Raw genomic sequence first — 288,358 nt, forward strand, 5'->3', positions numbered from 1 at the left:
CATCAACAATTACTATAAAGCATAAAACAACAAAACACTTGCACCAGCACAACTACTAGTTTTGACCAAGCTAAACCTGGCTATTAGAATTTCCAACTGTGAAGGTCCAACCATATGCCAAGCATTTTTGTGGAATTGTTCATGTAGACAAGCAAGGTTGTAGCAGTCTCAGTGAAATTTTGCCTCATATATATCATTTAGTTGGTTTAAATATAGTATAAATGAAAACTGTTGTTTTTTTCAAGTTAATTGGAAGGTAATAGTTAGCCAATGTAAAAGAAAAATAACAGCTTTGATAGAAGTATCAATTCAGTGAAGCAGGGGAGGTACTGTACTGATCAGCAGTTTAATCTTTGACATTGAATGACATCACAATATTTATCATATAATCACTTTCATTTGCAAGGCCTACTCATTTAAATATAAGTCTATGAATTATGGTCAGTCCATGCTGCTCTAAGTATATTTAAATGTGCAGACACTGTGCAGACACCTGACTGCCTTAGCTAATAAAACAATGATGGGTACAGTATTTGCCATGATGCTATAATACATGCTGGGGTGAAGTCTTTTTAGCCTACAGTATGTTTTTGTAGTGCAATGTGATATGTTTGTGACAGGAAATATGTCAGCAACATAGCTTTTAATCAAAATAAAACAAAAATATTATAAGGTAATCCTATTGGGAAAGAGAATAATTAGTAATACTAGAAGCAACGTATTGTTCTTTGACAAATGTTTCAACTAGAAGTTGTCAATGATAAAATTATCTTTCGGTGACTTTTTATGAATGAAACTTTCGGGTGAAAGTTTTCTTTTCATATTACTAATGAATAAGTGTGCAACTTTGGTGAGCAGTTTTTAAAGGGCTTCCTAATCTGTGTGTGGAAGCTAGTCATTGAAACTTTTCATTTATATGCATGAATTTTACATTTCTGAAGTAGGGCAGAATATGTGTTATTTATCACGCAATATCTATCAACCCAGCAGACACAGAGAGAAGAAAGCAAGTAAAGTCTAGAGCATTTATCTCTTGGTAAAGGTAACCCATGGCTGGCCATGCAGTGGCACCGGGGTGCCTTAGGTAACAGAACCATTTCAACAGCCATGTCTTTTTATCATAAGCCACCGAGTATTTGTTTCCCCCTGCTTCAAACAATGTCTATGAAAGACTATTAAGCTGCTGGTTATTTAATTGTCCTGAAAGATAAAATAACTGCTCTAGAAACATAATAACTTGTTGCAGCAAAGGGGAGGAATGGCTTGTATTGACATGTATTTTGTAAAATTCCTTTATTCCTTCAGGGTTGCCTGAGGTACAGCTAGAATTTACAGGGGACTGCAAATGTAACATGCTAGAACAATGGTGCCATCTATTGTAGGCATGTAGTACTGCAGTGGACACTTGCATATCTATCTATCTATCTCTATGCATCCTGTACCCTCTTCTGACAAAGTACCGTTCTCTGTTAATACAAGCAGGCACATCACACAGGGCGAGACAATCCACACACAGGCGGAGGGTGGGCGTGAACCCGGGACCTCTTGCAATAAAACATAGCGCCGATACCCTGTACAAAAGAGCTGGCCCTCTTGCAAGGAGCATATATCAGGCTCATGTCTTTGTGTGTGATTACATCACCTACCACCCCTGCTGCCTTCCCCTGTGCACGCTACCATATTTTTCTATTCTTATAATAGTTTCCATAAGAATTACATTTTATGCAAACATACAGTGAAGCTTTTTAATTAGTAAAGGGCCTAAATAGATTGGTTGTCAACTGCTGAGACTTGCGGTTTAAAATCTATGCTGCACGTACCAGTCAATGTCTTTGCAATGCAACAAAATGTGTCTTTTGTAATTATACTGTATTTACCCATGTAGTTGTGTATATTCAATGCAATTACAGTGCAATTGCACTATGACAAATAATGTACATTGCTACCAAAATTCTTGCACACATGTAAAATATATGTAATGTATACGTTTTATGTGCAGTATTTGGTGTTGTTGAAAAAATAGAAAGTTTGAGTTAACCTCCTACAAAGCAAATTATTCTATGAATACATTTATTGAAACTCTGCTGCATAAAAGACACTTCACCATTAAGCACAATAGAAAGAGATCAATCTACAAAAAAAAAATCAGCATTCAATTCATCAGAAAATATGATCATTTTTAAATGAAATCCAAAGCGTCTTGCTTTCACTTTCAAGTTTGTGCATTTTCAAGGACAGCAGCTTTCGACTTGAAGAGGAGAAGGGTTAGGTCACAAACATATTGATATACTGGTTATTCTCATTAGGCTTTTAATTGTTATTTAAAATACACAACAGGAGATAGAATTATATTACTTAATCTGTAAGAGGCACACTGCTCGGGGAAAAAATAACGTAACAGTTATAAAACTAGATGGTTGTTTGCTGTAAAATAATTATCCCAGTAAATCTTTTAATAGCCAATGTAGGGAGGGGGTAGTTTGGTTATAACAATTTGCAACTGTGTCGTGTTTTGTTCTCCCACTGTTAAGAAGATGTTTTAAATCAACCCGTTTTTTCATAAATTATAAGTGTCACACACTTTACCTATAAAACAACGTGCACTGAAATCCGCCTCACATATGTAGCACGTTTTATTTTTAAATATGTCATAAACAAGGCAATAGGATTCTCATGAGTCCTGCATTGTTTTCCTCATCGTTTTGCCACTTTGACTCAGAAACATGTATCCTGTCGCAGTGCTTCAAGTGGAAGTGGTGTGTTAGGTTTTCTTTCCATATTCATTTTCTGTGTTACAGGTTCACATACCAGTAGTTTCCTAGGGGCAGCATAGAATGCTAGTGCTGCAATGGTCCCCAGTGGATCACCTTATAAGTAATACTACAGTCCTGAGTGCAGGGCATGTCATGGCAGCATAGCCTGAATCCTGTTTGTGTTGAGTTGATGATTTTGGTTCTGGGCCCACAGGGAACAGTGCATTGTATGGAAGCATCCTAGTGCAATTAAAAACTCTACGTAGGTCTCTACGTAGGACTTCTTTTTTATTATGTAGTAGATAAAAAAAAGTCCTACATAGTCCTTTTTTTTTTTTTTTTTTTAATTGGCACTAGGATGCTTCCATAGCATCGGCCTATGCTCTCCCTGAGGTTAAAAAAAAAAAAAAAAACGTGGCTGCATCGTACTTTAGTGATCCCTACTGGTCAAACAGCCATCAAGTCACCACTAGGGTTATCAGTAGCTTCGTATTATCCACTGTTCAGGTTAGGAAGGTGAAAATAAATGCAGTGGACAAATTCAAAATACTTTGCTCATTTCGTTATGTTTTCCCCTACTAAAACATTGACTGAATGGAGCTGAAGCAGTCAGCAATGATGTGTTAATTCCTTCGAAACAGACATTCCTCCACATTCACTCAGTGTAATGCAATACTCCCTTATCCAAACTCCCAGAGCATTAACTGCAGATGTTGAGATCATGGATTTGTATCTCTCTACATTAGGATTGCCGGTGGCAGGCCTGGGGCACTGCTTTATAGAGGAAAATATTGTTAAAATTGTCAATACCAATGCCTGATATCAGCACCTAACTCAGGCGGTGCAGAGGCTTGGTAAGCTATGACACCCAGCTTTGATAACTCACCAAATTCTGCAACGTGAGACACTTCTTAGCCAAATTGCATAATTACAACAAGGCAGTGTCTTAACCACTAAGCAAAATAGTAATGAATTAGCATCCCAGCCCATTGAACTGAATGGAAAGACAAGGGCTGAACACAAAGAAAGACATACATCTTACCGTTCAAATAAAGAGCGAGCTTTGTAGTCCAAAGGTAAGGGTGTGTTTTATGCTGATGTCAGTATAATGAAGGACAATGATTGCCCAATCTTTTCCCCTTTAAAATTATGGCACCAATGTAACATGGCAGAGGCTGGGCACGAACCGGCAAACACACACACCAAAAGCGAGTGCCTGAATCATCATGCAAAAGAGCCAGCCCCTTCTCTACAGTCATGGTTATAGGATTTTTAACTTCGTCTCATCTCAACAGCAATGGACAGAATCCAACTCTGTGCTTTCATTACACAATACTTTCATATAGTAGAGTATAGAAAATAAAAACTGCCATATGAACAAAAGAGATGTTGTCTTTGGGTAAGGTACCATTGTTTGTATTATTGTATTATTTGCAAACAAAGGGCAATATTAGGATAAATAATGTTAGAAAGGAAATGCGGATAGAAACTTTTGTATTCTGAATAAAGCCCCTTCAGGATTTTGTTCCTTGGCCAGCGGAGAGCGAAATGAGCCTCATTATGTAATTTGGTTTTCAGGAGCAGGAAGATGCAGTTGGTTAAACAACCACTCTATAAAAAAACACATCCACCCTCTTAATGTCCAGGCTTTTTGTTGTCTCATCTTCCGGCTGTAATTTAGCTGCCATTGAAGTGACACCTGAATTATACAAGGTTTGATCTGTTGTGTCAGTTACTACATATTTCCACCACACTGTCCTTGCCACCCGGCTGCACCACATTTTACTCATCACCAGCTTGCAAAGATTTAATAATTAACCTGCCAGGATCAGGGAAGTAGACATGAGAGATTTAACCAAGCAGGACATCATGGTTAATAGACCTACTTGTAATAGACCTACCTGTAATTGTGTGTTGATAATTTACTAACACCGTTTAAAAAATGTAAATTGTTTAGGTTAAATAAATAACCATACCAGGTTTTGTTTAGTATATACGTATAGATCAAGTTTTAATCAAATTAATAGTGAACAGGCCAGTCTTCTGTACCAATGGTTGCAATATAAATCATAATTTCCTCAGACAATTTGCTCCAATCTTCCTGAATGTCATCAATTTAGTTATATGCCTTCTGAACTGTGCAGATTACATATAAGACATTTTAAATACCTTTAACTACCATTTACTATTCACTGCATGTATACTGTCAGGTAAATAACTTATAATGCCTTTCAATAGAAATTGATTTGGATACTTTTTACAGCCTCTTCTATATACTGTAAGCCAATGGTTATCACACATTTTCAAGCTGGGACCCCCTTCAAAGTAACTTTGGTTTGCTGCGACCCCCTATTGAAAAAATTAATTAAATAAATTAGATAAATATTTAAAACTAGATATTTTATAAACATTTAATATAAAGCTAAAAGACACAAAGCAGTCACCTTAATCTTGCAGATTTTCAAAATGCAGCTTCTGCTTTCTGTTAAAGACCTGCTCCACTGCTCTCTAGCCCAGAGGTTCCTACTTTCTTAGCTCAAGGGTAAATGCTTTCATTATGTTCAGCATAATTTCTTGGACAGTTCAAAAAACCTTTCCATAATAACTGTACTCAGTTGTTGTATGGTGTCTGACTGCAAATGCAAAATAAACCTGCCTGGAAAGCTAGGCAGGAGCAGTATTGTTTATTGTATTTATGTAGGGAGAAGAAAACATATTAAGAACTTCTACCTTAAAATCATACATCAGCACAAATCCTGCATGTATTTGTTTATTTATTTTTAATTGAAAAATGTGGTGTTATAATCATACAGGGAATTAATATAACTGCCTATTTTGTTCTCCTTACAATCACCCCCTTTTGTTGTATAAAGAAACATACTGTTAGCGCGGCCTCATGATGGCGTGATACATTCAAAATAACCCCAAGCACCTAACAGCAGCATTGGTGCAAAATAAATTTATCCCCCCGTTTTGAGGAACATTGCTTTGTCAGTGTAATTCACTTTATAACATGTCTGCTTTTGATGTGGTAACCCCCTAAAACCTTACCATGATCGCCCCACTTTGAGAACCACTGCTTTAGGCAACATAATATATAATCAACTAGGTGTCACGATGAGTTACTGCACTAGACTTTCACTTCTCAAGGCCTTCATTTGAGTGTGGCTTGGGTTGCATGTGAAATGAGCTGAGCAGTCTTTAATGAACTCTGTGGATATTACAAAACTGTAAAAACACTGGAGGATGGACAACTTCCTTAGGCATTCAGATGTTTGAACACCCTGCTGCGTGTTATTACTTTCATAAAGTGGCACTGCTCACCTGCCTCTGACGCCTACGAGCTGGTTGTCAAGTGAATCAGCCAGGTTGTTAGGGTCCCAGGCTAGGCTGGTATTGGCACATACTGTACTTGAACATGGTGGAATACTGGTTGGCTAGTGCTTTCCTTTCCATTCTATAACCTAAAGCAACAACATGCATTCAAAACAAATATTTTAAATTTTTGATGCATCAGCACACTACTACCAACACTTTATATGTTACTTCAATGGATTTGCAATATTTATTGGTGCATACCTTTGGTAATATATGTGATGTATAGTGAGAAACTTAAAAAAAAAAAACATCAGAATTATAAAAAATAAAAAAAGAAAGAAGAATAACTGAACCCACAATTTAAAAAAAAGAAAACAAATGATTGAGGTTTTGTCAAAGCAGGATGTCCTCCCGAAGAACTTATCTGAAGCAGCATAGAGGAGCAGCAACTTGCTCTGGTTGAGACAAAAAGATTCTGGTTGGGGACCTCAAGCATCGTAGAAAGAAAGCAACGTCGATGTAAAGGAAGGTAAGTAAGCTGGGCTTAGCTGAGTGGGGGACGGAGGGGGGATGATGCTGGGACACCAGAATCACTGTTGAGCCCTCTTAAGGTGTTATGGGCTAGTCGATGAAACACCAAGGATGGAAGGTGCCAACTTGAAGACACCAGAGAAGTACCCCAGTCAGCTCAGTCCAGATGGTTTTCATGCTGATGCACTAGGAAGGCCGCACTGTGGTTGATCCCTGGAGCCAGTATTATACTTCAACCATCAACACCAGGCAGAAGGATATCTACATCATCAGATGGAAGGAAACGCAGATAGGTCACATTAGTTTACAATAAAAGAAGCTATGCCTTAGTTGGTCCTTATCTTGGCGAGAGCTGAGTCCAATATCAGCATGAAGTTTTAACACCTACTCTCATGTAATGGAAATCATAAAATATAGAAAAGCTATGAAAAATGTATTTCTCACAAATAAAGACCTGCAAATTATATTTATTGCTCTCATACTTGCCTGGGGCTAGATCTGAATAATTTTTATATATATATATATATATATATATATATATATATATATATATATATATATATATATATATATGGATGTGTCATTGCCCTGATGTGGATCATGTTCTCCTCGTATGTCCTGGGTACCCCAAATTAATGTCTATTTAAGCATCATTGTGGATGAAGTCCACTCAACAATGCTGTACTTGTACCCTGATGGTGATGGCTACTTTCAAGACAGTAAAGCACCCATCCACCGTGACACAATTTCAAGCAAATTGATTGAGGGGACTGTGACCTCCCATAACAACCACAATCCTTGGCTCTCAATCCAATTAAGCATAACGGGATGAACTTAAACAACTAATTCAGCATCACAATCCTCTGTCTACCTCGCTGCACCATTTGAGGAAGTTAATAAAAATCCCTCCAGACAATTTCCAGCACCTTTTCGGAGTTGTGATCAAGGCAAACAGTGACGTGTATTAGGTACAGGTCCTAATAAAGTGTCCATGCAGTGTATATAATTCTATCTGTTTACTACCAATGCCAAATGAAGGGGTGGGACATTTATTCTTCATTTCATCCCTACAAAATGTATTGAAAGTGTCAGGCACCCCAAGGTAATCAATGGCCCACCACCATCTGGTCTGCAATAATTAACACTGTATACATAGGCAAAATATACATGCTTATCAACTGAGAAAATGTAACATAGTACTGTATTTACTTGCATGTGGATTTGTCAGTTAAAAGATTACATTACCGATTTGCATTTAAAGCACTGGTAATCCAGTATGTAAATGTTAATATCATGTTTAATTCACATACAGGCCCATTAATGAATGCCTACTGTCACTGTGTACATATAAAGTGTTAAAGTACCATCTAGTGGTGGGACATGGCTACAAGCGCAATACAAGATATAATTCAGTGAATTTTCTGTCTGGTGGCTATTTAACTGTTAAATGAGAATCTGTTTAAAATAAACACTTTGTTTGCAAGTGTAATTGCATGCTTCTAAGGTGGTTCACTTAATACAAATGTGGATGAACTATGATCTGTTTTCTCAGTCCTTTCAGTTCAGTTTCAGTTCAGTCCTTCATGTGAAGCTCTTTTAGTTTTCAAGGGAAGCAGATTTTGTTTTTGAAATTATTCTGCCATGTTAAACAAAACCAGCTTTAATTGTTGTGTGTTAATTAACACACTTACAGACTCCATTTCACAATTCTTGATTATGGGTGTTGCCTACTCCCCTCAGCTTTGTGTCAAATTTTAAAAGCTTGCTAATTACCGCATGATCTAGGTTATTTACTGTATTTAGATAAGAGAGAGCAGTGGTCCCCAGGCCTGAGGCGTGAAATATGCAGCCTTTTTTAAATATATTTTCGGAAGCTAAATCACATGTACACATTGAAAACTTCTCTATAACTGTTGGTTATAATTGTAATTAAATGTGAAATGTTCTTTTTTGAAAAATAAGTAAGTAAATAAAAAAGCTCTTACCCACGCTTCATTCCTGTTTTTTTTTTTTTTTTGGTTTCTGTTTTTCATTGAGACTTATTTTTAAGTTTAAGCTCAGCAAGGTTTATGTCCACAAGCCTTATTTCAGTCTCCCACAAGTGTTTTTTTGCATAGTCCCACCTTCAAAATGCCTCCCTGCTGACAATTCATTTTGATGTGCTGTTTGAATTAATTGCTGCTGTTCAGAAGCATGGAGTCTGGCAGCATTTTTTTTTTTTTTTTTTTTTTTTTTTTTTTTAAGATTCATTCTTTAAGTGTCGATACCATTATAAAATACATTTATGGCATTTATTTTTTCCCTTAACAACATTCAATCATTAAAGCAGCAATTAACTCAACTAGCTCATCACAACACAATTGCCTGCACAGGTCAGTCACTTATTCTAACTTTGATTGATGCTAGTTCATACAATATCAAATTTTTACCATTGTGATCCCTTTCTACCAAACGCTGCTATTGTGTTATCATTGCCCCTTAGTACAGATCCATTGCCTTTCAAGAGCCTTTGATAAGGATGGCCACTTGAGGCAAGAAAAGCAGTTTGAAGGCGCCTGTAGTCTCGTTAAAGGTGGTTGTATAAAAGCCTGCTGTCTTTACTTGACCTTTTGAAAAGTATGTGCTAATACTGAAGGATTTGCTAAACCTTGCTTTAATCCTCCATTAGTTCTGTATCATTTGCATCACAGAAGATGATGATGGATACTGTAAGGTGGATTTCTCTGACAGGGAGGGTTAAAACCGCATCTCAGGATTTCCAGAAGGACTGTTATGCCTATTTAAACACTACATTTAATAGAGCTTTAGATTTTAATCAAAGTACTACAGTCCATGATTAATATGTTCCGCAATTGAATCTATACGTAACTAATTACACTGTTAAAGTCAGAATTTGGTTAATTAGAAGATTAATGCTTGTATTATCCATAAAATTCAAACAGCTACCTTTATAAGCTGTTAAACATAGCTTGGCCCATGGGTGAAGGTGCACAGTAAGTCACACAGTAATTCAGATTCAGTTCTCAAAAGTTGGATCAAGAAACACATTCAAGCATAAAAGATGTATACTTCTGCAGGACCGCACCAGTGGAGTTGTGCATTTCTAGGTTCAAGTTGTGTTTAACATGGTAGAATGCTGTAATTGTAGGAAATTATGTAGGAAATCATGCTATCCATCTTGATTGGTTAAAGGGTTTGTTTGGCATTTCTGGCATTGCACTAAAATGGTTTCAATCTTATCTTACTGGGCGTCAACACTTTGTCTCGCTTGGCGGTTTTAGTTCTGAGGTTGGGCTGGTAACATCTGGTGTCCCACAAGGCTCAATTATGGGCCCTCTACTATTTAGTATTTACATGTTTCCCCTTGGTCACATACTAAGATTACATGGCCTGAATTATCATTTTTTATGCAGATGACACCCAAATTTGTGTGCATACTAAACCTGATGTTGATGTTGCTGCCTCTGTGTTTGCTGATTGCATTTCTGATATTAAGAATTGGATGTCACAAAACTTTCTGCATCTTAACTGTGACAAGACGGAAGATATGTTGTTAGGCATTGCCCACCAGTTACTAAAACCAATGCTGTAAACTTGTCAGTTGATGGTACTATGCTTGAATTTAGATCCAAAATGAGAAATGTGGGAGTTATTTTTGATCTTGGATTAACTTTTGAACCTCCTGTGTAGAATACTGTTAAGGTATCATGTTTTCACCTTAGAAACATTGCTAGGGTGTGACCTCTGCTTTTTGCTTCTGTAGCTGATTTTAAAATGTTACTTCTTACTTTTAAGGCTTTACATGGTTTGGCTCCACAGCATTTATCTGATCTCTTATCAGTCTACACCCCTTCACGCAACCTGTGCTCAACTGATCTTGGATTGTTATGTATTCCCTCTGTTCACTTGCGTTCTACGGGCAACAGGGTGTTTTTTTTGTTCTGCCCCAAAGCTTTGGAACACCATTCCTAAAGAGATCAGGGATTCTGCCACTCTTAACGATTTTAAATTTAGCTTAAAGACCTACCTTTATAGAAAGGCATTTTTATGATTGTTTTTATTTTCTGTTTTGTTTGTTTGTAAAGCTCTTTGAGATATTGCTTTTTAAGGCGCTATATAAAATAGTTTATTATTATTATTATTATTATTATTATTATTATTATTATTATTATTATTATTATTATTATTATTAATTGGTTATAGTTCTAAGCATTAGTAATGTTTGCAATAAGTGATTTGACAGAACCCTCTAATTAAGTATGTTAAGGTAACCCACTGATCCTATGAAGAAATTGATTGAAAGTATTAGTAATGTCTTGCTCTCTGTTAATACTGTTTAACTAATTTGTACTTTATGAGGTTTTTTTTATGCTAGATTCAAAATAATTCAGCTCTGGAAATGTTTTTAGTAGAATTCATTTTTGTATGTATTATTTTGATTGATTATTAATTGGAAATGGTGTTCATATTTAGCTATACAGTATTTAAGCTTATCATTTTACATATGGTGGCAATATGCTACAGTAGCCTATTGCCCTAGAATTGTCATGGGACCAAAGGATACTTCTGTAATGCAACCAAAAAAAAAAAAAAAGAATACTAATGTACTGAATTTTGCCACATAAACGGTGTATTTGTTGAATTTTAAAATAATAATAATAATAATAATAATAATAATAATAATAATAATAATAATAATATTATAGGCAGAGGCAAAAATCAATTTCTTTCCTCTTGTAAGCACTAGCGATATTATCACAGGTTCTTCTTTTTTCTGATGAAGATACTTGCTTGTACAGGGAGATGCTGTACAAAGATGTGTTGTAGACACTTTGGCTGAATTAGTCTACATTGCATATGTCTTTGTCAGGCAACAAGATCTGAAGAGCAGTTCCTCAACTCATAGTCAAAACACCTTCTGCCAAGAGAAGAGAAAAAATGAAATGCAAAGCGTACTCCTTAAAGTTCTCTAGTGTGTGGTTTGCTTGGCATTACTCTCAAATGCCTCTTCCAAACTTACCAATGAAGGAACAGTTAAAAGGCATACAAGAACAAACAGTTTGCGTTTTTTTGTGGAGCAATTTTTAATTAGTAATTTAAATTAGCCGAATATACAGGCATTATGTTTTTATCTAAATATCATTTATCATATTTATTTAATTTACAAAAGTAGGCAATAACATTAGTTAAATGTAGTTAATTCCATTGTATTACAAGAAACAGCAATTACACACAAATACTTTCCTCTGTGATTCCACGATAAAAAAAAAAAATGAAAAGAAAAAAATACAGATACAATCCAAAAACAAAACAAAAAAGAACATAACTGGGACAAAGACTATGAGATCAAAAAAGAAAACATTCAAGAAAAAAGTTTAAGGGATGCAATACACCATTTCTTCCAGAAACCACGTTAAGCAAGAATACCAGGGCTCAGATTTAACACAGTTTAAATAGGTTTCATTTTGGTATTCATATTACTACTATTGTTCATAATTTGACAAAACACTAACTTTGGAACCAATGAAGCTTAATGACTCACAGAGCCCAGGTTAGTACGAATGTTTCTATAGATTCGTATCAGTGCTAATCAGGGTCTGCGCCACCAGTCTACAATGTTTCATGGCAAAGTTAAAGTCAAGCTCTGATCTGTGTGATACTTTACAGATCCAGTACAGTCCCAAAATTACTAAAGTGCTTCGGTGCACTACCTGCTCATTTGGAAATTTAAAACCAGATGCATGTTAAATTGCCCACATGGCAGTGACTGCTAACACCAAAATACACAGGGAAAGTTCTCATATCATTCACAGCAAAAACAATTAACAAAGGTATAAACCTATTCTCGTGCCCTTAGAGCCTAACTGCCGTGCATATGCTGTACATAATAACGTGTCTTGGTCTGGGACAAAACATGGACTAACTCATTTCAGGGAGGGAGAATATGTTAACCAAATAACACCTACACTAGTATACAGTATGAAGTTAACTTCTCTAGGTATATGAAAACAGTAAACCAGTAAGATACATAGAATTTATTGTAAACAAAAGTAAGAGATGATATAAAACAATACAATAAAAAGACTACAAATAAATAGCCTCTGAAATAAGTTGCATCGACGATTACCGGTTCACATATACTGTAATCCTCTGATCCCCCTGTGCACTGGTGTGTGGGTTAGCTGCAATAGAAGATTTGAATGTTAGCTTGAGCTCTGAACTTGCTCATAGATGCCCCAAACTGACAATTGCAAAAGGTCACTTCACTACTTTCAATACAAAGTATTCAATATTTACAATCCATCTTACTGATCCACTCGTTGTGCTAAAGATTTATTTTTTTTTGCCAAAATAAAATAGCAAACAACGAAAAGAACATGGATCAGTGATTGCCTTTGTTATTACTCTTTAAAGAGCTTGGAGAAATATGAAATTCATGATCCATCACAAAATTTAATCACAATCCAATTTTAATTAAATGTAATTTTTATGGAACAGAATCACAATGTACAATATGAGTGAAACTCAACTATGGTCTTTAGGGGCCTTGACATTCCAAGCAGATCCTGGATAAGTACAGAATACAGGTAAATACTGAACTAAAAATATATGCCTAAACAATACATACTAGCCCTTTTGTATGTACAGTTCTTTGCTTAGAGTTACAATTTAATTTCACTAATTTAAAGTGGCAGCGTCTCAAAATTGTGTTCATTTTAAAAAAAAAAAAACATTGGGCTCCATTTACTACATTCTTTCATAGTTTAGCCTTCAATGCAGTCTTGCTGGAATGAAAAGCTGAAGTACTGTACTACCCTCATGCCACTGCATCACTCTGTCTGTCCTAAAGGAACAATTAATTCATGGGACAAAAAGTTGTGAAAACAATATATGACTGATAGAGTATAGTTGATCTTTCTTGTCTTTCATTAGTTCAGCTTGCTTGCTAGTAAAGATTCTATCAATTCCATCACTAAAAACAATTAACAATAAATACTCATATTACAATTACTAATTAATAAATCCCTATGATACTGAAATGGAATATGATCATAAGGAGATCTTAACTTCATAACTTCATTGCAAAACTAAAATGCCCTTGTTTGTGCATCTATTCGTTAAACCAATTTGCCATTAACCCTTTTGAGGTTTGTTGATTTCTGACACAGATGTGGATACAAATAGAAAAGTAGTAATACACTTTGTTAATATTCTCATGTTCAAGGTACAGCTGTGCTAGTAATTGTTTTAGTGATTTACCTGACCAAAGAGTTTCTACAGTAACTTAAAGTTACTATGCAAGAGTGTATTTATTTATTTTTTTATTATCTACCCCCTCCCCATTCAGGTCATACTTTATATTAGTGCATGAATAGTCATGTAATCACATTGTAACAGCCAAATAATTGCCAATGATTCCGACAACTACATGGTAACAATGGTATACTTCATTTGTGAACAACATTTTTAATTACATAGTAACACCATGACACTGGCCACGTCCATGTAATAATACCTTTATTCCATCAGTAGTTATCATGTAAGAGCAGGAAATCGTAGTTATTACAATGCTATTAAACTGTTATGTATGCCCTTTAAAGTGTAACCTATATTCCCTGATTTGCATAGTAACATTTGCCCCCAAATTCTCCTATTCGCCTGAACTTCTGTTAAACTTTATTTTCACTATGGTTCTACTGAAGACCATTTTTCCTGTTATAGCGCTAAAAGCCAATATCCTTTATAACATAGCGGAACAAGTGCTCTGAATGGCCTGAAAAGGTTTCCAAACCATGTAAATATGTAAATATGTACAACTGCATGGTTTGGAACAAAGCCTCATCACACAATCTAAAAACAAAAGCACTTTTTGAAGCAACAATTAGTTTTTGCTTACTTGTTACAGGTAATGACACCCCACAGTGTCATTACCTGTATGTGAAGCAGGCAGGGGATCATATTACTGTACCTGTAACACAGGAAGTGAACTCACTAAACTAAAACATACAAAACCCTTAGACATTTTTAATAAAGATGCTATGTCAGGGTCAAAGCCTTGGTTAGTACCACTTTAAAACAAAACTTTCAAGGGAAGTATCATTATCAGACTAAAGCAAAACATTTTAAGTAATAAGAAATGTTAATATATAGCTGTTTTTGACAAGCTGAAAGAGCCCAGTTTGCCTTCTGTACCATTATGTAGGTTTAGAGTAGTTATAATTTACATAATGCCTGCCGCTATTCCTGGAGTTTTGGCTCTGTGAGTGCAAATTAAATGTGTCATTCTCTTTCTGGGGATGAGGCTTGAGAGAGTTTTTTTTTTTTATTAGTCTTTTTACCAGTTTTCTTAATTGATTTCACTTCATATCGCACTCTAACCAGTACATAGGTAATTCCTATCAGTAAGCATTGTAGTTCCATTCCACAGTATATTCCTTATAACACAGCAGCACAATGAATATATTTACACTAAAATAATGTTAAGATAATTTGCTAATAAATATACAAAAGCACTACTTCAATCAATTCAACCCATTTCTAGCTTTAAAAACAAGACCCCCCGCTCCATAATATATATGCAACACCTTCTTTCCAGAGTTTGGCTTTAAAAGAAATGTTATAACAATTTGGCAGCAAAAAAAAAAAGTTTTAGTCATGTAAGCTATTTATCGTAAAAATATCTTTCAAGGTTAATTTGTTTATTTTGTAGCTAACATAATAGAAATAAAAATAGCTACAGTAAATTAAAAAAAAAAATCAGTAGTTTCTTCGGTTTCATTAATTTTTTTTTGGGGGGGGGCTATTTCTAAAATAGAGGACATATTTTATATCCATAAGCTATAGTCTACTTATACTTCATAATCCTCCCACCAGTCACAACAGGGGTCCAAATTATTATTATTTTCTTAATTAATGTTTTATGCATTAGTTTCCTGAGTAAGATAATTATAAAATTAAACTATAATTGCCAGTAGTACAAAACAAGCACATGTAATACACAAAGAATTACAAACAACATTATGCATCACTGTTAGTGCAGAATTATTTCCATGATGGCTGCTACTCTTTCTTTGATATTGGCCCCAATATTAAAAAGAAGTGCAACATCAACCACAACATCAATAGGGGAAGAGGTTTAATTAGGATTTAGGATTTGCTGCAGCACACTCAGTAAATTTTTGAGCCCGTAGACATACCCTTCGTCCTTGGTGTTACTGGGAAAAACATGAGCAAAGTCAATCATTCTAACTTCTACCTCATTTGTTCTCTGCATGACAGCTGGCATATGATGGCTTTCCTTTTCCAGTTGGGGTTTGTTATCATTACCATTTGGCGGAGTAGTGCATTTCCATAAGCTGTTATCCTGCTCGCTGGTTTCGATTTCCAGGGGGGCGTCATTGTGATGTCCCTTGGAACAGCCTTTCTTGTGGAGCGCGTACATGTTGGAGAGGCTCTGGCCAAGCGAAGCCATCGTCCTCCCGTTCTCCATGGAGCCGATCAAGCAGACATTATTGTTGTACTCCAGCACGTCTCCGTCTGTGGGACAGCCTTTGGGAGCGGCACTCACATCTGCCAGACTGCCCTTCCGCTTTGTCTGAGCTGTTTGCTGAGGCAAGCCCTCATATACAAACAGCAGGGAACTTGCATAAAAATGGAACTGGCTCTGGCTCTCAAACCACTGCAGGATCTTCTGGACCTTCTGAATGCCGGCTGCGATGGCATCTTTACGGATGCTGTTTCCATTAAAGAAGAATTTGGTTAAACCTATAGCGGGAAAAAAAAAAGGTGGGCTATTACACTATGTCTTTGAACTTCACCGGTATAGGTCTGAATCCTGCATATGTAAAAATAAGTTTGATGTTCTCAACTTAGCTCATTAGCCATTAGTCCGTATATAAAAAAATTAAAAAACACCCCATAATTTGACACAACTGCCAGTCTCTGCTTGACTGAACAGCAGGAGGAGGAAGCATCTTAAATGAGGTACCTCAAAGTCATGAATTTCCCCGGACATGTTCACATGTAAAACATATAAACTACATGCCCAAATGGCAAATAATTAAGAAAGGAATATCAAGGACACAACTTTGAAAGCTATTAAAAGACAGTGAAAATTCAGTTTGGAGCTCTTCTGTAGTAATAATTTATTCTGTGTATCACACTGCTTACCATCCTTTATCGTTTCTTTTATCAAGCCTCTTCCATAATGCTGGTCATGGGTCTCATAGCTGTCAGTGTTCACTTGATATATCTGCAAAACAATAAACATGGACAGGAGTAGTTTCACTTGGTTCTTCCTAAACGGTTTGATTAATTATTCATCAGTCACAAATGAAGCCCTCCACGCAAAACGTTATCTAGGCACACCATGATGAGCTGTTTGAGGGCATCTGTAGTTCCCTAATAGCAGAAGTCACGCATAGCCAACAAAGGCAAAAATATGTTCTCGTGCAGTGTTAATACATGTTTCACACAACAACAAAGAAATGCACTATCTACATGTTTTTACACAATAGGGGGCTGTATTATTTTCAGGCAGAAAAGTACAACCACTCAGTGTTCAAACACGGCCCTCTGCTGCCACATTCTGAGTATTGCACTCCAGACCTGGGAAGCATTTAACTTATTTTCAAAGAGCCTGATTCAAGACACAGATTCCCTCCAATGGGTTTACTGCTGATATGCATTTGGGATTTAAAAACCAGCATGACCCTGCTCTTAGCTCTTCATAGTAAAGCAACGATTATGCTCACGATTAGTGCAAGTACAGTGAATGTACTGTAACTCAAATATGTGTTCAACCACCCCTGCTGTGATACACAGGGGTGAGAGACATGTGTTCCTTACTACACTGTGCCTGGACAGTGTTCCCTTTTCAAATATGTGCAAATGATTTAACAGAGCAAGTCATCTCACAAGAACAGTGCTACCCCAAAACGTTATCAGTTTTTTAGGGATGACGAATGCTTGGGGTGGTAAGTTTATTGCCCATTAACCCCACCTCTTATTTACCAGTTATCTTGGTATCCCTAAACAGAATTTAGTGGTACACCAAATGTTAACCATTTATTGCCAAGAACGACAAGGTTTATTTTACCTACCCCAAAAGACAAGATTGGTACAGCACTCAATGTGACAGCCCTCATGCTCGTCACTCTCGCAAAAAAAAATAAAAAATAATACAAATACCTAGAGCACCAAAAAATTAACGCAGATGCAAATGGGTGTTCCAATCCATCAAGTCAATCATAACTGATCACACGCACAAATGTTAGCCAAGCCATTCAGCTGTGCCGGTAAACGTATGCCTTTTAAAAACATTTTAAACAGATGCTGGCTTACAGCAGACGTGCCAGATCTCAATATTTAATTGTGGGGTCATTTTATAAATGAGCTACCCGTGTCTGGTGGCCTCAACCCATTTCCTATTGGGCAAGTGTCCCTATCACAAAATCAGTAGCATACCAGCAATTTGCAATAATGTGCCACTTTAGTCAGCAAGCACACAGAGGGCCACGTTTCCAAGCCAAGAGAGTGTTGCCTCCAGGGCAGGGTTGAGAAACTGCCACAGCACTGCATGTCTTGTGGAGGAAGAGAATTCACTAGAATGTAGCCTTCAAAATCACCTTCTAAATGAATTCAAAATACAGAAACATCTTTACATATCTCAATATTAGAAAGGTTGGTATACCTGTATTTCAAAAACATCACTTGCACACACTAGGTCTCATAAAATGATGAGAATGAAAATTGAGTTTTTAAAAGATTATTGTGTGATCAATCATGCAAGATTAGGGCTGTTTTTGCAAAGCGCTTTCTGCTTCAGCCTTGGAATTTCCATTAAAACAGTGCAGCTTTTCTAAGCTGATTAAAGCTGTCAGTCATCGTATATACCGAATCTGAGGTCAGAGCTCCAGTCTACTTACAGAGCATTAGCACGTACCAGGTAATGTTAGTTACTGCCAACAGGAAGAGGTTGTTTTTTTTTTTTGTTGTTGTTTTTTTTTTTTTTTTTTTTTTTTTAACTTTTGTTAAATATTTCTGTGTTTTTACAATTTTTTCTGATTAATAGCATTGCATCAATTAATTACACTATGTAAAACAATTTTTGTTCCTGAGTAGTAAGTGTTATTTCCTAATTGCTTATAACTCAAAAGTATAGAAAATGGCTATTATTCCCCACAAACTTTGCTTTTGTGACCAGGACAGTGATATTTTGAAATGTACCTATTTCCAATGAGAAAACGGTCTTTTCGTTCACATAAAGTCAGAAAAAAACAACATATGAATCCAAAGTAACATGTATTTATACTAAAGTAATACAAAAATGACTACAAAAGATTTAGAAGTGAGTAGTTTTTCGGGATTTACGATTATACTGTAAATCACTTTCACGAATCAGCCCCCAAATGTAGTCTCCCATCATGTTCTCTTTATACTGTCCTTGGTAGCGGCGTTCAAAGTCCAGTATACCCTGGCGGAAGCACTCGCCTTGCTCCTCCGAGTACGCTCCCATGTTCTCCTCGAATTTATCAAGATGAGCATCAAGGATATGGACTTTGAGGGACATCCTACAGCCCATTGTGCCGTAGTTCTTCACCACAGTCTCAACCAGCTCCACATAGTTTTCGGCCTTGTAATTGCCCAGGAAGCCCCGAACCACTGCGACAAAGCTGTTCCAAGCCGCTTTCTCCTTACTAGTGAGCTTCTTGGGGAATTCATTGCACTCCAGGATCTTCTTTATCTGTGGTCCGACGAAAACACTGGCTTTGACCTTTGCCTCAGACAGCTTAGGGAAGAAGTCTTGAAGGTACTTGAAGGCTGCCGACTCCTTATCTAGAGCTCTGACAAATTGTTTCATAAGGTCCAATTTGATGTGCATTGGTGGCATCAGCACCTTCCGGTGGTCCACCAGTGGCTCCCACTTGACTTTGTTCCTCCCCACAGAGAACTCGGCCAGGGAAACTTGGTAAAACCGCCTTGGAGACCCATCAGGAATGCCACCATTGCAGCCTCTTGATGCCATCTCAGAAAAATGCAGATATGTATCCACTTAGGCAGCTGGAACTAAACTGAACTGGTGGGCTTAAGGCCCCTGTATTTATACTACTATTTATATTACTGGACAGTTCTAGAAAGTTCTAGAAGTTACTCCAAGTTTATTCAGCACTGAATCTATCTGGAATGTTCTGGAAAATAGGTACATTTCAAAATATCACTGTCCTGGTCACAAAAGCAAAGTTTGTGGGGAATAATAGCCATTTTCTATACTTTTGAGGCATAAGCAATTAGGAAATAACACTTACTACCCAGGAACCAAAAAAAAAAAAAAAAAATTGTTACACGGTGTTATCGATTACAACTGGGCCTTCCTGGTTCAACAAACAATTATCCATTGATTATTTCCACCACAATATGTTTGCAAAATGATTTAAAATGATTTATTACTGCCAAATATGTTTGAAGTGTTACTGAACAGGCTGTAGGGTTTAAAACACAACGCATTACTTTCCCTAGCTTTCTGCTTTGTTGTACACACTCCTGCAATATCTTTTTCAACTCAGTCACGATTGTTTTTTATATTAATCTCTGGTCATAAATTCGTTTTGACTACTATGTTCATTTTACATCGGTTATGCATCAATCTTCCTGTCGGCAGTTGACCCGATGCTTAAGTGGTCAGAAAATAAGTAATCAAAACTAATTTATGACCAGAGATTAATAAAAATACACAAAAACAATCACAATTATTTTGAGAAAGATATAAAAATATTGCACGAGTACATACAGTAAAAAGCTAGAGAAAGTAATGCATTGTATTTTAAACACTACAGCCTGTTCAGTACCACTTTAACCTGTAATATTTACACTGAAAAACTATGAAAAAATACATGAATCATTTAGGAATGTCCAATAAACAATTCTGAGTTTACTCCCAGATTCCCATCATTATTAACCAGATCTGATCTTGTCAACTTCTCCTAAACATACACTGGGAAGGGGGGAAATGACAAGAATAAGGATTGATGCGATAGTATTGCAGTAAAATAAGTATGAAATTATTTTGGGTCAATATTCCTTATCACTGGAAATACTTCTACTTGATTTATAGAGGGAAAGTACTATTAAATTAGATTACAACTTCATTGCTTCATTGATGACAAACCCTTTACTGCTTCATTCCAGAAGATTTAAAGCCAGCCAATCAACAACAAATAAAAGGTCAGCATGGCCCCTGTATTTAACCACAGTAATGTAATCACATAAAGATGTTCCTTTTCAAACAGCCCCCAACCTGAAATGCTTTGTGGTTTCTATTGACCCATTCTGTGGGGAAGAAACCAGAAGCAAATAAACATCAACCGATCTCGGAAAAGAAAAATCGATAATAACTGTACTCTGGAAAATATCAGTAATAGACCTTTTTTACAGGCCAGTGAGTGATCAAGAGATTACTGCCTTTTGCATGAGTAGACCGATTTAAGATAGTAGAGACTCAGATGCAGTTTCTGCATTTATTTGGAGCCTTTGTGAATTGGGTTGCTGTCTCAGAAATTGCATTTAGTAATAAAGTCTATATTACCTAACTGTCAATTATTTGGAAATACATGCAAAATATACAGGCAAGGAGTGGACATAGGGTGGTTCAAGCATTACTTGAGTAAATAGACATGCCAGGGCAAATATGTGTCTATGTGCAGGCAGTGACAGCATACACTGGGGAAGAGGATGGTATGGTTGGCACTCAATGTGACCGGCACTCGTTTCCACAATGCTTTGAATGAATGTCTTGTAAAAAAGTGGCAGAAGTACAGGAATTACAAACATAGCGAATGGCTCCATGATTTGCAGGTTCTTTAAGGCTACACTATCCAACTATATCCATGGTCTGCTGCTGCAATTGAAACTGCAGAGTTCCAATGTTCTGTATTCTACATACATTCTGGCTACCTTTGAACCCTCCTGTTCTTTACCAGGATACTGTAGATGCATCTGTAGAAAGTAAAACCTTTCACAAATGCACTATTCATTCTTAATTTACATAAAAAAAAAAAAAAAAAAAAATCAGGTGGTGCAATATGCTTGTGGCACAAGGAGGACCCAGTAGCTGGTTCTTTCGCGGGTGTACACGTAACAGAAGACACGTTGCTAGGCAAACAATTGAGCAGGTAGGCTCGCCCGGTGTTGAGCTGATCGGGAGGTCCGGATTGGCTGGGGGGCGTGCTCGGGGAGGCTGCATGCATGTTACACAGAGGAGCGCTATATTTACATCCAGGAGGAGAGCATCTGCTCTGCAAGATAACTACTACGGAACCCTTCAACTGCAAGACGGTGCTTGTGAAGGCTCTGCCCAGCCAGGACCGTCGCAACGACCAGCAATCGCTGGAAGGCTGGGAATTCAGGTGCAACAGCAATAGATTAGTTTATGGGATGTTGATTGCAAACAGTATAGACAGGGTTTTCATAGTGTAGTAGGTTCCTGGAGTGGGATGTCTCTTTAAGTGAGCCTAGCGCTTGCCTCGTGTGACAAACTTTTATTTTTAGCTTTTTTTTTTTTTTTTTTTTTTTTTTTTTTTTTTTTTTTTTTAATCAAATCTGACACTAGGGCTACCATTGCTGGCACCCCAGTGGAATTAAATCTGCACACCTGTGCACCGTGTCAACACCCAATGCTCTGTGTCTTGACTCATTATTCAATGACAACCCACAAACTAAACACTTCCCCTATTACAGCTTGTAAATTATCCTTTGCCAGTAAAAAATGTGACTAACCTTGTTTTCCTTAACAGTAAATTCACTGCTCAAGGCAGAATAAAGATACGTTAATGATTACTCTGTACAACTGACTGAAAGGTGCAGTAGAAGGCGTGTTTGCCACACCTGTATTGCCAGTGGCAGAAATGGCGTTGTCATGTCCCAATCGCTGACAAAAGCATAAAACAAATTACATTGTGGAACGCATTGTGGAAGGGGGAACGCAAGTGACTTCTGACACCCGCATAGTGACGTCTGGGTTTCCAGGGCGAGTGGAGTACGGGACCAGGCGAGGAACTGTGCCTGGCGGTGGCCCGACCTGGACACTAGGTCTAGCAGAGGGCGGTCCAGACATTCCGGCAGGGAACCCACGAGCACGGGGTGAGGGGCCGCATTCAACAGCGCTGGGCTGGTTTGTGGAGCTGGTGGCTGGCTCTGTTGTGGAGGTGTGGTCCTCACCTTTTTCCCCCTTGTCTGATGCTCGTCCCTCCTGCTCCAGAGACAGCGGTGCTTCCGGCACTACCAGTTCCCATGCCAGCTCCACCCATCTCTGGAACATGAGCTCCAGCTCTGCAGGCTCTGGATCCAGGAGCCCCCTCTCTGCTCTCCACTCCCTGTTGCTCTGTTGCATAGTATTATGGATTTCCTTGTATTTATTGCATCTTGTAAAGTGCTTTGTGATGGTGTTCCACTATGAAAGGCGCTATATAAAATAAACATTGACTGATTGAAAGACTGATACGCATATTGTTTACTTACGTCTGTCACTCTGGTCAACCCTGCTTTATTAAAAGCAGTGTGAAATTGCGTAGCCGACCTGAATGACACTGGGTCCTGACCCAGGTAGGTTCTGACCCTGGTAGAGCATGCCGGTGTGAAATGGGTTCTAGAGAGAGTTGTGGCAGCAAACAGTTAGTGAAAAACAGAGGGATAAGACATATAGACCAGTCAAGTCTGAATAAACTAATGCTGAATAACATGCTTCAAAGCAGCTTCCAGTACCTTGTGTTGTCTATGCCAAGTCATGTCGAGGCTGTAATCACGGCAAACAATGGCTCGACTAGATAATAGGTATGTAGGGCTTAAATTCAGCCAGAGCTGTCCGGAGCTCAGCTCTGGTAAGTATTTTCACACCTTATATATAGGGCAGCAGAACAACAGGCGCGCCACTTCTGTATCTGTATTTGTACACCTGTCCTTCCTTTCCCTGGTTGTTGATAGTGCTGTGTGTGCGTGTGTGTATCATGTGCAACTGTAAACAAGTTAACTGTTGTGTAAACTTGACACAATGCATTTGCTTTGTTTCTGTGATTGAAAAAAAGTCACTACTATCAGCACACCTGAAACAAGATATCGGGTTGGATGCCTGAGAATGTACAAGCTTAACTAGTTTGAAACATTATAACGAATTGAAGTACTTGACTGAATGGCCTGAGAACCGACTGAGTTTATGAAAACCTTTTTATTTTCTTTGTAGTAATTTGTGAATCTAAAACTGGGAATGTAACGCCTGTCTTTTTATAGTACTACAATTTACGTCATGTTTTGGGAATCGGGAGAACTTCTCTGTGGAAGTCCAGAGTTGCACTTGTAAACAAAGTTGATTCACGCGTTTGTCTTTTGGAGTTTTATCTATTTGAAGTTTACGTGTACTTTTATGTAATTTTCTATTTGGCTACTGAAACAGAAACAGAACAAAATGTGTAAGAAATATTTATAAAACCTGTCGAACAAATTGCTTTGGTTTAAAATAAAATAAATGTAATTGCTTTAAATAAATCTGGTTGGTTTTTTTTTAGATTGGGGGGGATTCATGGCTGGTGGTTGGGCTATGTATTTACGTTCATGAGTTTTTGTATTATAGACCTTTTGTTTTGGCCCTTGTGCCAGTTATTTTGTTAATGTGTTTTTGTTCTGTTTTGTTCTATATAATTCTTATTATCGTATTTTATTATTATTATTATTATTATTATTATTATTATTATTATTATTATTATTATTATTAATAATATTATTAAATGTGAACACCAGCGCTTATACCGGTTCAACAGCCTGGTCAATGACGTCATCCTTACCACATATGGTGTTAGCAATGGGACAGTGCCCTAGAAACAGAGGCAGCGAATGCAGGTTTAAATGCTGTTAAGCACATTTAATAATGGTAAGAAGAAGAAGAAGAAGAAGAAATAAATTAAAAAAACAATAAATAAATAAATAAAACAAAACACTAAACATTAAACAGGACAAAAACACATTAACAAAATAATAGGCACAATGGCCAAAACAAAAGGTCTATAATACAAAACACTCACAGAGGTAAATACACAGACAGGAGGAGACAGCACGGAACACAAAGACACACACATTTCACATTAACTCTTAACTAACCCTTTCACCACTTATGATCACCCTATTTATACACCTGTGGCTGGAGCCTTAATTAATCAATTAAACATTTATTCAATTGATTGTCCCAGCCACATTCCTATGCGTGTTTTTGCAGGGAGGATTTTAACTCCCTCCCTGCCACCTAGTATTCCGCACACATATTAATTGGACAAAGCAGACTATAATGAAAGTCCTCAGTAGAATAGTAGAGACTGCACCACAAGAGAATAATAAAGAATAATAAAGTATACAGTCAAGAAAGTTCAGGTTTGACTTGCATTAGATTCCTCATTTTTGGAAAAGTGCATTTCAAGAATTCCGTGACCCATGGCTCTTTGAACCAGCTATACATTCCATTGAATTCCATACTCAAAAACCCACCTTAAAACATTTCTATAAATATTCCTTTCAAAACTATAGACCTTTATTTAAAGAGGTCTAGGGAAATTAACTCCACTCAAGGCTGTTCAAAGATCTTCAACCATTTTTAACACCAAAATGATGTTTGCTCACCACAGCAATTCCCCTTCAGTTCTCGTGATCTAACAGCTCAAGAGAACTGCAGGTCAGTAAATGTCCCCTGATGTCACAACCAAGCCAACTGCCTCTTTACAACCAGGGAGTTTAAGATTGGATTTCAGCAAGCTACTGCCTCTGGAAGGACATAAGCCAGCCCTACAGGAGTCCACTTCAGCGGAGTAGGGTTGTAGCATGGCGAGGAGAAACAGTCTGATGATTTTGTCTTTGTAACCTGCTGGAGTGGCAGCGCCAATGGAACGCTCCTTGTGAAATCCCCAGCGATGCAACTTCAGAGTCAGGATGCAAACTTGCTCTCCTCTGACTATGACTCACCCTGCACACCATGTGGACGTGGCTTTGCCACTCAGGAAAACCTTAATATAAAATGTAACCCACTTACCCTCATTCCAAGTACTAGGAAGCCAATCTCTTCCATCAAGGGGTACTTCTTGATTTGCTGGTCTTTCTTCTCCTTCAAGGCATAGGGATCGTAACTTTTCTGGCCTATTTTTACATCCATTATACACGGCTTGTTAAACTTGCGGGTCACATCATCCAATTTAAGGTACAGATCTAAAGTCAGATGATTAAAACAAACAAACAAACAGAGAAGAGAAGGGAACAAGAAAATGGTGTTTCAAGTGCTGTGTGAAAATTCAGCAAACCAATCGTGGTTTATTCCCACTCTTTCACATGTATAACTCAGGTGGAGAGAGGGTAAATTACGGTTACCAGGGCTAACTGGTTTAGTAGGGAAAACAAATCAAAGTACAGTGATACAGTGTTCAACTAGCACACTGCAGGTGTGTTAAAATGTAAGCAGCGAAGATGAACAAAACAAGCTAAATGGTGGGTGCCACAATGGACCGGTGACAAAGAATAACTGTAGCAGAGTTTTTATCATCGTCTTTATACTGGCCCAATTTTTAGTTGGTTTTAAGAATTTCAAACTGCAACCACAGTAGTTTTTGTGTTGGCTAGTTAAGAATAATAAGGATAAGGAACTCCTGAATAATGATGAGTGTGTATGAGCCAAGAGAACCAGTGATAACAATAAGGACTAGTACCGTCAGAATACCATTGCATGACTACACATAAAGTAAAAAGACAGCCAAAACACATTAGACTGTGCAAGCTTGTAAATGCCAACCTCCTGCTTTAATAAACTTGGCACACCAGGTGAGTAAACGTCAAGAGTGTTATTTCAGGACCTCAATTATAATGTATCTACACACAAAGTTACTGGAATAAATCTGAATTTGTTTTAAAGATTTGCTTCTTATCAACCTAAAACACAACCACCTTGTGTGTATATTTTATATATATATATATGGCTGGTTGAACAGACCTTGATATTCACTAACCTTGGACAACCTAATGTCAATGGCAAGCAAGTCAAAGATTTGTGCTTATCTGGGTCTGTGAAATCAGCCAATACAGTAATAGTGTATCAGTGTGGACCTAGGTGCATGCACATCTTTATGAGGTAAACACCAACAGTATGCAAGATAAGATTATATATTTAAGAAATTCAATTTGGGGGGGTAGAAATCTGGTTTTTCATGTTTAACCCTACAATTACAGACTATATTTATTAATGATGGAATGTATTTACAAAAGGCAAAATCTATGTAGTTTTTAAAAAGTGCATGAGCCTATACATGAGGCCAGAAGAACAGCACACCTACGGTACGTGCACCGTCATGTGTTACAGTTAATCTAAAGCAGTAAAGGCATACCGTTCGGCGCATCAGCTGGTGTCCAGGTGCCATAGTACTTTGGCAAATACATCTGGAGGTCTAACAGGACAGGGTCACAGCAGTGTTCATCATACACCTGAATGAGAAACGAACCCAGTTTAATACAGTCATTTATACTTTAAGAATAAAAAATATAAATGTGCAGAACTATTTAAAAAATAACTGAAGTTAAACATTTATACTGTAAATGGCTTTTTGTGAAGGCGACAGTGACTGCTCCTTGAAATCACAGTAAACAAACTTAACAAACTCATAACATCCCTCTGTACAGCAAACACAATGTGAAATTTGGGTGAGGGCCTAGTTTAGATTTAGTACTTTAGGTTTTGGAAGTGAATCTTAAATTGGTTAATAGATAAAAATGCATACAGTACAACATGTTTGTGTTTGCATGTGCGTATGGGTTTCAGTAAACACAAAGACTTCTTGTTCCAGCAAACCGTCTGACTCATTAGCCATTAAAATCCAGACGGCGCTCTGGTTTATGTATTGTACCCAAACAACCTTCACTACGCAACGCAAACGTATGTACTTGTACACTGTATTGCAGTAGCCTGCTCTTTTTCAGCCGAAACGAACACCATAAGTCTTGTATTAGCCCCAGCTGCTATTCATCACGGTACCTTTATGTGTTTAAATAATGCCATGCTTTAAAAAAATAAAAATGATTCTGTTTAATAAACAGAAATGATTCACATCGCAATTTGAATCGTCTGTCCTGCTTTCTATGTATGCACGCCTCTATTCTACATTGCAGTCAAATGATTTTAATCCTGGCTAAATTATCAACTTTTCCAGCTGGTAAATTGATATGAAAATGATGTGTGCAGGGAAGAATAGAGGAGTTTGCTAAACATACTTTATCTACAGAATCACATTGGTACGCCACCACTGTGCAACATTCCTCCCACATCAATAACATGATGTACAAAAGCAACACGCACACAGGCAATGTGCGACAGTAAATGTATCAGGCATGAACTACTTGAAGATCCCTCGACAAAGTGCACTGAACAATTTACATGCACACTAAATACATGAGGCAGTGTCTTGATGTATCTTCAGAAGATCCTGTGACTCAGCATCTAGCTGTTCAGATTTAGGGTACTCTTGAATTGCTCTGCCAGCAGATCCTGTGTCTGCTACCTGACCCTGGATTTACTTACAGTAGAACAGATACTGTAACACGTCACAATGAGGATGAACAAACCATAGGGCTGTTTGCATTTTAAAGACAAGCAGTGATAAAACTACAATGGCCATGGTTTAAAATACATGTTCATTAGGGGAGCAGTAAATGGAAATGAGGATTGCAGGATAATTCTGAGGTACATATCTGAGAACTATTTTGTATTTTAATTAATCTTCTGGATGACTGCAAAGCATTACCAAGTCAAATGATGAGGTCCTCATTTACAGTAAGAACAACTGTATGACTAAAAAACAGATACAGTAGAGATATAATAAAAAAACTAATTTTAATAGATAAATTATTAGCAAATACAGATCTATCCTTTCTTCTGATCAGTGAATAATAAGACAATTGGCCATCTTTTCAACTATGATGTCAATGACTTATTTAATTTTGTATCAACAAAAAAAAATGACATTTGCAATTTAGTTCATGGGAACTGTAGATAAACAAATAGCGTACTTCAAGATCAAAAAACTAAAAACCATGAATAACTGTTTCAATGACAGAAGATCACTGACCAGAGTCTTGCCGTCTGCCAGAAACTACAGTAAATTACTTTGGCCAATAATGTAAAGTGTCCACAGAAACAATAGTCACCATGCTGTAGAACTGTAACTCCCTGGGACCACGAGGAGGGGGCTGAAGCTGCTTCAAAACAGTGCCATCCGGGTGCTGTAAAATACCTGTTTAAAGACATGACAAATTAGGAATGGTTTCATCTAAACAGACAGCCATGATGCTCCCAGTTGCTATATAACAACAATATATACGAGTAGGCCTTACTGCTATGGCAGCCAAGATACCATTTACATTATTAATAGAATTGAAAATTCAGAAGGGCCATTATGTTAACACAATTGCTCTTTCCTGACATGCTCAGTATGTTAAAGATTATTAGGCTATCCAGTTGATCAATATTTGTAGAGCTTAAAGTCCACAAGCTTACAAAATATTGCCATAAATATTTGTGCACTGCCATTCACTGTGCACTGTACTGTAGAGAACTGCCACGGATTGCTTATGGTGACGTTATGAAGGAGACACACACAGTACTGCGACATATGAAGCGCTGATGGAAACTTTCATGGAATGACCCATTGATGCATTGGATGCAGCTTTGGCTGCTGGGGCTGTACTGTACCTGCCTAAAAACACATTTTGTGACCACAAACTCACAATTTAAAATAAATAAATTAATAAAATCTACCCATCACCACAGACTTACTACTAAAACACTGAACAGCTACTGTATATCGACCAGCTCTACAAACTGTACTGTACAGCACAGCACTTGCACACACAACACAAAACAAAAGTCTACCCCAGCATTTCTTGCTGCACTAGTTAATTTGTTTCTGCCGGACGCTGACTCAAAATGACGAGGATGAAAAAGCCATCCTGGTGCCAGTACACAAGTAAAAGCACTGTGGAAGATCAACCTTTCACTTTGTTAAAAATGCTGACCTTTACCATTTAGTAGCAGCCTGTGAAAGGTCCTGAACAGTATCTGATCATTACAAAATCCCCCTCAAAGACACTGCTGCTAATACAAAACAAATAGTTTTACGTTTTGAAATACCAGTTCAAAGCCGCCTAGAATATCACCACGCTATTTGGATCCACTTTACTAAGTGGCTTTCCAAAACCAAAAAAAAATCTAAAAAAATGATATTAACACTTACAATTATCAATGTTTTTTTGCTTGCTTTTTATATCTAAAAAAATGTTAGGTTGTAGATGTAAACCCATGAAAGAAAGAAATATAGAAATAATTTCCCATGTTTCCACTTGATCCAGCAGATTGAATCACACTATTAACGGCATGTCACTTGTTATGTATGTACATTGAAAACCTCTTAATGTGATCGTGTTTGCGGACCTTCATTTTGATTAGATGAAGAGGTTGATTCAAGAAAGCGCTACCGGTTTTGTATTCTTTTCTATATAGTATGCCAGGAAATGTGATTGAATAATGACGATTAAAGCAGCAGTGTATTTTTTAAAGATATAGAAAACTTTCTTGTGTTTATTTTCTGTTTCTGGGAGTTTTCAGATAGTGATATGCATACTTAGAATGCATAAAAATCAATTTTACCGAATGGATGTGAATTTAAGAGTTTGACAAAGTACAATCTATAAAGTCAAAACTAGAAGGGATAAGAAAGTTTTTTTTTTTTTTTTTTTTTTTTGTTTAAGGAATGAAAAGACAACATCTGTGCTGTAACAACCTCACACTATTCACATTCCATACAGTATGAGGGCAGCTAATCAATAATTTCACATCAGAGAGAAATGACTCTCCTGAGCTCACGGCCAGAGAGCTCAGCAGAGATGAGATGAAAGCTACAAATCAGACATGAAAGGGCTCTTTAAAAAGAAAAAGAAAAAATGAACACCACCCATACTGTACTTAATGTATTAACTCTATGTGCACATGGTGGGTCACACCTGAAATATTGTTTGCACCCAAATAACAAATTCCTTGTTGTAGATTTAAACATCAAAGCATGGATAATGTAATATTAACTGGAAAAAAAAACAGGCGAACTATATTACATATAAAAAATAACAATTAATTACATATCTCATAATGTTAGAATTACAGTTTTACACTACTAATAATAGCAGTTTACTTGCAAGAAGAATAAACGAAAGAAAGTAGCTGGTATGTAAAGTACAGTAAACAGATATGGTGTGAAATAGCCAAATGAACCTTACCACCTCAAACCCTTAAACATTGTTCAACAGGCACATTATTTGGCCACTTACAGTACAGTCTGTTTGCCACTGTACTGTAGATTTCTTTTTCTAAACTTGTTCAAAAGTTTGCTAAAACTGATGGGGAAAGGTACCGCATGAATCATAATGTTAAATATTACAGTCTCTTATGCACTTCTGTTGTTCAAACAGTAACTGAGCTGATTTGCAAATAAAAATAAATAAAAATAAAATAAATGAGGACTCATTTTCAGAGTAATTACTAACAGTATTTCTTAAGGCTTACTTGTGTCATTGGCTGCAACAGTATCAGTGCCTGTACAGGGATGAGAGTTTGAGTTTAATAATGCCTTTGGGCATATATAGGGAAGGCATAAAACTCCTGTTGTAAAGCACTTAGACCCATTCAAGTTGTATTATAAGCAATGTACCATAAAACACCACAGCTGAAGTTAAGCAACTCTTAGAGGCCACAAAAATCATAAAACATAAATCAGTTCATTTACAGTACGAAGCCCAAAGGTAAAGTAGCTGTCGTGACACAATCTTAACCCACACCCTTGAAACCTAGTTGCCATGACTTACATTTCTGAGGCAAATAAGCAAGCACTGCTATACTGCAATAGCATACTTACTGCAGCAGGCTGTTAATTAAACTGCATCGTTAGGTTCCAAGCATGGTTTATTAAACAGATGACCTTTTGGTCTTTTGTTACTGATAGCACCAGGAAATAGTTTGCTACTTTCAACTTGGACTTATAAGGTAACAATCTCCAGATACATGTGAAAAATATTTGACAGTGGACAGTTCATAGCACAGCCTGAAATGGTTTGCAATTATACTCCTCTACCACCATAAAAAGGAACACATATTCGTGGGCTATGCAAAACAGTAACTGTATTATAACTATGGCCTTATAATGGTATGGTCATTCATATTAGGATAAAGTTACAAAATTGACTTTTTTTCAAAGCTACCTCATTATATTATATATTGTACTTAATAATGTAGTGTCTTTACATATGGAAGCTGTCCTATGCAATAGCCTACATTATGAAAGTGCCTTGTCCCATTATACTGTAGGCTTAAAGTTTTTTTTTTTCCTTTCTTCTGAAAGCTGTTCCTACACTGCAGACTGTATCTTTATTTATCACACTCCACCAATGTCATTTCTAACCTAAAAGACTGTGGTGTTTTGCATGGTCTGCAATCCCTAAGTAGTGTACAGTGAAGTACTGAAGGTGTTCTTACTGTAATGCAAACCTTGCTGTTTAAAACTGCATGCCAATGGAAAAAAAAGTGTTGAACTGTGAAGTCAAGTACCAACAGTACCTAACACAAATCAGCGAAAGACGCATTGTTTATATGTACTACCTTGGAATACACCTTGTCTTAAATACAAAGCCAAGGTTTCATAACGCTGGAGAACACGGGTATAGACTGTATTCGTTTTTCTATTTCAAAATATTATTAACATCATGACAAATTGCTTTAACATTTCGAGCAAGGTGCCATAATGCAAATAACTGGGCTTGTGAAGACGCTGCAGTACGAGACAGTAGATTTATGCACGACACTCTGGTTACACACCCTCACAAACAGTCCTGTAACCATCAAACGATATGAAACGCTTGTAACCACAAATCTTAAACAGGAATCGACTTTGCAAATGACCATCTTGATAAAGTATTCAAATAACTAGAATATGTCATCATTTTGATCATTCTTTCCTGGAAGATCCTGCTTTTTTTTCTTCTTACAAACAACTTCTGAGCAGTTATACTTAACCCCACAAAGGGCCAGTTAAACACCTTTGCTGAACTTGCATGTCTGCAAGTGAGTAACTACAGTACCAAGAACCACCTGACACCGACAGGTAGATTTGTACTATACGGACTCTGACCCTTGGTTAAAGAGAACTCCACCTCTCCCTCAGAAAACACTGACTCTAGAATTTGCCGGTTGGCACCAGGGGCACATTGCAGTTATATATTATCACTGAAATGGCCGGGTAGTTTCTGGTAGGGTGTATAAACGTGAGAGTAACAAAGAACGCTTAGTATCACAATCACTGAGAAAGTGAACGTACTGTTTTGTACTGTACACAATGTACTGTAAGCACCAGCAAGACATAGATTATTATATTACACAAGAACTATATTGTGTATTTTAGTAACTGGGTTGATTGATTTCACATTATTACAAAAAAAAAAACACATGTCTCAATTCCTATCGGTATGTCTTTTCGCCCGAGAGGACTTACATGTATTTTACAAGACTTACAAATTAACACGTTTACCTTCTGTACTGATTCTAATATGGCGTGCAGATTTGAACCACACCATATTGCTCTGCGTATGTATAGTATACCACGTACAAGATTTAGGCAAAACAGCAGAAATAAATCTATATTCAACTGACCTACTTTATCTACTCCATACTTATGACCAGCCACCTGATGGGAAAGTGGCACACATCCATTCAGAAGCTTCTGTGATCCATCCTGGCTTTTCCTCTTTTCCTTTTCTGATGCAGAACTATCGCTGTCACAACTGCCGATTTGATTTTGTCCCAGTGTGAGAGACGAGTCCACTATCTGGTGTTGAGTTGTCATTTTTGAAGGCTGGTGATGAGGCGGAGGCTACGTTGCTTCAAACCTAGCAAATGCTTAGTTAAATACCTTTTTTTTTTTTTTTTTTTTTTTTTTTTTAAATATCCTACGAGGCAACCGCAGCTCGAGTCATAAGATAACCAGAAGCGTTCATTCTGCCTGGTAATAATTAACTTGCAACCATCAGATACCAAGTCTATATCTTAATAATACTATGTTGCAAGGTCCTATAGTACCATATGAATTATTCTGGCAACCCAAACAGCAACACAAATAAATACAGTCTGGCCACATCCCACTTCCTCAATGTGAGAACGTCAACACTCTTCTGCTAAACTAAAGCTGTACAGGTTTACAGAATCCCGTTGCCTTGTATACAAATTTGAGTATTATAAAATCACACTCATGCAACTTGTGACAGAAAACAAATGGGGGGGGGGGGGACCGGATATTGTTTCTCTCCTCACAGTTTTAATTGATAATAATCCCAGCAGTCAAGCACCAGTGACATCAGCCGTATCGACATCCAGACAGGTCCAGACCAGAGTTATAATCTCACTCCCCTTGTGTTGATTAAAATAATTACGCAAAAATGATCGTAGGCATATTGTAAATTCCATATTTTGTAAGTATTTCAAAGTGGGTGTTCCGTATATGTACGGGTAGTCTTTTCACAGCCACTGTGGCTGCCAATTCGTTCCTGTTTCAATTTTTTTAATTTTAGTTCTTGCGAGCTGATACTAATACACGACTTTCTCTCACTCATTAACAGCAACATTTCCGGCACTTCCCTTACTGTCGTAAATATTTGCCTACTCTCTAGCCTAAGCTTACACAAAAAAAGGCAAATAGAATTGACGGCACTTTCCAGTACTCTCGAACTACATCAGAGGCCAACGTGACAGGCATTGCGTGCGTGTGGTCGTAGTCTGTAACTGTGAAATGAGGTGTGCCTTGGTTTTGGTTTTCTGGAGTCAGACAATAGTTCACAATTTCAAAAGTTAAAGGAAGACATCTTAAATGTGCCCGAAAAATAATTTTTTAAAAATATAATCATATTAGGCACTGTTAAACTAACTGAATATTTAAAGGAAAACAGATACTAATATTGTACTGCACTAGAAGTCTCGTTGCAAATAATAAAGGTCACAATTATCTAGGCATAGTGTGCTTTGCTACAGTAAATCAGACAAGTTGGAGTTGCAAACAAATAAGGGGACCTGTCCCAATTGGAAGTATTTTGGGCACTCCATGGCTTTGGAACAGAATAGGCACCTGTAGCAGCAGCAGCAGTTTGTGAATGTCATCTGTAAGGACTGCTTGAATTCAGAGAAGCAAAACTTATGTTAACAATTACAAACAATGAGGTTTTGTTTTCATCATACAGATTACATTTTATAGGAATTATTTACCAATGCGATATTTTCACCATGACCACTGCAGTTTTTATAATACAGTGAAATCTCAATATTCGAAGAGTCGGGACCAAACCAACAAAATATGACATTAATAGGTAAAGTGGAAATGTAGCAAACATTAACCCACAAATTATATTTACATGTACAAAAAAATGCTATATGGGAAATAATGCAGCCTTAATAATATATTACCGGGCCACTGCTAATTTGTAACACTGTTGATAGAAAAACAACTAACATCACAGAATGTGTTATGTTGATATTTTAGAATACACCTACCAAATGGCCATTGTCAACAATTATGATGAGAGGGGCTATGATGTCAGAGGGTTTAATGCAGCGGACATGCATGGTGTATATTGCCTTCTGCATTTATATGAGGCAGAGGAGAGTCCCATTTGTATTAGTGTTTGCTTCATAAGCATGACCTTGCAGCGAGGGAAGAGCAGTCATGTGCGCTGTGGTTGCATTATTCACCTGGATAGCCAGAGAGCCTGAGGATTCACAGAGCTGAGAACATCTGGGAAAGATATAGTGGTAGAAGGCAGCTTTCAAGAACTGATCCTCATTAAAATGTACTTAAGGGGGTCAGCTTAAACATTTTTAATACAGACTGAAGTAGACGTAGAGTCTGGCGCACGTCCTACACTGGAGATTACAAAGGTAGATCACTTAAACTGGGCTCCACCAGTTTAAACAGGACAAAGACACAGAAGGGCATGCTTTTAAGCAAATGAAACTACAACAGTTAAAGTACATAGAGGTATTATCATTCCTCATGTAGGGTTTGTAAACAATACTCACTCGCAAAACAGGTTTCAAAACCAAAAACAAAAAAAATTTGAGAGGCCCGGGCTATATATATATAGATATATATATATATATATATATATATATATATATATATATATATATATATATATAATAAACATTTTCTTAGGATCCGATCCGAGACTATGGTTTTTAGATTTACAGCAATAATGAAATACCAACCTAAAGCTTAAAGATATGTCTGACCCCTTAATGATGTTAAGTTTGTATATAGATACTCCTGGAGTCACAAGTGTTCCCAAAGCCTATTTCTGTGGACAAATCGATCACCTGCAAATGTGGTCCTGAATTTTGAAGCAAAATGAGGACTGTGCTTCTACTACTGTAGTACATGAAAAATAGGATGGTTTCTACTAAAACAACTATGTTAGTAACATACATTTCCTGAAAAGGCTGTAAATACAAAATGAGAGCTATTAGTATAATCTGTAGAACATTCAAATGTAATATCAACAATGAAATAAATTTTGTGCATGAAATATAACGCTACCGCAATGTAGTACTACGTAATATAATTTTTTTTTTCTCACTCTGCTCTTGAATGCTAAACTGTTGAACACTCTGCTGTTGAATGCTAAGACCGTGATAAAATGGCTAAATACGGCTGATACACTGCAGTATCTTTAGAACTGTACTTGAGAACCAGATCTGAGTTAGTCTCGAGTGTGGTTCTAAGTAAACCACATTATTTAATCTGTTTTTTGTACTGTGGATGCTGTAATACCTCATTTTTACAACCCAGAATTCTATAACTTTATAACTCTATAGTCCAAGCACAAATAACTGTTATGTACTAAATGTTGCATCATTGTGAGTTTTTTGCATGCTAGAAATATATTGTGATACATGCAAATGGTGGTTATGCATAAACGTAGCATATATATATCTGCTATTAGCTGCTGTGTTGCTGCTACTATTTCATGTATCATGGTACTATCATGTATTGTGCACTTTCCACTGTATTTAATCTATTGTGCTTTTTTACTGTTTATCATGTATTATACATTTCTCTGTATTTAAAGTATTATGGATTTTCTTGTTTTTACTGCATCTTGTAAAGCGCTTTGTGATGGTGGTCCATTATGAAAGGCATTATATAAAATAAAGGTTGATTGATTGATTGATTGATATTCATACAGCATTAACATTAACATTAACAAAACAAAAAGTTTACAATGGTGTATTTGTACAGTATACTACTGTACTTTCCACTGCCAGGAGTGGTGGCACAGTTAAAACTGATTTTTTTCCCCAAAATATTTTTACAATATATTACAATATACTGTCTGTATTTCATTTTCATAAGAGTTGGTAGCCCAGAAAGCAATTCATAGACCAACATACTTTATAGTTTATATTTTTATACCTACAGATCTGTGGTAAACAAATCTTTGTATCAACATAATCTGAACAGGCCAGGGGCAGGATGAAGAGATTCTATCACTGAATTACTGTTAATGAGAATCTCAGATTATTCCCATATCGGCTTGTTAATGATATTAATCACACAGCTGTGTGAATCCATCCTGTTCCAAAGACTATAATCATGTTTAATCTTTTTGGTCAGGATGCAATTGGTATGGGAATAGGGTTTTGATATCACATACATTTCTAAATATGGAAACATTCAGAGACACTTGTGGGTAGCTGCTCTGACACCCTGACCTCAATACACCCTGACCTCATATCAGTATAATACATATATATATATATATATATATATATATATATATATATATATATATATATATATATATGTATGTGTGTGTGTGTGTGTGTGTATGTGTATATGTATATAATATATATATATATATATATATATATATATATATATATATATATATATATATATATATATATATATATATATACACACACACACACACACACACACACACACACACACACAATAATACAATATAGTTCTTTTGTATCACCATTTGTCTTCTATTTTCATGATATGAACAACTGAACTTCTCTTGTAAGTAAACAGGATACATTATTTATTTTTGCAGGAGACATCCTGTTTAAACTCCATTTGCAGATAGCTCAGCTGGAATAGATATTGATTTAACATTTTCATTGAACTCCTGTATCTAAATCCTTAACTCTGTATTTAGTTAAGTGACATACTTACAGTAAAACAAATCACTAAAAGCTACTAGATATGGGTGTATGAAACTGTGGTGTATTGCTTTAATAACCACCACTGTCTTTGCTGCATGATCAATGCATTTGGGTACAGTTAAAAGATGAAATACATTTCTGAGAATTGCATTAGACAATAAGTCAGAGCTTTACATGTTATAATAATATATTTTGTACAGTAATAATAAACCTGTTTGAATTCAGCAGACCAGAATGGTGGAACAATCTCCTTGTAATGTACAATAATGATGGCAAAAAATATTTGTCAAGCCATTTCTAAGTTTTTTCTTGGTATCATTTGGTCATATTTACAAAGCTTTAACTCACTCAGCTTCCTTATTCAAGATGTGGACACTTATGCACCTTTGGTGTCTGTGTATTTGTCCATCTATCAGTCACACCATATGCATTGAACACATGTGCATTTGGGTATACAGTAATCCAGTAAACTATTTGTTTTCTGCCAGTTTTTAAGATATAGATTAATGTAGTCCGAGATTATGAGGACCCATCATATTCATGTGCACTGGATATATGAATAAACTACAAGATTTATATATATATATATATATTTAAAAAAAAACTGTTTCATGGCCTTAGTTCAAGCTTTGTAAAAAAAGGGCCAATACTCTACTGTTGCAATACACTTTCTTCTGTTTGCTATATATTTAAAAAAAATAGGTTTCTCTTGTTTTTCTGATTGCCTGATATTCGTGTGACCACAGGGCAAAGTTCTAATAATGCCTGTAAAAACTAAGGGATCAATAAACCTATACCCTGCTGGGATAAGCTACTCCTGGATTTTCTTAGAACATTTTATAACACTGAGAAATCCCCCTGGAGATTATCAAACAACAGTTTTTAGGGTATGGTGTTTACCCAGGGTGATTCCTCAGTGCTGTTAAATGCTCTAATAAAACATAGGTGTGACATATAAATTGATCAAACCAACCTCAAAGTAATCATGCTGATCCTGATCCCACTCCCAGAATATCAAAATCCAAGGATCCCACTGGCAATCCAAACCCAAATCCAAAATGAGTATTTTTGATATAAAGTGACATTAAACAAGTTTACAGTGATATTTTTGCTCTTATTGTTTTCACTGTCCTGATAAAGTGCATTAACATTCTTTCATGCTTAACCACTGTTATCATGTTTGCTTATTCTTTGCCATATTTTCACAATGATTGCCAATACAATATGCTTTTATAACCGTATTGCAATCTAACATTTCATCATAGGTTGCTTAGAAATAATAGCAACCAGAGTCATCTGGTAATATCTAACTTTCCATGTCTGTTTATTATAGTCATTGTGAGTCTGCTGTAGATACTGATTGTAGGTAATGCGTGTGAGCTTACTGTAGGTCATGATTTCGTTGAAGTACACATTAAGATAGCAGAATTAATTTGACTTATATACTCTAAACAATAATTTAGATAATTCTATGATTGTTTCATTACAGGCTAATTACCAAAGTAATGTTTGTAGTTATAAATAAAATATGAAACTAGTACATCAGATAACTGTTGATTACAGGAAATATCTAGCCTTACCCTGTCCCTAGGTAATATGATTTGTCAGATTAGGACTGAACTAAATAATAATACTGAGATAGTACTTAACTTTAAACATGCAACATTATATAAATATTGACTAGACTGGAGGCTTCTAGTGGAAAATTGTTATACAAGGGTGGAAAGAAGTTGCTGGCTTGTTGCTAAATGGAGGTGACTTTTTCAACCCAAGTGGTACAATTTTCCACAACTAGGTGAAAACTGCAGTCAGTATCTGTTTTTTATTAAACAGCTAATGTTCTTCAACCTTCTGAACTATACCTTGAAGCCAAAGCTTTCAGACCCTCCCAGTACCACCCAGACTAGTACAATAACAAGGCAATAGTGGGGGTATTTCTAGGCATTAAGATGGGTTTGGTCAAAATGGTGGTGTTTGTGTAGGTTTTGCTTGATGACAAAAAATACAGCAACCGAAGTGATCATGTTGCTAATGCTGACAATATGGATTTTAAAGTATTGGTTATCATCATGTGTGTCCATTTTCATAATTATAACCAAGGACAAAGTATAATTCAGAACACATTTCAAACGTAGCACCTCAATAAGAACCTGTTTTTTTTTTTTTTGGTTCATTCAATGAAAACAGTGACACTCAACCATCATTAAGTTGGAAGGTGTTTAGTTGCTTTAACAAGAGGTTCAGGAGCTGCTCACCAGTTAAAACACGGTACTTTATTAATGATTCAAGGGAATCAACCAAAATTACACATTTCTCAAATTATAAATTTATTTCCAAAAAAATTAAGTGTCACAATTATTGGCACACTTATTTTCATTACTTTGTGCACCCTGCAAGGATAATGGCAATGAGCCTTTTTCTATAATTCTTTATGAGATTGGAGAACACATTGGAAGGGATCTTAGACCATTCCTCCATACAGAATCTTTCCAGATCCTTAGTATCCTTCGGTCTGTGTTTATGGACTACACTCTTCAAGTCAAACCAAAGGTTTTCAATGGGATTCAAGTCTGGAGACTAAGATGGCCATTGCAGAATGTTGATTTTGTGGTCAATTAGCCATTTTAATGTGTGCTTGGGCTCATTGTCTTGCTGGAAGATCACCTTGCAGCCAAGTTTCAGCCTCCTGGCAGAGGCAACCAAGTTTTTGGCTAAAATGTCCTGGTACTTGGTAGAGTTCATGATGCAGTTGACCTTAACAAGGGCCCCAGGACCAGTGGAAGCAAAACAGTCCCATAACATCAAAGATCCACCACTATCTCTTACAGTAGTTTTGTGGTTCTTTTCTGTATACACATCCTTCTTTCGATGCCAAACCCACTGCTGGTTTGCGTGGCCAAAGAGCTCTATTTTCATCTCATCTGTGCATAACACCTGGTTCCAATCCAAGTGCCAATGCCGTTTAGCAAACTCCAGGCGCTTATATTTGTTGGTTTCTCTCAATAAAGGCTTTTTTTCTGGCAACCCTTCCCAATAGGCTATTGGCATGGAGGTGGCGTCTAATTGTAGATTTGGAGACTTGGTGACCCCAAGATGCAACCAAGTTCTGTAATTCTCCAATTGTGGCCCTTGGATTCTTCATTGCCTCCCAAGCCATCTTCCTTACTGTGCGTGGGGGCAAGATGCATCCTCTACCAGGCAGATTTACCACTGTTCCACTGGTTTTGAACTTCCTATTTATTGCCCTAATAGTGGTAAGTGGTATATTTAGGTTTTTAGCTATTTTTGTACCCATTTCCTGATTTATGAAGGTCAACAAGCATTTGTCTCTTCATTTGTGAGTTCTTTGCCTTTCCCCATGGTGATGGACGACAAATGGATTTTACATGCATGTTACCTAATTTTTATACCCCCGTGCAACAGGAAGCCATGGAAGGCCACAATACAGTTCCTTAAGATATACTTAAAAAAAAGTAGAATGTTAATGCAGATTTAATTTTGTTTGATTTTATTTATAAGACTCTTTAGGGGTGCCAATAATTTTGACACCTATCTTTTTGAGAAAAAAATAATTATTACTTGTTAAAAATAAATGTTTTCTCTGAGCAATTGTATTAGTATAAAAGAATAGTTTTCCCATATTTTTGAGCATAAAATATAGCTGATTACTTGTGTTGTTTATTTTATACAGCCTTTTTTTCTCATCTTCATCAAGGGTGCCTGTACCTATGGTATGCAATTACAACTGAAGATCAGCGCCTGAACTCTAGTCAATGCACTTTAGCACATTTGTTTTTTGTTTTTGTAAAAAAATAAATAAAAAAAAAACACTATATTTGAGTTAGGCAATTAAAACTACTCAGAATAAAGTAATAAAAAAGCAAAAAGGAAATTGAAATGTAAAGCTACTTACTTCACACAACTGGTGCAGAGGCAGGCAGAGGATTGTGAATCATGCTCAATTGCACTGAGATCAAGGGATTGTGATGACCATAGAAAAAGCCCGAAGTGTCTGTCATGCTCATCAAACCATTTGCATCTCTGTTTCAGGGTGATGTTAAATACAATCAGGTGGGCAGGTCATAAAAAAGTGGCCACCTTTTTAATGTGAGGTGCCACAAAAAGACAGAACATTTCAAGAATGAGAGTGATAACCAATAACAAATGAGGGGCATACTGAGGTCCTAGGATTAACCAATACATTTTTTAGTATTGAAATGGGTTTTGATTCACAGCTCAGACAGCTGTTGTGGCCTTACAAAGCTGTGGGAAGGCAGAGGCTTCAGGACAAACAGAAACCAACAGTGCCCTCTTTTGTCTGGTGAACAGGACTGTTGTTAGGTAGAAAGACCTTCCAACAAGTATTGGAACAATAAATACAGTACAACTGGGGTTGGGTGATTAGCTGTTAATTTTGTTTTTGCCAAACCAATCTGAATACCTTTTTGTATCATTTTAAGTCAATGAAAATCTGTTTGTGCACTTGTTACTATCAGACTGTAAGGCTTCTAGACACATAAATATATACCAACATTGTCCTCTTCTGGCTTGTCAATGGGACTGCACTTCACAGAACATGAGAAAGATTTTATTGGAAGTAGGTGGGTCAGGTCTGGGGACTGAGTAGATCTCTTCCTAGTTGTTCTGTAGCCACTAATATCACAATATTGTTTGAAGGGTAGTTCAGTCTTTTAAAAACCCCAGAAACATGCAACTCGTATTACATTCCTCACTGACTTTCTTAAAATAAGCCCAACACTTCTCCAGATCTAAGCAAGTGAACAGTCATTTTGTTTTCATAATTACATGTTGTAGGATCTAATGTGTTAATGTTTTTTTTTTCTTTTGTTACAAGTTAATGATTCTTCCTCTCTGCTATAGTGAAGTCCAATACCATGCAGTTGGTCTCATATGTGCTGCAATGTGTTTTGCATAATTCTGATTTAATGCTTTTGTTAAATGGTGATTTACCAAACATACTAATATTTGTGTTCAATTTCAGGGGCTGCTTCTGACTTTTTGAAAAGCTTTTGAAAGTTTCTGAAGTGAGGTGGTTTAAAAACATGACCACTAGGGTTGTTCAACTTGCCCTTCTGCAACTTTAGTTTCGGGGGGTGGGGGGTGGGGGGGGGTAAACTTCACACCCCTATTTATCAACCAGTTCACTTCATACAGCTTTTTAAAAAGGATATTACTTAGTCAACCTGCTAAATAATGATACAGGCAGAAACAGCAATTGAGATTGATGGAGCACACCTGTTATATAACATTATACAGGTAATAAATAACATACAAGGGCCTAGGTATGTCAAACAAACCGAATATAACGACAATACAATAGACATCTTCAATACAGCTGGTTTTAGTATAGAATATTTACTTCTGCTGCTGTTTAGATAAGCAGAGGTTTTTGTTTCAGTAAGGACTAAATATTTGCTTTTAATATGTATTGTTTTCAATATAAACTGGTTGAATCAAAAACCTGGAACATAGTGGATAATTGAGGACCGGTGTTGAAAACATACACATCCTCTTAAAATGATATAAATAATACTACTGAGGTGTCATAAACTACATCCATAGCATGTTGAAGATAATCTGGGCATAGTTTAATCAAAACCAGAGCAATGGGTTACATATGAGAAATAAACATCCAAGCTGTATCAATTTGGAGATTTCCAATCCAATTCCAATCTTTAGCATTCAACAGCTCAGCCAATACCCTCAATAACTTCCAAAGGAATAAGTATAGCAAAAAGATGTGCGATACTGTTAACACATAGGTACATACATACGCCTTGACATTGTGTTATTACAAATGTACGTTAATACAGTTTTTACATTTTTTGGCATAGCATGAAAAGCATAAATTACACTAGTACATAGTTCTAAACCATGTATCTGACTGATTGTGACTTATTTACAAACAATATATAAATAAATCATTATCTACTGGACAGTAAAGTGGTTTAAATATTGACGGTCATGTTTCTAGCAAAAAGATTCAGAAAAGAAAAAAGAAAACACAATAGCCTTAAACAAACACTCCAATAGGAAAGAATATTACTCTCCATACTTTACACTGACAGAATTAATCAAGAACTACAGGAGTCAACATACTGAACTTGATGCTATTTATTAATCCATTTACTTCTGGATATAAACCCATACCATTGACAAACTTTTACTTTAATTATTTTGACAGGAAGTAGGAATTCCTAAACCTTAAAAAAAAAAATCTTGACAGACTTGTGAACTGATGAATCTTAGTGTCCCAGTATTAAACAATAATACATTTTGTTGGCAAACAAGAAGAACATGAAATCGAGTTTAAAACATGAGAAACAGGTTTTGCGGATGCACTGTTAAATCAACCCTGAATAAAGGAGAGATGTTAGCAGGTTTCACTTGAAAACTAAACTCAAGAAATGGGCCACACAGTTCAAGAGAAGAAACAGGATGGACAAAGCCTGGACGTTCAGCCAAAGGACCTTGATTTGTAACCACAGTCGCAAACAAGACTAAAATAAGGGTAGGCAAATAAAACGTCTGTGTTGTAGGTCAGCAGAAAAGCAAAATAACCAACACATATTAAAGATAACGCAATCCCCAAGAGAAACAGATGGGTATGCAGATAAAATCTCTTAACTCCTGTTATACTACAATTAGCAGCTCCCATGGGAGTGGTTCAGATCTAAGATAGCAGACTGGTTAAAACCAGAATTTGCTACAAGGCAAGTTTGGTTTGGGATGTTAAAGTCCAATGAGAGTGGAACAGCATTGAACAAGGGTTGTGTGATAATAAGGTGCTGTCTCACAATGATTGGACAGAGAAGGGAGAGCAGCAGGGGCTGTACCTGATCGATTGTGACTATGTAATGACTTACATGATAAGTTTGGGTGTATTCATGTATCGTCAGAATACTCAGTTATATGCTTGTAAGGAGTGCCTCTTGCATATTGTAATACAATGATAACCATATCAAAGGACTTCAAGTTTCTTTATTTTACCATCTACTTTATTTTCACTCACATTACTTTTCAACATCAGCTTTTTTGTAAGCCTTAATCAACTTCACATTTAAGGCCTCAATTTCGTATGCTTTTCTATAAGAAATCAAAAACCAATGATTTTGACCAGTCCCCTATTAGTTATACATATCATGCAAACAACAAACCCACTTCCATCCTCACTAAGGCATTGTGTTTCCCTTTCTTTTCTTTTACATTTTCAATCAAGGAATATTTCATCTGATAAAATACAATTATTCAAGTAACCTTAAAAAAAAAAAAACTTATATTTCTTAACATATGATGTACAATCATGTCCTTAAAAAAATAAATAAATAAATTGTGTGTATGTATGTATATATATATATATATATATATATATATATATATATATATATACACACACACACACACACACACACACACACACACACACACACACACACACACGAGTAGCCATACTGACAAATCTGGTTGCCATGTTACTAGGATACCAAATTGTTCAGGGATCTTTTGGTAGTAGTAAGTAGTGTCCACCACAGTGAAATAACTTCAAGCTATTCGGAAGGCAGTAAGGAAATGTTCTCAATTTTAGACAAAAACAATAATTTCAATAACAATAAATGAGAATAAAAAAAAAAATTCTCAAAAATAACCATAAATATAATTCTATGAACATATCTAAGCCAATAGGTATGGCCCTGCTTCTCCTGAATACAGTAAATATCTGGTACAGTCCAGGAAGCAAAACAGAAACGTAAATGTGTTTAGACAACCTGACAACATTTACAGGAAACATCACCCAACCACCTGAAAAAGTAATTGAATTAGACTCAGTTTGAAACTCACTAAAAAGCATATACTATCAATATTATAACCACATTTGATTTGACCATCAACAACAAAGTCAACCTGGCCCACAGAATCTGAGATGATCTGTCTCACCCTGAATCAATACAAATTATGATAGATCCACTGCTAATGTAGTGTTAATACAAGAACAAGGAATTGCCAAACAATATGCAAGGATGGAAATAAGACTCTTATTACATAGCAGTTTCACCCATTCCAGTTTTTACTACAAGCTTGATTAGCCACAGTGTATAGGTAACAACACAGATGTGTCTTATTAAACTCATAGTAAAACCAGGAATGTATCAAACTGCTATGCAATGGGAGCCATCCCAGAATATGCATATACTATGGTATGCTGTGGACTGAATGGATAACTAAAATGAGTTTAAAATGGAATTCACAATGGTATGTTTCTATAAGCAATAACATTTGCATCTTGTTAGCTACATTTTTATCGTGATGCATACATGACCCTTCAAGCTTCTTTTCTCTTTATGATGAGAGGCCCCACGTTATCGCCGGTGTCTTCATTGTGCTTTGTGTGGGATCCATCACATAATGGGAACTAAAATTAAAGATAAGATAAAGGGGGTTAACTAAGAACCTGGACAACCACAGACCAGCTCTACGGTGTTCAGTCAAGTTTAAAGTGAAATATATTTGTAGTTATTCTACTTGAATAGAGTTATAGATAAGGCATAGACCTTAAAATGTTATACTGAATACCTAGAATATGTGGTCGTATAACTGCAGAGGCCAGAAATACTACTGAACTTTAGGCTCAAACTACTTTCCCACAGAGAACACTTTGAGTAAAGAATTTGCCCGGAGGAGCAGAATGCACTGTTTCACAATATGAAACATAAAAACATATTACTTAACAAGTTTAAGGCTCTTAATAGAATAACATTATCTAGAGCTTTCTGCATAAAGTGATTGTAGCCAACAACATAATTCCATGAATCTTACCTGTTGCGTACTTCCTTTCGTATGTAGGTCTCAAATGTGCAGTTTCGAAAGAAACACATTGCATAGTAAATGTGTATTTTTATTTTAAAACATAATATCTGATACTATGCTAGGTTAAAGAAATCTCTGTTTGCAAGCCATGTTTTGAGGTAGTGTTGAACTTCCTTGGTCATTTAACCTGAAGGCTAAAATGGTCCTCCCTACTTCAACTGCTTTGTTTCTGTTATTAACCAACCAGCTGCTACCCCTATTGACTGACATGCTTCCAACAGAAGAATGCATTGATCCAGAAAAAAACTGACCTATGCAGTGCAAGGGTCACAGATTTCCTGATAATATGGCATGGAAAACGATCTTTAAATGTAGAACCGTTCAACCAATGGCTTAATATACCATCGCAGTTGTCCTTTTGCTACCACTGTCTGTAGTGCAGAGCTAATGCTTTCCATTCAAGGTGCCTAATCTTACCTTTTTAGACCTCCAGCAGCGGCAGTATACTGCCTTGTCTCCCAGGTCTTCAATGTCAAAGGCATGGACTACTTTAGGGTTGTCCTTCTGGATTTCTAGATTGACCCTGGCCTTACAGCACTTATCTTTGGACAAAAATGTTTTATAGGCCAGGTATCCAATAGCAGCTGCTCCTGCTGTCAAGGAGATTGCTGCTATCACCTCAGCTACAGCAAAGACATAAAAACATGGAAAAGCCGGTTATTTTTCAGTAACTTTTAACCTTAATGGTTCTCTTTTTCAGACAGGTAACGAACTGTGGCAACAGTATACATTTTATGTGAAAAAAAAATAAGGGAATTACTTTTAGCTACATAATATTTTAAGATGCAGCCTGTATGTATGTATGTGTATTTATATATATATATATATATATATATATATATATATATATATATATATATATATATATATATATATAATATACTGTCGGTATTACACTTGTGTGCCTTAAGTAACTATTTGTAACTGTATTTAGTTATATTTTTTCTAAATAACATGGTATTGTGCACATGTGTTCAAGTAACTAGTTACACATGTGTTCAGGTAACAGTAACTTCCAACACTGAATCCAGCATGGTTAAAATTAATGTGACCACATAAAAAATCAATGGTAGCTTAAACAATGCTATGTGGTATCTTGTAGAAGCAGATAAACCAGGTACTAAAGACACTTAGCAAATATATGCCTACATATAAAGCGATACAAATCTAAATACAGAGCGATAGCATCTTTCTGGGTATAGCCTATTATACGGTGTCAAAACGAATACTTTTAATATAATTTTTTTTTTTTTTTTTTTAAGAAAAAAAAAAAAAAAAACATGATGTGAAATGCATATGTGCAACACTCACTTAAAATATATTTTAATGAATGCCTAATAGTTTTAGTTGTCGTGGCCATGTTGACAGCATTGGGTCGTAAAGCGATGATTTTGAAAAAACACACACTATTAAGTGTTAGCATGTTTTTAACGACTCTGACACGCAACCCGCGTCTAGCCTGAACGGAGGCTGAATGAAGACACTTGATTTACTCCACGTGCTCTGCAGTCTACCGTTTTTTATTTCACATTATCAATGTCACCTTGTTATTTTTATTCGACATTTAGAGATTTTACTAACCAAATGTATAATCCTTACGTAATCAAACTTAAAAACGTCACTTAGCTCACTATATCTTCCGAAAAAACAAATCAACCTCTGCCTTTGGATCCAAAGTCAAACACAAGGGTCCAGACAATGTTAAATCGAAAGGGAGCACTCTAAGGATGGTACAAAAATACACGTACATACATTGGTATTCTTTACCTTTTGACATAGACTTCGCACACATATCTCGTCTTATGGTAGTGACAAACTCCTTGCACAGAAGGTCATTCACTAGTGTAACAACCTCAGGATCACGTCTCCAAACACTAACAACAACGGTAGTGACGTTTAAGTTTCGTTTTCAGAATGGGGGTGTTCTTAAAGTGGAATCCACAATGGTAAAGCCTTTTAATGTAATCATGAGAGGATAACTTCATTTTGACAACATAAAGCAATTGATTCAATATAGGTGTGGGTTGTGTTTTTAGATTTATCGCAAAGGGCAGGTTCATTTTGAATAGCAATAGCACCGTCAATATTCCGAGTAGTAGTGGAGTAGCTAATTTGAAAACGTTGACACTGCAAAAAGGGGGTCAGGCCCAATACCTATCTACAGGCTAAATGTTTTCCTCGCCTAAATTGTATCAACTACTTTTAGTGGTAATCTCAGGTTAGCTAAATAAATAAAAAATACTGTTGTGGTTTATCCTTGTGGTATAGGGTGATACAGTTAATCTTTTAGTTTCCCACCTTACAATGAATTACTGATTTAGGAGTCAGGCGGGAACATGTTGAAATGCAATCATGTTCACTTTCAAGAGAACGGGTCTACACGGTTTATCTTTCATAATGATTGCTATAGAGGATTTTGCAAATCAAGTAAAAGGTGTTTTTATGGCAACCTGAAGTAAGCTGTCACCAAGATATGTTTAACATAGGCACCTTCTACGAAGTAAACTGCTAGCTTTCCAAACGTATGTTATTCAGGTTTCTCTGTACATCCAAAGTAGTGCTAAAAACGTATTATCTATATTGTGTTAAATGTTTATATATTTTATGTATGGTTTAAATTGAATATTATAATTGTAATAATTAATATTTAAATTTAGGATACACATTTATTTAGAATGTCCATAATTATATTTTCACCATATGATATACCCCAAATCTTAAAAAACACAAAAATGAAAAATAAAAAAAAGCATTTTTGTTTTTTAAAAAAACGACATTTACCCTTTAAGAAAGGGATCGCTATGTCAAACTGCAATTCCCAGAATGCATCGGTATTCGTGCTACCCTGAACAAAAAGCGGAAACAAAAGAAATCAAAAATCCTAAAACACACGATTGGTGAGCGACTGAGAGAAAGAGAAAGTGTTTGGCTAATTTTTTTTTTTTTTTTTTTTTTTTTTTTGTGTGTGTGTGTGTGTGTATGTGTATATGTATATGTATAGGAATATCAAAAGCCACGAACAGAAATAGACGTTCATTAGTTTAGTTTGTCCGGCTTGTAGTCATGGCTTTGAAAAGAATACAGAAGGTAAGTAGAGAAGATGTCTATTCTAGACGCAGCATAAATGCAACACAGACTAGTTCAATATAATGGTCGAGTTCCTCGAAACTACACCACAATAAAGGCCTGTACAAAAGGGAGATGTTTAGAGTTGAATACCATATAAATCCATATAGCCACTCTGTATTTTAAACAATGTAACCGGCATTTTTCATCATACTAGTTAAGATGCTTCTTGGGGTAGTGAAGTGGTTCATCTAGCTAAATTAAATAATCCTAAATATACGTTTTCGTCTTTACATGTATCTCGTATTCTAATATTTATTAGAAATAAACTTACCGGTAGTATGTGTTTATCAATAAAGTAAGTGTTATATATGATAGAAAATTATTGAATGTACCGGCAGTATGTAACAAAGGTGAAAATCAGAATTTAGTAAACTAGCAAATGTTATCGTTATTGCCGCAGGTATATTTTAATTTGTTTTGTTTCTGAGGCATTTGCAATGGGGCGATACAATAATGGGGTTAAATCTATTTCTTTCAAGATGGGTTTTATTTTAACTTAATTGCAATGTAGCACTAGCACCATTGTGTATTATGTTGTTTTTTTTGTTTGTTTGTTTTCTTCTCTTTAATATGACTGGCTTGTATTTTCAAATGTAGACAGTCAGCATACAATTAGAATTTAGCTTAGATTGCAGGAAACGATTAATAATTTCGACAGATCAGGAATCATTACCGTCTTCATACAGTATTCTTGATTGTATGTAATCTAGGCCTGCATATGGTTTTCCCAAGATTGGGCCTTACCGAAAAGGACTTGCACAACTACGCTTACACGTGTTGTACTAATACTGTAAAATATAAACTATATAGACGGTGTTAACTGTGTTAATGTTAGAATATATAACTTGCTAGGTCCACTTTTTGGTGTCACGCATCCATTGTAAAATTCAGTGCACCTAGCATTTTTTTTGTTGTTGTTTGTTTTACATTGGTGTTCTATGGGAGGTCTTTTGCTACATCATGACGATGTCAGTATTGTTTGAGCCCCTAATCGAAGGTGGTGGCAGTGGGAATTCAAGGAAAGCAGTCACCAGTATTAAATTAACTTTGCGTAACAGATTATATAACCTTTGATGTGGCGAGGGGAGCGATACCTTTTAATAACATTCTGGCTTCAGGAATTTAGGTGAATATATTAGTCATAATAAATCAGTTCAGTTCAGAGACGCCTGGAATATGCCCAAACTTCTATTCTATGCTATGCTAATGCAGTCTTTGGTTATTATAGGGTATTTCTACATATTGGTCACCCATAAAGTTAAGCACCATAGTGCCAAAGAGGCATTAATGTGTCACCATAATTGACCTGCCAAATTATACCCTTGAAGAGGTTATGTTGTGGCGTAGCTCCTGAATGTTGTTATTTTGGCAGCACAAATATGGTTTCCTCACCATTTATGCTGACCCAATATCCTGTTTCGCACTATGCCCTCACTTCCTTGATTACTATAATGTATGTCTTGAGGCCTATAACTTACTTGATCTACAGTAACAAATACTTCTCTGCAGAATATGCTTAACATCCTATTACATACATTATCCATGAAAGGCACCATAAGGCTTGTGTTTATTTTTCTTTGTTTCCACATTTAAACAGTCAGGTAATTTTATTTACAATCATTTATTTCTTTCTTTATTTTTTCATTTCAGGAGTTAAATGATTTGCAACGGGATCCACCTGCACAGTGCTCAGCAGGTCCAGTGGGCGATGATTGTAAGTGTTGCCTTTGGAATTCTTGTTCATTTTAGTACTACTTGTTTACAGAACTTAATTGTGATACTTGTTTGCTATATTTCTTTTGCAGTGTTTCATTGGCAAGCAACAATAATGGGACCTGTAAGTACATATTTATGTAATAGCCACTTCTCACACAGGACATCAGTTTTATTGGCATACACTTAAGTACTATTTTGCAGCTTACAGATGTGTTTTTGTTGTGCATTTTATTTTCATAATCTTGTCTTTAATTGGTTGATGTAATCTTGCACTGTTTTACAAGAAATCTCACAAGAGTTAAATAATTCTGATATACCATCAGATGACATTCTTACAAAAAAAGAGAAATCCATGAAGTAGAATGCTTCTATCAGACGTCACTTATGCAACATAATTTTGGTAAACTTTGTGTTTTGAAATGGTTGCCTCAGAGTATACAGTTCCAGCACTGAAATATAAAGTGTGGTACTCGGTAGCTTTATCTGAGCTTATACAGTGTTAGTTTTCTTTGACCCATAAAATATATTTTTAGGCAAGCTGTATGCACAACCAGCCAACTTGCAGTTTATTGCACAGATAGTCATAATAGTGAATGGTAGGCACAAGTTTTGAGTAGCCACAAATGTTGGTGACCATTCTAATTAGTTTGCTGTTTTTTTTTTTTTTTTTTTTTTTTTTTTAAATATGAGTACAGTCAGCACTGACATATCCGACCCTATAAAATTTCGTCTTCAATGACGGTTAAACGCGTGTGACGCACATCTGATTATTTCATTTTGGGCCGTTCCAACCCTTATATATTTTTTGTGTTCCCTGAAAAAAGGACAGTACCAAAAATAGATATCTGAATGGACTGTGTTGTAAACTGATAGGCTTCCATTTAGATGTACTGTATTGGTTTTGTTGGTACAGCACTATATTTAACAGAAGTAGTATTCTAATTCAGAATGATATGATTCTGACAATATTGCTTGTCAAAACTGAAGAGACAACATGTTAACTGTAATATAGTACATACTTTTAAATCCGGTACGTATTGTAATGGTATGTAAAATTTCCCATTAACGACCTAACTAGCAAAATGAAATCTTAATGTCATTCATGCACAGAACTGCGTAAAACATGAAAGGCAATGCAATTTAGCAAAACTAAAAGATTTTTTTTTTTTTTTTTTTTTTTTAAGTTTCCAGAATTGAGTATCCAAAGTCAGTATTCCAAATTGCAGAATCTGTTGCTCAGTAGGCCCTAATGTCACAGTTTACTTGCAAATGAAAATGCACAAAGCAAAAATCAGTATCTAAAACTGTTTTATGATTAGCTGTTACGTTACCCTAGAGCTTGTCTCGTTCGCTTTGTTTTTGCTGCGTACAACTGGAGGAAGCGCTGTACACAATACAAAACAGACTGATTTGGCATTAGAGAAAGAAAAAAAAAAAACTCGCCCGACACTGTCTATGAGTCTATTTATTGTAAACTTCTCTACCCGAAACATAGTGACAGATCACCACTGTTTCAGCTTTTTAGGGTAGACCGCCAAATCCCAACACTGGTACAAAGTCGAAAATCCGCAATATATAAGTGCATTACTTATATATATATATATATATATATATATATATATATATATATATATATATATATATATATATATATATATAATGGGGATTAATTTTATTCTTAATACAAGGGTGATAAAATGCGATGGGCTATATCTCAGTAACGGATATCCGAGTGCTGACTGTAGTAATTTTCACATACCCATAGCATGTTTAGGTTGGCAGATTAACTTTATAAAGCATAAGGAGATTAATCTACGTTCTCTCCAGCTGGGTATGTTGTGGAGGTGGTCATGCATACATTTGTGTGTACTTTAGATTTACATTACTGTATCTAGTACCACTTATTGTGATACATTAGGTTAAAAAATGTGTTGTGTATTAATCATTCAAATGTTTGTCTTTTAGAGCGACAGTCCATATCAAGGAGGGGTTTTCTTTCTCACAATCCATTTTCCGACAGATTACCCTTTTAAACCACCAAAGGTTAGTAACCATGTGGATTTAGGTTTTAAATTTTGAAATGTTTTCTTCTAGGGCTGTTCAGTAGTCAGGAGTTTAGCCTAATCTTTAGCCAAGTACTAAATGTTTAAAATTGTGATGAACTGTTGAATCATTGATATTGTGCATGATGACCAAAATAGATGTGGGCATCAGTGTTTATACAGTAGTTTGTGAAGTCAATTTTACGCTGTATGGCTGGGTTCAAACACTGTATCCAAATCGGTACTAATCTTAGGCATCTTTAATGTTAAGTTGGGTAGTCAGGTTAGTTCTGATTGGTGTCTGTAAAACTAGCTGGTAGACTTCTGATCCTAAATATGATGACAATATACAAAGTAGGTTAAACAAAGAATCTACACCCTCCTCGTATCCAGGGGTTCCCAATTACAAAAGGTTCTAACAGCGAGATGCTTGTTTTGTCTTAACAGGTAGCGTTCACAACAAAAATATATCACCCAAACATAAACAGTAATGGAAGTATTTGCCTGGATATTTTGAGATCACAGTGGTCCCCGGCACTAACAGTATCAAAAGGTAAGCCTGTTTAGAGTCTGGTTGTAAATAAAAAAAAAAATAATAAAAAACACCTTTAGGATGAACCCTGTTATGATTCCCATTTTGAAATGGAAACACATGGCTTGTAGTTTTGTTTAGATGTAAAAAATGAAATATGGTGGTCCCTCATGTTTAGTTATTTCAATACTCTTAATAATGTTATGAAATAAATAAGGGTGTCTGTTTATGTAGCACTAACACCCTTTCTTTTGTTCACAGTATAGACATGTTAAAAAGTAAACATGAGGGAACCATCACTATTTTATTTTTCACTTAACACTTTTATAATGGACCATGATTTAAATTATTTGTCTTTCCCTCAATGTGCCATGTTTACATCTCATACAAATCTAAACGTTACAATAGCATACCATTTTTTAAAAATGTTAAAATGTGATCTACATCCTGTTTACAGTTACAAGGGGAAATGGTTTTGAAGACCTACACAAATGCGTTATTATTATTATTATTAATCCTTGTTTTCTATGTTAGTTTTTAACTTGCAACAATTTGTATTTTACAGTTTTATTGTCCATATGTTCTTTGCTTTGTGACCCAAACCCTGACGACCCCTTAGTACCAGACATAGCACACATCTACAAGTCAGATAAAGAAAAGTGAGTATGGTTTTCTTCTTCTACCAGAACTTCTCCATAGTTATGTTTCAGGCTTTGAAGTTCGGAAATTATGGTGTATGTTTGGAGTAACTGATAATTTTTATTTTTTACTTTTTGTAACGGAAAATGTTCAGTCTGCAGCAAAGATACAGGACGTACTCTCAAAGCATTGCTGGAGCTCACCTTTGGCAGTCAAGAAGCCGTTATGTTTATTTAAATTTTTTGCCCCTTTGACATGAAGAATCAGTGATGGTTCTGAAAAAATAAATAATGCCAGTATTTGTTTGCATTGCCCACCTGTGTTAAATGATTGTTTTCTGTATATATATATTTTTTAATTTAAGATGTGTAATGAGTACACTGAAGAATAATTTTCTTTGCCGATCTTTTATATCATTTGAAGTAAGAGAGGCACTTCCTAGACATTGTGTTATGTCTTGGTTTGCAGACTAATGTGATCTGCACTACATTTAAATGGCATTGCCAAGTCAGTGGCATGATAATAAAATTCTATTAGTCCACAAGGATCAACATAAATACAGACTACCAGTTAAATGTGTGTTTGTTAATACTGCAGCTTTTACTACAGTAACTTCAGTTTTAATAGGAATTACTGATCCTTTGATTTTTTTCCTTTTAATTTTTGCAGCTTCTGATTTAATCTCAATTTTATTGTCATTGCTTTACATCCATCAACAGTCATGTATGAATGTAGTCAGTAAAATTTAAAACTAGTTCAAATGTGATTGTACAGCTTTATATAATACTATCCAGAACTTCCTTCAATTAGTCATTGGTATTATGAAAATATTAAGACTGCTTGTTAAAAACGTTTGCTGTGTATTAAAGTATCGGTATACTGCTTAGGTGGTATCTTTTTGCAGACGCTTGTTTTTTCTTCTAAAAAATCTTGGTAAAGGGAACTAATTTAGATGTACTACTCCTCATGAATTGTATGTGTGCCACAGTCACGTTGGAGTCTGGATTGAATGGCACAGCTTGTTCCAGCTAGGATTGAGGTGTGCTCACAGAGCTATGAGGGAAGCTTGCCTGACGACAGCAGGCAGCTGTTACTATGCCATTGTCCCTCACTTTTCAATGATCACTTACATAAAACAAACCATTATATAAAGTGGTATTACTTTTAACTTGCGTAATGTTCCTGTGACATTTTATTAGCATAACTTTTTGTCATGCCAATAAAATGTATATTGTCAGTAAATGCATTAACCTTTTCTCTTATGTCATTTGTTTTTCCAGATACAACAGACTAGCAAGAGAATGGACTCAGAAGTACGCAATGTAAAGAAAACTGAACAGATTTTTAAAGTCACAAAGCACTGTAAATTCTAGAATCTAAAAATAAAATAAAATTAGGTAATATTGTTGAACACAATGTACTGTTAACATATCACTTCAAGGCAATTACCATTAATGAACCAAGATTTAGTATTTTACAGGAAAATTCTCCTATGTCCAAAAATGACATGAGAAAGCTTAGCAGATTTTGTGCATTGTAGACAGACTTTTTTTTTCTTTATTTTAGCACTTCTTGATCACTTAAACCCATTAAAACTAAAATTGTAATGCAGCTTTCTTGCTGTGGTCACCTATATGTTTAAAAAAAAAACACTCATTTAAAATATTTGGTTTTCTTTCCTTTGTTCATCCTGTAGGTCATTTCTAATTCTTTTAGAGATTTTTATTGTATAGTATAAAAGCTATACTGAATCTATTTTTATTATTTTGCATTTAAAAGTAAAAAAAATAAATAAAACTTGTAAAGTTGTTAATTTACTTTTACTTTTGTACATATTAAAATACTCCTAATATATAGATAGCCTGAGTTAAATTTAACAAAACCTGTTAATATGTACATTGACATCACTACTGTAATTTAAGCCATCTAAATGTATTGCTATTTAATTCTAATCTAACAAAATATTAACATAACCTAAAAACAAAAACATGCGCCTGTCTTGCTTTTCCATAACCAGTCCCATTTGTCTCTCCCATAGTATATCTTATTAAAAGTTTGAACGTTATTGCCATTTTCAATGGTATTAATACATCGCATTCACTGTCTATGGATTTTTTTAATGTAAAAATCCAGACAACTGCATGTTTCTATATTTGGGTTCTGTATAGATATTGTCTAGGCAATCATTTCTGGCTAGATGTCTTTTTATTATAGAATCCCTAGTCAATCTAAAAAAAATGATAGTGCTTAATGGGGCAAAGGGAAGGGAGCTGTGGTTCAATACTCAGGGTTCCCATTGATGCAAAGGGTGTCATTTATTTGGATACGGCAGCTGCATAAATTCTTACACATAATACTAAATGGATTCGTTTTTACACCTGACTGGTTGTTTTCTGTTTTAAAGCATGCCTTCCTTGACACCTCTTATAAACCAACTTATTTTCCTAAGTATGGTTCTGTATGTAGATTTTGCATCTTTAAAAGAGAGAGGGAGGGGGTGCTTTCCTGTTATTTAAGGACTCGGTAATTCGCAAGTTTATTTATAGGTTAACCATGTTGACATAAATTCACTTCTATGTAGTACTTAACATTTATGTGCATTCACACAGCAAAATAAAGGAGTAATGTATGTGATTTTTATACATGTATAGAGCTGACCACAGGAAAAAAAACAAAAAAAAAAACTTTTATAGGCTGATTTTACAAATTGCCATTTGGACTAATCTCCTAAAGTAGCTTTGGTAGTCCAGCGTAAGTACTAATTGGGGTCTGTAAAACTAGCTAGTTACATACTTCATTTAGAAAGGTAAAAGGGTCATTGGTATAAAATATATATATATATATATATATATATATATATATATATATATATATATATATATATATATATATATATATATATATATATATAATATATATATATATATATAAACTTTTATGTTTTGCTTCCTGAGTTCTAATAGAACATGAAGTGATTATTTATAACTTTTTACTCTTCCAGCTAGAATCTGGCAGCTTCAAGGAGAGAAAATAAACTGATTGCAAACCTGAACAAGGTGCTGGTGGTCAGCATTGATTTAGAAGAATCCCTGTGAGGGGAGCTTTTAGGTAATTAGTATTCTGCTGCCCCTGTATGGGCTAAGCCACATCTATCGGAGACCATTTGAGGTAGAGACCTTGTATTAGCAAGGTGATATAAACACTAGTATTTGTTACTAAAGGGAAGGGTTACAGCTAAGATGCCTGTTTCAATAATAATCTATTGATAAAGGTAAGTCGGGGACTGGTTTTAAAAGCAGCTTGACGTATGTGATTACTGGATCTTAATTCAGCTTTCAAAATAAGTTCTTACTTTACATGTGGAACATGTATGTTGATGTAATCCAGACTTTGTTTCCCTTTGAATGAGACAAAGCCATTTTATGTAACACAAGAAGTACATGATAAAAGCAAATTAAGTACAATACTTTCAGTGAACTTGTATCGTTGGTTTCACAGACCCCTGATTAACACTAGACTTGGAGTAGTACCTTAATTAAAGTAATATTAGCTAGTGCAGGATTAGTGAGGTCCGTGAAACAAGCCAATAATGTTATGTTGGGAATACAAGGGTTTAATGAGTCAAAGTGATGTCTGGAAAACAAAAAGGCCTATAAGTGAGAAAGCTGTAATGCCAATGAGACGCAAAATAAAACTAGGGGCTGATGTTTTAAAATTAATTATATATTTTAAAATGAATGGTATATTTTTTAGAGCTGCACTAGGTAAGCACCTTGAATTGAAAAGACCACCAATCTGTGGCTATCTAAGAATTACACCTATAAATAAGTGATTTGATCAAGTTGAATTCCCTTGCACTGTAAAATGTTCTAAACGAATAGTTCTCTACAGGGTACAGGTTAAATAAATTAACCACTTAGTCAGTGAGAGATAATTAAATGTTACGTTTATAAGGTCCTATAAAATGAACTTAACCAAATTCTATAGAACATATACATATACCTTGTAGACTATATTCACATGTGTAGATCAGTTTTAAGCCACTTCGAAGCGCTGCTGTGGAAACATCATTCAACAAGGGCAGGAGAGGTACCAATGGTAGGAAACAAGATTTTAGGCAACTACTGCACAGGTTAGGTAGGATCGAAGTGTAACTGTATTGTATGCTTATGAAGCAGCGCAATGAATTACGTACCGTACGCTTGTCGGAAGGCATCCATTAGTTAGGTTATGTTTTTTTTCGGCCCCCCCACAGCCCTTTAATTTGGATTGATCCAGTCATAACATTGCAGGAGCTTTGTGTGGATTATTTTACAGTGTACACTAAATTACAGTAATTTAATTTATACTTTCAAATAAATAACAGCTATTTAATTTTTGTGGGCATCAATACACTTTTAAAACTGGCTAATTCCCTCTAAAATGTTTCAATAAACACTGCTGAATGGCAGCTCCGTAAAAGTAGCGTCAGGGTTGCCAATGCCAGATTTCTGCAGAGTTTATAGCCCAAAGTCACTTTAAAAATAGCCCAATTATTTGTTTTAACTAAAAGCAAGCTTATTATTAACACGTACTCCTATGCATAAAAAACCAATCAAAAGTTTCGTAAGAAAAGTTACCTGGTATGAATTTGATAAAAATTACAAGCTCCAGTATAGCTCAATTACACATCACTATCAACAAATTATTACGGAAAATCTGACGGGACAAATCAACATTCATACCAGACCAGCAACATAATTACATTGTGATCCCTTTATTGAAATACTAATGCTAATCCCAAACAATATTGCAAACACGAAAACAGTTCAATGTTTTAAAGTTACAACACTAATCTAATTACATGATCAACCTGCGACTCCGCCCGCGGCTGGTTTTTGAAGTAGCCCAATGCCGCGGGAAAGCCACAGACCTGGCAACTCTGAGCAGCGTGTGCAGTGGCAGAAACGCTGAAACGCTGAAAGTGCTGCAGTCAATGTGCAGTTAGACAAGGGGCTGTGTGACCTTCCCCCACAATGCATCTGGACCATAACAGTTCCCAGCGCCTAAACTTGACTGACGTGACACAGGCATGCATTAAAGCTGGGGAAGAGCTTGTTCTTTGTTATTTTTTTATTATAAATATATTTCTTCAAAGATGACCACTTTAATTTCATGTGGTGCTGGATTTTTTGCGAAAGCTTTGGGGCTCCAAAGTAGTCGATTTCTTGCAAGGTAAGGAAGACAGTATGCTATATTAATGCTCGTGCAGATGGTCTTGCATGAGCAAAACGACTTTGAGCCACTGATTGAGACCCAGGGCCTGAGTATATTTACCGACGTGCCACATTTCATTTTGTTTATATATTCTATTAATGTTGGGAATTATAACTGTATAATTACAGTAAATTACTGAGATTAGACTAATGAATATTTTAATGACCCAATTGATACATAATTATTTAGGTATGCAAAGTATATTGGATTTTTAGGTGTTTATATTACTTTTTATTATTTATTAACACGTGTTTGTTCCGGTTGCAGTTTACTTGTAATCAATATAGACTAGTCACAGTGCAGCGAAATACAGTTACATGTTGTGTCAAGTCGTTGATTGTTGATACCCGTTTCCAAGTTGTTACTATGGGAATTGGCAAGACATATTTAATTTTTTTAAATCTTACACAACTATTCCGTTTTTACAAGTGACATTACTGAACAGGTTGCTTATCGACCCGATTGCATGCTGTAACTGATGCGAGAAAGGTGGTAGGAAGATTACGATCCACCCATGTTAGGAGAATTATTTAGGTGACACAGAATAAAGTTTAGAAAAAGGGTAGTTTTATATTATTGCAATCTATTTAGGCAATCTATGAGTTTAAGAAAGATACATGATGTATGATTTAAATACTTCATAGACTTGCAAAGTTGGTTTAACAGACCTTGATCATTTGCAGTAATTGTGGACAATCATACTTAAGTGTAAAATAAGGTAGTCCAAGATTAGTGTTTATCAGGGTCAGTGAAACCGACCAGCAGACTACCACACCCACCAAATTTTAAACCATTTTATCTGTGGTTTAGACAGCCATAAGAATAACACATTGATGTGTCACTATTTTTAAAAAGTTGAATGAATTTTGTAAATCATCTCTGTCTCAAAGTATTTATATAAAGAATCACACTTTACGACCAAAATCCACTATTGATTCCAGAATTCAGCCCTCACTGTAGGGGAGTTCTATCTAAAATATATAACTTTTTTTTTATTGCCTCTGCATTACCCTTCCCTGTCTCCACTTAAGACCCTGTGGGAACAATACTGAATGTTTGATTCATATCTGAGCATTCCTCTATTGTTTATGCTCCACATAGGCAGATACAGATTTTGCATTGCCAGCCACATTAGCTCAAAGGACAGTTGAATTGACCCTGAACTGGATTTAACTTGTGAGAGATGCAAACTTGCACCTGCTTCTCTCATCCATCTGTTCTGGTCTTGGTCCTGATTGGCTCCCTTGTGGACCTCTGACCTTGAGACCTTCCCTCAGACCTGGCAAGTGCCCATTGATCCCACCCTGCTCATTGCATGTTTGGTATAGTACCCAGTGACACTCCTCCCAGCGATACTATTTTCACAGGGAGGCTTTATTTGTAAACTCATGTATAAAATAACTTATATATTTATTTATTTTGATTTAAGGTGTACCTGTGTGTGCCCAACAGTGAGAGGGGTTTCTTTCAGCACAAGCTCAGGGGGACCTCCAAAAAGGCCACTGACTGGTTATCTTCGATATGCAGTTCACCAGTGGCCTACAGTGGCAAAACAGTATCCAGGTAAAATACCAGTTGCAAATGCTTTAAAATATATACATTTTAGCAACTAAGATATTTTATAATACAGCTGCACTCCACTTATAACTAAGGTGACCATATGGCTCTGTGTTTAGTTGTACAGTTTTCAACTCGCAACCCAATGCATTCTGGTAAGTGTAGTCCTGCTTCTGTTAAAGGAAAGAGTGTTACCTGAGACAGGTAAAACATACCAGAATGCATTGGGTTGTGAGTTGAAATGCCTGAACTGTCCCTCTGAACACAGAGCCATATGGTCACATTACTTGTAACAGACTCCAAGGGACAATGGAAATCAGTCCTTTTTAAACAAAGTATGTAGTAAACACAATTCGAAATGCAGTTTGTAACTGCGAATACAAGTACTTTTAAATATAAACAATACAAGCAGCTTAACTGCCAAAGAACGGGAGTTTATTATTTGTACAAAACACATCCGTGTGCTGTACAGTGTAATAAGTAGTACCATTTTACGAATTTTTGCTAAATGTAATACAAAATTGTATGTTATATGATTAAACTGTACAATAGCTGTGCCAACAAAAATATAGTAGAATACAAGTAAACAACTGTTTTTCCTGTTTAACATCATAAATGTTGCCGTGACTGTCATTTACTGTCCCTGATGTACCTTATTTGCGCAAAATATCTACCTGTGGAACAGGAAAACTGTACGTATTAAATGGTACCATATGTATTATACGGTATGTATTAAATGCAAAAGACCTGCATGTGGAACAGAATAAACTACTTGCTTCCTCAATACGTTGTAAACAAAATGGATCCTGTTGGAACAAAGTTCTAAGTGGAGTGCACCGGTATTAGCTTTTTTAAAACCTACATTGGTTAGAAAAATAAAGTTGTCGTTATGCATGTTTTAGTGATGTGATTTTTTTTTTTTTTTTTTTTTTTGTTCATTAATGTATGTAGATTTTGATTACTGTTAACACTTCTTGTTACATGTAATTTTTCAAAATGATGTATGCTACTGTAGTTCTCAATTATATTAAGTAATCATATGTAAAATAATTTATTAGGGCTGTGTCATAAGAAAAACTTGTGGCAATTAATTGTTGTTTCTTATGTCTACTGACAGTACAGTGAGTTCAGTGAGTGTACAATCTCAATATTATAAAAAAGACTTGACACTTGTGTCCCATCAGTTCATTTTATCTGTTGGGTTACATGCAAATGAGTTCTTGCAATTTATCTCCAAACCAGAGACCATATTTATATATTAATGTCTGTCATATAGATGTGAGGATTGTGGAAATAACTAAAAAGATTGCACAAGAGTGGAGATTGCTGTCACCTGAACAAAAAAAGGTAAGGAAATGTTTTGTCACGTAGTTAAGATTTCAAATGTTTGCATGATGTTTGCCATCACTGTGAGTGGTTCTGGGGTCTCATCAGCTGGTCTGAACAGTGGTGGATCTAAATACCACGATTGATTAAATCTTTAAAAGAAAACTTTAAGAAAACCGGCATCTGTGTGTGGTATTAAGATCTACTGCAGTTTGGATGAATTGAATAGACACCACTATTACTGTATTATTTTCTCTATATGTGGCTTTATCTAGCTTTGAGCTTTTTGGCTATCCTAGCTCTTGGGGCTGAACACTTTTTCATTTCAGTCAAAAAAGCAATTACATTTGAAGCTGGTCGCTGATGGTATTGGTTGTAGATTTTCCATCTGTCACTGTTTTAGATCAATTTAATAGAACATTTTGTCCCCATGCTTGAAATCAATTACATTTATCAGGAAACCCATAATTACAGCAGTACATTATCTTATTGTGCTCTTTAAAAGCTATTTATATTCTGTCTTTGCTATGTAACCCTGTGAAATTATATAGTGTTTACTTCTTATAACCTGAGCCATAGTTAAAAGTGTTGTGTTGTGTCTTATAACCAGACTGCAAGTGCTAGAGAAATGGCACACTAGGGGTAAGCAGGGCTAGGCTCTAACTTGATCTAAGTGGTTCTGTGTTACAGTAACAGAGGCTCCCATATAAGAAGGGAGCTCTGAACAGTATATTGTTGTGTATCAAAGTTGTGTATTATTTAGTCTTGTTAAAGAGTATCTTAAGGATTTAAAAAAAATAATGTGTATATATCTAATTGCAGCCATATCAGGAGGCTGCACTTGCAGCAAGGGAGGTATATAAAGAAGAAATGACAAAATTCAAAGAACAGCTAACGCTTGCCCAGGCAGCAGCATTGAAAGACGAGAAGCGGCAGAAACTAGTCAGGAGAAGAGCAATAAGGAAGAAGCGGGTGAGCACTGATGAATTAAAATAGAAATCTATATTATAGTTGCCTTTATGATACAGATAAAAAAAAAATATATATATATGTTTGGAATGCCAGTCCTGCAGCAGCATCAGTGTCCTTTTAGTGCTTTTAATCAATTGTCTACTGCAACATTTTATCCATATTTTTTGCTGAAGTAGCTACATGTCTTTTATAGATAGAAACCATTATTGACTGTCAAAATATCTGTGTTGTCCTGACATAAAGAGTAGGGGGGGTGCTTTGTGCCATAACTTTCCGGACATTGATTCCAATGGCCTCTGTCAATTGAACTCTAGACCAGATACTTCAAGTTTTCAGCCCCCCTCCCTCTCCATCTTTGAGAATCAAGAGCATCTTCAAATGTTCTGTTATTCTATCAAATATAATTTGGAACAGATGTTGTCTATGTTCTGTAATCTTACAGGAGCTTACAATGTTAGGCAAGCCCAAACGACCAAGATCTGCATTTAACATCTTCATGTCTGAACACTTTCAAGAAGCTACAGGAGAATCAATGCAGGTAAGTGAGAGTCATTAATACATCTATGCTCTGTGAGCGTGGGAATAGAAGCTGCAAACTCGTGTTCTTTGAATATTTTCCCAAAATGTTAGCTGGTTGCTCGCATTTATTTTACATCAGTGTTTTACAATTCTGTGCTTCAAGAGGTAAGAAGCAGTGATTTCAAAGACATTGAAATGTAAGATGAATCAGCATGCTACATAAGCTTGAATCCATTACTTATGAGAATGTGATGTGCATGTCCTTCTGTTTCTTTAGGCCAAGATGAAGAACTTGCTCGAAGACTGGAGCAAACTGCATACTGCACAAAAAGAGGTAAATGATACCATTAAAGAAGTCGTCATTTTGGGGGGAAATTTGCAGTTAAGGAATGTGATCAACTGTTTGAGTTATTTGAAACTTTACACACATTGGGGTCACTTTTAATGATCTAAACAGTTTAATACTCTGTAGTAACCCTGCTGGTGTTTCCCCCAGGTTCGACTTCATTTTGTTACATACAGTAAAATGTATGGTGAAGTCCACAAACCCTTGTGAAAGTATTATGATTATTATGAAGTTTTATTTAGATAATTAAAATAGAACCAGTTATGTGGTACAGACATTTTTTTTTCTTTAAAATCCTTCTAAGCCATTGCATGTTGTTTACTGCCATTAGTGCAGTTAATCTGTACTTGATGTATGCCCTTCAGAGGGTTTACCATATTCAACATTGTTCTATTGCACTAAACACTTCACATTTTTTTTTTATTGTGTGTTTCTGTTCTAAGATGTTGTGGTATTATAATACAATTGACATGGAAATAAATGACCCATCTCTTTTTAACCTAGGTCTACATGCAACTTGCAGAAGACGATAAAATCCGGTATAAAAATGAAATTAAGTCGTGGGAAGAACACATGGTTGAGGTGGGGCGTGAAGACCTCATTCGCAACAGGAAGAAGACGAAACCCAAGAAGTCGGTAAAAGCAAAAGGAAATAAAACCAAGATCAAAGTGGTTTCAGAAAGCAAAGGCACTGAAACGCCTGCAAGCACACCTGGTACTAGAGAGTCAACCAGCAGGGCTAACAAGACTGAGGAGTAACAGTGAAGAGCGTGGATTCTGCAGATTTCAGTATCCCTCCAGATACATACTGTATTTAAACCTTGTGTATATATTGTTAGCACTTACTGTGCTGGGAGGAGTAAATGATCCTCAAGAAGCTGTGAAACAAGCTACTTGCTGAACCAGAAGGTCCCTTGCCTGTTGCAAGTCGTGCTTGTGTTCTTAAATAAGTAACAGTATAAAAAAAAAAACTAATAGCGTTTTTGTAGTTAACAGGAGCAAAAATAAAATAATGTATCAAATCTCAGACAAATGTACTTGTTGGGAGTTGCCTTTTGGATTTTGGAAATAATGACCTAAAACTCACATGAATCTTTAAAAAATAATCAGTTTAATAAAAGCAAAATTAAGCCTCAAAATTAAATAAGCCCAGAATAAAAAGTACTACTAATGTATAAATATGTGTGTTTGTGTTTAAACAGTAGTAAACACAAACTAAGCTAAAAAATGATTCACGTTTTGTATCTCAAAGCCTGAAATCTAACGATTTTTTTCTAAAAGAGTTTTTATTCATAATAATAATAATAATAATAATATTACCATCAATAAATACATTCACTGTGTAGGCATAATACAGAATTGAGAGCAAATATAAAACACGTGTTTCCTATATAGGAATATATACAATTACAGAGTTATGATTTACTGTTTAGCAAATTGATCTTTAAATAGCTTTTGCAGTAAAAAAAAAAAAAAAAAAAAGTTAATGTATCCCTGAATGCGTTTATGGTGCAAAAAGAACTTCGTTCAAAAGTGTTTCAAAGTCCGGTGAGCACACCAACTTGTGCTTTACATTTCCCAGTAAAGTCATGTCCCCAGTGCGACCTTCAGATAGCCTAACAGAAACCAGTTGCTGAAGCAAAAAAAAAAAAAAAAAAAAAAAAAAAAAGTGCATTGTTTCAGTACATTTATCGTGCTAGATATATCAAGGTCAAATGCAGTTTGAAAAGTCAGGTCTCCTTTTAGTAAATATCATTGGTTGCTGTCATCCAGCATTGTTTGGTGTGTAAAAACAGATTGCAATTAAATAATTTTGATTCCAAAAATCAACGTGCCACCTTGTACGACAATTACAGACCCACTGGGCAGGCATTTATGAATTTCACTTAGATAAAGAAACAGCAACCAACAATATATTTAGCTTTTACAAAAGTGTTTTGAATGTACAGTAAAATACCTTCTAATTAAAACTAATCAACAGTAAAACATTTAATCAACTTTCAAAATCATAAACACATTGTACTTTACACTTCTTTACATTAAATTTGTTGGACATTCAGCATTTTTTTTTTTTTTTTGGTGAAGATCTTTCTTACTATGAAATAGTGGTTGTACAGTATATGCTGTGCAGCAGTAATTGAGTGCTTTGTCATAAATTGATTTTTGTTTTTGTACTGGATTCTTGTGAGAGTATCTCAAATCACACAATGCAACTTTAATCAAAAGATGTTTCCAAATCTGTTTCTTTTGTCCAGTTTAGTGTGTGGCTCTGGTTTTAAATGCTGTGTATATGGGCCTGGTAAAATGTATATTTTTTGTAGGGTTTGATTGTGCCTTTTTATCAGCCACACCAGTCTTACCTGTAAGAAAGAAAAGGCTGCTCCCTCCGAAACATCCAGCGTGACATCGCCCATGACCAGCTGCACTTTGCCTGATTTTCTGATCTGCAGTTTACCAATGGGACCCTCTGTGAAGTCTGATAGGGTGGGACTGCTTTCTTTTATTGGAGTATCCTACGAAAACAGATGTGATAATTAAAACTGACATTATAAAGGTATCATTTGTATAAATGACAATTCACTCACTGGCCATCTTATTATAAATGTAAAATCTGTTTTTTAACTTTTCCCTTACTGTAGATTTGAGCGGTAGAGCCTAATACTGGTTTAAAAAAAATATATATAAATACTGGTTTGCTGGCTTAACTAATGGCATCTCTTAGATTCTGCAGTTATTGGCAAATCAATCTCAGTGTAAGAGGACCCTTATTAAAAGAGTCCAAAAGAATAAAATCATTACTGGCACTAGCAGCCTTATCTCTATGACCCCTTTTCTTGTGTTTAGATGAATGTATTAAATGTTGCTGTTGCTTCATGGTTCCTAACCACTTCCCGTGTTTGTCAGATATATTTAAATGGTTTTACTGCAATGCAAAAATGTTATCTGCATCTAGGTAACAGAATTAAAAAAAAAAAAAAAGCAGGGAAAGAACCGAAAGATGTTCAGCAAAACAGAAGAGACAATGTTGCAATGACAATTAGTGTCATTTTTTTATTACACATTTTTAGTGTTGGTTATTACTCCTTTAAGGTATCACATTTGTTTATGTCCACTTTCATAACCATAATTAAGTTATTTACAATAACCAGGATAGATCTTCAACTACAGTATGTTAAAAGGCGTTGGTTATCACAAATTTAAGGATTTGTAAACACACCTGCTTCCTTAATATGACTGGAAGTCTCTAAATCTTCCAACAATAAAATGCAATCATTCAAACTGCATATAATACTTACTATATGGTATATTAGTTTCAAATGAAGACAAGTTCCCAGACATGAATAGGCTTACTTGACTTTTAGAAGGTGTGTGCTTGTCCTCTGCTTTGGGTTCTTTCTTTGCAAGTTTGTCACTGTGTGCCGACGGCTGTCCAGGGATTGTATCGGGGAGCTGGATGAACAACAGCTCATCTTCATTGGACACACTCATCTTCTGGAAGAGTTCAGCTACAGTGGGCTGTTTTGGAATTAAGAAACCTTTCTTCAGTTGTGGTCTTGGTACTTTAATGGCTGTTGTATCATCACACAGAGGTTCTTCCTTCACTGCATTAAAAGGAAAAGAGTTTAAACCTGACACTTTATTATTTCAACCTAATTTCATTTTTTTTTTAAATTGTATTCATTAAGGTAATATTAGGGTCAATAAATCACCCCACCCCCAACTGCAATATAATAGACTGACATCTAGATCTACCAGATCTATAAAATAGACTCCCAATGACAATATGTGTATTGAAAAACGTGGAAGACTTGCTGGAATTATTTGATTATCTTTATGTCTATAAAAATCTATTTGGATAAAACAATTGCATGATGCTGGGTTTAATTTTATTCCAGGAATATTTAGGTGCTATGACACAGTGTCAGTACAACAGTAACATATCACTAACTTAAATCAATTTTCATTGTATTCACCCAAACAAAATGTAACATACCATGCTAATAGGATAAGCATGTTTATAAGCATGCTTTTGAACTTACTGTTTGCAGTAGCCTCATCTGCATTAAAAACATTACTTGACTGAACTAATGGAAGCTGAATTGGTCTGTTTTTTGCATCGTTCTTGAGGCCAGGATCATCTAAAAACTGCAAAAATAGGACATCGTTTCAAATTGAAAGTGTAATTACTACAAAAAGCCTGTAGAACATTTGAACCAATGTATGATCCTTAACAATGTGAAAATAGTAAAGGTTACAAGTGTCCTGCACTGTTTTAGGGAAGCGCTTATCCTATTGTGGTGAAACTAGAAAATGACTTTAGCACAAGCCATTGAGAGTAGCAGCATCTGGGGATGTATGGAGGCATGTGTTTGTATGCATGCAAGTATGTACGTCATTGATATTTATCTTTCAGTGATGCTGATAGCTCTATTTCTACTATGTTATTACAACTGAAATGACTTAACATACATATTTATATATTCTGAATTCACAGTCAAATAAGAGATGAGAGAAAAATTTGAGGTAACTTACATCATCCCGTTTCAGCTTCTGTAAAATGTCCTGTGGGTCGTCTTCAAAGGTATGTTTTTCCTTTTTAATACATTTTAATACTTGAGGTGGGCCACAGTCATTCTTGTCTACACTGTCCCAGCTCCCTTAAAAAACAAACCAAAAAAAACCCACCTTGCGGCAAAATATCACATAATCATTTAAAGAAGTTCATTCATAACTTCCTTACCGAAGAAGACGATGCTTTTATTTTCCAAAAAGTCTGTCAACTTGAATAGTCGGTCGTGCTTTATTTTAAGGGCTGTTTTTTTGTTTATTAACTGGTGACACAGCTTTTAAACATGTATTTTCTGTTAACTGTTAGTTAATAATATATAATAGGCCAGCTATAACTGCAAACACCAGAGCCCTATGGATGATCAATCAAACACCAGAGCCCTATGGATGATCGATACCCAGTCGATCATATGCTTGAAATGAAATCAGGTTTTTACTAACCCTAACCTTTAGTTAAAAGTTAACAATGTTTGTTAACAGTCAATAAACGGAAAAAACAGCCCTTAAAATAAAGTGTGATGTACTAGTCTTATACTTATGTCAAATATGTCAAATACTGTGAATATGTTTGTTCCTCAATGTTGTAACATTAACATAATATTTCCTGCATTCAAAAAAATAGGAGTTAATTAGACAGTGTATTATACATATTTACCATGGCAAATTTGCACTGTAATTTTCACCTGCTTCTCATGTGGTGGTGCTATGCATTTACCATAGTAAACCATAGTTTGTCATTTTTATTCATAAGCTTTACAATGGGCATCCACTATCAGAACCTTTTTTTTTTTTTTTCGGCCAGTTAATTTTATATCTACAGATGAATTTTACAGTATGCCGATGGAGAACATTAAGGGCTGATGTAAGGATACGTGCAAAGTGATTTGCGGCTGCAAAACACCCATGCTGCAGCCAAAATCAGCATTTTGCAAGTGCAACCCATGTTGAGCAGCCGTAAGTGGGACTTTTTTGGCAGCTAAAAATGCGGCATATGCAAAGAATGGTTTTCACCTGGTGTTCTCCATCCGCTACAGCACTTTGTCATCATTAATCCATTAAAATGATATTCAAATGTATTCAAATGAAGAAAAGAGCATAGAATTGGGCGAGGATCTAGAATACTACGTGGGCGCAAACATAATGAGATGAATGGATTTTGCCTTGCACTTGGGCAATAGCTGACCCTTCAAAAGCTTTGCACCTCGTCTTACAAGGTGCAAACCATTGTAGAAGCAAGTGATTAAGACCTGTATAAAAGCACACACCTGTTGTGGTACACTTCCTGATGTGGCGGCACTTGGCTTTTGTTGAGGACAGGCAGGAAAATTTTCTAATGGCAAGACGGAGAAGACCCTGCATTTTCAAAACCAAGGTCACTTTGTTTGGGATGCCGGACAATGCGGTGAGAAAGCGTTATTGTCTCACTCTGCAGGTCATCCTAGACTTAATTGCAAAATTTCACGTTTTCATCACCTGGTTTAGTGTCCTCCTGGTAACACCAACAGCACTGTCTTTCTCCACCATAGAGGACCACGTGGCCTATTTGGTAGCATAACTGATGCTGGCTAAGGCTTTTCCAAATAACTAAATTTCATGCTGGGTGACCTCAGCCGTAAGGATTCTCAACTCCTCAGCAAACATTTTTTTTTTCTTTTCCGTTCTTTTTTTTCTTTTGCTGCCCTTCCTCTCACATATTATTTTGTTTGGTTCAATTTTCATGCTTCACAAATTTCATACAGTGCCTACTGCTCTCTGTACTCCTAAATCACCACCTTTGGGCTGGAAGTGCAGCCGCTAGATAGCCCAATGCACAGGCAGTGCTCATAGTGACCCTCACTATCATGATTGCAGCTCATTATTTCTGCATGTTGAGTAATTTGCATTGCTCTTAAGCTTGAATAGTTCGCAATGCAAAATAATTGCCTGGCCGCTAGGCAATTTGGATTTGGCAGCAGCAATTGTTTGCACTACGCCTATCCTTACATCAGCCCCTATGAGTAGTTTGCTTGAATGTTTCTTGCTCCTTACCTATTTTCCTAATTGTGTCAGCAGGGCCTTGTTCAAAGATAGAGTGTGACTGGATAGTTTGTGGTCGGTCTCTCTTTCTGCCACGGCCATCTTTCTGTCGTTCCTCCTTATCTCGCTTTTCCTTCTTTGAAGCTGTATGGGACTCTTCCTTAAGTCTAAGTACAAAGGCATTTCAGTGATTATAACCTAACAATAAAAATATTTTATTAAGCATCTAATCACTGGGAAGATAATACATGGATGTTTTATGTTGACAGGTAGAATTATTAATAAATTTGTTTGAAAAACAAGAACATCAAAGATAAATAGACAAGTCAATTCACAGGGCAAGAAAAAAAAAACAGAAGCACATCCCAAGACAGTGTAGAATGCAGAGCTATCATGAACAGTCTGCAAGGTGATTTAACCATTCTATCAGGACACATCAGTCATTTTTGCAATACGGAAAAACTTGCCCACCAGAGCATATGCAATCAGCTTCATGGAAGTATTGCGGATGTAGATGGTTTTTTTCCCCCCCTTTTTGTTAAGTAGAATAAAATTGCACTACAGGGAAACTACTCTGGAGGTCCTACACTTGGGCAGCTGGCTCTTTGAGCTAATATAATTAGTGGTTGTGTAAAAAACATTGCTAGAAGCCAATGGGCAATGTACTAGTTTTTCCAAATTAAGAACTTGAATAATTCAAATGTACTTACTCATCTTTGGTTTTACGGACTGAATGTATATTTGGAGCAAAGGTTTTCTGTAAAACATAAGAATTACTTTTAGTAACATAATACAAAAAAACTAAAGTTAAGGGGCTAAGTGTTTTATGGTCTCACCTTTTTAAAACCTCCTAAGGTAAGATCTCTAGAACGCAAGGAACTCAGACGACCTGGAGGAGGCTGGGTATTTACTGATGGTCTTCCAAGTAAACTTCGCCCATGAGCAAACGAGGGTCTGGTACCAGAGGTACTGGGGGCACTGTCCGACTCACTGAGGCGGTGGAACATGCTGAAAAAATGCAAAACAAAACAGTTTAAAATAACATTCTTTATAATAACTGTTTCTATTTGAATTTTCTTCAGTTTGTTTGTAAAATAAATAAACACAACTTTCAAAAAAAGAACTGCAACTTACCTTTGATACCTTCTGATTTATAAATGGTACCGTCTTAAAGGTGTAGATGTTTCTTGGCAACCTCGTCTTCTGACCTACATTTTTGGAATATGTAAAGTTGACACAGCAGTTGATTACGCAAGCAACTCGTGAGGAGTTTTTGCATTTTCTTGCTAGCACGGCAAGACAATTCATTGCAGAAGCATCATTAGCAACAATTTCTAATTCAGTGTTTGTTTAAACACCAGCCTGTCTCTGGTTTCATTTTGTTAACACTGCAGTAAAAGTGTTACACTTCCTTGTGTTCTGTATTTGCACGCTGAGAGTTAAACTAATCTTTTGAACTAAGCGGTTTGACATAGCCTAGTAGTACGTAGTCTAAAATGAAAAGTGATTTAATTATTTTGCAGATAACTATAATATTTAATCAACAAACACGCACGAACATAAATACAAAATACATACAGTACGTGTTTTTTTATACTGTGCTTAATTCCCGTATATATTTACGTATTTGAAATCCTCGCTGCTAAAAAGCCAGGAAATGTATACTAACTCTGCTTGCTTATGAGTTTTGCAGAAACACTCTGCCTATATTCCCATTATTGATTTTTACGAGCAAATAAATAACACCGACGTGTTTTCTGTTCACGATGTAAACAGATCCGTCCATTTTGTTCGCTCTTCTCTGCAAATTATAGCAGATCTCAGGAACACCATTAAGCATAAACGAAAAGCTGTTATTGACCCATCATAATGCACCGTAAATCAAATTATGGAATTTTACACAGATTTTTTATTTTTTATTATTATTTTTTTTTTTCTGAGCAAAAAAATGAATAAAAACAACATTACCCGCCTGAATTACATTACATCACGTTTGTCATCATTACTATTGGTCTTTTACTGGACTGGAACTGCACTTCCCAGAGTTGACCTGATGCTGTGCTGTAGCGTGCTGATCAGAATTTGATATATAATGAATGGTACGTTGTTTATCGTTAGAAACAATGTGTATTTTTACTTCCCAGTACAAAACGTTCCATTGGTAAACAACATAACATTTTCATTTTGTGTACTGTGGTTTAACATCGGCTAGGCAATATGGAATTAGTTTAAATTGCTATATTTTGAAGCGCAACATTACTATAATTCCTTATTCTTCTAACACTATTAACTCATATAGCCACTGGATAACAGTGTTCATCAGCCCACACAATCTGACACTGCAAGAATCCATGTAAACCGGCACGGATTCTGTTTTAAATTATTAATAAAACAATTGAAAACAACGTCAGATACAATTATAAGTTAGTTTTAGCAGATCATGAACTTCCTTTATAAAATTGGTCACGTTAGTGAATGGTGAAAGTCAGAGACAAGGAGGAGATTTGCTCCATTCCTTAGGGTCTGTAAAATCAAAATAAAGGGTTACAGGAGGAGAACATTAAGGTAAAGCAAACCGTCTGATCTTTAACCCTGAGTGTCTGTAGTTCAGTTCACTTCTGAAACCTATTATACTGTCCATTCCACGACAACTTTTTTCCAACTACCCACACACTAATGATCTGTATTTAGGGGTATTGGTAGCACAATGGCTGTCAATGTAGTATAGAACCACAGTAATATTATGGAAATGTTACACTGTGGTACAGCGTGAACCAATATACATTGGTTATCTATTGATGTACCATATCAGTACCAGTTTTCTGCCATATCAGAGCCACCGTGTTGCCATATTATTGTTAATGCGGTGGCTTGTTAATCCTTATTTTAAGGGTTATTCATGTTAATATGTTGGCATTGTAGTCAGTTATTTTTTACTGTTTTCCTGTAAGGGAAATTAGAATATAATTTTCTACATGTTTTATGCTCTAAAATTTTATTCCCGAACCGTGTTTTGTATTTATTTTCTTTGTCTTATGTATAATTAAAGTAACAGGCCCTTTTAAGTTAAGCTCTTCCCTCATTTATATTTTTGCAATGTATAAAATACACCACTAGGTGTCACTCCAATATTTAGTGTACACTGCAGCACACAGCTCATGCACCTGTATAATACAATAATTACACTATGTAACACAATTTTTGCTCCTGGGTAGTAAGTGTTATTTCCTAATTGCTTATGCCTCAAAAGTATAGAAAATGGCTATTATTCCCCACAAACTTTGCTTTTGTGACCAGGACAGTGATATTTCAAAATATCACTATTTCCAATGGGAAAACGGGCAAATGTGTGTCTTTTCTAAATACAGTATAATTGTAAATCTCGAAAAACTACTCACGTCTAAATCTTTTGTAGTCATCTTTGTATTACTTTAGTATAAATACATGTTAATTTGGATTCATATGTTGTTTTTTTTCTGACTTTATGTGAACGAAAAGACACACATTTGCCCGTTTTCCCATTGGAAATAGTGATATTTTGAAATATCACTGTCCTGGTCACAAAAGCAAAGTTTGTGGGGAATAATAGTCATTTTCTATACTTTTGAGGCATAAGCAATTAGGAAATAACACTTACTACCCAGGAACAAAAAAAAAAAAAAATGTTTTTTTTGTTACACAGTGTTATCCTTCTTGCTGTGATGTTGTCTGCCCTTCGACATTTGATAAAGGGTGATGGCCTTTTTAATTTCTATTTTGCTACCTGGACTATATCATAGCCTGAAAATGTCTTTCATAACCTCCTGCTAATGGGGTATCTGGGGTCTATTTTAATTATCTCAAAAGTGTAATTCTATATTAATCTATATAATAATCATATTAATGGGGAGTCATATAGTTGTTCTACAGAGTGTATTTATTAACCTAATTTAATACCGTACAAATGTGATTTCTGTCATATATCATGTTTAAAAGTCTAAAGACAGCTGGATTTAGATCTGCCACTGTTTAGGTCATTAAAATAGACTCCTATGTCCCTTTGGCTCAGATAGTGATGTAATCATAAGAAGTCCTTAAGGTGGAAGAAAGCTTGTGGCCCAAACTTAGATGTGTATGTAACATAAATCGATCCTTTTATATATTCAATATCAGTCAATAAAAAAAATGTGTGTAAGCTTGTGGCCTGTAAAATGTAATGTTATTGAACATATTGTGGGGCTCTTAAATTAATTGTCTGTAAGCAAGTCAGATCAGGTCTTTAGAGACAAAAGATTAATAACTTATGTTATTCAGCCTTCCAATAATACGGCTTTGTAATAAAAAAAGAGAATTACATTTTTGCATATTTATGTAAACAACAACAACTTCACTGAGAAAAATATGCTGTTGAAAATTACAAGGAAACATATTTTTTTTTCAAATTTGCAACCTGAAGCTACAGAGCCCAGTCATATGACAATTGTTCTAAGCTATAACTCTGTGGAGCAACTGAAAGGCAAACTGTTTGTCAGTACTGGAGAGTTTATGATCCATTATGCCTGTTAGCAAAACTGTACCCTGGAGCTTCTTTGTGCAGCTGGTGTGTTTATGCACATCCGCCTTGACGTAGTGTGTGTTTTATAAAGCAATTCATGTGGTAAAGAAGGATCATTAATTATTATCTTTTGTCAAGTTGTTGTTGGAAACATTTGGAAAATGTCTAAGCAAGATGTTGCACTCTTGAATAATTAGAAACCATTTGTACAAAACCTTTTCATTTGCTATGGAAGCTTGTATATTGATCATAGGGATGTTCGTGTGAGTGCTGATTACAATGACTCTTGAAGTAAAGTATGTGATTTAGCAATAAGTGATGCAACTGATGTTATTTAGAATTTAGATTATACAGTAGCTTCGTATTTTCTTTATAATTATCTTTTTTTTATTGTTTTTAGTTTCAGTCCTAGTCCTCTTTGTTTTTACTTTATCCAGTTTAAAAACTTTTTATGACAAGCATTCTGAGTCAATTTGATTTATACTAAACTCACATTTAAGCAAATACCTGTTGCTTCTAATATATAGAATAGAAGTGAGTGGGGTCTTAGTTTAACATGTGCTGGGTTTTGGAAGCATAGATAAGGGCCAAACAACCTAAGCAACTCCAAGAGATTCAGTTCAGGCAGTTACTGTACAGCAGGGATGAGCAACCAAAGTGTACCTAAGAGTTATATATGCAGCTGCAAACAGCCAGACTCCTTACAACACTGCTCAGGAGTAAGCATGTAATACAATTGATGTTTTAGATAATAAGACTGTCTTTCAGTTGATTTTTGTTTTATCATACCAAGGTTTTCTTTTAAAGTAAAAACAGAAATGGATGTTTTGATGTCTATCTAAGGTAGGATGGACTTCATATGAAGGGTTGTGCACACTTGGTTTAGAAAAGTATGTTGGTAACCTTTTATTCATAAATAAATATTCAATTGATGTTCATTTTCCCATGTATTGAGTTAAGTTTCATATATTATTGTTGTTTACGTTGTGAATACTGTACTTTTTATAATAATAATAATAATAATAATAATAATAATAACAACATTGCCACTACTACTATTAATAATAATTGTATTTACTTCTTCAGATAAAGTTTCCTATTTGTTTTTTTTTCTGTAAATGTGTTCCATTTTAGCAGTCGCCTTCTTGTCATTTAAAAAAACGTACCTCCTACTTTTCTCAGCACACGGACAAAATGTGCATTTACTCTATAGAGTAAATGCAGACTAACGCACCCACTCATTAATATTTCCTTGTGTTGCCCTCAAGAGTCAAATTACTATCTTCCCACTGCACTTAAAGGCTCTATTACTTCCCTAATTGTCCACAAGGGGTAGACCAGTACAAAGAAGAGGTATTGTGTGTCATTTCTTTCCCTTTTGTTCGACATGAAATTATTATTTTGTCTAAAGTCTTAAATTCCATGGTCATACCCTTATACAATTGCATCATCTTAAAAGCATAGCATAGTGCACTAAATGTGAAGCCCAGAAAGGTACAGTATGAGAAAACATTTTTAAAAAATGACAAACTATGGTAAACTATGGTAAATGTATAGTATAACAGTAGGAATAGCTCGGGGGACTGCAAATGTACCGTGATTTATTATGGGACAGTTATGGAAAGGTGTGATGAGCAACAAAATTTCTTAGTTATGTTTAAGAAAGTGGTTACCCTTTTAACCAGCATTGAAAATATCACCTCTGAAGGTGTTTCATGTAAAATGCTGCCAGTATGACAAAACACCATTGAAATGTGCTTCTGTAGTGTATTGGTGCTTACAGGTGGATTCCAATCACCCCTGCTTCTACGAGTAGTATATACAAGCATGCCTGGGTTCAATAAGTGCCTAAGTGGCAAGAAAGACAGGACAGAGTTCCGGAGGGTTTTCCAATCTACCACTGCCACAAGTATTAGCAGGATCATGTCTATTTAGCATACACAAGCACAGAAGAAAAAAAAAAAACATGAAATTGTATATTTTAGTATAAAATGAAAGAGTGGCAATGCTGAACATATTAAGTGCAAACATACTTCTCTTTGGGCTTTATATTATTTGTTTATTTAGCAGACACCTTTATCCAAGGTGATGGGTGTGTGAACTATGCATTAACTGCAGGGTCACTTACAACAACATCTCACCTGAAAGGCAGAGAACCAGGAGATTAAATGACTTGCTCAAGGTCACATTGTGAATTAGTGGCTGAGCCCAAATTTGAATCAGGGACCTCCCAGTTACAAGCCCTTTGCTTTAACCACCAGACCACACAGCCTTCTTTACAGCTACTTCTAGAAGAAATTGGTGAAGGTATTTTTCTTTTTTTAGTTGGCTGGACAAAGTTACCCCCTACCTCTCAGTAGAAACAATTCTGCAACCAACAAATTGAAACATGTACTGTTGAAGTTTAAGAGGAAGTGTGGATTTGAGAGCAAAGTTAAACTAGGGATTTCAGTAACAAAATGGGCTCTGAATTATGTCTCAAATACCTAATTAATTTAGTGACTCAGTCTTAAACACTGCACTATTGCAGAGGAGTAGAAATTCCTTAAGTGAGGGAAAAATAAAACTTTCCCCAACTGTTAAAAACTTAAGAAAATGAAATACTGCAATATGGGTTTAATATTTTTGTTTTTATTTATATTTTAATCCAACTCACTGTACTTTGCTTGTGCCTGAAAGATTTTGTACTCTATTTGGACCCCTGCCTTAAAAACGAGGGGGGGGGGGGGTAGTGTGAATGATATAAACTGTGGGTCCCCGTTCAGTAATACTGGTTTGCTGTAACAGAGATGCTTCGCTAAACTTGAGGAGTTACATTGCTCAGTCGAAATAACATGGAGAGGGTGCTCTGGGCGGTGCTTTGCAGCTGCGGCAAAGTCGAGTGCGCAAGGAAACAGTAGAAGAAAGAGTATAAAAAAAACAATGAGTGAAGGCAGAAAGTTTCAGTGAATGGGGAGAGGAATGAGTGATTAGTTTGTGTTTATAAGTCTAGTGTATGATATACGACTAACTCAGTGTGCGGCGCTCAGCAGACGCCATGGCTGCTCAGTGCGAGTCTTTGAGCGGATACTTGCAACAATCGGACCCGGGCTCGAACAGCGAGCGCAGCACAGACTCTCCTGTCCCCGTCTCTGAAGATGATTCAAGCGGGCCCCATGCCCCACCAGATCCGGAATGGACCGAGGAGAGGTTTCGTGTGGATCGCAAGAAACTGGAAGTCATGTTACTAGGTAAACAGCAAAAAGTCAAGCGTGACTCTCGCTTGAAAGTTGGTTACTTTTTTGTGTAAAAAGTTTAAGTACAGTCAAGACTGTTGATATGAACCCGTAACCACCTTAAATGTTTAGTAAGAAAAATATGTAAAGGAGACAACATAGTTTAATTTTGAGTTATGCAATTTACAATGCGTCCAGAGGGATGTAATGTTTGGAAATTACGAGTTTTGCTAATGCACTTTCTGAGTCAGGACTTTTACAGTTGTTTAGATATATAAAGGTCAATGTGAATTGAGAATTAGTGCTTACTATATTACAAACTTTTACAATGTAACAACGATCTTAAATACATAAAGTAAATTACTTTAATGCAGTAGCTTGATGTTCAAGACAGTGCAACAACATTCTCTCCTGCCGAGAATGTTTCCAAAATATTGTGTTAAACAGATCCATAGTTTAAAAACAACGTAATTGACCAATAACTTTGTCTGCTAAAACTTATAACTGCGAAGGACACTATACCATCATTGCTTTCTGTTGGCAAATTACTTAATATTAGCAAGCGCATTTTAACATAAACTCAAGGCTGAGTTACATTCCTGCAATCTGAACAATCTATTTAATTGGTAAACCAGTACTGTATAACTAAGAACAATCAGTGGTATCCAATATTTCTGGTTAAAGGCTGCCAATTTAGCAGAGGGGTTCTGAAAGTAGTCAAACTTATAACCACAAAGTTGAATCACTTTCACGCACTATTCAGAAATGTTGTACTGTATATTTGTGTTTGTTTGTAATCGCTGTTCACGCTTTATTTATTTATTTATTTTTGCTTTGTTTTTTCTAGGATGGCATAGCGGACATTTCATCAGTACAAACTGAACTTTTACTCCCAATTAAGTTTCGTTGTAGTAACTTATGTTAAAAAGCAAGTAAATTAAGAAAAAAGTCTGTGTAATTTAAACATTGTTTCCAACCTTATTCATATTTAAATTGATATCCTTAATAATCATTAGGTTATTGCACTGTGGTGTTGTGAGTTTCTTTTAAAATGAAAGGTGTTAATTATACCAGACCCCATTCACACTTGCGATTTAAGACGGCTCAGGGCTGCCTTTTCTCCAGAACGCTCCAAAAAAGAAAAGGCAGCCCAGGGCCGGCCCAGATTTAGGCCGCCGTTTCAATGTGGCCCAGGGCAGGCCTTTACATATGTATGAATGCAAACTAGACTAGGGCAGGCCTTTCCCTATCGCATGACCAATGTGGTTGCATAGTTCAGTAGACACTTGCATACTCTCATGCTTGCCAAAGGTAAATAGAAAGCTGAATGCTCTGCTGGCCAAGACGGCAGTGGATCAATATTGAATGGTAATTATTTCTACATCATACAACTTTAATTTTAAAATTATTAAATTAAAAAAAAAATCTAGCGGGTTAACATGCGAGCTACAATGCATTCTAATTGTGCTTAATTTGTCAAATTAACTTTTCTTCCTGTTACTTAGTAACTAAGCGATAAATCTATAAACTGCAGGAATGTGGATATCAATAATGCTGGCGACTTGATATATTCAGCTACCATTGTTTATTTTGCATGTAACAATATAATAGCTACAGAACAAGTGTGCATCTTTAGATTAAAATGGCGATCATTTCTTTAGCTGCTTTTACTCGCACAGAAAAATAATACTGATCTCATCCACAAATATTAAGGTCGTTGATGCACCATGTGAGGGTGAGACCCGCACTGTAATATTTCAGTGCCTGTTATTGTGATGGATATTGTTAATGTTGTTCTGCTGGCAGTAGAGCAGTGGTTTTTTATGTATCATGCATGTTGTTGAGCACAGTGTCTTTACTGATAATGTTTAGGGGCTAGAGAATAATAATGACAATGGTAATAATGGTAATCCTTGGGAGGGAGCAGTCGTATTAGTATTAGGTGGTCAGTTGTGAGCTTGTCTTGTGAATGCCGGTCAATAATAGTCATTTTCAGTCTGTAAAGTATCCTTTACGAAACTAAGTATGTATACCTGTCAACACTAGCAAGTTGCTGTTTCCTGCGTTCTAAATACCTCTGTGTTCTTGAGAGAATAATGTGATTGTGGCTGGGGGTGCAAAGAAATTACACTGACGATTTGAAAGAACATTCTTAGCTTAATATCTTAAACTTCCTAGTTTAATTATCCTGAAATGTCACAATGCCCTTGACCTCTAAAAGCGCTGCATACATGTACTTCTCAGATTCGAAGGTGTAAAACTAAAATGTACTGACGTTGGTTTTCACTTTTGTAACCTCAAGGGATGATTATTGCATTTCCTTGTTTTCTGGACTCCCTGATGCCTCATTCAGTAGGTTGTAGCTGGTTTAAAATGCAACAGCCAGTCTACCTCTCACATTTCCCTGCTTTTAAGGTCACTACATTGGCATCTAGTGAAGCATTGTTTTGATTAAGCCATTGCCTACTTAAAAGGCTATCATGCTTTTGGTCCTGCCTATTTGCATCAGGCCTGTACTTTAAAATCTGCCAAAAATCTGTTGGCAATTCCCAAAACTCGGTGCACCAAAGTTCTTTTACTTAGGAACTCGCGTGCCACAATTTCTGAGTCCGTCAATATCTTTGAAATCTAAGCTTTTGTCGATTTAGCTTTTTGCTAGCAAACAGTTTAGAGATATTTTTAGTTCTCCCAAGTGCCCTGGGGTGCTTGTACACGAAGGACGCTCAAAATTAAATAGGGATGGTATTGATGTAAGCATTTTTCATTTTCAGTTTCGACAAGTTTAATTTTGAATTGTTATCACGCAAGTGAAACAATTAATGGGCCATGTTAATCAAGCTTTAACTCGGGTCAATAATCACGAAACTGTTCTAGACTGTGTGTCTTCTTTAAGCATTATGAATGTAGCCCAGTGCATGCCCAGGTGAAGCAGCTATGCTGTCAGTTATTCAAGAGCAAGTCTGCAAGGTGTTGAAGTTGTTCTGGAGGAATATTTGACCATTCCTCAGCGATTACCTCCAGTATTCCTGCAGGGAAGTTGGGTCTGGAAATCTGCAGCTAAAGCCTGTTTTGAATATAACAGTACCTGTGAACCGCTTCAAACTATGAGAGTAAATGTTCAAGTTCTTTGCTGTTGAGAAGCATCATTACTGGACAGTTTCCAGAAAGCATGTTTGCTACAAAGCCTGTTGTAAATTAATTACCCAACAGCACCTTAAAATGCCTCATTTGTTATCCCGCTTAAATGGTTACAAAACCTGTCACCATTACATTTAGCTGATGCCTTTATCCTTTGCCAAACATGTCATATTATGTGAGGAGATACTGTCTGCCAGGCTTATGTCCATCTACTTAGTGTATTCACATTCATTACACCATCTTGCACACCGTGTGTGCTTGCATTAAACTATGCACACAACTTGTCAAACTAAAAGGAACACTTGACTGCTTTGTATTAACTAAGCTATTTTGGCAAATGCCTGCCATTCTTTCATGTGGGTTATCATTTTGCGGGCAAACAAATCAGATGTGCAATGTTAAGTGGTTCTTACTAATATAGCTTTTATGATCAGTATTTGCACTGCGGTTGTTTAAGCAAAATGGACAGTAGACAACTTGCTCTATATCCTCTATAGCCTATAGCTTCAGTTGTATTACATACTTGGGCTAGCATAGTTTATAACTGTGTAAATGGGGTTTGTCTAAATTATATTCATTCAAAAACCTTTAAAAAAAACTCATGCATTAAAACCTATGTGAATGGGGCCCACAATGTCACTTTTAAAAGAAGACTATTGGAATGACAGATTACAAGGTATAGTTTTTAAAGAAAAGGAATGGGGTTGAGGCCTTCGGTTGGCTATTTAGTTAAAATATCAATATGCTGTTTAAAACATAATATAAACCTATGTCCTCATACTTGTTGTTGTTATTGTGGTCAAAAGGTTTGGGAGGTTACAGTAGGTTTACTGCATACTGTTTGTTTTTTGACAAATGTACTTTCAAATAAAGGAGAAAAGTTTAATAATCAGGTTATCAGGATGTGGCTACTGCCAAAGTATGTCCCATAGTCTGACTCACTCTCGTATAGTCTGGCTGGCTGCTTGAAGTAGATTTTCTCTGCTGGGGGTAGGTTAATCTTTAACACTTCAACATTCTCACTGTAAAAGCATCTTAACATAGTGGAACTTGAGCTTAACATTTTTCTGGGCATATATTTTGTTTAACAGTTGTAAAATGTGAAATAGCTTCAAATACAAGTGGCAGGAAATTATCACAAAAGCATTTGGCAGTTTTAGAAAAACAATTAAAGTCCTGTATAGTGTTACCCAAAAAACAAGCAGGAACACCTTGAAAATATAGATCAGTAAACCATGATTGGTGTTATTTACCTCCAATTACCTCGGAAAAGGAAGTTTACATGCATGAAGAGCTTTCTGAAATGGTACCTGTTTGTGACGAGTCCAATTGCTTGCTCACGGGGAGAAAAAAAAGATTATTGCAACCTGTTAAATGTGTCAAATAGCACAGATACAGGAAGGCTCTTCAACATTTTAGTTTCATTGGATTTATGATCTTTCTTTTCATATAGTGATAGAAGCAAATGGAGCAGGTCTTTGCATCTGTCTGCTAGAAACACTTGCATTATACTGGTCAGTATGGTGCATTGTTAGGGTCTTAGTCAAAGCCCTAGCGGACTGCTAGTTCAGTAGCTGTGGCATTTGTCTTTTCAAGGTCCTTTTGAGTCTTTGAACCACATGTTTTAATGCAATGCAAGTGTTCCTGTCGGGTCCTGAAAAATATCCTCTTAGTCATTCTCTAGAGAATGTTTGTCTTATCTGCTGCACTCGTTGAGCCTTGGTGGCCCTTAAGCAAAGAAAAAATAACTTTTTATTAATCGACAGGTTCCATGAAAAATTGAACTGGTTATTTATTACCACAGCTACAGGAACCTTAAGTGACTGAAAGTGAGATTGCTTTTAAAAAATGAACGTTTTGCTAATGGAAAATTGCTGGCTAAAGCTGGTCACTTGGTTATACAGTATGCCAATGTATTTCAACTATATAATTTTACTAGTTATACGATTACTACATATCTTTATTTGGTAAGGGTATTATATTAATTACTTTGATAGAAAAACAGGATGTACGCCTATACTTATAATGAAAGTTTAAGTTCTTTAGATTTTAGTTATTTTACTGTACTGTGTTCGTACATAAAACGTTACTTAAGTGTACTATAAAGCAAATTAGAGGCCATTATTAGTAAATGTTTTTAGGAACAGAAAATAACTGGATTTATCCAAATATTTTCAGTGGGTTGATGTGCACAGTTTTATAAGTTCGTGTGTAGACTTACTGGTAAAAAAAAAAGAATTGAAAAGCAAAGCTGAGTGGTTCTGGTTACTAAACGCTGAAATTATTTCTTATAATAAGCACCCTACACACAACTTAAGTTGGTAATATGATAGAAGAGGCAACAACACACACAATTCAGTGTACTGCAATACTAAAAAAAAAAAGAACAATATACTCTGATTCGTAATACAATTCAGTGGGTGGGGTGGAAACTTATTCGATTTTACAGAGGAATTCACAAAACCCTTTTCTAAACAGCTTGTAATGTGGCATGGGTGGTACTTTATATATATTTTTTTTTTTTTTTCAGAAAGCAATAAAGGGTTTTAAGCAAACCCTCTCCCCACATTTGTAGACAGCAATGTAGCTCTGAACAAGCGGAAGTGTTTTTTTTATGACTTTGTAAAAGATGTTTTCAATTACTTGCACGTCATCTGGTAACAACATTTATATGGTGTTCATGCACTGTCAGGCAATCTTGCATCAGATTGTTTTGCGACCAACAGTTTGTCTTGGTTTTTCATAATGCTTTAATATTTTACCTCAGTGTACTAGGTTTCAGGTGTGACACAGCTTGGGGTTCCTGCATTGGTTTTGATTGGCTTATGAATTAGTTTCCCCAGGCCTTTTACAGTTTCAATAGTATTTCAACCTCTCTTGGTTTTGGCTTAAGTAGTGCTGCTGTGCACATTCCTTAAAGCTACATGTCATCTCGGCCTTTCCTGGAAAATACACTTCAACTATAAGTGATGTTCCATGCCACCAATCTTCTTCTATGAATCTTAAATGTAGCTATTGAGTTTTATCAAAAATAACATGCTTGTAATTGGCAGAGAAATTGTTCACAATTGCATGCAGATATATACAGAAACATCTGGCTTAACCCTGTCAGGACACTGTGTTTATATTGTTCTGGAAGGATAAAAGATCATTCTGCAGTGTTTACATGGTTTCTGTCATTTGTGAAAGGAAATCTACAGATGAGCCTCCAGAATGGATCTTGAGTCATCACTTTTTAGATTTTCCATCATGAAACTTCAGTCATTTGTGAGACAGTTCCTTGCAAAAAAAGAAACATTAATTTGTGCTGTCTTGGATTTGGAAACACCTTCCAAAGGCACAGGTATCTCTACTGTTATTGGTCTGTCAAATCTACTCTCTTATCTATTGTCACGGAAACTGACTATTATTTCTTATTAATACATTTCATTGTGTATCTGCTGCAGATGTCCTGGGGGGAATCCACTAATTAGGGGACATTCTTTTTCTGTATTCTACAGCTGGGTCACTGCAATTATATCAAGTGTCCTAAATGCAATGTGCTTTAGTTTAAAATTTGATTCACACATAATTTAAACAAAATGCGATCTCAACATCTGTCTTGCCATTGATGTCAGGATGAACTTGAACTTGTGTTTGTTTAGCGAGTGTATCTCTTTGACACATTTTCCTTCATCTTTCTGGCTTGGGGCTGCACGTTCTAAACTGGGTAAACTGCAGCAGGAACTTGGTTACTAAATGGCATGGGTGAAGACTAGATATTGGAAATGTATTATGCACACTAGCTATGTGATATGAGTTACATTGTCACAACTTCAGCTATGGCCCATAGGGATACTGTGTTTCACTATTAAGGAGTTATAATTTATATGCTATTTAATTGAGTTACTACATCCATTCCTGGCAGGGAGCTGTAAACTGTGTAGCGAGAGCATCATAGCTGCAATGGCCTGGTGAAATAAGTATGGAGGTTTTTGTAACAAGACTGGGATCCATCTGGACATTGAAGCTATTGCTATCATAGTTTTGCTGTATAGTTAGCAATAATTAAAAAAATAAATAAATAAAACTATTTTCCCTGTTTACTGGGGAGACACAACAGACTTTTAGTTGTACATGAAGAGAATGTATTTGACCCAAATGTAGGTATCCCATAAATGCCGTTCCAGTTGGATGTTGATGATTTTCCCACATGACCCAGTTATTCCAAGTTATTCATTGCAATTTGGTGGTTTCACTTTGTTCAGCACAATTAGTTTCAGAAACATATGGACGTGATTTTATTTATTTTTTTCAAAAAAATGTCTTTTGAAAAAAAAAATAGCTTGTTTTTATGTTTTGGCTTTGTCTTACTCAGATTTGAAAATTTAAATATATATCATCATCATCATCATCTTCAGCCTTTTTCAACCCACTGCTGGATGAAGGCCTCCCCAAAAGTGTACCACATTTTTTTGGAAATATTTGGAGTTATATAAACCAGGAGACATATGATGATAGACATAGCTAACCTAAGAGAACATAGCGTTCATAACTATCAAGCATTAAGCAATGCAAGGATTAGGGAGGATTTTAAAATGGGTATTTGTACAGTGTCGGAAAAGAGCAATGTTTATTTTTGATAAGCATCTATTATGTTCTGTCCGTTTGTGTTTTTTCAATAATTTATAATGTCCATTGCTTACAGACATTGTGGTTATCTCAATCTCAAAGCAGAGAATGAACATTTGCTCAGAAAACACAAGCAGTGAATTAGTAGAAGCATTGGGACCATATTTATACAGCCTGACAGTATTGTTTATTGATCTCTACAGTGCATGCAGTTGATCTCTACTGTATATGTTATGATAAGCTTTGTCGTAAAATGTGTTTTTTCTTGGGCTGTATGTGTTTTATAAGCTTTTAATATTTTAGGATAAACAAATGCTTATTCATTTTACAGACAGGTGAATTGCTTCTTCCTTCTGTACCAGGTGTAGAACTTCCTGATCAATACCAAATGCTTATTCTGGATGCAATTGCAGTTAGCAGTGTTCCACTTGCAGTACCAGATAAATATTACAAATATAGACAGTTTAAAGCTGGGCGATGTTAATGGTGTCTAGGTGAGATATGTATGGTGTGCAGGTTTATTGCTATGGGTAGTCAGCACAGCAGTGATTCGACTTTGAGTTGGCAAAGTGTTGTTCTGGAGGGTTATGACCATTCTTAAATCATACTGCTTTATGGGACAGGACTCTTCTTGAAATCAGCCATAGGCTGTTTTCGGTAACACTTCTAATCCAATTATGTGCTGCTGGTATGTTCTGTATAATGTTGAATAAAAGCTTTTGGAGGAAGTGAATGCAGTTTGGAATGTGCTTTGAGTTTGCAGTGTTCTGGAATGGGGCCTACGAAAACAGGATTGGGTTGGTTAAAGAGTTGAGATTAGCACGTCTATTGGATTACTCAGTTAAGAGTGCTCATACAGTATACACCTCTCTATAACTAGTTACAGATATCCTTTTCAGCCATATTTGCAAGAAGCTAACAAAACAGTTTGTTTATCCTGTTAAATAACTATAGCCATCTTGTTTGAAGGCTCCAAATCCATAATATATCAGTTATTTGTCATTTTGCACCAATTTGAAATAATAAAAGCTGCATATAAAGGTAAAAACATCTGTCCATCCCACAATTCTGTTCAGTTTTACTAGATCTGTTTACTACATTCTTCCATAGTTTACCCTTCTGTGCACTCCAGAAACCAGACCTTAAGGCTGCCTGTTTACATTCCCTAAATGTGGTTTCAGCTGCAGCCACACAAGCTTCATCCCTCCTTCACAATGCAGCTTTCTTGACACTTTATTGTCTGGTAACTAAACAGGCATGTCTCCTGCTACTACCTGTAGCAGCAGGAGCTCATGGATATCATGAACACATTCAGGCTCTGCTGAAATCTCAGGGGGGAAACTAAACCAAAAAAATGTTGGATTGGATGTCAATCATACAGTAGTTTCCTTATCTGCACAATACTCCCATGGAGATTCCTTTTTAAAAGAAAGACATACAGGACTAGATCACAGGTCTTTATGATTCGTTATAAATTTTAGTTGAGCCTCTTGCTATACAGTAGGTCGTTATTGGAGAAGTGTGCTTCTAAGGGGAGTCGTAACATAAGATTGACATCCAGCTTGCATTGTTCTCCTCTGCCCGCCCACTCAGTCTGGCTGCGTTAAACAGCTCATCCCAAATAAAGAACATATTTAAATGGCCCTGCAACATGGAGGCTTCAGGATTTTTTTCAATGAAAAACCCAAGTTTGCTCAAAACAAATATGTTTTGCGTGATTTATGATGGTATTTAGGTAAAAAGTAAACACTGAAAAGTTCAAGCGCTGAATTAATTTTACTCTCCTTTTGCGCTCCATCTCGCATGCTGTTGCACTCCACACTCATGTCTTTGATAGTGCAACTGTATTGTTCTCACTTAAGATATTGTGGTCCTCAGTTGATCAAAATACCATTTAAATGCTGCGTTTTACTTCTGTTAAAAAGACAAAAGATTATAAAGATGAAATAACAATACAGTAAAGATACTTGCAGTAACTTAGTAATGTTGTTTTCAACATTGGCAGTATTTATTTCTGCTGCTGCTGTGAATAGACCAGTGTTTATAATAGTGACACTAGCACTTTATTTGGGGGTATACTAATGCCATTTATGAATGAGTGATATTTATTGAATGCGTTTGGTATTGCATTTGATTGTAGATGTGCTGTGATTTGGCAGGTCCAATCCAGAGCCAGAGCAACACAAATATTTAACCAAAACATTTTTGGAGCAGAGATCATTGCTCTGGGTTTAAACTCCCCACGGGCATGTTGGGGGTGTCACTCATGTGCTTACCATATAGAGAGGGAGCAAACATTTGACTGCGATTCATTTTGTATTTTAACAGCAGGGCTGTATATTCAAGTGCAGTAAGGCTGATCTTCATGGTCACCTGCTAGTCTGTAAACCCTAGAATGTATTTTCTTGTTCAATACAAAAGCAAGGTGTATGCACCTTGAAAAAGCAGCCATAAATGCTCTTTCATTCACTTTGGTGGATAATTCAGGTATGACTTCTACTTCTATATCAACTGTGAGTGGCAGTTAGTTAGCAGTTTAGTCCAACTCATACAAACAGGGTAACTGACTGCCTTAAAGACTAAAAACCATAACATTTGAAGGGGGGTAATGGCTTTATAGAATACAGTATGTAACACATTTAAATATATACACCCACCATCTTGATAATAGTATTATGAATCTGGCCCAAAGTCCCTGAATGCATTAATAGCAAATACATTGCTCCCTACTTTATAACGATGTAGTCAGGAGCCATAGTTAAGAGACCATGCTATTTGTGTACCAGCTTATAACGAGAATACTTGTGTTAATTTAATGGCATTGCGGGGCAAATAGGAGCCATGACCATACCACCTTATAACCTGTTCCGCAGTGTAAAGGGCAGTTTTAAAGACAGCGGGGAGTGAGAGAAGGACTGTTCCTGTCGGCTCTAAAAATATTTTAACTAGAAGAAAATCTTCGGGTCTCGACCAAATCCTGTGGCGCACATTGTGCATGTGTATGCAACTATTCTGCAGCTCTACATACAACTGTGTAGATACTGAGGCCCTGAATGCCTCAGCTGGTTATATTATCGTGATCTCATTGGTTTGAATCCCAGTAATGCAGAGTTGGGGGTGTTGGAACCTACATTATAAAATGCAATGACGTTTGTGCTCCCGCCAGGTAATTGAGGAAAATCGGATGGGGATTGTTCATCTCGGGCATATGAATAGCCAGGCTGGGCCTCACCTCCAAGGTTCAGTAACTTGGCAACACCCATCTGTGGCAAAGTGGTTTGCAGTGCTCAAGACAATGACAAACAACAAAGTACTGGTGAAATGGTGGTTTATTTGTAATTTACAAGGTCACTTGAAAACAGTAAAATAATGGAGGACTGGCAATACACACAGATATTTATTGCGCAGTTAACCCTTTGAGTAGTACAAACATACCAGTACGTTCAGCAACTTTAAACTTGAATTGGTCTCTTGCTACCTCCTGACTCAATTACATATAATAAACCCAGTCACAAAAATGTCAACAGTGTTTGTAAACTGGCGAAAATCGGTCAGTAAGAAAGAGGTATTAGTAATAATACTGAATTCAGATTCCAGTTTAAATTCAAATACCATGCATACAATTCTTCCACTGAATTGGATGTCTGCGAGTGTGTCAGTGAAGACATAAGCAAAGAATATTTACCATCAACATCAAGTGACAGCGAAGAGGCGGCACCAAGCTCTGTGCATTGCTCCATGCTTCAAGGAGTATCATACGCTGAAGCATTAGACACTCACTCCCTCCGCCCCCACAACCTGATTACTCAGATATGATTTATTTATGTCTCCCTCTCTCGCTCGCTCCCCCCCCCCTTTTTTTTTTCTTTTTTTGTTAGGATGATTTGTCTATTTCATCAGTATTCATTACATACATATACCTTTTAGCTTGCTAGTACGCTTTACTCATAATAATCAAGCACATGCAGAAGACAGAAAAAAAAAAACCTCTCCCGTAGGACCGGCAGTGCATTTTAGAACTCAAAGGGTTAAATAACACTCGGTTCAGTCCTGAAATAATACACAGTATCGAAACACACAATCACAATTCCAGAGTGAGTGCTGCAGTGCAAGTGATTAAATACAGCTTATTTAGTGAGTGTGAATGCAGTGAAGTCCGGTTTGGGTGCTGGCCTTAAGCGACAGCTCCTCTGAAGTATTAGCCCTCTATAAAAGACAAACAGTACAATTTAACACAGCAAACAAACACAAAACACTCACGGTACATATACAGTCCTTCAGCAGTTCATCCGTAACCATAACAAAAAGAAAAGTTCACATCGTCATATCCCCTTTTATACCATTAGCCACGCCCCCTTGGTTAGCAAGTGCAATCGTTTTCCTCCAGTGTGCGATCGCCACATCGCTTCCCGTCTGGGACGATGACTTGGTGTACTGTGACTCGGCCCCCTTTCTAGATGGCTGACTTCCACCTTTCCCTGGAATGAATTGCCAACCCTTCCAGTCCAGGGCGCACGGTTCCCCTTACGCAGTGCCCTCACAGGTCGGGAGGGAGAGTTGTAACTTGGGATCATTCTTTGTGTCACACCATATTGCTATAAACTTTTTTTCTCTTTATGAAACTATGTAGCTGGATAGGTGCTGTGTGACACACTGTAGCAATTAAGTAATTATAAAAGCATGCACACCAACCCTGATGAAGTCGTCACTGGCAACATATTAGCAAGGCATTGGAATCTGGAACGGAATCTGGAAGTCAGAAATGCAACATGAAGGGGCTTGATCATTTTCAATGTATATTCTTCTATTTAGAATACCAGAAACCTACTGAAATTTAGTGATGTCCATCAGTTGCAGTGCATTTGTGACTCCAGCACTTTTATGTTTCTTGAAAGAGTAGCCCAATGTCATGTGTTAACACATATGTTACCATAGGCTTTGGGCATTATTTCCCAGAGTTGGTATTATTAATCAAGTGGAGCTGTTTTCCACTAGAAGGTGAAAACTTCAGCCAATGTTCTTATTCTGTTAAACTACCTATAATGTCAAAGGGCAGTTGTGTTTTAACTTTTGACTGCTGAGTGATGTGAGAGGACAATAGTTCTTTGGAATTGACGGTTTGAAAGCAACAGAATTTATGAATTCCATTTCAATTCCATTAATTTTCCACCCATTTTTTGTACAGATACATTTTACTGAATTGATAGAAAAGAAATCAGTAAATCAGTATCAATATTGATTGTGCTGAACTGGATAAATGTATAATTTATTGGCTACATATTAATCTTAAGCATGGCTGTTAGATTTGCAAAGCTTTGTGCATTTTGATAATGAAAAGTTTAAGAGCTATATTCCTCAAGTTAACACATTTGCATGCCCATAAGTCACCAGAAACAACAGTTGACATAACTGATATGCAGATTTCAGCTTAAGTTGCCACTAAGAAGATGAGATTGAGATTAATGGATCACTTCTAGCCATTTAATGACATGTAAGTCAATTAGTATGACACTATATAAGTATAAACTTTATTCATGGTATTTTGGCCCATATCTTTATTATCTGCCAGTGTGACGACTGCTTGCAAGTACACCCGAGTTAAATCATGTGATAAAACTTGGGGCATGGTCATGGTTCTTCACCCAGAATCCAGTACAGGTAATCAAGGTGTGTGTGTGTCGGCACATCTGCATGAAATCAAGGGTAATGACCATTTCTATATAAAGAACATCTGACAGCCTCTCAGTGAAAGGGAGTATAAGGAGTTTGGTGCTGTTGGGAGAGAGGTTTATTTTGTGCTTTTGATGATTTTGATTGCTTTATTGTGTATGACCTTTGACTGTTTTGAGAACCAGGCTGCCCTGACCCTGTTTTGGATGACTACCTGATTCTTCTTGTGAATGAACTCTTGGCTGACATAACTACTGATTTATTGGACAGTCCCTTAAAAAAAACATTACATCAAAATAAAGATACAGATACAATGTCTAGGAAGACTTCAGTCTTTGATCACTTTGAGCCAAGTGCAAATGGTACAGTGGGAAAATGTAAACACTGCAGTATCTCTGTCATTCAACAACAGCAACCTCCAACTTCAAAAGACACCTTCAAGTAAGTACATGATGTCATAATTAATGTCATGTTTTGTGACAAATTGATTACATTAATAAATAATGTTCACTATATAATAGTCTTCTATTTTGCGTTTTCGGAGAAAGCATTCTGAAGTCCTGAAGGAGCTTGAGGCCACCATCAGTGCTGTCCCATCTGAGGAGACCTCAGTGGGTAGCCTCATGCCTGACCCTCAGGCCATGAAGTGGAAGGCCACTGACACTCTCCAAGTGAAGCTGGCTGACAGCATTGTTAGTTTCATAGCTAATGATCTCCTGCCCCTGTATTGTAGACTGCAAAGACGTTCACATCTTCAGCTTGGCTGAATCCTGCTTCACAATGCCCAGTAGGAAACACATTAGCCAGGCATTTATTCCTCAACACACTGCCAGCGTCCAAGATCACTTGAGGAGTCAAATGCAGCAAGCCCAAGACATCTACCTAACCATAGATCTGTGGTCGAGCAGAGACATGAGATAATATTTCGAGTTTACAGGCCACTTCATTCAGGATTATGCACTACAGAGTGTCATGTTGGCCCATCTGTGTTTTAAGGGCAAACACACTGCAGAAAACATCTTCAGAATATATGAGGAGAAAATGACATGCTACAACATAGCAAACAAGATATCTGGTATAGTAACTGGTAATGCTGCCAACATGGTGAAGGCATTCGCCATGTTCCCACCATTGGATGTCCAGGACAGTGACACAGATCAGGATGTGTCTGCTGACATTGTTGATTTGATCGATGTAGGTGAGGAGATGGAATATTTGCCACCTGAACGAACACCCTGCTTTGCTCACACTCTACAACTTGCTGCCCTGGAGCAGGCTGGCCCTATAAAGGCAGTGATAGCAAAGGTTTCCAAACTCATTGTTTTGCCAGAAATCCACTAAAGCCACTGAGGTCCTAAAAGGACTTTTAACTGCAGATTGCAAATGCCACTAGGTGGAATAGCCATTTGAAGATGATGAGGTCCATCCTGCGAGTCCCTGCAGAAGTTCTGTCTGAGCTTCATGCCACATGTAAGTTAACACGTTATGAACTGAAACGTGTAAGAAAGCTGTGTGAAATACTGGAGCCCTTTAAGGAAACCTACAACAGCAAGTTTGTGGTAACCATGCAGCCTTCCCCTGAGAAACGCCTTGCCAAGTTTGAGGACAGTCTGGACATATGTTTCAAACTGGATTGGTGCATGGGTGAAGAGGTGAACAGTATTGGGCAATTTATGACCAACAAGGTCATCTCTCTGTCTCCAAAAGTAGATGCTATGGCAAGACCAACTCCACCAAGCACAACTGCATCTGATGATCTTACTAATTACTCCAACCGTGCCTGTCAGAAAATGCTAATCGTCTAGCATACTGGAAGGAAAACCAGAACAAGTTTCCTATCTTAGCCCAACTTGCTTGCAAATATCTCACCATACCTGCCTCTCCAGCACCTGTAGAGAAACTTTTTAGTGTGGCAGGCAGTATTGAGAACGGTGTCATCGAAGTGATCTGAAATTTGAAGAATTTATGATTATCCGGTGTAACCATGATAATGTACATGTTTGAGTACAAATGCTGAGTCAAGAAATAAGATAAACTATTATGTTGATGCTGTATTTCGTATGGCAATGTGATGATTTGAATTGTTATGCTTAACTACACAATTCTTGTATTATTTCATGGACTGGAATTGGAATTGATTAAATGTAATTGGAATTTGAATTGAGTATTTATGGGTGGAACTGGAATTGATCAGCTTGAATTGAGGTGGAATTGGAATTGAAAAACAGAATGGACCCCAACTCTGATACATACATACATATAGTAATCCATCGCACACCTGACTGTGGTGGGACCAGAGTAACAGTGGATATGTAAAAAGTTGGATGAGTGAATCTTGTTTTAAATACCAGTATACACAGCTGTTACAAATACTATATTCACACAATTATTGCTTTTTATTAGGGAGCTCCCCTAAATCCCTTAATGCTTTTCACAGGGTAGCCGTCTGCTGCAAGAATGCGTGCATTCGCTGCTGAATGACAAAGTAAAGTTGATACACCCTGCAGGCGAACAGGATTTATTTACATATCATCACACTGAATAGCTCAAGTGTTACTACCAGCAATGTGTATAAAGTTTGGTAGGATCTACAATATCTGAACTAATGTTCTCTGTTCAATAATAAACTAACATTGCTGAAGAGGGTGATCATGGCGGATATGAGACGGGCAGATACACGACATATTGCTGCGTGTGGGTGTTATATTTTTACAGCTATTATTAACTAATAAATTGTTACGCACTCTTTCATGAAATTACTGTAAGCAAAGTTGTAAGTTGCTCCAGAAGGATTGCTGGAATGTTAGAATTTTAAAACTGATCTCTTTTGTTTGTTTAACAGGGCTGTGTGGGAGTATGCAAACACACTCACCAGGCCTCTAGCTGTGGGGTAAATTCCCTCAGCACCCTCAACCATATATTATAGCATGTTCCCAATGATTTCAGAACATAATACAAATTGAATAATGCTTGTTGATTTGAGCTTTCTAAATGGGCAGCCTGCTGGACCGTTGAGTGCTGGAAAATGAGTGGGCTGCAATGCATACAGTGCAGCAGACAGCCTTTTTTTTTCTTTTCTGTAATTAGAATGCTTAATGAACCATAAATTGTGACTCTAAGGAATTTTAAGGTCTGTATTTTAGCTTATCTAATTTGGAAAAGTACTAGAAATAAAGAATAATACATTCAGGCTGTTTTGAATTGAAGTTTGATTTTTATCTAATTTAAATATTTCTTTAGCATTTATTTGTTTTAAAGATACGCGTGTGAACTCGCTTTTTTACATTACCTCGCAGGTTCAGTCAGTCAGATTTACAGTATAGAGGTCATAATCCCACCAATATATAGCCTCTAAACTCTGATTCTTGGAACTGTAATGCAATACAAATTAAAAAAATAAATAAATAAATGTTCAGTGCAAACTAGCAAAACCCTTGGCAGGACACTAAGGTATTGGACAAGGATGCTGGGACCAGGTTAAAGTAAAATAAATACGTAGTTAATGGATATAAAGTAATGTATCTGGAACTTGTAGAAAGATCATGCACCTGTGATTGTGACTTAAGACAGGAATGGTTGGCTGCTATCCATCCTTGGATCTCCTATACATTTTTGTATTTTATTTGATGTGGTTGCCTACGGAAAATGCTTCTCTATTAGAGATGCGCGGCTGTTCAGTAAGCCCTGCCGGCTGGTTATACAGACCTTGATTCAAACATAGGTAGGCTTGCCCAATGTTAACCTGATAAAACTGGAGTGAAAGCTGTTGAATTGAATTTTGATATTGATGTCAACCAGGTTCAAGGTTTACAATTTGAACAGCCTGATGCAGTACTTGATTCATTCACTGGAAGCATTGGAACTTGTCAGAGCATTCTATGAAAATGTAACTTTTGCTACATCAATACCAGGTGTCTGGCAAGCCCAATTATTTATGTGTATTGATCGAACCATCACCACAACTATATGGCTCTTGCCTCTAGTCAGACATCCCTAGTTTGTAAATGTAACAAGCATACCATTTTCAATGAATGGTCCAGTTGCTTCATCCCAAGTTTTGCCGTGGCACCCAGAAAAGCCAAGGTGGTGTTAATGCATTTTTTTCATATCGGATTATTTGCTTTCAGTCAGTTATAAAGACTAATTATTTAAATGTTATGTGCTATATGCTATCATTTTTCACAGTTGAGAAATACATTTTTAAAATTCAGCCCATTGCCAAGACCGATTTTTATATGGAATGCTGTACCAGGACATTGTTTGCTGTCTGATTCTCAACACCTTGAAAGTGGTATGCAGTTATGTCAAAGGGTAGTGTTTGTAAAGCTTTGTGTGTATCAGTAACTTAGGCAGTGTATCAACAGCTATAGTCAAAGTGTGATGATTATGACTGCAGAGTTTGAATGTTTAAATGGCTACTTCCTGTGCTGCAGGAGTATTGGAGTAAGAGTGACCAACAGCGCAGGAAGTGATACAGAACTGCTGCAAAAATGTATTGGTCAGTGAGGGTACAGCTTTGTAACTAGTGTCAGTTAATAACTGTTCCTTTCAGTCAAGAATGAAATGAAAATATATTAGATTTTTAGATGTAACATTTTAAAAGGTGTGCTAATTTTTTTTTTTCTCTGCCATGTATAATTCTGACCTGTTCTGTTGTAATAAGTCAGAACTATGGTGACACAATGAGGTATGCAGGTAATATACATTTCCTGAGACAGTTACATGAAATTTCGAGTCGTTTCTCTTGTTGAATCAGCTGAAAAGCTCCTAAGGGTATTGCATGCATGAAAAGTGATAGCAGATGGAACTGGCAGGATGTAAATGTAGAATTATAACAGCAATTTGTTGGAATTATAATTCAGTATGTTTAATGGAAATTGTTGTATAAATATGCAGGATAACGTGAGGTTCCTAAAATGAAAACCTTGCATTGCAGATAATTCTTGTAATGTTGTTAATCAAAAGTAGCCAAACCCTCCATTCTGTCAAACCCTTATAAAATAAGAAAAATACTGAGCACATTCACCTTTGAAATGGATGATACCACAACCCTCCCCCATTTACAACCATGCACACTGTATGCACATACATGTACACATATCTACAAGCACAGACCTACCCGACTGAATTTGACATTGCTCTGAATTGTTGGTATTGTTTCAAATCAAGTCCACCCAACATTGTGTCAATGACCTGTACATTCTCAACCTGGATGGCTATCAAACAGTCCACAATCCTGTAGTAGTCCACTATCTGTTAGAAGTTCTTGATCACTCATAGGATCAGAGAGCTATTTCAGCATTTGATTGGTTCACTGACATACCACTGAAGAGAGAGAGAGACAGGAGTTGAGGGAAGAAAGATGTTGGGAGTCAGGGGTTTAGCTAATCTTTACAGTGGGCATGAAACAAACTGCATGATTTCCTAGTGTTCTATAATATGACCGCAGTCCAATCTATTGTTAATTTACTCAAGTGTAGATAAGATTTATTTTTTTTTTTTTAGGATTGACTAGTCAATACGCAGAACATCTGATGAGACCACTTACAAAACCTAACTAACACTGAAGTGCTAATGGAGGACAGAGAAATGGTAGTGATTTTCCCTGGGTTCAGTATTAATGCATTGGTAAAAGAAAAATATTCAACAAAAGCAAGGGTGTATTCAATTAATCTAAACAGTGGCAGATGTCTCTACTGTTTTTAGATTTAATAAATTAGGATTCTTGAGTATCAAATTCTGCAAAACGTCCTTGCATAGAAGTATGATTTTAATGTAATTCTGTCTGTAAAAACATGCAAAACCTTTTTTTAAAATATTTATTTACAATACAATATATTTTATATGATACCTCTAGTTTGTCCATCAGGACTTGGTTCCTATACTCAATGCTGTTTATTGTTGTTGCTTGGTTCTGGACAGGCCCTATACCTGACAACATTGAGTTTTCAAAATAAGGGAGCTTTTGTAAACTGTAATCTTAGTGGCCTAACTTGAAGTGAATACCTACATAAGACAAAGGCATACAGCTATTCCACTTTGTGTTTATTATTGTATTGTAGTTGTAGATGGCTGATTTGGCAGCAGCCAATACAGTAAACATGTCTAGTTGGCATTGTTACTTTCATTACACAACAAACCTAAAGGCTGCTTGGTACTTCACATTGACCTCGTCATCAAAGGACAAGCTATGGCACCTACTTTTATAGTAAGAAAAAAACTGTAATAAATAAGTCCATCATAAAATGGTGGTATTGCAACATTATTCAGTACACATGTTGTGGATCAGTACCACTGTCAGTAACATTTCATTGTCAATTATCTTCCATTTTAAATAAACACGCTATTGCCGTATATAAACACATGTTATCAATCAATCTGAATTTCTAAAACAATGCTGATGCTGAAATTGTACTTTGTGTGACTTTTAGACTTTCCTGCAGAATACCTTGCAATGTGTGAGTCTGGGAAATGTCTACTACAGATTTGCTGAACTAGTCACAACATGCAAAGGTCTTTTGATATGTAACTTTCTTGATCTCCCTTTTTCCTTTGGCAACGGAAGATGTTATTGAAGCGCTGGTTTTTTGAGCGTTGCTGGCTTTTTGGTGTTTTTGTGATCTTGTGTGCTTACCACACACATCGTCGTTGGGATGAATTTAGATGTATTTTTTTTTTTTTTTACTGGACCAGGAGGGCTTATCACATGTGCAGCCATTGTAGATGGTCAACTACTGAGTGCATGCCTGTCACAGGGCTCTCCTGGCCCCTAAAATCCTGCTAGGTACAGACAAGGATTATAGTAACCACAGACTGTACATGCCTTTTGCAGAAATTTAAAGGTTTGCTGACATAAAAGTGTTTAACAGAGTTTTGAGCAAAAATATCTGGAGAAAATCTGTCCCGGGAGACATGTCCAAAAAACTAGAGTCCAGGCAAACAATGGAGGGTTGATAGGTCTGTGAAGTAGTGTGTTTATAAAATGATAATTTATGGCATTGCTATCAATTGTTCTGTCAGGATAAGTAATCGATAGAAACCTGGATGAGAAGATCTGATGCTCTTCCATATATGAAATTGATCTGTCTTAAATTGATGATCTGTCCTAAATTGACTACTTGCGTAAACTTTGTTGATGGAATTGCTTTGTTTAATGATTTCAGCATATGTCGAAGCTTAATAGTTCTGGAACAAATCCTAGTTTGTAGAACAAATTTAAATAAAATTGACTTCAAATAATCTTCCCTGACCTGGCTAGAGAATACAGCTTTGTAGAAGTCTTGAGTTTTGCTGTGGGAAAGAATGTTTTCCAGCTGTTCTTAATTTTAGCCACAGTCATTTCAGTGTTTGACAAACTTTTCTGACCATTTCAAACTTCAGTTAAAAGGCAGCTCTTGCAAAAATGGAACGCTGCATTACTGGAAATGCAAGCAAACGTTCAACTTCCTGTTCCAAGGATTGAGTTCTCTTTTTTTTCTGTAGAGTCTATGGCAGCAACTGTATACAGTGTAAGTAGCGTTACATTATAGATCAAAAGCTGTGTTGCATAAAGCCCAGAACACACTGCCCGATGTGACCGTCGAATCTCAATGGAGGAGGTTGCATCGCATAAACGTCTTTGCAAGCGAGTATCACACATTGACCTATTGAAATGCAGGAAGAGATGCACAATTTATGAATTGTTTTATTTATTTTTTCCTTGATGTTTGACAGTATATCGACAGTTTTGGCTAGAAGGCAGCGTGATCGTGAAACCCTCTAATACACACACACACACACACATATACATACACAAGGTATTGCATTGGTTTGTATATAATGTCTGTTCTAATATATTTTTTAAAAACAAGTCCTAACAGTCCATAAGCACTGTACTTTTTTTTAAACTCTTAGACGAAATAGTCATCGGTTGCTGATTTTGAGACTTGCGAGTAGGTATGGGTATAACACACTGCCCCATGCGAGTGAATTGCATTTGCAATCAATTGGCCGATCCTGTAAAATTGCATCGCAAAACATAACACATTAAAAATATAACATAAAAATTGCGTCGCTATTGATTGCATCAGGCAGTGTATCCACGTCTTTAATCACTCCTACTGTTTTATCTGTGTATCCTAAATGTCTTCAATCATCTCATCTCATCCAGTTCTAGTTGTTATCCCATCAGTAGATGTCTGCAAAGCTTATACATTTGAGTGTGCCGGTGTTTTAGGTCATTAAAATAGACCTCTCACAATCATTAGATGAAAAACTATTTAAAGATGTTTTAACAATCAGTGTCTTTGGTGAATTTCATTTGAAATGATTTTAAAGGCAAATGCAATACTATTGTGGCTCTTCTATCACACTGACCTTGTTTAAAATACCCCTTCTCCACAGGCACATCCGACCCATGAGGGCTCAGTACGGTACAGGTGTGGGTGGTTCTCCACTGACTGTTTGTCAAGCCCAGCAAGAACCAAACCGGGAAACTCTAGCCTCACAAGACACCTGAATCCGGCAGCGAGCCGAGCCAGGGGCGGGGTTAATGATTTTCCTCATTACGTTGCATTGGTTAGTACACTCCAGAAAGAAATAAAAACAACAAACCTGGCAGGCACAGAATGTGATGATAGAAAAGTACAGCCTTGGAATGCTGAGGAAGTGCAGGCTCTAGTTTCTCTGTGGGCAGATAGAAGTGTTCAGGAAGATCTGGAGTCGAGTGTCAGAAATGAGAAAGTTTTTGCCCGAATTTCTGATGTTTGAAGCAAATGGACATAAACCGCGATACACTAATCTCACACACTCAAAAACAATTCTACTACTAATTCTTATACTCGGAGGCTTTGTGGTCCAGTGGTTAAAGAAAAGGGCTTGTAACCAGGAGGTACCCGGTTCAAATGTGTGACCCCGAGCAAGTCCTTGTGCTCTGTCTTTCGGGTGAGATGTTCTTGTAAGTTACTCTGCAGCTGATGCATAGTTCACATACCCTAGTCTCATATCTTACAGTGCTTTGTGATGATGGAACACTATGAAAAGTGCTATATAAAAATAAAGTATTATTATTATGTTAATATAAAGAAAATAAAACAATTCTAAACTTAGTACCATACATACAGCTACGGCTCTCATTGTGCTGCTCAGCTTTTTTTTTTTCTTAAGCACCCAAACAAAAAACAACAACTATCTTTAACAGGGTATCTTTGGCAACTCATTTTTAAAACCTTCTTTTTTCCCCTTCAACGAAACTAACTGAACTTTAGTAAGTCGATTTATAATCAGTAAAATTTGAGAAATTCCTAAATATAACATATAACAACAAGGTGTATTGCACAGTTCAATAAACAACTGGTTGCAGTCCCGAAATAGACACAGTTATTAAACACACAAGACACACACACGATCCACAGTGAGTGTTAACGTGCGAGTGGTGAATACAATTAATCCGTGAACAATGGACAGCTCCGGATCGTGTTAGGGTCTAATAATAACAAACAGTACAATTAGACTCGACAAAACACTCACGGTTATATATTGCTCATCCTTTAGCGTTCTCTTAACCATAAATAAAGGAACAGATCACCTAGCCACGTCCCTTGTTTGTACTTTGGCACACCCCCTAGGTTAGTGAGTGCTGCCATTTCTCCTCCAATCCGCGGTTGCCACATCGCTTTCCCTCTGGAGCGATGACTTATTGTACCGCAGCTGTGCCCCCTTTCTAGATGGCCGACTTCCACCTAACCCTGGGAATGATTTGTCAGACCATCCAGTCCAGGGCACTCTGTTCCCTTTACACTGCAACCTAACAGGGAGGGAGGGAGATTTATCACCAAGAATCATTCTGTCTTTGTCAGTCAGTCAGTTTTTTAGTTTTACTAAATTAAACTTACTTCATGTCACAGTCTTTCTTTCCCCCCTATAAGTAATATATTGTATTTCTTGTATGACTAAGAACTCCCTGGTCACCTAAATTTGACCAGCTCAGATGTTAATCATATCAGATTTCCATACTGCTTACATTGAGTCCATATATAATAATTTTAACAATAGGGCTTTGCAGCACAGAGGCACATACAAGCATTGCATGTTTAAAAATCTTGGCTACTTGAGGAAATATGTGCTGTAGCCAGAGCTATATGTAACTATGCAGTTTCGTTAAATACAGAGACACTTACAATGAACTTAGTTCTGTATTAACCGAGTTTACTAAGTTCTTAAATGGCACTACTGTATTGCTCTGAAACATTGGCTTTCATCCATACTTCATAGGTAAATAGTTCAGTTTACCCATACATGAAAGGAATGTTGTTGTTAATGGTTTTTAAAGCCAAATTGTACATGACGTTATCTGGAAGGATTCAGTTAAGTAGCATTTCCTGTAGGTATTCATTTCAGTTTGTTGAATAAACATTAATAAGATCACAAAAGTTGCAACTTTTAATAAATTCCAGTGTTATCTGTAGTTAGTTTCAGCTTCAGCACTTCTAAGCTTCAAGGTCTAAGGCATAATGTCGGCGGAAGTTAAGGACTCAGGTGCGAGAGGTAATGCATGATATATTTTAAAAGTGCATTGGTTACGTCTTGGGTTGGTTTGTGTGTGTGGCTCAAATGACCAGTTGATGGAGTGACATCTCTAAGCTGATTTCTTCAGTCATTAAGTGGTTACCGGTAGTAAAAATGTGTACTATTGTTTAGTACACATTTACCGTGTCCAGTTATCTGTAAACACAGCTGTTGCAAAATCTATGTTGATAAATATTATTTAAAATAAATCTGAGAAGAAAAATCTTTCTGGTTGAACAAAAGACAAATTTTATATATGTTTTAATATACGGTATGTATTTAATCAGATTTTTAGATCTTGCTCTATTGTTGCGATAACAGCTTGTTAAGATACGAGAATGTAAACACAACTATCTCAGATAAAACACGTGCCCAGGCCGCTCCACCCCTTATTTGTGGCACTTTGCCTTTTCATCCGCAGGTAAATACTCCAGGAAGACCTAGGCTTCCAGCACACCGAAGCCTCATCTTTTTAAATCCCAATTTTGCCCCAAACATTTAACCTAATCCTAACATTAGTCATTATTTTATTAGATAGCTAAACTGCTATGCAGTGCTCACAAGTGTTGTGTATAGTAAGACAATCTGGGGAACATAATGTTTAATCCAGTGTTCACAAGGGATGCTGGTATATCTTTCTTTTATTTGGTAGATTTTGTTGTTCAAAGGAAAACAACAGCAAAGTTTTCTTTGTGATTTTGAAGTTAGGCACCACCTGACTATTTTTTTTACAAACTGAAGAGAGAAATGGTTGCTTGCTACGTTACCGATTTATTTGAACTGTTCTTCATACACAGGCAATGGAAAGTCAGATACCTTCTAAAACAAGTTTTACAGTGGGCAGCCTTGTGTGTGGTAAAAACCAGCTTATATCTAACATTTTATAATTTACAACTGAATAAGACTAAACAATGTGATCTAGTTTCCATCTAATACATTTCAGATGGCTGTATTGCAACAATATCATGGTGTTCTATATATATATATATATATATATATATATATATATATATATATATATATATATATATATATATATATATATACTGCAGTTACAGATGTGTAGACGTTCCAGTACATGTTATCCTGTGTACAGCTATCAACAAGTGCAGAAAACATACAGCACAATTTATGTATATACACTTGTGATTTTATAATTGGTTAGTAATATAGTGTGTTGTGTGGGGTGCCTCTTATTAAAAGAGGCATAATTTCTGCACAGTTGCTTTGCCGCTCTGTAGGCCATACTTCATGAGAGACACCCTATATGCAACGTATTAACGTTTCTCCTTCTGAAACTTTGTCATTTCCCTTTTTTACTCTTTCAAATTTTAAGTGTATGTTCCATCTAGTGGGTTAGTTTCCCTGGTGATGCAAGTCTTGAATGTACTGGCAATATAGTCCATCTCCTGGGTGGTAATGCGGTGGTGTGATTACATGGTTAATCAGTTTATTTACTCATATTTTTGTTGACTAAATTAACATTGGACACATGCAAGGGGTAGAATTATGTCCCCAAATGGAAAGCTGGCGTATTTATAGGAGGGGTCATTTTGGTTCTTAGGCATGGCAGCAATGCGCTCTCCCAGCTTTTCAACACAGTTTCACTCCCAAAGACATCCTGAGAATATTTAGTACAAGAAATGTGCTTGGGACATAGTGTGTAGTCTGTAATGCTGGGGAGAACATGGTTATAGTAAAAAAGCCCATGCCTTTTGTATTTCCTTTGCAAGTGATGTATTCATTCTTTTCTTGGAACAAATATGAACATGTTTATTTTTGCCTTCCGAATACATTTCAAGCAGCGTTTGTTTAACCATTAATATATATGTGTATGTGTGCATAATGTATGTTCAGCATTAGTAGTGTTGTTGTTTTTTTGTGTGTGAGATTGAACAATGCCACAAGTTTTAAAAAGTAGAATGTTTAAAACTAAACTGGTGTAGAAGTAAGCATCAGGAGGCACTTTTTTTTTTTTTTAATGAAACTATTAAGCGGTCTTCATATCTGTCTTTCTCGCTAAACAGTTGTTCTTGTGTTTCTCCTGTCATCAAATTAAACACCTGGAATATGTATTGTATGTACAGATCAGTTCAAAAGTTTTAAACATTTGTAACCCCAAAGTCTTATCAGTTTTTTTTTTTTTTTTTTTTTTTTTTTTTTTTATAGTCCTTTTAGACCTTGGAAGTATGAATAACCATACTTCCAAGGTCCCAGGGTGTTTTTTTTTTTTTTTTTTTTTGTTTTGTTTTGTTTTGTTTTTTCACTTTTGGCAGGCATAACGCAGAATATTTTAACCCTTCCTGGAAATGTTTTGGCAAATGTAATCATTTTACCTTGATCTATTGCATGAGAAGGAAAAAAAAAAAAAGAAAAGTTATTTTCTATGCTGTGAGTTCTTTTCCAACAGCTAGTACAAATACCTGTAAATCATTGAAAATTTAGCAGTCTGATTGAGAGGCAAAATCATTTATTAACAGATAAAATGGCAACAGAAGGATAGTTAACTGTTTGTAAGGAATGCAACTTATTTGGAGTTCTAATTTGTCTACCGTACTGCACTTGTAAACAAAATCTTAGCAACATTTCTTTGCATATGCATGGTTTTGATAAACGACACTTGTGTAAACTCATGTCCTCAGTCTGTGCCAACTTATTTTATGTGATCAAAATGTGCTATACATATGAATACCTATTTCTATTGTGTGTGTTGCTTCAAACTTTCAATTTTAAATATAATTGTTAATACTTTCCATGGCAGGGTTGAACAAAAAATGATTGTTATTGTGTGTGTGCTGTGAGTGTGTGTGCGCATATATATATATATACATACAGTGCTCCCCCTTTTATAAGGCGGTCCTTTATACTGCAGAACAGGTTATAAGGCTCTACAGTCATGGCTCCCATTTGCCTCATAATGCATTTTAAACTAACACTAGTATTCTCATTGTAAGGCGGAGCACAAATAGCACAGTCTCTTTACTATGTCTATTACATACATATATATATATTATGCTGCTTGTCCACTTTTTATTAGGACCCATCTTCTGGATTGGAATTGTCATCACCCTGAATTAGTGTAAACTAGGTTGATTGTGTGATGTGACCGTAATCCCTGAAGCACTAGAAAGCTGTGGGAGCAGCACATTTGCAGCCAGTCTATCAAAGACATGGGTAAAGACAAAGATCCAACAGCATTTGAAAGAGGTTTGATAGTGGGTGCGCATAGTAGTAACGACAGCTATGTTGGTATTGTAAGCTGCCCAATGAGTAATCAGAAAGCAGTCGGTGACTGACGGAGGAAACAGACATCTCTTTCAGCACCTTGTGAAGTCCATGCACAGTTATTAATAAAGCACTTTTCTTGATTCAAATAACTAACTTTTTCCTCCATTTTAGGTACAATCATTATATGCAGGTAAAGTATGAAGGCATCTTTTACTAAGAGTAGGTGTTGTACCTTTTTTCCCTCACTGATGATTACACAGTTATGATAGTTTTGCTTCAGTGGCAATCGATGGAGTTTTTTGAAAACTTGCATGACATCAACTTCCTCTCTCGGAAGCAAGTACAAAACTTAAACATATTTTTGAGCTGCTTCGATTCAAATGCCAAGAACCCCAAGTGTTGTGTTTTTTTTTTTGTTTGTTTGTTTTTTGTTGTTGTTTTTAAAGTTAATTTGTTTGTCCTGCTCTGACCAATTAGATATGCAATGGTACTTTTTTTCTTTTGTTTTATTTCTAATTTGTTAACCTACATTTTATAAAGTTTTGTAATTGAAGGAGCATTTTTTTCTGTACTTAAGTTGCTTTTCATGCAGAGGCAGTAGACTAAATATTAAAGGAATGGGGCAGATAGTAAGTGAAGATTTTGAAATGTTTTTGGGAAGGCTATTTCTTTATCGCTGGTACAGTTCTGTGTTCAACTTGGCCCATCACGATAAACCTCCCACACAGGAACTTACTGTTCAAGCACCAGATAGACAAGACGGCCAGGAATTTATCTTGCATCTTTCTTACTTTTCAGTACATTTGTTTTTAATGGGAATTTGGCAGGAAGCAAACCTTCTTGAATTAAATATGTTTTATTTAAAATGTACTGCGGCTGTATCACCGAGGAGAGTGCTGAGTATAACGTTTTTGTTTTTAAGGAGGACTTTTCTAAAGGAGGAACTCCTGAAAGGGATACATTTTGTATTGAGTGTTGTGTTCAGAATTGGTTACTCACCTGTTTCATATCCCACTATGGTGCTTATTCAGTTGATCTAAACCAGTGGTCCTCAAAGTGGCGCCCGCGGGCAAATTCCTGCCCACAGGGCCAGGCCATTGTGCCTGCGGCAGTTATAATTAAATTATGGGTCGTGAACACATTTCTAGTGGGTCATAGCGTGGGAAAATAAATAAAGCTTTAAATGGGTTTCCCAACAAAAGTGTCACAGCAGACTGACAGTGCTGCTCGTTTATGCTGTGCTTGTATATACTTGAAATATTTTTTTTGGCTCATTCCTCCTTACAGAACTGCTTCAACTCTGTGCCATTTGAGTGCTTCCTTGCATGGACAGTTCACTTCAGGTCCTGCCACAACATTTCGATGGTGTTTAGGTCCAGACTTTAACTAGACCATTCTAAAACGCAGAACTTCTTCTACTGCAGCCATTCTTTTGTAGATCTGCTTTTATGTTTAGGATCATTGTCTTGCTGCATGACCCATTTTCGGTTCAGCTTCAGCTCACAGACGGATGGCCTGACATTCTCCTCTAGAATCTTCTGATGCAAAGCAGAATTCATGGTGTCAATGATGGCAAGCCGTCCAGGTCCTGAGGCAGCAAAGCAACCCCAAACCATTACACTCCCACCACCATGCTTGACGGTTGGGATCAGGTTCTTCTGTTTGAACGCAGTGGATTGGTGGAGCCCCAAATCCTTAGAAGTGGTTTCGTAAGCATCAATAACTGCATTTTCCTCAAAGATTTATTTTGATCGTGGCATGACGTCCTTCCACACACCTGTATGGCAAAGACCAAACTCACAAAGTTTCTGATCTTTATATAGGGTGGGGCCTCCCAAACTCACCCCTGAAGATCTACCTAATTATTTAAACACCTGATTCTAATTATCCCCTTAATTGAGCTGATAAAACCACTGTGTGTGTGTCTGTGGTGAGTTTTTGCACAATAACAAACCATTGCACTTCCTTCACTGTCAAATCGTTAGCAGCACTTACCTATGGGTATCAATCAGCTTAGCTAGTCATAACCACCCAGTACATATCAGAAACCATTAACGTTCATACATACTACTTCTGTGCTGCAATCACTTTTCATTTTACTCACGTACCGGTATATTCATATTTACAACCCGTTTTATTAGAGTTGCCTGTCTCTATGCTAATAGAAATTGTCTGGGTTTTGTTCACAAAAACGGCAATGTCTATTTAGTTAGTTGTTTAAATGTATCCAAGTTCTTAATTGGATTGAGTTCTGCAGATTGTGAAGGCCATTAAACGTTCCTGAAGTCTCTATCAAGCTCCTCAAACCATCAATGCACAATTAGGTACATTGCCATCTTGAAAGTAGCCATCACCATCAGGTGCAAGTGCAGCATTGCTGGTTGGACAAAATGATCCACAACTATGCTTAATTCAATGGTGGTATTCATTCAGCCTTCCAGAGTAATCAAGGGTCCCAGGTTATACCACGAGAACATGCACCACGTTATGACTGGATGAATAAATCAAATTGGGTAGACTAGTTCTAATAAAGTAGCCAGGCAGTGTTGTCCATAGAAAATGTAAAAAATGGATATTGGAATTACCTGTGTCCTGGCTTCCTGGCAAGGTTGAAATTATTTCTTCTTTTTAAAGAAAGTTTGAAATATCTCCTCCATCTGGGGTACGCTGGCCCTCCAGCTTTAAAAACAGTTTTTTTGATTTTTGGCTTTACAGTGAAGACAGATATAATGGGTCATTCCACACAATAGCACATGGCTGTAAACTGTGCTTTGTCCAGTAATCTTTTCAAACTGAAGCTTGCTTGAGCTTTTTACCACAATAAGCCCTGTTTTAAAAATGGGCTGTAATTTGGAGGTTATATTCTCTTAGTGCTAAATTATTTACTCAATTAACTAAAAGTAGTATTAAGAATAATACTGTCAAATTACTTGCACTCAAATTCATGAAGAAACCAAACATGTTTGACATTGAAGGTTGATTAACGTGGTGAATCTTGAGTGGGGGTATTCTACCGTGCATGAACGGTTATCAGTGAGTGGGATGTACTCATGATAACACTGTTCTACAAGATACCTCAAGATTTACACAAGAACACAGATCCCGTCACTACAAGAGTAATGTCATTTTAACTGCTTCAGAACATTCAACTATTTTGATACCTTGTTACAGATTCCTGGATCTGATGCATTTACTTCTAAAATGCCTGTGTCTGCGTGCTTGACATTAAGACTAGAAATGAAATGTTAACACCTAGAATGTTTCCATAGAAATGATATATATATATAATATATAAAAATCTCAGTCAACTATTTAAAAAGGGAACCAATCTACTCGGAAAAAGAATACTCAGAGGTTCAGAAGCATTTAAACTAGAAAGGAAAGGAGGGAGAAACCAACAAAAAAACTAAAGGGAGACTACATCAAAATAGGGCAACAACTCAGGTAAGACAGTCATTTAAATATATTTATCTAAATGTTAGAAGTTTCATAAACAAAATGTTAGAACTGGAAGCCACTGCACTAACAAGTAACTACAATGTGATAGGCGTTACAGAAACTTGGTTATGAATATAATATTAGTTGGTATACACTGTATAGGAAAGACAGGGAAGGCCAAAGAGGCATAGGCGTCGCACTATACATCAAAAATAGTCTTGAAGCCCAGGTGCAGAATCAATATGGGTGAGAATAATGGACAAAAATGCAATGGCATATTAGGGGTATGCTATAGACTGCCAAATTCAGACACTGAGCAAAATAATGTGTTATACAATGACATTAGAAATCTGTGTAGCAAAGGATTAGCCATATTAATGGGGAATTTCAGCTTCCTCCATGTAAAATAGGGAAACCCGATGGGGAGCAAGACAGATTAAATGGAAATGGTAGAAATGACAAATGACTGCGTTCTAGCACAATTTGTCAAGGCACCAACTAGAGGGGAGGCATGCCTTGATTTAGTCTTTTCAAATAACGAAGATAGAATAACTAAAACAGAGATCAGAGAACCACTGGCAAACTCAGACCACAACATGGTCTCATTTGAAGTGCTTTTTAAAACCCCCAAGTAATGACTAAAGCTAAGGTTTACAATTTTAGAAAAGCAAACTAGGAAGGTATGAAACAGAGACTAACAAGTAGATTGGAGTAAAATAGAGAAAACATCCACAGAAAAAGGATGGCTGTTCTTCAAAAATGTAGTACTAGAGGCGCAAAACAATTACATCCCTAAAGTAGACAAATCTAAATGTAATACTAAATTGCCAAAATGGTTTAATAGATCAATTTTAAAAAATATTCAGCGAAAAAAGGCACTTTACAGAGCATTAAAAAAGGACCAAAAAGAAAGTACACAGAAAGAGTACACAGAACTGCAAACGCAAGTCAAAAAGGAAGTTAGAAAGACCAAGAGAGAAATAGAAATGAACATTGCTAAGGGGGCTAAAACATGCACCACCTGTCAACCAGTTCCCATCCAGTTTTAAATAACTTTAGCATAACCGAGGCAGAAGTGTCAAAGGAACTATGAGCTCTTAAAATAAACAAATCCCCTGGAACGGATGAGATCCTCCCAATAGTACTCAAAGAAACGAAATAAGTTATTTACAAGCCGCTAACCAAGATCACGCAACAGTCTCTTGACACAGGGGTTGTACTGACAGACTGGAAAATTACAAACGTAATACCGATCCACAAAAAGAGAAACAAAACTGAATCAGATAACTACAGACCAATATGCCTGACTTCTATTATATGCAAACTTATGGAAACTATAATAAGATCCAAAATGGAAAATTACTTAAATGGTAACAGTATCCTGGGAGACAGTCAACATGGTTTTAGGAAAGGGAGATCATGTCTAACCAACCTGCTTGATTTTTTTTTTTTTTTTTTGAGGATGCAACATCGATAGTGGATAATTGCAAAGCATATGACATGGTTTATTTAGATTTCCAGAAAGCTTTTGACAAAGTCCCGCACAAAAGATTAATTCTCAAACTGAACGCAGTAGGGATTCAAGGAAACACATGTACATGGATTAGGGAGTGGTTAACATGTAGAAAACAGAAAGTACTGATAAAGTACTCAGAAATGTCTTCATCTAGACAATGTGGAGAAGTTATAAAAAAGGCCAACAAGATGCTCGGATTTATTATGAAAAGTGTTGAATTTAAATCAAGGGATGTAATGATAAAACTTTACAATGCATTAGTAAGACCTCATCTAGAATGTTGTGTTCGGTTCTGGTCACCTCGCTATAAAAAGGATATTGCTGCTGTAGAAAGAGTGCAAAGAAGAGCAACCAGAATTATTCTGGGTTTAAAAGGCATGTCATATGCAGACAGGCTAAAAGAATTGAATCTATTCAGTCTTGAACAAAGAAGACTACGCGTCGATCTGATTCAGGCATTCAAAATTCTAAAAGGTATTGACAGTGTCAACTTAAGGGGCTTTTTTGACCTGAAAAAAGAAACGAGGACCAGGGGTCACAAATGGAGATTAGATAGTGTCATTCAGAACAGAAATTAGGAAGCATTTTTTTACACAGAGAATTGTGGGAGTCTAGAACCAACTCCTCGATAATGTTGTTGAAGCCGACACCCTGGGAACCTTCAAGAAGCTGCCTGATGAGATTCTGGGATCAATAAGCTACTAACGACCAAACAAGCAAGATGGACCGAATGGCCTCCTCTTGTTTGTATTATTATTGCGTGATTTAATCTTTAATGAACTTCTTTCATAGAGAAATATGGCTTGTCTTTATGATTTATGGATATCATATTACACGTGGTCTGTATGATATCATGTACACACCATACAATCTGACAGACATGACATATAGATGGAATGTGCTCTGTTACCACAGGCATGCTCATATGTGGGAAGTTTGTATTGGTTACATTGTATTCGTATGTGTTTCTAGCCATGCCTGAATTTAAATGAGTGTTTATTTTTGTCCTGTATTTCAACCCTATTGCCAAGGGCTCTGTCTTTACATAAGGATACGTTTGTTTTTGCTGTTAAGTTTCTGTTTTAAAGTATGTTCTTCATGAATTCGTTTCAAAGCTTGTTGACACTTTGACAACTCAAGCTCCATTCCCATCATCTGTCTATTTGCAGAAGAGGTGGGAGCTGTAAATGTACTACTTTCATATCAATTAGAAAGCATGTGCTTCAGAAACACATACTTTCTGACTGTTTCATTAGCATGTGCCTTCAGTGAAACCAGCTGCAGATATTATCTGCGGGGGAGTAATTACAAGCATATGTGTGAGATGCAATTGATATTTTGTATGTAAGCTCAATCTTCAACCAGCCATTGTCTCCATTATTTGGACTACAGTGTAGTTCATGAATATACTGTATATGACACTGACACTGTAACATACTTGACACTAAGCTTAAAGTTCTGCCGTGTTTAATCCAGTTATTAAGTAACTAATTTGTTTTCAATGTAAATGTTACAGCTTAAGGAACCATTTGTTAGTGCTCTTGAAACCTTGAAATACTTTGGTTGTAGGTGTCAAGCATGTGCTGCTGTTCATCTGACAGACATTTGTCTTTCACATGAATGGCACAAACTTCATCCTTTGTATGGCTCTGTATCCATCTTATGGGCCAGTGGTGTGTGTGTGTATATCTCTCTCGCTCTCGCTCTCAGTGGTTTGCAGAAGTATTAACCCCCCTGCAAAGCTTTCACATTTTGTTGAGTGTACTCCATGACGCTTTCAAATTAGACTTTAGATGTAGAATCTACACAAATTGCTCCACATTTGATAGTTAAATGCATATAGAATATAAATAAGTAAGATTTACAGAGAAAAACAGATTAATCTCAGTTGCATAAATATTCAACCCCTTTGCTACTGCAGCCCTAAATCAGCTCACGTGCAAATGATTTGTTTGAAAGGTCACAAAATTAGTGAAATGGTTTCAGCCTGTGTGTACTCAAAGTAGTTTAACTTGTAGAAAATTTCCCTCGGGTATATAAAGACTTTCAAGCTTCAACTCGCAAAGTGATCCAACAAAGCAACCATGAAGACCAAGGAGCTTTCAGAACAAGTCAGGGACAAAATGGTAGAGAGACACAGAGCAGATGAAGGGTACAAGAAAATTTCAAAGGCGCGGATTATCTCTCTCAGCACAGTGAAATCCATCATTAAGAAGTGGAAGTTGCATCATACTACCCAGATCAGGTCCCCCTCCCAAACTGAGCAGCGGGCAAGGAGGAAACTTGTTTGGGATGTCACTCTGAAGCCATCAATGCCAGCAAAATTCTGTGTCTGAGATGGTAGTCAGTGTTCTCATATCAACAATAAGCCTTCCCAACACAAGGTTGTCCTGTATGGACGGGTGGCAAGAAAGAAGGCATTATTCAAAAAGCCTCATCTTAAAGCATGTATGGAGTTTGCGAAAAAGCATGTAGATACTGCAGACACATGGAAAAAGGTTTTGTAGTCAGACGAGACAAAAATGAACTTTTCCGTCTAAACTCTACGTGTGTGTGTGTGTGTGTGTGTGTATGTATAATATATATATATATGCAGTGTGTATTTTTATTGGTTGCTTGGTAACGACTGCAGTTTTGAGTTATAAAGTCATCTCAAGTGGCTGTCATAGTTCGGTTAATGTGTGAGCTAGAAGAATTGTGAGTCCTGGTAAATCATGCCATATATTCCACAGACTATATACTTAACAAATTTGAAAGCTACAGGGCAGAAATAGAAGGTATTTGTTGTTTTGCTATTTAACACATCACTAATTTAATACTGAGCTATAGTATTGCTTCTTAAAATTTGATAAGCACATGCACTGTTAACATTGGAGAAAATACATTTTTCATGAAAGGTGCATTCATAATGGAACTAATAGGACCACTTGGCCTGTCATTAAACTGTATATCTGTGAAACCAGCAGGGAGCCACATTTCATTTCTGTGTACAGTACATCATACTAACCTGAGGGGTGCCAAGCTGGCTGTGGGGATTTGTACAGTACATCATACTAACCTGAGGGGTGCCAAGCTGGCTGTGGGAACTGAATCTGGAATCTGCAGCACAAAAACAATAACCCTTAATGAATGAGACTAATCAGCATTTAACTTAAATTTGTGTATTCTGAAATCCTAATTTGAAATTTATGGGAACCTAAATACGTGTAGCTAAAAAATAATCAAGCTTTTATAATATAACCAATGGATGTACCTGCAAAACTGTTGGTTACATAGTTTTATAACTTTTTAAAAAACTTTTTAAAATATTACTTAACACTTTCAACACTGCATATCTTTACACGGTTTTACATCCCGTCTGAAACGTAAAACCGACATTCTGTTGCGTTTGCTAAATGACTAAATAATTATACTAATACACAGGTTGAGGAAAGATCCGTTCAATACTTCTGGCCACGCTAGTATTATTGGAAAGATACTGAAAATATGTAATTAGGGCAGTCTTTCTGTAAAGTAACATAATTGCTGCAGACATAGCTGGAAAGTAATATGCCTTCTACGGCCCATTATCAGTACATGAAATCTCTGCCATTTAAAGAGGCTTCACAGATTTTCTAATTGTTTTTAATTGTGGATATCGGTGTAAATGTAGCATTGGAACCTGAAGTAAATGTATATTTTCTTTTCATCTTTACAGCTGCCACAGAGGGGAAGGTCAACAGTGGAGAGGATTTCTTTCAGAAGGTAATTGCAAAATAAATTGGAATTGTGCTGTCTGGTCTGAATATGGAATACAGCTGGAAAATGTGTTCAGTTACAAGCTTTCCTCTGGTGCAATCTGTTTGGATATAATCCATTGTTCATTTTGTTGTTTTTATCATTAATTTCATTTCATTCATTTAACATTGTTTTTGTTGTGTGTGTGTGTGTGTGTGTGTTTTGCTGTAGCAATGCAATTGTCTGTTTTCAAATTATTTTATTTATTTATTTAATAAATACCATTGTGTTTTATTCTAGTTAAATAATTAGTGCAAAATAAAATATTGGTTACTTCTTATAATACTTGTTATACTGTTTAAGGTTGTGTGACATGCTGGACTGTTGTGTTTCATTATTGTCAGATTTGGGGAGGATTTGATAGCCAACATGTACACAATTCCGCTGCGATAAGACACAGTGGGAGTATTTCACAGTGTTGGAAAATCCACCTGTTGGATCAAACCCTTATTTTAGTGAGTATTTAGTGCTGTATTACTGTAGAACACCGGATTCCATACATTGGATGCATATCGTTTGATATGTATAATGTAATTTGTACCTTATTCTACAGGCCTTATTCTACAGGTATGTTTAGTTGAGATAACAATTCTAATATCCTGTAACACAGGCGTAACTACATAAAGTGGGGTGATGTAATCCAGAGTGATGCCCGATGCTGTCAAATTCTTAAAAATAAAAGCTGTGGCTTATCACTTGTCTAACATTGGACTGGGTCCTCCATGTTATACATACACTTTGTGATGGAATTCAAGAAAAAGCTTCTACTGTGCTAATAGCTTTAACTCCATTGTCTCTGATAAACTCTGAAAGTATCTAAAGGATTAAAGTCTTTTAGGAAGATTTTAAGGTATTCAAACAAGAACTGTAGAGAATTTATTTTGCCCAAATACCTGTATTGCCTTCCAGCATACAGGCTGCTTAGTTGAGGCATCCATTGACTAAATGGGTTAGTCATGAGTCGTGCTTCACTTTAGTTGGCATATTGGGATTCAGTGTTGACCACAACTAGCAAGCGCAACCTTCAAAAAACAAGTTAAAATACACAGTCTCAATTTTTTTTTTTTTTGGACCAAGCCAAAGAAAACCGTGTTTGCTGTATTTTCATTCATCTGTAAAGTGTGTTTTTTTTTTTTTTTTTTTTTTTAATGCTTTCAGAGATGGAATCTCTGAAAAGTTTTAATTGGCAAAGCTTGAAGAAATCTATAACCGGGTGTGCGTGTACTATACAGTACATCATGTGTGGTTCCAGTCGTTTGTATTGAAGGACAGCAAATTAAACTTGACTTTTCAGTATAAAATGAATACCAGATGGCTGTCTGGAGCCACTCCTCAAGAAAACTTTTGTTTACATGAAATTATTGCAAATGTAATATGTACATTTTTTAAAATACCTAGGTCTTGATTACACATGGCAGAACACAATATCATGCTGTGCTTTGTTTAAACCAGAAGTGGATCCAGTAAACTAAACATTGTAATACAGCTATCATTTGAATCAAGTCTAATTTCAGCTTAGCCCAGGTGTAGCTAGTATTATGGCATGGTAGCTGGCCATGTTGGAATAGTAAGAGTCTAAAATACAGCATTCCAAAAAGGTAACGTAGAACTGATTAAAATAATTATTTGATAGATGACTTTGTTTGCTTTGTAATTTTTTTCCAGACGTGCTGAAATTACCCACTAACTAGGTTCCCGTCTGTGGTCTTATGTACTGTAGTATGGTTAAATGATGAGGTAATACACAGTATATTGAAGATATGTAGGAAACAGACTTGGTCCTAATGGAACGCTGTCAAAACATATATATATATGTTTGATGCTAATTGAAATTAAGCATTGTAAAGTTAAATTTACTGTTTTTTTTTTTTTTTTTTTTTTGGAGGATTTTTACATTTTAGGAGAATTGATATGGTTCAGATATACAAATATAGCTGCAGCTATACGCAAATAGTTCCTGGTTGCTGCGTCTCTGACTCCAGCACCTAAAAGTAAAAGGAAAGCTTATCTTTGTCTTTGAAGATCTCTAAGTTTTATTCTTGGTTGTAGATTTATTTTTCTAACCTATCAAAATAATCCATGCATGCCCAATCGTAATGGACTTTTGTTTTATTAAAGAATGCAGAGACTGTGCTTTTTGACTTCTGGACTACCTGTTCAAATTCTATATTGATGCGTGTCTTCCTGTATTTAGCAGTTGATAATGTGTTTATTTTTACACCGTCCATTGGGTGGGGGTTCATATTGAAGGCTAAATGCTCCAGACCCAGACAGGAGAAAGACAGAGAATTTGACACACGTTCCCATATTTTACTTTATTTATTCTGACCAGAACAGATTATATGGGACAAAAAACAAAAAAAACGCCCTAGGCCAGAGGTCGATATGGTTTATATTGGCTTATAATTAGAGTTCCCAGTTTATCCAGGTTTATATTTCTTTGTAATTTTGGTCATTTGGGTGGTTTTTTAATGTATTTTTTTATTATACACAATAGCCAAGTTTTCAACCGATGACCAGGAAATAAAGTATCAGAATAAGTGCCTTTTCACCTGGATAGATGTCCTTGATCCACTACCTTGTTCAAGTTTTAAACCACGCAATCTTTTTTCTGCCTGTTTTTTCATAAATGTTGACCATTTTCTAAGCGCAGTAAGACCCTTCAGGATGGGCTGTATTGGGAAAGTACGTCTATTAGCGGTCCGGTATTATTTATATATATATATATATATATATATATATATATATATATATATATATATATATATATATATATATATTATTTATTTCTTAATAGACACCCTTTATCCAGGGCGACTTACAATTGTTACAAAATATCACATTAGAGAATATCAGATTACAGATAAGAGCAGTTCTAAAGTAGGAAATACAATCAAATTCAAATAAGAGCACAATAAAGCATACAATAAATTATTACATTTAAGAGAGAGTTCGACTAAGAGCAGTTAGCTTATAGTAAAAATATTTGCTTATACAAGCCCAGTAAAAGCATGTAAATGGATGAGAATGATTTCAAATTACAAAGAAATGTGAATACAGATATCTAGAAGAGTAAAATCAAATACAAGATACAGGAAGTATTAAGAGCAGTAGTAGAATACGGCAAGGTATGGAGAAGTTCAGTGCAAGTACAAACTGATTCAAGTACTGGTACAACTGGGTGTCATACAGTCCAGTGTAGTCGAGAGTTACATAAGAAAGTTTGTAAAAGACAGGAAGCCATTCAGCCCATCTTGCTAGTTTAGTTGTTAGTAGCTTATTGATCCCTGAGTCTAATCAAGCAGCTTCTTGAAGGATCCCAGGTCAGGTTTACAGGTACTGCTTGAACAGGTGTGTCTTGACGAGGCGCCGGAAGGTGGTCAGGGACTGAGCAGTCCTGATATCTGATACATGCACAAGCTTTTTTTTTCCTCATCAGCACGTGCACAATGTTGTTTATAGTATGCTAGTTTAGTTTGTTTATTAAAATATTTCACAGTCTAGGAAGAATTCATTTAATTTCCAAGAGAATCCATGGTACTAGCTGCAACAGGAACTCTTAAATGAAAAACATATGCAGTGAAAGTTCATGTGCCATTTATTATTATCTTTATACAAAAAAGCTTTTTTAAATGCAGGGTAGATTTATTTCTGCCAGCTTTTGGGATAGAAAGCTGAAGATGTTTTTCTGGAGAATTAAACTTCTCAGTTGCTGCTTTATAAATTCTTGTATGTAAGTTAAATTCACTATGTGATTTAACTGCAACCAGATTACCTATCTAGTACAGATAGTAACTGAGTATCAGGAATCATCAGTCTAACTTTGTATCTATAACCTGACTGATCCATTCACTGCCCCATAGGCAATAATTTTTAAAAGGAGATTCTGTCTAAAAGAACAAAACAGTACATTTAAGGTGACTTTACCAGGCACCCGACTTCACTGCCAAGAAGTTATTGGCTCTTGTTTGATTTCCAATACAATATAAAAACAAACAAAAAAAGTTTCTTAAATACAAGTGACATTGCCAGCATCCATCCATGACTAGGTATCCATCCGTGACTAGATTGAACTTTGTCATCTTCATTTAGGATTTTACATTTTTTAATTTAGTGTCCTTTAGCCCTTCATTATTCTAGGCTAATTAGGTCCAGTTCTCTTAACCTTTCTTCATAACTCCACTGGCTGCAATTAACTTTTTGTAGCGCAGGGACCACAAGTGAACGGTTTATTCGAAGTGCAGACTACCTCCTTAATTTGCCATCTACACTTTGTATAGCCAACCATTCTGTTAGTCTTTTTAATTTGCAACCCACAATGCCTTGTTGCTGGCAGTAATGAGTCTAATACATAACCAAGGTCTTTTTTCACAATCAGCCGGTTCTAGTACCAGCCATTTGTTATTTGAATCTTTAATTTTTGGGTCTGAGATGCAAAACTTTGCACCACGTAACATTTGTGTTTAATTTCCCATGTTTCAGCACCGTTCTGTACACAATCGTAAATCCATTTGGTTTTCCCTGGCTGCAGAATACATGTCATATTTTACAAGTTTATGTCATTTATGTAAACAGAAAAGAGCAGGGATCCCAGCTGCAGCCCATGTGACACCCTACTGAATCCATGGCCCCAAAAATAAGTCCCTTCCCTAGCAAGTACTCTCTGCTTCCTTTAACCAGTTTAGTAAGTAGAAAAGCTCTTATCCGCAGAATAGACTTCATTGACCTGTTACGAACAATCTCTGTTTGGTAAATGTTTCAGCCTAGATTGTCTATGGCCTTGCATTTACTAGCTGTTGCTAAAGGCCTGTGCATACATTTATATGAAAGGGCCTACACACTGCACTATTTGATTGTATAAATCAATTTTGAATAGCTTTGTTATTTATTGCTGTAATCCAGACCTTTTTAATGTGTATCTGTTTTTGGTGAACTTCTGACTGCATCTGCTGTTTTGGAAAAAAGTTTGTCAGGGCTCTTGCTTCCATTAATTTATATTCAATTAAGACTTCCACTTATATGAAATGTGAGATGTGTGAATACTTTGGAACTAGTGTCCAGTCTATAATTGAACTTTTCCAAAAATACTGATTTGGTAATCTTACACTTTCTTTGTTTTTTTATTTATTTTTTATATACAATAACTCCTTGTTGTCAGTGACAGTAAGCTTTTTATTTTCAGTTTTGCCTGCCTGGATTTAATTCTGTGGCTTGGTTATAGATAGCAGGCACTCCTCATGAACTAGATCCCAGACTGAAAAAAACCCCGGAATCTGGCTTCGGATCAGTATTTTACATTAGAGTACAGGTTCAGCAAATGGAAGTTACCTGTAAAAACACGGTCCATTTTATAGTCGACATGACATGATTCTGCTGTTTGAGATTTTATGGGGTTTTTTTTAAGTTTATAATGGTTAATAATTTGTCCCCAGAGAAATTGTTTTCTATAATGCAAAATCGAATATCGACTTTGCCTTATTGTTTTTATTTAAAATATGTACCTTTACTCAAAATGCAAACATTTGAATGTCTTTAAAAAAAAAAAAGTTTATTCAGTTGCTGGCTTTAACACTGAGTTTCTCATTGGAAACACTAAGGTAAAAGTGGTCCAACATGGAAATTATTAAAGCATATGGATAATGTTGTTTGTGAGTGGGTGGTGATGATGTACAGTATATGTGTTGTGTCATTCGAGTAATAACTTTTGTTTCAGGGTTTGTTTTTAGAAACCAATTGATTACAAACAAGTTCTGCTTTTCTTTATATTAATATATTTTAAGTGGTGATGTAATAGACTCATATGGTGAGTTTAGTTTGGTTTAAAAAAAAATATATATCATAAAAAGTGGATTGGACATAGCACATACAGACACTGACTAACAAACTAATGCATTAATGCACCATTATACATTAAAATGAGGGCATTGTGCCAAAAAAGAAATTGATTGTAAATATTTAACAGCAGTAGAAATAAACACTCTCTGAGGGCCATCGTGCGACTGTGCCATTATTATTGTTATTGTTAGTATATCGGTACTATAATGACTGCTTCAGCAAATCGGAGATCAAAATAAATTTAATAACCCCAAAACAAATAATTTAGTTTATTGTTTTTCCACTTTGACGAAGTTCATATTTCCTCCCACATGTGACAACAGTAAGATTAGATCATTTTAATTAATAGTAAATCAAAAAGCGTGAAAAGCTGCAATATAAATCAAAAAAAAAAAGAAAGAGGGGGTGACGGACGGGGGGGGCTCAGTTAAAGCTTTCCAATGAGCTCGGAGGTGTATCAAAACCGTGAGGACTTTCAGGATTTCACCAATAAATCGTTTCTTGACTATAAACCTAACTAATTTCTGGAAAGGTTACCAGGCAGACACAGAAATTAACACTCTTCCCAATACCAAATCATTAATTCAATTTTACGTTAACAAAATTGGGATTTTATGGTCGGTTTTATACACCCATGAGGATTATAATATATATATATATATATATATATATTATATATATATATATATATATATATATATATATAAATTCTTAAGACTTCTGATCCTACTGTTTCTTTTTTTTTTTTCTTATTGGACATTATTTATTTATTTTTATTAGTTATTTAAGTCTCCTTCAGTCTTCAATTTTGGTTGACTTTGGTTGGCTGATACTTTTCCTGCTTGAGATATTCAAGTCTGGCAACCAGTGAGACTCTACTAGAGAGACTAAAAATTACAATTGAAGTATGAGCCAGTCTGAGTGTGCCTGGAAATCTACATTTATTAGATTAAACGTTTAAACCTTGTGTAGATGTTCATTTACCGGTCAAACTATCATTCACATTTTCAATGAAAAATGTTTTTGTATTTATTGTCATTGTATATTTTCCTTTTGTATTTAATTTAAAATGTTATGTTGATTTTCACATATAGTATTCAGTTGCAGTGGGTATCAAGACAAGACTCCTAAAATTAACATATTTTCAGTTAAAAGTTTAGTAAAATATGAGGCTGTTTACAATGTAAAATGTAGTTTACTGTAATACTCTAAAGCCTTACTCACCGCATGGGGTCACAGTTTACGTCATTATCCGATCCAGAATTTCAGCCTGTAAACATTCTTCTGTTTTTCAGGTCAAATTTTGTTAGGTTTACATAGCACCTTTTAAAGAGGAAGTAGTGGACGTTCCGAAAAATATAGTGTTATACGTCCCCATGTGTCGCTCCAACCATTTCAATTTCTTTTCATTGTTAATATCCAGACAACGTTTTGCACTTATGAGGTTAAAGTCTGTTTCAAAGCTCTTTTCAAAATGGCCACTCTAGTGCACTGGGGTTTGAGATCTGTCATTAAATCACTGGAGGAAGAGCGATTTAAAATAAATAAATAATAATAATTATAAGAACAAGTGCTTTGACTTTTTTTTGTTCTGTATCACATCATGGATCTGTTACCTGTTTGACAATATGGGCAGTAACAATCCTACACATCCAGTGCACTGGAATGGTCATTTTGAAAAGAGCTTTGAAACAGGCTCCAACGTTTTATAAATGCAAAAAGTTGTCAGGATGTTAACTATGAAAATAAGGTACGTTATTTAAACGGTTGAAGCAACACGTGGGGATGTGGAATGCTATTTTTTTTTTTTTTCGGAAACCCTGCTACTTACTCTTTATAGTGTGAATGTGTGTTCATAAAAACAAAGTAATTCTAACAATCACACACACTCTCATACTTTTAAGTTGCTGCATGGATGTGTCATGGCAAGATGTACTTAGAGGTTGGGCATAAAACAATAAAAAAACCTTATGTCATGTGTTTCAAGTTCACACACAAGAAAATCTTTAGCCGTTGAAGAACATAAGGGATTCTGTTCCGGAGTTCCTGGATGCTGTCTCTTGAGTTTTACAGATAGTCGCTCATTCTCTTACTCACTGTCTGTGGCTCTTCCGGTTTGTGCAGCAGTAAGCTGGTCTGTCTCTGCAAGCTGTTTTTGACCCGCAGAAATGCATGGAGTTGTTTCCTGAGTGATTGGTAGGGTTTTTCCAGAACTGGAATTGAAGCAGCATGGATTTGGCACCTAATTCTATTTTTTTTTTGTAACATTTACTGAAAAGTGTGTTTTAAGTCAACAACGTGTAACTTTTGATGCTGTGCTATCCAGTCTGTTTTTGTGCAGAGGTTTAAAAAAATATTGTCATCTTACTGTAACTCCATCTTCCATTTGCACTTTGTTGTAAAATATGAGTGCAGATGTGCCCATAATGAAAGCCAGTAATTCTAATTCCAGTAAATTATCTAATCAGCCAAATAAACACTTTGTTTTTTTTTTGTTTTTTTTTTTTTTTTTTTTTTTAAAAACTAATGAGAACCTCCATGTACTGTTTTGAAATAAGCATTTCTTTGTCATAACCTGGATCACTGGTCTGAGACTTGGCAGAGTTTAAGTTTGGCAAACACAAAACGTTTTGGTCAAATGCCTGCGTTCTTGAGATAGACCTTTTATTTTCAAGATGTAAGGCTTATTGCTGACATTAAGTTGAGAGAGAATGCTTATTTTATATTTGCAATATTAATTAAATCAGTAAAAATAGCATCCATTTTTGATAGCAAATAGTTTTGCTGTAAAAAGGTTGTCACACACAATTTATAATTGTGTGCATTTTAATATATTCATGCCACTCCTTGCTATAAAATAGTATAAGAGAACAACCCCCATCAGAAATACTTTTTCTTTAGAGTAGAGCCCTTCAAAATGAGACTAAATCATCTGGTGACTACTGTAAAATGGGAACATGAGTAAGTCGCTCTACCATATGACTTAAGTTTTATTTGGTATTCATGAAACTGTTGAAAGTTAACAGTCTTCATGAAATGTCAAAGTTTATTTTATTTGTCAAGACTTAAAAAAAAAAAAAAAAAAAAAAAAAAAAAAAAAAAAGCATTGTTTAAATAACTCTTGACTTATAACTTTGTGAATTAGTATGTATAGTGAACAATTAACATTATTCAAATTAAGAATTCAGGAATGCCGCCTTTTTGTTTTGTTTAACTGACTCGCCCAGCTTATTTAAATAAATCCTGGTGTGTTTTTTTTTTTTTTTTTTTTTCTTTTTAAATCACTTGACTCAAAACAGATGGTTTACATTTTGGTAGTCAACGCTGAACTATGTGTTCCCTTGGTGGACTTGCAGGAAGTGAGGAAGGTGAGCCAACTGTTTTGACTGTTGACCCTTGAACCGCAGAGTAGTCACCTATAGTAAAACGCACATTTAACATTACAAAGCAACATGCTTAAAACTCATAATTGTTTTTGTTTTTTTTTGCTGAATTAATTCAGTCATATATTCATATGATGTGATGTAGCATCATAAGACCATAAGTCTAATTACAGAGGACATTTTTCACACGCTTGGAAATAAATGACGCAGCTCTTAAAATATTAGATGTTTGGGCCACAAGGGAGTTTTAACTTGGAAAGCAGACTTTTCTTGTAATCAGCAGGCATAGTTTTTGAGTTAACAGAGCAGTTTAGATGGCCCAAAAGGAAGATATTTTCCTCCCTGAATTCGGTTTGTGCCGTGCTGACTAGTAGTAAAAATTTAAGAAAGCTGAAATTAATCACTCTGCATATGTTGAGTTAATGTGTGCTGTGTGCTTACTTGAGCAAACAAAGTCTTGAAAAATGTCCACAGGAAGAGAAGGTACTTTATTATGATGTAAACCATACTGTCCAAAATCAACATTATACAAAAGGACTAAGGCATTTGTGTTTTATGTCATTAACCACACCCAAGTTAATAGTCCAGATTTTTGCTGGTTTCACAGTACCCTCATAAATTTCTAACGACCAGATTCACAAAGTTTTATTTTTCCCATTTGTTTCTGCCTACTATAAATTCCAAGTATCTAGATTTACATTTTGTGTTTAATGTATGCTGTTTTCAATGTCTAATTTACATTGTGGCTAACAGCATGATTTTTCCAAATAAACGTCTTCTCTCTCTCTGTCTCTCTCTCTCTGATCACAATTCACTTTTTTATGAACATGGTCTGGATGATATGATTTATAGTAAATACACTCTGGGAATTATGTTGGATGCGGCTAAAAAGGGTATGGAAAATATTTGGTTTGTTTGGCTATTCTGGTGTTAAATTGCTGATGCTGTTTACTTCTAGTTCTTAAATTGTTCCTGCTCCCATACCTTTTTATGATGATTCAGATCATTCTGAGGGGTTCTTTTTTGCAGTAACTCAAATACTGGTTTATATATTTTGCTCTTCAGTTCCAGTTGTCTCATATGGAACACAGGCTAGATATAGAAGTAAGTTTAGATTCCACAGGGCAATAATGAAGCCTCCCTGTGAAGGGAGCTTGTATGGGTTTGTGAATCTGCTGCTACCACTACAGATATGAATATATCAGAAGCCATTTCAGCTAGCAACATTTTTTTTTTGACGTTCCATGTGACTATTTGCCTTCTGGAGGATGAAGACCTCACGCTTCCAGATACACAGCTGTATTCTGTGATTTATCTGGGTCAAGGATTATATTTGGCAAGAAAAATTAACGTGCCAGTTTTTTTTATAAAGCTGCCATCGCCACAGTGTCCTAAGCAGTGGAGGCTTCTTGGAGGAGGCAAGGGAGGCACAGCCTCCTCAACTTTTCAAAGGGAAAAAAAAATAATAATATAGTATTATAGTTTAATCATGTTCAATAAAATAAAATAAAATTATTGGCTAAAATGTAATTTTTTTTTTTTTTTTTTTTTAATTCATTTCCCTCTGGGTGCGACTCTCTGTGTGTCACATGTCACTAGCGTTGGCTATGGTGTTCTGGTCCTGGAGGAGCGTGATGTGTTTTTTTTTTTGGTTTGTTTTTTTTTTAGCAAAGGGAGGCTAGCCTCTCTTCTCCCATTTAAACACAGTGTTGGCAGTGGCAGATCTAAGCACAGGTTTTAATTGGAGGAGACAGAGTTTTTTTTTTTTTTTTTTGTCTTTTTTTGTCTCTAATGACTAACTCCTGTCTGTCTGACACACTAGTAGATCGGATGATCTGACCCTTCTGAAGCACTGCTGGATTGAATTTGAAATGCAGGATAATGCAGTTGATCAGCAGATTAAGACTCCATTTGCAAGGCTAGATTTATACTGAAAAACTCAAGATAAAATCTGAAGGGAAGCCATAACCAAAAATTGAAATTGCTAATAAGAATAGGTCATTTCATTTGGCAGTAGAACATTATGTTTTGAAGTTACATATTTGAAGGGAAAATTTGAAACTTTTAATTGTCACGCATACTAGAGTACAGGGCAGGGAGTCTTAGCGTTTTTTTTTTTTTTTTTTTTTCACTTTTAGCAAAGTTATCACACTAATGCAGTAACAGCCTTTCAGAATCTAAAAATTGACTTTTACAACTGGAAAATACTTGCTTAAAGGCTTAGAAATGAAAAACTAGCTCAAGTTGCAAGTAAGTCAGTTAGTTCCCTGTTTGTGGGTGTATTTTATTTTTATTTATTTTTTTACCGTAAGGACTGATGACTAATACAGAGAAAATTACTCATACAACCCTTAAAGTTAACAATACTATTTTTTTCAATATAAATCAATAAAAAATGACGCTTGCTTTACTCCAAATGCACTCAAACTGAATGGGGGGAAAAATAGAAGCCCATAGAGTTACCCTTTTGTTGTGTTCGTGCGCCTGCGGTATACATAAGTTCAATTTAAATCAGTCTGATTTACATTTTTTAAAACAGTAAAAACTGAAATTAGAAAATAATAAAATGGATGTTATTTATTAATCTGTTTTTATTGTAACTCCCTCACTGTCAATGTTAATGTGTGATGTTAAAGCTGCAAATCATGTTTAACATGATGTTAAAAATCCCCATTTCCGTAATGCTAATAATACTGAAAAAAACTACTTTTGTTTAAATGTTCAATATTATTTCAAATGTTATCCCTTTACAGGAGATTTCTGATGACCTTAGAATGCTATGGATAAGGCAAAAAATAGATCTTGCACATTCTGTGAAAAAAGGTTTTAAACAAATTGCAATACTTCCCAAGTCTTTTTTTTCAGAATTTGCTAGACGGCATGGGCACTTGGATTAGAACCGTGTGCTATGGTCATATGAGACTAAAATAGAGCTCTTTGGCCCATGCATACCAGCGGTGCATTTGGTGCTGAAAGAAGGATGCGTATGCAGAAAAGAACCTCATACCTACTATGGTGTTGGATCTTTGTTATGGGGCTGTTTTGCTTCCACTGGTCCTGGGTCCTTTGCTAAAGTCAACGGCATCATAAACTCTACCAAGTACCAGGACATTTTAGCCACAAACCTGGTTCTCTCTGCCAGGAGGCTGAAACTTGGCCACGAGTGGATCCAGCAAAACAGTGACCCCAAGCACACATCAAAATCCACAAAGAAATGGTTAATTGACCACAAAATCAACATTTTGCAATGGCCATCTTAGTCTCCGGACTTGAATCTCATTGAAAACCTGTGGTTTGAATTGAAGAGGGCAGTCCATAAGCGCAGACCGAAGGATATCAAGGATCTGGAAAGATTCTGTATGAAGGAATGTCTAAGATCCCTTCCAATGTGTTCTCCAATTTTCATAAATTGTAGAAAAAGGCTCAGTGTCGTTATCCTTGCAAGGGGAGGGTGCACAAAGTATTGAAAACAAGGGTGCCAATAATTGACACTTTATTTTTGGGGAAATACATTTATAATTTGATAAATGTGTAATTTTGGTTGATTCCCATGAATCATTAATAAAGTACAATATATTCCGCATGTTGGAAAATTATATTATAGCTCATTACCTGTGTTTATTTTATACAGCCTTTTTTGCTCATCTTTATCAAGGGTGCCAATAATTTTGGAGGTGCATATATATATATATATATATATATATATATATATATATATATATTATATATATATATATTTTTTTTTAAAATTTATAAATTTATTTTATATAAATCCAAGAGCATAGTAGAAATAATAAACCTGATCCTTGTGCTTTTTAAGCTGTTTTTTTTTTCCACTTCTAAATGAAACCATTCAAGTTTGTACCATCTGCAAGCCAAAATAAATTGAATTTGATCCTGTACTTTTCGTGTTAAAACAACTTATCAAATTCTAAATGGCACATGATACTTTTTATTAAAAGTATCATGTGAAAGTTCACTAAACAGTCAATATTAATGGCAACTCCTGTAGCTTGTTTTTAGTATGCAGTGCCTTATTTATGCATGCATGCATGCACGTATGTCAAATATTTTGGGAGCTCTTGCAATACTTGATAAAATGTATTAAGCAGATTAAGAATTGAAATGTACAGTTTCTGCATTATGGGAATTACATACATATTTAAATATAGGTATAAATTAGGTAAATATTTAGTTCCTGAGATCTGAGGTGGTTAAAAATGCAGCATTGAACATTTTTATTTACCTTTGATTCATTCTGAGGTCATTGAAGGGCTCTTTCAAACACTAGCCATGGATTTGGTGTGTTTTGCTGTTCTATGAATCTCTCGGAGAAGTTCCATTACCAGTGTTATCAATGTTATACAGTGTGGTACTGTATGATTCAGATCAGGCATGGTTTCACAAATCAATTTTACTTCATGTTTACAAACCATGCAATTACAGTTGCAAGTACCCTGACATTGTACTTCTGAGGATGCCTTGTTTTAATTGACACAACCCTCTATTTCTATCTATTATTTATGCACTGCCTCGTTTCTTAAATCATTTTCAATGACTGTTTTTACAGATTATGGAAGAAACTAAAACCCAGATTGCGTGGCCTTCTAAACTGAAGATAGGTGCCAAGTCTAAGAAAGGTAAGCATTTTAATATACTTGGATGCTTACTAGCAAGGAGCAGTCTGCAAACAGTATACTGTAAATTAGTAAATATTTGTATTTAAACTTGGAATAGGTAAATATTTTAAAATACAATGATATTGATTCTGCTTTCTGGTACCTAATCACTCTCTCCAATGGTCCAGCTGTCTGACCCACAGTACAGGTTACAGTGACAGGACGCTGCAGTGTATCTGGAGAGTAGTTACTACTTTTTTAATACTGAATTAACAAAAAAAACAAGCAAAATAAAGTGGAACCAGTAATGATAATAAATCTAAGGAGCTAGAATTGTTATTTTTTTAAGTATTGGTTAGAATCGTTCCGCGCCAATATTCTTGGAGTTATGGGTTCTAATACGTGACTTGTTTATTGTTACATTGTAAAAAATGGGGGGGAAATAACTTGCCTGAATATTTTATATTAACAAACCAAATTCCAAAACTAGTTTGAGACAAATCATTAACATTGGCTGATAGCCAACCGCAATGTTTTTTTTTAATGGTTTTCTTTTGGAAAGTAATAGTAAGTTGATCGCAATGTGAGTGGGAGAAATTGTGACTCTGTGTGCAGTTGTACATTTGAGTGGTTTTGTTGTGAGCATTCTAGACAGTTCATCCTAATTTATCTAACCTATAGATCATAAAACATCGGTAAGCTGTCTGAATAATTTGTGGTTATCAATTCATCCACTGAATAAGGCCCAATGAAGGTCGTCAATTCCAGGAGTACACAGAAACTTAACATCACTAAGAGATGAAACTCATAACTTTAAACTCTGCATTATTGCTGTAAGCCTCTGAATGGCAGATACTGTATGTAACCTCCTTGGTTAGGAATATGCCGATAGTTTTATATTGTTTGTTTTTAATTGAATTCAAGCACAAATAAGTCTACATGAAGTAATTGAAATATGTATATGTGTTTGGCCTTAAGTTTAGAAAAGGGAAAAGAGTATTTATATTAACATTTCATAACATTAAGGTAATCTTTAAACCAAAGCTATTCCAGGAGCATCCTGGGAAGAAAGTGAGTAGAGGCACTGTGAAGGTGTTTAGCTTTGGAGTGTCTTTCAATAGACAAATCAGCAATCTGAAAAACATACCGTAGTAGTCACAATATTTTCATTCTAATCCCATATTAAAAGGAGAAACACTAAAACATATCAGTTTATGTAAGGAATATGTAATATAAGAGATGAAAACAACAGACAAAGGAGATTCGCATCAACAATGTTCTCAATGTATTGCAGTGACAGCATGAAAGCAGCAAGTAGCTTGTAATTTAAATGTAGGCCATTCAAAAATGGAGTTAAAACTTATTGAACTTTCTACATTTTTTAAGCAGCCTTTCATTTAGCTTCTTTAAGACCTAAAGCTTTTTTATTCAAGCGTAACCTACACAGAGTTGTTGTAAATTTCTGTAAATCTGGGAAGGAATGCAGTTTGGCATGTTTGGTTTTCAGGATGAGTTTAATGTTGCGTTGTAGCTAAATAAAACATAATTGACCCTCCTCAAGATGATAACCTTCAGTTTTTAGATTTAACTTTTAGATATAAATGTAAAATATCTATCAATCCTGAACAATAGTGTCTGGCTTAATAGCAAATGTTGTTCTGGGTGAGGGAAAGAAATGCACATAAATTGTGCTTTTTTATCTTGAAGGGTTTTGGTGCATTGCTGTTTTCCATATTGTTCAATAAGGTTCAGGATTTCAGTGTGGGAGATAAAACAACAACGTGCTCTTAAGGTTAGATACTGGGCAGACATCTCTGAAATAACGCCAGCTAAAGTGTAAGTTGAATTGAGCTAATTGTTCAGAACAAATCAAAGAAAAAGGACAAAAGTCATGTTTTTTTAGAGGAATAACATATAGGGGTTCAAGTTGATGCATTGATGTTTGCAAAGGTTACTGTTGTAGAAGAACAAAAAAACACTAAAATAAAACCCTTGTTTTGCCTTGTGGGGGTGCTAGTGTGCTGATACTCTAGAAACCCTTCTATCCCTTTGATCAAGTGAAAGAGGGAGAGGTTTTGGGTTTTTTTTATGATGTCCTGAAGTCCATTTTTATAACCATTATAAAAATATGGTTTTATTTGTGGATAATTCTGTGTTAAGGTGCTTTGACTGAGTTCAGAAGCTGCTCTTCGGTTCATGTTGCCTGCCACAGACATGTGTAATTTAGACTTGATCAGCTGAAGTTTTTTTTTATATTGGTAAATGCACAGGAGTGTATTGCTAGCAATAAAAAAGGAAACTTGATCCAAAGTAGCTCCTTACTAGACTGTGCCAACTCTTGCTTTTATAAAGACAATTTTCCTGATATAGCCTGTGTTACATATCTGTGACAGGCAACTTAAACGGAAGTGAAAGATATACCAAGGTAAGAGGCAATGTACAAAAACTAAATGAAATTTGAAGCTATGTACTCTTCTAATGTGTGTGCCACTTAGGATTTTTAGGAATGACATTCAATTGCAGAACTTTCACTGTAGCCATGGCCATTGGCTTTGCTTCCTTTGAGAATGCAGATCATTTATGTAGTTCACATGTTGTAACACTAATTGCTGTTCAGTGTCAAGTTTTTGTTAGTGTCAAGATATTTCATGGGTCAGAGGTTATATAAATATTGGTACATTTAAGCCTGGTATACTGCTTGGCAGATGGCCCTTAATTCTCTTCTCAAATAGAAAATGACCCCATGGAGAGTTTGGTCTTAATAATTATAAAGCATTTGCAGTTTTCTTTCTACTACTTATAATTGCAGTTGGACTATGAAATATTGAGCGATCAAAGTGTGTTAAACTGTATACATAGGACTGTGTGTCAAGGAATAACACCTTTCACTTTTGATGGGGCATAGTCTGAGCAAGAACCTATTTACTCCTGTAACCTGTAAAAATTCAAGTGGATTTTTCTTGCCTTTTTGAAAAAAGTGACATTTATAGCATTTGATTGATTTTTAAGAAATGATCCACAGTACCGCTGGTATAGTATACAGTGTACAGTAAGAGCAATATATTAAGAGTATGCCTGAGTTCTTGCTATAAATTAATATTATTGAAATGGCACCTCTTCCTCTGCCTTCAGAAAGTTCTACTAATCATGTCCATCCCATTTAGCTCTGCCCAGCTCTCTACACTCTACACCTGTGAGGATTTCAGTGTCTTGCATGCTAAAAGGGCTAAAATGAGCGTGGATAATGAGATTGCTGGCATCATAGAGAGTGCTTTTGGCAACTGATTGATTATATTCTAAAAAAAATGAAATCCAGTTTGGTTAACTAAAACTTGGATTGATGGTGAAAGGAATTCAGTTTGGATGCTTGCTCTATAATCACTTACTGAGATTAGTTTCCTCATTCTCTTGAGGTCACAGAGTGCAAAGAGAGATGTCATCCAAGGCTGTTATACTTTTTGTTTACTGTGTTCACCTATTTTAAGGAAAATCTAATTCTTAATCTTTTAAAACCAGTGACAGCCAACTCGGATACACTTCTGAGTCTTGATATTAACCTCCTCCTTTGCATTTTACTTGTTTTGTAACATTAACAGTTGTGTTTTTCTTTCACAAAAATTGTACTAATTGCATGTTGATGTAAAGACCTTGATAAAAATTGTTCCTTTGAGTCTTACATGAAGAGCCTACAGTATATACAAGCCACTAAGTTGTAGTTTGGTGGGAGAAAAGATGGTTCAAAGTCATTTCAGCCAATGTGAACATCTCGTCAAAGGCATTGAACAGGTGTGATAAGCAAGCATCCTCTAGTTTTTCTATTTCATCTTTTAACATTTCCAGACAGTTTTTTTCCCCTGTTCTAACACTATAAACTCACTTCCTGTCTTACAGGTAATAGTACTCCCCTCTGTGCCTTAAACTTGGTCTATGCGTCACACAGGAAACTGTGTGAGGTCCTGTAATCTGTAACAGAGGAAACAGTTAGTATACTACTGTCTTCATCCAATTTTATTATTTGTAACTTTGCAATGCAGTGGCCACAATACTATCAAACACTCCTATCTGAATGATGCACTGAATTTATATTATTAGCTGGATTATATAAACACTGTGAGGTAACTGTGATATTGACTCTGACCTAATATGGCTGCCATATTGACATTTTGGGTTTCTATTGTATGCTTTGTCTAAATTTGATACAAAGCTGTAGGATTTCAGTTAACTTAATGTTGTGAAGAAAAAAAGGACAGTTTTGCTGTCATGCCTCTTTGACATATGCATACGTTTACGAACCACTCAGTAAGAGATGCAAGTCCGGTTACATTATGCTACTGGAGATGCTTTTTTTATTGTTCGCAATAACCAACAAACAAAAAAGCAAACGTTTCTAGTTACACGTATCTTTACAGTTGTGATCTGAACAGCTGTTAAGTAGATGGAGATTTATTTAAACCCGACCCAACATCAAACGATTTAAGCAAACATTCTATGGATAAATGGTCAGAGCTGAAATGTATTGCAGGTGCTTTCTGGTCTTGTGGACTTGAGCGAGTTAATATAATGTCATCGTATTAATATTAAAACAGGTTCTAGGCTAAAGGTGCAAGTCATATACAAAACAAAATGAAATGTCTGCGTCTAAATGCCAGAAATAAATTGTTCGAGCTAGAAGCACACGTCAACTGAAAAGTGTGACGTTGTTGGAATCAAAAACTTGGCTTAATCCTGAAGATGGAGAATAATTCCACATACAGGGGTATAAACTATTCCAAAAAGATTGACTAGATAGGAGAGGAGGAGGACTAAATCCAATATGTTAGGGATGGGCTAAAACTAAAAAACATTGATTTTCCCTCAGTCTACAAACCAAAGTAAGTCCATTTATGTCGAGCTATTGGTGTATGTTACAGACCACTAGGTATATTATTATACCAAGAAATGAAAGCGTCAATGTGCCCAATATAAACTGTGAAAATCCAGTGGGATGTGGTGACGTAGAAACTGAAATGATTGATGCAGTGAATCAGGACATGTGTGTAATATATAATAGTATTATTATTATTATTAGTAGTAGTAGTCGTAGTCGTACCACCACTGGGGTCAAATGATCATTTCTAAAAATTATTTGGACCAAAGTACACATTACAAGACTGGTATTATCTGCAAATTTGACAAACTTGGGGGAGTAGTGGACTCTGCAGCCCAGCTAATTCAAAGGATTTGGACCATATATGTAACTGGGCAAACTTGTGGAAAATGAATTTTAATGCTAAGAAATGTAAAGTACATTGGGCATAAAAATCCATCTATGAAATGAACAGGATGGAAATAGGGGATGAGGACTTTTATAAACAGATCTGGGGGGGGGGGGGGGGGGGTTATAGTGGAGTTGTCATTAAAAGTATCTTGCCAATGTGATGAGACCATTAAAAAGGCAAATACAATGTTTGTCTATAATGCAAAAAGTGTGAAATACAAGTCGAGAGGTTATGTTCAGATTGTACAATGCCCAAGTTAGACCCCCACATAGAAGACTGGGTACATAAGTAGAAGCTGCGTAAAAGTACGTATAGAACCGAAGGGAAGCTCTTTTTTACACAGTGACAAATGTATGGAATAGCCTTCCAGGTGAAGTTGTAGGATTTACAACACTGGGAACATTTAAAAAAAAAAGACTAGATTCTGTGCTATTAAATTAGTTTATGCCCCTGAAGGGGGATAAACTAATTTTGATTTGCATTAAAGGGACATAATGTTTGTAAATGTATATTTGAAGATATATCATCATTAGCAACTTCTGCAAAGGGCTGATAAGATGGCTCATCATTTGCTTGGAATGAAAGAACATTAATACTCATGGATATCTTTGAAATATGTTAATACAGACTGCTTCTCTTGACTCAAGGATATCTCAGAAATACAGGCTACCTAGTAGTTGCAGTTGGATGGTTAGATTTAAATATATATATTTCTATATATAAGCATCTCTCTGTGTATTTTTTATTGTATTTTTTATAAATACATTAAACAGTTTAATACATAACCAGACATCATTGTGCCATAATACTGATGTCTCAGAACAAAGCATAATCTCACAAACGAGGTGTTATAGGTTAGTCTATACTTTTTATACCGATCTTTTGTACTTGGAAGCCATCCACAGCTTTTGAATGTTTTCTGCTGTCTTTGAACTGCAGAACCCCACATACATTATTGCATGTTCCAAACTTTCAGAATAGTTTCTTATCCCCCACTGGGGATGCATATTACACACTTCAGTCTTGCATAAATGTGGAGACTTGTCAGGCTGGTAGCAGTTGGAGGAACCCAATCTGTCTGGCATTTCATCTGTCACACATTCTTGCATATCTAAAAGCGCTTGTTCAGTTGTGAACAAAATTGGTTAGCACAAGTAAAATCTAGGATAGAAACTCTACACCCACTTTAAAATTTTTCACCTTTTGTTGCCTTAAAGCCTGGAATTAAAATGCATTAATTTTTTTGTATTTATTTATTTATCTACACATCCTACCCCACAACTTCCAAGTGAAAAAAATATTCTAGAAATTTGTAGAAAATAAAAATAAAAACTGAAATAGCTTGGTTGGATAAGTGTCCACCTCCCTTGTAATAACACTCCTAAATAAGCTCAGGTGTAACCAATTGCTTCAAAATCACACACCAAGTTAAGTGGCCTCCACTGGTGTTAAATCGTAGTGATTCACGTGATTTCTAGATAAATTCAGCAGTTCCTGTAGGTTCCCTGTGCTGGGTAGTGCATTTCAAAGCAAAGACTCAACCATGAGCACCAAGGAGCTTTCAGAAGAACTCCGAGACAAAGTTGTTGAAAGACAAAGATCAGCGGATGGGTATAAAAAAAATATCAAAGGCCTTGAATATCCCTTGAAGCACTGTCCAGATGATTATTAAGAAGTGGAAGGTGTATGGCACCACCAAGACCCTACCTAGATCAGGCCGTCCCTCCAAACTGGATGACCGAGCAAGAAGGAGACTGATCAGAGAGGCTGCCAAGAGGCAAATGGCAACTTTGCAAGAGCTACAGGCTTTTATGGCCAAGACTAGTCAAAGTGTGCATGTGACAACAATATCCCAAGCACTCCACAAATCTGGCCTGTATTTTCCTCAAGAAGTCCCACCTTGAATTCCATTTGAAGTATGCAAAGTATGTGGTCTTACGAAACTAAAATGCAACTTTTTGGGCTAAATGCAAAGCGTTGTGTTTGGCGCAAACCCAAAACAACGCATCAGCCAAAGAACACCATCCCTACTGTGAAGCATGGTGATGGCAGCATCATGTTATGGGGATGTTTCTCATCGGCAGGGACTGGGGCACTTGTCAGGATAGAAGGGAAAATGAATGGAGCAAAGTTCAGAGAAGTCCTTGAGGAAATTGGGGATACAAGTTCACCTTTCAGCATGACAACGACCCAGAGCACACAGCCAGAGCTACACTGGAGTGGCTAAGGAACAAAAAAGTAAATGTCCTTGAGTGGCCCAGTCAGAGCCCTGACCTAAATCTAATCGAAAATTTGTGGCATTGCTGTCCATCAACAATCCCCAAAGAACTTGACAGAGCTTGAACAGTTTTGTAAAGAAGAATGGTCAAATATTTCCAAATCTAGGTGTACAAAGTTGGTAGAGACCTATACCAACAGACTCACAGCTGTATTTGCTGCCAAAGGTGCTTCCACCAAGTATTAACTCAGGGGGATGGAGACTTATCCAATTATGATGTTTCAGTTTTGTATATTTTTATATATATATATATATATATATATATATGAAATCTCCAAAGGAATGTGTTCTAAATTTATTTTAAAGTACTAAACAATTTGTATTGTTCTTGTACCCTGTAAAGTGATATTTGTACATGTTGCACTTTTTTGTAGGCAAGTCTGGACAAATGGTAATTGTTTTGTATTAAAATTGGAGTGAAATGTGTTGTTCTATTACTAAAAAATTAATGTTATATTGAATATTAGTTTTAGTTTTACTTTGTATAAAGGAGGTTGTCCATCCAGGAAACAATAAGCCACTTCCATGTCCTACTTGAGTCCATGTTTAAATGGGCACTTGACAGGTGCTGTTGTGTAGAGGCAAGTATCAATCCTGAAAGTGATACTGCAACTATGATTTACTAAGATGAAAAATGGTTGGCAAAGTGGCGTTTTAAAATTGTTAACCAAATATAATACTATTTAGCTAATAAAAGCCATTCCTTAGAAGCAAAGAATAATGCTTTGGGTGTGTGTAACTTGTGTTTTTTTTCCACTTTTGTATTATAGGATGGATTTCTAACAAGGGGGATTAGAAATTGATCTGATGTACCTTTTATAATAAATAGCGTTGTTTTTAAACATTCATTAATGGAACAGGAACATTATAAAAAAGGCGATAATGCATGCTAGCATTTGTTCCCCAGTTACTGTTGCAAAACCAATTTACTGTCTGCAATAAATCTACACCTATACAACAAAATTTACAAGCAGACCAGAGTGGAAACTGTCATTCTGACCGCTTTACCCGAAGTGAAGTAAAACCTGAAGGCAGAAGCAGCTGTGAAAACAGGCCAGTCTGTGCCGCTGAGGCCTTATCTCACTTTTTTTTTTTTTTTTACTGCATGCTTAATGTGTGTGCCTTGGGTACCATGGTTACCTGCTAGGCAGCTGAATCATGCAGCTTGGTATGCTCTTCTGTCAAACCCCACTCGTGAAGGGAGGGGGGGTTTAAGTCCCCATGCTTTTTTTATTTTATTTTTTTTATTGAGGCCTGTGTTCTTTTGTCAGCAGAATTTTTGGAAAAGACTTTTCAGACTGTTTGGTTCCCAAGGGTATAAATTGCAGGGACTAACTTTGTTACAGTGCAGCATAGACCTTTAAAAAAGTTGGCAGTTTTCACGTTATTTTTTCTTAGCTGTCCCCTTGACAACAGAACTATTGGTGCAGGTATTCTGTGTCTGCTCAGCTGTGGAGTCAAAATTATTTTACAGCTCCCCTCTGGACCTTTGTGGATAAACCATGGAGGGAATTATTTTGGCTGTAAAGAGGTTTTTTTGTGTTTTCTTTTTGTTGTTTTTTTTATGACATCACCTAAAGCTATTGGATACGTTAACTTTAGAAAAAAACAGACAAATCATCTAAGTGAGTACCTTCTGCAGTGTCCAACAGACTGCTTAACAAAACTATGCATACGTATGGCATGGGAAAATACATATTTCAAGTGCAGTCTTGTTAGGATATGGCTTAAATAGTAAACCTATAATTGTTTCATCTGTTAAGCTATTGCTATGGCACCTACTGTACAGAAGGCAGACCAAGAACCAGTAGCCTTCCATTACAAACCCAACTTGTCCAAAACCCAATGTGCTTTTTTTTAAAGTTCAGGTATGTGTCTCATTTTATGTACAACAGATAACAAGGTGCAATAAAAATTCTCAAAGCTTTTTACTCCATATCGTCCTTAGCACATTTTTTGTCCTTAAAGAAAAAACACCACATTCAATTTTAAAACAAATGGGAAACAACTTGAGACTACTCCAAAGCCCCTACATTAAATCTCTAGAGTTTTTGTTTTGTTTGTTCCTGTTTTGTGTCTATATTGGGTGCATTTTTACTTAACACATTGTGATAATGATGATACTAGCTTCGAGAACCTAAGCCAAGTGTTGTAGAATTAAAAGAAACTTAGTAAACTGTTTGACAAGCATTTCAAAGTCTTTCTCAATGTCTTCAATGGGGAAAGGAATTCTGGGTCACGTTATTATACCATAGAGCAGGGGTGGCCAACCCTGGTCCTGGAGAGCCACACTCACATAGGTTTTATAGGTAACCCTTAAATAATGAATTTCTGAAGAATGTAAGCTGTTGATCAGTGTAGACTGTTCATTTGTTGAGTGGTCAGCTCTGGTCCATGAGAGCTGCAGGGTGTTCATGTTTGTGTTCCAAATTATCTCTAAATTAACTGAACAAGTTACTACTTAAATTGAAAAAAAAATACTGCTTAACTAGTCAAAATGAAATTGTTCCAAGTCTTTAGAAATACATACAACCTTAAACTGTGGCTCTCAGGACCAGGGTTGGCCACCCATGCATAGAGTTTGGTTGGGTCTGCACCCCCAGGTGGCAAGTTGTGAAACTCTCTTATATACCCTTAATGAAAAATTAGTGCATTCTGGTCACTTCACTAAAAAAGAGTTTTGACTTTTTTCAAAACTTAAAACAAAAATAAGTATTGACAATGCCACTTTTTCATCTAATACCAACTAATAGCTGTTTTTAAGTTTAAACGGTTTAGTAAAATATACATTATTTGAGCTTGAACTGACAAGTTATTTTGTATGTAATAAATATCTAGTTGTTTAATGACATAGCAATGTGGTAATTAATCTTTGGAAATGATTTAACAGGAACACTGTTCTGGATGAATGGTCAGTAGGCTGGATTTAACCCATGACTACACTGAGGATAATATGAATCAGAGTGCAATGCTGTTCAACATTGTTGTGCTTAATACCAGGGTCTTATGGTTTTTATTCCAATTTAAGCTCTCAATTAACTTAATTGATCTAACTGTTTGTTCAATTGGACATGTTTAACATTTTTTTTTCTTTCAGAGTTGATGATTTAAAAATGCATTTGATTCAAGGCCTATAACACAACCTATAAAACATGTTGAGGCCTGGGAGAAGTGTTACATTTGTCCAGCTAATCAAATAATTAGACCAATTCAGTAATTGAGACCTTGGTTCGAACAAAAGCCATAATAATAATAATAATAATAATAATAATACTCTATTTTATATAGCGCCGACAAGACAGGTCTCAGCTGAGCAATGTTCTTTAGATGGAAAAAGGACAACTTGGTAATATTCTTAACATGCGGCTCAAAGGTAAAGCTAGGGTCAGAAATGACCCCCCAAGTTTCTCATTTTAGAACAAAACTCCGTTGGCACTCTGTCAATGATCATGTTTTGACTACTGCGGCCTTCCAGGAACTGAGTTTTTGACACCCCTGCTTTAGGCATATGTGTCAACCTATTTTACACTGTAGCTGTGGTGTTAAATACCAGTTTTGTATCTATGTATGTGTGAAGCAGAAAAGAAAGAAAAGACAAACTGTTTGTTTTAGACCCCGATTTAACGGATGCCGAAGGAAACATTTATGAATTCTGAATTGAAATCAGCTACATACTAGAAATCTATAAAAATGTCTCCTTTTTTTAAATGTAAAACACACTTTGTGTCTGTAGTTTGTAACTGTCCTTGGCACTGGTTTAATCCATTAACCTTCTTCGTGCCATTCTGATTCTGTTCACTCATCCAGATCTCCATTTCCTAGACTCGGACTGTTCCGAGTCTACCTCATGGCTTTAACCAGTACAACTGATTGAACTACACAAAACATAGGAACAACTACTGTAGAAACTACTAATACAAAGCTGTGAATAACAGGGTTATTTTCCACTGTGTACTGTTCTCTGTTCCAAATCCTGTAAAAATGCAATACATTTGATTAAAGGAACTGTTCCGAGTTTTGAACAAATAAATCCCTGAGGCCAGCGCAAGAGTATAAAAACCTTTTTGTTTTGTTTTTATGTGATTGTCAGAAATTCTATACAGATGATGGCACCTTAAAGATACGTAGATGAAGTGACATGGTCATGTTTTTACAGCTACAGTACAGTATCATGAAGGATGCTATATAATTTTTTTTTTTTTAATTGTATTGTATTCTATACAAGCCTTCAGCACTGATTCTTTTTGAGACCACACATGACTGTGCAACAATTCAAAGTATGTGATACAATAACAGATTAACTTCCTGCTTTGTAAAGCGTGCAGCCAGAATGTAACCAAGTGCACCAAAGCATTGGGATTAATTGAGGGTGAAAAAAAAAGAAAAAAATCACATTATTTTGTTGTTTGTTATTTTATACTAAATTATCACCACAAATATCTGGCCTGTAGTGGCTTGATTCGTTACATTCTGTGTTGATTTACTTGGGTACTGTGAATCAACAGTCATTACTTGCCTCTTAAAGATTAAGAAGCAGGGCTCCGAAAAACATAATGTTACACGTCCCCACTTTTTAAATAAAGCGCCTGTAATTTTTCTTTTTGTTGTTAACATCCTGACAAGTTTTTACACTTACAGATTTAATGTCTTTCTCAAAGGTCTTTTCAAGATGGCTGCTTGGTGCACTCTGGTTTGAGATCAGAGGTGTGTCCTCTCTCTCTGACCAAAGAAGAGACGCACACTAATGAAGCTGGGGCAGTGACCAGGGTGTTTTTTCTATCTATCCATCCCAAGCCGAAATACAACCCCATCAGGATGCAGAAAATTCACTTTACCCAAAATCGATCTCAATAAGACCCGCTTTTGTACTTTTGAAATGTAAATAAATAATTAATTGAGCAACCTGATTGGTTCAAACTCTGCATGATGTAATTCACAGAGGACATGTTCCGTTCCTTTAATCTTCTATACGTCAGTTGCGTTTCATTTGAAGCAGAGCACCCTCTGTTCGACATTAAGAGTCTCACTGTCCACCTACTCCCATTTCCTCCTCTCATGTTTTTACAGACTTTTCATGTCCCTTCCAGGAGTTGTTTGAATAAATTCAACTGGTTTCACAGACGCTGATAAATTAACTACTGTCTTTACGTAAGCTTAAGTGCCCACCACCCTGTAAAACATTCTGCGTGTGAATCAAGTCATAGATTTTTCCAGCTAATTATCTGGACTAATGATTTCACTATTGCTAATTACATAGGTAGTTTGAGTCTACTGGCATCTGTTGGCTGTAAAACTACATTACTGTTCTCTTTCGGTTTCCTAAAGCTTTACATACTGTATGACGTAAGGTGTCTACCATACATACCATGGTCCACTGTTGCTACCTGTCGAGTTTTATTGCTTAAACTCATTTTTATGGACCAGGGAAGTCCCATAGGGGCCATAAGGTCTCATGGCAGGGTTCATAGTTTCACAGCTGTGTCTTAACAACAACAACAACAACAACAACAACAGCATCTTAGACACAAGCAACTGTCCAGACAGCCTGCGATCCAAGAAAGTCTGGTTTGTGTTTTTAAAAGTCGGTCAGCATGTTTTTGATGCATTTGAGTCTGATTAGGATCCTGGATACTGCGTATTTGTCTTTTAGCACAGACAGGAAAGCTTTTTGCAGTATTAGAGAAATCCCCAATATGGATTGACAGGGTTAAACAAGTTGAACAAATTCCCTTAGTTTTCTTGCTAGTTGGCTGGAGGTTTGCAAAATGTATGTGGCTTTAGTAGATATAAAGCAACAGCTTAATGCTTTTGTGTACCGTTTTGTAGCATATATTGCATCCATATCTTGAAAACATAATTCATAGTTTGAGGTTAAACTGTAAAAGGTCAAGTTGAAAAACCTTTTAGTTAATGCTTCTGTCGGTGTTACAAGTGAAAAATTGAAGTATTATTTTTTTAGTGAAGATGTTAAAAAAAAAAAAAAAAAAAAAAAAGAGGAGCTTGGGATCCAGTTCATACCTATCATTAAGATAGAGTGGCCAAACATACCAATACTTGAAACGCCACCTAAAAACAGCCGTATGCATTACTAGACCTCAGCACCCGATGCATATCCCTGGCTAGTGGAGGGAGCTGTGATGAAACTTGCTAAGGGAATTCTTTGTCAACAGATTATTTAATAGTGTCATAAACTGCGGATATATGCCGATTTCTGTTCGTAAGTCAGGCTTATGATTGTTTCCAGGGAACAGATTGTACAAATGTGATGAAACCTGCTGAGGACATTCTTTAGAAAACATTATTGAAAATATGATGATCCGGGGATAAATGGAGGGGCTGTCAGTCTATATAATGACTTTTTTTTTCGTGTGTGCATAGGATGTAGGTCGTGATAATTTACTTTATACCGACTTCAGATTTTGACAGCTCATTGCACAGTTAGTTACACACTTGTGAATATATTTTAATGTGCAACAGAAGCTGCAAGGAAGAACCATTAAAGTGACCATAGGCTTGTTAATTAGTGGTTCATACATCAAAGGGCTCTAACATATTTGAATGAAATACTTGCCATTCCATTAGCATTGATATACTGGTGTGTTTGTCATTTTCACCAGTGCTGTCCTGAGGCAGTTTTAACATATCTTTTTACATACTTAAGAGATATGTAGCCCTGGTTATTGGTCCATGTTGACAATAACTGTTCTGTTATGTCCTGTAACATGTTATCAAAATCAATTTTGTTTCTTTTAAATCTTTTATATTTTAATTTTGCTTTTTTGGGCTGGTCGTTCCTAACTATGGACTGGGGAGCCCTAGTAAGTGCTAACATGACTGACTGATTTAATCTAAACTTATAGCAATAATGTCCAGTGCAGTTATATATTTTTTTGTCTGTTTTATAGCAGTTTCTGAATACGATCTTTGTTTTTTCGGATTTGAACTATGTTGTATAAAGTGTCTCATAATTGCAGCCAGCAAAATTAAACATGATTACAAGACACCCCAGGATTTAATACAAATGCACAGTATTATCTTTTATTAAGTTTTATAAATCTTTAGTCTTACCAATTGAATGTTTTTATTGTGTGTGTTTTTATTGTTAGTGTTTTATTATATGATTGTGACATTGTAATTTCATAACCTGGAAGTGGCCAGAAAAATAATATATATATTATATAATAATATTTAAAATTAATATTTATTATTATACAGTGTATATGAGCACATGCCATTTAACTAGAAGCTGTTGCTCATGAACTGAGGGGTAACGGTAGCAGGTGTGTTGCAGTAAGTGCTCTAAAGAAAAACTTCAATGACAATCTCATTTGTCTGATAGGGCATGCAATAGTTCAACTGTATACTTACATTGTTGCACTAGAAAAAATGTACTGCAGTAGACTAATACATCTGTACTGTACTTTACGCTGCTGCACAGAATTTCCCTGAAAACAGAGAAGAAGTAGAGATTCCTGGATTACCTCAATTGTAGTCCTTTAAGGCAAACTTTTTTTTTTTTTTTTTTTTTTTTGAGTATTTCTTCATTATGTTCTGCATAATAATCCTGTGGGTGCTTTTATCCAGGTGGAACAAGACATTTCCCTTAGTGTTTAAATTACTGTTTTTAAACAAATATTTGAATATTCTTTTTGGAACAAATATTGGCACATTGATTAAACGATTTAGGTCCAATGCCACCACAAGTAACTGGAAAGGCAATATACACAAGGGGTTGGTATAATTATATATATATATTGGAAGAAAGGCTATGGTAGGCCCCTGGAACATAGTGAAACAGGGAGTTTCATTCAAATTCAAATAGTCAGCACTCACTTATCCAACCCTAAAAAATGTTGACTTCAGTGATGGTAAACGTGTGTGACACACATCTGATTATTTCATTTTGTCCCATTCCAACCCTTGTATCTTTTTTGTGTTCCCTGAAAAAAGGACAATATCAAAAATACATATATGAAAGATTGTGTTTTAAAGAAAGTAGGCTTCCATTTAGATGTACTGTATTTTTAACAGAAGTATATTTTAATTCTTCTGAAAATATCACTTGCCAAAACTAAAGTGATGACACGTTAACTGTAATACAGTACGTATTGTAGCGGAATGTAAAATGTCCCATTAATGACCTAACAGCAAAACGTAATCTAAATGTATCTGTGCACAGAACAGCGTAAAGTGTAAAAAGCAATGCAATTTAGCAAAATCAAAAGATTTTTAAAAAAGTGTTTCCAGAATTAAGGCAGTATCCAAAGTCAGTATGCAATATTGCAGAATATAGTTCTCGATAAGGCCCTAATGTCACAGTTCAATTGCAAATGAAAATGCACACAAACAACTAAAGATCACAGATTAAAAAAAATAAATAACGCATCGCAGTATCTAAAACTGTTTAGTGATTAACTGTTACATTACCCTAGCTTGTCTCATTCACTTTGTTTGGCTGCATTTCCGTCAGGTGAAACTGGGGGAAGAACTGAAGAACTTCCAGCATCCACCAGAAACCCCTGCTATCCTTTGGTCTAGGGTTGTAGGATATGAATCGCTGTACAATATGCATCACAATACCTGTGATGGTCCTGATCGTGCTACTTTGTATGATCTGCAATAAGATGAAATTATATTCAATTATGAAGTTGTTCTCTCCTTAAATCAAATTGGGGAGAATTTATTAATACTGTGTATTAACTTTTATTCAGTATTCAAGAAGCATTTGATGGATATGATTAGCTATCTCGAATGCTTTTGGTCTTGTATTGCTTTTAAACCAACTATATCGTGTAGGGAAGTATCACAATGACCTCTTCACCCATATGCTTTTGTTGGCTGGTTATTTTTTGTTTACCAAACACTGCAGCTGTCAGAGAGAGCTTCAGGAGGTTCTGTGGGAGTCATTCAGGCAAGTGGGGAGGATTTTTAGGCCTGCATGATAAAATGTACTAATTTTTGGATGGTTTCTGCATTACCACATATTTTATTGTGTTTTTTTGTTTGTTTGTTTTGTTTTTTCAGATCCGCATATCAAAGTCTCTGGAAAGAAGGACAATGTGAAGGAAGCAAAAGAAAAGATAATGTCCGTTCTTGACACCAAAGTGAGGAGTTGTTGTTTGTTTTTTTTTTTTTTTTTTTTTTTTTTTTTAAATAAATAAATAGCTTGGACAATGCAGGCCACAGATTCTGAAGGTTAACAGTGAACGAAAATAATTACAAACAAACCAAAAAACGGTACCTTTTTTAAGCTTGTATTAATGAACAATAACACAATTAGCAGTATTATGACTGGTCGTACTACTGCTGTTCTGAAGATATTTTAGTTTTCCCCCCATTACTTTAGGAATAAGATGACTTTTTTTTAGCCTTGCTGAAAACAAAACCAGACATTTACAGTGGTCCCTAAGGTGCTCGTACTCTCTGATTTAGCAAGGTGTTAAATGAGTTGCCTGAGAGAACCTACGACTTAAAATCACATATGACAAGGGAGCTGCACCTGGTGATTAGGTGAACAATCTTCCTCTTGGGAGGTGAAATCTGAGGAGTCCTTGGTCTGGGTCTCCTTGTACAGCATAGCTAACAGCTTGCTGTAGCCAGAGATTGTACAGCAGTCTGGGCCGTTTCAGACCTCGTTGCTTTTAATACAAGCTGCTATTTCTTCAGCTGAGGAATAGTTCTGCTGGACGCAAGGGGCATTTCCAAAATGTTCAATTATGTTAAAATGCAAGCCCCCCTATGTTAGAAATTCTGCCACCTCCCCTTAGAGAAAAATGTAAAAAGCTATTACGAGAGTGTTGAAAGAGTCACTTAAATGCCAACATATCCAAGAAATAAGCTGTTCATTACAAATAAAGTAATAATGTGTGCCCATTTAAATATGCTACGCTGTTAAGGAGCTTTCAGCCAGTCGGTGTAATTTCCCACCGCACCACATTGAGTTTCCACTGTGCTTTATTCTCGATGTTGATACGGTTATTGTCACTTGCTTGAGAAATTATACCTTCAACTGCAAAATGAACCAAGCATCACAATTAATTATGTAGCTCAGACAATTAACAGACTTCCCTTCAAAACATAAGCAGTTGACTAAAGCAAAATGTCTTCTAATTTTATAAACACGTTTTTGGTTTTTAGTAAATTCTGTAATACATTTTGCTTAATTTCTTCTGCATAATAAGGCAACTTGTGTTCACAAGGGATTGTTTTATATTTTATTGATATGTGACATATTGAATATGTCAGATCACAAATTATCAGATTATCGAATCTAATCATTTTAATTGTGCGGTCATTAAAAGAAAGAATATATATAAAAGCAGGTGTCCCGTCTGATATGGGATATGACTGATCAAGTTTTACAAATACTGGACCATGCTCACTTTTCTCAGATTGCTTCTGGGTGTCCAATCAATTATTGCACACATTTAATGCATGTTTGTGCAGAGTGTCTGATCTCTGATATGTTTATTTGATCGATCAGACAATACAATCCTTGGCACAAATCTCAGTTTCACTGCATTTCGTTTGAACAGAGTAACCGGGTCACGCTGAAAATGGATGTGTCTCATACAGAACATTCCCATGTGATCGGCAAAGGGGGCAACAACATCAAGAAAGTAATGGAGGAAACTGGGTGCCATATACATTTCCCAGACTCCAACAGGAATAACCAGGCAGAGAAAAGCAACCAAGTAAGTGTTTATTTTATTAATTATATATAGCAAGTGATATAAAGTACAGTGTCAACGTTTTCATCATACTGTCATCCACGGCAGGGAATGTATATAGTTAACATACTTAAATACCTATAGAATTATTCCTGTTGACATTTCTTATGTGTCTTTCAGGTGGCTAACCTAGTAAAAGCACTGGTGAGCTTGGCTGGGGACCCATAGGGAGTGTGCATTGGTATTTGCACCATGCAGTGTTAGGGGGGGAAAATTGGTGTGGTTTGCCTCATTGCACTTAACAGTCACTACTGGTCAGGCACCCAACGAGTCCAGGCAGTGACTTATCAGGCAATCCATTGTTTAGGATTGCTAGGTAAAGAGATGATATGCTTGAAAGCAGGAATGAAAGTACACCAATGATTATCTGTGATTTTCATCGGCAAGTAGTTTGCAGTGGTGAGGCGGAAATTGAATTGGGCGTTTTCAGATATTTTGTTTGTGTGTTGTGGTGACACACTAGTGTAACCTATTTTTTCACAAACATACTTTTTTTTTTTTTTTTTTTTTTTAAAGGATTATAAAGCTATGTATTTTTTATTTTAAAACAAGTAACCTAAGCTCTCCCCACGTGGGTGGCGCTTGGGCAATTGTACGCCGCCTCCTGGGAACTCCCGTCCATGGACAACAGTGGCAACAATAGCCTGGCCTCAAACTGGCGAACTCCAGGCTATCGGGCGCATCCTGCACTCCACGCAGAGTAACACAGGATATGGTTTAACTAAAGTGAATGGAGCTTTACGTCCAACAGCCTGGTGGCATTCAATTTCAGAAGCCTGCTGTGTCAGAGGTGCAGTTAATGTAACTTTTTGAAGGAGTGTCGCTGTAACCACAAACAGCTGGGTATCACTCGGTGCTACTTAGGAAAAAAAGATTTGCATCTTAATTCTGGGAGGGTGAAACAAACACACTATTCTGTCCTCCTCTGTGAAGTCCGAGAGTTGACTTTATGAAGTGATGAAAGGGAACAGTGATACGAAGCTGCCCAGAATGCCAAGACTGGCACGTATTCTCTTTGTCTTCATCAATAGAGGCTTATGTTGATGTTGGTGTTGAATGAAAGAGATAGAAATGCAATTTCGGTGCCATTTAGTCCACAAGAGATTATATTTTATTATAAAAAAGGGAACATTATATCTAGAACGTGTTTTATTTGTTTTGAAAATCTACTGAAGAACTGAAATGATTATAGTAAAGCTGAAACGTGTCAAATTAATTTCTGCTTTAGATAAAAATAATAAATTAAAAAAAAAATTAATAACCTGAAGCACAAGAACAAATAATTGAGGGTTTGCTATAATGTATGTGTACAGTGTGGTACACAGTGGTCTTCTCAAGGGGAAACTCTTACATCATCTTTCATTCAAGGAGCTTGTTTTTTAAAGTATGTTTAAGAATAAGTATATATTTTTTAAAAGAAAATAAGCTTATCAATTGTGTGGTGTATCTACTGTCGTGTGCTAGGATTTTAATACTGTTTTTAAACACTGGATTGTTTCTACCCTCCCCAGGTATCAATTGCAGGACAGCCCGCTGGTGTGGAGGCAGCCAGAGCCAAAATCAGGGTAAATATACTCTAAGTTGGGAGTTTACTGTACATCTTAAAAATGTGTGTTTTCAGTCAGTGCTTATTGTCTTAACACCGTTCCCCTTGCTTAAATTCTACGTCTCCATGGTAACGCTAACACCGCTCAGCCCTGGCGGTTATTTTCCCTGATGTAATTGTGATGGAGGCGTCAACGCTGGCAGAAAGTCTTGTCAGTTCTGTTGCTGGCTTGACAGTTTCACAGGCAGAGCTAGACCTCTTGCTGGTTCAATTTGACGCATCTTAGAAACTGTTTTTATGCAGCTCCACGTTTTTAAAGGCAAGCATCTAACAGTTTATCTTACAAGTGTCAGGATACTTTTAATTCTTTTCAAAATCATATGCATTAAGTAATTCAAATTGAATACTGGTAGTTGATAATTTACTTTATAACGGTTCTTGTGATCCATTACTGACTGCTCAGCATTATTTACAGATAAAAACATGCTTGTTCTATTTTAACACGATCCATATACCTCTTAGGTAAAAGCAAAATAGACAAATGTTTTTTTTTGGCTAATGCTGTCATCAGTGTTGTGATTATGTAGTGTGGTGTTTATCCCCTCCCTGTGAGAAAATAATGGCAAACAGCAGTGGTGGTTTTGAGTATTTACATTTTTTGTAGTGAGGAGAGGATAGAGGGGGGTACAAATTGATCCCCAGGAAGGGGAAATGACGATGTAGTAGAATTGTATTTAAAGGGCGTCAATTTTGTGGGTTGAAGAATAAAATGGTTGCATGTTCCAGTGTTTTAGTCTATGGCTGGATGGCTATTGTATTGTTTTTACTGTTTTAAATTATTGTAGGTTTTAGTTGTTTTTTTTTGTGTGCAGCTGCCAACAGGATATCTGTCTCCTTGGCAATCCTGAATGCATGTGGTGAATTTCATCTGGTGAAAATGTTCCTAAAACAACTTCACAGAAGCTTTGCATTAGGGGGATGATGGACTGTTTGTTTGCTGCTGTAAAAGTGAATGTATCAATTAGCAGTGTCCTGAGCTTCCAAAAGTATAGAATGTGGTTGCTTCCGAATTGGGCTATTTTTTGGGAGGTTGTTATTGGAGTGGACATGAGGCGGTCAGTTTGTGTGGAAGAGTTCTTTGTGCTCTTGGGGCAGGTAGTTTTAAATACTGATGTGGAGCATTTCTCACTGGATGAATTGACAAACTGCGTCATGAATAAATCCTCTTTTTTTTTTTTTTTTTTTAAGTACATGTTTGAAACAGTGACCGTATTGAGTTGTGAGGCTTTAGTAATCTGGGAGTAAATTGATCAATCCCTGTAAAAAGTGTCTGTTACTTGTCAACAGTTGATGAGAAAATCCAAACTTTTTACAATGAAAATCTTAAGTAGTTTTGATTTCCAACATATGGTGCTGATTGATCACTGGAACCGTTTAAACAACGTAAGCTACAACCTGCGGTTTTCTTGTTTCCGTGGGTGTAGCTGTTCACTTGTGTGATTTGGTAGTGTCCAGACTCTCTCCTTATATTTCACCATCATCAACATTCCTAACACATGCTTCCTCTCTGAGGAACCAAGAAAAACAAGTTAAAGTGCAGAACGGTTCTGAACATGTGCAAATCCAGTGGAACGCAATTTAATCAAAGATTTGAACAAAAAAAAGTGATCTGTTTGATTGTTTACAGAATAATTTTGAAAATATGCTCAAGCTCTGCTTTCTACTCCAAAGTACATAAAACTGCCAAAAAAGACTGTCTCATATTAAAAAAAGAAAAGAAACCTTGCCATATGACAGCTGGCCTACACAGTTCATACTTAACATCTTGAGGCAGTTTGCCAGTTTTTGCGCTGCACATTCCAAGAAATAAGAATCCTGACCGCTTTTTCCATGTTGTGCTCTTGCAACTTCTGTGAGGTTCTTAGATCTCCTTACACTGACACCTGTTGAGTGAAATAGGTGGCGCAGTAATTGTTGTAAACACACCCTCACAATCAGCACTAGGCAGCACCACCCTTTTTTTAATATTTGTTTTTATTTTTTCCTTGAGTCAAACCTTGTATTCAGGGTTAGTACTTTCTGATGCCAGAAATCGGCACACACTCCCATAATTTCTTAAGACCTATTTGGAATGATATTTAATTATATATGTTTAACCTGATATTTAATTGAATAGTAAAACCTCACTTGAAGTCAACCTTGGTATAAAGATCACATCATAATCGTTGTCACTTGTTTTACAGTCCTGATTGGCTCCCATTGACAGCAGGGTCACCCTCAATATTAAGGCCACCATCTGGAGTCCCAAACTTTATTAATTACTTTAAATCTCTAATTAGATGAACATATATGGCCAACTTGTGTTATTAGCAATGTTTTACGGGGGGTTTATAATTGGTATAACTCTAAAGGCGCTTTCAAAGTAGGCAAGCTTAAGAGCTAGGCATTCATTATCTGGTTTAAATAAACTGTACTGGTACGTAAAAAAAAATAAATAAATAAAAAGTCACTTTTTATATTATGATAGTTTGTGGGATCTGCAGATGTTTAAAAAACAAATGTGGGAATGGTAATCCCAAACTAAACTTGAACTGTGCATATTAGTGGTTAGGCTGGGAATATTAATTTGTTTTTATTCTATTTTCTACTGATTTGGCATTTAACACTTTTTAATAACTGAAGAAATTACTAAATAAACAGCTGCCATGGTGCATAGACCCAGCCACTTAACCCAAACCTGAGGAACCCACTACTGCTTCAAATGTAGAATTAAGAGAAGTGTTTTATGACACCACGGTTACTCATGTTCCCATTTAAATTTATTGCAAACCCGTCTTTCCCACATTACAGTGTATGTGGAATTTGGGACATAAGGGACTGATCATAGTTACATTTTTCTGGTTACTGTTATTTGTGCCACATGCTATATTTTTTTCCCTTCTGAGGCCTGTGTCACCTGGTAATAAGAATCTGTGACTTGATAAAAATAGCTTTCCCTACTGAAAAGAACAGTAGACTAATCAAACTTTCACTTCATTTAGAACAAAAGTCTTTCTGAACGCTTAATTATTTGGCATGTATGCCCCATATTTATCCCCACTTCATGACCAAGCCGATAACAAAAGATTCGTAAGAGGGTTTGGTGACGTTTTATTTTGAGTGGCATAAATAAGTGTTTAATTACTGTGCAATTAACCATATGTTGAAGTTTAGTTACATGTTAATAACCAGTCAATAGACATGCCATACATGTGTGTATCTATCATTAGACTAGACTGCCAATTGAGCTCATATTTCAGATGTATGTTGTGTGTGTGTGTGTGTATTTTTGAGACTTGGTAGTTTCCTGCTCCAGTAAAAAAAAAAAAAAAAAAAAAAAAAAGGTATACAAAGTTAATTGTATATTAGTTACATACATACTTATTTATGCCCTTCAAAATAAAGCATTACCAATGTTTTTTGTTGCTTTTTGAATGTAATCTTTTTATCCTGAATATCTGCAGGAACTTCTTCCCTTGGTACTGATGTTTGAACTGCCTGCGATTATCCAGCCCAACCCGGACCCCAACTCCCCAGCAGTGCAGCACATATCCCAGACCTATAACATTTCAGTGTCCTTCAAGCAGCGCTCCAGAATGTATGGTGCTACTGGCATTGTCAGGGGGTCCCAGAACAACACCACGGCTGTCAAGGTACTGACTTCATATTTGGAGGATTTTAATGTGAACATGATCTCATACTTGGGTCGGCTATATGTGGAATAATTAGGTACAGTAGAAGCAGCTGGTTACCAAGGGAATGTGTATCATCACTTTAGTAAGGTAATCAAGATGTGCTGTGTTTGAACTGAACCATGGAGCATAAGTTGTGTCTAATTCACCGTGATGCAAGTTTCATCTGGGGCTGTAGTATAACTGCATGGCTATAATTACACATTTAGCAACAGAATGGCATGGTGAGAGTATATTTACGTACAAACAAAAATGACTACCTCAAAACATCTGTCATTGCTAAAACGTTTTGAATTTTTTATTTAACAATCGTGCAGCAATCCATTATCACTACAGTTGGCAGTGATTATATTCCATTAAAATGACTGCAAACCACATATACACATACACCTTTTATCTCCAAGTTCTCACCAGTGGTAAGAAGCCTGGGGTAGGGAGGGATGTAGCTGTCCCTGGCCCTCTCTGTGTATGTAATCACACTAACTATGTTATAAGAGAAGTTTAATATGGATAATGAAGTAGAAAAATGTAGGATTATACATCATTGGATTCAGTATTATTTTTAATTTAGAGATATACTGGACAATATGTGCTTCAATGCATGTGATATCGATAAACGCACGACTTTAATAAATTAAATGCTGTAAAGATACAAATTGCAGTGTCCTGAAATGATATGAAGTGGGGTGGAAATCAGTTGAATGACTGAAAGACAAGAGTTTGTAAAATGGGAACTTTTCCAACAAGCCATGGCCAACAGTGAACTCTTTACTATGAAAGTTGTTACACCTTTAATTGGGACTACCGCAGGGGATTGTTCCAAAAATGAACTTGTATGTATCCTCATGCATTGAATCCTTCGTACGCTCGCTTGTGCAATTTTGCTCACCCATTGCATTCCTTGTTTAATGTGAGCGGTATCTTCAAACCGCTTCAGTCCTGAGTGTGTTAATTAGCATCATGAGATGTGATAAATATTAAAAGATGATTCTGTTTGTAGATTTCTGCAAATATTCGTTATGGTAGTTCCATAAAAGGTGAAACGCTTTCCTAGCTAAATTTCATTTTTTACATCACATTTCCTTTGATTGATGTGAATCAGAGTGTCTAAGTAACCTAGGCGATATTATCAGGAGCTTTTTTAATTTTGTATACAGCACGATTGACTCCCATTATGCCGGGACACTTAATTTTGATGATAAGTGGAGAGTGACATTTACAAAGGGTTTTTTTTTTTTTTTGGTTTATGTACAAAAACTGCTCCTCACTTTTTTGTGTGTGTGTAATTTAGAGAGGGACTGCTTTGCTGTTGGATCACCTGGCTGGCAGCATGGCCAATGCCATCTCTGTGAGCACCCAGCTCGATATAGCACCGCAACATCATCTCTTCATGATGGGCCGCAATGGCAGCAATATCAAACACATCATGCAGAGAACAGGCGCCCAGATCCACTTCCCCGACCCCAGCAACCCACAGAAGAAATCCACCGTCTACCTCCAGGGAACCATCGACTCTGTCTGCTTGGCCAGGCAGTATCTCATGGTAAGGATAAACAAGTCAACATTCCTATCAAACGTGCTCTGAAATTATCAAGAACTATAAATGTATTGTTAGAAGCAAAAATATTAAATAGTAGGAATACTAGAAGAAACTAGTAATTATTTGGAAAACATTTCACATTCTTTATTAATATCTTCTTGTCGAAACATTTCTTGAAGCAGCAGTTGCTGTTTAAGTCAACAAAACTCTTGCTGTCTTTGTAATTTTATCTTGACAATTTCTTCTGAAATATGTAACAAAGGAAGCAATATTGTTAACATAGTTTCATAATACATAGTTGAGTTCATTCCAGCAAACATTGTCCATTTGTGACTTGTACTTGCTATTAAGTCTTTGAATAAATGTTTTTTGTAGGCATGATTTGTTTAATACATTATTCTTTAAAAGACTGGAATTGCTAAACCATGTATGGATTATTAAATTATATTTTTTAAAAATGCAAATTAAAAATGCAAATGTGCATTTTTACTACTTTATCTACACAAAAAAATATTTTGTTGGATATCGGGTCTAAATACTACTTTAAAAAATGTTTGAAGTAATTTGTATTCTGCTCATTGCTACAGGGGATCTGAGAATGAGTTTGCTGCAGGTGTGTTATCAGTATAGTACCTTCAGTTAAATGGCATTTGAAAAGAAACTCTGAAATACTGTCTAGTCATAATGCAAATGCATTCTTGTGGGTCTTTAATTTTGGCAGCTGCTACAGTACTGGCTTTTCAAATCTCACTGAATAGTGCATACTCTAGAAAAGCTTTTAAGAATCCTTTAGCGTGTAAAAAGGGTTTTACTTTCTTGTTTTTATCTAGGAGTTCATATCTTTGTGAGGAGTCTGTGCCTTTTTTTATATGATGCAATGTAGATTTAAAAAATAATAAGCGAACAAAGGCGCACTGAAATCATATCAGTCAACCCCCCAGATCGTTAAAATTATTGAGCGAAAAATCATGAATTATTCACCTGTAGCGACAGCAGTGTTTTGTGAAATGTAAGAATGTGTTCTTGTTTCAGGGTTGCCTTCCTCTTGTGTTGATGTTTGATATCAAAGAAGGCATTGAAGTGGAACCACCCTGTATTACCCAGCTGATGGAGCAGTTAGATGTCTTCATCAGCATCAAACCAAAGCCCAAACAGCCAAGCAAGGTATACCACAATGTAAATATATAAACATATATCTGCATAGGCACAGTATGAACTATTCTAGTTCTGGGAAAGAGACTCATTTTCACGGTGTACGTTCCCATGGCAAATTCACTACATCGTCCCTGGTCCCTGAGTAGCTCCTGAGTCCCTGTGTGGTATGCAGAATGAATGATATGGTCAGGGGATGTTCACGCAGCTCACTGGGTGTATCACGATTGGCTTAGCGGTGGGATTGGAGGGCACCCACTGATCTCTCCTGAGCTGTTGTGAGGAGTTGCTGTGGTAAAGGACCATATTTGTTCCCTCACCAGAAAAAAACCTTGTGCACACTAGGGCTGAAGATGCCAACCATATCTTCATCTTCACTAGTTTCTGCTATTATTGCCGGCCATCTTTATGGGTCAAGTCAAGAGACATTTGAATCTCCATGAACTGTAATCTACACAACAATGAAAATAATGAATAAAGGCTTGTGAATCCACTGTATATGTTTACATTGGACCTAGTAGCCCAAAGCTATCTCTGTGGGCTACTTTGTTGGGATGTCTGAAGCTCTAATTGCTTTTTTCTTTTGTGTTGTGAAAAGTGTTAGTAATTGGTGGCTAGATTCCTAGTAGATCTGCAGTCAGTGCATATAAAACATTACCTGTGTGCTATTTATTCACAGAACTAGACGACAATTTGAACAGGGCTTCACTTTTACTCAGAGTTTGAATACTTTAGAATTTTTTTTATTTAGAATCAGCAATTATTTTTTCTCATTTTCTCCCCAATTTGGAAAGCCCATTTTTTTTTATTTTTTTTCAACCCGGCCACTGCTGCAACCCCTGCACTGACTCAGGAGAGACAAAGACAGACACGCGCGTCCTCCGAAACGTGTGCCATCAGCCATCCGCTTCTTTTCACTCTGCAGTCCCACCATGCAACCAACCCAGAGCTACAGCGTCGGAGGACCACACAGCTCTGGGCAACTTACAGGCAGGCCTGCAGGCGCCAACCCAGTCTACAGGGCTCACTGTTGCGTGGTGAGCCAAGGATACCCTAGCCGACCTAAGCTCTCACCACCCAGGCGGCGTTCGACCAATTGTGCAGATATCACTTCAGATTGATGAACCTGTATTTTTTCATTTTTCCAATCTTAGTAGATTTGACAAGTCTTCAATAACAAGGAGTTGCCATTAGCTATGGTTACATGTAATGTATACTGCATGCCCTGAAGGAATCACACCCCTAATAAATGATATATTAAAGATGATACCTGTTCTCGGACTAACAAAGCTTCCATTTCACCCTTAAAATCCCCTTTTTTAAATATGTTTGCTTCTTGGTTGAAACAAAGTTTGACTTGACATAACATAATTAGCTCACAGGGTATAAGCTGTGGTTTCACTGGGCTGGGTGTGACTTCAGTCATGCATTGGTAACAACATTGTTTTGGTAAACCTCTGTATATAAATACCACTTAGCATAAGTTCACAAAGGATTCAAATAATTAATAAAAAGGGATATTTTTTCAAATTAATTTTATCAGCCTTGGTATTTGTTTTTTCTTTTTGTCTTTTCTGACTTGTTTTAATAATTGAGTTACTTGCACTCCTTGTATGACTTGGTTCACTTGTTGGCCTGACACAGCAAAGAGTGCACGAGGAGACATGCAAATCTAATTAGAGGTCCTTTACATATTTCTCCAGTCTAGTAAAATTCATATAAAAAATGATCTTCGTGTTCTTATTTTATATGGCAATGATAATGATGTTAATAATAATAATAATTGTCTATATATTTTATAATGTGGTGAATAAGCGTCTCAAATTTGTGTTTTTCAGTCTGTGATTGTAAAGAGTGTGGAAAGGAATGCCTTAAACATGTATGAAGCGAGGAAGTGCCTCCTGGGCCTAGAAAGCAGTGGGGTAACGATACAATCAAGCAGCTCTTCCACTGTCATCTGCCCTGTGGGCCTGGATATTCTGGCTTCAGCCGGACTCGGTCTCACCAGCCTAGGTAAGAAACTCTGTTCCTTTTATAAAAAGATTTAAAAAAAAAACTTGGAATATTGCCTAGGATAGGATGTAATGTAATACAGTATATACAGCATGTGGTTTCTTGACGTGTGTTTTTTGTTTTTTTTTTAACATATCCTAGGCCTCTTGGGCCCCACGTCGTCATCGTTAAATAACTGTACTGCTGCCAACTCGCTCCTGAATGCCCTCAACAGTTCAGTCAGTCCCCTGCAGCACTCCAGCTCAGGCAGGCCCAGCCCCACACTTTGGGCAACCTCACTTGCTAGCCCGACAAGTGCCCCAGGTATATCACAAAGCAGTTTGTATTAGTGGTGTCAGCAGTTTAAACATTTTAAATAGTAGGCAAGTGTAAAAATGTTAAATTTTTGCTTAAACCATTCAAAAATATATGTATCAAATATAGGTGTGTTTTTTTTTTTTTTATAGCAGTGCATTAGAGGCACATTTAATAAATTCGTAACAAATGTTTATTTCTAGTATTTTTCCATAAACACACAAATGGTGTTCAAGTTCAGTAATTTTATTGAGAAGGGAATACTTTTAACAGATTTGTTCTTAAAGTGTGAACACTCCTGTCTTTTACTGGATGGTTATTAGTGGGATTGTCCATGTAGAGTAGCCTCAGGTAGGTATGAAGGTTGTAGTGATTTACTGTGATGTGGCTCAAATTATGCAATTTCTGTCATGGCAGAGGATATGTCATTTATGGACATCCTTGCTGGTATTGTGAACCAGTTTTATTTATACATTTATATTTGTATTTTAGGCTTCTCTTCACCCCTCATGATGCACCCATCAACACAGGCCACCCTGACCAATATTTTCCTGTCAGGTGTCCAGGGTTATGCACAGAACACACCCTCTCCTCCCCCCGGACTGGCCCCAATTGACAGCCAGGTCAACGGCTTATCAGAAACCAGCAAGAATCTGTCATCTCTCAATGGACATGTCAAGGTAACCGTCTCCTCCTAAAAATATCTGGTTGTGTTACTATAACTTCCAGTAATAGAAACCTCACTATAGTTTTTTTTTTTTTTTTTTTATTGCAGCATTCCAATTCGGTATACAGAAGGTTGTCCGGGGCTTGCCTAGCTGATAAAGTCCTTGGTGGGAATCACACAGACTCTTCAAATGAGAGCAGTGGCCACAGTCCCACAGAGCAACTAACTGGCAAATCCAGCCCTGACGAAGGTAAAATACCAGCCCTGGTTTTAATATGGAAAACAATACTAAAATACACTACATCTTTCACAGTGAATATTGCTAAATACTGTTGTCACAAAGACTTTACCTCCTGAAGGCCTAGGTAGCTTCACATCTGTCTTAGGTCAAATGTAAAACATAATCTGGTTCCCCTGAGCAATATTTGGGTCAGAATTTGCACCTCGACAAGTTACCTGTGAACCCTGGTTGTAGCACAAGTGTTTCCATGTTCTATTGCTTAGATTGGGAGAGACCAGGAAATGGCAGTTATTCTTGGTCGTATTCAAAAAGTGAGTAGCATTGACATGAGCATCTTAAGTTGAAGGCTATAAAAGATATCTGTGTTTTGTATGTGTTGTAACCCTCCTCCCCAATTTTAATTAAAGACAGAACTTTATTCCAAGCTATGTGCTTACTATAGAATCACCACTGAAATTCACTCTGCTAAATTCAGGCAAGGTACTGTAAGGATTTGGAGCCATTTGAGTCCAGTGCTCCTTGGAGCTTAACTCGAAATGGGGTTGAGCTCTAGTTTAGTGGAACATGGATCCAAGGGGAGAATAGCCTGAACTGCTTCACCCCGCTAGCTGGTGCTCCCCCCAGGTCAATGGTCAATGTGTAGGAAGGTAAAGTGACCGCTTTATTTTTCAGTTTCGAATGATGCCTTTGTAGAAGTAGGCATGCCGAGAAGTCCATCGCACTCCGCAAACAGTAATGAGCTGAAACAGATGCTGGGTTCTTCAAAATCGTCAGCTGGCAAGAGGCAGGCAGTGGAGCTTCTACAAGGCACCAAGAATTCACACCTGCAGTATGTATTGACAGTCCTGCTGTTTACTGTTGAAAACGCTGTTTATAAAATGAGCCAGGCTGATATGTCTTTAGGGTGTGTATTAAAGAAGTCGAATTACTCAATGTATTTGATAACAGCGCTGGAACACAACCAAAAAAAACAAAGCATGGAGTTGGTGTGGTTAGCTGGTGCCTTTCACTTATTGAGGCCTGTGTTCAATCCGTTCCTGTCACAAGTGAAAGGCGCTTCAGTGGTCTCAGTCCATCTCATAAAACCACTGTACAATGGTCAGGATTGAGGTTGCATTGCTACAGTGGGAACCCTTGCCTGTTTCAGGGTTACCATTCAGCCTGGTTCTGGTGTGCTTTCCTGTGGATTATAATCTGTGTAGAGGACACTAGCCACTCTTCAAAGAGCATTCAATTAAAATATCTGAACTAGGTCACTCTCAATTAGGCTGGATTGCAACTCAGTTCCTCGGGCCAAAGCGCCTTTTGCCTTTCAACTGTTTACTGATTTGAAGATAACTGTACAGGTCAACTCAAAGAGCACAATTTTTCATTTCTGAAGTGATTCTACTGACAAAGACAAGCGTAAACTTGGTTAAAGGCCTAACCTAACTGGAACTAGATGTTAAATCGCAACTGGGCTATCCTGAGGCTCAAAAAAATGATTTGATCTATGAGTGTTAGGTATGTTGAGCAGGGACTACTCTCCTGAACTCGCTTGTCCTATGGAGGCCTCGGATCATATCTGGCCTTGTGCCCAATGAACAAAACCAAAACTGAATGGCAGAGATAGTTCTAGCCTACTATTCTGTTCTTGTTGTCTAATACCTGAATTGTTCTTTCAGTACATCGGACCACTTGCTTTCAGATTCGGATTCCAGTGCTTCGGAAAGCCCACTGGCTGATAAGAAGGCTCCAGGGAGCGAGAGAGCTGCAGAGAGGGCAGCCCAGCAGAATTCTGAGAGAATTCGTCTGGCGCCGCCCTCTTTTGCCAACATGCAGGTACTCACTGTAAGCGAAAACCACTCCTTATTTTACTTATTTTATATATGTATATATGTATATATACCGTACACACAAACATTAAACAAAATGAACAAAATTTGAATAACGACTCCTTTGTACAGTACTCCAAGTGTTTCAAAGCCTTGTGTTGGTTTAACCTAAATTGCTACATTTGATAAAGGTGTGAAATAGGATGGAAAGAGAAGTCTGAGGCTTTTAATAAACACAATGTGAAAGTGGAGTGGTATAAATAAATTAGTAAAGGGTTATTCAACCAGAATTTATTTTGAACCTTTAGTTATCGATTTATACTTGCTGCATGTCTGCCCATCTTTCTGTTTTAACCTAATTAGGTGGTGTTGAAGACTGCTGTAATTTAAATCCGGCCCTCCATTTGGCTGTTGTCACATTATTGAACAGTGCTTAGTTTCTGTCCAGGCAGGCCCATGGACTCTGCTAAGCATATCCATTGTGTTCAGAGAAATAATATATTATAAATAAACAGAAAGCAGCATGCTGCACTGGCATTTAGTCAGGGCCCTAATAAAGACGCCTGCCTTTATTGATTCTTTTTTCAGGCATTTGACTATGAACAAAAGAAGCTGTTAGCAACCAAAGGTATGTGGAGATATATCGCACTGCACTATTTGTCCATCTCAAAGAGACTTTGTTCCAATTCTTTTTTTTTTTTTTTTCCTGTTGGCAGCATGGTCTTGGTTTGAAAAACCCTATACAGCAGTTTGTTTCGAGATATTTTAGTTCTACAGTCCTTTTAAATTACTCGACAAGTTCGCTGATATGCAGAGGATGAGTATTCACCATACTGTGGATTTAATATACCTCTGCATGTAGTAACAGTAGACCATGGGGAAGAGGAGGGTATGGTTGGGACCTTTCCATATCATCTGTATAGTTGCTGTTTACGGACTTTGTTGCAAATGATAGAATCATTTGCAGATGTTTCATAGCATCCAGATCAATCTGCTGTTGATTTTTTGCTATGACTGGGCCCCCATGACTCAAGCCTGATGTCGACCATGCTATTATCCCTATGGTCAGTTGCTGCTGCCTGCAAAGTTTCATGCATTGTAAGTTTAACGCTCTTGCAGGAAGTAAACAATGAAAAGACATTGAGTACTACCAATAAACGTATAGTTGCTTCCATAGACCATGATTATTATTATTAATCTTGTGCTACCTGATCTTTTTATATAGCTGTATTTGTTTATGTGCATGTGATAGGATTTCAAGATTTCTTTATTTAATTTATAGAATATTTGAGATGTCTCATTCAACTTTAAAGCTAATGTTTGGCCCTTCCTCTGTGCCATTGGGATCCATGATAATCTAATATTTTCTAGGTTGACAGCACACCTAAAATAACCACCTCTGTGGATAGAGTTTATTTCCTGACAGGAAACCTTGTGTGTCATCCTCTGGTTGATAAGTGTGGTTTGTGTTTTTCAGCAATGCTGAAGAAACCTGTGGTAACAGAAGTGCGAACGCCCACAAACACCTGGAGTGGGCTGGGATTCTCCAAGTCAATGCCGGCAGAAACCATCAAGGAACTCAGAAGAGCTAACCATGTGCCCTACAAGCCCACCATGTCAACCACTTACGAGGTGAACTTCCAAAGCATCTTTCCCATTAGCAGATATGATAGAACTCTGACTGCAAAGAAACCTTAGATCCATGAACAAAAAAAAATAAACTGTACAAATTTAAAGAAAGTTAAATAGATTTATTCAAAAGTATACTCCTGGGTATTGTCAATACCATAGTATAGGCCTTGGCTTTCTTAAGTGTGTAAATTGTTGGATCGCCCTGATTCAGTAGTTGATGCCCGCTGTGGAGAATTATTATTATTCAATTAGAAACATGGCTTCAAACTGATTCACCGTGCTGCTCTGCACGCATATGACAATATATGAAATTCTATGTTTACGATCGAACTGTGTGTATTGGTTCCTGCAGGTTTCCCCCCTGTCTCTCTCGCGGTCGGACAATCAGGAGGGTTTGGGGAGCGGCAGTGATTCTGATAACTGGAGGGAGAGGAACGGGAACGGCACCTTGGCTCACTCCGAATTCCCATCAGCCATTGGCAGCCCTAAAAGAAAACAAAACAAATCAAGTAAGCATTCAGGACTGCACGAAATTAAATTTGGGCTCTAAACCAGCACTGACCTGTTCAATAGTGCTGCAGGGAAGCCCGCTGGCTGATAAGGCGGCTCTGTGGCGCAACAGAGCTGCAGAGAGGGCAGCCCTCTTTTGCCAACATGTAAGTACTCACTGTAAGCGAAAACCACTCCTTATTTTACTTTTAACATTGCCTCCTTTCAGAGGACAGAGCTCAAAGCTAGATTTGCTTAGAAACTGTGAAAATGAAGCGAGTCCTCTGTAACACATGTTTCAATATACAGTTGTATGCAAAAGTTTACATACCCCAATGGAAATTTATAATTTCCAGAAATTAGCATTTTTGGAGTTTTGCAAAACAAGTTGCTGAAATAAATAGTTGTAGACCTCTATTTCATGTAACTTTTTGTTATTAAATGTAATTAAATATTGCACACGCTTGTTATTGGTTATTATGTCGCATCCAAAAAAAAAAACACACACAAGATAGGTAACCATGCTAAAAAAAATTAGTTCCAGTCTTCAACAAACATTTTGACTACAAGTCTAAAAAAAAAAAAAAAAAATAAAAACATTGAGAAATCATTGTAGAGTTTTCCATTGAGTAATTGTTACATTGAACCTGTCTTTTTCATGTTTAGCTCTATTGTACTAGGCTGCTTAGATAAAGGGATGATTCATGTAGGGCTTTGGGGGGATTTGGAAGGCTGAACATATACACAGAATATGAAACAGTGTTTAGAGTTGGCAACTGTGTGGCCCATATCTATTCTGAAGGACACTAACCGCAATTTAAAAAAAAAATAAAAAAATCAAGTAAGCATTCAGGCCTGCACTAAAATGAAAGTCGGGCTCTAAACCAGCATTGACCTAGTTCAATAGTGCTTATTACAAACCTTACACTGTAAGGAACTTGCAACCATTCCAAATCAGTTAACACAAGATAGACTTTAACTGAACTAGCCAGTGTGGGGAAAACATATATATTACCACCAAGTGTAAGCCTGGGGCTGTATTTAAAGCAGCTTCCTTGATTTGGATTCCAGGTCACTTGTTAAACAAAACAAAAGTCTGTGTTGTAGTTTTGTGTTTTAACACTAGCAGCTGCAGTGAACCACAGTTTTGTTCAGTTTTACCCGAAGATATACCTCATTACTGATCACATTAGATACCCTTTTGGAATGCAGACTTTCTGATGGTCTGGTTTTGTTTATTTTCTAAAGCCGGTTGAAGCTGTGTACAGAAGCTTGCCTTGCATCACTCTTCAGGTTAAATAGACATGCTCCTCATACTGCTTAGAGCCGGACTAGGAATCGGGATAATTACTTTATAAGGAAACTCACATTAAGATGATATTTTCAAAAGTAATAGTTAAAACTGTATGTGGTACTACTCCACGTATAGAATAGACACTTTTGCCCTGACAGCTAATAGCCAAAGTGATTTACTCTGGTCTCCTGGATTTTTTTTTTTTTTTTTTTTTTTTTTTTTTTTTTTTTTTAACTTTATGACTGTTAATCCTATTGGTATTAATCAAGCTTCTGCAATCCGTTTTCTCTCCTCTTATTAGTGCTTACAATATTATCACAGGCCCCCTTCTGTTGAAGGTATTTTGGTTATTTGTTTAAATTTTATACTTCAATATGGAATAGGCAGATACTTTTTAGATCAGGGCTTCGTGCGTTATACTCTTTACTCACATCAGTGGTCTGTCTATAATCCGTGGTACCAGGATTCAATAGTTCGTTTGAAATATTTGCACATCCTAGATAAAAACAATAAATAAATAAATAAATAAAGCTCATCACTATTAAATGTGGTTGTGTAACATTGATTAATAAAGATTCAATCGACCTGAATTATTCCTGAATTATTCCGGGCTTAAAAGGCATGTCATATGCAGACAGGCTAAAAGAATTGAATCTGTTCAGTCTTGAACAAAGAAGACTACGTGGCGACCTAATTCAAGCATTCAAAATTCTAAAAGGTATTGACAGTGTCGACGCAAGGGACTTTTTCAGCCTGAAAAAAGAAACAAGGACCAGGGGTCACAAATGGAGTTTAGAAAAAGGGGCATTCAGAACAGAAAATAGGAGACACTTTTTTACACAGAGAATTGTGAGGGTCTGGAATCAACTCCCCAGTAATGTTGTTGAAGCTGACACCCTGGGATCCTTCAAGAAGCTGCTTGATGAGATTTTGGGATCAATAAGCTACTAACAACCAAACGAGCAAGATGGGCCGAATGGCCTCCTCTCGTTTGTAAACTTTCTTATGTTCTTATGTTCTTATGTTCTTAAAAGTGTTGGTTAGCAATCCTTAAAATGTGTAGATGTCACCAAACTCTTGAAACCCTGTTTGCTTTGCAGCAGAACACTATCTAAGCTGCAGTAACTACATGGACTGCATCTCCTCAATGACTGGCGGCAACGGCTGCAACCTGAACGGTTCTTTCAAGGGATCAGATCTGCCTGAGCTCTTCAGCAAGCTGGGGCTGGGGAAATACACAGACGTATTTCAACAGCAAGAGGTCTGTCTGTCTGTCATGCCTTCATTTCAAACATTAAATTGGGGCATCATCGATTTGTCATAAAGGATACTACATTTAGTCCACATAAGGTTATTCAGTGTCCATCCATACTGAACATAGCAGATTTACATTTTTACAAAGAAATAGAGAACAATTTCTCCTGTTGTGAAGAAACCCCTTTGCATTGCATCTGTCAATACAGTGCCTACATACAGTTACTGGCCACTTTATTAGGACCTATCTACCCAGTTAGATTTTACTAACAGCACCATACATTTTTAACTGTATCTGCAGAACAAAGAAGGATAAGAAGTTACCTGCATATGTGTTTTACATGCACACCATGTGGGAGTCAAACTTTTGGATCGCATTGTTTTATAGACAGGTGCTCATTCCCTAAATGTAACTTATACTTTTGTGTTTGAATGTGTAGATTGATCTCCAGACATTCCTAACGCTGACAGATCAAGATTTCAAGGAGCTTGGCATTACTACATTTGGTGCTAGAAGGAAAATGCTGCTTGCAATCTCAGGTGTGGATGACGGTAGATGTTTCATTACATTATGATTAAATGTCGGAAATCTTGTTTAATTCAGATCAAGTATTTTTAGATTCCTTTTGTCAAAACTTCTGTTGGAATATGTGTAGAGTGTTTTACTGTGCATTAACCTGTGTAGTTAACAGGGGGCAGCATTGGGTATTTTGCTTGGTCTCCAATTGTGTAAACTGGTGTTTCTCAACCCTGGTTTCAACAGTTCAAGTTGTTTTAAACATGCATTGTTTTCAAGTGCACAACAGACAATCGCTGAGATTTCAAACAGTGTTGATTATCAGAATGCAATATAAATACATTTGAAAAAAAAAAATTAAAAAAAAGTTAAGGTAACCATTATGAAACTCTGTTTTTAATGATGTGCATTTTTACTGGACTTAACCAAATTTAAAAATCCTTTCAATTTTGTAATAGTCCAGAATACTCAAACAAAGTGTGGTAAAGACAGGAATGTTGTGGGTAATGCTTTTTGCAAGTACAGTAATCTGTCGAGTATCTGCCCATCACATATCCACCATTATCAATCTCCTCAACAACACTGGTTTATTATTGAACGAAAAAGATTAGTTCAGAGATTGTAGATCCTACCAGTTTTCGTACACTGTGTTGTATGTACCCTGTGCACAACCATTGCTGGTTGCACTGATCGTAGCTTTTAGAAGGGATGCAAATTTAGCTGACTTTTTAGTCCACAGTAAACAAAGGGATCATAGATACATTAAGGGACTTTGCAACCTGTAAAAGCACATGGAAACTGTGCAAATGTATTGGTAAAGATAAAAGTGAAATTGCAAATTAAGAAAATAAATATTCAGTCTTAAAAAATCATGTAGTCATGTAAGGATAGCAACCTTGTATAAATGGTATAGTTTGTATAAAATGTAATAATAAAATATGTAGGAGAGACAGGTACATTATTATATAAAAGAATACAGAAGCACTTACCAAGTATAAGAAATAAAAAAAGAAAATTAACCAATAATTCAGCACTCTACAAGGAACAGATACACCACGGATAATCTAAAGTTTGTGGTTTTAAAAAAAAAATGTAATTAGATAATGTACAGTATAGAAGAATAAAACAAAATAAATGGATAAGTAGACTAGATACCATGATGCCTGAAGGTTTAACTAAAAGGAACAGTATATCGTTACTCATTAGCTACGTGATGAATGACATCACAAAGACATTAGATTTAAAGAGAAATAAATATGTGGTTATCATGGCATCAAGGGCCGATAACCTTCAATGTTTGTTTTCAAACACACTTTCTGTTGACCAATTGAGAAAGGTATGTTAAACGTACCGAAATGTTGGGAAGTTGGCAGAAAAAATAAATAAATAAACAATATATTTATTGTTCATATAAATTCACAGAAACATCAGTTTATTCGGATATAGCGCCTTTCATGACAACTCCTCCCAAAGCGCCTTACAAAACAAGCAAAACTTAAAACATTAAATTACAACAAATAAAATACTAACAATTAAAATATAAAATGTCTATTTTCCAGAAGCTTGGGGGGAAAAAAAAAAACAACATATGTTTTTAATAAAGGCTTAAGTTCCTCCAGAGTGTCAGTTTCTGACCACTGGAGGCAGGGAATTCCAGGGGGAGGGAGCACAAGTAGAAAAACTTTGACCTCCTAGAGTGACCCACAAAAACAAGGCGATGGTCAGCAACTTAAATCTTGAAAAGCGTCATTGACGTCTAGGGATCTAGGGATGCAGCAAATCAGATCAGTATGTAGGCCCTATTCCCCAAACAGCCTTATAAGTCAAAAGTAAGATCTTGAATGTAATACGAAACTTGACAGGCAGCCAGTGCAAATTTTCCAAAACAGGTGTAATATGCTCAGTCCTTTTTTGTACCAGTCAATATTTGTGCAGCTGAGATACTAAATATCTTGGTAAGTATGGTGAAGAATAGTGGCCAATAAAATCCCCACCCCCAGGCCTTCTTTAAATCTGTTGTATAGATAAAGTAGATAGATGATTTAAAAAAAAAAAAATAACATTTAAATCCTGTCCAATAATAATATTGAAATGTTATTCAATAAATGTAAGCTACTTATTGGCAAAAAAAAATGATTGCCAATAGTTTCTGACTGAGACGACATCACTTCAGGTCCTCACTGCCAAGGAACCAGTTACAGTACAGTGAACAAAAATCTTGCCAACACAGCTGTAGGAGACAAGCAGACACATTTTATTCCGAATGCCAAAATAATCAAATTGAGGTTGCACTTCCTCCTGTTGCAGACCTTTGTTGTCTTTGTAATTTGGATGTCTGATGTTTGGATAAGGCCTCCTTTAAAACATACATATTTGTTGTTGTTCTTGTTGTTGTTGTTCAAATAAAATCTGTATATAAACTAGATAATTTCTAGGAAGTTAATGGAAATGATAGGGCACAGATCTTGCTACTATGTGGTATGATTAATAACCGTGTTGCTAGATTAAAATCTGCTATCAATATTAAAGGATCAGGTACAGTATACTGTACTTTTTGTTTCAGGTGCTTAACTTATTACAAAAGTGTGTGCTACTTTTCACAGGTGTTTCAACAACTAGTCTCGCTGTTATGTATGTGGCAGTCTTGTAGGAGTAACATGTAACAAGCAAAAGAGATCTGAATAATTCTCTTTTACTATTTTTTTTGTCTTCAGAACTGAACAAAAACAGAAGAAAACTTTTCGAGCCTCCAAGCATCCGCTCTTCGTTCCTGGACGGCGGGGTCAGCGGGCGGCTGCCTCGTCAGTTTCCCTCAGACATTGCCAGCGTCAGCGGCAGATGGTAGTGAACTTTGGTTTTCCTATCGAGTAGGACCAGTCTTGCAAAATTGATGTCGACTGAAGTGCATCTTAATCCTGTGGACAGCTGTCACTGCACAGATCCATCCGCACAGAGAGTTTGGGCATCGTGGACCAAAGCCTGCCTCATGTAAAAGTGCTTGTGCCAAAAACAAAAAAGCACCAGCTAATTGATGTTTTTGTAATGCCAAATGTGGTACTATGTTCTTATATGTAGATCAGAGAAGATTCTGAGTATTCAAATTTGTATGAGAGAACACAATCCAATGCACTGTGGGATCAAAAGAGGAAATATCAGAATGGGTAGAGAAGTATCCGCAGATATTATTTATAAAAAGTGCCTAGTGTATTGCTAGGTGAAGTTTAAAAGCCCCTTCTGCACTTTACAAATCCTAGATTCATGGCCTGTGGAAATGTATTTCTCTGATTTCCATATAAAAGTTTGTTTTGTTAGCTCTGGTAATGCTTAATCTTTCTAGATTGTGACCAAATGTAAGCAGATGAAGTTCTTTTTTTGTTTTCATAGCTGATAAGTCCTTATAAATAGGTAATTGCTCACAAAAAATATTATGGGTACAACATAACTCGGCAGCAGCCCACTAAACTGTTTTTTATTATTTATTTTATTCTGAATAATTTTACATAATTTCTTTTTTTAATTTAATGTATTTTCTTTCTTGATTCTTTTCCTCCTTTTAGTTTTAGATTTAAACGCATTTCTGTAAACATTCCTGTTTTCTTTGCAGTCTCATTTTTAATTTTCATTATTTTAAATGTAATATTTTTAACATGAGGTATTAATTGACAGTTTTGCTCCTTTTTCCCCCTTCATCTTTTCAAATCAAACCTTCTAGTATGAGGCTGGCTGTGTTAGTTCCTGGACCAGCAGCCTTTGCTGGTTTCAAGTGTATTCACATATAACCTCTCTCTTTCCCCAAGTCCATTCTGAAAATAGACAGCTTTGGCCTACGAATGTTTGTGGAGTACTGTAGTTATTCCACAAATGAGAATGGCTTCATGAGGGAGATAGACACAGCACTCCCATGAATATTTGCTCTGTTGTGTTGAATACCAGAAAAATGATTCAGCATTGGAACTCTCAACAGACACTTGTTATATAAAGGTTTGTAAAGATTTGAATTCTCTGTATTAGTCTTATTTTTTTTCTTTTATTTGGGCCTCTGGCTCCTGTTTTCTTGACTTTTCACTTTTTTTGCTATAGGGAGGGATAAAAAGGATGGTTCACCATAAATGTAGAGTTGGTGCTAAACACATACTGTAGGTCAGTCGTGTTGACAGTACTGCAGCATGCTGAATCAATTCAGCATCTTGCCTTACCCTGGGTATTATTTTTCTGCTCTTGCTGGAATTTGCTGCCTCTATGCTATTGGTCTCCCTCTGGTTTAAATTAAAGGCTGTCACTTGAGCCAGTACACACTACAGACGCAATACAACAGCGTCGATAAAAACTGTTTTATTTGGAAGAGTCATTCACACATCTACGTACAATCTACATGTTGTAGTTATCTCTAGTTATACATTTTTATTATTATTTTTGATCAACAACATTATTATATAAAAAAAAAAAATGTTTGCTTGTTGTAATACAGGAAAGGAAGATGTATATTGTTGTCTGTCAATGTAAGAAGTGTATTTTATCTTATACTGTGAATTTCAAAGTATTGAGATGTTTGGGTTTTTTTGTGCCAGTTTTACACATGAGGGGTATATGAGGGGTTATTTTGTAAATGAAGTATAATCAAGTGCCCCTTTCTTTATTCTGCTTTAATCATTTGAAGTCATTGATTGTCTGTCAGAATACCTTTTCTACAGGAAGGACTATGAAGTATCTGTACGGTATTATTAATAAGGTACAAAGATTTCGAATCAGATGTTAACCACTGAAGGTGTGTTCTTGTAACTAGCTTTGTATATAAAATAAGCTTATATGTTAATGTTGAATAAGTTTTGTTTTTTCATAAGAAAATAAATAATACATTTTCAAAAGAAAGTGTTACACACAACAGTTGAAGAAACACTTTCACACGTTTAGCGGTAGGGTTATTTGCCAGTAGAAATGCATTAATGGTATTTCTTGGATCATATTGTCTTGTATAGTTAATCATTTTCTCAGTTTTACATTGCTGGTTATACAGTCCAATATAGCTAACTGCATTACTTTTATGATTAATGGGAACAAACTATAATCACAACTTTCCACTTGTTTTTTAGACTAGTTTTGTAGGCATTAGCTTTACAATGCCTAATCTTTACTAAAACGTGCACTTTCAATTGCCACGTTTTCTAATAGCCTGTGTTTGAGCTTGTTGGCTGATTTTATTTTTTATAAAAGCATCTGTTTGTTTTTGGACATTGTAATTGGATTTTATATTCATTCATTTCCATTAAAGAGTGACTGATAACCAAGGCTATTAAATACCTTTTGATTGAAATTGTATTGAGATTAACAACATCCCCACTAGTCCCTTTTTAACTAAACAATCTATCTAACTAACTAAACAATTTGAAGAAGTCTTACCACTTGTACATTGTGTACTGTAACTCTCAAATGTGCATTTCTGAAAGAAGCACATGTTATAACAAACTTCTATTTTCCAGGTTAAGTAAAAACAAAATCTGTTTAGGTAGTCTTGCATTTCCTTGATAATTTCCTTTGGTCAGTGAAATAGTCATTTTAATATCTTGTCCTGTCGTTTTAATAACCAGTTGCAGCCAGTAACATGCTTTGATCCCAAAGACAATGCTGATGTGAAATGACCCAGGAAGTGAAACAGTAGCAGACTACCTGAAAGAAAGGCAAGAATATTGAGTTCATTATTTTCAATCTCATGTGCTTCTTTCAAAACTACATTACAAAGTGCACAACAGGAAAGAGTTCTGAAATTGTTGTGTTGCCTAGAACCACTGTAATTAGGCATTTATAGATCTAACAGCTTCAGAAAGCTTGCAATTCTCTTCATGGTATTGGATAATTTTCGTTATCAGACTCAAACTATATATGGTCTTCCAGAATGAGGCCTTCCCAGACACTTGGAATTGACCTTTTCTACCAGAAGTGATCAAGTACAGGGAAGAAGGAAGGGTAAAGAAAAACACAAAGAATTTCAGCACAACATTAAAGCTAATACAAGTTAACTGCATTATAATGCCATGGTTGTCACTCCTTTAAATGGTCTAGATTACAATGTGTATTGTTTTGTTTATCCTCCTTTATGATTGCAAACGTTTACAGCGGCTCCTTGTTTTGGGGTTTGCTTGGAGTCTCCCTGCTTGATCTGTGTTTCTTCTGTATCGAGAGGAACAGGTAGAAGTCAAACAAACCAGATTTCTCAGCAGTTCCGACATTTTTGGAAGAAAGATTGGAACTTTTGTAGCAAAATAACTGAATGATTGCAAAAACCAGGGAACGGTAAAATAAAACAGCGCTCGCCTTTTCAGTACAATATTCTGCCACTTAAAACTGGAACTTGTTTTTTATTTAAAACTAAAATATTGTACCAACAAATGCAGTGCAGTCAGTGTTGTCGGGAGCCATAGTTAAGAGATGGTGCTGTTTGTGTTCTGCCTTAAAAAGAGAATGCAAGTGTAACGGCATCACGGGTCCAATAGAAGCCACGAGCACACTCATTATAACCAGTTCCACAGTTTAAAGAGTATCCTTATAATGAAGGAGCAATGTAGCATTCAAGTGCAAATCTAATTTAAAAGAAGCTACATTGGTACGGTGAAAAACCTTGGAAAAGATATCAGAAATGGTATCCCAGTTATTCTCATTTTTTTAAACTTATAAGCTTACAAGTACTGAATTGGGGAATATATACTGTGTGTGAATTCATACATTGATTTTTGCAAAAACAAAATAAATAAAATAAACCATAATTTTTTAGTGGCAGAATTCCCATAGGAGATAGTGGAAAATCACAGGCTTTCATTCACAAAATCCTTACAAATCGGAATATGGGGTTCTCTTAGTAGAATTAATTAAGCTTTTCACTTATGGGAGAGGTCATAGGAACTAAAACGTAGACATGGCTTTGTGACATGGGTAAGCAATATTTGTAGTTTGAAGTAAGCACCAAAGTGAAGGATCTCTAGTAAATGGAGGTTGTTGTTTCAAAACAATGGAACTGCACAAAAGGAAACACTGGAAATGACTCACTTTCTTGCACTAGATAAAGGGAATATATGACAAGTTTATTGTAAAATATTGTCTAAACAGCATTTTGTATTATGCACAACACTTTCAAATCAATAGCTTCTTCAAATGAAGGTTAGTAATAAGTCAGTGCCTTATGAATAATCTTTTTTTTTTTCCATCTGTAAATGTAGCACAGATAAAGATGTATTTTTGTGTGGTTTATGTTCTTTAAATAAAAATCTTTAAGAACGTCTTGTAAATGTAATCTGTTAAATCATTAATCAGCTCCTTCTTTGCAAAATAAATAAATGTACATAAACCCTGTTTTGTTGTATATTAAGCTTGACTAATTTCACTTTTTTTTTTGCTGATGCTAATGCTACTGCCCAACTAATGTACAATTGCACCCCTGTTAGAGGTCAGAACACGATGAGTCAAAACTTACTTGACCAGTTGACAGACTGACTTAATTACTGACCCTACAAAGCATCCATCAAGGACTTGCAATTCCTATAGATGTTGTTTTTCACTGTAGGGAGTCCACTGGGCAAACAGATGATGGTCACAAAGAGAACAGACAGACATTCTGTGGCAGCACTCGCAGCACAATTGTTCCCCAGTGAAAGCCGTGTTTTTGCATGCAGTGTTCACCTTTCGTTCATAGAATCTGTATTGCAGAAACAATACTTTATAGCCCTATGTAATACCCAGTTACTGTAATAAACACAAAGCTTTAATGAAGCTTGATTATGTTGGCTAGGTTATTAAGAAAACCATCCTGTAGAAAATTCATTGTAATTGTTTACCTCAAACTACAGCATTGATTTCCAGTGTCATTGCACTATTGTAGTAAAAGTCACCAATTCCTTACATCTGACCTATATTTTTAATACATTGCAGTTTAGAAAGTGGTTAATAATGTAATAACTGTAAAGTTAATGGTAATAACGTAAGACATAAAAGCATCACATTTTTGATTACTTATTTAACTTGTAACAGGATGGTATTTAGTCCTCCCCTAAACTCCACCCACTCAAGGTAGGCACTGTGCCTATGTTTTATTTATTTATTTAAACTGACAACATTGTCAAAAATGCAATGAAGGAATAAGCATGTGTTTTAGTTTGATTATGTACTCCAAATTACCCCTGCCTGCCCCCCTCTTAAATCCTGTTTTCCAAAAGACCTAAATCCTGCTACTGTGTAAAATAGCATGTTACTGAAAACGTTTAACAAAAGAAACGTGTCAATATCGAGCTGCCTACGAAAAAATACGTTTTCCAAAACGTATAACAAATCCTTTTATAACATTATGACATTCTTCTTTTTTTTTTCTTGTTCTGTCCTTCTATTATTAAGATATCCATCTCAGGATTACCCTAATAAATGTCCTATTAGCCTACATGGTAATATCACATTCAGTAAAATGTGTGCTTCCAGTCAGAAGACATGTTAGGGTTAATTGTTTTATATTATATATATATATATATATATATATATATATATATATATATATATATATATATATATATATATATATATATATATATTCATTATTTATGTAGTGTCCATGTTAGAACATTTGTTTATTTTTAGATGAAAGCTGTGTTGCTCCTTGAAAAATAGATGGTGTGCCAGCACCATCTATTTTTTAAATGGGTGGCATTAATCCAGAGTATGTCTTGATGTGGCTTTTCTTTCAAGGTCAGATACTCTCTATTTCTCTAAATGTTTTTTTGGCATGCTGTTTTTTTTTGTTTTGTTTTGTTTTTAATCCTCTCTGGTATCTTGCTTTCAACTTCACTGTTAAGGACAGGTTCCGTGCATTTCAGGACGGCACTAAATAATGTAAAAGCCAGGATAGCAATTGCCTTTTAAAACAATGACATATAACAAGTACAGCTCCCAAGCAGGATTCTATTCAGGACTGGTTTATGCTAGGATCGCATACAATGTTGTGCTAATGGATGTATCTGCACCTTGGCTAATGGCATAGTCTGTCTTAATGTGAATAAAGATTGACATATAGGGGGTAAGAATGAAATACCTGTATAGGATTCAAGAACACTTGAATGTCCTTTTTTGTTGCTGATTTCCCGTTAGGCTTTGACTGTTGCAAACATGAATAACATGTCAAGCTTTTATTTTTATATATATATATATATATATATATATATATATATATATATATATATATATATATATATATATATATATATATATATATATAAATTACTGCCAATCTAATTGTCATGGAGTTTGGTATTCACATTCTCTCTCCTAAGTTGATAAGAATTTAAGATTTTGGGGACAAAGGGGGGCTGTCTGTCCCTAGATCTGTCCATATGTGTGTCACACTTGCATGTTGGCATGTATTTGGAGAATTCCATATCAAATTGTGATTAAACATTGCATACTGTTGATATATGTCATGCTCACCCACTTGTTCATCATACTGATTCTATTTACAGCCGGGGCAAAGCCAGTTATGGTAATGACAGAATCCGTTTTGAAGCAGGATTTGAAGCAGATGTGCTCTGTGCATAGTCATTGCATTGTGTTATTGAATAGTTACCTGGGAAGACCATTATTGTAAGGGAAGGAAGGCAGCTCCCGACATTTCTGCTTTTGAAAGAGTTTATCCATTTCCTTACCATTGATTAGCATGAGGAATACACTTCCAGTGGTCCTCTTTCATGGTGATGACAGAAAGGTTCTTTGCTTGTTACTTTTATTCAGGATATGATATATGTACAACTGCTTCTTTGTGTCTCATAATCGTGTGTAGCCTATATAGAGTCGTTTTTGAAGCATCTCTCTCCAAACACTCCTTTAAGGTGTGTCTTATGAAGTTGTGGGTAAGCATTTCTAATCTACAGCCTTTACTCCAAACGTTAAGCCTTGCTTTATACAGTCCGATAGTTGTAAAAAAGAATAAAATGAGCTGTCAGCTTTTTGTTCTGTCCAAGTTGCATTTCTCGGAACCTATGGAGAAATAGCGGGGGGGGGGGGGGGGGGGGGGAATCAAAGGCATAGTTTTGTAAAGGGAGGGGATGCCATTGTAAAGGAAGGGTACATTTAATTAGTGCTATGTCTTTCATTCCAATTTTAAGTCTGCTAATAGGAAAAAGCATTTCTTCTTTTCAAGCATGTGTTCTACAAAGATGTGAGATTGAAACCCTACTTGTAAAAAATAAAATTGTAGCGAAGAAGCAGTTCAGTGGTGTAAATGATCAAATTTAACCCGTTCTTATGCAGCATTATTTACACACCTTGGTAACTTTTTCCTACTCGCCTAATTATGTTAATATGAATGTACAGCCACTTTGATCAGCCAGGACAATGAAGCGTATTCAGTGATGAGCCTGCAAGGTTTTTATATTTTTCTGTAGCTTTTCTTCAGAGTGACCAGTTGTATTTTGGGACCGTTCTGGCAGCCCTCCACTTACATTGTAGCTTGTGGTAGAAAGTGAATTTAATACAGTATATAAGCCACTCAATTTATTGTGCATGTCAGCTTGGAGAGAAAGCCTATACTTCCACTAATCCAGAGATGCTGGATTTCAGTAATCCATTGCCGTGAGTCTTCTACTGGGTCATTGTTATTAGCTAATGCAAAGTGGTTGCTGTCGCATTTCAAAGCAATCAAATGAATAACAAAAAAAGAAATGTGTTCATCCCGTGGTGGGACACTGATTTATTTATGTTGTATTTGCCTACCTGAGATGCAGCTTCTTCAATGCTTTTCAGTAACTGAGCTGAAGATGGTAATCCTTTGAGGGGCTTTCTATATGTTAAATCCTTTTGGATTCTCTCTGAGACCAATTTGTTGTATAAAGTGAGCTTTCATTTGTGAGATCAGCGTCATTGAGGTTTTCTTAGTCTTTGTGCTTCACACGTCACTATTACTGGCACATGTAAGCATCAGTACAGAATATAAAGTTCAAGGTCTATTTTAGTGGACACTGTTGAAGGCACTAGCCAAAAGGTTTGCACCTCTAAGTTTTACTTTGTAATTTTGATAGTGTTTTGAAGGTGAGGATAATTTAATCTGTGCAAGTTAATAAAAACGAATGTCAAGGTATGTGAATTTTTTTTTTTTTTTTTTTTTAAAGATGCCGTTATGAGGGTGAAATTTATTGTTTCTTCCTGGTATGAAATTACATCCTGTGCCATAACTCAGTTTCAGTCCAATGGTCTAATGGCAACTGGGCAATGTAACCTACCACACAGGAAGTGATGGTTACTAGGAAGATTGAAAAATGAGTAAGTCCCAAATTTAAAGTTAAAAAAAAAAAAAAAACTACCAAATTATCAACACAAAGTAACCATAATGCTGCCTACTCAAAGAAGAGGGAAGAAAATGTATTTTAAAACCTATGTTAGATTTTTTTTTTTTTTGGTGAATAGATTAAAAACATATTCAGTGTTTTAATGACACAGTGGTAGATTTAAAAAAAAAAACACAAAAAAAAACACAAAACACTATTTGTTTAAATCATTAAAAGAAGGAGACAAACCCATAATCTTTAGCCGTGTGTTTTAGTCTTTTTAAATGCCAGGTTTGGTCTTAATATAAAGTGTAAATGATGGTGGTATTATCTGCCACTGTTTGGAGTAACAGAATAGACCCCACTGTGCTCAACTAATTTGTTTTCATTAAATAATTAGTCAATTCACTTATAAGGTTTAAGTATGTACTGTAATATTAAAAAAAAAAAAAAAAAAAAAGGCAAGATAGAAACAAACTATGGCTATTCAAACTTGTGGGGCCATTGTAGTCCAAGAGAAAACAAATGTATCCATTGCCTTGCAATGACATTCATGATTCACAAATACTCCAATTATACTGTACAATAAGTGCTAGAGCTTGGTGTGGGTAGCTCAACAATGTGGGTGCTTATCTCCAGCTTTTTGAATATACAATCATTGAAAAGGTCATACATTATTTCTACAGTGACTAACTAATCTTTTGTGTATGTACAGTGGCTCTCAAAAGTATTGACTTGGACTTTTTCACATTTTATTGTGTTACAACATGGAATCAAAATTGATTTAATTAGGAGTTTTTGCCACTGATCAACACAATCAACACACATAATGTCAAAGTGAAAAATAAAATCTACAAATTGTTCTAAATTAATTACAAATACAATACAGAAAATAATTGATTGCATAAGTATTCACCCCCTTGATCAATATTTGGTAGAGGCACCTTTGGCAGCAATTACAGCCATGAGTCTATTTGGATAAGTCTCTACCAGCTTTGCACATCTGGACACTGCAATTTTTGCCCATTCTTCTTTGCAAAATTGCTCAAGCTCCATCAAGTTGGATGGGGACCTTTGGTGAACAGCAATTTTCAATTCTTTCCACATATTCGCAATTGCATAGAGGTCCGGGCTTTGACTGGGCCACCCCAGGACATTGACCTTTTTTTCTTTTTAAGCCACTCCAGTGTGGCTTTGGCTGTATGTTTGGGGTCATTGTCCTGCTGGAAGATGAATCTTCTCCCAGGTGCCAGGTCTCTTGCAGACTTCAACAGGTTTTCCTCCAGGATTTCTCTGTACGCTGCTGCATCCATTTTGCCATCTATCTTCACAAGGCCCTGACACAGAGAAGCATCCCCATAGCAAGATGCTGCCACCACCATGTTTCACGGTAGAGATGGTGTTCTCAGGATGATGTGCGGTGTTAGGCTTGCACCAAACATAGCGCTTAGCGTTGAGGCCAAAAAGCTCTATTTTGGTCTCATCAGATCATAGAATCTTCTTCCACTTGGTCTCAGAGTCTCCCACATGCCTTTTGGCAAACTCTAGCCGAGATTTGATGTAAGTTTTTTTCAACAATGGCTTTCCTTTTGCCACTCTCCCATAAAGGCCAGTTTTGTGAAGCACCCAGGCTATTGTTGCCGTATGCACAGTGTCTCCCAGCTCAGCCGTGGAAGACTGTAACACCTTTAGAGCTGCCATAGGCCTGTTGGTGGCCTCCCTGACTAGTGCCCTTCTCGCCCGGATACTCAGTTTTTGGGGACGGCCTGTTCTAGACAGATTCACAGTTGTGCCATATTCTCTCCATTTCTTAATAATGGACTTTACTGTGCTCCAGGGATTATTCAATGCCTTGGAAATGTTCTTATATCCTACCCCTGATTAATGCTTTTGAAGAACCTTATTCCGGATTTGCTTTGAATGTTGCTTTGTCTTCATGATGTAGTTTTTGTCAGGAAATGTACTAAGCAACTGTGGGACCTCCCAGAGACAGGTGTATTTAACCTGAAATCATGTGAAACACCTTAATTGCACACAGGTGGACTCCATTCAACTGATTATGTGGCTTCTAAAGACAATTGGTTGCGCCAGAGCTTATTTAGGTGTGTCATAGCAAAGGGGATGAATACTTATGCAATCAATTATTTTCTGTTTTATATTTGTAATTAATTTAGAACAATTTGTAGATTTTATTTTCCACTTTGACATTATGGACAGTTTTGTGTTGATCAGTGGCAAAAACCCCTAATTAAAATCCAATAAAATGTAGAAAAGTCCAAGGGGGACTTAATTAAATATCAGTCACACAATCCGTCGCAGGAGCAAAGACACTTTTGACATACAAAGCACCTAAATGATTGAAGGTTACCCACAAGCAGTAACAATGTTAGTTTCTCACACTCCCTCTGCAAGCATGCTTCAAGAGAGTGTCTGTCCAGCAAATGTTCTCAGTGCAAATTGTGCTTCTCTGTGAGGTACTATACTGTCTAATGAGGGCAAAAAGCTGGATTTGAAAGCAGGTCTCCAGAGGTTGAATGATAGTACGTTACATTACCCCACTGTGTTCACGTCAACCGCATACACTTCTTATCAGCCACCTTAGCCTGTTTTGCTGTCCGTAAATAACTTGTATAAGTAATGAAATGAACATACATAAGGTGGGTTGCTACAATTTATGAAATCCATACCCATATCTTAGGTTTTTATATATATATATTAGTAATGTATATAAATTACTCTAACAATAAGCAAAATACATGTGTTATAAGAATGTATGAGGAATAACTTAACCCAAAATGTATCCAGTAACATGGACATTTAATTAGGTTGTGAGTTTATTTGATTTGATTTTTTTTTTTTCTTCACATGTCTGGTCTTGTTTCTCTTAACACCTTACTAATTTGTGTTTTTGTACACTTACGGGACAGAAATGTATTTTTTTGAACATATTTTGACACTGTTTTTCTGCTTTTGACTCCTGCTATTCCTGTGGTAGCAGCCCTTTGGAATATACAGTAATATAGCCACTCAGCAGCTGCTCAAGGTCATGGCATTTACACCTACCTGTACTCAAAGCAATGAGAAACCAGAGCAATTGTTCTAGTAGGTTTAAGGTGTGCAGTTTATGACTAAATAATCCAACATATGTAAAACTTTTTTGCTTGGATACAATCATCACATTTTCAACTTGCAGCATTTTTATTATACAGTATGGGAGTGGGTGGGGTTGAGAACTCCTACATGAAAGAATTTTAAGGTATCTCCAGTGATTCAAAGTTCCTGACTGAAGTTACATGATATGGAAGTGATTAGCGGGGGGGGGGGGGGGGGGGGCGGGCAGGGGGGTGGGATTAAATTACCACCATGTCTTATGACTAAGTGTTTTAGCGAAGCTTCTGAATAACTAACACCTTAGGTTTATTTATAGATTATCCTTTAGGTTTAACAAGCAGCAAGGATCAAAGCCTGCATCGGCATAAAGACCAGGTAAACACATCCCCAGTTATCACATAGATGTAGGTTTCTGATTCTGGCAGTGCAAACTAAAATCAGGCACAATGCTATTGTAGGTGTTATAATCAGCTTGCTACACTTACTGTGTGGTTTACTTCCCACATATACTGCAGCAGTGAAAAGACAAGGTCATTGCCTATGTGAAATGTTCAAAGATGAAATTATCATATTAGTTTGCATATAAAACACAATTACCATATTGTGTAGTTTTATCAAAAATGAACAGCATCATATTTTGCTGAGTTTGAGCATAGTTGTTAGTTTTCAATCCCAGTGCTCTCTTTAAACAATTACATGTTGTGGTATTCGCTTTATCTTCATGATTTATACTGCAGATTTACATATAAAGTTGCTTAAAGGACCCCTACAATATCTACAAAACAAATGTATTAAACAAGGACAATGCATTTTAATTTTACCTAGGGTCTGATTTTGAAGTGAAAACAAAGTTTTTGGGGAAAATACTGCACAGATACCATGCTGGCTAGCAGGCAATTGAAATATGACACCGCCTGTCTCTTCACACACAAGCAGCAGCTTCAACAGCAAGCAAGCTGTGACATAGCTAGTAGCTTGCTGACACACACACACATGCCCACGTAATAGCACAGCCTAAACTGAGATGATACAGACATCTTTGAATATATCACATTGTTTATTAATGGTATATAGATTAAGGATATGCAAGTTTACTTTTAAATAAATTATTCATACGACAAAATAAGGTAGATTACTTATAGTTAGTTCATCAAGTTTCACTAAAAGTTATTTCACACGCAAAGTGTGAAAACTAAATAATTAACAGTTCCATTCTATGTGAATGTGTTACAATTACTTAATTTAGTTCCATGAAAGGAAAATGCAACTGGAATTATACTCAACAGTTCCCTGAGGCTTAGCGTTTTGGTCCATTGTTTTGGAAACTCAATCTGTTGAAGTGTCCAGTTTCAAAAACTCTCCTCTCAGCAACAAAGTCTTCAATCCAACGTGGAACTAACTTGGCAACAAGCTTTCAATTCTCAATAGAATCAACACACAGCTGTAATAAAGTCTTCAATCATTGGTATAAGATCCACAACAGCGTCCGTCCTCTCTGTCCTCTTTGCCAGTAGCAGGGCACAGTTTCTTTTGGATACTGTGGTTTTAGGTGTACAACAGACCCAGACTGGTTTGTCTGATAAGAGTTGCTGTAAGTTTTACGGCAGTCCTCCGGCCAGGCCTCAGTCTCATTGCTTGTGGTAGTGACTCGCTTGCAGCTCGCTTCCTCTTCTTGGGTCGGTTTTTGGTCCCGGGTTTTCAGCTTTGCATAGCAGAGTGACAGTACCTTGTTTAGCGTTCGAAGTGGAGCACAAAATATTTAGTTTTGCTTTTCACTCTGCTGAGTAGCCACTTTCATGAGATCATTTGTGTATCTTACCGTTTTAACTCACGAATCTTTGAGATTTGTCCTTTGTCTGCTTCTTTTCATCCAGCAGCTTGTTGTTGCAGATGGGACTTGTTGACATCTATATTTTATGTCTTCCTTGCACCAAACGCTTGTGTTTGCAGTTTTGAGGTCTGTTCACTGTCCTTTCAGCCTTACCCAGTCTAGATGCCTCCCTCCTTGCCTTGGTCATCTTCAGTTCAGTATTGCTGCTAGGCACCGTGGCCCTTTTTCCTAATACACAGCAGTTTCACTTTGAAGTATTAATATAATATTCAGGGAATATGTCCCATGGGTAATTGTTGGTATTTAAGTAGCTTTCTGATAAAGTTTTACATCATTGGTCTCCAACCCTGGTCCTGGAGAGCTACAAGTTCTTCTGGTTTTCTTTTCAACCCAGCTCTGTTACTTAATTGCACCAATTATTGGCTTAATTAGTCAAGATTAACATGTGTTCCAGATCTTTAGCCATTCATGATGTAGAGACATCTATAAAACTTGCTGGACAGGGGCTCTCCAGGACCAGGGTTGCAGACCCCTGTTCTACATTATGTTTTGGTTAAAACCAAAATAACAACATTTCTAAAGCAAAGATACAGTGAAGACATGTGCCCGTCAAAATGCTGGTTTCCTGTGTAGAGCACTGTGCTGTGAGTGATGCACCTGTATTTGCCTGGTACTGTCAGTGCAGTGAACGAGCTGTGTTCCACTGGGCAGCAGGGATGTTGTTCCTCCTGCCATGAAAAACAGGATCTTTTACAAAAAACTAAAGTTGCTTAATTTGCGCGCAGGCCAATTAAGCAACCCAAACCTCCAACTAATCGTGCCTCTAGACCCACTTCCATTGCGTAACCCTGTCTCGAAAGATCTCACCTGAAATGGGTTGATGCGAGTACAACATAGAAAAACAATTATTTCCCTAACTAGGGTGAGAGCTTACTTAGCATTCATAATGAAATTACAGCAGTAACTACACACTTTTCTATGCAAGAAATAAATACAAAGAGAGTTCAAGCCGTGCGTATTACATTTGCAGCAGCTCAGCCAAGATGTTAGGATGGAGTGAAATGAGTCTAGTAACCTTGTGAAAGATTGTACAGTAGTTCAGAGAACTGTCTGGATAATTGGGAACCACTGATGCATTCAATCTGTTAGGCCTGGCAAAGTACAATCAGTACCATTACACTGGTGCAGACATTGGGGAGAGTAGAGTAATGATCACATATTTCTTAGTAAATGGCATAACATTTTATTTTTATCCCCCTTTCCATCTATGTGTGTTGCACACTATTTTACATCCACACACAACCACTTGTTTCTAATATAGTCTGTTTAGGTGCTTTGAGCTAACTCCTGGGGGGTAAGTTATAACTGCGGTTCTCTGGTAATGTTTTCGTATAACAAGAGGAACTGGAAATTATAGAGGCTTGAACTTCCGATAGCCAAGTTTACAATGTTTTTGTTCAAATAAACCCTTGCTCAAGCCCAAGCCCATTGCCAAGTAATTAGGGTGAAAAGGATATTTTACAAATATCCAAATATTCGCCCCCCCTCCCCCCCCATCTCTTCAGGAGGTAACTTATTTCAGTAACTAAATTAATCTCAGAACTGTCTAACTGCAATCTGTGAAATGCTGTTACACATTGACTTTTGATTCAACGTTTATTAGGGAGTGTAGCAAAACATTCATTTACTGGCGGGTTGAGCAAACAGAAATCTCATTTCCTAGTTCCTTGTAACGCTGTGTAGATACAAGTCTGTTTTAGTCACAAAGGGCGACTTTGACAGAAGGCTGATAGTACGAGTTTTGTTGGAGGTTATTTCGATTTACAAGGTCCAGGGTTTGCTGTGATGAATCCATCTTCTCCTCGAGATTGCCTGTGGACCATGAAAAGAGACAGCTTGTCGTTCTGTTTCTAGTCTCTGTCGATATTATTGCCACTTGCCATTACACAATAATGTCTGCTACAAATGCTGGTAGTTTTTTTCAAGAACAGAACAGTACATAGCTTATTGACCTGTTTTGCATCTGTCTGTCAACACCTCTGTCATTCCCACAGCAGAAGCATTTTACATATAAATGGACTTTTCTCCAAAATTAGTCATTTGGGGTATGTAGGTGTCTATAAATAAAGAACCATATTATTCATTATATAATGGCAGTCCTGCAGCTGTTTCAAAACACTGTATTAGACTATGTGCAAGGTATTTTTTCTAATGTTAGTTCTAGAGGGGGAAATGCTAACACAGGTATGGTGTTGGTTTGTCAGGCATCATGATTTCTGCTGTACCTCTCAAACCTCAAGCATGACAAGAACACCCTCAGCCATTCAAGAAGAACTATCATTTGTACTGTAGTGTGCAGTGGTTGTGTGATGTGAAAGTAAAACAAAACTTTTATTTAGTGTCAAATAGCTATTGGTAAATACGTATATGATTTAGTCAGGGCACTTGCGATTTAAGAGAATAAACAGTTGCCATAAGCATGTATCACAGTATTTTGACTTGCTTGGTTGGTTTTGGCGCTCACTCACCTTTTTAGGACGATTGTTGCTGCCTTGAAATTTTGACAGATAGGTAGGGAGGCAATTTGTCTGCCAACCCCCCAGGTGAGACCAAAACAAAGTGGGGGTGGAGGAGGTCAATTCAAAGCGTGGCACTTATTGTAAAGAGAGGTAGGTTTTAATGTAACTAACTTGATTACTATTAGCAGCGTACATGTGGGAGTTACCTCCATCATCCAATGTCTGTGTGACGTCTGGTGATGGTTACACGGATTTTCTTGTCACTCAAACTGTTATATTTTTACAGGTGTATTTAGAGCTTTTTGCCTGAAACTTGCACAGCTTTGCAAAATGGCACAGGAATTTATGTTTTTCCTCTTTGTTTTTATTTCTCACTGCAGTGTGTATAGTAAAACAAATCAGTAAGCCACAGATTGACATTTTCCTGTGCTTTTAAAATCATACCCTGTGCATTGTCGAAATCGGAACACCATGTAACCGAATAGCCCTATTAAAGATGACAATCTGCTACAGAATACAATAGTTGTGTTCTGAGCTTGCTTTCTTCCAATTGTACAAAGCAAGCTAGCCCATAGCTGTTGTACAGGGTAAACCATACAATCAGGGGCATACAGGTTTGTGTCCCGGCTGTGCAAAGTTGCCAGTCTTTAATGGGAATTCATCACATTGGCTCCTGCGGGTTAGGATGGCAAATCGCTACAGTAGGCCTCTTGTCCTCCAGGGGCCGGTAGCTTGCTGACATCCACGTTATTGTGTGCCAAAAAAGAAGGGTGACAAATGAAATGTCCACCTCTTCACGTCACACAGCTCTTTACCAATGCACAAATGTAGAAGTCATAAATAATAAGGTCAGTAAAAAAAACTTTTTTCTCTAATATGACTATCTGGGCATGTTCACATGGACAAGGGTTTGATACAAAATGTGTTCCTGTTTTCATTCTGCTGTTGGCATTTAGCTAATTACATTTGCAGCACTTAGCCTGCCAAGAAGCACTCTCCAGAGCCTACTCAGTGGAGATTAACATAATTCACTTTATTGATGATGCAAAGGGGAGAAGCTGCTCTTGCATCAATAAACACCCACATCGATAAGTCATTTGCTTTTACTCATGATTGACAAACTTTGTAGCCACTGAGATGTGTTGATCCTGAAGACATTGCCAAGGTAAAATGACCAAGGAAGTATAAATATTACACTACCTGAAGATTCAAGATACAAAATCTAAAAATTCTAAATTTCAGCAACAGGGAGAAAAAAATTGCATGAAAATATCTCCAATCTACTTGGGTCTATTTTGAGTAAAAGTTGCCCGGAAGCATTGGTGGGACTGTGATTTCTGCAAACCAACATGTTCCATTGTGTTACTGCAAGAGATGTTTCAAAGTCATTGCAAATTCATTTTTGAACTCCTAATAAGAGGGGGAAGTTAATGGTGAATAACCTGGTGAAGATAAATAGTGCTAATATGCATTATTAAAGAAAGTCTGTAGGAAGCAGCACAACAAATAATAATACACTCTCCAGGTTTGTTAGAGAGGCCATGCACAAACAAAGAATTATATTTTCTTGGCAATACAGGGTGTGTGTCCTTGGCTTTGCAAGCCGTATCTGTTCCATTTATACATATTTCAATGTATACTTTAATAAAATATTGACAGGATGTTAGAAAGTAAAACCATCAATCCCATTGTTTACTGCACAGGTGGTTTCATTTTTTTTTTTGTATAGGATGGAACAAACAATGACAGATTGCCCACCATTTCTTAGCAAGTAAATCTTGTTTGCTTTATTAATTTATTTAATCTGGTTAAAGGCTGTAGATTTTTTTAAACTGTGTTTTCTTTGACAAATGCACAGTTTTCTGACTTGTTGAGCAGTTTCAACATGTTTTTAAATTGTACTGTAGCACAGTTACACATGCAATAGTAGGAGGCTACCAATGATACCTAAGCAGAAATTTTTCTTTATATTTTGACAAACTAATGGTGTCTCAAACTAGTGCTTGCGAGTTTTGTTCACGGAGTTCAGCTTCCTGAATCCTGAAAGTTTGTATGTCTACTTGACCACTACTAAGTGGAATTATGCTTTATTTACCTTTCAGGGGCACGTATGAGATATCAGTTACCTTTGAGGTATTGTAAATTATATTGAGAGAAAAAGCAGCAAATAATGTAATTTTGAGATTGATGAAACAAATCTGTCTACCCTAAAAACAATAGCATTGCATTGCCATTGCATTAGCTATAAACACTGCTATGCATTATGGTGATAAAGTCTTTTCTTGAGATGTGTCATTAAAATGATCAGGGCCAACAATTAGAAAGAAATCATAGCTATTCTAAACTAATTAGACTAATTACTCAACCAGTAATGCATCTCACCTGAGTCTCTAGGTCTTTGACTACCTTGCATGTTTTATGAAGCAGGGGCCAGATTAGTCTCTGAAGTTGAACTGTGAAGCAAATCTGAAGGTCAAAGCATGCAGAATTAGAAGTGGTGTGTCAATTTTTGATGACTAATTCATGTGTGGGTCAGTCCTGCTGAAAGTATAGAAGATTCTTCAGGATGATGCCAACTCCACAAGCCACAAACATTCAGGTGATCAAAAGAAACAGACTTGTGTATCTCTGCAGAGCAACAAATGATTTAAACTCAAAGCAACTGTGTTACATTGAGAAATAATTCACCTCTACTCTTTTTCTGTCTACATTATTTTGCCTTTACTTCCCCATTGTTGCAGAACATTGAAGTTGGTTCAAACTTGTGTTTTGTATTTTTCTTTGTGAATATATTAGGGCCATACTTACAATAATGTAACAATAAAACAAATTCACTTTGTAAATGTATAATTCAGCTATATATGTTATTTGTATTTTTATGTTGCTTGTGGTGGCTAAAGTTCACCTCTTTTTAGCTTCTCATGAGACACTGCGTTACTCATGCAGTATTGGCACGATGCATATTAGAAGGCTCTATTTAAAAGCAGTAATGGTAATAGATTCACTTTGCATGAATAAACATAAAAATAATTGAGTTAATTTATGATGGTGCCTGTACAGTATCACATTCTTTCCTATTATTTATTGTTATTTATTTCAGTGTCTGCAGGAGATGGGTATTCCTCGGGCTGAGCATGTAGGAGAGATGGTCCATCGCCAAAGAAACGCAAAGGAAGATCGAAATTTAGAGCTCCAAACCTGTAAGTGTTGCTAAATATACTGCATGTTGCTGTTTTTACCACATGTTTCAGTGTCAATGTGGTCTGGTTGAATTTCATACTTTGCTACATGCTGTACGTGCAGGTTACCATTAATTAGTGTACAGCACAATGTTCTGAATAAAAAATTACAGGTGAAAATGTAGGTCACAGAATCTCATAAATAATGCTGCAGGCTTACAAAAGCAACAGCAGTTCAGTCAAACAGATTTTAAAGTTTCTTGATGCAAACGTTCATGCAAATTCTGGAGGGTGCTCTGAAGTGTCATCCATGTCCACCAGATTTCCAGGAACACCTGCATTTCGTAACACACACACACAAACTGTAGTTTGCTCTCATGTAACAGGCAGTGTTGTGTGATAAACTGCCGTTGCACCTTCTGACCCCTCTCTGTGAGAAGGTTAAAAGCTCTGTAAACACATCTGCAGATGGACCTTTTGCATAGTGGTTAGGTCTCTTGCTTGTGGTCACCGGTTTGTACCCAGCCTCCACACTGTTAAACTTGAGTGACAGAGAAAAACCAATGTATTCCTTGTATTCTGTAAAATATAAGTCAGTTTGTCACAGTGGTCACAAAAAGTTCCTGTATCCAAGATTGCACAAAAGAGCTTTCCTGCAAAACTGTCTCAAGTTACAACATCCATATGTCTCCACTCGGTCACATTTATGTTAATCTGAATCCCTGCAAGAATAAGAATTGTTTTTTAATCTACTGTGCATGCCCCACAGCAATGGCATCACACTCCACTATCTCCACCGCCACGCCTGTTATTAGTAATCGGTTTGAAACAGCAACTTTCCTAGAAACATCCACAGAGACCTTCATGCATAAGTGAACAAATGCCACTGGAAAATGTGCAGCTGAGTCCCAGTGATTTCTGTTGATCTGCCCCTGTTTGCTCATGCAATTTTTAGCTCCTACCAACTAAAAGCAAAGTTCAAAAGCGGGTAAAAGCAAAACAACCACTTGTACCAATAATACAAAAAATCTTATCAATCTGAATATATATATATATATATATGCGTGTTACAACAATGTGTTACTAGTGGAGTATCACCTCAGTAACCATTGTCCAATTCACACTGTGTACTTCTACAACATGTTGTATGTGTTCCGCAATATATTACCTTCCCGAAAGGCTTTGAACAAAAATATATATAATATATATTGTCAAAAAACTAATAGGATAAAATATTGTCTTTTGTGTTGTAAATTCGAACTTGTGTTGCCACTGTGAATTTTATTCTGATATAAAAGATGAATAAAGTGTTTATCCATTGTGTAATCTTGCTTGTTTCATGTGCTGTAAATACTGTTTTTAAAAAAAATGAAATACACTGTAGTAATATTTACTACATGTACTTCACACACAGTTGTGTGATTGTGAGGAAGGAAATCCAGACATTAACAACAAATATTAAATAATGAAGTAAGTGTAAGTGCAGAGCAGTTCAAGTGCCTATGTGAAAAATGACAAAGGATTTGTAACTCAAATTGCAATTTCCATATGTAGCCTAAATGATATGTTCATTATACATGGTTTACTTTATGTTGGTGGTTTGATTTGGATAATCTTTTATTATACCATATATTGTAGATGAACAATATCTGTGTATAATACCACTATTTCAATGTGTAATTTCATATCTGGGCTGCACACACACACACAAAATAACCTCTTCAGGATGACACAGCAGGGTCAAGGACACTGATTAGCATATCAAATCAAATCCACTCACTGGCACAAATCTGAAGAGAGCACTTTTACCCCATTATTGTACAGAACAGTAACTCTCCTGCAGAACCACAGCGCACTACCCTTTAGTAAAGACATTTGATTAGCTGATCATTTTAGGACTTTGCAGAGGTAAGATGTTGCTACAATTTAAACCTGTCTGAGAATGTAATTACAAGTCTTGGAATGTTTATCCCTATTGCCAAAAGGATTGTAATAAATGAGACGCCATACTGTCCTAAACTAAAATCCCTTTCCCTTTAAAGGAATGTTAACCTAGGTATTAAAATAAATGTCCTTACCTCTTATTAGCACTAACTACATTATCTAGCACTGCTACCACATCACATCCCTAGTTCAAGCTCGTTCCAATGGTGTGGCTGCAATTATTGTACACCTACAACAAAGATACTAGAATGCAGCATTTATCCACAGTGTTGCAGTTGAAATATTTGCATATTCTGAATTGGCCAAAAAACTAAGATTCTCAGCACAATATCAGGGGAACCAGTAATAATGTAACAGGCTATAATGGTGGGTAGCTCCTATTTGATATGCTAAAGTAAGAATGAGTTAACAGGACATACTGTACACTGTACAGTAAATGTTACAACAAAGTTCTGCACCAGACCATCCCTAATGCTATTGCAGTCTACCAGGCAGACTTATAAAAAGCAAAGTAGAGTATTGTACTGCTTGGTAAATTGCACATTTAAGAACAAGATAGTACAGAAATAGTGATTTATATGCGTAGATTCTGTGCCCTTGTCGTCCTAGTTTGAATCTCAACATCCAGCTGCTGTAAGTTACTCTGGCAGCAGACCAACATATTTCACAGACAGCCATTATAGTTCTTTTAAAAACAGTGTATGATTCAGATCTCCTTTTTAGAATTTCCCTCTGGAACCTGGATGCTCCTTTTACGTATCACACTGATAAATAGCTTATTCGTCATTTTTGGTGTACATATTTTTTTTAATTTCCCTTTTTTAAGTTACTTAATAATTCTTTGAAGCAAACACTTTGTACTTTTAAAAAATAACTTCCTCCAGTGATATATCCCTATACATTCCTGTTTGAAGATAATTGTGGAGTCCCTATATTTTGCTTTCACACGCCTGTCCATCTCTAACATTTACAGTATCCCTCCATAATATATATATATATATATATATATATATATATATATATATATATATATATATATATATATATATATATATAAGAATGCTTTCAAAAATAGACATGTTAATAGATTATATTTATCAAGTAACTTAATGCAAAGTGAGTGAACAGAAAAATCTAAATCAAATCCATATTTGGTGTGACCACCCTTTGACATCAAAACAGCATCAATTCTTATAGGTACACTTGCACAAAATCAGGGATTTTGTAGGCATATAGTCAGGCGTGTGATTAAACAATTATACCAAACAGGTGCTAATGATCATCAATTCAATATGTAAGTTGAAACACAATCATTAACTGAAACAGAAACAGCTGTGTAGGAGGAATAAAACTCGGTGAGGAACAGCCAAACTCAGCTAACAAGGTGAGGTTGCTGAAGACAGTTTACTGTCAAAAGTTATACACCATGGCAAGACTGAGCACAGCAACAAGACACAAGGTAATTATACTGCATCAGCAAGGTCTCTCCCAAGCAAAAATTTCAAGGCAGACAGGGGTTTCCAGATGTGCTGTCCAAGCTATTTTTTTTTTTTTTTTCACTCTGTATCAATTGTGCAGTTGCCTGAGGCTCCCCTTGCGCTATTACAAAACAGATTCTGACAGCTGTTGCATTCTTGCAGTGCTGGCTAATTGATACCCGGAGTGAGAAATAAACGTCTACATAAATAAAAATGTATTTATTTAAAATAAATTTTTTTAAAAAAAGGAAACGGTTAAAGTAAAAGCAGGAAAAGCTAGTGGACAAAAAAATAATTAGAAATGAGACTGAAACCACGGGTTGTATGTACCTCACAAGACCGAGTGGATATGTATGCAAATTGTGTTTTATAAATATGTAGAAGCTGCATATCCCCCAGTTTCATTCAGGATGGTCAAGACAGCGGACACTGGCAGGTAATTCTGAACAAAATACTGATATTTCACAAAGAACAGCCAAATGTGTTTTTTGTTTGTTTGTTTGTTTTTCTGGGGAATGGCCACGTTTTTCATTCAAAATGAATAAACGATAAATCAAACAATGAAATAAACCGGAATTAAAACAAACAAACAAAAAAAACAATCCCCATTTCATCAAGGCATATATGAATACGCGCTCTGCAAACTAAGACCGGTCACCTGAAGTGTGGGGTGATTCGCTGGATTGTTTCACCTAAATGTTAGCAACGTAAATGCAAAAACAAGGCGGTAAATTCGTTTTTCACAAATGTATACAGGAAATGAATAAGACAACTGTAAATAACTTGATGACAGAAGTCCAGTGATTCGAGGAAAAAAAAAAAATTCTATTAAGATTTAATTAAGATTTAAATAGAAAAGCAGCGTACTCTAATTACATAAAACACTGTTCATTAGATGTTAATCCCTCTGCATGTTAAGTCGCGGGGCAGTATAAACACTTGCAGGTGTAAAGGTGTAAGGGGATAAATAAGAAATATAAATACCGGTATTTAAGTAACACAATCAGTGTCAGAAATGCTAGTAAACTACAGTATTTGCACATTAAAAGACATACACGATTTTTTTTTTCTGTTCCTGTCTCTCATGTTGCAGTGACAAATCAGCAGTGTGTTGCTCGTGACGAGCTGCTGACGCTGCTTTAACCAAACCAGAAAAAGAACCCGAAAAAAAGCGCTTAAGTGGACTCTGTCTCTATTCAAGGTGAAGGCTAACCTTTCAGTGCAGCATAGTGCCATCGACCGGAAGAAAGCGACAAACCTATTCCTATAGAAAATGGAGGTGCCACGTCTGGGACATAGCATAAGCAGCCCGACGAGTCCTTGTGACAACATGATCAAGAATCTCAGCTTGGAGGCGATTCAGCTTTGTGACAGAGAAGGTAAGGTCGACCGCAGAATAGAACAGGGCTCGCTACAGTCAACACGGCTTGATATTTGAATTCCGTGCATATTCAGTCGATGGTTGTGTGTCAAGAAAAAAAATACGACGTGTCTACTCTTTTTCTATTGATGCAATTGTTTAAAATAATATAAAGTGTAGCAATTAAAAAAAATAATTAGAAAGAAAAAAAAAATCTTATAATTTATGGCTTTAGTGCAAGTGATCGAATTACTCGACAGTTCCATATGTGCAGTTGATAGTACAGTGTGGGTCCGTTTTGTTTGTATGTCCATTGTATTATGCCGGGGTAATCCTTTTTTTTTTGTTGTTTTTGTTTTTCCCCTCAGTGCATTACATTAAACTCAGTTTTTACTTGGGTGGTTTTGGTCATTTCTGTGTAAAGTGTTTATTGTATATCTATAACATTGAAATACTAAATAACACTTGTCTGTTTTTAATAGGTGGATCAAAACGTATTGACTTTCTTTATATTAACAGTATTTTAAAAACAAAATCAGCTACTCATTTTGTATACACAAAGGCTGTTTGTGTTTCAGCACCATGGACACAGACCCAGACATTTAAAAAAAAAAAAAAACGCTCACCATCTATTCTGTGATGAATTTGATCGTTCTTGCGTATGCAGGTGAGGTTAGAGGTCTAAAAAGGAATGTTCGAGAATGCCTGACAGTGATTGTAATGAGGGGAGAATTCTGCTGGACCGATAGCGATAAATATGCATATTATTAAACAGTTATGTCGTGGCATACTAAAGTGCTGATTCAGCGGTGAGACTGCGGTGTTGTCGTGTGAAGAGTGATACAAAAGAGAACTTTTAAATCCTAAAATGACAAAGGAATTCTGCGGCGTTTGAAGGGTCTCCACTTAAAAAAAAAAAAAGCAATTAGACGATATGGAAATTTATTCTTCAATACGGTAGTTTTTACAGTGCTAGACACCACGCCTGGGTTTTCAAACATAAATAGGTGTCTTTAAGCAAAACATGCAACGCGAATAAATATAACCGTAAATGAACGAACATTATATATTGGTTATTTCAAGCGCCTCTGAGATAGGGGTACATTTTATTTCATATGAAGGCCCATACTAAAGATGGCTGCACCCATGAATGGAAAGCGTGCAGGGAGGCTCCACACCCAACACAGTTGGCCGTAATAAGGTATTTATTTTATTGCGGCAAAAATAACAAAGCCGGTTACTTAAACAATCGCTTTCATTTGCGTTTAGCGTTTAATTTATCAAGTAAAGTACCCATCGGACTACACATATTTGCCTTATTTCAGTGGGGTCCAATCCTGGCAAGGAAGAACTACCAACATTTCATAAAGTAATCAGTAATAAGAATTATAAAATACACAACAATTAATCAATACTAAAGATATTGCTCCGGTGTAGCAATATTGAACGGAGGGGCAGATTTACAGATTGTATCTGGTCCTTGTATTGGAACAGTGTTTCATCATATGGCATGAGCTTGCATTCCCCCCAACTGTAGGTTAGTTATATATGTATGATTTATAACTGTGCTTGGTTTAATTTTTTTTTTTTTTTTTTGCAAGTCTCATCTAACATCTTTTTGCAAAAAGCACATGACTACTGCAGTACAGTGGGCACTGCAAAAAGTTCAAGTTTTTGTGTGGTATAATCAATTAACACACACGGTAGAATCAGAAAGGGGTGCTGCAATTTTCTAACCAGTGCTTCAGCTTCCCTACCCATTGTGAAATCCCAACTCTTTTAGATCTTAAAATAGAAGACTTTTTTTTTTTTTTTAGCACGGGCCAACGTTTAAATATAGCTACTATTACTGTTTTATATATACACTACCCCTATCGCTGAACTGTCTTCCAAAATCCCGTTTCATCTTAACCAGTGGTCCTTGAATAAATCCCAAAGGAGGTATCTGAAAAAAATCAAAATTACAGTGTCTACCCAATTCCACACACGCAAAGCATGAATGTGCTACACTGCACCCAGCACAGGATCTCACCAAGTAAGTTCTGAGCTCCCTAACCTCACCCAAAATGATTTCTGCATCTATTCTGAAGAATGTGCAATATTTTCATGCTAATTAACCATGTATTACCATTTGAAATTACAGTGCAATTGATGTTTTGAATGTTGCTTTTTTATGAGCCTAAAACTGTGAACAATAATATTTACAGTAGCAGAGCTTCAATCAGTGTGTCATATTCACTTGTATTATTGAAAAACTGTATTTCAAAAGACTCAATGCACAATGCTCAAGTTTTGTATCGCTTGCACGATGGTGTGTGTTACTGTTCTGTGCATTTTGGTGGTGCTGAAGAGCCAAGAATCGAGCTGAAGGTCAGTTGCCATGCATGAGTGGTGGCTCTGCAGACCCGCTTCAGTGTTCTGTCTTTGCATCTGTTCCATTATTTCCATTAAAAAAAAAAAAAAACAACCTGCGACACATCAGCCTCTTATCCTCCCAGTACTCTTCTGCCTGGAATGCTAAAATGTATGAATCATTGCCTCTAATGCTGGTGGTTTCACTGACTGGTACACACCCTTTGTACTACCCGGTGCCCAGCAGACATGTCCTTTCAATGTGAAAATGCCCTTAGACTCCATTCTAGTCAAGCAGTTTATTTTCAGTACAAAACAAAGGATCATTTGTTAAACAAGTCACTGACCCTTAGTTGATCTGCATTTGCCTACTGAATTTGAATAACATTTTCCATCTGTCTGAAGCATTTCATTCCATTTGTGAATTTTATTTGTTTGTTTTATTTTAGTTTCTTTTTACAAAGATTATTCTTTTTACAGCTTTTAGAAATTATTTGACAAAGGGGGAAACAGCTATGCTTCAGTGAAAGATTGGGTGCACGCAGTCAGCTTTTAATAAATAGCAAACAGTTCATGGTACCAAGCGCTATTCATAAGCCCTCACTTTCTCTTCTGTAATGTTCTTGGCTGACAACCCTGGCGTGATGAATGCTGTATAGATCTGAGTCCAGCTGTGGCCGGAGTAGGGACTGCCATCTGCCATGATTGCTGCAGGGAAGCACCACTAATGAATACAAGGGATGACTTAACAAAAAACCAACAACTTAAGAAATGTAATTTATAAAGCTCATACTAACGTTTTTTTTTGCCAGTGGGTTCTAATATTTAAAGCTTTAGTGTCCCACAATTTGAACATTAGGTTTTACACTTAGTTAAGATGTCATCAATAACCTCCAGCTGCTGTAGGTACAAAGAGAATGCCTGTTTAGTTCAGCTTGACGTGGTGGAAGACTGTGTTAGGGGATGCAAACAAACTAGGAAGCCAACATCGTCTGCTTTCTGATGAAGTATAATGCACAGAAGGAAAAATTATACAAGAATAGAATAAACATACAGCAAGGAATTATAGAGTAGAAATAGACATTTGTTTCAATATTTTTTTTATTTCTTTTACAAAATGGACAAGTCTTTTATAAGTACTTTGTGATGAAGTCTATACTGCTGAGAGGTTTAGTACATTTTATATTAGCTTCTCAAAAAAACCCAGCAGCTCACAGGTAGTAAATTATATAATAAACTTAAGCAAATAAGGATTTTGGAAAATGTGTTATATGTATACCTATATTTGCAGGGGTTATGCAAACCAGTAGAAATATCTGTGACATGTGGCACACTCTTCTGTGTAATGAATGAATTTTTTCTCTGTTGACTGAATTCATTTGTTATGCAAATGCATTCTGTAATAATATAAATGCTGCATCTCCCTGTTGCAACTTTGGTAGACAGCTGGTGGTACAGTAGGTGCTTCTGTAGCCAAGGCAGCACACATTCCCCATGTTTCACAAGTAACAATCTCATAAATGATGATTCAGACTATGCTGCAGATTTCACACCCTTCCCTGAATGAACTGGAGGCAGTAATCCTTTAAAGAATGGTCATGTATGCCTGTAGAACAATTTAAACACTCGTCACGTTGAATCAATCGCTGTTGACTGCACATGGTGGACCTACACCCTATTGCCTGTATTTTGGCAGGTGATTTTTTTTTAATTATTATTAATTTACCTTGTCACACAATTTTAAAACATTGTATAATTCATGAAAGCTTGACTTTAAGTTGCATGAATTCAAAACAAAAAATGTATCCTTCTATGTATTAAAGCATTAGATTACTTTCTTTTTATCTCACTTGCATAACACAGCATTTAAAACTGAATTCATCTGCAGCTGGCTGGAAAACTGGCGCTGAAATGGGAATACCGTACTTCAAAACGTTCAGATTACTTAGTAGCTCACAACATATTCTAAAAATGCTTTATTTTTGCAGAAAATAGGGTGTTAGATCTATGTCACATACTTTGGAGTATTTGTATTTTGAAGTATGATGGGGGGTGCCATTTATTTATTGTAATTGTAGTATAATATTAAGTACCCCACTAAAGGCGGGCCATATGTAAAACATTGCATTTTACTGTATTTGCAAATCCTGGTTAGAATTTGCCTACAATCGTCCAGCATATTGTTTTTGGGATGCTAATTCTGACAGCATCATTTTACACACAGCGTGTGTTTCTCACGCCTGTCTAATCAAGCAAAGCCATGCTTCTCAAAGCTCTGTAACCCACTGGGTTAGTATTATCTATGATGTGATTCTTTTCCTTTGGCGTGTGAGGTTAAACATGGCTATGGTTTCAGTTATTCTTGGAACACTGGAGTGGATTTATATCTTGTATTGTGATGTGCTAATATTAAATAATTCCTAGCTGTTTTAAAATACAGCCAGACTGTTAAAACCAGAATGTAACAAAACTAATAATGAGCAACTGGTTTGTGTATGTGTGAATGTAAATGGGACGTTGTGCATTTCTGGGAAAGCAACCCTTTCTTGTTCATTAACAGACATTGTGAAAATGTTGCCTTTTGGAAAGTTTTTAAACAATGATTACAGCTTCCTTTTAGACATGCAAGTGAGAGGAGCTGTGTTGTGCATTTTAGGACAGTAATGTATATTTGGAATCATTGGGGATTTTGAATTGGAATTATAAATTTGGAATATTACAGGAAAATGAGACAGTTAATATGGGAAACCAGGTGCCAGTATAGAAAATAATAATATTTTAATCCCTGTTTTAACAACCACCAAATGTAGATTGACTCAGTAGATTGACGGTTTTCTTGGAAGCATTTTTCCAAGAAAAATCTTGTGACGCTTGTAACTTGTAGGATTCATCTGAATTTGTATTCGCGGCACATAATGGCTGGTATACAAAACGCCCACAATTGCTTTGTTTTACAAAGCATTTCCCCAAAACTGGTAATAGATCTACATATGAGAAATGCATTGCTAATGCACATTGTCATGTTTTCTGTGGTAGGCAAAAGCCCTTTTTAGTGGATATTCCTTCCTTAATCAAATACTATGGTGGTTTGGACAATTCCTTCATTAGTGTTCACCATAACACTGACGAAGGCATTGGCAAAAACTGACTTGGAGTAGAGGTTGTAAGGACAGAGATAGGGTTCAAAAGGTTAAAAAATGTACTTCTGTTGACCAAAACAGAAAAAAAGAAACTCCTCCACAAATGTATTTCATTTGATTTTGATTTTCTTTTTTTTTTTGTTAAAAGATTTGATGCAAGTTGCTGGTTTAATGGTAAATGAAAAAGCAGGGGTGTTCTGGCATTTTAGTGATTTTAGGGATATATAGCTTCTATATGCCAAGGGGTGGCCTTTTTAACAAATAATTAGAAATCGTATAAATTCATGGATTTTGTTATTGGTAAGGATTACCTGGAATTGTATCATTATTTGCCTACACAATTTATAAAAGGGGTTGTATGACAAAGGTGTGTTAAAGTACAGTACCACTTAAAAAGTACAGGAACATTCATAATTGATTCATAATTGATCCTGTGATTCACTCAGATATTGCTTTGCCACTTGCTGAATGTTTCCATAGTAAACATCAGATTATATCATTGTTTCTTCCAATTAATTCCCAACAGAAACAATATGTTCTACTGTTAATTTTAATGCGTTGCATCTTTTGTCTGACTTAGGAGAGATAGGTGAAATGTGCTGACACAAGTATTATTCAACAAAAGCAATTGCTTTCCTTTTAACACTGTCTTTTTTCTGGGGGAGGTTCTGTGTTTTGTTATTTTAATTTGTCTTACCATCTGAAAGATACAGGTTGCTTCTCTGTTGGTTATCACAACATGAGTCTCCAGAAAGTACAAGTATAATAATAACAGACTGAAGCCTCTTGCTGAAAAGACCAGTGGTAAACTAATTCACGCTGATTTTTTTAATGGACAATGCACAGAAACACAAAGACGCAAAGTGTTTTATATGTCACATTGCTATATTACAGTTGTTCTATATATTAAAAGTCTGCGTTGTTGTTGTTGTTATTATTATTATTATTATTATTATTATTATTATTGTTATGTTGAATAATGTCAGCACTAAGTTGGCTACACCTGCAATAGAAAGTAATTCTGAATTGACTTTCATCCACACGCTAGACCATATCATTGAATATTTTAATTTGTGAATTTGGTTTAACCGGGCTTAAATAATGTCTGTTGTTAAAATAATTAAAGCTGATTTCTGTTGGTTAGAATATTCAAATATTAGTCCCAGCTGTAGTTATCTGATGCTTGTCCAATGTAAATACATATTTGTTTATCTAGACACAAAAAATGTGACGTCACGTCAGACTGTTGATGTCGTTATTTTGAATCCATTATAGCTTTCTATATTCCTAACCGAAATTAGGGTTCTGTATTACATTTAAAAACAGCAACACTTAGGAAACTAACATAAATTTGTAGGAAGGTGTCACACAGTTGTATTATGCAGTTTCCAATTTATTTTATAATCTCATTTTTTGGGTGTGCCTATGGAAATAACTTGTTTTGAAAAAAAATAGTTGGTCACACTAGCTTGTTTTAAACCCTTAAAGACACTAAACCAAATTCTTGATGAAGAACTATGTTCTGGTTTTCCCTGCTGGGATTCTATTTTCATAAATTGCTCTGAACTCAGCTGACATATCGTCTTTTAATAATGTGAAGGATTTTACATTTGGGATTACGGTAGCACAAGACGCATTTGAAAATGTAATTGCTTTCTCCGTATTAAGACTGTTAATCAAAGCAGGTGGTCTTGATTACTGCGTTCCTCCGTATTCTGGTGATGGACATGTTTTCTCCAATATTCTTGTCATTCCAGATTGTGTGTTTAAAGATGTATACATTTCTTGATCTGACTTGAGATTTGCAATTGTACATTTCACTATACTTCAATATGCTTTCTGACATATATTGCCCACGGTAAGGAGGACAAGGGTTAATTCACTTACTGGCCCCATTTTGTTGGCGTTCCTATTGGTCTGAAGCCCTTTCGTTTGCCCTTCCAACCAACAAGATAATAATTAAATAACAAGCAATAATTGCACTATTTTTCTTTAGTGGGTGTAGGTCAACTTAAGGTAAAAATAGGTCAAAATTAAGGTAAAATTTAAGGCATCATAGAGTTCAGTGAAGCAGTAAGGATGATCCTTCCAATGTCACAGTAAAGATCTGGTGTTGTATAGTTTAGTTAACCAATATGTTATTTGAATTGCAAGGAAAAATATGTGTATTATATAAGATGTCAATGAAATAATAATTTTGTATTTTCTTTGCAAAATCATTGCTATTCTACACCATTACTTTCATATATATTACCTTAAAACCGTATTGCAAAAAATTGTAAGCAATAATACCATAACCAACTTGAAAAAGAGAGAGAGAATAAGTTCTGTTCTCAGAGTTGAAATTGTTGTAATAAAAAAAATATATAAACAAACAGTGGGGAAACAGCCAGTTATTACATTTTTACTGCTTTTTTGTTCTTTGATACACAAGAACCCAAAACCATAACACATTTTGGGAGACGTTTCTACAGGAATCAAAATAAGGGGAGACTAAGATTTGTTTATATATATATATATATATATATATATATATATATATATATTGATTTTAATGTAATGAATTTGGCTTGTGCTATTAAGCAGCTTTTGTGGTGCTTATGAACAGTATGCAAAGTCCAGATTTCCAAAGGGTTTTGTCTGATTTAGTCAAAGTGCAACTTTCAAACAAAACATCTGTCCATCTCCACATTTGCCTTGCAAATTTATATTCAGTCTGACTTAGTGAACACTTGGATTTGGTTGTGGTTCTGCCTCATCAAGGTCAAACGTGACATATTTGTCAATGTTTGGTGCAACTGGCACCTTTTCTCTCATCTAAATCCAACATATTAAAATACAGTAACGCGTACACTGCATATGGATATAGTGCTAGACAGATAGTGCTAGCTCTTGGGGAAAGGGCAGGGCGGGTCATACAGAAATGAATTATGACACATAAACTGCAGACATTGTGATATTATAGCAAGCAGTGACCCAGCTCACAATTTGTAAGGACGGTGATCTGATTTGATTGCTGTGACAAAAGGGATATAGTTGCAAATGCCAGAGCACAGGAAGCTCAGTGTATTAGTTTGTGTTGAAGCAGGACCACTGGGAACCTGTCAAACACAACCAATCGTGTTTCCATTGAATCTTCCAGTAAATGCTGTTTAAATTCCAGCTTTATTTTAATCATGTTGGTTCAAGAAAACTGGAAATCTGCCTTCGACAGTTAAAATTGGACACGTAGTGCATTTCAATTACTGTGTTTGTATTCATGAAGTAACAATACGGTAGATTGTTGGCATTTTAGAGCAGGATGTAATGTTTTTTAGATACTGTAGTTCTAAATACACATCTCTTTTAAAAAGTCAGAGTTCAGCACATTGAAAACTAGCTTGACTGGCACATTTGGATTCTATGCACAACCAATTTGTATTGCTTGGTTTGGTGAGTGAACAGATTAGTCAGTGTTGCAGTAAATTTTAGTTCGAAGTTGGTAGGGTTTTTTTGTAATTTGCTTTTCTAATATTGTGTCAACTCTCCTGATGGTGTAAATGTTATGCATAATTAATTTAATATTTAATATGCATACAGTCTTACTTTTAAAGGTTACAATTTGTAAGTGAACATTTCGATTTTAGCTTGCTAATATACCGTGTGGATGTTGGCTCCTGCAAAAAGTACCTAATTTTATAATGCATTTGAAATGAAAAAAAAAAAAAAAAAAAGGTTTCTTATGTAACATTATTATTTCATACACAAGCCTCTTTGTCTTGAGTTTTCTTGAGTCAGAAGCAAAATATACAGTCATGTTGTCTGTGATCATTTCCAGTATTGGTTTGAAGAAACGCTCTTCTTACGTTCTAGGTATTTGTATAGTACTCATTTGTATGGCACAAAAAGGCAGGCCTGTTTCCCTATTTAGGCTTGTACTTTACTAGCACACTGTTTGCTGTCTGATAGAGTCTAATTTAGTCTGGCTGAACATAACTGTTTTTTAATGTTCGTCATGCTTACATGTGTAAAACGACAACTATAAATCCGGAGGTACTGTAAAACTTAAAATAGCGCATATTGGTAATCAGACGTGAGGATTGTAAAGCGTAAATTGAACGTGCATTCCATTTTATATCGTCAGTACTGAGGTTATCTTTGTGAGTCTGTATTGTTCAATTGAATGACATGTCCGTGCCTTCTGTGGTAGAGAAGCATTTTATTGAATTGTGTAAAATTAGAGATTCTAATTGACTTTATGCAGTTCATTAATTGTAGCCCTATACTAGTTTTAATACAATAAAATATATCTTATTAAAAAAAAAAAAGAATTATGGGAAAATAAGACAAAGGCGTATCACAAAATTTTAGAATAATGCATTGGTAAATATGTAGCTAATATTAGTTTTTGTTCTGTACAACTCTAGGAATATGAGACTTAATGTTGGATTTATACATAACATTTATCTGAGTATTAAAACAATAAAATAGGGGTATTGAAGGACTGAAGAAAAAATTGAAATAAACAAGTACGTACTGCAGTAGTTCTCTTGTTAGAAATACCCTACTGTATTTAACATTGCACAAAATAGTTGGGTTTGTGTCAAAGTAAAATGCTTGCTGGTGAACAGTTCATTGTTCAGTCTTCAGGGCTTGATTGATGGATGGAGCTTGCAGCCTGCAAGATACTCACGCTTGCACAATACAGCTTGCAGCAGACCTGCTGCGGTGGGAGGTGGCTGGAGCCTTGCAGCTGAGGTGGTACCATTAGAGATTGATTTATAGACAAGTGAAAGCATGACCAGATTTTTAATGGAGGTCATCCACACAAGTATATAAAAAGGATTTGGAAGTCCATCTGCAGTGCCAGCTTGATTCTTTATACCTGGTGAGGTTTCAGCTAGCATGTGCATCTCCTGTAGATTTTTTTTTATTTTTTTTTGTGTATGTGTGTTCTGTCTGCAAAATGTTTATTCGAGTACAAAGAGACTCGATGTGTTTTACTACAGTCAAATGTTCAGTTTTCAAAGTGTAAGTGTACAAAAAAGACTGCATGTAGCAAATGTCCAAGTGAGCCCTTGCATTTCTTTAATTATGAAGTGTTGGTTAGCCTTTCCAATGCGGCAGGATTTCATTCAAGCCTGGATTTCTCTGGCTGTGTTGTCTGGCATATAGTTCAGAGAATTAAACAGTTCTATTATGCTGGCTGGATGTTCTATAATAGATTCATCAGAAACACAGTACACTAGACCTTTTTAGAGATTTTGGCTGTCACTGCAGTTTTGATTGTGCTGGTAAGAACTGCTCTTTAATATTGTACCAAAGATAATTCTCTCTATCTTACATAATATTAAGGTCTTTTAAAGATCTTAATATTATGCATTTTTTGGGGGAGATGTTTAGCATTCTGCAATTTTTTTTAAATAGAATCCTTGTTGAGCTCTCTGAATGTGCTCATCTGTGTTGCTCAGTGTTTCATTCTACAGATGTCCTTGTGTTGCATGGTTTTGTAGTTTGCCTTTGCAGTGGGATTTTTTAGAGATGACATCATTGTTTTGAAGAGAATGTTAAGCTTTTTCTTGATATGCCCCACGCCTATGGAACTCACTGCCACTCATTGTAATAGAGGCCCCCTTCTCTTGATGTTTTTAAATCTCGCCAAAGGACGTACTTTTATAGTAAAGCTTTTTAAATTATTTTTTTTTACTTTCTTGTAATTGTGTTGGTGTTCATTTTATTTTTGTTTTGCTGGCTTTGTTGTATTGTTACTATTGTATAGCGCCTTGATCTCTTGGAAGGCGCTTTATAAATTCAACATAGTAGTTGTTGTTATTATTATTATTATTATTATTATTATTATTATTATTATTTATTATATTTTTATTTCATTTGGTTGTAAGAAAAGGGACTTACAGTTAAGTAGGGCCTACTCCTTGGTATGCTACTGAAACAAAGGAATGGACTGCAGCCTTAAAGATGAACGTTAGATTTCCACACTATAAAAGCATCTTTCTTGAAGATCTTAAAATGTTTTTTTTTAAATAAATTAACATTCTGTTTCCTTTGGTGTTGCAGTTAAAAACAATTGATAATGGTTTATAAGAATGGAATTCTCTGAATTGCTCTGTCACTGGAACTGTAAACACATCTTGTTTAAGAAAAAACAAGTAACGAGGTGTATAGTAAATGAACATTTCAGTGGGTAACATTAATTTTTCTTTTAAAACTGTGGTTTTAACAATACTGACTGTTTACAGCTTTGGCTGATGAGATAAGCACAGCTGTGCATGTGAAGTTCTACTGGGGTTGTCAAACAAAAGCTAAACATGTGTTAGAATTTGAAAGTATGCAGCCAGAGAACAATACTACAGTATACTGTTATGCAAGGGCGGTGCGGGTTATAAATACAGAAGCAACAAGGAATACCTCTCTTCTGCATGGATCACTGCTTGGGTCTCGCTATGCTTCAAATAAGGTCGGCTTCTCTCCTCTGCTAGATCAGTCAATTTCTGAAAAGCAGATTTTCACCAAATTGGCATCTTCGCTTGTTAAATCCTCTTTTTTATCCTCAGGCTTTGGTGTGCCATGTTACTGCAGTCAATGCTGTGTTGCTTGTTTGTGACAAAGGTACATGTTAAATAAAACGCAATGGTACTGTAGCAGGTTGTTGAATTAGTTAGTAACGGGACATACTGCCTGGAGTTTAGCAAATCACATGTGTATATCTCACATGGTTAGGGCTCCTGTCCAGTAAAAAGGCAAAGCTACAGTAATAGGGAATATATTTGCACTCAGGTGTGCTGAGACAAAAGGGTCAGACGATCGTATCTGTTAACTGGGATAGGAAAAGGACAAGCATGTTTCGCATGAGCTGTTTTCTGACTTTGTCTACGTATTTAAAAATGACCCTGTGACATTTTCTTACAGTTGATTGCCTTTTCATCCTAGTAGTATTTCTGTTTCTTTTGGGTAGCAGAATTAGCTGCTGCAGCTTTGAAATTATTCACAGTAGATGAAAATAGCCACTTTTAAAGTTAACATTTTGACAGTGTATATTTGAGTCTGTTCTTTTTATATGCTGTATGTTTAGTTGTTGCAAGAAATGCAGCAGTCTAATTTGTGATGACGGTTTGATTTATACATGTTAAAGTTATTTCCTTGTATTTCTTTTTGAATAATCTTGTATTTAAAAGAATCCAATATAGTATAAAATACTAAACTGCTCTTTTCTTTTGAACAAAGACATTTTGTTGTATTTGCACTGCAATGATTTGTGCAGTGTTCATCGGCTGCTTGAGGAGGCCACAGTTCTTCAGAATCCTGTAATTTATGAATGCATGTGCTATGTATTGCCAGTGTACTGCATTCTGTATTTACAGAAGACTAATGTAGAAACATAACATTAGAATTTGAACTGTCAGTCAGTCTTAGAAAACCTTGTATGTTTTCCTATGGATTAAGTTTACTGAGGATCCAGAGATTTAAGTGACCTGAGGGTGTTTATTTGCAAAGCAAATCTAGATTCAGTCCTGTTAATGTCTTGCAGCTCAGGGATTTTGAGTCAGAAGCAAAATATACAGTCATGTTGTCTGTGATCATTTCCAGTATTGGTTTGAAGAAACGCTCTTCTTACATTCTAGGTATTTGTATAGTACTCATTTGTATGGCACAAAAAGGCAGGCCTGTTTCCCTATTTAGGCTTGTACTTTACTAGTACAACTTTGTTTATTTGCAAAGCAAATCTAGATTCAGTCCTGTTAATGTCTTGCAGCTCAGGGATTTTGATTAAAAATGATAGGCTTCCATGTGTCATGAACAACTATTGTGAATATTGAACGTCATTGCCACTAAGCAATTTAAAATAACAAACCCGTGTGGGCAAAACTAAATGTGACAACCTCCTTTTAATTGATGATTCACAGTATAGCATTTTCAAATTGACAAAAAAAAGATTGTAGGCTATGTCAAATGTCTACTACAAGCATTCTTTAGTTTAGATGTCTTTATGTTATGGTTAGTCGGCTAAACACGTTTGTGTTGTGTACTGTAATGCCTCATTTAATGCTATGACATATCAATGACTTTGTTTCCTACTGATATACTGTACTCCAGATTTTTTTTTATTAAGTTATGGATGATGAAAACTCAATATAGGTATTCGGTGTGTTCTGTATTGCTGTTGCTTCTAAACACCAGTGAGCCATAAAGCTTTTCCTCAGGCTGAGTGGCATTAATGCCAGCATTAAGGAGTATTATGCAAGGCATTTCATTGTTGTTCTTGAGATACAGTACAGCATTGTCTGAGCATATACCAGAATCTGAAAGCTCTCCACTTCGTGGATTGAGTTTCTTCTAACCTTACTGTAGGTATGCAATAGTTAAAACTGGCAACCAAACTCTGCATTTCAACTAATGAATGATAAAGACGAGTTATTGTACTGTATGCCTTTACTGAGTTGCCATTCTATGCTGAATAATGTTTTTACTTTAGAATCCCAATGCAGTATATTTCGTGTCATGCATACAGTATGGGTTGTGCAGAAAACGATACACTATCTTGATTTCTGACCAGTGGTATTAGCCCATAAGGTAGGTAACTTACCCTTGATCCCTGAGATATGATGATCAAATCTGGTGCTCAGATTTTTTATTTTTTTTTATTTTTTTTTAAATACTACTTATCAGTGTAGTTGTGGCAGTCCTTTACAAATTGCATTTGTGTAGAGTGGAGAATCGTAAATCTTGTTATGGATGAATTGCTCCAATATGTCTAAGTATATAGCCTACTTTTAGATTACAGACTAGAAAGCTCATGTTGGCAGATAACTTCCATAGAAAGTGCTACATTTACATGAACAAAACATGTCCAGAATATATTTGTTGATACATTTGGTAATAAATAACTGACTGCTATTTCGTGTGTGACTTGCAATGAGAGTCCTGTTCATAACACACTCAAATACAGTTTCTTCCCTATTAATGTACAGAGCCTAGCTGCATAAACTTTTACTGCAGAAAGAGGTGGTATCAATAACATATTCCATATTCCTGCCATCTGGTTTACTTATGTAAGGTAATTGTTCAAATACCTGTGAAATGCCCTGTCCGCAATAGATAGGCCTACATTATTGCGTTTTTATTGTAAAAGTAACAAAAAAAAACTGCTTTTCTGTTTTGTTTATTTTGTAATAAGACAAACATTTGGTTTTGGAAGATGAAGTGTTATACAATGGAAGAATGGCAATCAAAAAACAGCTATAAGTTTCCTTGTTATGCTGCATTTTTAAAAGCAAGTATTTGCCCACATTTTGTGGTGTTCACCTATTATTCAAGATGTGACATACAAAATTGGAAAATGAGTATTAGATGTTGTATAGATTAGATTTCAATAAATATTAAACAAAATACCCTTTTTTAAAAAAAAAAAAAAAGAGAATTTTAATAAAGGAACAAGCACTGTTTGTTAAAACTGCAGAAGAACTGAATCTCTACCACTTTCTAGAGACAAATGGTACATGATACCTCCTGTTTCAAATTAGTATTATACACACACCATGCTGCCACACAAAACAGTAGACCATATGTGTTGCCTTCTGGAACAGGGTAGTATTCTGACGATACTAAAATTAGCCACAATACAAATCTGTAACTGGAAAGTGCTTCTAAAATGGCAGATACATTAGACCTGTGGTTTGTTGCTATGGAGACTATTCAGTTATCATTTCCACACATTTTGTGCTTTGCCTTTGAGTGCAAGCTCTAGGTTTTTCCATTTTTTATTTAAAAAAAAAACAAATTGCAAGGGTTAGTTTTATTTCTTATTACACTGTCTTGAATTTTTACAGTATCATACAGTGCCCTATGTAGAAAATTCTTCTGTTTTAAGGGAGATCTTCCTAATATGTTTCTGTATCTTAAGTGCCTGGTGCAATACCTTCTACTGTTTTTACATTGTTTCAATAAAGTGTAATAGTACATTTGTAGAGACTACACCTTTTCTGACTTGCTGTAGTGTAGTGATTTTATTCCGTCACAGCAACTCCACTTTCTGCTGTGGAGATTCTGGTTTCTACTCTATTCAGCAGTGTTAGACCCAGTCTTGTGAAGCTGGAGTAATGGAATAATTTTCATTTGAACCAGGAAAAAAGTGAAGAAATGCAATAGGCTATTAAAACAGTCACCGTCTTGCTGCCTCAAGCCAAGGTTAGAACAAAAAAAAAAAAAAAAAAAAGCAAGATCCTAAGAAAACCCTTGACGTTTCGCATCTTCTGGTCACGGCTCCACTGCCTTTCGGTGGGCTTGCCTGTCAAAACTGTTTTGCATTTTTCTGTGAAAAAACACAGACTGAAATTAGGATTCGCCCATACAGTCGGTGCAGTGTTACAGGTGTCGGAGGCCTGTGGCCGTGACCCGATTTTGAATGCTTTGGTATTCTTTTAAGCCTAGTGCAAAATGTTAAATATTAGTGGTTTTTGTTGCTTTGTAAATTCCCCAGTGATTGTGTTTTATACTAGTACAATTATTCTCTAGCATTCATTAATTTGATTTAGAATAATAATGAAATGCATTAAATTAAGTTTCAGCCACAGTACTGCAGATGTTGCCATATTTACAGACTGCACAGCATCATCCGTTTATAAATTTAAGCACAATAAATCAAATAGTGTCATTCATCATGGTTTGTGGATACAGTAGCATTTTTAGAACTGACAAATTGCTGCAGAGTTCACAACATCTTTTATTCATTGTATCAAACTTAAAGGAAAAAAGTGCTCCATTACACCCGGGAGACCTATGGCATGCTGAAACGTGGAAAGCTAATGATGGATTTGTCATTATAATAACAAAAAAACTTGTGTGTTGTACAGGCCATAAATCTCAAGATAGTGGGATTGCAGAGATGGAGGAGCTTCCAGTTCCACAAAACATCAAGATAAATAACATCACATGCGACTCCTTTAAGATCTCCTGGGACATGGACCCGAAGTCCAAGGAGCGCATCACACACTACTTCATTGACCTTAACAAGAAGGAGAACAAGAATTCAAACAAGTTTAAACATAAGGTATCTTTCATTATGTAATACAAAATGTACTCAACATGTGGCATTGATTCATGTCATAATTATATGCAGAGTATATTGCTTGGTGGACAGTTAGCTTAATTGAGCATAAAAACAAACAGTATTTTTTGGTATTGCCGTCTGTGTCATGTCTGACATTCTATTAGACATCCTGTTTTATTTCTACCCCAAAGTAAGGTTTCCCACACTGCTTTGCATCCTTAAAAGCCACCCCAGGGTTAGAATAAATGGTTGCCCACAAAATACACATCTATTTGCATCATCATTGTAGACATTTTTAAAAGCAGACTCAAACATTTTTTGTTTTTTTTTAAATATAAAATTAAACAAAAAGACAGCTATAGGGCTTTAGTGCACAAAGCAATACTCCTATATTGCCCCAGGAGAAGTGGTTTCAGCTCTGAATAGATATTTCTTAAGAAATTAGATAACAGTAAAAAAATTTAATTGAAAAGTATTACACACACACACACACACACATATATATATATATATATAATTTCAGCACCAATAGTCTAAAATGAGAGAACATATAAACTTTGTCAGTTCAAGACTGCACTTTTAGAAATATATTAAGGAGAAGAATTCTGCTTTGTAAAGGAGTGGGATCTTCTATATTTGTTTAACAATCGAAGATGAATGCACATTGCATTCCTGGCTTTGAAGATGTATGACTGGAGTGGCAATTAGTTATTACCCGTTAGTCGAGTAGCCACCCATTGGGCAATTGAAAGAAATCATGGGCAAAAGGTTAGAAGCACCTCACATAACACTGAGTAGGTTGCAGGACCACCGTGAGCAGAAAGAATGGTACTGCATTAATTTGACTAGATTGCAAGTTGTTCAAATTGTTTTGAATAAATATCGGCATTACGTTTGAGACCGTCAAGACATCATTAATTTGTACAGTTTTGGATATGGGTCAACTGATCAAATTACCGTCTTGCCCAAATACATATAATAAATGGAGATGCAGCTTTTGTATGTTACATAACACAGAATCTGGTATGCAGTTTGCATAACACTTACTGTAACGGACAGTCCATTTACACAGAAGTATGTACTGCATATAACACACTTTTTCAGATAATACAAATTAAAAAAATGTAAATAATTTCAAGCAGAACAATGCTTAAACACCCTGCTTAAATAATGTATTGATTTTAAACTGAGACTGAGATTCTGTATTTCTAGGATGTTCCAACAAAACTGGTGGCCAAAGCAGTGCCTCTACCCATGACTGTGAGGGGCCACTGGTTCCTGAGCCCTCGAACCGAATACACAGTTGCTGTTCAGACTGCCTCGAAGCAGAGCGATGGGGATTACGCTGTGTCTGAATGGAGTGAAATTATTGAGTTCTGCACTGCTGGTGAGGTTAAAATATCTGCATTAAATGACAATTGTTTAGACTGTTTCAATAGAAATCAATGCAAAATAAAATGTTTTCTTTTGTGAGGAATGAATTATTAATTGCTATAAAAAAAACACCACAAAACCATTAATTCAATCATGCAAATTTAATCTGAACCAGTCAAATATAAAGCAATGCTTTGGTTCAAGCAGATCCAGAATCTAGCAAAGGGGTAGCAATCAAGTTGTGAACTATAACTTGCAATACTCTCCCTGCTGTGAGATATAGATAGATTATATATATATATATATATATATTACACACACACACTTGCCTACTAAGTAATCTCTGTAGGTTTCACTGTGACAGAGCACTTCTCCAAAACAGCAGATTTGCCAAATTTAAGGTTTGCTTTATAACGCCTTGTTTTATGAATAAAACTAAAACTTTTTTTTTTTTAAGCCAACAGTGGAGGTATACAAATAGGTTTCTAATTTGGTTCATGGTGATATTTTGCAATGCAGCTCACAATGATCAATATTCCATTTAATCCTACATTATATCATAATCCTTCAGAGACAAGTACTGTATCTTTTCTAAAAGCTTTAATAAAATACTGTTTTTCAGATTACTCTCCAGTGCATCTGACACAGTTGTTAGAGAAAGCTGAAGTGATTGCAGGGCGAATGCTGAAATTTTCACTGTTTTATCGAAACCAGCATAAAGAATATTTTGATAAAGCCAGGTAAGTACTGGTGTTTATATTGCAGTGACAGTCAAACTTATTCCAGAATGTGTGGTTTTAAACTGACATGTTAGGTATCGGGGCTTTCTCAGTATTATAGTATTTTCTTACAAAGAGTACTGAATTCATTTTTTTTTTGTAAGTGCACTTACAACTTCACTTAATTGAGCAAAACAGAATAGCTTGGTTTTAGAAAGCAATTTAAAATATGGATGACATTACTCTAGTAATATTGCCTAGAAAATAGAGGTTTTGCACTGATCCGATTTAAATGGATTATAAAAATGTAAAGACAGATCAAGTACGTGATTAAATGATGGATCTTTTTTAAACATATCTTCAGATGTATCTTGTCATTCAAATCACAAAAAAAGTCCTCCAAAACTGCTGTGAGACTAGCATCTCTGGAAACGTTTAAATGCAAACGCAGAAAAGGCAGCCAAATAATTTCAAACAGAATTCAAGTATTATTTAGATACCAAGACATCAAAAGTTAGCAAGATGTGCTTCAGCATTGTGCGTGACTTGAATGAATAATGACGGACTGAAAATTCAGTTAATATTTATAGAGTACGTCTAATGGTTTAAAGCAATTGTCTCATGGCTCTGTTATTACATTTTACAGTCTAAATATGCAATAACCATTGATCGGAAGAGACAGAGATAAAATAAGTGATCAACCAATTATACATGTATTGGCGCTGTATTGTCCCACCTTAAGATGATGCACAATAGCGACATCTCGTGGCAGGAACATTTAGTTGACATTCAGTACACAATAATTAGGGCTTTTGATTTTAGGTTTTACCTCCAATACAAGATCTATCACTGATTTGTTCTGAATGCTTTAAACCCACCTTAACTACCGAGTGGCAGCAAATTCCTACATTTCTATTGCTGACTTTGCTTGCAAGACTTAAAATGAGATTACAGTTAGAAACCAAGGCTTGTTTGCGGGATTTAAAGATATATTACAGTTGCATAGTGAGAACTTAACAAAAAACAGCTAATTGTGGCAAAATGTAAAAAAATGCCTACACACAAAAACCCCTGAAGAATGTGCCCGTGACCATAGGGATTTCATTGTGGAACACAGCAAAGGAAAGAAGGTACAACTTAAGTGCAAGTACTGTTGAGTTACTATACATATTGGTGACCGGAAAAAAATGCCCAAGCATTTTGAAAAGTTACCGAAAACAGTAATTTCATACAGTACATAAAAAGCGAAAGCCCAGAGGAATAAAAAAGATTTCGGGGTATCTCTATAAAACTAAAAATAAACTCACGCCCTAATAATACGCAACCCAGAGCTTTTATTTGGCTGAAAACAAGAATTTGATATACCTGTATTTTATTGATATTCATATAATGGATCAAAACTAGACATTAAAATACTGTATTTTTAAAAATGATGTAGTAGTTTGTTTAATGTAATTGTACTGGAATACTGAAATAAATATTTGTGTTTCAGATTGCAACAAGGGAATAAAATGATGCCGTCAGTAAAGGATAACAGTGGGAGCCACGGCTCTCCAATCAGTGGCAAACTGGAAGGCATCTTCTTCAGCTGCAATACCGAGTTTAACACTGGGAAGGCACCGCAAGACTCGCCATATGGAAGATACCGATTTGAGGTCCAGGCTGAAATACTTTTTAACCAAAAGACTAACCTTTACTTCGGTGACTTGTACTGTATGTACACAGCCTACCACTATGTCATCCTTGTTCTCGCCCCCTCTGGTTCGCCAGGCGATGAGTTTTGCAAACAGCGCCTCCCTCAGTTAAATATTGCAGACAACAAGTTTCTGACCTGCACCGAGGACAAGGACGGCAGGCTGGTATTTCACCACGCCCAGGATGTCATTTTGGAGGTGATCTACACTGATCCCCTAGATCTTTCCCTTGGAACAGTCGCTGAGATTAGTGGTCACCAGCTAAGGAGCTTGTCCACAGTGAATGCAAAGAAAGACCCGAGCTGCAAGATCTGCAACATCAGTGTTGGACGTTAATATGTACATGCTGTTCATGTGGAGAAAAAAAAAACAAAAAAAAACACACCCTCTCAGATTGTCTTACCCCTTTTAAGTGTTCCATTTCTGCAGACTGTCTCAGAAGCATGCATATGCAGCTTTACCAAACAGTTTTTTTTTTTTTAAAAGGGTTTATTTTTATGTCCTGAATAGATTTGTTCGTGTTCCTTGTTCTTTTCTGAGGTATTTGTGAAGTCGCTGCCAAGTCAAAACAATAACAATGCTTTTCTCCCCACTGGCTGTGATGCTTAACACACACTTTCTACTGTTTTAGAACTGTGATGTATTGATTTGCCAAAAGTAACACAAACCGATTTGAAACTGCTTTAGAAAAGCAACAGTAACAGCTTCTAAATGCATATCCATTTTATCTTGTGATAAAATAAAATTACTGGATAATTTTTTTAAAAGCATGATACGTTGTACTTGCAGCATGACTTTAATATTGAAAAAACTACATGTCAGCACTTCCAACATGTTGTTCAACAGTGTTACATGTTATTTATTCTAGCTAACCAAATCCATATACTGTGTTTTAAACATAATAAATGTGATAGAAAAATATTTATTTTGTTACTGATGTACAGAAATCTTAGAAACCAGAAATACAATATCAAGGATGTAAGATCGTAGCACTGTATGCCATTAATGGAATCAGTAATTTCTCAAGTTTAAGAAAAACCACACAGTGTTGCAGGAAGTGTGCAGGGATCACTTCCAAAAAGTGAACATTGACAAGGTAGCCTGAAATCAATTTATCAAATGTAAAAGACTGATTTTACTGTTATCTAGGTAATTGCACAAAAAACAAACAAACAAGAAAAGCATTAAATTCTACATAGCAATTATCCAATGATTAAAGCACAATAGTTTAGGGTGTTGAATTTACTGGCATGCAGACACTGGATGCAACTGTGGTTTCTCAATATTTTAACAGATGTTTTCATTTTGCAGATTAACTCTTTTTATTAAAGCTTGTAATTAGAATTGCAAACAGAGAACACTTATTTAATTAAACTATCTTCAGTAGCAGACTCAATGTATTATACTTATTGCTGTATTCAAAATACGGTAATGTAATATGGTAATCAAAATACCATATTACAGATTCATTCTAGATTAAAAATTAAACAGTAAAATATGAAGATTTAGTCATTTAGCAATCTGAAAAAAGATTTTTGAAAAAATTTGAAGCTCTGCATTTATGCTGTTTGCCATGCATTTCACAGCGGTATAGTCAGAATATTAGGATTTTAAGTGAACCATGGGGCGATACAGCAGTTTGCCAGTGAAGTATCACAGAGAGGTTCACTGATTACAGGAAGATAGCCTTTCAAATATCCATTTACCACTGTCCACATAAATCTTTTTTTTTTTTTTGGAGAGAGGGTTTCAAAAAGGGATGCAAATAACCTGAAATCCTCCGCAGCAGGAGATTAAGTTTACAAAACTTGTTAAAAGCTAATGACACAGTAACGAGGAAACCCTATATTTCAGAAATACTTTGTTTTTCCCCTTAAATAAATAAAAATAAAAGGGCTGTATTTATACATGTATGAATGAAGACCGCTATTATAAAGAACACTTAGCAGTTCTGTTTCTACCATTTTTATATCACTGCACAATAAATACCTAGCTACTTAAATTAGGCAGACACAAACAACTTAAGTGTAATCTCTTGCTTGGCAACCATTGAATTTCTTGCTGCCTTCTCAACCAGTGTTATTAAAGTGCATCGTAGTGTCTGTATGGCACAATCAATTTACATATAAAACATTTGTCAATGCAAACATCTCAGCCGTTCCAAAAATTAATGAAGCAGGGAATTATTCTCACATAGTCTGTGCAGCTCCCCTTTTGTTGACGAGAACTTCCAGTAATCTAAGTTTTGCTTTCACTTGTTTGAGCTCCCAGTATTCTTCAGCTATGGGAATTCGGTCCTCTTTCTGTGCAGTCCTTTGTGAGGAAGAAGAAAAAAAATATACAAGCTCTAGGGAAAATTGGTACAGTTTTTTGCTTTAACATATAAATCTATCCAAACTTACCCTAAAGGAACACTGGTATATGGGAGTCTGTCACAATGTAACTAAATTGCAAGGTATGAGAAAGGATTAGTTAATAATACAATTTTTTTTTTTTTATGGAAATGGAATGCAACTTGCATAGTATTCCAAAATGATATGTCCAATTAAACTATCACCATATTCCACGTACAACAAACTGGCCTCTGAAGCTTCAGTGCCAAATGAGGTTTCTAGGAGAGCCACCATGGGTTGTTGAGAGCCCTCTAGTGGGCATCTGTAAGTATTCTTGCACTAACTGCCTAAACGCGAGGAATGAGTGCACATACAGCAACTTTTCAGAGGGACTCCACGTCTCAATCAGTGGCAGAATGTCCTATAAGCAGGGCTTCTGATTTTCGGTTTCAACCGATAACAACTCGAAAATAGCTAAAAATAAGCATCGAAAAATAAAATAAACGAAACAGAAGCCCTACCTATAAGCCAATAAAGTTGCCAAAGAATTTAGACGCTACATCATAAACTAGTAAGAGACAATACCAGCAGCTGCCATACCTCCCCATTTGTCTTAAAAAACGGTCTTCAAAATTTCTCAAAGCTTTTCTAAGTCTCTTCTTTTCAGCTCTGGTTTCTCGAAGGTGCTCCAGCAACTCAGACCTGAGATAAATACATCAATATGTTAACATTGTTAAGACAAGAGTATTTACTCAAATTCAAATTGAACAAGACACCTAACAGATCTGCAATCCAATAAAATAAAATAGGCGATAAAGAAAAAAAAAAATGTACAGACACCAATTCAGGGTATCTACTAGCAGTTAAATTTGGCATGCATTCTGTGGAACAGTTTTGCAAATGTCTGGGGTATTTTTTTTGCCAGTCTAGGGAGATTAATTTCAACTACTCTGCAACTTGCCTGCTTTTCACCAACTAGAACTGATTACAGCCTTGGCTGTACCCCACTGACATTGATGCTTCCTCCCCAGTGTTAAAACATTTCTTCAAAATAACTTTTTTTTGCACCCTATGCAGGTAAATAATCTTCAAATTGTGTGTCAACACTTAAGGGCCCTACTGGGTGTGAAATCAAACTTACATGGAGGCCTCGTGTAAATTGGATATGGTAACAGCAGTCTGCCTGACAGCTTTCATCTCATCTAAAGGGGATACAAAGGCAGGCTCATTGTCTTCCTCATAGACACACAAAGACTCGGAGGAATTCTGGGATATTATTCTGGAAGGTGGTAATAGGTTCTGCTGCATATTCTCTTCATCAGATCCCTCTTCTTCCTGTTTACAGTAAAGATATAATCAAAACAGCTCTCTTTTAAATTATTCCCTTTTAATGGTTGTAATAGTACTGTATTTCATAATTACCATTACTTTTCTTTGACGGATAAGGGGAATTAAATACATGTACTGCAGAATTACAAAGCAGTCTAATATGCTAGAACACATATGTTCACAAAGTAGAGCTTTGTTAGTTGAAGCACATGTTTAAATCAAAAGGCATGAAACACCTTTACTTGTTTATTACTTTTATTAAGCTATCCAAAATGTTCTATTATCAATAGCCAGTAATGTGAGAAACATGATCTTTTTACAGCAAACATTTCTTTATGGAAAAATATGCGAACGTATGACTGCACAGTCACCACCCCTTTACTGTAAGTGTTATACAGGAGGCTTGATGGAATTGTGGAAAAAGCATTAAGCTTGGACATTAGCTCTATTAGGAGATCCTAATTCATTAGTGCAAGTCAGACTAAAAATATATAAACATGTTACCAAATGTTATGCAAGATCTGGAAATTGCAATTTGATGATCTCCTGTTAATACCTATACTTATGTCAATGGATTAAGATGCCATGAAATGACATGAGAAGAAAATGTTGTTTTTTTATTCTTCATCGTGTAGTGTAGCAACCAGGGACACACTCTTGGGGAGGTGAAGCAACAACTCCTAACGTAAAAGCAAACTGAACCTTGACCTGGCACAGCCAACTCAGAAAGTGCCCTTACAATAGCCCCTGTCCCCATTCCCTAAATGTTAAAAAAGGTTGAGGTGTGACGTACAATGGTAGCAATTGAAGACGCCTCACATAGAAACTTCTTGATCATTCTGTATCTGTCATAAAGTGGTTTCATAAGATTCCGTTCCTGTTTGGTTCCCTAAAGACAAAAAAATACATGCTTTTAGAACCAGCATCACTGATGTGGTCAATCATTTCAGATACATATATTACAAACATAATCGCTCCATACCGGCCGTCCGTGAAGGCTCTCGAAATACAACAGACATTTTTGCAGCGTAACCTTTTCCAAAGCCATTTGCTTTTGGGTCATTTCCTGTAGAAAAATAAAAAAAAATTACAATGTAACTCTTACATACCAAATCATAAGTTAATGGAATGTCTGGTCATATTGTAGGGTGAATTCACCTCGTGCTTTTCAATTTTTATTATTGTTTTCTAAAATATTATTGCCAGAATAAATTGCCATCATGCTCATATACACATTGAACATGATAAATAAAAATAAAAAAACACAGTTGTATTCAAAAGTCTACATATCCCAATGGAAACGTAGAATTTCTAGACATTTCTCAAACAAAGAATTTTAGAAAAAATCTTCTGTAGCAAAACTTTTGCTTTTGTGGATGAGGCAAAAAAGTTACATGAATCTTTTTATTTGAGCAAAACTCCAAAAATGCTAATCAAAAGCATTAATAGCCTTTGATGCTATGATAGTATCATCTACAAGGTGCTAGAAATTTCAATATGATAATGCATAACCTAATTCTAGAAAAGTCTACAAAATGCTGGATTGTAGGTTAACATTCTTACAGGGTATAAAAGGGTTAGGCATAGGATGATTGCTGTCATTGCCAATAAGTCTATATGGTAAAGTAAAAAGCTATCTGAAGACCTTACGCAGAAAATGATTTATTGTCAAAGCTAGAGAAGGATACAAGAAGATTTCCAAGCATTTGAATATCTCAATTTCAACCACCGTTTCTATTATCAAGAGGTACAAGACTCGTGGTACTGTCACAATGCTCCCTAAGTCTGGAAGAAAGGTTCTTTCACAGTAGAAAAGTACAGAAAAATTGTGAGGAAGGTTAATAACAATCTGAGATTGAGTATCTTTGGCAGTCAAAGTGAACTGGCTGCAAGTTGAACTAGGGTTTCCATTTCAACCATCGGTCAAGTATTGCAAGTTGAAGGTCTTAATGGTCGCAGCCAAAGGAAAAAGCCACTCTTAGGAAAACGTCACAAAGACAAACCCCTTCAAGTTTGCAAAACACCATTTAGAATGATGGATAGGAGTTCTGGTCAAAGGTTTTGTGGAGATGAAAGAAAACAAAAACTATTTGGACACGCTGAGTCGTTACGTTTGGAGAAAGTCTGCGGAGGCATACAAAGAAAAGAACACCATACCTACTGTCAAGCATGGAGATGGTAATATTCTATGGGGCTGTTTTTCCTCTAATGGTACAGAAAATGTAGTTGCAATACATGATAAAATGGATTCCATAGCATACCAAAATATATTGACCAATCATCTGAACTCCTCTGCTGCAAAATTTGGTTTAAAGCGCAACTGGACGTTACAACACTACAATCCAAAGCACACATCAAAATCTACTTCAGAATGGTTAAAGAAGAATAAAATCAAGGTTCTGGAATGGCCTGGTCAAAGTACCTATCTAAATCAGGTTGAATATTGGGTATGGGTTGAAAAAGGCTGTCAAGCCAAAAGTTCATTGACAAATATCCTAATTGTTTAAAATAGGTTATTATTGCTAATGGTGCCTCAGCTAGCTATTAAATTCATTTTCCGTGTTAGAGTATGAATAATTCTGAATCAGCATTTTTGGAGTTTTGCAAAAAAAAAAAATTGCTGAAATAAATTGCAGATATCTATTTAACTTTTTTCCCCTCATCCACAAAAGCAAAACTTTTGCTACAAGATTTTTCCTATAATTTGAGAAATTTCTAGAAATTATAAATTTTCCATTGGAGTGTGTCAACTTTTGACTACAACTGTATGTAACTGTTTGAATAAAACTACTACAACTTTGAATTAAAAAAAAAAAGTATCCCATGCAAGTGCGTCCACATCTAGTACAAGCTATCGTAATGCAATATACTGTACACAGGTTGTATTTGCATTATAAATAAATTAAACATTTACTTTAGCAACACTGCTAAAACATCTTGCCGAACAGCATGTAACTATAAACTACCTTCATATTCTCTGGCAGGCCAAGTGCTGTGCGTTTCTCCTTCAGTCTCACTATCAAAGACTCCACAGTTTCCTCCAGGCAAGGTTTCTGCTGTAGCTCTACTGCCCCCTGTTGTCCACAGTTCACACTGCACAGCTCTCTCTGTTCACAAAGTTCTTTCACAGACATTTTCAGTTTGAGGTCTGGTTGGTCAAAAGGGAGACAAAACATTTTTTTATATTTATGATACTAGAATTTTTTTTTTCCCTGAATTTACAGGTATTTGTTGATGTTCTTAAGTGTACCAAAATGTAGTAGTTTTTTTTGTTAAATCAGTCAGTCAATTAAGCTGAACTTCACAGCAACGGTATATAATATAACAACTGCATATAACCGTATATAACGGTACCAAATATAATCCCAATTCTATCAATCCATTTATGCAGAGCTGGCTGCCAATACTGGTACAGTATGACATTTGTGAAGGTGAATCAACATGTTAGCAAACAAATAGATACAAAGACTGTAGATTTACCTTTGAGTTGTTTGCGAGATTTGGCCAGGTCGTTCATCAGTTTGAAGATTTCAGGGTTTGCTGTTTTATCATTATGTGAAGGCTGAAGAGGAAATGTTCAGATTGTTAGCAGAATCGAGAGGTTGGAATCGAGATACCCACTATCTTTATTCATGAGTTTACAAGGGAAACCTTTTTAAAACATTTAACACAAAAGGAGGCTTACAGCATTGTACGGAGTGGCACCAAAAGACCACAAGTTTCAATAAATCACACTTCTCTACAATGTTGCCTTTTGTTTCAGAACTAGTATTGCAAAATAAATATTGATATTATAAAGCAAGAGGTAGTAACATGATGCAGAATAAAGAAAACAGTTTGAGAGGAGGAATGTTTAGGTTTTTTTTTTTTTCTATAAGATACACAAAATAAAAATGCCACACTCAGGTCTAATGGATTTAAATCAAATATTTTAAACATATCAAAATAAATAAATAAATACAAAAATAAAAAAATAACAGAAAATGTGAACAAAAATACAGATCAAAGAACCATGATAAGTTTTCAGTATGAAACGTGACACACATTGTCAAAATGAAAACATTACAAAGTTAGTATCGGATATGACCTCCCTGAGCATTAACACAACCCTGGAAGCGTTGATACATAGACCTGATTAGCCTCTGGACAGACTGCTGTGAGATGTTCTGCCACTCTTCCTTTGCAGCTGGCGATTTGGTCCCACAGATGTTCTACTGGAAACCGGTCAGGAGAAAAAGCTGTCCATGGCAAGACCTACCTCAACACTGTTTTCTTGCAAAGTTGTTCAATTGTAGTCTTAGCACTGTGTGGTCTTGCATTGTCCTGCTGGAAAACGACACTTCTGGATTTGCTTGCAGGAACTGAAAAACTTTTGCCTCCAGGACTTTGTCAATGTATCACTGAGCAGTCAGGTTTCACTGAATCTGCACCAAATGGAATTCTTGTGTTAAAGGAGATTCCTCCCCACACACTTCCACCGCCCCACCGGTTGGCTTCAACTCCACAATAGTCAGCATAACGCTCACCACGACAGGGTGGGCCGGTGTGGAGACCCTCTGCCTTCCAGGACGTGACCTATCCATCAGAACAGGTTTCCTGGTTTCTCAGACTTTGAACTAGTCTGCTGACTGTTGAAGCATAATATCTCATTCTCCGGGCAACTTCTCTCAAAGACAGGCTGCCTTCAATCATGCCGATAGCAAACAGATGATCTTCATTACTAGTGGGGCATGGTCCTATCTTTTGATGTTCTTCCGTGAATTTAAAGCAAGTCTTTTTGAATGGCTATTCGTACAGATTCTTAATCAAATAACTTTGGCAATTTTAACTCAACTCAATACCAAACACTGAGCAATTACCCTATTCAAATCAACAAACCTATCTGCTCACTATATAAGATGTAAATAACATTATGTATATGCCCAATGCTCTACTGATGTAAAGCTTAAACTGCTGTGTTTTCACTGTGCATCAGTATACATATACATACACACATTTAGGCAGCCTCAACAATATTAAACTAAATGCTTCTCATTTTCCTTTTGCAGTATAACACAGCTAGCTCTGTAGTACATTAACACAGCCTGTGTTACTCCCGGTCCACCCACTCGCACTGTTGGAGTTGGCTGTTGCAGCTGTTGTGCTTTTAAAAAGGAACTGAAGAAAAATGTGGCACTCAAGTGGCCTCTAAAAGGGTAACTTGATCTCTTAATGGTGAATGCATACCCTGTATTTCCTTTCTTGCTCAAACATCTCTTCATATTTCCTGATTTTCTTCTTCACGTTCTGAATGTGCTTTGTCAGCAGTGTCACCGATACAGGCTTTTTCACAGTCTCTGGGGGATCTCCACTGACAATGCCCCGTGACCTGTGAGACGAAAGACAGACTATCTTAAGGTCCACCCCATCTGATTTAATGGGGAATGTTTAAACTTTAGAAGAAAATAAAAAGCTGAGGAACTCTTAAGCTTGGCCCATGCTTGGTATGTGAAGAGTCACAAAGGGCAAATGATTTCAAAAGGTTGCTGGGAAACAATATCTCAGTAGCAGCAGACACTTTCTTAACCAGCAAGCCATTCTTTGCACCTAAACAAGTACATCACAGTGATCTAATAAGCAATATCATTTTATCATTCCCAGTATGTGAGCAATTCATTTGACATTGTCAGTGCAGTAATAACCAAGACAAGAAAAGGAACTAACACATAGCTAAAACACAGAGGGAAAGGGGACTAGTGATAACTTTGCAACAAATGTAAGAAAATAGATTTTAAAAGTCTTGGTTATCACTCCAAAATGGTTTCTGTATCCTAGCATATGTAGTAAAAGCCTGCAAAAAAGAATTCTACATGTTTCTTTTCATATTACCACATATCTTCTGTTGTATAGATGTGGATTGTAGTCTAACCCAAAAGCGTTGTCCTTACATTATGAATTGCTGAGAATAGGGTGGCGAGGGAGCAGACTCCGGGTCAGTGTTGAATCGTTGGCTCTGGCTGAAGCTGGGGCAGCGAGGCGAGGGCTGGGGGTTGTCTCCATCAGTGATGTGGTGGAGGAGTCGGCTGGTCCTGGGGTACGGCTGTACTTCGGCTTGGATGTCAGCTTCATTCTGACAGTTTCTGAAGGCTGGCTGGGGCTCTGCAAACAGATCAACTCTCCATTGCAATTAAAAGTGGCCCACAGGTACAGTATGTTCAATATGACACAATAAAATAGTGTATGCTTTTAACAGCTTTCCCTTTTCTCATTCATTCTCACATGTTCAATTTCATCTTTGGTTCCAAGGTCTGAGTACAAAGAAATTTGATCATGTTGCTTTATAAGTCGATGCAGACGCCAACAATAACCCTGGATATTTTATTCAACCAATCTGACCCACTTAAATACAGCAAAGCGTCTACGTGGTTCTGAATACAAGCTACATACCTTTAGTAACAACAGACTGTGCAGACAGAAAATGACAACTTGACAGTTATTTAAATGTTATTTGTAACACTTGTCCTTTTCTAAAAATCTTTTTTATTGTTACGCATGCAATACATTAATACTGTACATAATGTAGTGCAATTCATTATGTTCTTTGCTTGTCAAGGTAAGGGAATAACTGCACTGGCTATTCTGTGAAGCAGTATTGGTTCAAATTTGACCTTCCCTTAAAACTCCACGATGCACACAATAATCCTGACCCAACAGACCTTTCCCTATCATCCCGTTCCTAGCCTCTCTAGCTGGTTACAACACTGTGAATATGAGCAATGAACCAGCTGCTGAGCAGTGATGAAGAGACAGAGGATTGACAATCTCTCTCAGAAATACCGGCTAGCTTTAAGCAAACAGTGACTAAGGCTCATGATTTGCTCATTAAAATTCAATAGATTCAGTGTACTTTACTGTATGGTGTCACTGGGATTAGCCTAGTTGCTTCTTTACGTGTTTTGTAAATTGATCATGTTGCTTGTGGGCCTGCTAATGAACTTATACAAATCTGGAGTTGTGTGTGGTGGTGCTGTTACAAAAGTAAATCAAATGCTGCAATTAAGAGAAAAGTGGACCAGCAAAAATCTATTGCCTGGGATAATATATGGAAACTATTAAGAGAATAAACTACAAACTTTAAACAGAGTTAAAAAATCTTTCAAATGTTTTGTAACAGATCAGTCACATGAGATTTCTAATAGATGTACCTTTTTTTAAATTAGAATGGAAAGGTTATTGTTCAAAAACAGGCAGAAAATGTGTGGCTTTTCAAAATCCCAGCAATAACAGTTGAGAAAGCAATGTAAACACATACTTTGAAATAGTACACGTTATTAGTAAGAGGCGTGTACTGTAGTCTGGTGTATAGCAGCCAGAGATGCAACAATGAAATTGATTATTGATCGCCATGGCATTGAACAATTTTAAAAAAATCACCCTGGGATCCTAACAGGAGCCTCACTCATATTACTTTCAGTTTTCAGTTGTTTTTGTGAAGCATCTAGTCTACATATTTCTATGCTAACTGCTTTTGAATAATATCAGTGCATCATCTATTAGTACAGTGGCTTGCGAAAGTATTGACCCCCCTTGGCATTTTTCCTATTTTGTTGCTTTACAACCTGGAATTAAAATTGATTTTTTGGGGGTTTGTATCATTTGATTTACACAACATGCCTACCACTTTGAAGATGCAAAATATTTTTTATTGTGAAACAATTAAGAAATGAGACAAAAAAACAGAAAACTTGAGCGTGCATAAGTATTCACCCCCCCAAAGTCAATACTTTGTAGAGCCACCTTTTGCAGCAATTACAGCTGCAAGTCTCTTGGGGTATGTATCTATAAGCTTGACACCTCTAGCCACTGGGATTTTTGCCCATTCTTCAAAGCAAAACTGCTCCAGCTCCTTCAAGTTGGATGGGTTCCGCTGGTGTACAGCAATCTTTAAGTCATACCACAGATTCTCAATTGGATTGAGGTCTGGGCTTTGACTAGGCCATTCCAAGACATTTAAATGTTTCCCCTTAAACCACTCGAGTGTTGCTTTAGCAGTATGCTTAGGGTCATTGTCCTGCTGGAAGGTGAACCTCCGTCCCAGTCTCAAATCTCTGGAAGACAAACAGGTTTCCCTCAAGAATTTCCCTGTATTTAGCGCCATCCATCATTCCTTCAATTCTGACCAGTTTCCCAGTCCCTGCCGATGAAAAACATCCCCACAGCATGATGCTGCCACCACCATGCTTCACTGTGGGGATGGTGTTCTCGGGGTGAGGAGAGGTGTTGGGTTTGCGTCAGACATAGCGTTTTCCTTGATGGCCAAAAAGCTCAATTTTAGTCTCATCTGACCAGAGTACCTTCTTCCATATGTTTGGGGAGTCTCCCACATGCCTTTTGGCGAACACCAAACGTGTTTGCTTATTTTTTTCTTTAAGCAATGGCTTTTTTCTGGTCACTCTTCCGTAAAGCCCAGCTCTGTGGAGTGTATGGCTTAAAGTGGTCCTATGGACAGATACTCCAATCTCCACTGTGGAGCTTTGCAGCTCCTTCAGGGTTATCTTTGGTCTCTTTGTTGCCTCTCTGATTAATGCCCTCCTTGCCTAGTCCGTGAGTTTTGGTGGGCGGCCCTCTGTTGCCAGGTTTGTTATGGTGCCATATTCTTTCCATTTTTTAATAATGGCTTTAATGGTGCTCTGTGGGATGTTCAAAGTTTCGGATATTTTTTTATAACCCAACCCTGATCTGTACTTCTCCACAACTTTGTCCCTGACCTGTTTGGAGAGCTCTTTGGTCTACATGGTGCCGCTTGCTTGGTGGTGCCCCTTGCTTAGTGGTGTTGCAGACTCTGGGGCCTTTCAGAACAGGTGTATATATACTGAGATCATGTGACAGATCATGTGACACTTAAATAAAGTCCACCTGTGTGCAATTTAACTAATTATGTGACTTCTGAAGGTAACTGGTTGCACCAGATCTTATTTAGAGGCTTAATAGCAAAGGGGGTGAATACATATGCACGCATCACTTTTCTGTTATTTATTTTTTAGAATTTTTTGAAGCAAGTTATTTTTTTCATTTCACTTCACCAATTTGGACTATTTTGTGTATGTCCATTACATGAAATCCAAATAAAAATTCATTTTAATTCCAGGTTGTAAGGCAACAAAATAGGAAAAATGCCAAGGTGGGTCAATACTTTTGCAAGCCATTGTACCTGTCTGGTATTTGATTAGGAAATTGGTGGTTGATTGCCCTCTAATAGTAGTATTAAAACAACAATAATAAGTTCAACAAATAAAGCAAATAAAGATAGCCAAAATCAAGTCTCTTAAAATCATTAAAAATATATATATGGATATGTGCATCTATTAAGCCTCCTAGAATTCATCATTTCCTTTGCTGGGCTATAAAATGAACCATTTAAAGCATAAAACAATTAGTATTAATGATAGCCTTTCTTCATTTCTTCTATACATCTGAAGCTAGCAAGCAAGCAAGGCTGTGCAATGTGTGCAGGTGTATGGGCAGTTTATACAATTCTACCATGCATGTGCATATAATATCACATGAGAAATAGGACATGCCTTTAGGGAAAGTGTGGGTGGGTGGTGGAGAGTGGGACGAGGAGGGGCAGGGGGGGCATCGTGGAATCCGAAAGGTCAGAGAACCGAATGTACTCAGCCTTGCTACCTTTTTGCCGATGCATTAATTTGAAATCAATAACAGGGAGAATAGATTGTTCTGACAAAACAAACAATGACAAGAAATGAAGAAACTACTCTAGCAGTTCAAGCTTATGCAATGATCGACATTCATTCCTAAAAGCACACGGCTAGGAAAAGCAGACTGCATTAAAACAGGGAAATACATACTATGTATCTACTGCACACTCATTAGCAATTTCTACTTAAGCTGGGGAGGACTATAAAATTATATCCTTAAAATACTCTTAACATTCACACTGCTTTCAGTACGCTTCACTTTGCTGTGTCTTTTGCTGCAGTTAATGTTTCTACAGGTTTATTTAAAAAAGAATTTTTTTTTTTTTTTTTTTTTGCAGTGTTAGTCAAAAAAAATAACCTTGAAACTGAAATAAAATATATGCCAAAGTATTAAATATATGCATTTAAGTGTAGGAGTTAATACGAATAAGGATGGTTTAGGGTGTCATTGATAGATGTTTACTATTATGTTTACCAGAGGAATAAAACCATGTGTTCCTTCAATAGTCATTACTTCTAATTGACAGGTGTTCCTGATAAACATGCAAGGTAAAGAAAATAATCATTGGCTGTCTTACCTCTAGTGTTAGCATCTTCTCCCTGTGCAGTGTGTCCTGCTTGCAAGCTCTGCTCCTTGGGGTGCTGCAGCTGGGCACTGGCTTCCTGCGCTGACAGAAACGAGGAGCACAGATCAACTTCCAAGGCCTGTAGTTTCAGTAAAGAGCTTTGCAGGCAAAAGCAGGACATACCGTCTAACAATAGTGAAAATGTTCTCTGTGCACTCGGCTGGCTGTGTGTGTGTGTGTGTGTGTGTTCTGCAATGCTCTCTGATACAGTTCAAGCGCTTCTCTCAGCCACAGTACACATTCCTGAGAGTCACCAGCTACAAACGTCTTCCATTCACCCTCCACGTTATTTTATTGATGTGGCTCTGCAGCTATACAACTTGTAGTTTGTATGGGTTATTCATGACACACTGTAGTAGCGATGGAAAGGGAGGGGGGGGCCCCCCAAATCAGCAGCCTGTGATAATTTGTTCAGTTGGGAGTGGGGGTGGGGGGGGGTCTGCGATCAGTACAGGTTTCCTCCGTGGGTGTATTTCATTCAGTCCATTGACATCACGATCTGGTGACACTTTGGCTCCTCCCAGCTAAGTCCATTCATAAAACAGAAAAAATATATTGAACGCGGTTGAGCTGGAGCACTTACGTCGTCCTGGGTGATGCCCTTGCTTGAAGCATTGCTTTCTTCAGTAGCAGTGGGGGTGGTGTTGTCTGCAATCAGTTGCAGCTGGGTGCTCCTTGTAGGATCGTCTTCCACTAGCTGAGAATAAAAATGAATAGAATTGTGTTAACTGTTGTCTTGAGTATATTCCCTCAATCTGATTGAATGTTGCTTTGCATTGGTGTGGTGAGTGTGAAATAACTGATTATGCTATTGTCAAGTCTGTGCTGTAGCTGACTGAGTCACTTCCAAGTTGGTAGTTAGTGCTCACTCCGCCTCCGTTCCCCCAGGAGCTGACAGATTGCGTGGTAATACGCATGAAAATTCAGACTGCTGCTCGTCTCCAACCTCACGCAGCAGCTGACACAGGCAAAAAATAAAAAATCTAGTTCATTTAAATGCAGAATCTTGCTGTTATTTTTCTAAAAATAAATGCTAGTGTACACCTGCTTGATCTAGCCAGAATGAGAATGCTTAACCTAACAAATAATAATAATAATAATAATAATAATAATAATAATAATAATAATAATAATAATAATAATAATAATAAGCATATATTTCAAAGGCAATGTTATAGATGAAAAGATGGGATAAGCATAGGAATCTTCCCAAAGAAGAAGGGGGGGGCAAATGTTTTTTAATTTCTTCCTGGCACCTAATCACTTAATGTATTAATAAAGCTAATAGCATAATGAGGTAAAAACATGGACTGTAAAGCAGTACTCTTAATAGGATGTTAAAAGGCACTGTGCACCATACAGTCTCTAAAGCAGTTTCACATACAGTAATTAAATCACCCTTTCTAGGGTCTTCATTCACAAAATTGGGACCCTTATTCGGTAATCATGCCCTACTGTCATACGTGAACATAACTTCCTCGATTTTGCATCAGTCTTCAGCAAACTTATCATACGCTCCGAGCCTCCTATAGATGTTTCAGATTGGCTATAATCCAAATAGTTCACACGCTTCCACATGGCATTCTCCTGCTGCTACTACTGGTATTAGCAGGTGCATGTTGGTTTTGTTCAGAGTGAGAGACGCAAGAGGAAAACAGCATGTGTGTCTGCAGCTGAAACTGCCATTGGGAATGTAAACAAACTAGGCAGACAATAAAATCTAAAACCTGTATGTAGAATGCAGTCAACAGTTCCCTAATAATCATATTTTAGTATATAGTTGGGTCACAATAGCTATATATTGAAATATAGGATTTAACATTAACATAAATACAGTACTTAGACAGCCAAAAATGAGTTCTAAACAAAACTAAGAATATTAAAAGCCCAACCCGCTAGGCCAGATACAGATCCTACAGTTTGTAAAAGACAAAGAGGTAGAGGTGTCAAGTAGGAAGATGCAAGGGATTGGAATCTGTATACACTGGAGCATAACAGTTTGTCCCAAGCAGTCAATCACTCAAGCAAGCAAGGAAACCCCCTGTTCTTCAAAAGACTTGGCTTTTGCTGCACAGTTTTTAGGGTTACCAATCAATCCTAAACATATTGTACTACAGCCAACTCCAAAACATGCAATTCACTAAGTAAACCAAGACTGAGATAGACTTATGTAAAAAAGTAACATGTGTTACCAGGACACACATTACTGGTCACCCGGAGGGAATAATGTGTTCACAGGCTTTGTCCAGTAATGAATGTGGTGACAACTGTATTGGGAAATGTACAATACATCAGTGATAATGTATAATTGCAGACACTGACAAACAAGTGTGCTACAAGGACCAATATATGGAATCAAAGAAGTAATATGTTATAAGTTAATATGTTGAGTATAGGGTGTCCCTTGTTACATAAGAGATGGTTCCCATGAGATCTATATAATCCTAAATGGCAGAGCTAGTTAATTCAAGACACTGCTACGGTAGAACAAAAGGGCATACATGGAAGTAGAGTTGCAAAATTCCCAGGAATTTTGAACAGTAAATTTCCACCAGCAATTTTGTGGGAATATTGAGAATTTTCAGAAATATTCTGGAATTTTCATTTTGTAATATTGAAAGGTGAAGTGATCCTGGATCTGGGTAACTCAACTGTTTCAGAAGAAAGTAAAAACATGCTCTAAACACTTTTAAACATTGGTTTCAAATGAACTCTTATTTTTAACAGTCAACTGGGCCCAATACAATATAGCATGAGTATATATGGTTAAAATCCAAAATAAAATGTTTTGTTTTTTTAATAGCATTATTACAATGGTCACTGTATACATAAAAAGTTACGTATACAGTGACCATTACTTACAACAGATCAATGGTCTAGGGCCCTATCAAATTCACAGTCTCAAATTTCATGGCATCAGCTATTTAAATGGTAGATTTCTCGGTGGTGTAACAGATTATGAACGTGTATCTTTTAAAAATGGAAAAATATAAACACTTAAAGCCTAAATGTTTTCCATATCAATTAACAAAACATGCAACTATACAGTAATTTAAGAAATACAGCTAAAGAGACAGTAGAAGTAAACAGTTTTACATTTAAAACAGATTGCTTGACTGTTGCGTTCATAATTTAAAAACAAAATTAACGACATACCTTCATACGTTTAAATAAACTTTCACACGCAAATCAAATCTAGAAAAATACATTTTGTTGTTACTATACGTCATTATTTAAAATACATCAAAAACTTTGATGAAATAATGCATTAACAGCTCAACGTTTACTTAACTTAAAGTGAGGGTAGGTAAAAAAAAAAAAAAAAAAAAAAAAGCAACAAAAAAAAGTGTACAGTAGTTTACTGACAGGCAGAGTTTGTAAGGCAGGATATCCACTTGACAAGCGCACATATCGTCAAAATTGTAGCACAGGTACCAAGCGGTCAGATTCTGATGCAATGGTTTTATGATTATATTATAGATGGCTTTTCAGGCTGTATTGCAGATTTCACGGTACCTACCATTTTTCATGGCCGTTATATTATGTTACACCTAGAAGCCCTGGAGCTACATAGAAAGCAATTGTATTTTGATTACAAACAGCATGGTGTTCTACTTGATTCATTTTATTTACAGGTCCGCAATGTGTTTAGCTGTGATTAGATCAGTCTATCGTCATTCAATCAGCCTTCTGAAATGCTGGCATCTGTTGCCTGGTCTTTGCACTTCCCCAGATCAAGATGTTGGTTTTGTAAACTGATAAAATGCCAACAGATTAAGTTTATGAATCAGCTTTAGCAGACTGGTACAAAATGATAAACATGCAAATCGTCTGATAAGAGTTGCTGACTCACTGCACACAGTCACCTGACTGCATATTGTTTAATCTGACAGACTTGCCACGGTTAGATTGATCAGCAATAGTGTGGTTCCCTTCAAGTCTGGCTTTCTACTGTATCATTTAGCAGTAGCATTATTATCTGAATTTGGATAGACAGGTTTTCTCTGAGATAAGCATTTGTGAAACAAAGATAACTTGTTGAGGTGTGCACTTATGAAAGAAACCAGCATATTAGCAGGGTAAATAATGAAAAAGGATAATTGACTGTTCTACGTGGGCAATGCAAAATAAATCAGTGAGTGACAGAAGATACGTCTGTCCTGAAACTGATTAATTACCCACAAAGACTGATCATCGGTACTCTACATCCTACAAGAAAATCAATTCATGTTACTTTATGCAAGAAAGAAAGGTTTAGCATTACATAAGTGAAGTTATATCCATTGATTCAGAAATTTGCTTTAAAATTAGTGAAGGTGTTTTTGCACCATATATGATTCTCAAAGCTTTCCACTGCAGTGTGGAATCAAGAATAGTAGAGTAGCAGAACTCACCTAATGGATTTCAAATCAGTTCAAGGTTTTAAATATAACTTTTTCTTAGCACTAGCTTTATTATTATTATTGCACAAAACACATACCTCATTGTAATCCTGAAGTTCCACCGTGTCTTCATTCAGTGAGTGCACCATGCTGCAGATTTAAAAGGGATTAAAACTGTGGGTGTATTTTAGACTGAATACAATTTCAGCATGTAAATATTACATTCACAGCTGCGAGTCAAGGAAAGTGAAGAGGCTGATATATACTGCAAGGGCTCGGACAAGAACTGTGTCTACAACTTTCTGAAAAGGTTTTCCAACAATTCACCTTTATATAAAATAAAAGGTGCATTTGTTGTAGTTCTTACCATAAAGTACAACTAAATTACTGGGCAACAGTGCCTTGTATTGTAGCGTGGTTTTCATACAATTGGTTTATTTTCAAGAGAGACACTTAACAGCTGTTTCGCTCCAATCACCTTAGTCTAATTAGAACTTTATTTATGAGGCATACATAGGTTACAGTAATTGAACAGATACACCTCCATGTGTCCCGAGACAGACTTCTCTCTCTGAACCGAAAGAGGAAGTTTGTTGTTTACATGCTAGCACGTGTAGTGCGGCCATTACATTTACCTGCACCTCAACCTGAAAACAAGAAAGGCTCGCTGTTGTGTTCCACCACAGTCTGTGTGTATTGAACACATCACCGTTGTGCTGGCCTCTCATGTTCTTGCTCCCAGTATAAACAAAACGGGCCAGATTTAACAAGTAATATCAGACATACATTCTACCCACCAAGTATAGAAACACCACATTGTAGGCGTTACAGTGATAGTTTCGTCAAAACTCCAGATTACTGTTTTTTCCCCTCTTTTTGTTTTGCTATATCTACGTGTCCAGGGAAGCTGACAGGTTGTGGGGGAAGGTGGGAGCAGATATATAATACACCGTACGTTAATCCTGAAGAACAATCACAAATTTGTTTAAAAAAAAAACCCTCCAGACTACTGTAGATATAGCCTCCATTAGCTCAGTTAATGATTCTCACTACAGGACATGCTCACTGTGCCCCTGCAAAGTTAATTCAAATTTGGGTTCCCTAGATATACTGTAGCCATCAATATTTCAGTCAACCAGTTGCCAGCAACTTAAAAGTGTGTGTCACCATGACCTAGATTTTCATTACCGGTACTTGGAAACATTTATACAATGAAAAGATTCTAAAAACACCGATAAAAAGATTCTTAAAAAACATGCCATACTTATTAGCCCAACCAGTAAGATGACAGAACTTATCCAAAAATAAGTGACTTATCTAAACAACAGACATGTTGTACTATCAATACCGGGAAATGTTTTTTATTGGCTTACATTAGATACTTGCTTAACATGTTGCTTACCTGTGGCTATATCATAAACGGTCAACTATATTAGCAAATTCTTGAATAGTTGGTTTTATACATGATATCAAATTATACAATTAAAATACGAAAGCTTTCAAAAGTGTCAGTGACAGCCTATACCAAACAGCATACCTGTTCTGAAAATCCAATATTTCTTTGAACTGGAATGAAGCATTTTGAATGTGCCTGGATTCTGACAGCTTAGTGTTCATTTGACATGCTGACAAACTTTGCATTTTATTTTCCATGTCCTGCCAAAACAACAATAAAAAGGAATGGCAAATCTGTCAGTGGATCAAAATTCCAGTGTCTGGAAAACATCAAATTGAGGTATTATATCTGGAACCAGATAGACGGAACTCAAAAAATCAAAACAATAGGTTTGTAATGAACAAACTGAATAGCTTTTCATACACTAGTATAATTATCCAGGTCACTCTTTGTTCTGCAGCAACGTATTACTTAGGATACCAGAAGCCCCACAGGAATGTTCTAGTTTGAAGCATTCTTCCACACAGACAAAAGGTTTGCAATAGCTTCATGTGGATTTTCACTCACTTTGAGCTTGGTTTCATGACAAAAAAACCCCACTGAAACACTTAACTCTTCCATTGCTGCAGAGCTGTATACAGGGCTTGGAAAGACAGATCCACTCAAAAGATAGGGCAGTATGGAAAGATCCCATTAAATATATATTATACACAGTAAATCTGAAAAGCTGATACTGTTTATTGTTCATATGTTTCTTTAAATACACCTGAAGGTCTTGAAAGCAATATTGTAGTTAATCTAATAAAACAGTATCAAATATTCAAAGCTATTATCAGGATTACCTTGATCAACACAGCAAAACATATTCAACAATGTTACATGTATGTTGTTACTGTGGGTTTTTATTACTGGGAAAAAGTCTAGACTCTTCTAACCAATTCTCTGGCAGGTCTCAAAACATCAAAATAAACAGCAAGTAACCCAAAGAAAGACACTTGTTTTGTTGATTCAATACAACCAAATCACCTGCAACAGGCACCTTGAATAAGCAGCCAAATACATGTTCAATCCTTTTTGCACACATAAATTAGGCTTAAACTGCCAGGACACCAGTGTTTCTCTCATTTATTAATGAGCAACTATTTAAAATGAGATTTAAAATGGTGCCGATACCTTTTTTTTATATAAATGTTGCTGTAGTCAAAGTCACAGAGTGTCACGAACGCCAGCCTAATTTTTTGTTTTTAGGTCTTATTAAATAAGTCTTTACTGAAAGTAATTTCCTCCAGCTGTTCCAGTTTCCCCATCAATACAAATACTGGACTTTCCCTAGGGTATCAAACAGTGGCTGTGCTCCCAGGCCTTCAGCAGAGTTTGAGATCTCAGCTACAACCTGTCATTCTTGTAAATGTGAGGAGTGCCAGACAACAGCTGGCAAATCTGTTATATAAAAATGCACGTCCGGTTGCTGTTTGTACCAGAATTTTCAGCCAGCAGTTCAGTCAACTTTGTCTGGGGTTGCCAATGCCATCATTTTCAGTGCAGGTTTGTGGGGTTCAAACCTTCACAGCAAATGCTGTGACCTCAAAGCATTTATAAAAATATAGTTGTGCTCTATAACACATTAGTGTGTCCTTAAGTATATATTAAGTGTTCAAACAGTGAAGCAAAACCTATATTAATAAGCTTTAAATTAATCTTGTGAGGATAAATCCCGCTCTCTCTGTATGGTCCCACAGTATCGTAGAGACTTTCAAAAGAAAGAATCTAAATGAACATGAAAGAGCATTCTAAGCAAGTCAGAGATGTGATTATAGAAAAGCACAAAATCTGGGGAAGGGTACAAAACCATTTCAAAGACATTGAACATTTCGTGCATTTCTTGAATATTGCTCCTGTATAGGTATTCATAACTAATCTAGAGCTGCTGCGTTTTCAGTTTGACAGTAATGTCTCCACACACTGGACATGATGCAATATGTTCTGCGATAAAATGGTATTCTCGCTGCGACACTTCTCAAACCAGTGGCGACTCTCCGATTGCATAATCTTTTTACGTTTTTATAATGTGTGTCCTGTATTGTACAGCTCAAGGTATTTTGATACTGCAAGAATTATCTTTTATCTTGCCGTGGGCTTATTAAAGGTGCGCAAGGGAAGCTGGAAATACAGGTTTTATTTTTTTTTTCTCATGGTATGCTGTGCCGTACGATACATTCGTTTGTTGCATCGCATCCAGTGTGTAGAGGCCTTTAGTTTATTAATGTTAGTTTGTCTGTTACTTTATTACCTTAGTTTATTAACATATACTTGGATGTTGCTTTTCTCTTACTTATTCTGTTCATTTCATATGTTGACATGTCATGACAAGTAATTAATTGTTTATTTATTTATTGATTCATATTGTGTCTGATGGTCAACTCAGTCTTAAAGAACACTTTGGCTAAGAGAATACTCTGCTTGCTTCCCAATGGATGTTCTCTTAGACGGAGTCTACTGCATCTTATATATGTGTGTCATGTACTATTAATATTCAAAACATGTACAATACCAAAGTGAATATTATTTAACTTATTTCTCTTATCTTATTTAAAACCCAAATACTTATTACTATACATCATATCCGTCAGATCCCTTCATAACTTTCACCCCCCATATAGAAGGTCACCAAATCACTGCAGTGTGATTTGTGCAGGTCTGCCTGAATCTGCTGGCGTGTGGCTAATATTTTTTAATTATTACTGTTTTTGTTATACCTGTGCACTTCATCATATACATTTGTCTGGCACTTCATTCTGAGACCACATTACTGGTTTACTTATATACAGTACCAGTCAAAAGTTTGAGTACACCTTCTTAAAACCAGGTTTATGATTATCTATGCTTTTAACTGTACAAAACTTGTGTATAAACACTTAATATTTCATTATATGATACACATACTTACATAAGCCGATAATCATAAGTGAATTACATTCAAAAATTTTATTTTTAAAAGAAAATGTAAATCTTGTCAATTTCAATGAAATGGTCACCCAAAGCAAGGGGATTTCAGTCTGAAGCCCAAGTCAGTTAAAAGTCTGAAATGTGTATAACACGGTGTTAGAACACTGGCCTAAGTATAAAAGTGTCTTTGTTAGATGTTTTCTGAGTTAAATAGCATGTTACCTAATTAACCTTTTGTCACCAATTATTGTTAACAGGTGAGGGTCCATGATTACTATAAATATAGGTAGCATAAGCACAAGTTTGTCATTCCTGAATGTAAGGGAGCAGAAAATGGCAAAATACGCTCAGTTAAGCAAAGAAAAAAGACAGTCTGTAATTACTTTAAGAAATGAAGGTCAATCTTTAAGACAAATCGCAAGAACTTTGCAAGTGTCTGTAACTGCTGTGGCCAAGACTATCAAACAATTTGAAGAAACTGGCACTCATGAGGACTCAACAAGGTCAGGCAGGCCAAGGGTGACCTCAGAATCAGAGAACAAGTTAATTTGAATCACAAGTCTGCAAAATCAGCAATTGACTGCCCCTGAAATACAAGCTCAGCTAAATGCTACTAGAAGTACAGATGTTTCAACATCAACTGTTCAGAGGAGATTGCATGAAGCTGGCTTAACTGGAAGAACTGCTACAAAGAAACCATTGGTAAGAGTGAAGAATAAGAGGAAGAGACTTGCCTGGGCCAAAAAACACAGAAACTGGACATTTGAGTAGTGGAAGTCTGTCTTATGGACCGATGAATCAAATTTGAAATATTTGGGTCCAACCGCCAAGGATTTGTAAGACGCAGAGGGTGAGCGTATGAGTTCTGCATGTGTGGTTCCCACTGTCAAGCATGGAGGAGGCAGTGTCATGTTCTGGGATTGCTTTGCTGGTGACAGAGTTAGTGATCTTTACCAACTCCATGGCAAGGTCAACCAGCATGGCTATCATAGCATACTTCAGAGGCATGCCATTGCATCAGGATTATGGCTAGTTGGGCAGTCCTTCATTCTTCAGCAAGATAATGACCCAAAACACACCTCAAAGTTGTGCAAGAACTATCTGGCAAAGAAGGAAAGTGAAGGACAACTCAGTCTGACCTGGCCTGCCCAGTCTCCAGACCTCAATCCCATAGAACTTGTATGGGACAAACTGGACAGAAGAGTCAAAGCAAAGCTACCCACAAGTGCTCTACATCTCTGGGAATTGCTGCAGAAGAGCTGGGAAGACACATTGGGTGATTTCCTGCTGAAACTTGTTAAACGAATGCCTCATGTTTGTGAGGCTGTTAAGGTAAGGGGTGGCTATTTTGAGGAATCCAAAATTTAGAGACAATTTTAAATTTTCTTGAACATTGCTTTGATGCTCCTTATGTTTGGTATATTGTAACATGTGTTTTCATTTTCAAGTATTTATAGAAATGTAAAACATTGTCAATTATGAAAAAAAAACTAGTTTCCAGAAAGTGTACTCAAACTTTTGACTGGTACTGTATATATTTTATTAGCAAACCGAGCTGCCACTCTCAGGTTCGTTGCCCCTTTAAAAACCACTGACCCAAAACAGGAACTTGCAGTTTTAGCATGTTGCGCACTTTTATTTACAAAAGCAAAACAAAATAAACACCTAGCTCCTTTTTGAGCTCTAAATAAACAGAAAAAGGCTATACAAGGTACCTTTTTTTTTTTTTTTTTTTTTTTATCTATATGCTTGAGCACACTATCAAGCAGGCTTCTATACACACACAGCAGCCCAGCACAAACTGGCTGCACCCTTTTTAAACCCTGCACCTGGCACTAAATTACAATTACCAGGTGCAGGTGATTATTTTATTGTTTAATTAATTAACAATTTAGTTTGGCAGGGAGATTTTAACTCTCTCCCTGACACAAACACAAATTTTCCCTGCGCAGGGCTAATTAACAAAATGACCCACGCAGTAGATGGTTTGTTTCCAAATAAAAATGTCACATATCAAGGATAGCACTGGCATTATTTCACAAGTGACCTTCAGTGGCAATTGGATATCATTGGATATCTATTCTGCACTTGTTCCAGTTAATCTTATCTGACTCAGTATAACTACAGTGTAAATACTTACTGTTCATTAGAACAAAAGTAATATAAAGCTAGTAATCTATCAATATTGCCTGTCAAAGCAGTTCTTGCTAACTATATTTATTGTGGGGGTTGAATACTCCTGTATCAACCAACCTACATACTGCTAAACTATTATACTTATGCTTGCTTAACTTTGAAATACGAGCACTAATCCTAATTATAAACTGCGGCAAAAGCATATCAGCTCCTTAATATACCGTATAATTAGCTCTATTAAAATCCCTTGTTCATAATTGTATGACCTTGTGCTGTAAATCAGTAAGGTACAATTATCCCAGCATGAAAACTGCACATTTTAAAAATAGCACCGTTTACAGAAAAAATAAGTTTAATCTGCATCTGTGTGTTTTTGGAGGGTTTCCAATATGTAACATTTCATATTCTCTTAGCCAGCGACACTTAAGTCATCATATGCACTCATCAGAGAACATGCTTGTCCAAAATATAGCTTTTTCAGTTAAACATGTGGGAAAGTGGCTACACTGATTTGTACATACTGTAGGCAGGTGCCTACAAATAGACAATTTAGGTTAGAGACACAGTAACCTACAGACCATGGTTAATTATTGTTACATCACCATCAACATCATGGAAAACTGACTTATTAAAAGTCTTGAAATTGACCAAGTTGAAACCATGACAACTCGTAAAAAAAAAAAATCCCAAAAAGTGCTGACAGACCCTTGCAATAGATTTTAAGGATCCAAGTACAGTAGGTTTTGAACAATTCACAAAAATGATGTTATGTTTCCTGGGCTACTGGACATTTTGCCCTTGTTGTTACCACCCCCATCCCACACAGCTGAAAGCAAATGAAATGGGTTGTACAGATATTGACAGTTTACCTTGCTGTAATCTTGGTCCTGGTCATACTCTGTACTTATCTCAGAGATTGATTTGGATCTTTTAGGCTTGAAACTGTCTTCAATGTTTTTCTCCAAGTCCTCCAAAGCTTTCTTCTCTGCACGTGGCATGGCTTCTTTCAATTGTAGCCGACCCTCCTCTACAAACACTGCATTGCTAGGAAGATTTTCCTTATTCTTGCCATCCCTAAAAAAATAAAAAATTTAAACTAGTGTTGTTGTCATTATAATTTCCCAGGGCCTCATGAGGCGGTCCTACACTCATTTTTGTACATGCAGAAGCTCAATGTGGTTCATGTTTTCTGTGCCACCCAGCCTTGCTATTTCTTCAGAGAGTTATTAGCCAAACAGCACGCAAAAAGAACAGACAGTCAGTGCAGTTTGATTTGACAGAATTGGCACAGAGACTTACATTTCTTTAAGTCGGAAAGCATCCTCCTGCTGGCTTATCAGACGTCTGCGTTCCCTTGCAGGTAAGGCGGTCAAACTGAGGCCCTGGTGGATGTCACGCTTTTCTACAGTGTGTCGTATGAAATGCTGCTTGGAAATGGTTAGACTCTCATCCTGCATTAACTCACCTTCTTCTGGAGAGCTTCTGTAGGCAACAGGTGAGTTAAAGATAAGTTTATGTGGGTCTAGTTACTGTACAACAAACTGGTTAAACCCATTTCATCGGGCCATACCTAAACCTTTACTGTACAAAACTCATTGAAACATCTGTCCATATAAATAATTGCATAATGCACACTTACTGCTATAGTGACTCTCAAAGAAAAATAGCAAGTCAAAATGTGTCAAGAGAGTTAGTATTCAGGATCATTTTAGCTGTTGGGACACAAGTGTCTCTCCCCTTGAAGCCAGCTGGCCCCTGTGTCACTCAATCCAAACACAGATGCGCCTATTACTACTTGCAGCAATGGGAAGCATGTGGTTCTACGTCTATACAGTAAATAAAGCCCTGACAATTTTACTGTAAACAAAAATAACAAAAGTATTTGTATGCGAGTCATAATTCATAATATTTAGTCATACATACAATACCTAATCTATTATGTTATTTAATTCACAATAATGAACAGTAATTGCAAATTGTTTTATATCAAGCTATTCTTTGTATTACCAAAACACTACCTTGAACAGACAGACACAAGATAAGTCTTATTAATTTGTTAACCCTGCAAATCTAATTAGTGTGTTGGATACTGTTAAAAGCAGGACTACGGCATAACACTATAAACAATGATTTTACATAAATGTTAGACCATAGATGAGAATGAAAATATAAATCAGTGGGGAAAAAAATTAATGAAATGCACTCGCAGCATTTCAGACATCTTGACCATCTTAAATGACCGACTTAAAAATATTGCCATCCAAAAAAAATCTTGTTATTTTGTGTGTAGATACCCAGGACATTACCAGCTACTCACACCAGTCAAACATTATTTGAATCATCTGATCAGTTTTCAGAATTTAAAACACAGCTGAGCTTGTTTTTGCAGATACTTTGGCACGTGTTTTGCATTTTAATCTGTGAGCACATCTCTGCTAACATGTGCCAGAGGCCAATATAGACTTCTTGACCCAATTTGTAGTTACTAAATTACTGCACGCCATAAAAACTGTACAATGTGTAATCTACTGAGAGCCAGAGCATAATGCACCCCACACAAAAAAAAAAAACAATTTTAAAACTGTTTCTCAACTACTATAAATATGTACATAAAGTAAAATTTTAAAGCCATATTTCTTTTCTTAGAAAATGTAATATTCCCACAATTACGTTCAATTTTACAACATGCTTCCATTGTTTAGCCTACTGGAAACTATCAAAAACCAGACACTTGTAGACAGTCCAGTTAGTTTACATTTGTAACTTCAATTTACAGGAAACAAGTTTCAACATTGGCTTAAATACCAGTTCTGTCAGTGCATTCACCTGCTCAGATATTTTTTAAATAAGCATGACAGGTTGTCAGAACTGAATGTCACTAGTTCATTTTATAATTGTATTTTAATTTTTAAAAAGCTGTTACTTACTCCATTATTGCTGCACTGCCTTTGGCTTGGATGCTGAAACAAAACACACGAAAGAACATTAGACGAAGCAGCACAAAAGGCATTAGCTATACTTCATAATGGTCTCACTGCAACAGAAGCCAGAGTGTCTGCCAATCACACATACCACATGTTCATAGTGGAAGCAGCCTATAAAGCCAGTCTTGGCACTCCCCCAAATACGGCCACTGAAGAGTGTGTTTAAAGAGAGACGATGGCTGCTCCTGAAACCAGGTACAGTAATGTAGGTCAAGGATGTGAGCTTCAATAACCACTACTAATTGCAGCCCCATTTTCAAATTTTGCAGGACTTTGGCTAAACACAACTAACCACAAGCTCTATCAATGAAGGCACTATTTTTATTTATTTTATATATATATATAATTTCACAAATAACCAAAAAAATGTGCTTTTCTAGAAAAGCTGGTCTAGAGAGATATCTTCATTCAAAATGCAAGATGACGGTCAAAGTTTTCTTTTTAGAATACTTTCAAACAATACCATAGGGTTATTGTAACAGGGCCAGGAGCCCTGTACAGGAGAAGGGGGCAGGGCAAAGCCCTGCTCCTATAAACTATATTTGTTTTGTATTATTATTATTATGATGATTTACTATGTATTTAAATGATGGCAAAAGCCGTGTTTTTTGTTACTGTTTTATTTAAACGTGATGGAAAAGAGCGTGGGTGTTTTTGTTTGGTAGTGTGGATCGGAAGCCCTATCCACTATTAAAAAAACCTTTGTGCAGAAGGTGGCCATCTCCCTATTAATTGGATAATTTATTGCTAATCGGGAGATATAAGCCTTCGGCAGTCTGCACTCTGGGTGGGAGTATAGATGAGTGAACGAAAGGGAGCGAGGAGAAAATGAAAAGAAAATGTAAACAAACCATAGGATCAGTGAAAGCGATCTGCCCAGCCTGACCTGTGTGTTGTGTGCGATATTGGTTATATTTAAAACGTTTACTTTGCTCTGTGACCGTTGTTTTGTTATTTAAATAAAAACGTTGCATACCGCATCTTTTGCCCTGCAGTACTGTATTTTGTTATTCTTCCTGCATTTGGTCCGACGTCCCCACTGCAGCCAACCCTGTCACAGTTACATTTTTGTATACTGTAACATTCTTGAAATATTAAAGAATGTAGTGAGAAAAATTGATGTTGTTAAAATGTAATACGGTAACTTTTAATTTTCATTGATGTCCAGCATGTCAGGAATCAGAAGCCCAAATGGTTTCTTTCATTCAAATATTCCATGACAAAGCTGAGTACAGAACAAAAAAAATGCAACTAATGTTAACACTCACTGAGAGACTGATAAAATCAAGAGATCAGTTACCATTTAAATGGAAATATTAGTTTATTTTGCATGCAACAAATAATATGTTGAACTACATGCAGAGCTGATTCGATTTCATGTGATTATTTCCTCTTTTTAAATGGGAATTTGACCTTTGGATATCAATGCTGGATGTACTGACGGGGTCAGTGTGTCAGTTTCCACTCTGCAGCATGGCTTTCAATCAGTGCACATGAAGAAAGGATTGCATGCAAGCTTTCTGGAGTGGAATAATAAATGAGAAATTATTTTCCCAACAGCGAAAGCATTTCTGAATACCCTCTTTAAATATAGAGCTCTCAGCAGAAAAATGATTCTTGGCAACACAAACAACTAATGTTATACGAGAGAGAAAGAAAGAAAACCCACAATGTAGCCATTCGCTGGCATGATATTGTACGCGATAACTATATTAAAAAATAGGGAACAAACAAAAACAACATGTACAGAATTAGTACAAAACTTAGAAACACCAGCTGTCACTGACCATGGGCAGCTAGGACATACAGTATGTGACTAGTCTGAAAGATGTTTAACATTGTCCTGTTCTCCTGAATGGCCTTAAAATGTATGTCAACTTGTGGCAGGCTGGCGAGTGGATAGAGGCCCAGAGACAGACTGCAGTTCAAAAAAATAACTGTTTTATTATAAATAAACAAAAATAAGTGCACAAGGGCAAAATAACAGATACTCAAACACAAATAAAGCAAAAATAAAACTCACAAAAATAAAGTTTCCAGGCTGGGCAATGCCTTCACTGGATTTAGAAAATTCAAAAACCACAAAACAAACACCAACCTGCTTCCTCAGCTCCCCCTCTCCAAATGAGAAGCAGAGGCCTCCTTTTATATCAGGTGGCTGGGCGCTGATTGATCGTTAATCAACCTAATCAACTAATCAACCCCAGCCACCTGAACATAATAAACCCAGGCAGGTAGGGGAAGTTAACCCCATCCCTGCCAATTTAAAGGGCAGAGCTTTGCTCTGCCACACAACCTACTTTCTCATATTTTTCCCACAAAATTTGAAAATTCAACGGAGTGTGCAACCGTCAAAAGGTACTGTGTGAAAACCTTTGTGTGTTTGGTTTTATCAATGTTAAAAACAGGTAAACAGCCTAGCAGTCCTGTATTATAGTTAGGTTCCTGTGTTCAGTTAGTCCTCGAAGAGTTATGTGTTTGTTTTGTTTATTGTGTGTATTGTGTAAATATTAAAAATAGCGCGTCAACGCTGTTTAAACTTCCATTTCCGTGTCCTGGGTCTACGTTTTTAAAGGGGTAACGAACCGTGCGAGTTGCAGTTCTTTCACAGTATAATAAATAAGACTATTTTGTTTTGTGAAACACCAGTTTATGACTCAATGACAAGCATATTGCAGTGATAGGACTTAATTGGAGGAACTTGAACTGAAAACTAAACTGAAAAGCTAAAATTAAGGTAACTGTTTAAATTGTTATGTAATGATATTGTAAAAAAAAAAAACACTGCAATAACCAGGGGCGAAGAGATCAGGTCCGATCTGCTGCATAGAACGTCTATTAATTCACTTTGCATTTGATAGTCTCCTAAGTTGTAAATGTGTTTGGTTATGATGTTGTGTTATGTAATTTTCCATGAAAGAAAATTAAATCTGGTAACTTTGAAAAGCAGCTGTGGAAAATCTGAACTGGGCAATGGACCAGTTTGTCCCCAGACACACATTAAGTACATTTTCAAAGGGCTTAACCAATTTCTATAAAAATGGTAACACTTTATTAGTTCAATTAAATGAATACTTAATAGCCTTTGCATAATATTTATATATTTTTTAAATCTTCATGTATTACTGTTTTTTGCGCTCATTTGGTGTGTTTAACAAAGTAATACAGTATTTTACCTTTAAGACTGTCTCTAAGCATGCCTGACCAAGGACTGTAATGAGACCAGAATAAAAATGACCACTAGGGGTGCTGTAGGGGTTACTTAATTGATCGAAATACAGCCATTGTTTCAATAAATAAAGACCAACATTACAAAAAAATAAAAAATCATCCAAAAGTGCTTGTTAAGTATTTAGCTTCTTTAGAAGTATTTAATTCTCTAGATACTATATGTAAAAACATACAGTAAGTGTGACAGACCACCAGAATCTAAATAAAAAAAAATAATTGTAACTGGATAAGCATATCTCTAGACACAGTATATAGAAATATGTACTTGTGATGTACTATTAAATCAAAAATCATTACATGTTTCTGGTGCCTAGCTTACTGAGCACTGTAATGAAGTGCTACAAGGAAAATAATTTGCTTTACCTTGTAAATCGTGTTGTGCTCATTGTGGGAGGAAACACTGCCATGCTGTTTTCTGGCACCTCAGCCACATGAATTTCCCAAGATGTGGGGGAGCCTGGGTCTGCTGTTCCCAGACTTCTGGCAGGAACCCTGGTACGGGGTGTTGGGACCGGCGTCCTCCGCTTTACCTGCCATAGAATAGAGACCATCATACATTAGCTTCTGCAGTCCATTCAACCGATCTAAACAGTGGCAACCACTGTGAATGGAGGAAAAGGACAAGGGTCTAAAGACTACAAACGAGGACAAAAACTGTATATTTACTACTAATGTTGTCTCACTTTTAGTAGGACACTATAGGATACATTGGCAGAAAGAATTTGGCCAATGCCACATTCTTATTTTTTCCATGTGTGTATCTAACCCTATGCAGCCCCACTTGTGCAATCTTGCAAATTTGTACTACTCTGCATCTATATTTATTTGAGTGCGGTCATTAAACAATATACATCATTAGCTGTAACCCCTGTAAAAATTAAGCATTGTCCACATTTTAAAATGGTAGTTTTATATTGTAGGTGTCATACATTCCACTCACTATACTGAATATAGAACTATGACCACAAGCAACAACAAAACCCACAACATGCCTCCAGTTATTCCTGCCCACTACTCTTAAATTTGTCTAATTCGAAAAGAAAAAGAAATAGCTCCTGGCAACTGAGTATGGGTCAGGTTGACATTTTCACATATTCATGAAACAAAGAAGTTTGCTAAGATTATTATAACCACTACCATGAAGGGTAAAAAAGAAAGAACAACAACAATGAAAGATAGGGTTGTAAGTTCATTACCTACCAACTGAGCACAAGGATATGAAGCAGGAGCATTAGGGGTCTCTGTACTCTCTTCTGTGACAGACATGTCCTGATTTACATTTGACATTACAGTGCAGCGACCCTGTTACAGAAATGAAAAGTCAAACTGAGATTTAACAGACACAGTGGATGTAGGTCATGTTGGTATCCTTTTTCAGCATCATTCCTAATAGTTATTATCTAATATTATATTAACAGACATGGCAGGGGAGGTACATGCTAATCAAGTAATTGCTCAAAGTAGCAAACTGTAAATTTACAGAGCCACCAGATGCTGAAAAAAATATATATCACAGAAAACACAGAATGTGAGACTGGGGTTTTCTTGATCAATCTGTACACCATTCCATTCAAGGTTCTAATAAGTTTAAAAAGACTACAAAGCAACCTTTTTTTAAATGTCTTTTCTGTACAATTTAGTTTTAATAAAACATATATATTCAATTTTATATATATATATTATATATATAATAGAAACAAATCTTATAATATTATATATATACATATACCTGGGTACCTGATGCACTTTACAGAAATTGATCACTGCAATCCAAACAAATTCTTACAATAGTTTAAAAAAAAGAATACAGGCCAGTATGTGTAACTATTTGTTTTATATTTCATATAATTTTGTTGGTATCTTGCTGTGCCAACCAACAGACAGTAGCACTTTTTTTTTTTTTTTTAAATGTCAGTGACAAAAAAGCTTTCAAATCCTACATCATGAACCAGAAAGCCAGTTCAAGCTGAATCACAGGCAATCGCAGTTTCCATAGAAACCAATGCAGCACTTGAGTTCTCTTTTGATTCCTTCCTAGCCAACAGGTATCATCTTTATTTAGTCAAGGAATGCGTAATCTGCAGTGAAATGTCTTGACATATTCTAATATAGTACAATACATGATCCTACCGTGTCTGGAACCATGTTCTAGTGTCATCAAGTAAAAGGAACATTGTTGTCCTGTTATACATCATCGTGACACAAAGTAAAATTAGGCATAGTGATAATCTCTGTGAAAGCAGCCAAACGTCAAACCCGAGATCAAAATTCACCTTTATAAAAAAAAAGTCTTAACTAAGATCTGGTCATCTTACAAATGTTTTCCCAAATAGATTACACCAATAATACTGCTCTCATGCAGTGATCTATTTCTGAGCCTCCCTGCTTGCATGCTCTCATTATTGTTTCTCAGTGCCAACTCAAATAGGCAGTTTAATGCAGATGGATCAGAAATTGAGTTTTCACATGGAGTTGTAAAGCCTCTGAAACCTCCTGCACAGGTTTAGTGATGATTAAGGACCGTAGTAATAAATAAATAGTTTATTAATGTATACATCAAAAAAATTCAAGCTACATTTATAGCCAATCCACAACAGAAATATATGCAGTATGAGCCTGTTTTTCATTTTATTCCCATTTACTAATGTTAACTTCAAGGGTTGCTGCCACCAATGCAAAATGGATAATATATGTGCAGTAAGAATATATTATAATACATCTGTGCGAACATTTCTAGACATGTGGATGTCTAAAAGGAACTGAGACAAAAAAGATTCTGCAGGACCAACAAAATCTATTGGAACTACTAAATCAAAAAGGTTAGTTTTCTCTTGTATGATACACAACAATCGAATTTGACCAAATTAATAACTCAAAGCTTAATATCTTTATTATCCACAAACACATGACTACAACATGGCAGCCATCTTAGATAAACAAATTCAACTTTATTTTTTACCTATGACCTATTTTCAGTCCAATCTTGTCTTACATTAAATTGCCTTCAACGCAGGACAGAAGTTCTGCAAGAATTTACCACGGGAGAGATTAAGCTGATAAGAACCAAAAATAGTTTTAGAGTATCTGTTTTTTCAAATGCGTTTTTTAGTTACATTTTGGGAGTAGATGCCCTCTGAAGTTGAAATGACAACCTAAAGCATCTACCATACAAATCCAATTGGCTAAGACAATCCACAAAAATGTTTACTTTCAGTCCGTTAACTGAAATAGCGCTAAAAGATTATTGCTTTTCCCATTACTATACATGAATGTATGGTTGGCCCATTGGTTCTGCTCGTCAAGATCCTTCAACCAAAAACAAGGTAGCCAGACAGCTCTCGATAACCAACCGCTCTTCAGATGAAACCGCCCGCATGGTGGTAAAGAGAAGTTGGTAGAAGAAACAAAATGAGGCAACATGAGGATTATTCACAAAACCACTGATTTCACGACATAGGGAAATGAGATACCGCATCAACCATTACTTTGGCACTAAGTAAAGCATTAGAACTGAGAAAGAGCAATAATGAAAAACCATTTCATGCCAGAGGTTACTAATACAAATATATTTTACTTAATGTGAAGCATTGAAGAGTCATTCAGGTTTATTTGTAGACGCTGCAAATTCTATTACAGTACATTCAACAACCAATGCTTATCACATTTCAAAATGGGATAACTTTATTAATACACACCCAATCAGAACACAGTGAAACAACATAATTGGAAAGAGCTTTTCTTTTTCTGTTAGTAAAAATTAAAATGTAATTAAATTGGTAATATCCTTATTGTTATTGATGCTAAATGCATCATTTGTATAAGGAACTGTTAGAAAGTAAAGCAGGCATATAACACCTGGAGACATTAGCTGTTAGGTACTGCAGTATGCAATATAATGAGAAGAATACGTCTGCTTGTGGGTTCTGGGTTTAATGGAGGCAGATTCAAATATAGATCCACAAGGTAACTGCAATGGTTTAACTGAGGATCTACTCAGGAAAAACCTCAGTAAGCATGACCCTCAAATGAATAAAACACATTAGAATTCCTCTGTCTTGCAATGCCATTTGTTATAGGATTTGAGAGGGCCCGTGGTAAACAGAATTGGCAATGATAATGATGAGTGATTCCAGGCGATCGTGCACCAAAGGGCATCGTTGAGAGATGAATTAAAGCTTGCTGTCTTTGGATATTATAAAAGGGGAGAAAGATAATCTGCACTACTGGATCTTGTAAAGCAGACAGTAAAATGTCAGCTGCTTGAACCAGCTGGGGGAGAGGCACTGCTGCTGCTTGGGTACTGGATTGCAACAGAAAATACCTTTACAAACAAAGCTTTCACCACCCAATTTTCCTCCCTAACCTGCAGGAAAGTAAAGGTATTGAAACCAGCAAGCAACAAATCGCATGACTTACTCTCCACACTGCTTTTATTAGGTGACCCAATAGGGATAGTGTAAAACATCTGACTTGTTAAAAGACAATGAAACAATGCAATACATTACTGAATGAAATTGTTGTGTACTCAAGTTCATTAGTTTTGAAAGGACTAACACAGAAAGCTTGTTTGACTAACAATACCAAGTGTTCTTCAGTGAAAGAAGCCCAAAAAGGAAACAATTCTGGACTTTTTAATGCAACCGTGGACATCACATACATTCTATGCAAAATAATTTTATATTAAAAACCGAGGAACAATTAAATACTGACCTGAATTAAATACTGACTTCAGTATCTTATTTCATTAATATGAATGACCTTTTTTTAAAAAGGTGTAGCGTATACAGGTTAAAAAAAAAAAAGGACATTATAAATACATTTTCGGGATTAAAGGAAAATTACTGAGAATGCATTTTTATTTCAAACAAACATCTAATGAAGTAAAAGTATAGGCAGAATATAACTGCAACTAAACTTTGTGTGCTATCTAAACACCCCCATACACACACTGTGCACCTGTTTCTTTTGTCAAACCCCCCCTCCAAAGCTCTGGTACCCCTGACCCAGTTGTATTACTGATTGAATTGTAGTCCTACCTCTGTGTCAGTGGGTTCTGGTCTCTCCTCAGTTCTGTCACCAGCTGCATCTTCCACAAGGACAGTAAAGTTATGCAGTATATGCAGCAGCACAGCATTACAGAGGGACTGCTCTTCCTGCATACTGGAGCTGAAGGGAACACTGTGGAGAGAAAGCAAACTTTCTTTTGTCTGTATGGGACGTATATAAAAAAAATTAAATCTTCTCTCCAATCAAAAATAAAGGTAGTTTTCAGGTAACGTGTGGCGCTGTTGAGAAGTTCCTGCGCCTGTAGCCAGTGGCCCTCTCACTAAGTTCATCAGGTGAAGTCCTAAAGCTAGTTATTTATACTCATCAATAATAGTTCTTGAAGAATGTACTATGAAGATTTCTACCTTTTTGTGGAACAGACACCCACCAGTCCAAAGATATTTTCTGTCATCTTAACCATGCTTTATTGAGTAATAACAGAATATCTGAATGATAAAGAAACCAATGGAAGCTCAGTGATGTATAAATACTAATAGTGGGGGTTCCATGTTAATAACAATTTCTCCTGCATGAGACTATTACAGTGAGCTCAACATTACTTAATTTCAATTTACTTCTACCTGTAAACTAGCTCAACAGGTCCCTCTGGTGATTCTAAAGTAAAGAGCAATGCAAAAGCAAAGCTAGAAACTGAATTGGAATAAAATACTTCTTTCTATTGTGTTATTACTTCTTTTCTAATGTTTTCTTATGTGAGGGACTGTCACAAAGAGCGAATTAACCTAAATCTCCAATCTCCCTCTCGACCTGTGAGAGCACTGCACAGCAGGAATTACGTGCCCCGTACTGAATGGTTGGGCAGTTCATTCCGGGGGCAGTCGGAAACCAGCCATTCAGGAAAGGAACGACGTCACGGTACCAGGAGTCATCGCCCTAGTGCGGTGAGCGAAATTTCATTCATGAATTGGAGGAGACATGATTTTGGGAAACAGAGTTAAGTGTGTGCTTTGTTTTGCAATCGTGTGTGTTTTGTTGTCAGCAGACTGATCAAGCACGGAGCTGGGAGCTGCAGCCTTGGGCCAGCGATTCGCTGCACCTGCACTTAACCAGCATCACTGTTCCAGCACCGCACCTACACTAAGAGTACGCACTGCCCGGAGACGCGTCTGTGTTGTGTCTGTGGTTTTTGTATTTATTTCGGGACTGTAACCCCTCGTTTTGTTGGGTAGAGCCAGCTTTATTATTTTGATCGGTGAAAGCAGTTAAGGAGAATTAAATTATCAACTTGAACCGTGAACTTTGTGTTTGTCCTTGTTACGGTGATGCAGGTGCTTCATTCACTAAGCACAGCAACCCACATGTTCACAGGGACCTACAGGAAAAACTTGATCACACGATTTGATATTCAACCATTTTGCTTGATATTACTATCAAAAACTATTGTGGACATTTTGAAGTAGATGTGGTTTAAAAAACTTGATACCAGTTTTCATAAAATTGTCTTTGGATAGGAAGCAATGGAAATTAAATTGTAGGTTAACAATTGTTTAGAAATTATCATTTTTTCAGATAATTGTACTGTTTAGAATGTTAAACCTTATTTTTTAAGCATATGTAATATAGCTCCACGTTTCCTAATTGGTATGCTAATTCAAGTGGTAATAACAGCAACATGAATGGGGAGCTTTTTGCATTGAAAGGACAGATGGGTCAGTACGATCGGGCACATTAAAATGTAAGTGTTGATGGAAACACTTACTGAAAGAAACAAGGCCCAAACACTACTGCCAAATTCTCCATGGTCATCTGATTAGACTGGCTGTGGGTCGCCACCCTCTGCAGAAAGTTACAGAGGTATCGGAGCACACTGTAATGTTCCTGAGGTAGATCACCCAACAGCTGCTTCAGGTGCTGGTTTAATTCAGCCTTGTCCTTATTACCTGCAAACAACAGGTGCAGGAACAAGATTATACCCCTTTCAAAAATGATTTAATCTTCTTATACCTATATGGAAAAATGTAACATATGCTCACTGGTCAAAGAAATCCATCACTTGAAACAGGAAGCAGGGCTCCTGGCTACAGTAAAGACATGGAGAGTAGATGCTGGGAATTTTACCAGTGAAACAGCGCTCTCATGAACACCCTCCATTCCAAATGTGTTTGTTAATAAACTCCTTACTATATAGAGTATATCCCATTAACAAAAACAGTGATTGGTTGTTTTATTATAAGCGATTGATAATAAACAGTACATGGTTTATCAGAACTGGCACTGTACCTTTGAAGGCCTCCACAAAGCAGACATGCAGTGGACCTGGGATGACAGGTTTCGGCAGTTCTCTGAGGAAGAGTTTAAGCAACCCGGATGCAGACTCGATGTCTCCATCTTCAATCAGATCCACTTTCTCACCTCCATCATATTTCGCTTTCAGGTCCTTCAGTTTATTAACTGAGCTGCTGACCCGGAAAAGCCCTTTCTGCTCCAGACCTGCAGGAAACATACCTCAGTAACAGCTATGACCTTTGGGCTTACATCAACTGTGCAAAATTGTTTGACAGAACATGAACTGGTAAGAGTTTTTCAGAATGGTTTTCAACAAGTTTTAGTTAAACGCTAAAGTCAAGATCATCATCATCATATAGCTTATATATTAAAGATTAAATACATTGATTTTGCTATAATGATCTAAAAAAACATCTACCATTGTGTTATGTGAACTAGACACCTCACACTTTGTTCTATCTATAAAAACGGCCAAATTGTAAAAACTAAATAAATAAATAAAGGTGTCGGCCCTATAAATATGTGATGTATGAATTGACAAGTTAAACACACTACAACTGGGGCTAACTTGGCCTCCTTTTTGGAAACTTGGGTTGCATGTACTTCTTCACTGACACTGAATACAGGAAAAAAAATCTGACACAAATATGTCTTTCATTTGTGCAAGTATGATTAATATATAATTCCAGTGCTTTTCTTACTATTTTTTACAGTGCTTGAAATCAACCAGTCTTTCCCTGGCTTTGAGCTTGTCTGGAGAATCCTAAGTTCCAGAATAAACAAACAGTCTTCCTCATTCCATTCAATGACAATGTTTGGAAATAAATAAATAAATAAACAAACAAACAAACCAAACAAGAACCCCTGTGAATGATTGCGAACACCATAGAATAGTAAGGGAAATGTAAAAGAAACATGATTCCAAAATGTATTCTGCATCAACTAGATATGCGACTATGTCAGAACTGTACATGAAATAATGATGTATTACAACTGTTGTTACACTGTGAACATACACACTTACCATACTCGTCTAAGTACTCCACTATGCTGCGTACAATCCCTGGAACTCCACAGACAGTCTGTCCATTCTCCCGAAGGGTCTCCAGGGAAACATTGAAGACCTTTGTATTTTTCTGAGGTAAAGACTCTGGACTGATTTTTTTATTGTACTTTTTAATTTTCACAGAAGATACGGACTGCTGAATGGAGAGAAAACCAAACAAAAAGCTAGTAACAGTCAAGAGTTAGGTTTATTACAGTACCGCACTGCAGTAATTAGTTACATGTAACCATACTTAAAAAAAAATATAATTTTAAAAGATATGCAATTACTATTTACACCAATGACCCTCGCCTGGGGTTGTTCTTGCGGAGTCTTGGCCCAGTGCTAGTGCTCTTCATAAATATAAACAGGTTGAACCGCTATATTACACACATACACACCAAGAAAATTATTAAGATTCATATTGTACTGGTATGGACTGTTAACACACATTAATGCTGAGGACGAGTTATCCTTTCTGAAACTCGTGTGAGAGAGTTTTTGTAAGAGGGAAGTGTATTCAGAATCAAATAAGGCTGATTTCTTACTGAAAACATACTACAATTGAAACCAATTTCCTTAAAAGGTATTGCAATACAATATGCCCTTTCCAACTCGGGCAATTGGAATTCTTGTTTAATGCAAAGCTAATCTGATCAAAACTCCCTGTGTCTTCACCTTTCTATATAACCATATTGCGTTGACAAGCTGTCCTGTTTGCAGTTGGTGAGGCTTTAATCTTAACTGGTGAAAGAATTTGAAACCCTAATATTTTATATATATATTAAAAAAAAAAAAAAAAAAAAAAAAAGCCTAATGGAGCTTTTTGACAATGAGGTGCCATTGACATTTACGAGCCTTTTGTTATTATTACCATTTAATAAAAAATAAAAAGCACTTGTCAAACTAGACTTACACAAAAGGTCAATACCAAAATGTCGATGAACTCTATGCCCCCTGTTCTATATCTTAATGACAATAAAATAGCGATGCCATTACCTAAATGCAAGCATGCTTTATGACAGGAAACAAGTGCTTTCATCTTTTACATTTTTTTTTTTTTTTTAAGTCAATAAGCCTTGATTTATTGTAAATGTGATCAATAATTGCTGAAGGTGTAAAGGGCTTGGCTGCCTAGCAACCAGCTAAAGACACCATACAGTAGCTCTCCTGAATTGAGGGGTAAAAGGTGGTGGTGGTGGTGGGGATTTATGATGCTACTTAAAAGCATGTTTAATCTTTAAAGACATTGCTTGCCAATAACAAAACAGATAAGTACATAAATTAAAGTACATTATTCTTAAAAGTATGTGTATCTTTATATGAAATCTTAATATAATTTCTTATAAATCACATAGAAAAAAATCAACCAATCACATTTGAGGGTTTACCACAGTTCCTGTACATTTTATCTAATTTATAGCTGTCATCCCGTGCACAGAACACACAGTAAAACAGAATGATAAAAAAAACACAACATCCTTCATGTTCTACAGCAGTTCCCGAGTACAGAATTCATTTCAAACACTTTGAGCGAACATGGAAAAGTCGAGGAATCCATCCTATTACAATGTTTATCATGGGAGGGGACAGTAATGTAAAAGAATTACTGCACAAGGTTTGATTAAAAAAAAAAAAAAGTTTCCTTAGCAAGATGATAATTTCACTTTGAGTCACAACAACCAACTCTTCTGCTCCCTCACTATTTATCCACAGAGAAACACGTCACTTAAGCTGCAATGTCTCATTGGATACTTTTGCCATAATCAATGGATAGCATTTGTTCCCTTACAGGACTTAACTAAAGAATATCTGAGGACTTCTAGCACAGTTGAATGGATCAACGGGGTCATTTCTCCAGACTGTCTGCTACACAGAGTGCAGAGTACATTCTGTACTTCCTGTTGTTTTTTTGTACAACTCATGTTAATTTATCAGACCCAAATAAGCACTAATTTTGGACAACACCTGAGAAGTAATAATCATGGCATGAGAAATCAGACATAGCTGTTTTATTTTCCTTTAACAAAAATAAAGGGGTACAAAATTGCACATTTCCCTTGTTTCTTGCAGACAAATAACCAAGGGGACGTGTGTACAGACTACCCACTGCAATGATTATTGTGTTCATAAGAAACATTTTAAAAGCAAACCAAACATATATCTGCAAAAAAAAGTAAAAACTTACACATAGAGAAAAAGAAGCACTTGTTCCCATGTTAGGCCTGCGAAAAGCAATATTCCATTTCCAAGTATGATGACTGTGACTTCCCCTTTAGACTTTGGCAAAATATTACGAATTTCATAATAATACTAATAATTGATATACTTCTGTGGTAATGCAATGCATCTTGCTTCACCAGTTTTTTATTCTCCTTTTCTACTTTTGTTTTGGTAATCCTTTTTGTTGTAGAAATAAGAAAGCAGACCAGCAGAACAAGATTTTAAATAGTATCTTCTTACATATGTTGCTAGTCAGGTGACCAAAGCTCCTTATGTCAGGCAAGCTTAGTAACAGTCTCCATGGCGCTGTGTGGAGCTGGAAATAAACACACAGGGTGTGTGACTGTCTAGTTATTGTTATCTTGGTAAAATTCACAAACATTTTTGAACATCCATTTGAACATGGGACTCGCAGTGTGCAGTTTTGACAGAAACACATGTTACAGCACACATGTACTTCAATTTTAAAACATATCTAGAACTACATTAGGAGTATACATGCCACACCTGTATAGTGAATGGATGTGCATGACGTTGAAATGTATGAATTAATTTTGGATTAATTTTGATAGCTACAATTACTTTGTGTGCTGCACCATAAAATAAATATTTTATGTATATAGTGTTTGTTTGAATATTCAAATATGTCCCCAGCATTAATGTGAATACTGTACCAATATGTGTATTCATTTCATTTACAATGCAACAGCGCTGCTTGTTTTCCTAGCCCTAGAAAAAAAAAAAAAAAAAATTAAACCTACATTTGGAGTTTAAATGTCAACAACTTTAATGTAGACCTTTCTTCTGACTGCACAGAAGACTAACTGAAATATTATAAATAGACAAAGGTGTTTTATTTTAGCGAGAAATTGAACATGATTTTGGGACAGTGCAGCTTCAAACAGAAGTCGTTTTAAGTATACAATTAAAATATAAAAGGAGCTTAAGCATTAGTTAAAGCTCAATAGGAATATAAAAAATTAGAGAAATAATTTTATGTTTGCATCACTGGTATAATATTTAACAACCCGGGTTCGGTTCACTTGCTCACAATCAAAAATAGAAAATTCTGCCAAATTTTTTATCAGTAACCTTTAATAGATCATTTAAACAACAACAGATACATTTAAAACAAATACAGAAATTGTGAATTTATTTATGAAACATAGGCGAAAACATTAGTGCGTATAACCTTTCAGTTCAGGGCGGTGAGAGTCGGGTGTAGTAGCCACGACAGGCCGCTAGACGGTGCAAAACAATTTAAACTTAATTCACACTCAAAAACACAAAATTCTACCAAGTTTTTCATCCTTGACCTTTATTATACAACAGAAAAAAATGTGGACAATAAAAATCTAAACTTATCTACAAAAATATAGTAAAACAAAATACAACTGCAGCTTCAGTTATGTGCGACTTACACCTAACTCCTACACTTACACCTAACTCCTACATCTAACCCATAAACCTTACCCCTAGCTGTCACTATCGAATTGTTACTATTTCAACACTAACTTACTTTTATTTCAACATCGTTTCTTTTACACCCTCCAGTGGCCTCTATTGGCTATTACAGCTGACGCTCATCGCCCTGAAATAAAAGGTAATAATGTAGTAACGTTTTAACCTATTTGATAAATAAATTCATAATTTCTGTATTTTCCTCACTTTATATGTCATAAAATCAACTAGTAAAACTTTACACAAAAAAACAGCATTTGCGTTTTTATTATGCATTTCAATAACAGATTAATGAATATATCATGTAATTTATAAATTATTTGTAAGAAACTAGCCATGTGTATTTGTTATTGCAAACTACATGATTATTTATCTGTCTTCGTTATATATAAAAATGCACATTATGTAATAATTGCTGTTTACTAAGTATAAATGAAATTACTTAAACGCTAATTTAATACACGTACCTTTTATAACTTCTCCGTTCAGCATCATTTTCGCGGAAATGTTTTTCATACTATATATGCTCCATATGTAGGGTAGGCTGTAATGCCCTGTATAGATAATTTACATTACAAAACATTGGACCGGTGTCGAATGTTTTTTAGAAATCCGCGCCCGTAAAATGCTTTACACTCTTTAAAAACAATGTTTTAGTACTGTAACTTAATACTTTTAAATTAACTGCAGATCCATGTGTTATCCATGTGTGTTATTGTTCACAACACTATCCTCTTACGTAAACAACCCCCCAAAAAAATTCGAAATATTTACACACCTGAACATACTTCAGATAACAAATGACCCGTTAGGCTAGCGTGGTTTGGTGGTTATACCCCGGCTATTTGAAATGGCCCCTCCGCCTAACCTCCACATAATACCTTATCATTAAACCTTTTTCTATTGTTTGTTTGTTTTTGTTTTTTTTTAAATCACAAGTGAATATAATTCAGATATGTCAAGCATCCATCACCGCTCAACTCAAACCGGTTGGACTTGTTCAGTGGCAACAAGATACATTAAGGGGTTCTAACTCGAGGTTTTAAAATACATCAATCTCAATCAATCAGTCAACTTGCTCACATGGGGGTGTTGATATTACAGCTTATCACCATGGGTCTGCACTTTTTTCAAAAATGGGCAATTCACTGGCAGATATCCATACAGTAGAATTTAAAAACAAAAACGGCAGACCAATTGGAATGTATCGCAATAAACATCACCGACGAGATTCGTGTAAATGTTGCGCTTTTGAGAAACCGAAGTGTACATGAGATATTAGATTAATCTGAATTGGACACCAATGATTAATTAATGGCAAAGTAAGTATTCAAATAAATTCAAAACTCGCCATTCTGATCGCTCTGTTCCTTCTCCCTTAACTACGGCGTTTCCCTATCCCATTTTGAAAATAAACAGTTTCTTAAAAATATCTCTTAAACTTTCAGCTTTTCACAAAATATTTGGGTCCCTCTTAAAAGAGGCTTTGGGGTTAAAACATGTTTTGTTGCTGTTGTTCCCGCTGTCCGTTCTTTGGTCTGCCTGCTTGCTGTCACTAGACCCATCCCCTTCGCAACTGTGTTATCTGATGCTGAACTTTTATAAATTCATCTCAACAGTTCCTGCCATACCTTTTAAATGTGTCCAGGTACGATGGTATCATGTTTTCTGCTGTGCCCTGCATTGTTTAAAATTGTTTCTTAACATTGGTCCAGTAGTTCTCCACGTTACCTAGCTGTAAATTGCAGTCAGTTTGATAAGTGACCGGGTATTCCTTGCGAATAACGTCTTTCTCGTCACTGTGAAGCTGTAGCACAAATATGTTATAGATACCTCCTGTTACTACCCCGCATAACTAAGGATTATTAAAAAGAAAAAAAAACGCACTTTCACTGATCTTGTGAGGAAGGGTCTGTTTTCCTGGAAAAATAAGGTAAGACTATTGAAAAATACATTCATTATGATAGCTTATAGATAATAAAATAATTCCATAAATCGTACATGTCATATAACTTGTTGTAATCCTAACTTGCTGCATCCTAGTTCTTATTGTATTTTAGTAGCATTGTTTGCACTTAATGTAAACTATACTGTATTATATATTAAGCTTGTATTGTATATATTGTACTGCCCTGTAATATATGGGATTTTTTTTATTGTGTTTATTGTGTGTGTGTGTGTGTGTGTATATATATATATATATATATATATATATATATATATATATATATATATATATATATATATGTATATATATAATGATGGCGGAACGCTGTATGTTTTGTTATTGTTTTGTTTTTATTTTTAAACATGTCCTGGCAGAGGCGAGGAAATAACTCATCCTCTGCCAGGATTGATTAACCGTGTGCAGAAGTTGACCATCTCCAGAATTAATTAAATGATTAATGGTCACCTGCATAAATAACCCCACTACAGCCCAAGAGGGAGGAGCCTGAACGTCCACAGCCCAAGGGGGGGGGGGTCAGTGCGTCCACAGCCCAAGAGGGGGGGAGTCAGTGCGTCCACAGCCCAAGAGGGGGGAGTCAGTGCGTCCACAGCCCAAGAGGGGGGAGTCAGTGCGTCCACAGCCCAAAAGGTAGAGCCGGTGCATCCACAGCCCAAGAGGGGGGAGTCTGTGCGTCCACAACCTAAGAGGGGAAAGGCCGAATGTCCACAGCCCAGGTACCCACCAGCAGAGGGAGAATACCTGCTGGCTCCACCTCCATGGGAGGACTATGCGCCGCTCCCACCTCCACCAGCAGAGGGAGAGTACCTGCTGGTTCCGCCTCCACCACAGTGGGAGGACTACATGCCGCTTCCACCTCCACCAGCAGAGGGAGCATGCCTGCTGGTTTCCCCACTACAGCCAGAGGGGGAGGAGCCCCTGCCGTCGTCGCCGCCAGAAGGGGAGGCGCCCCTGCCGCCTTCGTCGCCAGAAGCAGAGCAGCAGGAGCTGCCTGTCTTCATCACCACCACCCAAAGGAGAGGAGCAGGAGCTGCCTCTCCCTTCATGACAGAACGGACCAGGACAAGAGGCTGCCGGGCCTCAGCAGCCCCTATATAGGTTGCTGAAGGGAGCACTGGGGAAAACTGCCTGGCTGTAGTGGCTGTGTTGAGGGCCAACCCCAGCACCATCGCTAGTCCTGGCTCTCCTCCCGCCGTCGCCTCCCAAGGGTCCGCTGCTGCCCTGTCTCGCACCGCCCAAGGATGCCACGTCCGCATCGCCTGGGGCTGCCTGTTGCTCCGGATAGCCTGGGGTTGCCTGGTGCTCCACATCGCCTAGGGCTTCCTTTGTCTCTCTTATATCCCCTTTGGTTGCTGAGGATCCCGCTTCGCCTGGAGGTGCTGAAGGTCCCGCATTGCTTGGGGTTTCCTGTCTCTCCTCTGCTTCTCCTAGAGTCGCTGAGGGCTCTGCTTCGCCTGGGTTGATGAGGGCTCTGCTTCACCTGGGGCCGCTGCCTGGCTTGCGCCGCCTGGGGCCACTGCTAGTCCTGCAGGACCGCAGGAAGCACCAGGGCCGGCGCCTCAGAAAAGGGGGCTGCTGGCTACAAAGAAGAGTGGGGAGGTCAGGAGACCAGCTCCCCCAGCCACACTTTCGCGGCAGGAAGTACGGTGGCCGGAGCCCCACAAAGGGTAGTTGCCGGCCATGAAGAAGGGGGGTGAGGTCAAGAGACCAGTTCCCCCTACTACAGTTCGGAGCCCCAGAAGAGGGAGCTACCAGCCAGAAAGACATGGAGGAATGAAGACCTCCCACCATGGCCGCCCCCATGGATTATTCCAAACCCCTCTTCCGGGTCTTTGAGACTGAGGAGGGAGGTGGCAGTTGAAGCCATGTGTACATTGCACAAGGGAGGGGGGTAAATGTAACAGGGTGAGCAGCCCTGTTCAGTTATTTTTAGAACGGGGTCTCCCGCGCCTGTTATTTTGTTTGTTTATTATATATATATATATATATATATAAATGACGGCGGAACGCCATGTGTGGTTTGTTATTGTTTTGACGGCGTACCCGCGTTTTGCTATTGTTTTGTTTTTTATTTTGAAACGTGTTCTGGCAGAGGCGAGGGAATAACTCCAGGATGCCAGGATTGATTAACCCCGTGCAGAAGGTGGCCATCTCCTGAATTAAGTGATTAATGTGTTGCTAATCGGGAGATGGTCATCTGCACAAATACCTGTAGCTCTCTCCCCTCAGGGTGAGTGTTCAGAGGAGTGAACGAGAGCAGGGGAGGAGCGTAGAAAAAGAAACAAAGGATCTGTGAAGGCTACTGCCCAGCCGGACCTTTAGGTCTATTTTGTGTTCGTGATTTATTTTTGTTTAAATATTTTGTTTCGCTCTGTGAGCAGTGTTTGTTTTGTTTAAATATTTCGTTTATTTTTGTTGTCTTTAATAAAAAATAGCAGGCACAGCGTGTTCTTTTGAACTGCAATAAGTTCTGGCCTGACGTCACTGCAACGCCATTTCCTGTTACAGTATTACTTGAAAAAGACGATCACATATGAAAGTGAAAATAAAATACAGCCGCACATTGTAGCATTCATTGGAAGACGCAGGATCAAGATTGCAGTAGGCTTGTGTGTTTTTCTCCTTACTGTTTTAGTGTTAGAGATATGACTTTCAACACAAACTTTGAGTTCAAATGTGCAACACATCATTTGCAGGAGTAAAAAGAAAGGCTCATTAAGTCAATCTTGCTGTTAATCGATTTTTTTAAGTCGGCAAAAGTACAAATTTTAAGGCAAGTTGTTTGGGTAGGAATATACAGTACAGTTTAAATGAAGGGCATTCCCAGAACAGACAATTTAAAAAAAAAAACTTATTTCCTGTCAGGCTTGACCAACAGCAGAACAGCAATACAAAACATTTTTTATATATAAAAAGAGAAAAACATCCTTTTGGGTTACAAAACTAGAAATAAGCAACCTGATACTCAAGAGCCCTTCAAGGAGAGCTGGCCAACATTTTAAAATCTACTTTCTTACCTATGATTAGTTTTGTAAATACAGTAGTATTACTGGTCCCCTATTTATTGTGCTGAGAATCTGCATATAACATTACACAAAACTGCATCCTGAAACCTTTGTTGTATGTAACATGATCTGATTGGAGCGAGATGAGTATTGGAGTATGAACTGCGACATATAGGGGTCTATTTAATTAATAGCAGATTTGGAGTTAGTTGTATATACTGGAATCATTGAAATCATTAAAATAGATGTTTAGTGATATAAATCCACTAAGGAGATTCACACTGTAGTGAATATTCCCTGTAGTAGTTTGTAATGAATATAATACATTGATAAAGATTTAGATTAAGGCTAATTAACACTTTGATTTTAGTCATTATATATACTTACTTACCATTACCTTGTGAACAAACTACACAGGTGTAGCAAGGCCCAGGGTAGTTATCCATACTATTGCTTAAAAACAGAAAACAGCATTAAAGTTTTACACACCTTATGTGCTGAAATATTCACTTTTCTAAAAGTAAAAAAAAAAAAAAAAAGTGAAACATAGAGGCAGCTTGGTTGTTTATAAAGGTAATCTTGCATTAAAGTCCTTCCCAGTTAAAAACAAAAACAAATCTGGTCTGATCCACTGGTGGTTATAATGAACTGCAATCTTAAAATACTTGTCTTATCTATGTTGAAGATGTTGTGCCAATGCTGTGCTCCAACTGCTAAAGTAAATAATTAAAAAAAAAAATGTTGGTATTCTGTTATTTGAGCCCCTAAAAAAACAGTAAATCTGGACTAGATTCCTTGCACTTCAGCAACACTATACAGTAAACGTGAATTGTAAGAACACTAATACCACTAGTATAAAACCTACCATTAATTAAATAGAATGATAATTCTTACATTATTATTATTATTATTATTAATGTGTTTCTTAGCAGGCGCCCTTATCCAGGGCAACTTACAACTGTTACAAAATCACCTTAAAAGTATCACATTATAAAATATCCAGTGTGCACACAATATTTCTTTTATTATACTTTTTTTGTCTTTCTTTTCTTTGCCTGCTTCTCTGGTAGTTTCACAGGTATTTACAGCCGACCATGTAATTTGCGCACAGTTTAGACCTGGTTTCACCAGTCCACTGAAACGCAAACGCTAACGCTGTTGACGGTTTGCTAAATCGCTACATAGCTAACTTGCCGAGTAGGCACAAAACACGTGTTGCTAAATCATAGGTAGGCAAAGTTTTCAAACTGCCCTCAAAGGTGTTTTGCTATTGCTTTAGACTAGAGGTTTGCGAACGTTGCTAAATAGGGCCCTACCTGTTGTTATTGTTTTACTTTGGTTCATGTCTGTGAAGGGGTCAAAAGTCAAATGCAGGATAACGCAGCTGATTGGCTGATTAAGACTCCATTTACAGCGCTAGATTACACTGAAAAACTCAAGATAAAATCTGAAGGGAAGCCATATACCAGAAATTGCTAATAAGATCATGTCATTTTATTTGACAGTAGAGCCAGTTTGAGGTTACGTGGGTGATGGGAAAGTTAGTTCCCTGTTGCTGTAGATATTGTAGCGATCCCAGTTTCCGCACGCAGGCAGGCGCATCATACAGGGCGAGGCAATCCACACACTGGCGGAGGGTGGGCGCGAACCCGGGACCTCTCGCACTGTACCCCTCTGTACAAAAGAGTCAGCTCCTTTGCAAGGAGCGTATATCGTCCTTATGTCTTTGTATGTGATTTTTTATCGTAATGGCTGATGATTAATACAGAGAAACAAAATACATAATTTGTTTTGTTGGAGGAGAAAAAAATAAAATAAGGTATGTTATTTTTATTTACTTATATAACCCGTTTTTAAAGTTAACAATACAATGTTTTCAATACGATTCATTAAAAAATAACTTACTGCAATGCAGACGAACTCAAACCGAATGGAATAAAATTGAAGCCTGCACTAGATTTAAACTTTTGTGTTATTGAAACGGTAAAAACTGAAATCACTCACTTCTGACCTAGTTGCCCCCCCCCCCCCGGACTCAGCGGTTAATACATTACAAAGAAACCCACAGAACTGAATCCTGCCCTGCTATGATGTCACATCTCATTTGTCTTAAACACCTCACGCAATTACTCTTTCTGCTTGCCTGTTAGAACTCTCCTTGGGTGATAACTGTCCTGTGATTCCTCACCCAATCTGCTAATTCTCACCCCATGTCCTGATGAATAAGGTTGCCTTTAAATGTGCAAATGCCTCAGTTTAGTTTACTAGTCATAAAGGCTGCCACCTTAAACATGTAAACACAGTTTAGTTTACTAGTAACACATGTTTAGAAAATCCATAAACTATAAAGTAACACTAAACAACTGGCAGTCTGTATCACTTATAATTGTGCCATCTCACTTTTGTGAAATTGTCTATATAGGAAATGGTCCAATTCTTTTAAACTAAAGATGGAATCAGCTGGATTTGAACCCAGTCTCACAAGAAGGGCCAGTGAACTACCAGTGAACGACCAGTGCATCACCTGTCTCCTTGTGACAATCAGGCACTGTAACCTTGTAGATGATTGTGCACTTCCTAAATTGAGAATCGTGGATCTTATTTCACACTTGTAGTTTCATGCCACTGAAGAGAGGAGAGATTATCAAACCCAAACCTATTACATAGTAAGGCTATGAGGTAAATACCAGGGATACCATGGTAAATGTAATGAGTGTTAATACTTACTAATGAAATAAAATGAGTGACAACCTTCCTAAATAGGTAGTTAGCATTGCACTTTAGGTGTCAACATGCCTTAGTATTACCAGCAACCACTTGTGCGTTGGTGACCAAAAGCAGAAAAATAACCTTGATTTATTGGCTTTGCATGAGTGAAGTGAGCTACATTAATACAGTCCTTTTCTTTCTGCAGAAGTGAACCTGGAAGGGGTCAAGGTAGACTGAGAAAGGGGTCTCAAGATTCAAGGAAGGAAAAGGAAGGTTATCATGGAAAGCTACCTCTTTAGAGGAAGGGCAGCCGTGATGATCAAGGACAGGTGGAGGACCATGAAAAGGCTTAAGATGGCTTATAGTAGTAGAGTTTGAAAATAGAAAATGTGTTAATTGCTTTATATAGGTGTTACTATTTGTTGAGAAAGGGTACGTCATGTGGTTTGTCTTACCAAACATATACAATGCTCCAGTCCAAACTGTTGAAGAATAGTCAGTAAATATTTAGCATTATTGTGGCGCCCCTGCTGAATCACTTGCTCAGTGGGTGTGATGCTGGTAATAAACTGGAATGTCCAGAGTTTTTATTCTGTAAACACTGGTAGCATGGCTCTGTTCATTTACACAAAGACAAGGGGAGGGGGAGGGATAGGGTTTAAGGGCAGTTGGGGGGGTGGGGGAGGCAACACTGCCAACCGTCGGTCACCTCTTAACACTGTCTATACACCCATAAATAAAATATGTCTGCGATTTTGAAATATTTGTACTGCTTTGCAGCATTCCCAATCACCTCAAACGGCATATGCCTACATATTATGTTATAAATTGTTTCAGTTTCTTAGAGGTTGTTCATAGTTGTTCTTTTAATTAGCAGAGGTTCAAACCAGATATACATTTCCCTTTTTATAAGAGGAGGATGTGGGAAATGTTGGCCTAAATAGTCACCTTTAAACTCTATATTAATACAACTGTTGTTTCCCCCCAGGGAATACAAATACAATGGATATGCAGTATGCATTACAACAGACATGTGGGTTAACCCATTACTGTCCAGGGTATGGATCCATACCTATTTAATGCCTATTTTCTCAATGTCATATACATTGGACACTGGTCAGCAAGGGACACTATTTAGGTGTGCCACTGTTAATATCCATTGACAGTATTATTGGTCACGTTTATAAATGTAGTTCTAAGTTTTTATTTAATTTATTTGTTTAGCTGTTGTAAATAATTAAATTCATAAAAAAGAAATATTCGAATACAATTTCTGCAGTGCTTACATATGCCCCTCCCCCCATACCTCTTCTGAACGTTAAAGTATCATTCCCTCCTGCTCAAAAACCTGTGTCCACATCAATCCTGTTTCCAGAGCAAAGCTATAGCATTCTCTCCAGCCCTGAGTAAACGGTTAGTAGACTGATTGGATCAGTTTCAGATGACATTGTGAGACAACACTCAACCCATTTAGGATTCTTTCTTTTATTTGGCACGGTTGTTTTGAAAAAAAGAAACAAAAACATAACAATACAACATGCTAAATAATAAGACATTAAAAGTACAGGTTTAAACACATCTAGAATACAATATGATTGCTACACAGCTACCAAAGCAATAAATGTTTTTTTTTTGGAACATAAGCTTTTTATCAAACAAACAAAAACCAGTCTTTCATAATCCACACACAGCAACAAGGCAGGATTTCTGAATATGCCACAGTACAAGAAGACGTACTCTTGTTATTCTTCAACAGTCGCATAATTGCAGCAATGGCAGTCAATAAAAATATCAACAATTAAAGGCTATTTGGTGTTTTTTATTCTGCAAAAATCACTTAAAACATTTAGTTGACAGTAAAGGATTACTTAGCCAATATTCTTGTTTAAAAAAAAAAATGTATACAGCTTCAGTTTAATATACACTTCTCCCCCTGGGCCAGACTGACATATACAGTACATATACATATTACAGCAAACAGTCATTGCAGTAAACAGAACCTACCACGTGTTGTCCTCTCAACAGATACATGACTATAGAAATGTCTCTTAGAACGAGACAAACAGATAATCTTCCCTCTTATGGAATTTGAAATCTCAAATCCGATAGGACCATGCTTCTTTCTCTTTTAAATTATACATGCAGAGTGTAAAATCTAGTGTTTTTCTATATTAAAAAAAAATTAAAAATGCATCTGAAAACAGTACTAAATTGGCTTCACTGTTCTTGGCATAAAAAAAAAAAAATAATAATATTTCCCGAAATGTATATAAAATGTTATCTAAGCTACAGATGCAACTTTATCACAGTTGCTAGTGTATTTGATATCAGGTCTGGAATGGTCCTCCTTGAGTTTGTCCCAGCAAGGCAGTGCTGCCAGCAGCAAGCTAAATCCAGCTAGCAGCACGCAGGCTCCACTGAAGAAGAATGCCAGGTCGTACGATTCTGTCCAGTCATAGATCCAGCCTGCAAACACACACACACACACACACAAACAATGCATTTAGACTAACTTTTATACTGTTTAACCACACAGCTTTACAATCAATCACACTTCAGTCCTGAACTGAGCACCCATCAAACTTGTTTCCCTGGATTTAAATGGCAAAAGGCATGAAAGATTAAGAATTGCACTCCAGCTAGCCCCCCAAAGGAAAACAATCTTGTAAATCCATTACTGTGTGTTCAAGAAGTAATTATATTACAGGATTAGATCATTCATGGTTACACCTGATGGTCGAGAGAAAATATGACCCATGTGCCAAAGAAAAATCATTTGTTCCTGGAAATTGCCTTTAGTGATGTCTTTGTAATTTAAATTAATGAATAAAGTAGGCTAATAGTTGTTTTATTGTTGTCTTTTAAAAGTAATTTAACAATTGTATCAAAGTATTTTTACCACTTGTATTTGCTGAAAGGAGAAAAACTTTTTTTTCTTAAAAAAAAATAAAAACGTGAGTAAACGCTTTCAGAATGTACCCCTTTTGCTTATGCAGTACTGGCACAATGATAAATGACAAAAGACCTTGAGCAAAGGGGTTGGGGATATAAATTCAGTTCCAGTGTTACATCTCTTGATACATTCAAACACCAAACACTTCCTAATAAAAAATGGAGAACATAAAATAGGAATGCCTTACCTACAACTGGGGGCCCTAGTACAATTCCAAATCCACCGAAGAACATAAGAATTCCATAGGCATGTGTTAGTCTGTCCATCCCCACGATTTTGGTGGTCACATAAGGAAAAATTGACCAGTTGCCAGAAAAAAACCCTAACACCCCAGAAAGTACTGCAAGTGCAGCGTAGTTGTTTGCAATCGGAGTTATAAGCAGTGCAATTCCACTTCCAACTATTGTGAAAGTGTACAGGTACAAACTGTTCACAAACTTACAATCTGTCAGTATGCCTAGCACCAGCTTGCCGACTCCTGTCATGAAAGCCACGATAGAAACCAGGGGTACAATGCAGGTGCCGTCACTGTGGCCTGAACTCCTGGCAACATCTTCCATGAACAGCACAGGTGGAAACGCGCCAATATCAAACAGAAAAATAGCCATGCAAAGGGCCACAAACACTCTGTCCTGCAGCAGTTCAGCGGTCATGTCTATGTACTTTGAGTAAGTGTACTTATTGTTCTTGATTATTTTTACAAAGGAAGAACGTCCCAGGAAGCTATTTTCAGAAGATAACGGGTCTTTAGTGTCACTCACTGTTAACCCTTTTTCCACACTCAAAGTATTTTTGTTGATGGATTCTTCTTTGATAGGAGGCTTCTCATGGTGTGTATCTTTTTTTAGCTCTGTCGTGCGTTCTAGTGCTGCTTTCTGCTTCAGGAAGTACTGTGGAAAATTCATAGGCCTCATTGGACCCCCGCATGCCATAATATTGAGTGCCAGCGCTCCCATTATTAGCAAGCATCCCTCAAGTCCATACAGTTCCACAAGCACTTGCTGAAAAGTTGCACAAACAAAGCCTCCAACACTTGTACCTAAGGAGGAAGGACAGCAGGGTTACGCCTCATGGTCTACAGTGAGCACAGGCAGAACACATTTGTCAAATCTGATCTCTGTTCCTTGTGTTTGTGAATTCCTTTGACACAACCCAGCACACATATCCTTTAAAGAGAACCATCGCCTAAGGTATTCTTAATAATAGATATGCACAACAGTGCTGTTCTGAAATTAAAACAGGATTAGCTGAACAAAAATGACCTCATTTGACTTCCCTTTTGACACAGTTAAAGAGTAATAGCACAATTAATTCAAACACTTGACCACTGGGACGAGGATGGCTGACACACACTTTATATAAATATTTAAAATTGGGCACCTGTTGTTATTATTCCAAGTGCAAGACCTCGGTGCTTGTCAAAATACTGGCAAGTGATGGTCACTGTAGCAGCATATACCAAACCACATCCCATACCTGTTTTTGACAGAAAAAAAATCAAAAAAATCAAAATTTATATATATATATATATATATATATATATATATATATATATATATATATATATTGCAAAGTGTATACATACAAAGTCCCAATGACTAATTGTAAATGATTACAACATTAATTATTTCTCAAGAGCTTTCCTGGGATACAGTTTGGGTTAATGACAAATCTATAGAGAGAACACATTAATCATAAAATAATAAACAAACATATTCAATTATCTTAATATACAGGTATGTGAGCCACTTTTGAGCCGTAACCCTTACAGAAAACATATTCCATTATAATGAGTATACTATCCACAATAAAGAGTCTTTAGTGTACCTCAGTATAACAGCATTTTCAAAATCAAAGTTAAATATTTACAACAAATTGACATAATACTGTTTTTTGTTTTTAAAGCATATGTGACATACAATAAAACTTTTTTTCATAAACATTCATGTACTGTGTAAATATACACAGATATTTGTTAATATATGTTTGGACTCATTTTTAAAGTAATTTCCTTATTTTCCAGGTTGCTGCTGCATATCAGTCAAATGAGCACAAGCACAGTAACACTGTTGCTGTATTTAGAAAGCATAGCCAAATGTTATGAAAGTGCTACTTCAATACAAGGTTGCAAACACTAAACAGTAATTGAGACATGCAGACAACTCTGCAGCAGCAGCCAGCAGGAACTGGACATGAGAAAGAATTCTGGCATCTGTTACTTGACGTAATATTTGGCCTCTTCATTCCTGAGCATTAATACAAGTTTGTTGAAAAGATGCATAACCTATTTTCTTCTGTATATTCCATTGGGAATATTATGAATGTCACAATTTTTATTTTATTTTTATTTGGTTTTAAATATGGTCCAAGTCCAGTTTTAGTTCTGCTTTTATAACAAAAAACGTATCCTAACGTATCCCAGTGTGTTCCTATACAAGACGCCTTATCAGTCAGTCAACACAGGCATGTTTCTTTTTGTTGGTTGTCTTGCTATTTCTTTCAGGTGAGAAATGTCTTTAAGCAATGAGGAACGACTTCATATCATAGTACCGAATTTAGAAATACTAAAAGAAACATAAATTCAATGGCAAACATTTGAAGACAATTAAAAATACTTCTAGTCAAAATGTTTGTCACTATATTTGAGTTTCTTTTAGACAACCAATTTAACAGCAAACATCCTAATCAGTATGATATATGATATTGCTCATGATGCCTGACATGACAAATATTCTCATTCTAACTTCTCATGAGACAGTCTTGGCAGACACTATGCTACTTATGCAATATTGGCAAGACATATATTAACAGAACGCTGTGTACAAAAAAAAAAAAATCTAAACGTTCAGTACAAAACAAAACCACATTTTTACATCTGGTCCAAGTATCATATTATTTTCCAAAACAACTTTACAAATGTACAATGTGACATGTGACACTCCCAGTCTGTCACTACTCAAACTTGATACAGGCAATACCTCCCTAAAATAAGCAGTGGCTGTTCCCTGGCATGATGCAGTGTCAGCACTGTTTGAAGCACTTTTATTACCCTGTTTTGCACAGCTGTTCTAGTAAAATGCTATAACAACCAATACTATATTCAAATGTATTGTTAGAGCAAACAGATATCAAGATCCATAGCCTGTGACCTTATGTCAAAATTTTAAAAGAAGATTAGAGCTTATTAACACTATATAATATTGATATTAAAAGTGTGAGCGAGTGTCACCTTGAAAGGTAATGCTTTTGTGCTAATCCTGAAGGATTGGGAGCTACAGGAAAAATCCATAAACCATCCTACCGGTTATTCCCAAGGCTCGGCTTCAATTGATTTTTAAAAAATATATATATATTGACCTTAAACTGTAAGAAGACATAGAATAAAAAAGTATTACTTTTCCTTGTATATTAGGAGAATTTTGTTTTTTTGGTTAAGTTTGCATTCCTGAGACAAAGTATGAACACACTGGGATAGAGTCTCTTTTTTTAATCCAAACTGCTGTTAACATTTATTTTAAAACAAAATAAAACAGCAATTATACAAATGCAATTATTAGCCCCTAAAATTAACAGTATATTTCTTAATTCTGCATTCTTTAAACTAAAACAATTATGTATTTAATTACCATACGTGTTTCGCTAAAATGGAGACGTGTGTTTAAAATATAGTTTACACCCATTTTGAAAATACTGTCTTAATGTAATAGTCTGTGAAGTATTTATTATAACACCATCTGGAAAAATCAATCTACATTTTAAATGGGGGTTTATTTATTTAGCAAAGCACTTTTTAATGTGGGACTACAGTAAAAAAAAAAGATATCAAAGGAATACAATTTTGAGTAAAATTGCACTTTTGCCACAGTATAAGCGATTTCAAAGGTATGTGTCCTTATGAACCTATAGTATTTTTTCGAAGAGAATGCCACAAAGAACTAGTGGTGCGCACCTAAAACGGCACTACTGCTATCTTATGCTAAATAAGTGTAATTCAATTTTGTAGGTGATGCAACTCGGCCTTCATATTTCATTAGTCATTTTTTATTAAGTTTTCAGCACTGTTTATGAAAAAAAGTATCGGTACATAGAATCGCCACACACTTAAAATGCAACATAAAACAGGTACAAATTGATAATATAAATAAATGTAAAATAAAAAGAGCGCTGGTCACTTACCAACAACTATTCCATAGGAGAAAATCAGAAATTGGACATTGGGAGCAAATGCACTTAGCATCAGGCCCCCAGACACCACAACCCCACTGAAAACTGTGACCGGTCTGGCTCCAAAGTTTGTCACGCAGGCACTGCAAATAGGACCTGGAAATGAAAAAAAGGGGGATTAATTCAATCCCAAAAATCAGTGTAATACATTTTTTTAATGCAAATGTAAGATATGATTACTATAAGAAAAAGCTTATTTAGGGAAAAAAAAAAAAAACTGTGCTTTACCATACATGTGTTTTTTCAACATTAGTATCCCATCCCCCATGTCAATCCATTTTATTTTACTGACTTATATCAACTTGTTATTTCAATTAGTTTTATTATCATTGTTTTCCCCTATCCAATGATTCAGGGTATTTTTTTTTAACTGGTTCACGTTAGTCACACAAGGTGGGACCATATAAGTTTCTGCAACATATTACCATCAATGATTCTTTAACATTAAGAATCAGAGTCTGGATTCAAAATAAGCTGCATGTAAACCCAATTATAACAAGGAAGAAACCATGTAAAACCAATTTAAAAAAGGATAGTAAAAAGGTTAACCTGTTTTCACTGAAGACAAATGACTCTAACTGCTTGGTAAACAGGGCTAAAGTTCAGATGTATGTGTCAACAGATAAATGCATTTTATGTGCCTAAAAATATCTGCATGTTTCAATTAGCAAGAAGGCAGAGGCTGACACTGTACCAGACTTCAAACAAGAATAAAATAGCAACACAGATCTTATCTGGGCATCTAAACTTTGCAAGTTGGTTCTAATGACTAAAACAGATCATGTTGTTAAAGAAAAATTTAAAACATTTAAAAATAAAGAAAGTTGACAGGGACCCAAACCAAACAGGAACATTAAATGTTTGTCTTTCCGAATGATCTGAATATCACTTCATCACTTGCAAACTCCAGCCAAATAATATAATGTTAGAATATTTACAAAAGCCAGATACTTATATATTGCACTACAGGGATACAGCTGACCTCTAACTTAACTTCAGAGTGCCACTTCAATTAAGACCTATAGTTTTCTTTTCAACGATGTGTTTGTTTTTACAAGATAAGTTCTTTAAATATGTTAATAAAATAAAATAAAATAGCCACTACAAAGTGAGGGCATCAATGGAGACACAGTGATTGCTTGTTGCTTGCAAACACTGCAGAGACAGAGTTTCCAACATATTTACAAACACTGGGAATGCATTTCTAAGTCATTTCTTTCACTAAGTCTAGAATTTTGCTCCCCTGTACCAATGCTGGAAAGGGAAGAATGTAATGCAGCATAGCATAATAGATGGGATTAATACATTGTTTATATGGAAAATAAACGCAATCATGGGGTCAACCGCTACACTGCCAAAACAACACAACATGTTTGGAAAAAATGTCTCATACGACATTAAAAAAGGGTTACGGAAGCACTAAAAAGTGTAAAATTACAGATGTGGAACGAGAGGCTAGAGACCATACCTGACACTGAAACCACCTGTGATTGCGACACTGAGTCCGAGCTGCTCGAAGACACATGGACAATCAATGGCCTTGCAAATAACAATAAACTGGCAAAAGCAAGTGTAGAAAAATGGTCATAAGTGGTGTTGGGTTCCTGAGTGGTGCATCCGACAAAGGCGCTCCGCATGGAGCGCAGGATGAGCCCTATAGCCTGGAGGTTTACGGTTTGAATCCAGGCTATTCCACTGCCGACCGTAGACGAGAGCTCCCAGGGGGCGGTGCACAACTGGCTGAGTGTCGCCTGGGTGGGAAGGGATTAGGTCGGCCAGGGTATCCTTGGTTCTACTAGTATTGTGTTTAGAACTAGAAGACACTGATAAAAAAAATGTATCTCAGGAAATCCTGGTACAAGTTCCAAAGTGATAGCAACAGCATCTTATGATAATGTTTTATTGCCAAGTATCTGGTTGAAACCAGCTTCGGTTTTTATAGCAAATGTTGCATAGTTTGACTTTTATGATCTAACCAGTTCAAAGTGAAACAAAAAGATTGCTGTTTATTGCACGATTGCTTACCATTAGCATATAAATATGAAACAAATGTATATCTTTTAGATTAGGTGGGGCAGAGTATACATTGTTTAACTGCAGGTATGACACTATGGTATTAAAAGTGTGTAGAATGTCTGCTTGTTTCTATTTTTTAACTAGATTTATACATTTTCAAGCTTTATATATGGTGCAGTTTACAAATATACCAGTCCCACATATCACCTACAGTATACTACCAACATTTTGATTTGACAGATTTTTTTTATTCAAAGTAGTTATTTATTTTTTTCATGCAAATGTCCCATCTGTAAAATTAGCTCATTGGTTTCTCTACAGTAGCATTGTGTTTACCATGATAGTTTGTTGCTCACCATTGTCACTTTTAGCATTATCTCCCGGTTTATTTGCCTGTCTCATCAGGGTTGTGGTAACTAAGTGAAATAACCACATGTCTCTCACAATTTTTGCATGTTTAATACAAAAAAAAGATGCATAAAGAATATCAGACACATGTGAATAAAGTGTTATAAAATAATGGGACATAAGCAGTGTCTGAATATTTCTTTAACTATCCTAATAAAAGGGTATATTATTCATAAAAACACTACACCTGTGTTACTTATGTTTTAAATTCCAAACACTCTGTGTTGAAATTCAACCCTTCATTTCAAACACATACACTATCCCTTATTAAAGTGTGACAGAATGTCACCATGCAACAGGGAAATATGGGGAGTGATGTATATTGAGATTGACTCCTCCACACCAACGCTGTTAAATTATCTTTACAATAAAAGCACAGCAGCCAGAGCCACTTGAACCAAACAACAAAACTTACTTGCAATTAACCCGATCCCAGATACCAGAGAACCGACCCAAGCAGTCATGCCTTTGCCTTGTCCGAAAGTGTCCAGCCATTCTGGGTACAGCACGCCAACAGACATTGGGGAACCATAGGCCAGAAATTGGCACAGGAAAGATGCCACCACGATGACCCAGCCCCAGCCACCGTCCAACGCCTTTGCGGAGCTCTGATTTGTCATCTTTGGGGTTAGGCTGTAAGGTCTCTCTTATAGGTCCTAGAAGAAAACAACAACACTATTGCACACACACTTAAAAAACTGACCACTGTGTAAAATAAATAAATAAATAAATGCACCTCTGAATGTCAGCCTAAAAACAGGTCACAGTGTGACTTATTCAAACATTTAATAGAAACAAAAAACGTATTGCAAAAAAGTTAAAGATATATATATATATATATATATATATATATATATATATATAATATAGTGTTAGCCAGTAAAATATATCTATTTGCATTTACCCCAATTTACAGTAGTGATCTATAACCATGATCTGAAGGAACAAAAGCCAAAAACACATGGCTTTCAATTGCTTCTACTGCATAATATTTACCATAAATCAGCAGCTGTACTTCTCAGTCTGGTTGGTAGAAGACCCTGGTTAGTCCAGGCAGGTAACCTGCCTCGTCCTAATCGGCACACCTACCTGTGCTCCTTCTATATTTGTTCCCTTCCTGATGAATAAGCCACCCCCACTAAGGACATAAGCCATTCAAGTGCCAGCCTACTGCAGTGTTACAGCAGATTTGTAGTAATGTATAAAAATAACTCACAATATCAAGTAAAAAATGAAAATTTATTTTTAAATATATATGATATATATATTATATATATATATATAATATATCAATATATATAATTATATATATATATAATATTATATATATATAGATCCTCACAGGCAAATAGTTTGTTTTGTTTTTGTTTTTCACCTACCTTAAGAGCAGGCTTGGCAAGAGCCTTGGTCAGTGTGGGCAGGGGTGATTTTATTAGAGGATCAAAACTCAGAGATGCAAAACACATTATTAGTTTTCCGTTACATTTAAATATCTTGTTCTAATCTTGAACTTCATTGCCGTTATTTGCCAATGCAAGCTTAGCTTAGTCTGTATTTGTTGCCACCGAGTAAGGAACCGGTTTAAAGCTGTTTCCACTGGTCTGTGCTATGCTGCTTTCTAAAAACTCAGAATTTACAATAGTGCAAAGACACATATATTGCAAATATTGCTTTTTGCACGTATATATATATATCGATATATATTATATCTATATATATATATTATATATTAATATATATAATAATTTATATACTATATATTATTTAATATATATTAACATCCTGGACGTGCATACCCGTGCCCCTGTTGAATAGAATTTTGATAAATTACTTTTATTCTGCATAAATAAAATAGCGTATACTTACAAACCCATATTACAGGTCCCCAATAAAAATATCAATAATAAAAACAATAACTTTACCTGTTTGCAATTAGGTCCTAGTATTTTGAACCTTTATGTCAGTCTTGATTAGCAAAGTGCACTTTAAGATGTATTTGACAGATCTTATAATGTATGCCATTAAGAGAACTGAACGGCACACGTGTCATAATTTTTAGATAGATATTCTTATTTTGAGCGATGTGAATCTATTATTGCACAGCCAACCGCTATATAGCTTTGCACTGAACTTCCGATAGGTATAAAAACAGCACGAGCTCCATTCTTTGTATGCTCCAGCTCCAGTCAAAACCAGTTTGATGACAACAGTAACAGATGATGCCTGTACGCCTATATTGTGCAAGAGGCGCTGTAAGTGGCAGAAAATGATATAACTGTTCTTCCTTTATGTCATTTTTTTTTTTTTAATCACAACATTTGCCATATAATATGCATTTGATTTACAATAATGACAATAATAATAACACAATCTCAGTTTCCTGTTTGTTACGTTAATGGCCGGAATTGAATTTGGCAGAATAAGCTGACGGCAACAATGCTCAAAGCGGCGTTCGGCTACCGGAACGGGACAATGCGTAAATGTGATTTCATTTATCGTTTTCATTGGCTTTGTAAATGCCATATTATACGTGCAACCTAATACAGTACATCAAATCTAAGTGATTATTTTTCACTTCCGAATTTTAAAATAGGTAACATTGGTTTTGTTATATACATTATTGTAGATCCTGGCTTTAACGATGTTCGTTTACATAGGGCCTTCTTAGATCAGATGAGACACCAATTCTGTATATATGAACAACTTCATATAATTTCAAACCTATTAGACAATAATAATAATAATAATAATAATAATAATAATAATAATAATAATAAAGCGCAACTTACCTACTTGAGTTAGTTTCATATATTTTGAAGAGTAATAATATAATTGTACAGTAGTATATTGCAAGTGACTGAATATATTGTTCAGTATCTGTCTGGGAGTATGTTGTATGGCAATATATTGAAACATATTATCTTTAAAATAAAAATTCTAAAAATAAAATAACAGCAATGCATTCAGTGCTTCACTTATACAACGTGAATACACTATGCAAGGTTAAAAGCATAGCCAGTGTAGTATCAATATGGAATCATTGAAAAGCACAACCTAGCAAGATCATTTACATACACGTATGGTACATCACAGTAATCCTTATTATATTATACAGGGTGAACTGCCAATTAACATGCAAATACAGTATACAATGCAAACCAAATGACCAGACTTTCAGTGCTAGAGGTGCATGATAACGATCCACAATGTCTCTCTACATGCCCCTCGATTGACTACAAACGTCCCAATCGGTTCTAATAAAGTGAGCACATCTTTTAGCTATCCAGGAGGGTAGCAGCCATTATCTTTTTGTTGGAAAATTGTAACTTGAAAGATAATTCAGTTTCTTCTGTGGGCACTCCTATATTCTCTTTTCAGCAATGGTTGGACAACATATAAGTTATACTGACCACAACATTGCCAGTAGGGTGACGGACCACCATAGGCATCCAGGATTCAATACACTTGTACAGTTTCAGAGGATATGTAACCATTCCTCAATAATTATCCCCTCTAATTCCTTAGAAATAGACCAGTCAGTGTTTTTTAGACATTGTAAAAAATCAACATACACCTGCCAACATAATCTATTACATTATCAGTCTGTCAGACCCACTCCCCCACGTTGACTGAAACTGACCTGCAGCAGGGAAAGCAGATCTGCTATATTACACATTGCCGTTTCCATAGCTAATTGTCAGTCATGTGAGACAAAGACACAAACGTGTGCTACATGTAGCAACAGGTGCCTTTTGTTTGTCCATCTCTTGAATGCTATTTGAAATGATTCTTAAAAATACACAAAAAAACCTCCCTCCATTGCCCACTTTGCATAGCCAAACTCAAACCCTTAAACAAGATGAACGGGTAGCCGAACGTATAAAAAACAGTGGTTGCCGGAAGTCAAAAGAATGCTTACGTGGCTTGAGACTTCAAACAGAGGAAGGGCTTGGAAAGGGGTTATGGAATTATTTGTAAAAAAGATTTGACTTAGACACTGTATAGTCTGTCTATTAATAAAGTACAGCCAATTACATATTAACATAAACAAGCTGTTATTAATAGTTAGATAGCCAGTTTTGAGGTGCTGTTCCAAGAAAATAGTTCTGAGGCCACAGCTGTTTTTAAACTCTGCCAAAATACTGTATTCCTTCTTTGGAGCAACAGCTAAACTAGCACTGTTCATCCCTGTCTCATGTACTCAAACATAACCAAAATGGCCATTTTTTCTCCAAGAGCTTCCAGATATTTCATGGTCATGACATTAGTTCAGGGAAGTCCCTTTCACATTTTTCTGGTGCATGAATTTGCCTCAGGAGTTCTATGCACCCTGGTGAGGTCGCCACTGCAAAAGAGATTTTAGTGGGACTGATTAAGTATAACTAACTAACTAACTAAATACATAAACATCAAGATATTAACACCATTGGTGCTTTTTGTGTGATTCACAGATGGGCAGGGTTGTATTTGCAGTATAGTCTGTGAAACCAAACCGTTCAGATGTATGTCATTTGTAAATACAGTACTTTGGATAAACAAAACAAATAAATTATATATATATATATATATATATATATATATATATATATATATATATATATATATATATATCATAAAATCTGTCTAGCTGTGCTCTAAAATTGTCCTGTCTAACATCTCTAACAGCAACTTTCATGGGCAGATGGAAAATTTAAATGTAAACAGACAGGTCAATAAACTATTTATATTACAATGATATCTAATAACCTGTCATAATCCATCCTAATTATGCCACCCTGTGACAAAGTGCCCACCCCTGTGTATATTATCTGTTATATGTTGCGTGTGGTGTGTTAAATGTTGGTGTATAGTCATTGGTACACGGGATATAAACAGGTCTCTGTTTCACGTGTGTTTAGAAATGTATAACTGTATTTAGGCACGGGATTGTACATCACTTCACGTGCATTTAAAGTAGTTAATATGTGAGCACGAGGTTGCACATAATTAATTCACGTGCTGGGATTCAAGTGAATAATTAATTAGTAATTGAATCCCAGCACAACAGTATGTATAGATGCACGTTTTATTCACTCAGAGTAGGGTGTTCGGTGAGTGGAGAACGGGAGAGGAGAATTAGAATTAAATATCGATTGCTATTGCGATACTTGTTTATTTATCTGCTCACCATGTGTGTTTGTCTGTATAGTCCGATTTGTGTATCTATTTATTTTGCCGTAGAGTGCCGTGTCCAGTTTCTGTTTGTTTAACCTGTTTTATTTACAATAAACCAGCGCAAGCAAGCGTCCCCATCATTTCAATTCATCCGTCCTGTGTTTGTGTATTTTATTTCCTGGTCTGACGCCACCCACTTTGGCTGTCTTTGTGACACGTGGTGCTAGAGTGGGATAAACAGCACCTCTAAGCGTCAGACCAGGAGAGGTGTTTTTGTGCAAAACACACAGAAAAAAAAAAAGAAATGGAAGGCTGGAACTGGAGAGATGGCTACCAAGATCTGGAGGGCCTCCTCAGTGCCGTCTTTGTGACACAACCCTTGTTTAAAAAGATGGTGCTGCTCATTTGAGCAGTCTATGGATTTGCTGGGTGACAAGTACTGTAGAGCAATGAAACTTAGCATCTAACAGCAGTAACCATAACCTTTCAGAACCTGTCTACAGGTGCTCAATAGGCCCACCATTGGTTTTCCACAATGACACCCTTACCCATAGTAGCGAATGACAACACTTTGGATCATTAGCAAGGCTCTTTTAAAGCGTCCAGGTCTATCTGCTATCTACCGCAAAGATTGCTTTAACAATCCCCTAATACCACAGTGCCAATTATACTTCTTCTCGTCTTCTCTATGGTCCATTGTTGCAACTTGCCAAGTTTCATACCACCACATAGTATACTTTTGTTCCGGGCATATCCTTGTCTGTAATTAATGAATCATTGTTTTCTGTCACCCCTAAGGGGCTAATCTGGTAAAAGCACAAGTGCATGGAGTTCACAGTGAGTTGTACGATCAGAAACTTGCTTCTGATTCAAATCCTGATCCTGATCGTGCCTCCTGAGTTCAGGGTTAGCATGTGAAGGAAGTGCTGCACCTGCTTCTGTGCACCCGTGGATTAGAGAAGAATATCAGATGGAGATCGTTCATCTCATACTGATTAGGGATCCCATGAGTTAGGTGGCTTGATTATATCTGTTGCTTAGGTTTGGGGGGTGGTATTCGTATCGGGTAGAAAAGCAAAGGTAAAAATTAATGAGAAAAATATACAACAGGGATATTCATTGTAATACCAGAGTATTGCCCTGAGGGACCCTAGCAAAACCATTGCCACAGTGGCACTGCCATTAATTACCAGAAGCATGTATTGCTTCATAGCATTCCAAACCATCAATCATTCAGCTCAAGAGATAAAACAAAGAGTGTGTTAGTTAATACTTTTTAATATCTATTGTACCAACAGTGTATTTTGAAGTATGTAGAGCAGGGCTTCCCAACCCTGGTGCTGGGGACCCCACGTGTCTTCTGGTTTGCATTCCAACTGAGCTCTCAATCACTTAACTAAACCCTAAGTTGAACTAATGACTTGCTCAATTAGACATTTTTAATGGTTCTCAGCTCCTAAAAACTTACAGACTATACAAGGATCTATATGTTATATATATATATATATATATATATATATATATATATATAGAGAGAGAGAGAGAGAGAGAGAGAGAGAGAGAGAGCTAAAACATGTTCAAGGAAGATTATAATAACAATTTCAAAAGTCAGACTAAACCTACGCAACATACTTAACAGTAAACACAAGGCTACCCACCACAATGTCCTGCATACGGTGCTCCAGAATTTAAAATATTGCCTAAGGTTTACCTATAGTTTATTTAAAAATCCTATAAAATTTTTTTAAAAACCTGGTATAGATAGATTTGCAATTGTTACCTTATTAAGAAACTCTTTTCCACGTGGATAGAGGGCTTGGTGCTCTGCACAGCTATTGATTTCGGTATCAATCGGCTCAGTAGATCGGTAGACAAATACATTTTCTAGCTGTAGTTTGAATGAATTGTAAACCAAAAAGCCAAAACAATATCAAGTAACAACAGACCTTTCAACGAAACCAGCTTTTGTTAGCAATCCGGCCTTAGTATTGTTGGATCTCTATTACGTAACCAAATATTTGTGTATGCAAGTAATTTATACATAAAGAGAAAGGTAACCAGGAAATGTTTGCTGCCTTCAGTATTTCTTTGTCATCAGCCCTTATGTAAATAAGAAGCACTGAGACTCACAAAAGGAGAGTTTATGTTACAGCATGACACAAAGTACACAAAACATGAAAGAAAACAGACAAATAATGAAACAAATGCATGCACATCATAGATAAAATCTAGCACTGGTGAACGGGCGAACAGGGTCCCTGTTCGGCAGACACTATGTTGAATTCGGGGGTTTCTCCCCCCATGTCAGAAGGGGATCAAAGGTCAGAGTTTCTACAGTGTCTTCTAAACAGATGTAATACTTTCATTCATCACAACAAACATGATATCACCTTTAAGGAAGTGCTGTTATTTGGCGACTCCATTGTTAGAAATATCAACACAGCATTCAAGAATACTCAGAAAGTATCTGTTGAATGTATTCCAGGTGCTAGAGTTCTTGACACTGCTGCCAAAGTGGAAAGTCTGGTTGAAAACCATAAACAAGCATCAACAGTAAATGTCCATGTAGGCACCAATGATATTTGACATTTAATTGACCTAGTTAGTAAAACACAATCCACTACATATGCTTTAGACCCCATTCCTACTAAGCTACTTGAAGAAGTGCTTTTTCTAAGATTAATAATACTGCTTTAAATATTATTAATAGTTCACTGGTACCTGGAACTGTTCCCAACTCCTTCAATGCTGCTGTAACCATTGCTTAAAAAAACAACTTTGGATCCCCAAATCCTTAACAACTTTAGGCTTATTTCTAATCTCCACTTTCTATCTAAAGTTTTAGAGTGAGTGGTAGCTAACCAACTTAATACTTTCCTAGCAGCAAATATTCTGACTACCTGCCTCACTGATATTAAACTATGGATGTCAGACAACTTTTTATTGTTAAATTCAGATAAAACGGAGGTAATGTTTTTGGGATGAAAGAGTCAACTAAAACAATCCATGTGTTTTTCCAGTGGACACCTTCCCTTTCTCACTGAAAGCTGAAATGAGGAACTTTATTAATTAACTAACTAACTATAACTAATATTAGGAATGTAACCAAAGTGTCATTTATTCACCTTTGAAATATTGCTGAAGAAAGACACTTTCTTTTGCTGCAGGATGCTGAGAGATTGATGCATGCATCTGTATCATCTAGGCTTGATTATTGCAACACCTTGTTTTCAGGTACCCCAAGCTATATTTTATCCCAATTCCAGCTTGTAGAAAATGCTGCGGCCAGGTCCCAATCTTAACCTATAAAGCCCTGAATGGTCTGGCCCCATTATACTTAAGAGATTGTTTAGTACCAAGGGCTTTTAAGAAAAGCACAGGTGGTAGATAGTTCAGTTGTAGGGTCCCTGTAATGTGGAATACTCTCTTAATTTTTAAGTCAAGATTGAAAACCTATTTTTATGATCTATCATTTACATTTTAATTTGATGTTTTAAACAATTGTTTTCTGTTAAGCGCCTTGAGATGGCTCTGCCATGAAAGGCGCTATGTAAATAAGTTTGATTTGATAGTTGCAGAACTGAACATGTCTATGGCCGCAGAACAGTCTTTTTTTCCTCCATGTGTAAATAAATCATATGTAGGCCCAGTTATGTCACTTTGTAAAATTGTCCTACTTTCTATCTACTGTTTAATGTGAGCATGACAGGTTGAAAGGTATCCTGACTGAAATTCGACCTCCTGATGCAAGGAAGGAAGGAAGTGTTGAAGGTCTTTCTCTTATCAAGATCTGGAGGACTGGGATTCTATCACCCTTTAGTGGCTGCCATCTTGGTAAGGGAAGACCTATCCTGTGGGGATTGGTGAGGTTGATTGAGGGGTAGCGCTTTTGGTACTAAAGGAATTGTGCGGTCTCATAGGTCTCAGTTAGACCAGAGGAGACTGGAGAGAAGAGCTGATGCTACAAGCAAACAATGGCTGCCATGCTGTGGTGAGGAAGAACAGATAAACATGGAAAGTGGGACCTGGAAACCAACACATGTAGACCTTGGCACAGAACTTTTAAGAAACATTCCCCAAAGACATTGGTTGTATCAGCACCGAATGCCTACTTTGCAGTCTCCCGATGACCTCCCACAGTGGAATTGTTTTCCTTATAACCGGCCTTCCTTTGTCTATTTATTGTTCACATTACTAGACCATTTATAAAAAAAAGTCCACTGGAAGCCATAATAGTAGTACAGTATTTCATGTTAGATTTCAAAATGTCACATTAAGTATATGGAAAAACTACAAAGCGGTATGTACAGTAATTCAATATGTTAACATAAAATTTGTTAATTCTATAAGGGTAATACAAAACTTTTGGCCATAACTGTACAGTTAACAACTTTGACAGCTAAGTATTATTCCTACTTTAAGCTTATTACTGATTTTGATGAATTATACGTTTAGAAGATTATCAAAATCAAATTGTACTAGGTCTCAAATGTGCAATTATGAAAGAAATACGTGTTATAGCAAACATCTTTCCATTTTTAAAATTATTTTGCTCATTACAATCACTTAATAAAAGCTTTAAGCAGTCAAGAGGTTTCATGAATAAGGGTCATTTTTTATCAAGCCTTCAGCCCTTCCAAACACATTACGTCAAACTTCACTTCATACACTAGCTTATATTTCATGTAGTGGGAATCCTTTTTATTTAGTAATATCGCACATGCCCCTGTACTTTGCAGCACTTATCATGGTATGCTGCTGTAAACCGTAATCACAAAATGTCACTTGTACAAAAACTGCTTACTTGAAATAAAAAAAGCTGTACAAAATTTGGCACAAAAATGTATTAGCTGTACAACAGTCTGGGGCCTTTTTTATTGATCAAAACAGTTATAGTACCAATAAAAAATTGTAAAACCTTTTTTTTTTCACAGATATCGATCCAAAAGGGGATCCAAGTACTCTATGTCCCGATTATGTGTTGGTTAATTGGACAATGTTATAAAAGCTGTTTTAAAGACGCCCCAACCGAACGACTGTGACTAGATAAGGAAGCACTACTATAATAAGGAAACATTGAAACTGCTGTGTTCCTGGTAAACAGCAGTGACTGACATCTTACACAATGACACCTGCTGCAGCTGCAAAATGCATGGCTTGTATCTTGGAGTGTTATTTATGCAATGACAGCCTCCTGTCTAAAGTGCCAGTCGGTTTTTATGGCTCAATAAATATTTCCATATTTTCACTAAACCTTCCAAATAGATTTCCTTTTATATGATTGGGTTTATCAGATTTTTACTAATAGTAGTTATTTAGTATCTCATAGAAACACAGCCCCACAGTAAGTGGTGGCACTGTGGTACGGAGTGGTAGCAGACACAGAATGTATGTGAGATCAGTTTTGATTGCTGTGGTTGACAGAAAGGTTAAATGTCATTTAAGTTCATAAAAACAAGTTGCTTTAGTGGATGCATATTTTCCAACACATTTATTTACTACATTGTTTTGGTACTTACAGAACTGGAATACACTAGAAAAAAACTAAATCTTGTTATTCATTGGTTGACTGCATTGGTTATCTCATAATGTTTTAAGTGACACGGGCTAATTCCTAGGTTATAGAAAGTATACATAACACAGAGGCTGTATGTCACACGTCCAGAAGGCATTTGTTTCCCCACAGTTAAGATTGGAAAAACTAATTTAACTACTGTACTGGAAAGCCTTAATCCGATTTTACTTCAGGAAAGCTTACATAATACTGTAGTTAATACAATTCTCACAGTGAATTCATTAAATGTAATTTAAATCCCAAAGTCAAATCTGATAAAATGAGAACTAAACCAAAGAATGTGTTATTAAGAACTAATATCTCTACTTAAAAGGTTGAACTGTTGGTAATATCCAAAAAAAAAGAAATATTCTGCAAATTCCAATTTAGGAGAAAACTGAAATAGATGATAAAAGGCCTTTAGTGGTGTCCTTTAACAACCTTACAAACTGTAAATAGCTCATCAGTTTAACTAAAAGTCACATCATGCACCTAAGACACCAGTACTCCGTGAACTATACAAAGCCTTGAGTAATTAGCTGCTTGTAAACAAGCAGTAAAAAATCAGTAGAAGCAAAGCTTTTTGAGTTTCATAAAGGCATGTTAACTATCCTAGTACAGTGGCTTGCGAAAGTATTGACCCCCCTTGGCATTTTTCCTATTTTGTTGCCTTACAACCTGGAATTTAAATTGATTTTTCGTGGGTTTGTATCATTTGATTTACACAACATGCCTACCACTTTGAAGATGCAAAATATTTTTTTTTTTTATTGTGGAACAAACAAGAAATAAGACAAAAAAACTGAAAACTTGAGCATGCATAAGTATTCACCCCCCCAAAGTCAATACTTTGTAGAGCCACCTTTTGCAGCAATTACAGCTGCAAGTCTCTTGGGGTATGTATCTATAAGCTTGGCACATCTAGCCACTGGGACTTTTGCCCATTCTTCAAGGCAAAACTGCTCCAGCTCCTTCAAGTTGGATGGGTTCCTTCCCTGTATTTAGCGCCATCCATCATTCCTTCAATTCTGACCAGTTTCCCAGTCCCTGCCGATGAAAAACATTCCCACAGCATGATGCTGCCACCACCATAGTTCACTGTGAGGATGGTGTTCTCAGGGTGAGGAGAGGTGTTGGGTTTGCGTCAGACATAGCGTTTTCCTTGATGGCCAAAAAGCTCAATTTTAGTCTCATCTGACCAGAGTACCTTCTTCCATATGTTTGGGGAGTCTCCCACATGCCTTTTGGCGAACACCAAACGGGTTTGCTTATTTTTTTCTTCAGGCAATGGCTTTTTTTCTGGCCACTCTTCCATAAAGCCCAGCTCTGTAGAGTGTATGGCTTAAAGTGGTCCTATGGACAGATACTCCAATCTCCGCTGTGGAGCTTTGCAGCTCCTTCAGGGTTATCTTTGGTCTCTTTGTTGCCTCTCTGATTAATGCCCTCCTTGCCTGGTCCGTGAGTTTTGGTGGGCAGCCCTCTCTTGTCAGGTTTGTTGTGGTGCCATATTCTTTCCATTTTTTAATAATGGCTTTAATGGTGCTCCGTGGGATGTTCAAAGTTTCAGATATTTTTTTATAACCCAACCCTGATCTGTACTTCTCCACAACTTTGATCCTGACCTGTTTGGAGAGCTCCTTGGTCTTCATGGTGCCGCTTGCTTGGTGGTGCCCCTTGCTTAGTGGTGTTGCAGACTCTGGGGCCTTTCAGAACAGGTGTATATATACTGAGATCATGTGACACTTAGACTGCACACAGGTGGACTTTATTTAACTAATTATGTGACTTCTGAAGGTAATTGATAGCACCAGATCTTATTTAGAGGCTTAATAGCAAAGGGGGTGAATACATATGCACGCACCACTTTTCCGTTATTTTTTAGAATTTTTTTAAACAAGTTATTTTTTTCATTTCACTTCACCAATTTGGACTATTTTGTGTATGTCCATTACATGAAATCCAAATAAAAATCCATTTTAATTCCAGGTTGTAAGGCAACAAAATAAGAAAAATGCCAAGGGGGGTCAAGACTTTCGCAAGCCACTGTATCTGCATACCAGGCAGAAAGTGGAAAAGCGAGGTCCACTGTGTCACATATATTCCAGAGGAAAGATTTTGGCTGGGACGCCACAAGCACAATCAATATGTAATCCCCCCAGAAAAAGACCTCTGAAGGTCGCAAGTCTTTTCTAAAGAACAATGTCATAGTGTAGTGACTATACAGCTTATTTTATGTATAATATTTTATACTGCAAACTTGTGCATCAAAGCATTTTATGCTAGTCCTGTAAAATGGTATTAAACCATAGCCGATTTTTATTTCGTGCCAAAATATTTTCTCCCGTATTTAAAATCTCCAAATTGTGCTCTCTCACCACAGCAATTCCCCTCACAGCTCAGAAGAGCTGAAGGTCAGTGGGCATCAGCTGGATACCATCAGTGAACTATCGCCTCCTGGAGGACAAAGGCCAACCCTGCATGTGTTTGCTTAAGTTCACTAGACGCCTGGCATTATATTTAACAAACTAAATTGTATCTAATTAACAGAATTAAAAGCTAGAATGAATCAAATTTGCTGCGCAACAGAAGACTTACTAAATCTTTGGTAAAAATCAAGGAAAATCAACCCTTTTTTTACTGTCTTGACCAACTTGCAAACCTAACAGCTTTTCCAACAAAGACAGCTGGCCTTTCCAGCGCCTTCAATTTCACTGGCTTTTAACTTGTGAAAGGGTGGTAGGAAAACGCCTCAGCTTCACCTGAATACATAAATGATTTAAAAGGACAGGTTCCTACAGTGTTGTTCTGCTGTCATCTGGGTTACTGGAAGAATAGAAATAATAATGATGAACAGTGCTTTTGTCACTCCTGAAGAAGCTATGCTGTCTCAGGCAGGATACGGTTGAACACATGCCAAGTCTATAATGGTCATTTTAAAAAATCAGCTCCAGTCAGCACCCAAGTCATCATGCTATAGAATACGCAGTCAGACCATAATTCCATGAAGCATTTTCAATGCCTAAAACTGTGCTCTCCTGCTCATATCACTAAGAGAATGGCCTAATTCGTAACAACCAATGTGTTTAAAAGTAGACCTTTTATTGAGGTGCGTGAAATAGTTCACCAGGAGAATGTCTACCAGCCAAAAAACTAGGGGAAAAGTGTGTTAACAAACTGCAAGCTTGACAAATGGTCTATTTCAGCATGTACTGTACAGATACTCGTATTTATGTTTTTACCTGACAGCAAGTTGATTATAGTTCTATGTACCGTCCTGTCAGCCCTTTTGGATAATGTGAATGTTTCAGTCAATTAAAGACCAAGTCCAGAAAAAACAAGAACCTTGTCTGTTAACAAAAACCTTCTGACTTACCATGGGGTGTACTTTATCTGACCTTCAACATGCTTGTCTCTCGACTGAAAGGTTTCTTCCTGGATAAATAATTAATCTTAAAAGTCGGCATTTACAGGAGAGTCTGAAAACACATTTGCAACCTAAAAAAAGGTTCTGCTTTATTACCACTAAATATACCGGAAGCCAGAGACAAATAGTTAGTTCCCCTAAGCATATTAACCCAACCTACTGGGGTAAAATTATCAAAACATCAAGAAATACACAATTTAATTTGAAAGCTACTTTCATGTTAAGTTTGGACATCAAAGGTCCTAGAACCTGCAAAGAACTTTGGCCCTCATAAACGCTAAAGAAAACTAACATCTTTAAACACTAACATGGGTCATGACCTACTCCAGCACTTAGGGGCTGATTACTTGCGTGAAACTTGCAAGTACTACACTTACTGATTGTTTAACTAACTGAACAGTGCTTTAGAGACACCAGTGGTCATTCAGTCAAATCAGAGCAGGTTAAGGAGCACTCAGGAAGCATAAACTCCATTAATTTCACTATATTCTGCTGTTAGTGTTCTTCTGGAGTGGCAGTGGTACTAAACAGATATGATCTTTGTCAAATGCTTTGATGGGAAGTCTTGGTTAATGTATTTTGTGTTAGCAGTGCCTTTTGGTTACAGTGCAAGTTATACAATGTGAAATGAAATGGTACCTTCCAAAAATAAACACCACTTTGTACACTGTATGTAATGGCTTTAAGACCATATTGCTTTCTGATTTAAAAACTGGAGGGATAATACAATTACTGCAATTTACATAAACCTTGCGGCAAATGTGCTTATAAATGTGCACCTTATGTATAGCACATTTAATGAACATTGAAATAACAAAGCGCAGAAGTATTTGCAAAAGGCCAGGTTTTTACATTTAGATCAAATGTACTTATTTTATAACACATGATAATTCTGTTCACAGAAGTGCCAAATGTCCCTCCCTCGGCTCTTGCGAGACAACAGCAGAATCAAGCAGCTCAGCTTCCTCTAATGGATTTTAACTGTCTCTGACCATCAAATAAATGCTAAAGAAAATAAATGTTTTTAAACTAGTGGGTTAAGTACAGTAGTAACATGTGGTACTTTGAAGTATTACATTTACTAATTGAGGTTGTTGGAAACCTGAAAAGCACTGAAGTAAGCTATTTGTTAAAAAAAACACCAGTAATCATTAATTAATTCAAACTAGGTTAAGCATCACCAATATGTATATGTAGTTATACTAAAATAAACGTCTATAAAAGACATTGAGAAAGTCAAAACATTTGTCATTGAATTTAGTACATTCATTTTTGTATGATCAAGTACATAAAGCTGTCAATGTTGTTTGCATTAATATTGAAGATAAAAAATAACCCAAGCCAAGGTTCTACTATGCAGAATCATGAGTCTAGTTGTTTGTCAATTAGGGGTTTGGCTCTTTGCCACAGAATAATACGAAAAAAAGTGGAGCATGTGC

General features: G+C 36.4%; 9 protein-coding genes across 24 annotated transcripts; 4 read left to right on the plus strand and 5 right to left on the minus strand.

Annotated features, from left to right (window-relative positions):
* Positions 1-11,665: 11,665 nt before the first annotated feature.
* On the minus strand, positions 11,666-34,333 carry LOC121325606 (inositol polyphosphate multikinase-like). 2 transcript variants are annotated; one of them, XM_041268413.1, is made up of 6 exons: positions 33,361-34,333; positions 28,818-28,903; positions 27,005-27,101; positions 25,666-25,838; positions 16,773-16,854; positions 11,668-16,367 (listed from the first exon to the last, which is right to left on the minus strand). In XM_041268413.1, exons 1-6 carry the CDS (start codon positions 33,551-33,553, stop codon positions 15,739-15,741), a joined length of 1,260 nt encoding a protein of 419 aa, XP_041124347.1. In that variant the 5' UTR covers positions 33,554-34,333; the 3' UTR covers positions 11,668-15,738. The 2 variants fall into 2 exon arrangements, with proteins under 2 accessions (XP_041124348.1, XP_041124347.1); XM_041268414.1 differs by lacking the exon at positions 28,818-28,903 and having other exon boundaries at positions 11,666-16,367; positions 33,365-34,333.
* Positions 34,334-46,051: 11,718 nt separating this feature from the next.
* On the minus strand, positions 46,052-48,690 carry LOC121325648 (CDGSH iron-sulfur domain-containing protein 1-like). Of its 2 annotated transcripts, none has more exons than XM_041268484.1 (3): positions 48,565-48,690; positions 47,230-47,435; positions 46,052-46,357 (listed from the first exon to the last, which is right to left on the minus strand). In XM_041268484.1, the coding sequence occupies exons 1-3, from the start codon at positions 48,602-48,604 to the stop codon at positions 46,268-46,270; spliced, it is 336 nt and encodes a 111-aa protein (XP_041124418.1). In that variant the 5' UTR covers positions 48,605-48,690; the 3' UTR covers positions 46,052-46,267. The 2 variants fall into 2 exon arrangements, with proteins under 2 accessions (XP_041124418.1, XP_041124419.1); XM_041268485.1 differs by having other exon boundaries at positions 46,053-46,357; positions 48,580-48,689.
* Positions 48,691-49,773: 1,083 nt separating this feature from the next.
* On the plus strand, positions 49,774-56,481 carry ube2d1b (ubiquitin-conjugating enzyme E2D 1b). The gene is made up of 7 exons (XM_041268482.1): positions 49,774-49,899; positions 51,592-51,655; positions 51,747-51,778; positions 53,623-53,700; positions 54,147-54,252; positions 54,797-54,890; positions 56,151-56,481. The coding sequence occupies exons 1-7, from the start codon at positions 49,876-49,878 to the stop codon at positions 56,194-56,196; spliced, it is 444 nt and encodes a 147-aa protein (XP_041124416.1). The 5' UTR covers positions 49,774-49,875; the 3' UTR covers positions 56,197-56,481.
* Positions 56,482-59,864: 3,383 nt separating this feature from the next.
* LOC121325960 (transcription factor A, mitochondrial-like) lies at positions 59,865-65,614 on the plus strand. The gene is made up of 7 exons (XM_041269056.1): positions 59,865-60,084; positions 61,556-61,689; positions 62,960-63,030; positions 63,832-63,981; positions 64,424-64,519; positions 64,778-64,834; positions 65,351-65,614. Exons 1-7 carry the CDS (start codon positions 60,008-60,010, stop codon positions 65,603-65,605), a joined length of 840 nt encoding a protein of 279 aa, XP_041124990.1. The 5' UTR covers positions 59,865-60,007; the 3' UTR covers positions 65,606-65,614.
* Positions 65,615-66,350: 736 nt separating this feature from the next.
* On the minus strand, positions 66,351-73,484 carry zgc:171971 (uncharacterized protein LOC569690 homolog). 3 transcript variants are annotated; one of them, XM_041269055.1, is made up of 10 exons: positions 73,400-73,484; positions 72,566-72,639; positions 72,268-72,439; positions 72,142-72,188; positions 71,444-71,598; positions 69,380-69,504; positions 68,887-68,992; positions 68,198-68,448; positions 67,207-67,359; positions 66,351-66,479 (listed from the first exon to the last, which is right to left on the minus strand). In XM_041269055.1, exons 3-10 carry the CDS (start codon positions 72,436-72,438, stop codon positions 66,351-66,353), a joined length of 1,137 nt encoding a protein of 378 aa, XP_041124989.1. In that variant the 5' UTR covers position 72,439; positions 72,566-72,639; positions 73,400-73,484. The 3 variants fall into 3 exon arrangements, with proteins under 3 accessions (XP_041124989.1, XP_041124987.1, XP_041124988.1); XM_041269053.1 differs by lacking the exon at positions 66,351-66,479 and having other exon boundaries at positions 66,486-67,359; XM_041269054.1 differs by lacking the exons at positions 66,351-66,479; positions 73,400-73,484 and adding an exon at positions 73,182-73,317 and having other exon boundaries at positions 66,486-67,359.
* A 5,265-nt stretch (positions 73,485-78,749) lies between these two features.
* Positions 78,750-172,741, plus strand: LOC121325668 (protein bicaudal C homolog 1-like). Of its 5 annotated transcripts, none has more exons than XM_041268515.1 (21): positions 78,750-79,195; positions 115,024-115,070; positions 128,892-128,961; positions 145,501-145,580; positions 147,012-147,170; positions 148,718-148,771; positions 152,256-152,444; positions 153,775-154,026; positions 155,056-155,187; positions 157,014-157,188; positions 157,330-157,491; positions 157,975-158,162; positions 158,258-158,399; positions 159,063-159,219; positions 160,055-160,220; positions 160,793-160,832; positions 161,682-161,836; positions 162,189-162,345; positions 164,723-164,880; positions 165,314-165,413; positions 168,105-172,741. In XM_041268515.1, exons 1-21 carry the CDS (start codon positions 79,003-79,005, stop codon positions 168,233-168,235), a joined length of 2,907 nt encoding a protein of 968 aa, XP_041124449.1. In that variant the 5' UTR covers positions 78,750-79,002; the 3' UTR covers positions 168,236-172,741. The 5 variants fall into 5 exon arrangements, with proteins under 5 accessions (XP_041124449.1, XP_041124450.1, XP_041124451.1 ...); XM_041268516.1 differs by having other exon boundaries at positions 160,055-160,211; positions 164,720-164,880; XM_041268517.1 differs by having other exon boundaries at positions 160,055-160,211.
* Positions 172,742-191,872: 19,131 nt separating this feature from the next.
* Positions 191,873-212,975, plus strand: phyhiplb (phytanoyl-CoA 2-hydroxylase interacting protein-like b). 2 transcript variants are annotated; one of them, XM_041269126.1, is made up of 5 exons: positions 191,873-192,119; positions 208,440-208,636; positions 209,849-210,023; positions 210,633-210,750; positions 212,222-212,975. In XM_041269126.1, the coding sequence occupies exons 1-5, from the start codon at positions 192,014-192,016 to the stop codon at positions 212,757-212,759; spliced, it is 1,134 nt and encodes a 377-aa protein (XP_041125060.1). In that variant the 5' UTR covers positions 191,873-192,013; the 3' UTR covers positions 212,760-212,975. The 2 variants fall into 2 exon arrangements, with proteins under 2 accessions (XP_041125060.1, XP_041125061.1); XM_041269127.1 differs by lacking the exon at positions 191,873-192,119 and adding an exon at positions 203,953-204,046.
* LOC121325998 (protein FAM13C-like) lies at positions 205,783-254,264 on the minus strand. 3 transcript variants are annotated; one of them, XM_041269123.1, is made up of 24 exons: positions 254,011-254,264; positions 251,802-251,979; positions 250,772-250,981; positions 250,251-250,431; positions 248,521-248,662; positions 244,685-244,786; positions 243,848-244,014; positions 240,197-240,229; positions 238,569-238,751; positions 238,139-238,343; positions 232,329-232,447; positions 230,890-230,941; positions 226,993-227,106; positions 226,362-226,446; positions 222,013-222,223; positions 221,312-221,453; positions 219,566-219,647; positions 219,052-219,233; positions 217,068-217,151; positions 216,879-216,974; positions 215,898-216,091; positions 215,357-215,458; positions 214,617-214,736; positions 205,784-207,898 (listed from the first exon to the last, which is right to left on the minus strand). In XM_041269123.1, exons 1-24 carry the CDS (start codon positions 254,038-254,040, stop codon positions 207,844-207,846), a joined length of 3,069 nt encoding a protein of 1,022 aa, XP_041125057.1. In that variant the 5' UTR covers positions 254,041-254,264; the 3' UTR covers positions 205,784-207,843. The 3 variants fall into 3 exon arrangements, with proteins under 3 accessions (XP_041125059.1, XP_041125057.1, XP_041125058.1); XM_041269124.1 differs by lacking the exon at positions 205,784-207,898 and having other exon boundaries at positions 212,892-214,736; XM_041269125.1 differs by lacking the exons at positions 230,890-230,941; positions 232,329-232,447 and having other exon boundaries at positions 205,783-207,898.
* Positions 254,265-264,655: 10,391 nt separating this feature from the next.
* On the minus strand, positions 264,656-274,975 carry slc16a9b (solute carrier family 16 member 9b). Of its 5 annotated transcripts, XM_041268798.1 has the most exons (7): positions 274,710-274,974; positions 274,167-274,190; positions 273,203-273,443; positions 270,316-270,459; positions 267,520-267,615; positions 266,327-267,178; positions 264,656-265,652 (listed from the first exon to the last, which is right to left on the minus strand). In XM_041268798.1, the coding sequence occupies exons 3-7, from the start codon at positions 273,405-273,407 to the stop codon at positions 265,468-265,470; spliced, it is 1,482 nt and encodes a 493-aa protein (XP_041124732.1). In that variant the 5' UTR covers positions 273,408-273,443; positions 274,167-274,190; positions 274,710-274,974; the 3' UTR covers positions 264,656-265,467. The 5 variants fall into 5 exon arrangements, with proteins under 5 accessions (XP_041124732.1, XP_041124733.1, XP_041124729.1 ...); XM_041268799.1 differs by lacking the exon at positions 274,167-274,190 and having other exon boundaries at positions 266,582-267,178; positions 274,710-274,975; XM_041268795.1 differs by lacking the exon at positions 274,167-274,190.
* Between the last annotated feature and the right edge of the window lie 13,383 nt (positions 274,976-288,358).

The sequence above is a fragment of the Polyodon spathula genome, chromosome 13, assembly GCF_017654505.1.
Source record: "Polyodon spathula isolate WHYD16114869_AA chromosome 13, ASM1765450v1, whole genome shotgun sequence".
Lineage (NCBI taxonomy): Eukaryota > Metazoa > Chordata > Actinopteri > Acipenseriformes > Polyodontidae > Polyodon > Polyodon spathula.

Coding starts and splice junctions, on each gene's coding strand:
- LOC121325606 (XM_041268413.1), bottom strand. CDS start 33,553: ATGACAACTCAACACCAGATAGTGGACTCGTCTCTCACACTGGGACAA. Junction 27,102..28,817: donor AGTTACAGTTCTACAGCATG/GTGACTATTGTT, acceptor TTTCTCATTCAG/GTGTATGATGAACACTGCTG. Junction 16,368..16,772: donor AAAAGAAACGATAAAGGATG/GTAAGCAGTGTG, acceptor TTCCCGCTATAG/GTTTAACCAAATTCTTCTTT.
- LOC121325648 (XM_041268484.1), bottom strand. CDS start 48,604: ATGTGTGCGAAGTCTATGTCAAAAGGTAAAGAATACCAAT. Junction 47,436..48,564: donor AAAAGGTAAAGAATACCAAT/GTATGTACGTGT, acceptor TCTTTGCTGTAG/CTGAGGTGATAGCAGCAATC. Junction 46,358..47,229: donor GCTGCTGGAGGTCTAAAAAG/GTAAGATTAGGC, acceptor CTTTAATTTTAG/TTCCCATTATGTGATGGATC.
- ube2d1b (XM_041268482.1), top strand. CDS start 49,876: ATGGCTTTGAAAAGAATACAGAAG. Junction 51,656..51,746: donor AGGTCCAGTGGGCGATGATT/GTAAGTGTTGCC, acceptor TTTCTTTTGCAG/TGTTTCATTGGCAAGCAACA. Junction 51,779..53,622: donor AAGCAACAATAATGGGACCT/GTAAGTACATAT, acceptor TTTGTCTTTTAG/AGCGACAGTCCATATCAAGG.
- LOC121325960 (XM_041269056.1), top strand. CDS start 60,008: ATGACCACTTTAATTTCATGTGGTGCTGGATTTTTTGCGAAAGCTTTG. Junction 61,690..62,959: donor AGTGGCAAAACAGTATCCAG/GTAAAATACCAG, acceptor TCTGTCATATAG/ATGTGAGGATTGTGGAAATA. Junction 64,835..65,350: donor TGCATACTGCACAAAAAGAG/GTAAATGATACC, acceptor TTTTTAACCTAG/GTCTACATGCAACTTGCAGA.
- zgc:171971 (XM_041269053.1), bottom strand. CDS start 72,438: ATGTTCCACCGCCTCAGTGAGTCGGACAGTGCCCCCAGTACCTCTGGT. Junction 72,189..72,267: donor CCTTAGGAGGTTTTAAAAAG/GTGAGACCATAA, acceptor TATGTTTTACAG/AAAACCTTTGCTCCAAATAT. Junction 69,505..71,443: donor TGACACAATTAGGAAAATAG/GTAAGGAGCAAG, acceptor TTGTTTTTTAAG/GGAGCTGGGACAGTGTAGAC.
- LOC121325668 (XM_041268514.1), top strand. CDS start 79,003: ATGGCTGCTCAGTGCGAGTCTTTGAGCGGATACTTGCAACAATCGGAC. Junction 157,492..157,974: donor TAGCCCGACAAGTGCCCCAG/GTATATCACAAA, acceptor TTTGTATTTTAG/GCTTCTCTTCACCCCTCATG. Junction 162,346..164,719: donor AAGAAAACAAAACAAATCAA/GTAAGCATTCAG, acceptor TTTGCTTTGCAG/CAGAACACTATCTAAGCTGC.
- phyhiplb (XM_041269126.1), top strand. CDS start 192,014: ATGGAGGTGCCACGTCTGGGACATAGCATAAGCAGCCCGACGAGTCCT. Junction 192,120..208,439: donor TCAGCTTTGTGACAGAGAAG/GTAAGGTCGACC, acceptor TGTGTTGTACAG/GCCATAAATCTCAAGATAGT. Junction 210,024..210,632: donor TATTGAGTTCTGCACTGCTG/GTGAGGTTAAAA, acceptor ACTGTTTTTCAG/ATTACTCTCCAGTGCATCTG.
- LOC121325998 (XM_041269123.1), bottom strand. CDS start 254,040: ATGGGAACAAGTGCTTCTTTTTCTCTATGT. Junction 238,752..240,196: donor GGCAGTGCAGCAATAATGGA/GTAAGTAACAGC, acceptor TGTTGCCTACAG/AAGCTCTCCAGAAGAAGGTG. Junction 207,899..214,616: donor AGGGGAGCTGCACAGACTAT/GTGAGAATAATT, acceptor GTTTTTTCACAG/AAAAATGCAAAACAGTTTTG.
- slc16a9b (XM_041268795.1), bottom strand. CDS start 273,407: ATGACAAATCAGAGCTCCGCAAAGGCGTTGGACGGTGGCTGGGGCTGG. Junction 267,616..270,315: donor CTCCTATGGAATAGTTGTTG/GTAAGTGACCAG, acceptor TGTCAAAAACAG/GTATGGGATGTGGTTTGGTA. Junction 267,179..267,519: donor ACTTGGAATAATAACAACAG/GTGCCCAATTTT, acceptor CTTCCTCCTTAG/GTACAAGTGTTGGAGGCTTT.